The sequence below is a fragment of the Xiphophorus maculatus genome, chromosome 16 (genome assembly GCF_002775205.1).
Source record: "Xiphophorus maculatus strain JP 163 A chromosome 16, X_maculatus-5.0-male, whole genome shotgun sequence".
Taxonomy (NCBI): domain Eukaryota; kingdom Metazoa; phylum Chordata; class Actinopteri; order Cyprinodontiformes; family Poeciliidae; genus Xiphophorus; species Xiphophorus maculatus.
Genome location: NC_036458.1, coordinates 9423359 through 9667895, shown reverse-complemented (window position 1 = coordinate 9667895; position 244537 = coordinate 9423359). Strand labels below are relative to the sequence as shown.

At 38.6% G+C, this 244537-nt stretch overlaps 6 protein-coding genes across 8 annotated transcripts; 3 read left to right on the top strand and 3 right to left on the bottom strand.

The window, feature by feature from the left end:
- Positions 1-1755: 1755 nt before the first annotated feature.
- On the bottom strand, positions 1756-3722 carry LOC102216537 (heme-binding protein 2-like). Its single transcript, XM_005813034.2, has 7 exons — positions 3630-3722; positions 3470-3529; positions 3272-3353; positions 2916-3036; positions 2356-2492; positions 2108-2271; positions 1756-2014 (listed from the first exon to the last, which is right to left on the bottom strand). Coding segments are annotated over exons 1-7 (657 nt in total). The 5' UTR covers positions 3632-3722; the 3' UTR covers positions 1756-1923.
- A 4800-nt stretch (positions 3723-8522) lies between these two features.
- On the top strand, positions 8523-11725 carry LOC102217555 (retinol dehydrogenase 8-like). Its single transcript, XM_005813038.3, has 7 exons — positions 8523-8846; positions 10160-10284; positions 10387-10548; positions 10632-10811; positions 10897-10990; positions 11138-11321; positions 11444-11725. Exons 2-7 carry the CDS (start codon positions 10188-10190, stop codon positions 11651-11653), a joined length of 927 nt encoding a protein of 308 aa, XP_005813095.1. The 5' UTR covers positions 8523-8846; positions 10160-10187; the 3' UTR covers positions 11654-11725.
- Positions 11726-13666: 1941 nt separating this feature from the next.
- On the bottom strand, positions 13667-42471 carry LOC102217305 (neurogenic locus notch homolog protein 2-like). Its single transcript, XM_023348779.1, has 33 exons — positions 42208-42471; positions 41313-41385; positions 30833-30975; positions 30424-30759; positions 29662-29784; positions 29344-29577; positions 29103-29258; positions 28822-29007; positions 27066-27179; positions 25983-26096; positions 24314-24547; positions 24076-24186; positions 23788-23980; positions 23115-23260; positions 22673-22906; positions 22412-22564; positions 22066-22294; positions 21784-21985; positions 21502-21658; positions 21234-21418; positions 20954-21086; positions 20583-20840; positions 20385-20497; positions 19751-20274; positions 19333-19659; positions 19095-19243; positions 18768-19008; positions 18535-18625; positions 18268-18436; positions 17837-18141; positions 17567-17714; positions 17374-17471; positions 13667-17277 (listed from the first exon to the last, which is right to left on the bottom strand). The coding sequence occupies exons 1-33, from the start codon at positions 42266-42268 to the stop codon at positions 15805-15807; spliced, it is 7413 nt and encodes a 2470-aa protein (XP_023204547.1). The 5' UTR covers positions 42269-42471; the 3' UTR covers positions 13667-15804.
- A 31284-nt stretch (positions 42472-73755) lies between these two features.
- LOC102237570 (retinol dehydrogenase 8) lies at positions 73756-79227 on the bottom strand. Its single transcript, XM_005812781.3, has 6 exons — positions 79122-79227; positions 76460-76621; positions 75360-75539; positions 75058-75151; positions 74759-74942; positions 73756-74642 (listed from the first exon to the last, which is right to left on the bottom strand). Exons 1-6 carry the CDS (start codon positions 79225-79227, stop codon positions 74415-74417), a joined length of 954 nt encoding a protein of 317 aa, XP_005812838.1. The 3' UTR covers positions 73756-74414.
- Positions 79228-88541: 9314 nt separating this feature from the next.
- Positions 88542-140916, top strand: LOC102216797 (collagen alpha-1(XI) chain). 2 transcript variants are annotated; one of them, XM_023348934.1, is made up of 67 exons: positions 88542-88805; positions 97387-97551; positions 97877-98090; positions 98356-98518; positions 105216-105338; positions 107785-108183; positions 108918-109037; positions 109135-109248; positions 109342-109395; positions 109505-109546; positions 110599-110661; positions 112263-112337; positions 112495-112578; positions 112724-112780; positions 113066-113119; positions 113252-113305; positions 113433-113486; positions 114006-114059; positions 114281-114334; positions 114845-114889; positions 117127-117180; positions 117288-117332; positions 117540-117593; positions 119204-119248; positions 119572-119625; positions 120251-120295; positions 120610-120663; positions 121228-121272; positions 121403-121456; positions 121538-121645; positions 122802-122855; positions 123199-123252; positions 123359-123403; positions 123580-123633; positions 123916-123960; positions 124058-124111; positions 124241-124294; positions 124491-124544; positions 124651-124758; positions 125057-125146; positions 125354-125407; positions 125598-125705; positions 125962-126069; positions 126175-126228; positions 126391-126444; positions 126523-126630; positions 126715-126768; positions 130104-130157; positions 131463-131516; positions 131597-131650; positions 131764-131871; positions 131970-132023; positions 132112-132165; positions 133329-133382; positions 133489-133542; positions 133644-133751; positions 133844-133897; positions 134025-134078; positions 134166-134273; positions 134354-134407; positions 134689-134724; positions 135159-135212; positions 135310-135610; positions 135714-135826; positions 135945-136013; positions 136928-137161; positions 137386-140916. In XM_023348934.1, exons 1-67 carry the CDS (start codon positions 88721-88723, stop codon positions 137530-137532), a joined length of 5601 nt encoding a protein of 1866 aa, XP_023204702.1. In that variant the 5' UTR covers positions 88542-88720; the 3' UTR covers positions 137533-140916. The 2 variants fall into 2 exon arrangements, with proteins under 2 accessions (XP_023204702.1, XP_023204700.1); XM_023348932.1 differs by having other exon boundaries at positions 108915-109037.
- Positions 140917-161016: 20100 nt separating this feature from the next.
- On the top strand, positions 161017-209030 carry olfm2 (olfactomedin 2). Of its 2 annotated transcripts, none has more exons than XM_023348936.1 (6): positions 161017-161492; positions 194593-194742; positions 202339-202494; positions 205101-205320; positions 206268-206374; positions 208035-209030. In XM_023348936.1, exons 1-6 carry the CDS (start codon positions 161436-161438, stop codon positions 208707-208709), a joined length of 1365 nt encoding a protein of 454 aa, XP_023204704.1. In that variant the 5' UTR covers positions 161017-161435; the 3' UTR covers positions 208710-209030. The 2 variants fall into 2 exon arrangements, with proteins under 2 accessions (XP_023204704.1, XP_023204703.1); XM_023348935.1 differs by lacking the exon at positions 161017-161492 and adding an exon at positions 184832-185276.
- Positions 209031-244537: the final 35507 nt, after the last annotated feature.

The following is a 244537-nucleotide window of genomic DNA, read 5'->3' as shown; positions in this document are numbered from 1 at the left end:
AACATGAAACACTTAAATTTAGTGAAAATAATGACAACTGCTTCAATCTGCTGTAATGCAATTGAAAGTATTTATGGAAAACTGCATAGTTATAATTATTTATTTGAGGTAAGTAAATAAAAGATATATACTTTGTCCTGCATAGTAGTAATATTGCAAAAATAAAGCTATGGTCTCTAGTACTGCAGTTAATTCATAAACTGAGGTTTGTAAAATTAATCCATTGCTTTTTACGGCTAGCTAAAATTGAACAAGTCTCCAATTTGCAAATAATACATGCATTATTACAATACAGTGTACAACAGGTTATGCAATAAAACCTGTATGTATTATCTTAGCCTTCCAGACAGTGGTGATAAGATACAGCTAAAAAACAATTAACACAAACTGACCCAGTCACACAGTGACGTCTAAGTCAAGCCATAACCGCAGCCAAGGTGTATGGTTACCATGGATCAGTGTTGTATAAAGTACTGAAATCTCAGAGTCAAGTAAAAGTACAAGTACCTCTCCAAAATACGACTTTGGTAAAAGTCGAAGTCACTGACTGAAATGTTACTTGAGTAAAAGTCTTAAAGTATCTGAAACTTCTTGTACTTAAGTATGGAAATTACTGTAAAAATGGATGTACTCAAGTAATGTAATGAAAAGTACAAGTAAAGAGTAAAACAAGGCAAGTTTGAATGACATTTCTTATATTTTGGTAAACTTGTCAAATAAACTTAAAATAATGTACCCAACCAAGTGCAGGCAAAATGAAACCTGCTAATAAATTGTTCCAGTTTTAAAGAGTAGCACATGTTAATGGTTTGTGGTTTTGAACTTGCATGCCTTTCCTATATTCGTTAAATTCAGTCTAAATTGCTATCGCTATGGCTTCTGTCCCCCATTGAACTAGGGTGACCAGACGTCCTCTTTTTCCCGGACATGTCCTACTTTTCAGACCTAAAAAGATGTCCGGGGGGAATTTGAAAATTGTCCGGGATTTTGGTCAATTGCCTCAAAACACATTACATAGCTTACAGTGCATTATAGGGCACGGCGCTGCGTGTCACGTAATCCCTGAGCCGCGTCAGTGCGGGCAGCACGCTTCTCTGTTGGACCCTCCCACCCATCCGCTGCAAGGTGTTCTGATTTCTAATTTCCCCAACACTGGGAGAAGCTAAGCAGGTGTATCCTATTGGAGGTGATGAACAAGCCCAGGCAAGCAGGCTACGGACTTTGTTCGGTAGCCTGCTTGCTACTTGCTAATCAGTAGGTGGGATCAAAACACTTTGTTTCTCTCTCTCGCTTTTTTGTAACGAGTAACTAAACCACACATTGAAAATGTATCGGAGTAAAAGTACGCAATTAAGTTCGGAAATGTAGTGAAGTAAAAGTGAAAGTCATCAAAATTTTTCATACTCGAGGAAAGTATGAAGTACTCCAAAATATACTTAAGTAAAGTAGTGAAGTATTTGTACTTTGTTACTATACAACACTGCCATGGATACTTTCAAATATTATACAACATTGCATGCTAAGTTCTTTATTTGCTCATTTTAAACTACATATTTAGCTTAATGTAATATAAACATAGCTTTCATAAAATTGGTCAAGTTTTTATGAAATCAAAACTTGACCAATTTTTGTATCAGTTCTTTCAAGATTTAGTTACCATTAGTGCCATCTACTGGTGCAGATGTGCAAAGCTTTAGTTTACATAAATGTACAAAGATCTATTATTCACATATAGATAAATAAAAAAACAGAATGATTGCTGCAAAAACTACTTTATTTTTCAACAACAAAAAATTGAAAGCAAACACACAAAAACATTACAAAACTCTTATAATCATGGCTTTGTAGTCTGTGTGTTCAAACAGGGTTTATGTTCAATTTTAAGCAAAGTTCAGCTACAGCACATGCATTGTGTTCAGTAAACTATGCAAATGGTTGAAGAACTGGATCACACACTGGATCCCCCTCAACAACGTACCACACCTCACAGTGTCTCTTTTTCTTGGGCTTTGGACTACAAGAACATGAAAACACACAGAGATATTAGAATATGACTTCAACATACTGGGGTTGTTTTAAGCATTTGTGCCAGTTATCATTTTATCACCTGTCATATCCAGCTGCGAAGTGGGATCCTTTCCTGTACTGTACTTTGGCAGAGTCAAGAGCTTTCGACAGTTTCTTGGAGTACTTACTGTCAGACAAGGTGTTCATGTAGGAGTCATAGTCGATTACATAGACATTCATAGCAGGCGTTTCTTGGATGTAAACCTGCAAATTAGCAAAAGTGTTTTATTTGCAGAAAGCAAAAGCAGATCTCAGAGAAAAAGATTCAAGTTTTATAACAAAGTTTACATCATCATTAGTAGGTTTTGGTGGATCCATCTGATATTCTGCTGGCAGCAAGAAACTCATTGTGAAGACATCCATCCTCAAAATGCTCTTTTCAGGTATTCCCATCAGAACTGGAGCGGTCATAGGGATGTTTTGGCCTGCAAGGGAACAGAAATATTGCAAACAGAATTTGGGTACCAAAAAGAAAATATGTACACACTGTCGATACACATGGCAATTGGATAAATAAAATTCCACATTTAGATGAAGACCATTTTAATAAAGAGCAAAACATAGGACCACAGTATTTCAGTATTACTAATCAAGACATTTACCTTATTTTTGTTTTTCAAATTGGCAGTCAAGTTTTGAATGAAAGACAGTGAAGAATTGAGACCAAATTTTTTCTACAGGCTATTAAAGTCTGTTCTTTAGTTTATAATAAACAGTATTGCCCTTGTGTTTGTGCTTATAGGTCACACTGTGGGGAATTTTAGTTACTAAATGTATTTTTTCCCCACAGAAATAGCTGTAAAAAAAAGTGAGTGAAAAAAAATGGTAGCATCAAGTCACATACTAACTTGCTTCATTTTCACCGGTGATGTACTTGTACAACTTCCAAAACGCTGGTACCATCATAAATTCCATAGAGAAGGTGGTGTAATTAGTTGTAACCCATTTCACAGAGTCATAATGCCGCACCTGAAAATTATTATTATTATTATTATTATTATTATTATTATTATTATTATTATTATTATTATTAATGCAATTATTTCATGTCATTCTCAGGAACATTCTCCCTCGAATACTGATGGAGATAGGCTCTAGCCCCTGCAAACCCTTCAAGAATTAACAGATTTAGACAAGAAATAGGCACGTCCAAGCAAATATAAACTGTTTTTATTTTCATTTATTTGTTCTTGTAGACACTCGCCTCATATACGGAGTTCTTGCAAATCAAGTCAAACAGCAGGCACTGCTCTGTCTCATTGCAGAACTCCAGCTGGGAGGAGTCTCTGTAAAGTCAAAACATACATAATATTCTCTTGTATGCATTCACAAGGAAATGTTAAAGTAACATCTACTCATACCACATGCTGAGTAAAAGTGTCAGTAAGTTAATTTTTCATACCCAACTCTGGCCTCAGCATTTAGAACCAGCAGAAGACCCAGAAGACCTGAAAAACAAATCCTGACACACAAATGTAGAGCGTTTGTTTCATTGTTATTAAATTGAACTTCAATGCATTTCTGTTCACCAAGAATGTAAGTTAAAATGAACGTCTACTTACATTGCTGCTCACTGTCGAGTTCTCAGCACCTCAGAGAGTAATCTCCCCTCACTGACCCAAAGCAAGCATTTATTCCCTTCTGGTTATGAAAGGAAAACAGGCTCCTCCCTGAACTCCTAATACAGTCCAGACAACAGAGAGGCAGGACATGTGAGAAAATCTCCACAGAAGCCAAAGAATGTGGGAATACTTGCTGTCTCACTTATATAACCTCACCTTTGTGTAATATATTTATGTCACACCAACTGATGTAATAATAACGGATAGATTTTGTATAATTTAATTACAACTCCCATATTGTTGAAGAAAGTGTTTTGCTTCACTTCAGACAACATGACACAAAGGTCAGCAACTGTAACCTTGACTGTAACATCATGTGTATACATGCAGTGATGTAGGTGGACGGGTTACTGAACCAGAAACAGTAATTCTCTCTTTCGACTAACACGAAAATTTTCTTTTTCTGTTCTGATTTGTTTTGTTGTGAAATAAATAAATGAATAAAATAGATTCCAACATAAAAGCAATACCCTGAGCAGTAGCCCTCAACTGTTGATCACTGATGGAAAAGCAGATGTTTTTTTTTTTAAACCAGAAATTTGATCTTTATATGTTTTTTTTGTTTGTGTTTCTTGTTCCTCAGCTGAGACATAAAGGAGTGGACACAGCTTGTTGGATTGACACTTTAAGATAAATAAATATCTATCATCTACTTTCAGAGCGAGTTAGAACATTGTGTCTGATTGTCTTGTTCACACACAGTTTTATACATCAATGAACTGTATAGGAACAATGTAAAAAAAAAATACCTTGGATTCGGTTAGCAAGCAGACAAAAACTTTCCTGAGAGAGACATAATGGGACCACCAAGGGAATTAGTGGCATTGACAAAATCTTTTCTTAAAGCCCTCACGATACCTGTTTTGTCCTCAGGTGACACCTGATCTGGGCTGGGAGACAGAATGTTCAGTCACACCCTCTGCATTCAACTCAATTCCATTAGAAAGATACTTTATCAATCCCAGACAGAAATGAAATGTTGTTGTAACGCTAGACAGTTTTCTTCAGAGTTACTGTAGATCCTGATGGCTGTGAGCATGGGTCTCCTGTAGTGGTCAGTATTGCAGCAACCATTTGAAAGCTCTGATTGAAGACACTCTGTTGTTCCATGAGGGCAGTAGTTGTTAGGGCTTGCTTTAGCGTCTTCTGTGAGGTGTTGTAGTATTTTTCCCGAGCTGATGTTCGGGTTTTTTCAAGGCTTCCTCTCGTAGTCCAACTGTTGGGTCAGTTGGGCTTCTCTAAAATGCTTTTAGATGTAACCATGTATAGGCATGGTTGTATGTTTCTCTTGTCTCTGAGTTTTCCTGTGATCAAATCAAAATGAACAAGGTACATAATTACTCAACAAAATGGCAATATATATAACTTCCAGTCCTTTGATTGTCTTAACACATGTTCTTCAAGTTTCATAACATTGACAAAAATCTACTCAGTCAGCAGAATTTGTTGTGTTAGGAATGTGCAGTTTTTCAATCATCAAAAGTGTGGGTGCTTCGAAGGAATGCACATGACCACACTAACTTTTCTCTAAAAAAAAAATTCTAACCTCTTAAAAAAAGAACAATTTAAATTAAATGATTATCAGGCTTTATTGGGGAGAAAGTTTTAAGCTAGAGCAACAGAAATATTTTTTCTTTGATTCAAAATGATTTCAGGAGCAGAAAATAATTTGAAGACTTTGACACAGAAACAAAGCTGTTAAGTGGACAATTCAGATAAGTATATGCTGCTTTGTCTAACAGAATGCTCTGCCATTAATAATGAAAAATAGCTAGAAAAAACCCAGAGTTTCATTTGCATAATGGTGTGAGCATGTAGGGTTATATAACCTGCCAAACAGATGTGAACGATTTTTCTTTTGTCACTGAGAAAAAGGATTGAAGCAAAATGAAACCCTCCCACTGTTGCAAAACAAAATTAATGTTTTTTTTTATTTTCCTTACAAGAACAAGATGTGTCCTTATATAACAAGTGAAAGAAGAATCAGTAATGTCATGTAACATATTTCGTTAAGGTTTGGTGGTTTTGAAAGTTACTGGATTGTTTTGGCCTTATGGGAGCAGTGAAACTGACTCACTATTATCATTTTCCTCTGTATGAGTTTCAGGATGATAGCTTTATTTTACCTTAACACGTCTGTGTGATTGAAATTATTTATTTCAGTTTCATCTGTAAAATACACATGCATTTTTATATTTGCTAAACTAATTTTTCTTTGGGCTTTGAATAATTTTTTCGGGTCAAGAGTTGTTATTATGAAATAATTTTGATTGAAACAAAGAAGTGGGAGCTTTCAAATTAGAAATTATTGTAGATTTTGGTCTAGTCACTACAGAGGCATAAAAAACTGATTATACATTATTTATTCACCTCAACTACTCCAAAGCCAGTTAACTTCTCGTTATGATAAGGACTGTCAGTAGCTGGTAGCTCCTCTTTGCCAACAATAAAATTATTTATTTAATAGGACGCAATAAGCTGAACAATTCTCAAAACAACGGGAAGGCACAAGGAACTCAGTGAAGCTCTCAGAAGAATTGTAGATTTAAACAAAAAATTGGAAAACAGCATGATCAGTTCAAACAATTGTATGCAAGGACTAGATACTAATTCTTTTCATCACTCTGCAAAGATATGACAAATGACCCAAGCTATCATTCTCAGATTAAAGGAAATTGGTTACAGTATTTAGGAACATCACAGGAAGAACCAAAAAAGACTGACATGCCACAAAAGTGAAACTGATGGTGCTGCCGTTAGTACAGCTAGCTTTACATTTTCATGGATTGACGGGGTGTGGATGAACCAAAAAGCCCCTGTTGCAAAAGAAATCTCTCTGAACTACAGTTTTTGCTACTCGTATTTACAAACCCATGCCATCTAGAAAAAAAAATATTGAGCTCTTTGACTCCTTAAATATGTTTGAGGAGTCAAAGTGACATGTTCTGACCTCAAAACGATGTGGATTCTGACAACCATGCTGGTGGTGGGATCATGCTAAAGAGTATCCTTTAGCATTTCACAGTAACATTCTCTTTGCTTCTGATAGTAAATCTGTTCCATCTTTTGTGGAAAAAATATGAAGAAATTGAAAAAAACCCCAAATGTTCAGTATAGAATATATCTGTTAGACAATATGGTAAAAATACTTAAGTAATTTAAGGTGATCTTGAGGGCTAGTACAAAACAATAACACTTTAAATCAAATATTGCTTAGTAAATGTTACTTTGCACTCTTAAGTTCTCCCTGTGCATGCTTGGGTTCTCTCCGGCTTCCTCCCACAGTCCTTAAACATGACTGTCAGGTTTATTGGTCTCTCTAAATTCTCCCTAGGTGTGAGCATGTGAGTGCATGGTTGTTAGTCTGTCTCTGTGTTGCCCTGCGACAGACTGACGACCTGTCCAGGGTGTACCTCGCCTCTTGACCGAAGCGTTCTCTGAAGATAGGCACCAGCGCCCCACAAGGGTGTTAGAAAATGGATAGATGGAGTTCTTTCAGGGAAATCTTCTGGTGAGTGACAATATTTTTGTTGAAAAGAAAGAGAAGATTCATAACTATGGTATCAATTAAAAGTGCTAAATATCCTCTACAGAGAACAACCTAAACAGCTTGTGTTTATCATGCTTGGAACTTTTTGGCACGGTTCTTGTTCAAATCCATTTTGATAAGAACTGCCAGCAGCCTTCATTTTAGAAGCGTTATTCAGAGACAAACAGCTGAAAATCTAAAGGGAAATCATTTCACACGTGGGTAACAGTACGCTCTTATCCTTCCATCTTGTTACAGCAGAGAGGGTGTTGCACTACTTGAAACGTAATATTAGATTGAAAAGACACAGCGGTGCAGTCTAATTTGTTTCACTTATGGTTTAACTTTTTTATACAGAGTACTATAATGTTTCATACAAACTGAGCTATGATTGCAGTATTTGCATTTTCATCTTTAATAATGATTAGGCCTTGATATTAAATGTAGTAACAGGTAAATGTTTCAATGTACTTCATACGCTGCATATTAAGTACTTATTACAGTATTTACAAATATTACTTTTGAAAATTGGTTTACAAAATTCTTTTTTTTAATCCTGACATATAGTTAGCCGCTTGATGATATGATGCATATTACTCGTTTGGACTCCCGTTTTTTTTTTTGTTTTTAAAAAAAACTATTTTAGGTGCCAAATTGGATTTCTGTTATAGACACAGCTCCAAATTTCACATATTTGCTCTAAATCAGGGGTGTCAAACTCCAGTCCTCAAGGGCCACTGTCCTGCAACTTTTAGATGTGCCTCTGCTGCACCACACCTGAATAGAATAATTAGGTCATTAGCAAGGCTGGGAGAACTGATCTACACAAGGAGGAGGTAATTAAGCCATTTCACTCCAGTGTTTTGTACCTGTGGCACATCTAAAAACTGCAGGACAGCGGCCCTTGAGGACTGGAGTTTGACACCTGTGCTCTAAATCATTTGTATTCTCGCTCTGTAAAAATAATCTACCTCAAGATGCAATAAATGATTTGTGTTTTAGGAAAACGTACTACCATTAACTGGCAGTGTGGGAACCATAAAAGCTCACTCTTTCTGAGCCAAAAGATTATTATGTTTCATTCACGCTGATTGTTGAACAGAATATTAGAATGACGAGTCTGCCCTCCAGTGGCCAAAACAAAAACTGCGAGACTTAGTTAAATCTAGAGCGGTCTTTTATTTGATTATTTTTTTCTTATAAAATACATTATTAGACATTTATAAATATTTTGGGCACACAGATATTTTTTTTCTTCAGAAATGTAACTAGGTAAAAAGTGCATGTCATGTGTAGGATTAGACTTTAAATAAGATTCCACAAAATGTTAACGGATATAAAAAAAGAAATATATAAAGACGCAGTGAGTAATTCAGAGTAGAAAATACCCAAGAACAAAAAACATCAGCAGAAACATAAATGGTCCTACAGTTTCTTTGTGTACTTGTCTCCCAAAAACTACAACTCCCATAATACATGAGCCGCTTGAGTAATCCCTGAGACTTTAGCTGCCTGTCCCGACGTTTGAGACTTCGTTTTGTTTGTTCAGTGTTTTTGCAGCATTTCATCGATGCACTGTTGACAAATTGTTTTCCACGTCAGTAAGGACCAAACAGCTCGCTCCGCAGGTGGGTACCGCGCGCCAAACAAACACATCTGCCTCAGTATTTTGTAAAGGTTTAGCAGATAGTGACCTTGGAGTAACTGAAAATTATGCATAGATCACTGAGTGGCAGGTCTTGAATATTGTGCTTCTCCAAATGTCAGAAAGAAGTAGGTTTTCTACTTCTTTTACTATAGATTCAGTTTAAAACCTACACAGCATGACTAAAATAGTTTTTTAAAATTCTGTTGTTAACTGTTATGTAGATGACTGCAGCAGGTTCAGATGAGTGAAATCAAAAATCTAGAGACGTACAAACGATAATTACGGAAGAGGATTGGGGCCCCTGCAAAAAAAATAATAAATAAAAACAGTTCTGACTTTTATCTCAGAATTAATTTGACTTTAATCCTTGGCCAAAGACTTTAATCTCAGAATTCTGAGATTAAAGTCAGAACTGTCTTATTTTTTTCCCAGTGGCCCTATTCCTCTTCCGTAGATCATAGCTCAGAATCCTTGGATAAAATCTGAACTGGAATATTCTTCAATTGTAGAAGATTTTAAACGTATTGTGGTAAAACCTTTCTCAGATAAATTTGGATTGTGATAGGATTAATAAAAACTGTACCATTAGAACGTCTTTAAAGTCATAAAGAAAATCCAATATGTATATACTTCACAACAGCTTTTAAACTGGGCCAAGTCCAAGGTGTCTGTGATTTTAAAAAAAATGTATTGTCTTATTTCAAGAACAGCTATTTATTTTACAATAAACTATGTTTTAAACTGTCGTTATGCAGTATACTACATTCCTTTGTAGGTATGACCTATTTCTATCCTGTACCATATTTAATCCTATTACAATTAAAAATACAGCTTTTCCCTTTTGAAGAAAAACATTTTAGGATTTCTTCTCAAGGTAATTATGTACATAATAACCATGCTGACCATAATAACCGTGTTGTTATGGACATTTTGTAACTACTGTGATTTCAAATTGGATGATAGTTCTTTAGTTTTTACTTTAAAAACTACTGTTGCTATTTGAATGAGTTTGCTTTTCTTTTGTTTGTTTACCTCAGTGCACTTTCTGGTCTTTTTCTTTTAATATGAAAAGGGTTATTCACTAGACCTGTAGCATTCTTATAGCCTTATTATGCAACTACACTTAAAATGTACTATGCAAACATGGCAGTAGCAGACTCTGACTCACTTTGAGCACAGAGAAAACACCATTAGATTTAAGTAGATGTGGTTTATCACACCTTGAAACACAAGAAAGCTATAACAGTGTAGAAAATATATTTGAGCTTTTTTTTTTTACTATTATTATTATAGTCCACTAGTAAGTCTTGAGGTCGACACCATGGGGACCAGGAGAGTGCTGGTTACTGGCTGCTCCTCTGGTATTGGCTTGGCTGTGGCAGTACGCTTGGCCAAGGATGAGACCAAACGGTTTAAAGGTAAGCTGTTGATGTTCTTTGCTGCACCTAAAAAAAAAATCTGTACCCAGTAGATAATAAGTAATCAAAGTGAGTGATATCCTGTGTGTTTGTCTGAGCCAGTAGTTGCCACAATGAGGGATCTTGAGAAACGTGGCCCTTTGGAAAAAGCAGCAGGTGATTTATTAAATAAAACCCTGGTGATCCAAAAGTTGGACGCCTGCTGTGAAGAATCCATCAAAGAGTGCATCAACAGCATCCCCAACCGACAAGTGGATGTCCTCGGTCTGTTTCCTTTCCGTATTAATATTCAAAGTAAATTTCACTTAACAAGCAAACATTATTAAAATAATATTGCATTGTTGTAGTGAACAATGCAGGCATTGGCATGATTGGACCACTGGAGTGCCAAAGTATTACCTCAATGAAAGAGCTCTTTGAAGTCAACTTCTTTGGCCTGGTGCGATTGGTGAAAGAGGTGCTGCCAGACATGAAGCAAAGGCAGAGCGGCCATATTGTGGTGATGAGCAGTGTTATGGGAATACAAGGTGGGTTTTATTTTAATGAACTGAATTTCAGACAAATCGAATAACTGTGAAAGACTTTTGATGTTCTCCTAATGTTTCGACACAGGACTTCTGTTCAATGACGTCTACTCTGCGTCCAAGTTTGCTGTGGAAGGATTTTGTGAAAGTCTGGCAGTGCAAGCAATGAAATTCAACATCAAGTGATTACATGTCCTGAACAATACAACATCTTTAAAAATGCAGTTAGTCCACAAGTAAAACTTTAGTTATCTAAAAGTCTACATTGGTAAGAATTTAGAGCTCAACAAATGCACCGCTTTTAGATTTACATACTTTTCTTTTCCTAGGACTACACTGGTGGAACCTGGTCCTGTGATGACAGAGTTTGAAAGAAAAGTGTATGAGGATGCAGAAATCATAGATCTGTCTGAGACAGATGAGGAAACGGCCAGGATCTTTCGTGACATTTATCTTCCATACTCTAGAAAGGTCTTCACAACATTAGGCCAGACACCAGAGGATGTGGCCGAGGCAAGTAGTGACAATGTTCTTCTTAAATCTGAGAATTAAAGGTAACACATTTCCTTTTCTGTTAAAATACATAACCAGAAGACTCCTTCTGATGTAAAGTTTTGTTCTTTCTCACTGTTTAGCAAACACAAAAAGTGATTACAGCCAAGGAGCCTCCTCTACGGCACCAGACCAACCGACTCTACATGCCCATGACTGCACTAAAGCATGCAGATCCCACTGGCAGACTTCCTCTGGAAGCTTTCTATAAAATGATCTTTAAACATGACACCGTTTTTAATGCCACATTGGGGATTCTGCGCATGATGAATCGGAGGAAGGGGAACAAATAATCATTTAATGGAAGTAGATGCAATAGTTGATTAGGGTTACTGCAGACCTGAGTGAAGTTGGCCCCCCCACCTTCTTCAAATTAGACAAAATTGGTGTCAATCAACTCGGCTACGTTTGTGCTGGTTTGTGCAGCAAAAATTTTCGTTTGTGCCGTTATCATTTTAAAGATATAAAGAAATGTTTTTAGAGGTCATCAAAGGTCAACCAGCCCCCCACCTTCTTCAAATCAGACGAAATGGGTGTCAATCAACTCGGCTACGTTTGTGCTGGTTTGTGCAGCAAAGATTTTTGTTTGTGCTGCTTCGGTTTTGAAGATATTAAGAAATGTTTTAGAGGTCATCAAAGGTCAACCAGCCCTCTTAATATCTTTAAAATGATAGCTGCACAAATGAAAATCTTTGCTGCACAAACCAGCACAAATGTAGCCAAGTTGATTGACACCCATTTCGTCTGATTTGAAGAAGGTGGGGGGGCTGGTTGACCTTTTGACCTTTACCCTTTCCTTAATATCTTCAAAACCGAAGCAGCACAAACGAAAATCTTTGCTGCACAAACCAGCACAAACGTAGCCGAGTTGATTGACACCCATTTCGTCTGATTTGAAGAAGGTGGGGGGCTGGTTGACCTTTGATGACCTCTAAAAACATGTCTTTATACCTTTAAAATGATAACGGCACAAACGAAAATTTTTGCTGCACAAACGTAGCCGAGTTGATTGACACCAATTTTGTCTAATTTGAAGAAGGTGGGGGGGCCAACTTCACTCAGGTTTACTGCAGTTATTCTTTTTTTATGTTTAACATTCAAATTTTGAATTTCTGACAAGTTGTAAAAAATAGATCTTTTATTAGCTTTGTTACCCTATAAAAGAGGATTTAATGATTTTTCTTTTTTTGAACATATACAGTAGACTGGATGTATATGTTCAAATATACATATAACTTTAACTTCATTTGTTTGATTTTGGTCATTAGAAACTTGGGTGTTTTTTCCCTTAACCCTTCAAAGCCTGATAGAAGAAATTGTTCTATACTTTTAAAAACTGTACTGTCTATTATATGCTTTTGTCAAATAGTATCAATTTAAGTATTCCTATTTTATGTTATTGCATTGATAAATGATATCTTTAAAATTGGTCATTATTTTAAAGACATAAATATTAAGTTCTTATCAAAGTTGATGAAATTCTTTCAGTATATATTGCCATTTTATTTTAATATTTATAGTAAAAACTACTTTAATCACAATTGATTCAGATGTTGTTTTTTCTACGGAACATTTATTGATGCTTAATTTAAACCCTGGTTTATGACTATTAAAAAAAAAACACATTCTAAAATTAAGTTTTTTTACATTTAATTTCTGTACCATTAAAAAATTACTTCTAAGGTAGATAAAAGTGGTGCAAAAGGGCACAAGATCAGCCTAGAATTAAGAAAAAAGTTGTTTTTTAAAAAAAAATTAAAAGTAAAATATTTACAAAAGAAAAGAAAAGGTTAATATATTAGAAACATATTTATCTCGATATATATGTGGAGCATCATGGAGTTAAATTCTAGAAAAAGTTATTTCTGGGACATAAAGAATAATTTCGCTTGAAATAAAATATCCACACAGTTATATTCTTACATTATATCAGATCAGTTTACTGTGATAAAATTTGTATTTCTCTCAGATGGCTTGACGATTGTTTAGATCATTTCTAAAATGGATGTCAGCACATTTTCAATCTGAGCCTAAATCTGGATGAGAGTTTCCATTGTGTGTTTTCTCAGTCGTTTTTTTTACATAAAAAATATTAATGCACAGTATATTTCACAGACTGTTAAATGGAGGAAAATTTTACAATGTTAGCAATGTGTTACATTTGAAAGAAAAGTTGATCCCTTCAAGATTATCATTGATACCTCTGTATTGTAACAGATCTGAACTTGTCATTCAGAACAGCTGCTCTGTATATTAGTGTGATATAAACACACTGCTAAAAACAATTAAGAATAATAATAACAATATCCTGAAAAGTAGTTCCCTGTAGTTTTTATTACAAATATATTTAACAAGTTTGATAAAAAAAAAAAAGGAAAAACTGCTGAGAAATGTTGACAGTGACTTTAAACTACTTTTGAACAATTGTAGGAATAAATTTAGGTTATATCAACATGTGCTGTTGTAACAAGATTGCTAAAAAATATTCATTAGAGTCTCAGTTTCAAATAATGCTAAATGAAATACACTTTATTTCTGTCTTTTTAGTACATAACAATCACTTTAGGAAAATAAGACTTCTTAAGCAACGATCTACCCAAAACAAACATATTTACAATCTGCAACTGAAATGGTGAATGCACAAAACACTTAGTGTGACCTGGCAGGTTTTAAAGTTTTAAGACCAGAAAATTAGAAAAAATAGGCAAACCAAAATTTTCACCTGCAAATAAGATCCAAACTGGACTGTGAAAATCAACACTTTCCCAGGTCTGAGAGACCAGTACCTGGTTCTATAATGAACAAGATAAAATAGGAAAACAAAAATAAACTCAGCTGATAACTCAACTAGAGGCAGTGTTCAGGCAATGTAACTGTAAAAACAATAACTAGAAGTGGTGAGCTAATTCATCTCTGCTCAAAAGCATGAAATGAAAATGCCAAAGTGTCTTTCTTAAAATGTTATGATACAAAAAGCCTGAAATGTGCACAAAATGTTATAGAGAGGCAACCGCCCCCATTCTACATGGCCAGGTTATATGAAAAACAAAATACTTGTTTAGCCATAATACAAGTGGTTAGCTAAATGACTGAATTTCATCTTAGAATTACGCAACATAAACACTACACAGTAGTGTTGTTTTCCCCTCATTCTTATTTCACTAGCTCACAACTTCATGAGCCTTGGACGTGGTATCTACTGTAGATGCAAGGGAATCATTCCTCTGCATGCCATAAAACACCTCCCTGAGGAGTGACAGGGCATCAGCAGTCACAGTCCAGCAGCCCCACCCTCACACTGGTCACCACTCCCAACTTGATCTCAGCTGCAACAGTCCATTTAGTCCATTTCAGGTTATGGGGTCAACAATTTCAAAAGGTTTTGTTGTCTGGTTTGGTTACCTTTTAGTGTCACCTTAAGGCGGTAGTCCAAACACAAAAAGCCAGAAACAGCGGAGGAATGTTTGAAACAAAGAGTGATATAAAATAGCAGCGGATATAAGCATAGCTTAATACATCTGAAGTGATGTTTGACAAAGAAAAAAGTATTTATGCTTTTCCACAAATATACAGAGTATAAAACAATAAAAAATATAATGTAAGGGCAGTGAAAAGCTGATTTTTAAAGGCCAACACATTTTCTTTGAAACATAAATAAAACGAATGCTAAAGGTAATAGACTCGGCAGTAAGACCATCAACAAATACTCTAGTGTCAATGAATAGTTATATAAAATAAATGCATCACACTTAATATTGTCTCTGATTTTTTTTAAAGATTATATGTAAAATTCACAGCGATTAAATGCCCCTTATATTATAAATATCCAATGATGCCAAATGTATTTGACAAAGACTTGCCCTTTGAGGCTGGTCAGTTGAAGTGCTTTAAAGACACTCATCTACATTCTTGTTCATAACACTCATATATAAATTTGTTATTTACCACAACCTAAACATAACTACGGCAGAGTAATTTTTGAAATGCAGTTGCTAGAACCATTTTAACATTATGGTGGCAGTTTATATGAGAGGCTCGAACAGAAATAAAACTGAAGAGCAGTTCAGATAGATAAAAACAATAAATAAAAATAAACAAATTCCCTTCAACAATTCACTTTTTCTCTGTTCTACTTTTTAAATGTTAGTTTTCTGGAGAGTTTCCCTAAGTCTTTGAAATTAAAGACTTGGTTTTCTTCATATACTTTTTTAAAGAATCAAAAATAGTCCATCCGTGACAGAATTACTTCATTAAATTGTCTGCAGTTTTTTCAGACAACACACATTTCCCTTTACTTATTTATTCCTCTGCCGTATTCACTAGCAGACGGTCCTCTTATACATATTGCCAGCTCAACTCCAAAGAAAATCTTGGAAACATGCTGACAGATAAAACACAAACAAACCCAAGAGCCAGTCTTTTTCAGGTTGAGTCCGAATTACCTTCATGCAAACACCTGCATCTTGCCATTGGCCTCTGGGATTTGAGTAATTTGGGTCTGGTTGGGGACAGCGACAGCTGGGCTTGGTGTGGAATCTGACCAATCAGAGACGCAGTGGGGAGAGGGACTGGACCAGTGCTCTGGAGACTCTGGAGAGGGTGTCAGATAGGGGTGCTCACTGGGCAAATTGTGGAAACGCTTGGGTGTGGCATCTAATGTGGATGAAAAACTGTGTTGGGAAGGAGGTGTTGGATAATCCTCATTCCCTGCAGCACTACTACTTGGCTGGGAGGACAGGACCTGAGCTGGCTGGGCTGCTGCTGCTGCTCCTTGGGTGGGCTGAACAGGAGGCTGAGAGGACTGCTGAGGCAGCTGCTGCTGATGCTGCTGGAAGAATGATGGTGGAGGCTGTGAGGTTTGGGGGGTAGGTGGAGTGGACCTTCCCATAGGACCCATGCTTGGCTGGTTGGTGATGTTGTGATTAATGAGCTGCTGTTGCTCTGCAATGGAAGGCAGCTTCACTGGGCTGATGGTCGGTGCTGAGGTAACCGGTGTGGGCTGCAGCATTGGACTGCGGTAGAGCTGCTGTTGGTGCATCAGCATGTTCTGCTGCATGGCTGGACTCTGGACATGCATGCCTGCTTGACTACTCTGCACAATATTCACAACCTGCTGACCACACTGAGAGGATGGAGGCATGCGATTGTGCCAGTCAAATGGCACACTGACAGGACTGACCATGCCCATGTTGACCCCCAGCTGGCCAGAACTCAGCACATAGCCATGGCTGACATCTGAGGCCATAGAGACACGGCCCTGCATGGACATTGCTCCTGCTCCAATGTCATTAATTTGTGCAAGAGATACCGCAAATGGGCCCCCTCCTTCCAACATGCTACTGTGAACCATTGGGGTGTTTGGAACAGACATGGAGGAATGGAAAAGACCTGGTGACTGCATGGCAACAGGTGACGTTGGATTGGTGATGTAGCCAGCATTGCTAGCTCCCCCGTGCGGTGAGTCTAGGGAGTCCACTGGGGACAGAGTAACCGAGCTATCCAATAAGGCACTCTGCATGTCCAGAGTTAGCTTCTTATTGCGAGCCTTTACTGACTCCTTGAGACTTGCAGCATGCTGGCCTCCAAGGCTGGAAACTTTGGCCCCAGGCCGGCGGTTCTTCTTGCTCTGTGGGGTGTGCTTCAGACTAGGGAGGAAGGCACTGGGAGGGCACATGAGAGGAGATAGAGTGTGGCCTCCTGCGAGTTGGTGTCCAGCTGCTCCATGACCCTGGGGACTCCTTACTGTGTTGTATTCATCAAGAAGTTGTACAATATCGTGGTGCATACGCTCTAGAGCAATGTCTCTCGGCAGCCTGTCCATGTGGTCTGTAATTTCTCTATTTGCAAAGTGAGCAAGTAGCACCTTCACTGCCTCACAACTTCCTTCACGGGCTGCAAGGAACAGAGGGGTCTCCTCCTGAAAAACAGACAGAAAGCTCATAAAAATTAACAAGCTGTCAAATACTAACATATGCATTACGTATGGCTTCCATGCTTGTGTTTTTAAAATTACCTTCAGATCTTGCATATCTTTGTTGGCGCCATTTTTCAGCAGAGCAATAGTTGCATCTACATTGTTTACAGCTGCAGCCCAATGCAAAGCAGATTTACCTAAAAGAGACGTCAACCATTACGATAAAATCTTTTGGTTTTGCTGAAGTATTATCATGAATTTAAACCAAATGATTTGGAGATCTGAGACTTACCCAATTCATCGACTGCATTAACATCTGCATGGCATGTAATGAGTTCCTCAACCATGCCTTCCACTGCCAGTCGTGCTGCCAGGATTAGAGCAGTAGAGCCATCGTACATACGGGAGTCCAGATCAGTGGCGCGATTTCGAATCAAAATCTAAATGAGTGGAAAGAATGGGAAAAAAACCTTTATAGTTATAAAATACATTTTGGGAAAAAGTTAAAGATGTTTGTACTGCTAATGTAATTAACAAACACAATGTCCTAATAACTGATTACCTGGAAGACACCCTGTGCATCTGCAGCCACAGCAGCATGTAGCGGTGTTCGTCCCGTGTTGTCTTGAGCATTGGCGTCTGCTCCGGCATCCAGCAGGCGCTTTGCAGCATCAGCACGTGCGTAGCGAGCAGCCAAGTGGAGTGCTGTCTCACCGGTACGGTCTGTTTGTGCAGCGAGCGATGCACCCTGGTAGATTAAGTCAGAGATAATGTTGGCAGAGCACTCTTCACTCTCCTCCTCCTCTGTCACCTCAGGTTCTAGGCCGCCTCCACAGAATGATGCCAGCATCAGAGGTGTAAAACCATCTAGGATGTGGACAAGTGAAAAAGAAAATAGTTAGTCATTTCAAGTGACCACCACAATGATTTGTGAAGATTAAAATGTATTGTCAAAAGACAGCTTTCACCCTAAAATGAAACTTCTACACCAACCTGGGCCTCGGACATTAACGTCCATGCAGTCACTTTCGAATTCTCCTTGAGGTGGTGTGAGGGCTATCGTGGGTGGTACACGGATGTCTGCAGCTACGAGATGGTGCTGGGTCCACTGTCTGCAGTCCACTGCATCTTCGCTGTCTGAGAGCATGCTCGGCTCCTCAACCTGAATTTATATAGAAATTTGGTAATACAAATTCTCGCACTAGTGTCAATTTAAAAAGATGCACAATATTTACACTAAGAAAAATTTGTGTGACAAACCTTGAGTCGTTTGGCTTCTGGGCAATCTGAGTCCATCCACTGATCACTGTGATCACCGAGGAGAGATTCCTCAACTGTTTTTGGCATGTGTCTGATTACAAATCAAAAAATGCAACAGCATAAGTTCCAGGAAAACCACTGAAACTCAAAACTGATTCCTATGGTAATAGCAAGCCATTTTACATTAACGATTAACTCCAAAGTGTTTTAAGTTCTATTTACAAATAACTTACTTCAGTCCAAGAGCATCTTGACCCACAGGTTCCCTGCGGTTTTTGTTACTGCTGGGTTCCTTCTTAAGAAAGAAGCCTTCAGGAAACCAAAGGGTGCTGTGTTCACGCTTCCGACGAGTTATCAACATGCCAATCACAAGGATGACCAAAATAAAAATAAACACTAAACATGGCACCATCCATCGGGTAAGTAGATACCACCATTCCGTTGGTGAAATGGGACCAACGGGGATCTTTTCTTCTGTTGTGGAACAAGAAAGCTTGGATTTGCATATGCCTCATTAGAGTGATTCATCAATCTTGTGTTAACTCAGAATTCACACTTGCCTCTGACTTCTCGAAGAGGATAAGGGAAGTCGAGCATTTCTGTTGCAGATAGAGCTCCAAGATAGTCTGCCGCACTTTTAGCTGTTGGGAAACAATCCTCTGAATCCCGAATGCACAAACGGTTGTCTATCTCCAGATAGACTATGGACCTACAAAAAAGACACAGGAAAAGGTGTTTTGTGTACAGAGCAATCCCCAGGTAATGATTTATCTTTTATATTTACAGTGTCTTTCTAACCCAACAACTTCATGTTGATGTCCAAGTTCTCGTTTAAGGCGTGCCTCTCGGCGGGTGTAGGGAAGAATCATTGCGTCTCCATTTTTGTCCAATCTGAAGCGTACTGAAGTGTGCAAGATAGCACTCAATTTCTGCAAAAAAGCTTTGCCAGTAAGGAGTAGCTTGTCTGGAGGCAGAAGGACGACCAACACCAAAACACCATTGGCAAGATCCTCTGGAACCGTCTCTGCACAATCTAAGCCATCCCAACCACACTCTTCTGTGTTGCAGCCCTGGTCACACTGGCCATCAGCATAATGGGCGTTGCAGTAACTTGCGTATATTGGACTGAAGAAAACAAAAGCACATGGATCATCTTAACTATTTTATGTTACTGTTAAATGAAAGGAATCAACCTTATCAATCAAATCAAACTCACTTGCAAATTTTCTCTTTGCTTCTGCAGTCAAAGTTGTCATACAGACACTCAGGGTTGTTACAGAATTCATCACACTGGCTATTGTTGAAGGCACGCCAGCAGCGGGGGTCTGCGCAATGAGCCCAGGGATTCGCTGCCAGGGAGCAGTCACCACCATCCCAACGACAAGGAAGTGTATTACATTCCTTGTCACAAACACCATCATTGGCTTTGTCTTGACAGTCTGCCCTAGGGCAGGAGAGAGATGGAAGCTCAGATTTGCTTTGTTCGCACCGTTTTCCCATAAATCCACTTAGACACTGGCAGTGGAAAAATGGGGAGCTGGTTTCTTCAGTGCACAGGCCTCCATTCTGGCATGGCTTGGAAGAGCACCCATCATTACTGTGATGCTGACATTGGGGCCCGCCAAAGCCTGACAAGCATACGCAGCGTGTTCCTCTCTTGGTAAGGGCACAGCTTCCCCCATTGTAGCAAGACAGCTCCTGACAGGACATGCTCCTTTCACAGTTTGGACCAGCATAACCCTAGAGAGAAACATTGTTAAAGCAGTTTGTGCTTACAACCTTTTGATATTGTCATGTCATTGGCAAACTATAATTAGATGTTTGAATACTCAAAACTATCTTAAACTTACAAGTTGACATGTACAGGTGTATCCCAGAGGGGCACTGCTAGTTACTGAACAGGCACCCCCGTTATGACAAGGCTGAGATTCACACACACTGAACCTGCTCTGACACCTTCGTCCTAAAAAACAATGTCAGTGGTTACGTTTTGGCTTACACAAACAAAATGCACTGTTACAGACCATCAAGAATGAAGATTGTCTAACCTGTAAACCCAGGCTTGCAGACACACAGGTAATCATTGGACAACTGGATGCAGTCAAGACTGTTGGTGGAACTACAAGGGTTCGAGAGACACTCATTTATGTCTCCCTCACATCTGTCTCCTGTGAAACCCGGTGGACAATTGCAGCGATGACCACCAACTCTGTCTACACAGGTTCCGTTATTGAGGCACTTGGGTGGAGCACCTCGTAGCCTCAGTGGTGGTGCACAGTCATCCTCATTAATCTCACAGAGAACACCTACAAAACAGAAGATTATCACACACTAATGAATATAGGTACTATCTATTTGACACAGAAAGTAAACTCTTTAGTGATATGCATAAGTTTCTGTTGCTTTTGTTCTTGCTTACCCAGTGTGCCGGGGGGACAGGAGCAGATATAATGTCCAACTAAATCAATACAAGTGCCCCCATTCTGGCATGGATGAGATTGACACTCATTGATTTCAATCTCGCAGGTCTGTCCAGTATAGCCAGGCATGCACTGTAATGATATAAGCGCATTATATTTGTATTTTTGTAGGTTGAAAAAATAAAAGGGAAAATTTTAATCCCCTGCCAAAGTTATCTTTGGTAAGTTTTCACACTGAAGAATTGACTTGTTTCAGAATAGATAAGGGATTTGACTTACATCACACTGGTACCCGCCAACATATGACCTGCAGGTGGCCCCATTGCGACAAGGTTTGTCTTCACATTGGTCCACTTGTATTCCACAATAACTCCCAGTGTAGTCAGCAGGGCATTTACAAATGTGTGAATTGCCAGAGTTGACGCAGTGACCACCATGGTAGCAAAGCTCATCTGTTTGGGTTCCTAATTTGAAAAATATTTGTAAATATTCGAGTTGCAGTTGAGAGTGCAAACTCGGAGACAAAGAGCATAGAAAAGTCAAATACCCCTCTTGCGAGCCGCTGTTTCACAAGACATGTTTGGGATGTCACAGTAACGTCCAGACCAACCATTAGGACAATCACAACTGAAAGACGCATCCTTTTGGCGGCAACGTCCTCCATTCAGGCACAGAGACAAGCGTCGGCACCAGTCAATTGGTGTCTGAAAAGCCAAGAAGCAGAAATCAGAAACAAAAGAAGCAAATCTGAAATATTGAGCCTACAGAATAAATATTTTATGTCTCAAACTCCTAACATTACATTTCAAATGTACTTAAGTGCTTATACCTGGCACCTGCTGCCTTCAAAGCCCTTTGGACAGGAACAGCGGAAGGACTCCAGGGCATCTTGACAGGTGCCTCCATTTAAACATGGCTGAGAGTCACACTCGTTTACTTCATACTGGCAGTGGGAGCCAGTGAAGCCAGAGCGACAGGTGCAAGCATAGCCATTGATTTTGTCCGTGCAAGTTCCTCCATTAAAGCAAGAGCTGTAGAAATGTGAAAACAAGTTAAATTTATACTTTTTATTAGGAAATTTAGCTCAGGTTTACCTTAAGCACACACTTACCTTTCAGTGCAATCCGGAATGTTGGTTTCACAGTGGATGCCAGTAAAGCCAGGTGGGCAGCTACATGTGTAAGAGTTGACATAGTCTGTACAGGTGCCTCCATTTTTACAGGGGAAACTTTGACATTCATTGATCTCCAGGGCACATCTAGGGCCTGTGAAGCCAGGCAAGCAATTACAGTGAAAGGAGTTTACACCATCTGTACATGAACCTCCACTTAAGCAAGGGTCTGAAAGGACAAAGGGAGAAAATGACCTTGATCAGAACAGTAAACGTAATAGTATTATGACAGACAGTTGCTGACAGATATAATATTTGTACACAATATATTTAAAATGTCACTTACTGGGAAAACAGTCATTGATATCTGTTTCACAAGTCAGTCCTGTAAATCCTGCTCTACAGGAACACACAAAGCCTCCCAGCGTGTTTGTGCAGGTCCCACGGTTTTTGCAGGGATTCGACATGCATTCATTCATATCTATGTTACACAACTGACCTGTAGAGTGCAAGAAATCAACACAATGAGATATGCTTTGTGAGCCTAAAAGTGGATTATCTCTCAATAAATTGTAAGTACTGGTGCAACTGAATCAGGTTTTCTAACCTTGCCACCCTGGCTGGCAGTTACACTGATAACCCAAGTAGTCTGGAGTGTGGGTGCAGACTGCATGATTGGCGCAAGGGTTAGGGAAGCAAGGTGTGAGGACCTCAGCACAAGTAGGTCCACTATAGGGGAGCTCACACAGACATGTGAAACTTGCAACACCATCCACACAAGTTCCCTTGTTTAGACAGGGGCTGGAAGCACATTCATTGTTGTTCACCTGGCAGAGGTTACCTGTAAACAGAAGCAGCAAAAAAGGTAACACTTACAGTTTATAATAACACTTATTATATACTGTAGACTGGAAGTGTATAGCAACACTTACATCGAGCCACAGTCTATAACTTGTGGCTAGATGCAGACGCACATTTTATTCACCACTAGGGGGAGCCATACAACTGTAACTTGAGGTTTGTTTTTGTGTAACTTGTCCAGTGCTCACCTCTGAACCCTTGGCGACACTTGCAGGTAAAACCATTAAGTTTATCTATGCAAGTTCCAGCATTTTGACAAGGACTTGGTAAACAGTCATTCCTGTCCAGGTCACAGTTCTTCCCAACCCATCCAGGTTCACAGTCACAACGGTATCTGAAAACACAGTAGTACAATCAGAAAGCCACAGATACAAGTTTCTAAAAAAAATGAACAGATGAAGACTGTGGACCTGTACTCTAAAGCAAGATCAGGGATCTTTTTTGATAGAACTGTTCCAGAGCAAGTTAGGTTTCACAAAAGGACCAACACATGCATAGGGTCAAGTGAAAAAATGTATTTCAATTCCTCTTTTCCTGCAAGCCTTCTGTTTGGCTTTTCTAGAAACTTTGTTGTATTTATCCTTTAAATGTTAACATTTCTATATTGTTTTGCTGTAATGGCACATTTGATCACAAATATGTAGCTCCACCTCAGTGACTGTGATTGGGAATCTGATTATTCTGCCCTAAATGTATTTTATTCATTTTTAGAAAACATTGGTTTACTTACTAAGTTGATAAGCATTTTCATATCTAGCTCATTAGGCTCATCAAAACATACTCCAGATATTCCAAACCTGCTTTGTTGTACATGATCTTAATAGTGTGGTAAGCATCTTTTGCTGTTAAAACTCTTCATACCCGTTTATGTCCTCTCTGCAGGAGCCATGGACACATGGGCTGCTGCCACACTCATCCACCTGGGAGTAACAGTAAGGGGGTTTAAAGCCTTCAGGACACTGGCAGTGAAATCCATTTTCTTCATCAATGCATGTTCCCCCATTTCTACAGGGGTTAGATGCACACTCATCTATTTCCACATTACATTTAGGACCTAGAATGAGAGACATTAGACACATTTCAGTATTTCCAGTTTGAAATCATTATTTGTTCCATGAAACTTGTAGTTTTAATTCCAGAGAGACTTGCCTGTAAAGCCAGGTTTGCAAACACAATCATAGTGGTTGATGCCATCTTTGCAGATTCCATAATCACAAGGGTTACTGGCACAATCATCAAAGTTTATCTCACAGTTTGTACCTGAGTTAAGAAAAAGGTATCATATTATTCTGTAAAATAAATAAACCTTTTAACAATTAAAGAATATAAAATTCACCACATTTGAATAACATCAATTGTGTATGGAGTGTATGGAGTTGTCTCCTACCTGAAGTTCCATGCTGGCACTGACAGATGTACTTATTGACCCTGTCCACACACTTGCCCCCATTCTGACAAGGATTGCTGTGGCACTCATTAAGTTGGTTTTCACAGCGATAGCCTGTATATCCGGGATCACAATTACAAGTGTAGCTAGCAATGCCATCTATGCAAGTACCATGGTGGCATGGGTCAGGTTGACAGTTGTTGACATTAATTTCACAGAGTCTCCCTTCATAACCTATAAAGGAAAAATGCATACGATTAGTATCAGGTAAATGTCAGGTTTAAACACCTATTGAGACAGATTTAACAAACACAAGAAAGACAAGAGAGTTAGATTCTTTTGTACTCGCGAGGAGAACAGCCAGAGATGTTTTCAGTCACACATCCCTTCCGTTCTGAAAACATATGTGTCCGTTCTCCCTTTTTATTGCTGTTAGGATCCCTGTTACAGAGAGTGTCTCAAAGGGGTGGGGAAAACACTTCAGTCACATAATTGCAACGCAAATGCTAGTCACTAACAAAACACATGGTATCTACACACTAGATTATTCCGTTCCAGACACAGGATAACACAGAGCAAGTTGTACGTCTTCATGGCGACAGTTTTATAACTATCTAACAGGTCAAGGATGCAGAGGTTTCTGCTGAGCGATAACCATGTTGAAAACAGTTTCTTTGCTCTTCCTCAGAGAGGCCTTCTGAGAAAGGAATCAAAGTAATTCAACAACACAGAAACAGTCTTTATGCTAAGATGAAACAAATAAAGGCATATAAGACAAGAACATTATAAAGGCACATGAAACAACAAATATTTGGTAATAATATATACAATTTACCTAACAATTAGGTTTCTTGTCTCTAACAGCAAGTCACCTTGCTGCTTTCTCCCACAGCTCATTGTCTTTTTTTTAGTTTCTCCTTTGCTGTGTTTGATTTATTGCTTTTTTTCATAAAACCTTCTGATGTTTGTACTATGATGACTATGGTTTCTATTTTACCATGCATTTGTCTGCACACCAAACTGTTGGTTTGTGCTCTGTTTGTAGTGAAATGTTAAGATGGTCGAATGTAATAAAAAGGGCCTTCCAGTCCTCTGCCTTTGTTCTCAGTGGTGCAGGGAACAATAGACAGCACCATGTCAAACAGGGCCACTTCACTCAACAGAAGGGGCCCATAAACACAGCGAATACCAAGCAGCTGGCCACTGAAACAATGAAGCAGGCTCCTCCATTGGCATAGTTACAAACAAACATGTTAAATTTCAAGACACAGTCAGCAAGCTTAAACAAACAAATTTTACGACAAACTGTACGTCATTGTGAGTTATGTGCCTTGGTAACACAAAGGGGTTGATGTCAAACTGCAACAGAAGGTGTTGTGTGGGGTTTTAAGAAATGAACAGATGTCGGGGTGATGACCAAGGCTCTTTTCTAGGCAAACTGCTGGTCCTCTGTGACCTCATGATCCTGACACCCAATGAGGGGAAAAAGGAGGATCAGGGGCCACTTGGCCAGCAGACGCCCAAAGAAATAATTCACCCCCAAACAATGAATACTTATTAAACACCAAATAACTGTTTAAAGATCATCTGCTCCACCGTCTGAGGAGACGCTGGTTTGTGTAGTGCTAACACCTGTCTACTGACCACAATTATGTGTAAAGGCCCTTACCTTCAGCGCACCGGCACTCAAATCCATTGGGCCGGTCATAGCATTTTGCTCCATTCTGGCAGGGAGTGCTAGCACACTCATCTATGTCAATTTGACACATGGTGCTAGTAAACCCTGGGACATGCAAACACAAAGGTTAAAGGTCAGACAGACGGTCCAGTGAAAGGGTCCAAGCATAGGTCAGAGGGCAGCCGCAGAGGCCTGTAGTTCGGTTAGTCATGTCTGGCTAAGGTAGCTTTAAAGACTTCTTTCTTTGTTAGAGAGTGGTGATATTTTCAGTGCAATCAACATTTATCTGACCATTACTAGGTGGTGATTAGGTTTTAAAAAGATTCCAACAATTAGAACAATTAATTAAGCATTCAAATCAATTTTGCTAATAATGCTATTGACATTTCCATTAAGTTACTGTACATATTGTGTGAACAATCCACATTCAAATATAATAACACAAAAAGAGTTTCCACGCTTAGAGAGTTGAACAAGCTTTAAGTCTTTGAGCACAGTGCCAAGTGATACATTGGCAACACACTGTTCAGTTGATTAACAGTGTCAAAATGGTTGCTGTGTTTGGTTCTTGGGCTACTGAAGGGGTGTTTAGAGGAGACGGTGGGATTGTTTTTCTTTTTCTTTTTAGGACCCCCACACCTCCTCCTCTACTTCTTGCTTTAGGTCCACCATCTCAATAGCTAGATAGGGGATGGAGGGGGGGGGACGTCTGTCCCAGATGTAAATTGTGGACCTGGAAAAGAATCTCATTAGCAGAACTGCTGTCCCCCCTCAGCAGCACTACCAGGGCAGGATGAGGGAGAGCTGTCCCTTCCACATTCCACAGAGGAGGGAAGCAGGGGTCACAATGGTGCCTTTGTTCTGGCAGGAGGATCGACAGTCTTTAGGGCCGGCCTTTTTATGAGTGGTGGCTCTGTATACCAACAGGCAGAAATAGTGTGTAGCCCATTGGTACTTTGGTTTTACATATATTTAAATTGAGTTTTTCACTGCTTATTTAGAATTAAAACTGTAAACAGACTCCATGGACCCAAAGAGAAGCAACTGATATTAGAGTAGTTCAGTGAAGCCTACCTGGCTGACAGGTGCAAGTGAAGCCGTTGACCATGTCCTTACAGATGCCATCATTCACACATGGGTTGCTCTCACAGTCATCAATGTCAATTTCACAGAAAGTCCCCGTATACCCTGGAATATAGAAGTAAAATCTTAATTGCTTACTTTTCTTATTGTTGCTGCAAATTCACAATTAATGTAAGAGTAAGTCTGTTCAAGAAAGCATGGACTGCATATTGATGTGAATCCGGAGTAAGATCTAGAAAGAACTCATTAGACGGCCCAAAATATTCCAAGACCATGTCCAGTGGTGCCACTTCATTGACCTGGAATCACCACACCCAGCTGTCCACAAAAATGTCACCTCCTTGGGTCAATGTCCCATTCACCAAATACATGTTATACATTCTACATTGGCAAACTATGGAGAGCTAGTCCTTTGAGATGAAACAGAATGTGAATGAGAGTGCTGCCCCTGGGGAGAGGCTAGCGTGGAATCAGAAATAATCAGAAGCTCCACATGAGCTTTGCCAGGCTGACGATGAGAACGGTGATGAGGAAGGTCCTGTCTCTGGAAATGGAGGGGGAGAAGGGTGGGCTCTGGGAAAAAACCTCTTTCCCTCACCGTGTCTATGAGGGGTGCAAAGTGGAGCACAGAGGGGCCCTATTGTTCCACTCCATTCCCACCACTCTACCTCTCATTAGTATTCACAGCACACTCCTCCCCCTAACTGTTTGCCCTCTCTCACATCCAGTCCTATAGACCAACCTCCCAGCTCTAATTTGTATAGTACCAAAGACCCCAGGACATACGTGTAAGATTGTGTGTGTTATTTTGACTATGTTTTAGGGTCAAAATAAAACTGCATACAAACTAATACCCACCTGGAGTACAGTGTGGTATTGAAGCAACTGACCTCCTAATGTCTTATGAACTGTGTTACATAACAGCCTACAGTTGAAGTCTTTATGGCAGAACAACAGATAATGTTTAAGGTCAAGTTTAAAAACATTGTTCTCCTGTACTGGGATAATGTTAACCTTATGGTTTACTAATTGTCAATCCAACATTTTATTCTGAAGGCAACTAAGGCTATAATGGTAGGAGTTCATACTTGTACTGGTGGGTTGCCTGGTTCAAAGCCCCCACTTGGCCTGTCTCAGTTATTGTGTCCTTGGGCATAGGCACCAGTCTTGCCTGCTGATGGTGGTCAGAAGGCCAGGTGGTGCTAGTATATGGCAGCCTCACTTCTGTCACACTGCCCAGGGCAGTTGTGGCAACAATGTAGCTTACCACCATTGATGTTTGATGAATGAATGTAGTTTGAAGTGCTTTCATGTCCAGCGAACATTATAGAGCGCTGTACAAGTACAGGCCATTTACCATTTGGTCAGATGATTTAGATCCAAGCCCAGGCATCAAGAACTACCACATTGAAATTTTTAGATGCATTCTTCTATAACACATCTGAATCAAATGAATGGCTCATTATCTCTGCAGAGATGAATGACTGCTGAGTGAGACTATTCAGCGTTTTGACTGAATGTGTTGGATTGGGAGTGCATCAAAAAGTTGCTGAATGGTAGCTCTCCAAGAATGGACTTGGCCAATCATGGTTTAGATTTACTAACAAAATAATGTATTTTTAAGAGCTTTGTTTTATAAGTTATCAAAATGTAAAATTGTATAAGTATGGAACTGTACTTTTATCAGTCAAGAAAAATATACATGTAAAATAACCCTCTTATTGAAGGTAAAGTTTAGTATGAATACCTGGCATGCATATGCAAGTGAACTCTCCAATGCGGTCCAAGCAGGTGGCATCATTGCGACAGGGCGTGGAAAGGCATTCATTGATGTCAATTTCACAACGTGGGCCAGTATATCCACGACCACACTGACACTGAAAGGAGCCTTCTGTGTTTACACATTTTCCAAAATGCTCACAAGGGTTTGCACCTGTCATCAGAAGGCAGATGATCAATAACCTTATATATATTTGGTACAGTCACAGATTGAAACCTTAAAACATAAAAAGTTAGGAGGAACCTTACCAATGGAACACTCATCCATATCCTGATTGCAGGCACCACCAACAAAACCAGCGGGACAGGTGCAAATAGCACGACCATTAAGGGGATTGGTGTCACACACGGCCCCCTCATTGCAAGGGTTGCTGACACATGCATCATCCAGATGACAAAGCAGACCTGTGAAACAAACAAGAACATACTCACTTATTTAGCTCATAGATAAGAGACAGCCGCAGGAACAACAATAAGCCAGACAACATACCTGTCTTCCCAACTGGACACTCGCAGAAGAAGGATGCTACACGGTCATGGCATGTGGCACCATTGAAGCAAATAGCTATTGCACAGTCATCGATGTTCTCACTACAGTCATCTCCAGTCCAACCATTGACACAGACACATGTATGACCACCGATAGTGTTGAAGCAAGTGCCTCCATTATGGCATGCATTAGGTTGCATGAGGCACTCATTGACATCTTCAGCACAGTATTGTCCTAAAGAGGAAAATCAACACATTCGTTCAAATACAATCATTGTGTTTTAAACAATACATTCAAAGTATATGTCATAAAATGTACCCGTCCATTCTGGTGGACACTGGCAGTTGTATGTATTGACTCCATCCACACATAGTCCCCCATTCATGCACTTGTGACCTGGGCAGTCGTCCACATTGTTCTCACAGTTGTGTCCTTGAAATCCTAAAAACAATTAACAGAAAACAGAATCAGTATAAAAAGACACAGCCACACACTCTAGCTGATCAAATATATGGTGTCATCTAATAACAATACCAAGCAATTCTACTCCTAAGCACAAGTTACATTTCCCACACAGTAGAAGACGTGGGGAAATGTGGGTAGTAAAAGTTCAGAAGATGAGTGAATGTTTACATCTATATTTGACTTTTCCCACACAATGCAGGAGTGATTCCTGACTGCTTCAGAGGTCTGACCTACCCTCCATGTTTGCTTGTTTTATAATCTCTCACAGTTTCAATGACTTCCTCCCTGGCAAGAGACATTTCCTGTCAGGTCCCCAGTGGGAAACCAGAAAGCTCATAAAGTAAATTCCTTCTGTGGTGAAAACAGTTGACTGGAGAAGAGAGCAGACATGCAGCCTCTTCAACTTTCCCACTGCCCATCTACCACCAGAAGCTATTATTAATGGGCAGGAAGCAGATCTGAGACACAGGATAGAATCCCATGAAACAACTCTACTAGCTACATTATATTACAGAGAAATTTATTTCATTCTAGCATCCTGCAAAGAACCTGGAAAACAACGAGAAACAGATATAGAATTAGTGTGTTGGTTCTATAGAAAGACAGCTGATGTACCTGGTAGGCAAGCACACTCATAGGAATGGTCATTTGTCTGGCGACAGGTGCCCCCATTGAGACACTGAGATGGGGCACAGGGTAAGGTAGACACCTCACACGTACGACCACTGTACCCTAGTGGACACTGGCAGCGGAAGGACCCAACCGAGTTAAGACACAGGCCACCATTGAGACAAGCACCAGGTTTGCGACACTCATCAATGTCACTGCGGCAATTCTTTCCTTGATACCCAGGTGGGCAAGAACAGTTGTAATGGTTATTCCAATTGACACAGCGAGCCCCGTTAGCACATGGACTTGTGGCACAAGCATCAATGAGGGAGCAGTCTTGGCCTGAGTGTCATAGAAATTCATTCAGTTAAAAATCGGAAATTTCTTAAACCAAGTTATTTTAATGAAGACTTACCTCTGAAACCTCTTTGGCACACACATTTGTACTGTGGAATATCATTGACCACATCACTCTTGCAAGCTGCTCGATTCAGACATGGGGATCGATGACAGGGATCCAGGTGTTGACAGAAAGGACCAATGAATCCGGGACGACATCTGAACAAATACATTGGAATTAATTGTATCTCAATTTCCAATGTGCCGATCATCGGATAATTCTGACTCTATAACACCTTGGAGAGGTTGGATACTTGCTTTGCACATTCAGCAATGAATCTGAACCCTGGAATGATTTGTGATTTGGTGTTTACTGCATAAGTACACACCATGTGATGCATTATTCTAGCAATGACCACATAAACCAAATTTAAACTTTTAAAAACTAAAAACAGCATTTTTATGGGTATCCATCGATTCATCAAGATTCAAGATAAATCCGTTACTTTAAGATACAGAGCATAATTGTCTCAACGTCATCCAACATTCTTCCACTGTGTCATTTTTTCCGGATCACAGTTTGTACATTTTCCCAGACAGGAGGAAAGCACACACGCACACACACATCCTGAAACAACAGTCTAGAAACCTAATAAATGTCAACAAACTATGTCTTAAGAAAAAATAGAACTATAATTACTTTTGATGAAAAAAAATAAAACAGCTGTGGTGTAGGAATGAAATGTCTGAGTTCTGTTTTATTGTAGGTGAGAAAGGTATCTCTGACAGGTGGGTCAATCAGACAAACATATCTTTAAATCATTGAACACCTCTTAAGGTTAGATTTATCATTTGTATTGTCATTGTGCAAGAAAGGAGAATGAAATTTAAGAAATAGTGTTTTTATCTGTTATTTGTGTGTTTTTACAGAACAAGACTTTGATCACTGCCAAAACATGGGTAGCAAATGTTTTTCCATACAAAACCTGCATAGATACAGTTGAAGAGCTGTCGCTAGGTAAACAATGTCATCAAATTTGCCAATTTCAGTAAGAAATTGGAATTGGCGTTATGTGAGAATTGGAATCTGAAATGCCAGATTTTGTAGAGTCTATGGTAGAGTTAAACAAAATATTGAATTGCAATCTTCATTGCAATATCATCCTTCCATCCACTTTTTTGGTTAATTGTACTTAAGCTCCTCATTGCAGTTTTAGCAGAACATTCACAATTACATATCCTGACATTGGAAACATTACTTTATAGTCATTTACAATATTTTGACATCAGATAAAGTTTGCTAAGCTGGTAACAATATACCCACAGTTAGAACTGGCTAAGGCCAACCCCTGGCTTTTAAGGCTATTTGATTATAGTAGCTGGGCAATGACAGCCAGGTTCTGGCCCTCTGTAGATTTTTTAAATTTAAATCAACTCTTTAGATCAATGCCATTTATGCTGACCTTTCTTATTAGCCAGGGCTGTACATAATCAGAAAAAATATGTAAATACAATAATATTTCTGAAATGAACAATGACAATACAGATTACAAGAATCTCACTTTTTTATTATTTATTTACTTCCCTTAACGTTACACATTGTCCCACTACTTTCTGTGTGCTTTAGCATTTCAACTGCTAGATCAGGTGCGAATATTAGACTTAGAATGCACTTCAAAAATATAATACAACCAAATATTACATAATTAGGGATTGGAATATTGCTCACTCTGATAAATGCAATGATGATTACAATTGAATATATTGTACAGCAACACAATAAGTGTTGGCACACTGCTAACTGTTCATTACTAACTGTAAGTTGAACATTTTATCTTGAAAGTTTATATGTAATAACTGAAGTGCTATTATCTCCTCTAAGTCGATGAACAGATCCAAATCTACATCTTTCTAAAACTGCTTTCTGTCTGAGAAAATTAACAGAGATTTCTGGTTTAGTTCAGGTTAAGTCTATAATAAGTTTAGATTTTTCTTGGCTTTACATAAAACTTAAAATGGGAGAGCAGCAGCGATGAATGAAAATTAGGACGTTCACACATCTACATAAAATATAATAAACCTGCAAATATGAAAATATACAATATGTTCTTAACAAATGTACTATTTATGTAGTAACAAAAAATCTGGGACCAATAAATTATTTAGAGAGACATTCCACAATAATTTGCCAAAGGCAAGCAATAAAGAGCTGATAATTAGTTGGGTTGTTAACATAAAGCTGCACTCAAGTACTCGTGCTGAGAAAATGTGTCTGCACAGATACTAAAGCATCTTGTCCCTCCTGCAAATCCTCTCTGAACACCAGCTTGGCTTTTCCTTCCACAGCTCCCTCCTCTTACGCGCTGAGGTCAGATGTCAGAGGTCCTCTGTCTTATTGTGATGATAATGTCACTTGGGCAGCAGAGTGTGATGTGGTTCTGCTAGGCAGGAGAAATTGCCTTTTATAAGATGCAATTGATGGTAAGAAAGACTTAGAGGTGAAGAGAATAGTCTGGCCCAACAGGAATGTCATGTCATATTTCCTGTAATCCCTGGTTCCTTGTTCTGAAAACATGGCACTCACTCCTAGTGCACAATTGCTGTTGCCCTAGCAACCAACACAGACGAACAAGTGAGCCTGATAGCCAACCAATCTCCACCTCCCCCACCCTTCGTCCCCATGGCTATTTGTCATGGCTTGGCTGGGTTTATTTAGAGGCAAATTAACTATGTCTGGAATCTAAAGTTTTACAAAAACTGCAACACAAATGTGGCACAAAGAGAACCTTGAAAGTATCAAAGAGGAAAATTGATTATAAGGCTGCAAAATACAGCAAAGACTTTGACCTTTTTTTAAGCATTCTCTGTACTATAATGAGTTGGATGTTAAGTTTTGAGCACCAATGGCAACTCAACAACTCACCTTCAAATGTAACTTGAATGTCAATGCCTAGTGATGTCAAGTCAAAAATATTACATCGGATGGAAAATAGATCTGGCATTATGTGAGAATCAAGTTCACTGGAATTTATTTCTGTCTGCATTAGCTGACATGATTGCATGAACGTGTGCATGTAAGTCCACAAGAATGCCTGATGAATTATTTGTCCTCCTTTACAAATCCAGCCAAAACACATATTCTTTTGTCTAGACCTGACTCAATGCCAACATGCTACTCCCATAACACACAAATCAAAATGTTATCAGAGTAGAGAATGCGAAGACACGCAAGTTTCCTCGTATTTCTGGTCATACCACTATAAAAAATCAGCTTATCAAGCTCCCTGTAACCTTGTGGATTCCATGGCTCATGAGAACAACAGTCCAGGATCTAGGCTTTTCTCGTTCTACTTATTTGTGCCAGATTTTTGCAACAGGTGCAGGAGAGCTATTGTGCAACAGGCTTCTTAGTCATACGTTTGACTTGCCAACATTTGACCTTTGAGGAAGCAAATACAGCAGATGAGACGGAGGTCTGTGAGTGCAGCCTTGTGATGGCCAGAATGGGTAATCTTCCCGTGTCAACACATGTGATTGCTCTTGCCAGCTGCAGTCCTGCCATCTGTCCACATCTGTCAGAGCACCTCTGGGTGTCTGGTATTTACATCTTTGGCCAAACTTTAAGCCAAAACAACTGGTCTGTTTTGCCCATGGGACTAAAGCAGAAGCCAAGACTCCTAGCTGGAAAACTCAAGAAATGTGGTCTTTCTTCACCGATACATGCATTAGCTGTTCTACAGTTTTGACGTTTGTAAGACTCGAGGACAAAATCGCACTGCAATAGTAAAACCATGCAACACTCAGTACACATTCAAGCACAAAGAAGGAAACTTACAACAAGGCTCAGCCCTTGAGGAGCACGAATGCTTTAAAGAGATGATGAGAGATAAAAAAAAGGACACATATTACATTTAAGTATGGCATTGAAAGTGTTTGCAGTGATGTTTTGAATTTTCTGTCAATCATAGAAACCCTGAAAAGCTTTGATTTATGCGAGTGAGTTTTATCACCTATATGTAGGTACCACAATGCTAATTTTCCTGCTTTCTGGTTCACTTGAGCAGAGTAACCTGAGCTCATCCTCTTCCACACAATAGTAGCTATTCTCCCAGAGGTCAAACGGTGGCTCACCTGTGAACAAAGAGGCTGTAATCTTTTACATACTTCAAACACATGGTCATGCTTCACAAGACAACAAGTACATAAAGAAAAAGAGAAGGAACAAAACAATATTTTGTCTTGGAGCAATGTTTCAAGTTGTCCATTATATGAGAGGAAGTGATAAATGTTTCGTAAATTACTTTACAATTGTAAAAAAAAGATATTGTAACATCAGACACTTTTTCACAATGCAGCCTTCTTTCCCACCACTCTTACCTCAAGCAAGCAGTGACCAGTTATTCTCCTTTATAAGAGAACATACTGATACCACACTGCCAACAAGAGCTCATGGTTACCCCCTCCCTCCAGCAGTCTCTTCGGCTCAGCTCCTCTCAGCTTGGTTCTCCCTTCTTCAGCAAAGAGGCAGATTGGGGGTTGGGAATGTTTTGTGGCCCAAATAAAAGAGCTAAAGTAGTCAGAACCCTTTTGTATGAAAGTGTTGGGGGGTGATAGCTGTGCAAGGGGGGTGCAGTGACCCAAACAGCTAGTCTTTAAAGGCCTCGGCCGTAGCCTGGCAACAGTAACCCATGGTAAGACAGGTCCCGAATGAGAAAAAGGGGGTGATGAGAGGAAGGGTTTCATAAGGACAGTTGGCTCTGCTCAGAAGATTTGTCCATGTCCAAATGCAGGTAGCTCTCTCTGGAAAACTTTAGTGTTGTAATCATCCATAATCATATCCACAAGCATGTGTGTTTGTGTTTCACAGAATAGATAACTAGATTTGTTTAAACACTTGTGTTTACATGCACACTGAAGAGGTCTCCAGAGGCCTTCCAGCTTGTCAAATGGATGAGAGTGTAGCGTGTGTGACTTTAAGAACATTTTCCTAATGAAAAATTGAATCTGAGAAAAGCCAAAAGCTAAAGACAATCATTTCCCAAAATAGCTAAAGAGCAGTCAAGTCAACATGTACAGGAGTGACAATTAGGGGCTTAGTCAAAAGGCAGACAGATTGGAGATCACTATAGATCTATCCCTGAAAGAAAAGTGAAACAATGTTTTGCTGTGTGCTCAACCTAAAGATCCAGACACATGTTCACAATTTCATTACTTCACCATCTGTAAAAATGTGAAGCCAATGTCAATTTGGAAGAGTCCACCGTCACATTTTTCAAATAGTAATGCTTTTGCCCATAACCACATTGAATGAATCCTAGAGTCGAGGTCTTGTAAAGCATTCTGAACTGAACTCAACCACAAAACCCCACCCAACCACCTAAACCGAAACAGATTTTTGTTCAACTTTGAAACTTGAAGGACCCCATGCCAGCTTTTTAAAATTATGTTAGTTTCTAAAATATAAGTGCAAGTAAACCTCTCAATTATATTCTTTCGCTACACAAAAAAATTCTGTACATTCAAACATCTGATAAGCAACACTCCGCACGTCAATCTGTTGACAGAAACTGTCCCACTCATTGAATGAGGCCAGCACAACCTCTCACGTGCTTATAGTCTTGAAAGAAATGAAGTTTGTTTACGGGGCACTGGCAAAGGTTCTTTATGATAAGCTAAGGAAACCAGCCAGAGAATGTTTACTATCTCGAGAGCTGTCACCCAAAGAAGCACTGGAGATGTTACAGAAGTGTGTGTGTCAGTCATATGTGACACCTTTTGTAAAAATGGAACAAATGAGAATAGAGCTGCAAAGTTTTCTTGTTTTCAGTGTTCCAAAAACATAGAAAAAAACATCCAAATAAAAAAAAAATATATAGACTGGGTTAATGCTGCCTTGTTAGGTTAGGTTGTTTATAGAATGTCTGCTTATTTGAACAGTGAATGCCTTTTCCTGAATCATTTAGAGTTGGATCCATCCCTAAAGGGAGGGGAAGACTTTTGCTGGCAGAGCTCTCTAATTCTAATCAGACGTGTCTAAATTTGTTTACAGAAGTTATTGTCTTTCAGAATGGAACAAAAACACAGAGGATCAGACTTCAAAGGCAAGCTCATCCCTACATAAGCAAGAAGGCCAGACACATGTTGACACCATAGGGAATATTACACAGATTCCAACATGATGTTCCTAAAACAATTCAAAGTTATTCAAAACATTAATTTTGTGACAAGCCTTGCTTTCAAGAGATTATATAAGGTTCATCTCTGTGTTTTCTGATTTACTTTCAAAAAAAGGAATATAAAAAATGAGCAGAGTGTAGTCAAAAGGTAAGAAAAAATAGAGATGAAACAAACTGAGGCAAAATTGGAAAATAAAGCCCTCGGTACACTCAGTAGCTGCTTAAGCTTCTGAGATAAGACAGGATATGTGTAGCAGGGAGGTCAGAAGGCACCACTTCCTTTGACAGGGCCTGGGAACCAGAGCTCCCCGTCTCCAAACACGACCCAGAGTAAAGTCACGTTAAGAGGTTAGGACAGAACTCATCTCCTGAAGGATGATGCCATTTGAATCTACTCAGTCTGCAATAAATCAGTTTTCCTGGGTAATGACATGACAATGTATCCATCTGCCTGTTGGGGCTCCATGAGTGATGGAAACGTTATGTTGCTTTACAAAATTGTAGAGTAACTAATTGCAAATCAAACAAGTTACTCCAAACATCTAATTTTCAAAAAACCCCAGGCTAACGGTATTGTTAAAGGCATTCCTGAAGGGGCAAACAGGGTGAAAGGAGGGGAGACAGAGACAATAACCTGAAAGCACCAGAGGAAGAGGAGGAATCTTCCTCACTAAACATTCCTTTCTAATCCACCATAAAGATGGCAAAGAAAACACTAGCCCTGAGGTGCCGTGAACTAAGCCAACAATATAGTCTGTCCCTTTGCTATGGTCTTTCTCTAAATACATGCCTTGGCATGTACGTATAATTCTACTGAATAATACAAAATGCATTTCTAGCCTTTATGTAACAAAAAAGCAGTTTTTCTGTTTATTTGTCCAAAGATACAATCTTCCTAAAAGATGCTATGCTTTTCTTCAATCTGTGTAAGCATCTTTTTGTTTCCAGAACTAATCAGAGTAAGCAAACAGTTTGGGATGTTTTAGATGGGTGGTATTAAGGGTGGCACACTGTGCCATTTTCATAAAAATACTGTATATGTAAAAAAAGACTTAAAAGAAATTTGACTTTGCAATTTGAAATCAACCTATATCTCTAAGTGAAGCCTTTACTCTTTCTGACACTCTTGCTTCAGCCCATCATCACAGCAATGCTCCTCCATGATGCCTCTAACAGTCATTCTTAGGAGCATTGGACTGAGAAGTAGCTAGTATGATAAGCTCAGCAGATGCAAAGTTTCATCAGGTGTTTGCTAATTGAACTTCCCCTTTTTCTCCACCATGGGGGAGGTGCTCTGTGAGGCGGAAACTCAACTGGGTACTGCAGCTCAAAGACGGACCCTTGGGTAACTAGGCGGCGCATTGTATGAACAAGCCCTTAGGTATCTCCGAATGGCTGCCACAACAAATTCAAGGATTTCTCAAACATGCACGTAAGAATCAAAGCAATACTCATGATGATATCATGACATGATTTAAAGCTAAAAAATGTTGATTTTACATGATACTCCCCTCTTTAAAAGAAAAACGGCACTCAAAACTGTCTAGCCAGTCTATTCCTTATCAAAAGCCCTCTTTCATCATGCTTTAAAAGGCTGGGAGTTGCTATGGGGTCATGACTAAACACCCACTATTTATTTGCCGCCTCTGCTACTGAGGCCAAAGATAAGGAATTTGTAAAATAAAGAGGACTACTGTATCCATGTGTCTAAAACAGCAGAGCAGGTCCAAATTTATTTCTAGTCAGCTTTGTAGATTTGGGAAGAAATAGCTGTTTGCCATCTGTAATCTGATTCTGGACTAAAAGCCTTAAGAGGAGAAGCATGAGCTTGGACAACATGCAGTTAGAGAAAAGGAGACCTGGTAGCTGTTGCACTGTGAGAGAGGCAACATGTGCAATGAAGTCTGTGGGCTACCAGCTTCATTCCTCCACAAGCTTGTCTCTCACAGTATGGGGGCGACTGACTGCTCAATGGCAGCACCTGGTCCTGTGCTTTCTCTTTGTCAAGATCTGACTTCACTGGATTACCATCACAACATCCACCAGCTGTCCTATATGCAGCCCCTCCCGCCCACTACCTCCTCCATCCCACTCAGCCTCCCTCAAGCCATTCCCTACCCCCAGTTCAATCCCTCCAGCTGGATCCTCTGTGAATGACACCCTCTCGATCTGCCTAATTATTACTCCTCTGGCAATACCGCAGTGGCCCTCTTCACACAGCATTCTCAGCAAGGTTGAGGGCCAATGGCTCTTCAGTTGGACTCCCTGACTGCTCACCTTGAAGGCCATGCTATCCATGACACCATCAGCCATTCACTGTCAAGTTCAACAATCTAAGACACTGAAGGATCAAAGAATGAGAATACATGAGGCTCGGGGGAGGAGGTTATGCATATGATGGAAAAAAGTGAGTCATAGAAAGCAGATCAGGATAACTCGTACCTTAGTGTTTGAATGTTGAGCAAAGAAGTTCACTTGAACTTTATGTCAGCTTTATGCACAATATAGGATTAGCATGGGTTCTATTGTTTCTTCATAAATTTGGCTTTAGGTGGACACTCCAAACTGTTATGTCTGTTTAAACTTGCAAACTCTTTTGTGGTTTTAAGCTGCAGAATGACTCAATACATTGTTCCCCATTGGTATTGGACTGCAACGCCATAATACCACCGACAACTATACAGTGTGTTGGAAAATAAAAAGATGTGTCCATCCATATTTGTCTACAGTCTTTTGTAAATGCCACCATAACCAAAAAGACAGGTCAAAAGGCTTCTTATTTCAAACAAGAGAAGTTATTTAAAGTATTTTCTGTCAGCTAAATATGATATCGTCCTAACTGGGAAAGCAACAATAGCACCTGCCATACCCACACCCAGTAATTTCTGTTACTAGTAAAGCCATTTCCTGCAATGGAAATGAAATACTACAATACCTTCAAAACAAGACATATTGTCTCAACCAAACAATATGTGAGGTTTGAAGCTCAGTTGTACTTTCTGGATTGTTTCAGCTGTAATTTTATTAGCAAATAAAATTCTAAATCTGCTTTGTTTTCATTTCACTTCATGTTCTTCTCATTTTTGCTCTGGCCTTTCTTCTCTCCTTCCCTTCAACCCTGTGCTGCGGTGCCAAGTTACAGCCAGGTATCTGGGGGAATAAAGGATCTTTTCTGCTGTTCTGGATCTCCTGTTTCTGCAGGGTCTCATGGGAACGGGTGGGGTGCAATCACCACTCATAGGACTGGTCTGACCACTCTCATGTGTCCATGATGTGCTCCACTGCTCTCCACAGTTAGGGGGCTCTTCTAGAGTCTGATATTTGATGTCCCACTCCATAAGAAATACTTTGCCATTCAAACTAGGATATATTTTTTCTTAGCACGCAACAATTTCTTACAGTGACTTTATTCCTTTGAAATATGTGCAAGTACATTAGAACAAAAGACAATAAATCTGTATGGATAAAATTATACATTTACAAAATGATACTAAAGCGTTTTGACTAAAGGTAATGATTGATAAATTGTGGGTAATGGTTACTTGTTCACATGCAGCCAGGTTACACATTGGCCAGCATGCAATGATGACTACAGACAGGATAAAGACTTTACAGATCTATAAACCACAATAACATACATTCCTGCAACAAGTGCATTTGTGGTTTCAGAACAACTTCGACCTCTCCAACTTAATAAACTGAAAATACCAGTTGAAAAAATGCATTCATTGTTTCAAAGGGAAGCAGCAGGAAACCCAGGGATTTTTTATTTTTTTACCACTGTATCGCCTTCATATGAAACACTCAATGCTTCCTAAACTAAGGAGGTAAAAAAGAAGGGCCAATGACCCCCAGGCAAAACACTGTAGGCTATTTAACTTGACTATTGCAAGGAACTCCCACACACCCCCACTCTTACCAACTGGAGAAACAAAAGCCTTATCATTGTCAGAAGATCCAAGGGCTCAACGGAGCATGGAGCAGGAAACTAAGACAATTCACCAGAAAGTTCAAAAAGCTTTCAAACAAACTAAATAGAACCACACATTAAAAATTACATCTTCGTAGAAGAAATAAAGTAAAGTTTAAAAAGATTCAGTAAGCCATTTAACAGGTGTAAAGGATGAAACCTTTTTAAGGCACTGATTAGTTGTTGCTAATCAGTGATTGCCTAATCAATTAATTGGACCTTGCAGACAGACAAAAGGCTATGACAAGATTTTAATATGATATGAAAGGATTTTAAAACAAAAAAGCACTTTCTGGATTTTTGAAAGAACCATCTGACAAAAAATAAATCCATTCTTACAAACAACCAACACACTTGAAAGCTTGTCATCTTTGTCATCTGTATGTCTGTGTCTGTTATGTTTTACTTACATGCATCGAGAGGGTGAATCTATGCATGTCGCTCCATTTTGACAGGGCCTGTTTTTATCCACACAGCGGAACCCTGTAGAATTTTAGGAAATTTGTTAGAAAACCACACAGCTAATAAATCTTCAAGCCATCCAGCTCAGCTTTTAAGAAGTCCCCTTTCCTGACTAGGATCTGAATAATGAAATAAACAAAAAATATTTCGATTTTTTAATATCACAGCTATAGAAAAAAAAAATCGAGCCAACAATTCAGAGGACTGATAGATTCACATGTAGTGATTTCCGATTGCAGGCTGGGGCACTCCCGCATGTTTGCTTTTGACTTTGTCCCAAGCAGATAAACTTTACTATTTCCTTGATGGCGGTACAAACTTACAACCAGTAGAATTCATAAAAGGGCTTTCTTTAGATATATAATTATTCATATTTACCAGACTTTACCCAGGCCCACAAAAACTATTTACGATGTCTCTTAAGCCCACCTCCCCTACAATTAGGGTTTTGAAGCGCAGCATGGATAATACATGACCTAATGTCTTAATTTATTACAAAATGAAACTACTTTTCTTTAAGGCTTGAATCTACTTTATTTCCCAGGAAGTAAAATTATTGTTCATTAAAAAGATGATGCTATTATCTGTTGCACTTCTGTTTATTCCAAGAAGTACAAGAGAAGTTAGGCAAGTTTTAATACAACATACTACTAAGATAATTAACAAAAATAAATAATAAAAAACTAGTACAATCTTCTCGTAAATGTGCTTGGTCAAGGATAGGGCAATTACCCTATAATGGGGGCACCGGACAATGGGTTCGCTGTCCTGACATGCCCAGGCTACCTGTGGATTTAAACACACTTACATTTTGTGGGCTGCTATGAAAGATTTTTTACTCACCTTCACCAATATGAAAGCACAATAAAAGCGAGAAAATAATCCATTGCATATTCCCTTCCATTTCTGTGGAAAAGTTTCCAACGTTTTGAAGAGCGCTTTTATTAGAAATACATCCTCTGTTTAATTTACAGGACAAAAGTAAGTCTCCAAAAATTTCGTTAAGTCAGCCGGGAAGCGAAGCGATAAGTCCCAATCCCGTAATATCCTCCGCAGCACGGCCACGGGTGCTGTGATTCTCCTCTCACCTCCAGAAACTTTTGAAAAGTTTTTCTTTCCCAATGATTTCCAGCGTCTGGTATCACTCCGCCTCCTCCTCATCTTCCGCCACCTCCTCCTTCTTCACCTCTCTCTCTCTCTCTCTCTCTCTCTCTCTCTCTCTCTCTCTCTCTCTCTCTCTCTCTCTTTCTCTCGCTCTCTCCTTCCCCCACCTCCCCACCCTCTCTCATATCGACACAGGCACACAAACATTCATGCATCCAAGTATGACAATAGCTAACTTCTAAAATAAAACAAAAACGAGAGAAAATCAGCTAAACGCAAGAATTAAAAGATGACTAATTACAAACCTCCAAAGCAAATAAAAACAAGTCATATGGTTGTTGTATTCATCACAAAAACACAGTCATGAATCGCTGAAAGGTTTAAGTAGTACACTTTTTGAGAGATTCTCCAGAGATATAAAAAAATTGCTAAATTATAACATGGAAACACTACATTTCTTTCTAATGCTGTGCTAAATGTGGAAAAAAACTCCCACACTGTTGTTTCTATAACATTGGGGCAGACTGGACTGTGTCCAACACTCTGTAAGCTTGTTTGTTTGTGTGTTTAGAGCTGATTAATTGCTGATAAGGGACTGAATTGTGTTTACATGGTAGCAGACACACAGTCTGCAGGCAGCTCTGTTGTCCCCATGCCTAGTGTACTGAATCTGAGTCCTAATTTCTTAGTTCATCTCAATCTCAATTCAACCAGCAGCCTCCAATGAACTCGTTTTCTGCAGGCGGCACATAGTGCCTCAGTTGTTCTGCTGCACGGCGCAGAGCCTTTTGCTTTCAGAGACAATAGGCTTGATTTGAATCATAAAAGCAGTGCTGCATTATGACACAGTTTTGCTCTGCAGGGGAGGGTTGCACGCTAATATTCAAGTGCACTGCCTCTACGCCACCGTCTCCCCCTTTCTATTACTCTGTTCCTGGACCTGGCCTTGCATAAATTACAGGGAGGAGTTGGGCTATGAATGCAGCAGGCCGGTTTGGAGACAGCTTCGTTAGTGCATGTGACGTCACCTACATGGGCTTGTTAGGCCTTGGAGACATCTGCTTCCTTTGGCACTGACAATGTGAAAAAGATTTAACAGAAAATGTTTTTGATAGCTGAATTTAACTTTTCGTGCTAATTATTTTGTCCTGTCGTTTTACTATTACTTGAATAATAATACTGCAACAGAGAAGATCATTATGATGACTCGAGTTGATGCAGTTATTACTCAGATTAGGAGTTTAAAGCTGAGTAGCAGCAAGTGCAAACAAGTTTTATAGAGAAGAGAGTAATTCTCTGTTACTGTTGCAAGTAGGTGTAAGAAGATGTGTGTGTTTTTGTTACTTTTGTTTTAATCTGGTTGTGAAAATACCTTTCACCCTGAGGGTTAGTTACTAACTCAAAACTCTGGCAAATGTCTGCAGTATTTTGACTGGCTTCCAGTTGGAGGACATCCCAGGGAGAGTGAGCTCATTGCACTTGAGGCCAGCCAGTTGAATTTTTAAAAATCTTGCTATTTATGCACAAACACTGCAAATGTGTCATGTGTCTACAACACCCCCCCCCCTCCCCCCCCCCAAAAAAACAATTGGTACACATCTCAAGGATTGCTTGAGCATTCACAAAATAAAGACCTAGTAGGTGATCAAAAACAAAGCAAAAGAAAAACAAACAAACAAGGAGCCAAAGTGGAAACTCCACTTTGCATTGGCATTCTCCAATTTCTCTTTTGCGCAATTCTATATCCGAAACTTCCCTTCCAGAAATATGATCACTGTCATTGTTCAAAGAATGAAAGAGAACCTAACACATGATCATGTTGATACTTCAGGACATCCACTAGTTTCTTTGCATGAACTATTTACTTTTCCTACTAGCCCTATAGTTTATATGCACAGGATTTAGTAAAAACCTGATTATGCAAGGAATTTGTCTTTTTATTTAGTACGTGTCACACCCTTGGACAAACACACATAAATTGAACAATCACGTTTGTGATTTGTTTGTACTAGAGAGAACCTGTGAGAGTGAGAGTCTTGGTGACAAAGTTCTCACACAGAACTCCAGGGAAATCTCCGGTCACAAAAACAAAAAAGAGACAGGCCAGAATTTATAACCCTCTTCTCTGTTGAAAACAGAGCTGTGCTTCCCTTTGATCAATGCTAGTACTGTCCTTGGATGATAAACACAAAAAGGAAACGGCTATTCTAAATTTAACTCAGACATTTATTAGCAAAAAGCCTTTAATGTATCACCTCTTCATTGTAGTACTTCTCTGCATTTCTGGTTCCAGCTGTACCATACCCTACTGCGAGGCACGGAGATAATGTAAATGCTGCTACTCAAGATCGTAAATGAATGACTAAGGTTTGTGGTGTTAGGAATAAAAGTGGACCGATGCCCATTAAGGGAAGACCACCCATTGGTGAAAAGGAAAATTGTATGTATGTGCTGTCATGGCAACTCTCAACCCAGTATGGCCTTTTCGACAGCGGCCAAGTGTGTCTACATACATTAGGTACTTAGAACAACTCAAGAGGTCATATGGTCAAAAATCAATTAGCATTACATATAGTTATGTTTTACGCTGTCTCAAAAAAATATTTAAAAGTTTCTATATCTCCCTTTTTTGTTATAAGTACTGAAAATAAAGATTACCACCATCACCAAAAAACAAAACAAAATAAACAAACAGAAAAAATAGATTAACAGAAGTAGTATATTAATATTAATCCAACATATTAATCATTGGGTGTAATACACATGAAATATAGCTTTTTCAAGAAGTGGCCATTACCCTCCCTTTGGGGTTGGTGGCCTTTAGAGCTAAAGTCCTCCAAGTGATATGGGCAGTAACTGACCATGTGTGTGGACACAGTGGACGTGATGACTTTACCACCCAGACCAGACTGATTTATGTGGGAAAAACCTGAGGAGCACCCACAGAGCGTGTGGAGAGGATTAGAGGGCCCTCTGCAAAACGGGTCACGGCCAATCACCAGCCAAGACCCCCTACAGACAGACGTTGGGGCCAATTGAAGACCAGAATCCTGATAAGTTGTATGCTTTAAAGTTTGTAGTATATTTTCAAATTTTAAAATGGCATGCCTTTTTATTTTAACATTTTTCCATTTACCTTTGTTTTATTTATTCATTTATTTTAATATATTAACATACAGTATATATGGATATAATGAAAAGCAAAAAGTAATTTGCTATTACCTGAAATAACATAAAATGAATATTTTAAGAGAGAAATGGAGGATGCAGTTTAAAACTGATTTTAAAATGTATGTCAGGACAATTTTAAAAACCCTCTGTTTTTTTTTTTTTTACATTTTCTTACGTGTGATGTCTTGACATTGCAGGCATACCATATCGAGGAGCTGGTTTCCTACATGTGTGAGGGCACTTTTAGTCTACAAAAAAGAAATCTGAAGAAGGCATCCTAATTGCTTCACTGAAATTATGTATTTCATTTCAGAAACAGAATTTTGAAGCAATCTGACAAATGAATGTAAACTAAAAAATATAGATTTTAAAACAACTTCAAGACAAAGAGCAGTAAAATTCAAGACATTACTTTTAAAATACAGTGAAATTGTTACATTGTGTTTTTCCTTCGATTAATTTTACAATTTTAATAAAAAAATCTAAATATTGTTTCTAGCTGTGTAAATTGACAAATCGGTGGGAAAGTTAATCTATAATTAATATGTAAGTTTCCATCTACTACTATGTTCACAAATTCAAAGCAAACATAAATAAAGTAAACAAAACAAATTACAATATAGAAAAAGAACCTTGCTGTCACTGTTATTAATAAATTGTACTGCTTATGTTTCCAGCTCTGACACCCTCAGATTTATGAAAAAATGAGGACAGACTCTTGATGTTGTCTGCATGTTTGAGAAAAATCCAGCATCCCCTATTGAAGCTCACACCCAACTGCATCCCGGAGCGATAAGATTAGAACTCTTTGGTTCTGCTCTGTTAAAGACAAGTGACCATTTTCACAGTGGAAAAAAACACCTCTGCTTTTCCCAAGATTTTTGAGAGTTGTTTGTGCAGCCACCTTCCCACTGCTGTAAGTTTTTCCACACAGAAACACAGAACAAAGAAGAAGGTCATTGTACCAGTTGGCAGTCGTGTATTCGTACAGTTTGTCATCTAAACCATTAAGCATTGCTTTTCTTTCTTAATGTTGTCTATTTTAAACTATTTCTGGACCTGGGTGGCTTTGTTGCATTGAACATGACATTTTTCTTGCTTATACTTAACCTGTTATTCCACAACTGAATAATTTGTCATGAGGCACTCTGAAAAAAACATTTCTGCAGCTTTGTTTGTATTCATACATTGTGTATCTTCAGTTACTATGAGTCTTTGGTTTCGTTTTTTTCCTTCCACCCACTCTCTGACATACACACAGGGTAACTTAGAGACTGGATTTTTTTTTTTTTGGCCAAACGTAAACATACAGGAATGATGGATCTTTCTTTGGATTGTGGGAAGAAGTGTTTGACTTTCACACAAGGTCTCTAAACAGCTATTAAATTGTGAATGTGTGCATAGGTCTTGGTACTTCTAAAAACTGGGACAGACAGTAGAAAGAAAATATTTTTCACAGGACTCTTTTTTTTTTAAACTACCGTACTTGTTTCACGCTAAATTGGCGGCTGACAAAGGCATTTCAACATTTTGCAAGTTTATCTTGACATCTCTAAACTAAACACAGCCGTACACCCCCAAAAAACAGAACTATTTTTTGGTGGACAGTGGATTCAGAGAAAAGTTGCACGCATGTGTTTCCAAACATGTGAGAGGCTGCAATCAATATCACTGTAAAGGAATGCAAATCGGAAAGAGCTGGAGGCTCAGCAGCTGGGGGAATTGAGAGCATTATGACTCTGCTTCCGTGTGAAATAGCTGCTTAAGACCACTATAAACAGCTGCTGGGCAGCACCCCCCCACTTCCACCCTCTATACAATGTTCCAGGTCCTCTCACCCTCTATGAAGCTGTAAATCTTAAATAAGAACAGAGGTGTTGGCGACTTGCTGAAAGGGATCCAGGGAGAATCCCTGGGTTCAGAGCTAAAGGTCAGGTCTGTGTTAGCAGGCCCCAGCACCGAGTCTTTAGTTTGATATCTACTGCTGACCTGACGCACACACTTCAGGCCACGGCACTGTCCATCCTAGCTCAACCATGCATCCTGGCCTCTGTTGTAAACATTAATTGATTTTTTCCCCCAAAAATAAGGAACCAGAATCCTATTTGTAACAAGTGGACTTATCTTAAAACATGCAGGTCACATGTCAGAAAATCATGTTTGAATCTGATCTGTGTGATCTGTCTAACGAAAAATAATTTGTTTGCACGTTTATGACAGTAACAGCCTTTAAAAGTCCTCCGGGTGGCATATGCTGCACTAAAAATGTCAAATAAAAGACATGTTGAGAAAAATGAGTGAATTATAACTGGGTCTGATCCCACATTTGCCTCTGAAAACCAGAAGAGAAAGACATGGAGGGGTCCCCTGCACTCTGTTCATCCTCTTTCCCTCCTGAGTCAATTGTTGGTGAAGCATGGTGTCAACCCTACGCCATCAATCACCCCTTTTCAGTGGAGGGCAGACAAGGCAGGGACCCGCCCCCCAGGACAGGGGGGTGGAAGTTCTCATGCCCTCCCCGCCTCCTGAAGCCCTCCGCCCCTACAGACAGAACTCCGACAGCTGGTCTGGCCATTAGGGATAGGCCAAGACCTGAGGGCCCCCGCACAGCAGCAACAGCTGCCAGCCTACTGCACCCCTCTATCACCCCCACCAACTCCGCTCTATAAAATTTGTATTTTGTAGAACCAATTTATTTTCTTTCTTTTACATTTCTGCACAAACATTGCTACGTATCATAGCTATTTCTTTTTCTTTTTCTACCCACAGAACAGAGAGTTGATGAAAAAGTTGTGGTTAAAATTTTGTTACACATTACTCATCCACACCCTCAATTAACAATTTTAACAAGTGTCTCCGTCAGTGGGCAGCTGTTCTTCTATTGTTTTGATGTCAGATTTTCAGTCTCTTCTCTTTTGAGCAAATTAGCTTCCAGAAGAAAAATACTAATTCATCATTCAGGACAATTTAACAGAATAAATAGATAATGAGAAAAAAAGAGCATATTAATAACATATTTATTGTAAATTTTTTAAATGTTCATCAAGGAAGGTCAAGCTGAGTCCTGCTCTAGGTGAAAAGAAAAAAAAAATCAGCAATATTATTGGAAATTTGTAATATTATAAAGTGCACTTAAGGGGACCCATTTTTCCCCATCATGAAATCAGCAAGTTTGTTCTTGAGTGACTTTTCAGCCATAATTTTACGTCACAGTTAATTCAGAGTGATTTGTTTTGCAAGCTTCCTCAGCAAAGCTCTGCTTTTTAACAATGAAATCACTGCAAGGTAATGTTTACCTGGCTGAGACTACATTTACAATACAAATATGTCTTTACGTGCCTATCTGTGTGTGTGTGTGTGTGTGTCTGTAATTCGGAGCGGGCTTTTATTTGATGATTGCTGTTTGCAAAACGTGTTGATTGAGATAAATGCATGAGTGTACCTAGTCTTCTCGTTAAATGTACGTGTTCTATTGAATGAGAGAAAGACAAGAGACAAGAGCGTTAGAGGAGATTACGACACACTCCCTCAGGATCCTTGTTATTCATGCACTACTGGCGGCTCAGAGGTTCCCACACTTATACTCTAAGGTGAGTAGGCTGCACCCACAGCCCCACCTGTCCCACTTCATGTTTCAGCAGAGCCCTCCTGATCCAAGATTGTCATTAGGCAAAGAGCAGGGAAGAAAAACACACTCAATGTGGCCGGTGTTAAATCAAAACGAGTCAGTACAAAACAATGCAAGTTTACCACAAAGAAATTTGCAATTTTGAAGCAACCAAGAATGGGTTGATTAACAGGTACCTGCTCTTGCACCTTCTGTCGAGTTTAATTTAAACTATTTTCATCCCATTTTATCACCAATTAATTTGTTTTCACGCAATTTAAATTTGTGATGTTATCAAATATTGGTTGAGCCAATGTTTTTACAAGTTTAACCATACAAGTCTTAAAGGCCTGTTTTGATAACACTTTGGCTGTATAGAAAGTCATCAGTTATTTTTACTTTTTACTACATTCAACAAGCCATCCTACTTTGTCAGCCAAGCAGCATCTTAGTGAAAGATTAAAGTACAAAGTACAAAGCTAAGATTCTGGTACTGTAGTGTAAGGCATGTCACCTCTGGACTCTAAAGCACTGGAAATGTGATGAATCATGCCTCTTGCTCTGATAATTCAATGGATGAATCTTAATTTGTCAGTTTCAAGGAGAAAGTCACTCTCCTGAATGCATTGTGTCAAGTGTAAAATTTGGTGTAGAGGGAATCATGTTGTGGGACTGTTTTGCATTAGTTGGGCTTAGCCACTTAGTTCCAGTAAAAACATGCTTTTGCACATCATTTAACCATAACTCATGATAGTTTTTGCTTGGACAAAAAACTGCTGCAGACAACCTAGATATTTCAAGCTGAGCCAACTGTTCAGCTATTACACCATGTTTTCTCTTGACATGGTTTTAAAAGATTAAACCTACAATGAAATCATTAAGTACTTTAAATTGACTGAACCGTACAGACGGGTTTCCAAGAGGAACAGCAGAATACAAAGTTGACTGGGGAGATGTCACTGTGCAGAGTGAACAAGGATTGAATCCAAACAACTAAAATTTTAGAAAATCTACCAGTATTGCGTACCTTAGCTATTCTGATAAACTGAATTATATCCTATGCATTTTATCATAATTAGTGTCATCAGCAAAAATATGTAAAATTAATTTAATTAATGTAATATCAAAGTGCACCAACTTTATTTAGCCACATTCAATTTATGGTGTACTTTGTCAGGCAAACATTCTCTCAATTCATTATGGAACGCCCCCTGCACCCTTCATCTAAGACCAATGAAGAGGTCTGTGATTACATGTGTGGTATCCTCATCATCATCACATTACACTGGTAGAAGCAGGACCAGATCTAGTGAAAGATCCTATTGTATACAGACATGCCAGAGAGGGTGGCTGGACTTCATTAAAGGAGGCCGATGGAGCGCTCTGGTCATTTTAGGGAGTGAAAGCTGGGATCAAGTCCAGATAAAAGGGTGAATGTGGGAAATGGCAGGCTTACTGGACACAGATTGAAAGGTGCATGCACATTCCATTCTCATTCTCTGCATGGCCTCAGGGCATGCTTAAATGATAAGGAAGGCAGTATTGAAATACAACAGGGCTGGTCTACTGATGGGGGTCAAAATGGTGTTGTATGCCTCGGGTTACTTGAGGAAGAAGCCTGTTTTATTATATGCTGTTTGTAATTTAGTTCAAAAGCAATGTTTATGAACAGTAAGGGAAATTGTCTGTATGTTAATTGCAACACTGTGTTGACCTTGTTTTGTGTACTTTCTGAAAAGAAAAAAACATTGGTCAATTTAGGTGAAATTATGGAATTGCATGTATTAGCTTCATTTGAGAGGGATTTCATGGCCTGCTCAGTTACTAGAAAATGGTCAATATGAGTCAGTTGGGTCAATTTTCAGAAACAATAATAACTCTTCTTTGAGTCCAGTTGTGGCGTTGAGTGGGTGAAGTAAGTGGTGGTATCTGCAGACATTCCACGCCACACCACCAAAGGGCAAAGAGGAGAAGATGAGTTGCAGTAATTCCACTTTTATTAAAACATATTGAACAAAAACATACAAGAAAATTACTAAATCTGCATGACAAATCTGCATGGATATCTTATCTTTGCCCTTTAAAGCTCTCAGTTTCCAATCTTATCTTCAAACAATGCATAGAAGTACTCAAACAACACTTCAGCAATCACTAATGAGCCCACGACTTCAATGGGTCTTGCTTAGTTTGACCTATCCCACCCGTCCTGTCACCCCCAAACTTTCATGTTGCTCCCTCTTCTCTTGATCTTTTGTGGGTTTTGTAATTGTGATCAAAGTAACACATATTTGCTATCTGGAAACTCTGAAACCCCCCCCCCCAAACTCTGTTCCCGCAGCTTAAGGTAAAGGTTGTGTTCTGGGGCGGGTCCCAGCCTGTGTCCTGCTAATCTCTGCTAAATGACCCCAACATCATTATTGAGGCTGGCTTTATTGTGTAGGCAATTTTACAATTATGCCTGCAGCCACACTGACCCTGTGGCCTGGTCACTGTCTCTCTGGCAACCAGTAAAGAAAGCTTGATAATGCACCGTAGAGGATTTTCTGCATGATCTGATTATTGGAGCCGTCACAAAAAAAATCGGCCATTCCCATTTCTTCTGTTCCCGTTGTTCTGTCATGTTTCCCCCCCCTAATATGTATTGACTGGATGTGGACCAGTGATGCTTCCATGCAAGCTAAAAATTCCAAACAAAATCCATGAGGCCAGGAATGTAGAGATATGATACACCGGATTATCCAGGATCCTGTCAAAACTATGACTTAGGTATAACCATTTTCCCAAGACTTTGCGGAAGAGAAAGGCAGTCCAGACAATCCAGACATTCCTGGGTCTTGTAGTGTTCTCTACTAGTCTCTAATTTGAGAGCAGCTGTCAGGCTCTGCAGACCCTACACCATCAAAGCTGGGTGAGGAGGAGGGGTTTGTGAGCATAACTGATGCCCCTCCATGGTCTTCTGGTTTGTGGCACTTGCACTCAACTGAGCAACTTTAGTAGAGTGAAGGATGCACGGTAGATTATAGACCAGAAAACAGCCACTGCAGTCCTCAGCAGTGAAAACAGAAGTCACACTGCTGATGATGGTCATAACTCCTTTGAAAATTATTTTTCCTCTGCTGTCAACAAGTTTTTAGTAGATTTTGGAATTTTTCACCAAAAACATATATTACAGCTTGTTGTTTACAATTTTGACAGCTCTTTGTTTATTTGCTTTTACAAAACAAAAGCGGCGTGATAAAACCTCAAAATGTTTTGGGACAGTATAGATGATAAATAAATAAATAATTAAATCAGTTCCACATGTTAAGCACTTCTTGTCTGCAACAAACAAACGTTGACCTTTATGCCTCCCTGTTCTTTTTTTTTTACAGCACTTCTTCTGGTATTACGAATAACAAGCAATGAAGTTTTCCAGATGTTTTAATTTTTTATTCTCCTTGCAAACACTTTGTCAGCTGTAAAACGGGACCTGGTCTGCATTTCAAAATCAGTAATGATTGCTTTAAAATGCTTTTTTTTTTTTTTTTTTGCTACTGAACGGGTTGTTGTGCAATATATACAGACTGTGGGTTTGCATTGGCAGACTCAAAAAGTGCATGGATGTTTTGGATAAAAATGTCCTAAAAGCAGTTGTACTGCTTTGAAGAATTTGTATTCTTTTCCAATTTTCTGTCATCTCAGAAGAGTAAATTATTTTGGTAAATCAAATGATATGGCCTCATCACAGAATGATGCCTTGACATTAGTTATGAATATTTGATGTAGAGTGCACAGTGTTCATGTAGTCTAAAAACAAGGATGAATCAATGCCGTTTGGGAAATTGGCGATCACTCATGCTCAGGTCAGAGATTTTTTGCACTGAAATTCCTTAAGACTTCATAAATCATTTGGGAATATACACTCTGGAGAGAGAAATAAACATATTCTTTCCACTGTTTCAGTCATGAATGTTTTAAAAAATGTTGGAAACATTTTTGTAATATTTCAAGTGTTGCCAAACAGCAAACTCTCATGTCCTTCTATTCTCTCGAATAAATTTCATTCACAATTACTTACATACTATCATGTTCATAACCACCTTTTAGTTACATACAAAATTTCTGTTTCTATTTGTAATATTTTTTTTACTTTATCGCTAGTGAAGAGATTGAATTAATGTAATACTTTTCTAGTCATATTGTACACATTTATGCACCAATATGCAGATCAGTAGGTAACTTGCACTGGTCCACATCACCATGTGCCCAAAGTTGAGCTGCAACAGAGCCTTCAACTTTCTTATTGCAAAATGTCAATGAATGAATACCTATTAAAAAAAAAACTTAAGTAATTCTCATAGCATCATTGGACTGAAACATATAGGACCTGAATGGATGTATCCCCTGATTAAAAATGATTGGTTATAACAGCCTAAATATAGTCATTTGTTTAAAAGAATCTGTAGTTTTTACATTTAATTCTTGACATTGTTAGAAATGTCTTGTTGACAATTTAAAAGTATAGCTGCAAGCAAATTGTTTTTTTGTTCTTTCACAATAAACTGCGTCAAGTATAGTTAAGCCTGTCATATACGATTCACAATGTGATGCTGTGTTTGGAGCAACTGTGTATTTAGGTGTGCTTAAAGGCTAAGTTCTCACACTACGGCAAACATGCAGAGACACGAAGTCCCCGGGGGATCCCAGATGTGGGCCACACTCTGCTTTGTACTAACCCCTAATTACACTATTGGGTGCCTTATGGGACATAATTGCTAGGAATATGTCTGTGATTCAAATTTGTGGCTTTCAATTGATTTATTTTCCTTGTTTCTGCTTCCAGTGCAAAAATGTACTTTCCCACAAACCCATGCATTTAGGCATATTAGTTCCAAAATAAGAATATGACAGGGTAAACAATTTAGATTGAGCCTATAGGTTTTGTGTAATAATACAGCTGACCGCTTGAATCCAAAGATCGCCCTGTTTTTCTGGTATTGTTCACTGTGCACAGATTGAATAATGACTCACTGACAGAGGCTCAGCCTTTAATCACAAGGCATTTCTAAGAATTCTGTTACAGGTCGGAAATCTTTGAATGCTTTAATGCATCTTTCTTCCCAAAGATGAGAACTCCTGATGAAATTGCAGCACTGACACTGAACACTAACAGTTTTCATCACAATTACTTTTTCATAAAATTACTGAAGTGACAATGACAAATTTCCCCAGAATTTGAGTTGGATTTATGTGACAAATCCTTTGATAGTAGTGGATAATTGTAAAGTGGAAGGATAATTATACATGATTGTCAACATTTTTAACAAATAAAAATCTGCAAGGCAGGAGTTTTATTCAGTCTCTCCAAGAACCATTGAAGCTTCATGTTGTTTGAGGTATGTCTCGGTAAGCTTTGCACTGTTCTCAGTTTTGTTCAAAGCTTGGGATATTGACTCTGCTTTTGATGCCTTCACAACAACCTCCCTGACTTGTTTCTTGTGTTCCTTGGTCTTTGATATACTGTTTTGTTTCGTTTTTACAAATGTTCTCTAACCTTCATGATAGAACTGTATCTGGGATTAGATTATGCACAGGTGTACTCTATTTGATGGTTAGATTAATTGCTGAAATGTGCATGCCACACATTTCAGGTTTTTTATCTGTAGAAATAGATACTGAGAACTGTATATCATTCTCATTTCCCTTCACAGTTAGAGCTAATAAACAGAATCCCAGTAAAGTACATTGAAATTTCTGATGGTATTTGACAAAATATTACAAAAGTTCAAGGGGTATGAATATTATTTATAGTCTATGGCTAAGCACTTTGTGCATTGAAAAATATTTAAATATCAACTAATGTTTAACTGATGACAAAGTTTCCCTATACATTGTCAGGAATTATCTATAAAATCTGTTTTTGCTCATCCACCAATAATTCTCAAAACACAATCACTTTGTGCCTTTAAGTTTCCTTCAATTCTAAATTGGAAATGGACTCGAAATTATTTTTAATCTTAAGATTTTCACAATCTTAAGGATCCAAACAGGTTGTTCCTTTCTAATGGACTTTGGAATTGCTTTTCCCACACATATATTGCAAGGGCCACCTTGGGGGTCTTCTGGACTTGCACTCCCATGGAACTGCTGTTTCAACAGCTTGTTCTAATTCCCATTTCTCCTCTAGGAAAAAAAAAAAAAATGGAGGCGGAAGCACTGGAGGCCAACATTGCAACAATAAGAGTTGCCTCGAGGGCACAAGGAGGAAAAGGGTCAATGGAATCACAGTGGTGCTAGAGGCACAGGAGTGAAAGAGCTACAAAAAAGAGAAGCTGTTAGCTCACACCCTCATGTAGGGATTTCTCATTTTAACACAGAGTCTAGTCTTTTTCCCTTCTTGCACAGGCTGGCCCCCACTCACAGTAAGACAGTTGTAAGCTCTTGTGAAATTAAAATCCTTGACTCTACTGAGTGGAGTGGTCTTAACCTCAGATTTCCTTTGCTTTATGTTGATCTCAGAGACAATCAGTAGGAGTAAGCTTGATAAGCAGCGGGTTAACCATCTAAAGCAGCAACACAAGAAAGAAACATCCATCTCTGAAGTCAACTTCTGGATTTACGCCAATTCCTTAAAAAAACAAACCACTTCTCAGAGGCCACAATCAGACACAGCCACCCCTGTGGTTGCTGAAATCAAGGCAGCATGAACAAAAGCAAAGCACAGTTTTAAAAAAGGATCACATATGATTCTCTGTACCGAGACATCAAAGAAGGGCAAAATGCATCAAGTCCTTAGGAATCCTTTCATTTCCTTGAAAAAAAAAAAAAAACAGAAAGTCTTTCCTGTGACACCACTGAAGGAGCCTCGGTGACTAATGCCTAGATTTCCTCTTCAGCACAAGCCGCACAGAGTACATTTTCCATCATGTCAGGCCTTATCCAAGCAGGGCTGAGTGGCTTGTTGAATCTACTCAGTGATGGTGTTTGCCTGCAAAGAAGGAGCATAGTAAGGAGAGCAGTTTATTGTGTGGAGAAAATACGTTTGACCTCGACAGAGATGAGTGAAACTCTGGACAGGTGGTGGTTTTATTGTGAGACACTAGATTTGGATGTTAGGTTTTGAGTGCACACATCTGTTGTTCACACAGGCTCTCTCTAAGCCCGCTTTAACAAGGCCAGAACCTGTTTCATCTTTCTGTACTGATGAGGGCTGTGGAAAAAAACACTGCCATGTTCAAAGCAACATCAACTCACAAATTGGCAGGAACGCTGGACATATAATCTCCCTGATGACAGAAACACACACTCCGTTTGGACCAATTACTGGCTTCATGGCAAAGTAACTCAGCCTGCTCTGTACATGCAAAGATTTTCCAACATCTAGTCACCAGTAGCATCCATCTCACTCCATCTTTCCATAAGCCGTCATCTGTCTTTTCTTAAAAGACATGCCAACTGGGCCTTTTCATGGAGGTGTTGGTAACGCTGATGTTTCAAGGAGTGACCTCTCAGTGTGTCTCGTCTTGGATTTGCAGCTCCACATCCAGATGGCGGGCTGTGTGTGTTTGTTTAGGCTGCTGGGTGCAGGGACTTCATGTGGGAAAAAAACTACTTTCTGCAACTGGATCGATGACGTAGAGATAAGAATACACATTGCCCTTAGGTCAACATGCAGAAAAATTCTTGTTTTGCGTGAGAACTTTTTCCTCATTCTGCTTTATTTCTTCGGATTATATAATGCAGCCAGGTCCACTTGATAAGGATTGTTTAAAACTCCCTGAAACACAGAAGCAGAGATTTACATAGCTTTTTCAGCTCCACTAGGTTATGTCAGAAGCATCATTGCTCATGCTGTTTATATTTTAGATATTTCCAAAACAACTGCAACCAACACATGACAAAAATGATGAAATGATTCTTTAAGAAAATGGTTCCTTCCAATTATAATTGCCTGGTTACAAAACTGCAATTGATATTTGTTTTTTCCTTTTTTTATGCAAAGCATTTTTAAATTTAGAGTTACCACCCTTACTTAACAAAATAATGTGGAATCAAGATTCAATGGCACCACTTTTCATTTTTCTTTCTCTATATGAATTAAAATAGACTTTGAAACAGAAAATTAGCTTTTGCAGTTTGTAATTGTGCCCATCTTTCTTTCCTTTGCAAAGCCACAACTAATTTATAAACACCACAAGAATCCTGGAATTTGAGAGTGTCCCTGTATTTTTGGATCTTTCCCATCGCTGCTGGTGCTCAGCGTGGGAATCAAGGGCAGAGATAGGAGAATGTGGGAGAAAAAGAACTTTCTGCTCTTCAAACATACCAACATTTAGAAGAAGGGGCACAGACAAGGAAGGCACCCTAACCTGTTTTTTCTCCCTAACCATCACAATAAACAGTAAATCCTCTTTGGGCGTGACAGATTGGATCGCTAATAAGTCTCTGGGATCCCAACAGTTGATGTTACTGATAAATGGCCGACCTGCCTATACGTGCTATCAGGCAGATCACTATCTCTCACTTACCTCAGTCAAATTCTTAAATAACACTAACACTGTTTTGGTGTGCAAAGATACTGTCATGTTGTTGTTAGATCTTCCACTGGGACTCAACGGTCTGAAAATGTTTTATTTGAGACGTGTCTTGAGTTGCTGTTTCCACACTGGGTTTTCTGTCTGTTTTAATCAGCGATGATGTGCTTCTTATTATATCCAACAAAACAACAGAAAGAAAAAAAAATAAAACACCTAAACAAAAACAAAAAAGATATCAATGGTAAGATAAATATCTGCTGTTTTAAATTAATATATTTACGTTTAAACGAGTAAAAACGAGTCATAATGATAGCGTAGGCAAAGTTTGTCAGCGCCTGTTCTGGTCCTCCTTTGTGGTGCTTGAAGAGGCCCTGTGTGTGGTCTGAGTGGCTCCCGTCTTCAAGGAGCGAGCCGATCCCTCAGACACTTCAGGCTGCAGTCTCACACATGGCAACTGACGAGCAAAAAGAAGAAGAAGAGGTCCAATAAGCAGGACCTGTTTGATCCGGCTGCAGCCAAGCAGCCTGCCAAGATGCCTTTGTCTTAGAGAGCACACCGCAGACTGCCGTCTACCATTGCTCTCTGCTGCGACGAGGGGCATCACTCACATGCTGCCGTGCCAGAGACAACTGCAGAGGGAAGGAAAAGAAAAGCAGAGAGAAGTTGGAAAGCAAAGACGACAATCAGAATGTGTATTGCATCATTATGTGGCCAAATGTTATTCTGTTCTCTGTGCAGTTGCACAAAAACAGTTGTGCAACATGCAGGTGATTATATTGTCATGCTTTTCCAGAGCTATTGCACTTGGTCAGAGTCAAGCATGCTATTTAATCAGAACTTCGCTGTGTGGGAGACACTGGAGTGGGGGAATGAGTTTGTCTTGCAAAATGCAAAGAGATACAAAGCCAGACTCAGTAAACCTGATATTTCACAAAAGTGGAACTGGGACATTTTTGACCCTGCTAGACAAAATACTGCTAAAATGTGATTCCTATTGTTGTCAATCTACAAAAGACTGAACTGTGAAATGGACAGATGCAAAAGATGGAGTTGTTTTAAAATACTCTGACTTAAATGCTTTCATGTATGTGTGAGAGGCTTCAATTGAGAGATAGCGCTTCTAAAGTTGGGTTTGATGTGTAAAACTATCCTGTTTCTGTTCAGACTGCACAAAATTCTACAGAGAGCTTTGGATCAGGTGTAACAGCATGCCTATTTCCCACAATCAAGACCTAGAACGTAGCTAGATATCTGACACTAATCATCCATTAAAACTCTAATGCTGGTCTTGCCACGCTGGAAAGAGCAGCACTGGCAGCTGTTGCTGCCACATCCAACTAGGCAGAGAAAACAATTCCCGGGAGGATGGAGAATTTGGGGTATTGTCCTTTTTTGTTTCCTAAAAATGTTATTCTGTATTTCTGATTCAGAATTTAAGTGTATGAAACTGATTTAAATGGAGATGGATGTATTAATGAAATTAAAACAGACCTTTAAGGATCCAAGATGAAGATAAAACAAAATGTATTTCAAGTTCAACATCAGATTTTGTTCAGGCATAAGCTTTTGTTGTTTCCAATCTGTTTCCTTTGGTCACCTTCTAGAAGCCTGATCTTTTGCCAGCCTCTCCTCAGGACACAGATAATTATTGGATTCTAACTGCAAGCCTTCAACAGCGCCATTATATCAGTCTATGTGTGTAAAGATCAACTTTAAGACTGGGGTTTTAGGCAGTTTAGGAGCACCTGTTAGGGCTCAGCTCAGACCCAGGATTCTGCCAGACCAGTCATGCAGCTGTTGGTCCAATCTTTCACCTCAGCCAGGAACATCATCATCCCATCTTCTCTCCTCCGTTTGGCTTGTGATCTGAAAACATGCACAACAATGAAGCTGCTCTGTGGGTGCTTTGACCTCCACAGGCCTGTAATCTCATGATATGGAATATGTCTCTGCTGATCCAGTAGGCAATGGAATGTAACTTACACAGGAAGACTGGGTTTCCTAAAAAGGACATTGGAGCTGTAGTTTTAAACTGCAAGTGAGCAACAAGTTCAGTTTTTGCCAGAATATTCCCTCACTGCTGCTTTCTGGTTGATTTTTAATTTTTTTTCATCTTCTTAGTGTACATTGTAAATATTAATGGAAAATTTACTACGAGAAGGAATTTTAGAACTAAGCAGTGGGAAAAACAAAATGCTAAAGTTTACAAGTTTATTAGACAATCTAAACCAGCATTGTAAACATTTCAAACATTCACATGGATTCCCCCCCTCCACCTCTGCTTTCTTGCATGGAAAAATGTGTGGCCCCCAGCACCTCTCTGTCAGAGCTCGGGTCTCTTGAGATGGGGAATATTAAAGAGCCTAATGTGACTGGGCTGTCCTTTAAGGGCTGCCTCCTTGTGAATGTCCATTTATAACCAGATTGGTCCAAATAAGCAGAGGAAACGCTGCACTTTCCCACAGTACTGCAGGAGCACAACACGACTTCGCCTTTAGAGTTCATGACTGCATGGAAACTGCACTCCCACTAAGAGCCCACAGAATGGGCGGACTGGTGGAGCGTAGCAGCCCGGATAACTTGACTAACGCTGAATCTGATTAACAAACTTGAAATCAAGCATGCAGATTGTGCTCAGCGCTGAATTAGGAAATACAATAACATGAAGTTAGATTCCCACCATGTTTCCTTGTTAATTATTTAATTCCAAACATATTGGCGCTCTTTAGTTCTAGTTTAGCATTAGAAGCTAGTTTGACTTCCTCTAGAAGCCTGATATTTAAGTCTACTTAAAAGTACAGGATAACATAAAACTCCTGTGCCAAGTTTAACCTTGTGTTATGTTTAAAGAGACAGCTTCACCCAGCTGCACTTTGAAATCATAAGTGCTTTGCAGCCCAGGTAACAAAATCTGACAGCCACCTGCTTCCACCCACTTGATTCCTGCTATGCTCTCTAAGACAAAGCCAGTGTGACCTCTTCATTAGTAGACCCTCTGTTCTCTCCTCATCTGCATGCCTTTGTCTTTGAAGACTTTTTTGTTGTTTTTCTTTTTTTAAAGTCCGTTTTGGGTATCTGATTTCTAATGCTGTGGCTTGAGGCCTGTGGCTGGACTTTGGCAATATCGTTCTGCTTTTCAAACCTGCTGTAGTCATACAGCGGAGAGGTTGCGACCTGCTGCCTGCATGTGAGTGACAGGAAGGAACAGAGTCTTTTAAGGGGATTTACTGTGAATTAGCACGCTGATTTGATGCTCTTTTTCACTGCGCTGTGTTCCAATCTGTGCATGCCCCCGTACAGATGGGCAGATCTCTGTTCAGCTACTACAAACAAATGCATCTAAAAATATAGTTTTATATCTCTGCACACAAATGAAAAAAAAAATAAACTGCTGTTTTGTTTTTGTTTTTTTCCCCAATTATCTGTTCTGAACTGACATGTTGTTTGGATTAATTTGAAACCTTTAGACAACAATTGTGGAAAAAAACAACAAAACACCACAGTTGTGATTTTGAAACTTTTCTGTAGCTTAAATTGGATAAAAGAGCACAATAGTGGCTGGTAAAGTGAGCCAGCTTGCTCTAATCAGTTTTTAGGGCAGCTGTGCAGCAAAGACTTTGACAACAGCCACCCAGCTGGCTCAGACTCTGGGAACCAGCAAGAAGGGCTAAGATTCACTTTATGCCATTACAGACATGCATGGCTTCCGTCTCCGGATTCATTTTTTTCTTACCTTGCACTCCAGCTCTTTCTCTCTGTTTTCACACACACACACACACACACACACACACACGGGGCTTATAAATGTATCAAATACAAGACCACACACACTCACACACGCCTACAACCCCCCCCCCCCCCCCCCCCCCCCCCACACACACACATACATATATGTGTAGATATATATATTCTGGAAAACAATAAGACACCACTGCACTGAACTTAATTGGAAACCTCTTGGTTTTTCCACCAAATATTGATTTCTGAACTCTTCCGGAGTTAAAACATTACTATTGTTTCTAAATGAATATTAACTTTTTTCTTTGAATTATTTGAGGTCTGAAAGCACTTTATTTTGACAATTTCTCATTTTCTGCAAATAAGTACCAAGTTTATTTGCAGAAAATGACATGTCAGCAGTTTATAGAATAAAAGAACAATGTTCATTTTGCTCAAACATATATCTATAAAAAGTAAAATCAGAGAAACTGATCATTTGAAGTGGTCACTTAATTTTTTCCAGAGCTGTATATACATACACATACATATACTGTTTATGTACATATATATATATATATATATATATATATATATATATATATATATATACATACAGTATATGTCTATCTCTCTCTCTCTCTCTCTCTCTCTCTCTCTCTCTCTCTCTCTCTCTCTCTCTATATATATATATATATATATATATATATATATATATATATATATATATATATATATATATATATATATATATATATAAGAATATACACTGTATATCTATGTACATAAACATCACATCAAGATCACACCATTTCTTCTTCTACTTTTACCCCCTGGTTAAACTGTAATCTGCGGTTCTGTTCCAGGCCTTCTTCCAGCGTTTGCAGCGTCATGTGGTTCAAGATTCCCACATTACAGAGAGCAGCATGTGGTGTGGGCTGCATGTTCCGCTTCCTGCAGATTAACTTTGTGAGCCTCTCTCCTCTCTTTACTGTGACAGACTGCATCAGGATAATGTAAATAAGCATTCTTAACTTTCAACAAACCGATGGACCCCAAACCCTGAAAGTCCCTCATGGTTGAAAGTGGGAGAATTCCACCAGGAGAAGTAAATTTCCTTCTTTCCCAGATCTCAAGCTTGCTTTTTCACAGATGCCTCAGGCTCAATGACTTTGACTTCCCACATTTAAGAGTGACTAAAAAAAGCATCCTCAAATTGCAACCATAAGTTGCCCCTCTTTCCCTCCTCCCACACACACATGTTCTTGCAAACGTGATGGGGGTCCTGTACATATGGGAAATTCAATTCTCAGTGGAATAAATTAGTTGAATTTCCCATTTCGCCAGCTATTCCCAGCGCAGTAACATGCTGAGAAAAGGCAGCAGTGTTGTTCTGTGGGATGCATACTAAGTTCAAGCCTCAAGGTGGAAAACAAAGGCGGAAGCTGCAGGCTTGCTACACAAACAAGGAGGGGTCTCCTTCCTGAAGACGTATAAGCTTTTCTACATAAAATGAGAAACTGAAATAATTGTAGTGCATTGAAAGGGTGATGCAAAATTTGAGAAGGTTAGTCTTCCACTGTATGACAGTTAATCTGGCTGTGAAAAATATAGTTTTTTGGATACACCGTGAAGCCATCCTCTCCCCTTTTGTAAATATATCTACATTGCAAGCTTATTCCTGCTCCAGTAAACTTTTTTTTAGGTCCGACAGTGTGATATGGAACTTGATCTCTGTGAGACAGTTTGACAGTTTATCCCTCACTTTCACTCCAGCAGAGGAAGAGGAGGAATCAAGTGTGTTAGGTGTGTTATTAGTTACCCTTTCAGCAGAAGTACGCTGGCTCATTCATGGGTCCTCTCAGATAAAGGTGGTTATCAGACAAACTGTTCCACATCCAAAGTCTTATCACTCTTATCATGATCTAGACCCACATCAGGGTTCATGAAATTGCTTTAAAAAGCCTTTCATGCAAGAAAAGCTACTGGCAAGAGAGAAAGGTGAAAATGAACAAGTAGAAGATACTACACAGCACAGGAGGTGTGAGACTTCTTGGTGAGCCGGAACAATGTACACCCGGATATTTGTAATGCAGTGGAACAAAACCTCCTTCTACAATCTACTTTTTACCTATTTTCTACTCTAATTCACAAATTAAAATCTTTTAAAATTTTTTTCAAATATATTTACTTGTGGTTAAATTTTACTGAAATAACATTTAGTCAAATCAACTCAACTTGTTACAGAGTAAAATTTTGCTTGAACAGCTAAACAATGCTGTGATCATTTTACTTTTGCAGTATTGGGCCAAGGGAAGAAGCCAGAACACCAAGAAAGAACCAATGAATGCACAAGCGAACACACACATCACACACAGAAAGTCTCCAGACAGGATTTGAACCCAGAACCTTCTTATTGTAATGAAATAGTGTGAAACAATGACCCCACCACGCTACCAGAATAATTTTCTTATTCAGTGTTGCACTTAAATATTCATTCATATGATTAGGTTCCTTTAAAATGGCTACTTCCTGAATGTTAGTGCAAAACAGAGTAAAATGAAATTTTACATCTCATTACACACAGAGAAGTCACAGACAACCTAATATCAATATAAATTTGTACAAAAGCTGATTTCAGCATATTTTCCCCTGAGAAAAGTGGAGAAGTGGTATTGAAAGATTATATCTTCTGGGAGTCGTAAATTATATCTAAAGTTGGAAACTGAACATTTTATTAGACATGAGAGGTAACCTGTCTCACCATTTTTTGTCTCTTCCCATTGTAAATACTGTGAGAGCTTGAAGCCATGGTACTACTGTCAACAGTCTCAAAAGCGATGTCTCACACATCACTGATGCTGAAAGGCCCCCGTGTCATACCGTTGGCTGTTTTAAAAACACACTATTCTATGAGGGTCTTAGTCAAACAGAAGTATTTAATAAAGTCTGTCACGGTCCATAACTCGCAATTCAAATGACCTTTGGTAACCCTGCCATCGTTGTACCTTTATGAATAGAAATGTACTGCCACAAAAACATTGTTAGCAAAGGAATTGTTGAGGTATAAAGTAGTTTCCTGCACACAACTTAAATCATGCAAGCGGCAAAGCAGATTTTCTGCCAGAATAAAGAAATTTAAAAGCACCAGAAAGATACATATATTTCTTATTATAGAAAATGATAGCATAATACATATGTTCAGTAGTAGGTAGGTAGTGTTGACAGCAGCTTTGTTACCAAGGAAGTAAAAGAACCGTGTAAGCAGAAAAAACAGGCCTTTTAGTGTTGTCCTGTTCTAATGGTTTAACTTTAATTTGTGTTTGAATGAGGGGGTGGTTGGGAGGAGCTGTGGTCCAGTGTTGGTTTAGGTTATAACCTCATTCTTGGCCCTCTCTATCAACATTGTGAGAGAAGTTTCGTTCCCTGAGGATCTCTCCTAGTTAACACCCCTGTAAACTCCACCCGCAATCCCTCATTCTAATCTATCAATTAAAATAACTATAAATAAAAAACACAATTCACCTCCAACATTTCACTTCTGTCATACGACCATGCTTTGTCTCAGTGGTCTTGATGAAGACAACTTTGGCAGTAGGATAAAGTTATGAGTGTTGAGTCATGCCTCTTTGGTTAAAGGCTTCAAATTTCCAAATGCAAAAACTGTTCAAGCAAGTAGTCAGACTCAGACTTGCAGACACTCTCACACCCCTTCTCCTCTCCTTCCCTCTGACCGAAGGGCCAACAACAACTATAAGCCTCTCTTGGGCTTCATCAGACGGAAAAATATAAAAGATAAATAAATGAACTAAAAGTCCAAAATTGTTGTGCTTGCGTGGGAGACTTCAGAATGCCCCAAAATAGCCGTTAGTAAGACAAGAGGAATGAGGGTCTGCAACTTTTCACCATACATGGGCCTGTTTTCCATACCCACTTTGTGACCGAAACACTCCACCACAGTGACCAGGCTGCTGCCACAGACTGCTGTGGCTTGTGCACAATTTCTTTGTGCTTTTGTTCTCAGAGCGTTGTCCTTTGTGTGTGCACACGAAGCCATATTTGATGGGGCGTCCGTTTTTTGTTCTGCAGTACGTTCCTGGTTTCTATTGACTGAAGTGGCTCCTTGTAGACTGGCTGTGTGGAAAGACGTTCCTGTTTCTACATGCACATACTGTGGAGCAAACAAAATAATAAAATTGACTCATATTGCTTGGTTTCTGAGAAATGTGAGTCAAAAAGACAAATGACAACACACGGCACAGGTTTAATGAAAGTGGGAGTGTGCATTTTAAAAGGCAAACTGAGGTCTTTTGACTTTGCACAAGTAGAAGTGAAACAGCCCTTTACTGTGTGTCCGCAGCCAAAGCCTTCCACAGTCCTGACCTTTTACACAGAAAATTTCTGCAAACAATCAATTCCCATCACCGCTTCAATATTTTGGTAGGAATATTGTTATCTGCTTATTTTAGGCATGCTTGTGCTCTTTTGCCTTTATAGCTTTCTATCAATCAGTCATCCGTTATTTCTGTCAAAGTGTTTTGCAAATATAATCAACCAACTATGATTGCTATGTTTATCTCCTGATGATCTGCAGATGGATCCAACTGCTGCAGAAGCATATACAGTTAGAGCCAACAGAAATGCTTGTCAGGCCCAAGAAAGTCAGAAGGGGTAATCCTACATTTCTAGACCCTCTGACCTCCAGTCGTTTCGCAGTGTTGGCACGTAGCTGGAGCTGTCAGCCCACCATCTATGGGAGATCTGTGTTTAATTTGCAAAAGCGGACTTTGCCAGAATACTGAGGGAGAATAAAAAGAGGGAAAGAGTGGAGGCGGTAGGGGTTGAAGCCAGTACTTTTTCCTTTGTATTTGAGAGAACATTTCTGTGTTTCTGAATGCGCCCCTGAATGCTGATGAGGCTGAGGCTAGACATCTTTGGGGTATGTGACTGAGGTGTTTTCAGTCTTTCAGAAGCTCTTTGAATGTATTGTGCATGAAAGAGTTGTATATGTTTTGTGCTAAAGTTTGTGGGTGTGTGTGTAGAGGTAGTTACTGCAAGTTAGTCCGTAAATGAATCTGGGCCTAGAGGACAGTATTTCAAAAGTGGCATTGGGACCCCCCTTACTGGAAGATGTTTGTCACTAAACTTGAAGTACTGAGCAAGACATGATGAATATTCCTGGTAGAAAGTCAGATGGGTTGTTTTAATCTCAGTCTCCCTGTCTGTGTCCAGACTTGTGAAGAAGTGTGTAGGTGCATAATAATTCTTGAATAAGAGTGACAGGTAACGGTGATTTATAACAAGTTTTTCTAGTTCTTGGTAGTGAATAGGGAATCAAGCTCTGGCCTGTCCTCTTGCTTTGAGCCTGGGAACCAGAGGAGTGATTCTAGCTTGCCTAAGTGTGTGGATGCTCTCCCTGCGAGCTGTTCCCATCCTACTCATCTGTTTATTATTTTCCTGTGAGGACTTGTGTTGTAAGAAGAGAAAGGATGCGGGGTACGGGTGGTGGAGGTCAAGATGGAGGGAACGTTCTCCCATGTTTCATTGACAACCCTTCTCCAGAGATGGATGGCGTGTCTTGAATGTAAACGAGTCACAAAAACAAACAGCAAGCAACAGTGACACATGTTAGATGTGCAGCAAACTCTTGACACAGTTAGAACAAGATGTTTGAGAAAGAGGGATTTTGTGGGGAGGTCCAGTGATTGGATATATACAATACATAGAAGGAGAATGAACACCAACCCGTCACAAGGAAGCTGGGAATTAACATAGAAAGAAAGGGAATGGCTGGAAAACCACTACTATAAAGTAAAATAGGAATAATATACATAAAAAGTGTAACTGATCCTGTTTTACTTGACCACAAAAATGGTATACTCTCTGTTTAAGAAAGAGAACTATATTTGTGTAAGAATTCATTGCAGAGATCTTACTCTTAAAATCAAGATGAGGGGCTTTAAACTCAGATTAATCTTCCCTGTAACATTCTCTCACAGATACATTTGTTTTATTAGGCTCAGTACAGGAAGAATCGTATGGTTTTGCTTTAACTATTTCACACTCCTGCCCTTGGGGTCTGTGGTTGGAATTGCACCATCATCTGTGGGTTTTGTGCATTGCAGGGAGTGGGCACGGAAGACTTCTGACCCCTGACCTTCCCGCAGCCTCAGGAGGAGAGGTTGTTTTACTGAGAAAGGGAAGACCCTCTTTCTGGTCCCACACAGTCCTCTCGAAGTCACATACCAGGGGATGCTTTTCCCACCATATACCAAACACATCACTCTGTTCTTTCCTGGTTTATAGCCAAGGGAGTGGGCGAGCTCATGAGTGGGGTCCTGCCCAGTGCTCATGGTAGACCTGACCTCCAGCAAGTACCACAGTAAGGGCATTCTCTGCAGGTCAGAGAAAATATGGAGAGGGGAAATGTCAAGTGCTGCTAAAAATACAATAGCATTTTGTTCTTATTTTATCAAAACTTTTTTCTTTTTCAAATGTTTTTATGACCCAATTTTAGGACCCGAGATATCAACATTTGAGGTGTATGATGAGCTTTATCATATAAGGAATAAACATATATGATAGAGAAAAAAAATGCTTTCAAAACTATACTTGTCATTTTTACCAGTGGGTTTCATTTCTGGGTGTAATATTCACAGAACTCTTAGTAAACAGTGACCAGTACTGGAGGTGCTAATTTTATTTCAAATGTATAATTTTACTGAAGTGAAAAGTAGATTCAGTAAATTTAGATTAAACAAAGAGCAACATAAATAGTTGACATGGAGCTTTTGAACAATATACAGCCAATGCACACTCTAAAATAGTTGTGTCTGAAGGCCCAGTTTGTGACATGGTTTCGGATGTTTCCCTGGCTCAACACCTACATGATATACATCCATCCATTCTTCCATCTGTTATGTAAACTGAAAAGTCATTGTAGGATCACAGGGCAACCGCTACCTGTCTCCAGCAGTCATTGATCAGTGGGCCAGTGGCGTGGTACACCCTGGACAGGTTGCAAGTCCATCGCAGTGCAACACAGAGACACACTGGAGTGTCTGTGTGTGTACTGTATCTACTTTTATGAATAATATTCATTGTATCACCATTATTGGCAGCCCTGCTGCTAATACTTTGTGCAAATTACTTTCGGCAGCTCATAAGTTGGAGGATACAGTGAGAGCAGGATCTCTGATGTCTCTGTTGTCCAGAGTCATGGGTTTGTTCTTATCCACAGGCTTTTATTGCCGTAGGGGTTGGGATGGAATGTCCTTAACATTTAAATGTGATAAAAAGAAAAACACAGACAACATCTCTCAAGGGGGAAAATACTCTTTTAAAGTTTGTAATAACACAGATAAAAATACATTACAAAGCATCATGAAACTCAACAATATCATACTTTACCCCTCACAGGCTGCAGAGTATGTAGTCTTAGCCTACGGTATGAGGGTGTGCATGCTTGGTTGTTTGTTCTGGGTATCTCTGCATTACCTTTGTGATGAAAGGGTGGACTGACCAGGGTGTACCCCGACTGTCACCTAGCAACCACTGGAGATAGGTACCAGCCACCCCTGCCACACTGCATTGACAAGCAGGTGTAGACCATGGATACATGGATGGATGTTTTAATGTATACTGCATTGTGAACTGTAGTAAATACATTCCAATTTCATTTAGTCGCCATGTTTACATCAGTTTAATGTAGCCACACTTAATGGCTGGTTTCATAAAGTACAGCCTAAATGTTTTCATTGTTTTGTATTTGCCAAGAGAAAACACTGAATTTTTTTTACCCCTCCAGTGGGTCTTTTGTGGGCTCTATATGAAAATAGGCCGACAGGAAAGGAAGACATGCGGCAAATATCGTCGGGTCTCTGAGTCGAACCCACGACGGCCGCGTCAAGGACTCAAGGCCTCCAAACATGGGTCACGCTATACACTACGCCACCACGGCACACCCAAAACAGAAAATTTTAACAAAATCACACTTATGGTGAAACCACATTGCTTTTACGTAGAATACAGCACTTTGCAACTCTTCCCTCGAGCAACAGAAACAGACAATCACAGTTAATGCATGCCACACCTTAAAATAAACATGTGATGGTCATTGCTGTAAATGTACAAATGCCTGTAGACAAATGTCAGCATGTAAGGCAAAAATAAAAGAATGTGAAAAAGAAGTGAGGAGGAAGACATACTTTTGTTGTGTTGATAAATACAGAGTGAGGGAGAGGGGAAAAAAGAGGGGGTAAGAGGGACAGCAGCCAAATGACAGAGGCGTGTTTGTGTTCTGATTAGGCTGAGCCAAGAGAAGGCGGCACACCAATAGAGATAACCAACAAAGACATCTCTTCACAAGGGACAAATCTGCGAACATCTTTTCATAGTCAAAAGAGGTGGGTACATTTGTAGCTTTTATGTTAAAAAAATAAGAAATAAGAATTTATCGAGTGATTTTGGAGTCTGGAGATCATTTACTTCTCTCATGTTGAAGCTGGCCCCTAATCTATGTTATCATTATGTTCTGATAAACCTCCACGTTGCATATCTATCCATTCTCACCCTGGCTGCCAAGATGGGATGCACTCAAGCTGAATAAACAATGATGTGGACTCTTTGGGCTAAGGCAGGCTTCCTGGCATGGGTGTGCCTGTGCCCCGTTTGGTTTCTCATCTTTATGGTTGGCGACAGTGAATAGATCAAATCAGTGGCAGTGTGGATCAGGTCCTGAGTGAAAATTTCTCTTTGGCAGGGAAAGGAGGCTGGGATACAGCCAGGGTTGCCTTGCCTGGCAACCCTGGCTGTATCCCAGGACACTATTGGTGTCTTGTCTTTGAGTTCTCTCGGTCTGATTCATACACACATCCACACCAACACCCAGTAAGTTCTCTCTCACACAGCGAGAGGCATGAGAGAAAGACTGTGCCATCCTTGGGAAACAAATTAAAAGGATGTTTCCCTAGTTGAAAGTACTCCTTCGTTGGTGTCGGTTAAAACCAGAAAGGAAAGCATGTTGTAATTTGTCTGTAAATTAAAAAAACCCATCATATTCCCAGACATCTAATTATAACATTGAAAGAGAGAAACAACTGAACCCTGGTGGCAGAGGTTGAAAACCAAATGAGAAATGATATGTTTGAGACAAAAAATGTGAGGACATAAGTGGTAAGAGAGAATGTTTGAGTGTATTTCCATTTATTTTTATTTTTTCTTTTATCTGTTTTCTAGATTTTGTATCTTGTTTTTGATTCAGGCACCTTGCCTCATCTTGCAAAGAAACAGGAATTTCAAGCTTTAAGAAATATTGCAACATGCTTTTGTGTTCATCCAATGGAATATTACACTCATCTGACCTCATCGGTGGCCTCTTTTTTTCCAAAAGAAAAGAGATGATCAAGTTACCCTAACTCAGATTACATAATCTTTAAATCCTTGGACAATGAACCACTAACCACTCTTCTTTGAGACCTCCAGAACATTTACACAGACTAAAACCTCTAATCACAGAGTTTCACTCTGAACCAAACTGGTAGTTTTGAGAGAGTGAAAAGAGCGAAACAAAACAACACGGTAGAGGGCAAACCCGAGTACCAGTCTGGAAATTCCTGTTGGATTGTTTATGTTCTGGAAACGCAGTAGGGAAAGAGAACAGCACTGGTGGTGAAATGATTGGGACAATAAAACCTCTGTGTTCATAAAACAATGTGCATGGCTGGCCAGAGGGAGCCAAACTACTTCTGATTTATTTGTGCTCCAGTCAGCTCCTGAATGACTTTACAAACAAGAACATAGACTGAGAATGAGAAATGATACCTCCTCCATGAACATATGAGCATCGCAAGTGACCTAGGCTGCATGTGAGAGGTTACTTCACATGGACTGAGGATGAAAAGGAAAAGAAATGGACAGTAAAAGGGAACCGGGGAGAGAATAAGATGTGTTTGTTTCTCCTTGTGGAGTCTGCTGTCAAAGAGCAACCTGAGCTTCCCCCATGTTGACTGCAAAAAGATTAATAGCCCCCCTTAGGTCTGGGTTCAACTCTGTTGATGGTAATATGTCCCATGTGGCTACATTTGTAGTCACATTCAGCCGTGCTAAATGATGATTAACCCCAAACTTCTTTTTTTATTCAGTTCTCATTTGTCTTTTCTTTGACATCAGCAAACTGTTACTGGTTATTTAAGCTGATCTTTGAAAACAAGGAAAATGTCAATAGAAACAGATAAGTGGAGTCTCGTTTGGGAGCATTCTGACCTGGGATCAGTCTGAAGCACCTTTGTCTAGACACCAGCTTCACTTAACACCCAACTCTATATCTCTGGTCAATCCTCTGGGATATTTCCCCTCTTCCCATTTGTCTTTTTTTGCTTTTGGCACTTATCCATATTCTGACCTGGCACCGAAGAACCCATACATGCTTTTAATTTTACAAAAATACTGAAAAAACAATTGCATACATTTCTCCCTTTTTTTGGAAAATACATTATCCCCATAAAATGCAAATTGCTCATTAGGAAACATGGATGCAGGCAAATGCAATGTTTGACAATTGTACATTATGTCGGCCTCATTATATTGCAATCACATTCCTGATTGTAAAACAAAGGTACACAACAATGGTGATAAGATCTCTTGTTTAATGAGACTTTGCTGTAACTTCTGTATTTATTCAGTTAGTAAATAGGCCTTCTATTCATTTCCAGGGATCCCAATTCTCATTTTCCCAAGTTCAAAACATCCCACCCCTTACTAAACAAAGTTCTGTGCCCACTCCCTGCCAATAGGCTTCCGTGTCCCACTTTGGATCTTGGCACCCCTCAGAACATTCAGGACTCCTCCCCCACCCTTCTCAGATTCCGTATCCCCCTTCTTCACCAACCCGCACACACACCCATACACACACACACACACACCCGTTTGATTGTGATTGACAGTGTCTTTGTTCCATTGTGTGGAGCTGTCGCCTCTGATGAAGACACATACTCAGAATTGAAGCGCAGTATTCATTGTGGCTTACTCAGACACTACAGGTTCAGCACCAGTTGCACTAACATTTTGCAATAAGCTCAATGTGCATTCTGACTCAGTAAGTAAGATTAGGTTGGGCATATTCCTACAGCATCAGTTGGAGAACAGAATATTAAGTTGATGTACGCTAAACTGGACGGATCACGCCACGGCAGGGCCACAGGAGTGCGTACCAGAACCAGGAGGTCCGGGCATGATGGGTTAAGGGGGCCAGCTGGAGAGGGAGGCTCGAGGCTGTGCAATGTGTCTGAGGTTGTCATTAGTTTTCACCCCTCCTTGGGGATGGGAACCAGGTCACATTCTCTCACACGGCACAAAGCCGGGTGTGTGAGTGAGAGGGTTGGGGGTTCAAGGGAAGGATTCTGATGGGGTAGTGGGGTGGAGGTAGGGGGGCAGGCCATGACCTCTTTATATCCATCAACAGATCACTAACTTGCCCCATAGGCATGCTCCAGCAGCACATTCCCAAACACACATGCACACACAGACATTATCATCCATGCAAATACATGCTAATATGTGCGCATGTGCACAACCAGGCCCTCTAACAAAATCCATGAGCAAAGACTAGAATAGCCTCTCCTGGTGGCTTACTGAAAATTCCTCCCAATAGTCTTTACCTACTGAGATATATTTTTTTCTTTTGATAACATCTGCTGCTATCAATATTTGTCTTCCCAAATGAATCAGTAATAAAGTTTGTATGAATCACTGCTGAGACTGCATCACCAAAAATGAGTTGCTAAGAGATGAGTGATTAATTACAATATGAGTAAGAATGAATAATGGTTGCAACATGGCATAAAGCGTACACCCATCTATTTCAGAAGAAACTCAAATGACAAACATGACATAACCTATAGTCATGTTGCAATAAAAATGAGTCCATGAGTGCCAGTAATGAGCTGGTAAATAAAGGCTTTTAAACATATAGCACACAAATATAATAAGGCATTAATTTCAAATACCAAAAGTTATTTTCATGTCGTAACACACAAACATTTCTGCATGAAAATGTACAGTTTTTAAGTTCTGTCAGGAAAAAAACCCGGAAAAACAGTAAAAGACTGCCCTCTCTTGGTAAAAGATCTGTCCTGCTGGCTGAATTAAACAACAGCTTGTTTTTAGTTTTTGGTTAGTATTGTGGTGAAATTTGTAATTTCTATTCTTAAAAAAAATGAAATAAAAACTTTTGGGGTAAGTCAGAACACTGTTTATTTAAAAATCAAAATCAAAATAATAATAAAAAAAATCCAACTTGGACCTCTTTGAATCTTTAAAAACCAAAAACATTCCATTTGCCAAAAGATTAAAAACAGGATTCAACAGCAGTTATGACCACAGCAACACAACATTAAAACAAACATAAAATTATAGACACAATACATTAAAAGCAAATTTGTTTATGACTCTGTTATTAATGCCATAACTCTGAGTCTTAACATAGCGTTATCTTGGCTACAATTTATTTCTAACCTGGCGTTTCATATAATGTCATCGTTTCACATATTAACTGAGTTCAGTTTTGTGCTTTTATATTAGTCCATAAGATTTATATCTCATGCTGTTTTTATTTATTTATTTATTTTACCTCTGAGGTTCTTATTTTAAAGAATAAGTATGGCATTTTTTTCATAAAATGTATGCTAAAACCAATGTTAGTGTTGTTGTATTGTGTGATATGTGTCTCTCCACTCAGGGCACCCTGGATATGCCATCTCCTCAGAAGAAAACTTGTGCAATTGCGCATATCGTCTGTCAAAGCTTATCATAGTAGTGTCTTAGATCTAAAAGTAGCCTCCTCGCATTGAGCTCCACGTTCTACATTACCTGCTTAGCCCAGAACCTCAAATTAAGACACTGGGGGGTTAGGGTAGATGAACTGAATACTATATTATTCAGTTGGGAGAGATGGTGCGTCTGCGCAGGCAGCTACACGTCAGGCACTTCAGGATGCTCATGGTGATGTGCATGAGAGGACCGAAATTGAAAAGCAAGTTGTAGAAGGTGTTTACAGACAGGCCACCCGTCTCATCTGCGTACTTTAAGGCCACGATGGGTGTGTAGAGGCTGTTGGTCAGATTCCTAAAGCGAGGCCTCTCCGACTCAATAACCATCTTTGTGCACTGGAGAAATAAAAGTCAATTTTAGATGAGGATTATTCAGACTTTGTATCTGTCAACGATTACATAACTCAAACTTTAAACTTTGAACAAGTTTTAGTCGGACTCAGCTGGCTTACTTTAGCTATGTCCTCTGGAGTCTGGCCCATGGCTTCAAATATATCTATGGATGATGGAAGGTAAACATCTTTAAAATATCGAACTGTGTCTGCATCGACTCCAGGAAAATCCATCTTAGCTACGTCTTCCATCATTTTCGTCTCAAACTCAGTGTGAACAGGGCCAGGTTCAATCATGGACAACCTGAGGCAAGCAGATTCAGAAAGGTGCAGGGAAGACATCAAAAAAATAAAAAATGAGTAAAAAACATAGATAAATTACGATAAACTTGGGGGACAGAAGAAAGAGGTCATTTTACCGAATGTTGAACTTCATCAGCTGCACAGCCATACTCTCACAGAAACCTTCCATTGCAAACTTAGAGGCTGTGTAAACATCATTGAAAACCACTCCTGGATGGAGAACAAAATACAGAATATCAAGATAACATATTACTAAATCAGTAAATTGAAGTTTTAATTTACACATAGGTTAAACAACAAGAGAATGGTCCTCCTGACCTAACTGGTAACAATTAGTCTCTTGGATCATATTGTCTTTACAAAGAGACAATATGATCTCAAATCATATCAATATGATATGATATGATTTAACACCTACCCTGGAGACCCATAACGCTGCTCATGACAACAATGTGTCCTGAACGCCTCTTCTTCATGTCCGGCATCACTTCTTTGATCATGCGAACCACACCGAAGAAGTTGGTGTCAAAAACTCTTTTCATTTCATCGATGCTGATGCTCTCCACTGGTCCAAGCAAACCCACACCTGCATTGTTGACTGAGAAGAATCCCAGACACACATAGTACTCTACTCAGAATTTAAACAGTTTAGTTTGTTTAACTTGTCTCATAAGAGTAAACACACATTGATCACACAAGTTATTACTTGCTAATGCCACCAGATGTCAGTGTGTGACAGTTTCAGGAAGGTGTGATGTAACAGGAGTCCTTGCTGTGGGGCCTCTGGGTTTTGAGTAATTATGCGAAGGGGGTGTAATATGGGATGGAAGCAGGTTTATAAATAGATGCTTTATCCAGACTAAAGGTTTTAACAAGTACTGAAAAGATGTTCTTGTTCGAGGGTCACTAATCTGAAAACCTGCAACATACTGCACATTAAAATCTGCTATTAACCAAAGAAGGTTTGTCAGTTCTAAAACGTTTTCCTGCTTACCTTTCACTTTGGGGAAGTCAGTTATGACAACAAAGTTGTCTTAAAAGTGTGAACCTTTAAGAGAGGTGTTTCTATCTATATGTATGATGGTATACAATAGCCTTTTTTGTTTGAGTGCAAAATATATCTGGCCACTGGAATTTCAAGACTTCCAATCCCCTCCTTCCACCCACTCAACTGCAAAACCACAGCGAATAAAACTACAGTCTCAACAGTCTGAAACACTACCGTTATGGGACTTTAAAAACTTTAATAACAACTAAATTAGTATTATTCTATTAAACATTACCTATTGCAGAAAGAATTGCTCACTTAAGTCGTGAACAAAACATGAACTGAGCAGCAAAAGACAAAATACATGTATAATAATAATAATAATAATAATAATAATAATAATAATAATAATAATAATAATAATAATAATAATAATAATAATAATAATAATAATAAGTTGAGACACATATGGGTAACGGATCTAAAAGACAAGGAGCAGTTTTAAATCCTCCTCAGTGTGTGCCACTCACTCAGAATATCAATGTGGCGGTCCTTAATGTTGTTGATGCACTCTTTGACAGATTCGTCACTGCATACGTCTAACGGGAGCAACATCAGGGTCTTCCCATATGTATCTCCAGCTGCTTCCAGAAGCTTATCCTTCTTCTTTAGGTCCCGCATGGTGGCAATGACTGTTTGACAAAGACAAACAGCAATACAAAACTAAAAAAAGAGCTTTGAAACTGAAAAGAAGGATTTCTCTTTAATTTAAAGTACCTAAAGATTGTTCAAACTCATCCAATAATGTGCAAGATTGCTTTAATGTGGTTTAATGTTGAAAACGCTGTGGGAACAACACTGCTGACTTTTGGTTTTTTAGCCCTGCAAATCTTTGCAGATGTAGCAATTTATAGCCAATAAATATTTTGCTTAGGATGCCAAAACTAACAGGACAGGGTTGGGTTCCATAAAACAACAAACAAAAATGATTTGGCTTAAAAATAGAGAAAACTCTAGCTGTCCTTCACCAATTTCCACTAAAACATTTGTTTCTATAGAAACAACAAAAACAAAAACAAAAAACCCAGTTATATATAACTTGTTTTATTCATAATATGATTTTTCCCCCCTCTCTCTCCAATGACTGGGCTTCTGTGACCACAGCCTGCAACAGCATCTAATATGAACAGATGTGCAGGACACTCTGAACTAGAAGATAATTACTTTCTGAAGCTTCAAAACTATTGATGAGTCACTGCAGTTCAGACAGAGTGAACACATAGAGATGTGCAAACACAAGCAAATGAAACTTTCAAAATGGAAACACAATCAAGAAAACCCTCACATGGGGTCAAAGTTCCTAAAAAAGGCCACACCTGGTACAGGACACAGAATTGATTTCCTTTGAACTTTAAACACAGGAGAGAGCTAACCTACATACGAAGCAAAAATCTATCACAAGCTGCAGTTATCAGCACAGTGCTGTCGAGGCTTTGTTGGTGTCTTCCCCGTCCAGTATTATGATGTTGCTTAACAGGCGAATGAGTGGCAGAGCTGTTGCACAATGACAATCAGCAGAAATAAACAGCCTTCAAATTCCACATTTATCTAAATCTACCTGTTGTCCTTCGTAGATAAGACCAAGGTCTAATCTAATTCCTCTGTGAACATAAACTGGGCGGGATTACTAAGGTGAAAATGGGATTACTTACCAACTTTATGCCCATGTTTCATGAAACATAGCAATGAAGGTGGACCTGTATCTTTAGAATTTATTTGTGTAAAAGTAGCATAATTTGTCTGCTATACAGATACCATGTGAGTTCTACATAAAGCAGTTATTATTATTATTTAAGATGCCTGTGTGTAATCAACTGAAGGATTTACGTCTTGACTGAGACGTAATCAAGGGATCCATTGTTCTTCTAGTTGCTGAAGGAAATAGTTCTGGGCAGCTCAAACATTCTGGAAAGAGCTGCATTTGAGTGAAAAAAAACAACAAAGGATTTTCAGGGGCCTTCTTAGAGTTTACAACATGTCACTGCAGCTAATTGTGACTCAATGCACAATGCAATATCTAATCTCTGCTGGGTTTCCTAATGAACAGAGCAAAACAGTTCCATTTCTCAGATGTGGTTTCGCTCAAAGCAGCTCACAGCGAGGAACACACTGGGAGGGAGGGTGCAGTCAACTGTTTTTGTTTTGCTCATCTATTCCACCGCAATACATTTCATCAGATCCCAATGGCTGAAAGAAGAAAAGGAGATCTAAAACTAAACACTGCAGAGTTGCCCATAAACTGATAGTAATGGCTTCATTCACCTACGATTGTAATTTCAGGATTCAGACTATAAGGCTAATGATGAATGGTTTCTCTGGTGACATGTTTCATTGTAGAACTACAAACAACATCAGTTCTGTGGAGATTCACAGCTAGCAACAAAAATCTTTTCATGTAGATCTAGAAAAACTCCCACAGTGGTCTCACACACTCGGGAGAAAACACAACACAAAAAAAAAAAAAAAAAAAAAAAAAGGAAGACTGATTTTAGCTGAAATCTCTAAACTCAGATTAATGATGCCTGGGAAGCTGAGAGGAAACACACAGACAGACAATGTCAATGTGGGACACCGCAACTCCCCTGTGTACCAATGGAGACTTCAAACGAGGCCCTTGCTCTGGAGTGAACCCATGCTTGTACAGGTCTCAAACTTTGTCCCCCCTTTTCACACTCAATCCAGTGTGGGGACTATAGGCACATTAGACACGGCACTAAACTGGAGCAGGCCCTCTACAATTCACAGCAATAAAAGAGGGCTTTGTGCAGGAGAAGTCACTTGAAAGAGAACTGACAAGACTCTTTTTCTGAATCCTGCCTGGCAAGCGGCATCCTTGCAGAGCCCTACCCTGGAAGCAGCCCTTTCGGATGACAATAGGTGAGCCAAAGGAGGGGGTGGACTGGATCTCAGCGCTGACTAAACTGTATGATTCCCATGTTGAATTGAGAAGCTTCACATAAAATCAACGTGAGCATGCAAGTCAATCAAAACAAACTTTATGGTGGTGCGACAGCAGACTGTTGGAGGACAGTAAACACGGACAAACTAGACTTCAAAACGACTCAGTCTATTTCAGCCCTGCTACTGGTAGGTCTGGTCAAAGAAACAATGAATAATAAAGCGTGTTTTTACCATGGTAACGCTTCTTTTCATCTTTGGCCAGCGTAACGGCGATTCGTAACCCGATGCCCGATGAGCAACCGGTGATCAGCACAACTTTCTGCCCACTGTTCGCCATGATCCGTCCGGGTAGGCGCTGTGTTTTCCAGCGCTGCTCTGCCCCTGATGGTCGCCGAGCTGCTGCGGGAGCTACCGATCACCGGACTTTTAAAAAACTAAAGCGGATCATGAAGCCATTGCGGCCATGTGAGTCCCCAAGCCAGTCACATGTTCATGCTGAGTGGAATCTGGAACTCAAAACGGCGTGACATAAGACCTCCTGCAGTTTAAAACTAAATAGGTGTCTCTGTGCAACAAAAGTGCAGCCTTGTTAATCCAGCAGAAAAGTGTGGACGTGCATGCGCGCAAGTGCGCGTTGTGTGAGGGGGCAGAGCTTATTTGATTTGTGAGCTGTTGACCCCACCAACACATAACTGTAATATTCACTCACTATCCCTGCACTATTTCTCTAGCGTGTTTAACATATAATTTTCAATCTAATATTTAGATCAACAAGTTGAAAACAATTTTTAGGAACATAAATACATATATATATATATATATATATATATATATATATATATATATATATATATATATATATATATATATATATATATATATATATATATATATATATATATATATATATATTTATAAATATGTGCTCATTTGTTGTGTTTCTAATATTTGTTCTATTTGTAGTAATAAAGTGTTGATTTTACCTAAGATTTTTGTATTAGGTTCAATGTGAATTCGTTGTAACGCTTTTATTTTACTGATTCTGTTGTTTTCAAAGTAGTGATTAAAATGTCACGTAGTTAACTGTGCTGTACTGCCATCTTGCGTTTAGAAAGCGAGTTGCACAGTCAGGAAGCATGTTTTGTCAGTTGGTTAACTTTTTCTCTAGTTAGCCCATAGGCTACAAGGGGTCATAATTGCAAAGATAAGAACTCAGCCAAGTCGTCCCTCATTTTCTCCAGTGAAATCACATAGACTCCTTAAAAAACCTGCCTACTCTGGGCATGTTGCTAAATGTGATGCAATTGCTTGCAAACTGCAGAACGCAGCCTCTGTCAGACAGCTGAGCTTTCAGTCGAATCTTTGCTGCCCAAAGCATAAATAACTGAATGATCTAAATAATACTGATAATTTATGGTGTTTGTAACTAAATAGCTTTTCTTATTAACATTACTTTGGGATAATTTTGTTTCAGCCTTTTAACCCTCATTGTTTCTCTGTTTTCCTTGTCATCATCAGACTAATTTCTGATTGAGTTTTTGTGTGCTGTATTAAAAAGCTGATGCCTGAATATTTCCAAAATCCCCAAGCAAAACAACCAATTTCTTCCACAGGTAAACATAAAGAAAAACAAAAGTCCTTTAGATAAACAAGTTTTAATTTAAAACTGACAAGATTCTTTGCAAAGTAACAAGATCAGCCATCCATCTATCTGTTATCTAACATGTTTATCCTTGCAGGATCAAGAGCGGGCCTGGTGCCTAGCTCCAGCAGGTGGGAGGCTGGGTACACCCTGGACACCAGTCCAGTAACACAGGGAAGCAACAAGAACAATTTATTCATCTATTTACAAGTAACAAACTGAGTGATAAAGTCTAACTGGGAATGACACTTACATAAAAATATATCAGAGGTTGTAAACTTTTATCTAAAGTATAGCCTTATCTTGACAAGTAAGATGAAGAATTCTACTCAGTACAGGAAGCTAAGGATTCTCCATAAACCTCTACCTCTAAATAAGATGCAAGAGCAGTGTTTTCCACTGGAGCAACATCCAGGGCATTCGTCTCATGCTTTTTCAAGTGCCTCTAGTTAAAAAGGACAGATGGAAAAGGAGATAAGGAGGACTGCTGGACATCGATTGGTGTCCATCAGCCTTCAGCCATCAGCTATTGCTGAGGAATTTCAGACGTTTGAGACAGTGAATGAGACAGAACAAAGAGGAATGATGCATGTCCATACATGCTTTATAAAGCCGCATGCTTTTAAAGTCTTTTTTGAACCTACCCTAAACTTCCTCTTCTCCACTTTCTCTGACACACATTATTTGTCTCACTAAAGTTTTCCAAAACTTTCAGAGAACCTTTCACACTTGCTTTGACACTTCTAAAGGTATTCCAGCAGTGCCTTCAGCTCAAACCTTTGTTTCAATTTACTTGAATCTCAGACTCTCCAGTAATGAATCCTCTGACCATCTAAAAGGTTTTTTGTTTTTTTTTCTTAGATTTATAGTTTAATTATTAATTTCCTGTGTTCTGAGTATTGGCATAAATGAACTGATGATTCTCAAACGTTGCTTTTCTTGCTGACTAGGTCACAGCTAATTGTATTTGGTAACATTTAATTTGGGTTATGTTATTAGAGATGTTGTTAAGGTTAAACAACGCAAGACGAATGCCTGCTATAACCGACAAATAAACTGTGAGCTTGCTTAGGCCTTCATGCTAATGAAATCTCTATGCAGTTTTCCAGGAAAGGAGACACACAGTGGGTGATGCCACTGAAAGGATAAGGGACTGGAATAGAGAGTGGAATGTTTGCCACAGTGCAGGAGTAATTCTTTCTGCTCTTTTGTGTGCAGTCTGCAGATGAGGTGTGGAATGCAAACTTCATGAGAATAGAGGGGTGGAAAGAAACTGAGAGAAAGAATAGCTGGGGGTCAGTGCATGGGAGGACCACTAAAAGAGGGGAGAAGGAAGGAGGAAAACTGCTTCTAGCTCCTGAGGCAGAAAGACATTGCTGAAAGACAAGCACTAGCTGATACAGCTTTATGCACACAGCAACACTGTAGTAACTTAAGAGTAAGAACACCATTTTAATATCTAAAGCACCATTTTTTCAAACATTCATTGTACCTACGCGTTAATTTTCTACAATATGTTTATCAGAAGAGAAATTCTAATTTGTCCTTCAGAACCCCAACGTGTCAATACAGAAGCAAACCCAAAACAGCTGTCATTCATGGGTTGTTAAACAGCTGAAAAAAGAGAGAGAAAAAGACCAGAACAAAGAAGACAAAAACATCAGATTGAGGTAATGGACTGCTTAAGCATCCTTCTGTACTGAAACACAGAATATTTCTACTGATTTACAAAAGCCACTGAATTTATTTCTTTTCAGCATAAGATTCACAACAATGTTTGGCTCTCTGATCAAAGGAAAAAGGCAAAGAAAGTATAGTAGCAGAGTCTCTCAAGGGCTGCTTATGCAGCCTCTGCAGCATGTCGCAAAATTCATCCGATTAAATCACTTAGTGGTCTTAAAAGTCCTTGTATGCTTTCAATGAATAGAACATTCTCAACAAGAGACATTTAAAATAAAAATTTTCTTGATTCACATTACCATATGTGGCATTTAATAATGTCAGTTTATGAGCGTCAAGGTTTAGAAATATGAGCTATGTTAATGTACATTAAGATTTCAATCAGTGTATCGGAAAGGTTAAACTTGTAAACGTTAGCTCATTTAGTCTATTTTATTAATCTTCTTAAGCAGGTTAAGATTAAGATTTTTATATGTTTATAAACTTATCCTTCATCATCCATTTTGATCGTAAATGATCATTAATCTAATTCCATAAGGGGACATTTTTTAGATTTTTAATGCTCCCAAAGCTGGTTAGGCAAAATTGTTAAAGTCATAATGTAAAAACTTAGTTTAAATAAGTACAGTGACATTACTTTGCATCCAGGTTCTTTTTCTGAGAGGTTCTTTTCCCTTAAAACAATGTATTTGTGTAGTTTGGTATTTGTCCAATGTAATTATTAATTACTCACTTAATTACTAAAGCTAGAATAAACACAGTTAAACACAGTAACATATCAATCTCTGTCCCAGCGTATCAGTCTGCCTGACATGCTGACTTTGCTCACTCACAATTCAGACTGGCAATCCTAGAAGTTAATTTGTGGAAATTGTTTGGTGATCAACAGAAAACATTAAAATTTTTGATGAAAAAAAAGTCCTGCCTTTAAAATTGTGTTAGAAACTGTCAAAAATATTTGTTTTTTGCAAACTGAAGAAAGGACTTTGTTTTTGTTTTGTTGTGAAGATAATGGATAAAAGGCTGATAAAGACACACCTTTTTGGTCACGTTAGGTTGTGTGTATATATCTTTTTCCATACAAATAACAAAAGCAAAATGTATGAAATGAAATAAAATGAAGTTGTGGATTTGGGCTAGGATTTATAGGTGATTTAAGACAAATATGAGTACTTTTGTTCCTTTTCTGTACTAATCACCAGCAGTCACTGGAGTTCATAGTCTCACATTTTGTAACATGTATTTTAGGGTGAGAGTGGAAATAAAGTTTAATCACACAGATTTCAACCTGGAGTCTTAGACATACTATATGAACAACAAAGTAGTTATACTGAGAGAACTGATCAACATAAGGGACTTTTGTAGATATCAAACTTCAAAAAGGTTTATCTCAAAATACAGGAATAAATGAATTTTTGTAACAGTAATTTGTGCGTAAGATTGGTTGAATTCCAATTTCAAAAGGTCTATGCTGGAAAAGTAAACTTTTGACATATTTGTGTGACTCATTTAGCAGTTTATTGGCAGAATGAAAGCGTCAGTAGGATCTTCCCTTTTAAATTGTACATTCATTTTTTTCCTAAATTGTGCTCTGTTGACCTGTTAAGGCATGTCTTCCAAGCAATGGATGAACTGCAAGCAAGCTAAATAGAAGCCCATCTCAGGGTCTCTAATCTTTGCTCATCTGCTGCTCTGCAGGAGGCTTGACAGTAAGGCCCGAAGGGCAAGGTGGTGACTGACAACTTCACTTTCAACTTCCATGCTAACTGTTGCTAAACAATATGAAAAGTGCACATTTGTTCATCAGCATGTTATCTGGAGGCAGACTGAAAATGGGTAATGATTTCAGTGTCTAAAACAGTATTGCATGTGTGATAAATGTCTAACTTCTTTACTGAAATCCTAATTTACTCACCATCAAAATGAGACAATAAATAATAAAAATGATGCGGAACTAAATAATAATCAGACTTTTCCTTGTTGAAAGACAGAGAATGATTTACTCTCTGCAAACTTTGAAGTTTTTCCTCCAACAATAATCTATGAACACGTGCCAAAACACATTTGAGGTATGATTTACTGTTCGAACGTTTCCTGCTGTATGTTAATGAGAAGAAAGTACATACACTCGACTGGTTTCTGCTGATTTGATTAAGAAGATAAAAGGATTGCCAACATGACTTGGGATCATACTGGCAGTCTTTTCATCAGTGCGAACATGCTTTTATGAACTTGACAAATAGAATCTATTTACCTTCTCCTATTTATTTTGGTTAATCAAAACCTCTTGATTAACACTGGATGATGAAATATGAGGTAATTGGACTGAGGTACTTCCAATTGTAATAGTAATGGTAAGCGCAAGACTGTGTATTTTTACAGAACCTGAGCAAGCATCTCATTTTAGGTGTGGATAGTATTTTTCATGTCACAAAAGACTGTTCTTCTGACATTGGTGGTTATTTTGTTTGTGCGTGGTGTATGTGACAAAGGTTAGACCCATCTAGTAGATGGATAAAGCTATGTAGCACATGCTCAAGAAATATTTCTCACCAAGACTTTAGATTAGCTACTGGACTCTTAGTAACTATCTGCTAAAAGCTGCCAGGAATGTGATCCTGACTCAGTCTGGCTGAGCCAGTGCTGAGCAGGGACACTGTAGGTCAGAGGTGTTTACACAACAGATTAACTCCAGCCTGTTTAGTTAGATACCTTTGTCAAACCTCCTTTAATCTCTCACTTCCATTATTTTCTGATGTTTTCAATTGGATCAACACATGGGTTCATATTTTCAATTTTTGGGTTTAGAAAATATTTTTGTATTTCTGGAAAAATTTATGAGTCAACATAAATTCCAGAGCTTTACAATCTTAGACATTTTTATACCATTAGAAAGTGGATTAGAAATGTTCCATATTAATTACTTTAAATGGTAAACAAATTTGAAAGAATACTGGCATACTGTGATGGATGTGCTTTAAATTTTTATGTGGTTAATGAATCTTCTCCCATGAGGTTTGGCTCTTTTTCTCTCTCTGGAGTTTCCTTAAAAAAGCCTGCTGTTGCCTGGACTACAGCAATCTTTGGTCATTTTCCAATTAGCAGAGGTTTTTACATGCCTTATCTCTGAGCATGTCTCCACTGAATATAACAGTCTGAAAATCAATTAAATTTCTGACAAGCTTAATTCAGTCCACATATATTGCAAATTTTCTACTGTCGGTTCAAGCTTTCAAAGAGATTTAAATAGATGTCATGGGCATTTACAAAACGTAACTGGGTTGGGAGTTGATTTTTTTCCTGCAATGTTTTTATTAAGTAACTTTTGTTTCCTACAATACAGATTTTCAAAATTCCAATTTAAGAAATTGGCCGAATCTTTAACCTTCCCTCTACTCAGTTAAGAAAATGTACATTGGGCGATCTTTTCTTCAGGTTATTCTCTTTTTAATCATTTGAAAAATCACCACTGAGAGTTGCAGATTTACCAGGGAAATGTATCTGTGTTTGTAAAATCCATAATTTCAGCTGATTAGCAGTCTGTGGGTAATGTTATGTTTTTCCTCCTCATCATAATGCAAAACACATTTTCAGTAGGAAATAGACATATGGACTGCAGGCCAGCTAGCAAAGCCCATTCTCCCTGATTTCCTGAGTGTTCCTAAATATTTTCCCTATGTTAGGTATTTTACACCACTGTAAACTTGTTATTAGCAATATTATTTGCGGTTTTGCATTAAGGGATATTTAGTTTAGTTCTATTCTCTGGTGAAGCGGCAAAGCTGAGAACGTGGAAAAAAGTTGCAAAGATTGACAGTACTGAATCTGGAGGGTTGCAGCACAAAGTACAACAGCAACAAACTTTGAATTTAAATAGCAAAGTCTCCAAGCTGAATTTATGGTAAGGTAAAGATTTATATGATGATGTGGAGAAGTGTTGTCTGAGGACAAAGCTTGAAAAGCTAACCAGACTGGGGTTTAAAAATGCTTTGATGTGAGCACAGTCTGTCCGTTATTCACTAGAGTGATGAATGAATGCAAATCCTGGCATCGTTCAGGTAAACAATTTTAGCCCTGGTTCTGACCTCCACTGTTTCTCTATTAATTAATCCTGGGGTAGAAAGTGTTTCTATCAGACAGACCTTTTGATGTTGGCGAGAAAAAAAATCATTTTCTTCATCATTCACATTTGTGAAAATTATTTTTGTAGCAACTCTGCTCGTAAGTCCTTTTTCTACAATAAGCAGCCATGCATTCATTTGACATTCTTTTTAGAAAGGTCCACTGCCACTCTTACTGACAGGTGCTGCTACAGAAGCTACATCACTGTGGATCTGAGGAAGGGCTTTCTGTTTTAAAGGGCATGAGAGAAAAGAATCAAAAAACAGAAATGTAATGTTACTTATCTGTTCTGAACCAGCAGGAAGGCTGATTGTAATTCATTTCTGTTTTATACTTTTAACAATGTTGGGTGTCCATCTGTAAAAAATAATATTTGGCCTATAAGCATGAAATCACAACAAAGCAGCCTACGATATATATTATTATTTACTATTTAAGAATTAAACCTTTACTTTTTGCAAAACCGATCAATTATAAGTGGTGAAAGATTCCTAAATTTTTGTTCTGACTGCCACCTATTGACATGTTTGGCATTGCACCTAATGGGTATTAAAAATAAACTACAAAACACAAACATACACATGTACAAAAAAATCAAACCAAAATCTAAACTGTTATCAAAGCATCAAACTAAACAACACAATACCTAATAATTTTGACAACTGATCTTTTGATTTTATTGAGATTGTAGTTTTGAAGAAATACAAGATATTTACAATGTAACATATACTGTTAAAGATTTAAACAATGTTTTCCAGCCAGATGCGCCTGTGTCTGAACAGTTGTCCAGTCCCGTCAGTAACCTTTGACCTGCAAGTCATTCAGCCCCCAGCTTCACATTTTCAGTCTCCAACAGGAAACAGACATTACAGAGACTGGGATGAAAGTATAAAGTACAGCCACTACTGGTAAAAATAAACTATGTTTTTTAGCTTAACACTTGAACCTGCCTAGGGTGTTGCAGTATTCAGATAAGTCTGTAAAGTTTTGTTCCATTCCCCTCCTTCTGATATCTTTAGCACAACTAATCTTCACTGCAGTTAAAAGGTAACTTTAGTCACATAACGTGAAATCAACTGAGAATCTTTTATATAATCAAATATGTGTAAAATTGACAATTCCAATTTAAGTTTATAAAAAAATGTTTTACAGGACCAAAAGAAATGTTTTATTAGAGACATTGCAACCTATTCAAATGTATCTTTATGTATATTGCATACTCTAATCAATGAGTTCCTTTTGAATTGTTGCCTCAATGGCATGAACTCCATTACTCTATGTTACTGCTGTAAGGAAATAAAAACTGTTTACCAGCAGCCTTCAGCTCATTCTGTGGTCTGTTGCTTTGTCTTCTACTGGACAATACCTCATAGGTTTTCTACATAGTTTAGATCAGGCCAGTTTGCAAGTCAATCAAACACAAGGACACCCTGATTAAAGCAGGCAGGTGCCAAGTTTTACTCACAAATTTAAATCAAAGTCAGCAGGTTTGCATGGCTGATCAAATCATTACAAGTAACCTAGACTGACAAGTCTAGGTTACTTGTTGGCACCCTAGACAAGTAACATTGTCTAGGGTGCCAAGCAAGTGTGGTTGCTTGGCACCCTTTGCAACCACACTTTTTTTCTTCTATTAAATTTTTTAAAATTTGTACACATAAATAATACTCGTTGAGGCATAATCTAAACCCAACGGAGAATTTTACACTTTTGATTAGTTGCCAGCTTGAGGTTTAGCACATGTTGAAATTTAACAAACTTATAAGGATTTACACATATAAATTTGAAATAGAGCACGGCTTTTTTGGCAATGAACTTTTGAGACTTGTCGAATTTGCTTAGCGTGCCAGGAATCGTTTGCTGGACAGCTGCCAAGGCATTATTCTTCCATCTGTTATTATTTTCAAAATAATTAAAAAATAAACGCTGAAACATATACAGTATGCTTGTTTCGAATCCACACTTTTTAAACTGAATTGCTGAAACAAATTAATGTTTCAACAATTTCCTTATTTATTTAGATGAATCTGCGCAACACCTCTGGTGGAAATGACAAAAGATATGAGATCTAACAAATTACTTCAACTAATAGACCTGATTTATGAGGGGGGTTTTCCGCCGGCGCACCGCTCATCCCTGCGTCCTGTGGGAGGGAAGAGGTGGAGAGTGGAGGGTGGGATTGATGATGAGAGGGAGAGATTGAATGAGAGGCACACAGGGAAACTAAGAGAATCCGTCACAACAAATCTTCTCCAACAATCAAGGAAGTGGAAATACCGAGTGCATTTTACCCCACACATGGCCGTGTAGTTTTTAACAAACAGAAGTTCTGCAACAGCCAACAAAGTTCTGGGCGCGGAGGCAGACGGGGTCCTCGCTCTAAAGGATGGACCACTTCATAAGGAGCAGGTCGCGCAGAAGAATACCGCTATTTATTTTTATCCTACTTCACCTAACAACGGCTCAAACTGGTAAAGTATCAAATTAACCACGTGCTGTGCCATAAGAATGGATCTAAATCAGCTTATGGAGCCATAGAAACATAGAAAGTTCCTTCAGTTCTAGTCTAAAATTCATCCAAGTTTCTTTCACTGTTTGCGGGCATGTCTTTGTTTCACTTTGCCCTGAAGCAATACTTTGGTTTTAGGCCAACAAAGGAGGCCAATTTGCATTTTTGCAAGTTTAACTTTCTATCTGATATGCAAAGCAGCTTTTAATAATTTCAGGCTGGTGCGAACGTGTTGTAGGCTGTAACTTGTTATGTAGAGTTGATATCGGTTGGCAATAAATTGGCTCAAATTTCTTTCAAAAGTTTCCTAAAACAGCGCAAATAATTAATTTCGTTAAAAATTCTCGGGTAAACGAACATACCGTGATTAAATGAGCTTGTGTTGCCACATTTGCATTTTAATGCAACATAACTTATAATGCTTGAATTTGAATGAGCCCCTTTCCGCGTCGGGTCAGGATTCTGCGTCTCAGTGGGCTGCAGGCTGTGATGTCATGTTTGAGTTTGCCTGCGACCGGCATCGGTTTACCGCGAAAAGGTTTAACGTCGGTCTGAGAACGAGCTGAATGTCTGAACACCGCAAGTAACTGAGTAGATTAACATTCCTGTCATGGATCTGTTTAATGTATCCCCTCCTTGCAAATGTCTGATGTTCAAGCGCTTAGCATTAGCAGTCTCAGCCGCCATATTCAGTTTATTCTGACAAACGGAAATGTTGACAGGTTTAATGCCTCTACCTTATATAATATCCTGCCCATCTAGTTTCATTGCATGTAAAGGCAGAGTGGACTCATTTTTCTGCAATACACCTGCAAGAAAACAAAGCTGTGGGCTCCTCCATCACTGTGTCATGCTGCACTTAAAAACACATCCAATAGTTTGTGTATTATATATGCCATTTGGTTCACTAATGTTTGCCACTCTTATGGTCCATGGCCTATGGCTATTGATGTTTGCTTTTAAGAGGTGCAGACTACTTCCTTTACAGGTACTGCTGCTCAGAGACCCCTAATGGAGTGACACTTCTCAGCAGCAGGAACGGTGATCACTTAAAGATGTTTTATCTTTACCCATGGCTTACACACACTTTATAGTTGGAAGCATTTCTTGTTCACTGACTGAAATGAAGTGATGGAACGAGGAAGTGAGCCAGCTGACCTAATCACATCCAAGTGGCACAGTAGCCTCTGTGTCCACAGCTAATGAGGGTCTGGTGCACTCGGAGACTGAGATGATTTCAAAGCGCACAGCACATGTGGCTGTGTTGAGATTGTGGCCTTACTTCTGTGCTTGCAGTTGATAATATGTTTGTGTCTCTGAGTCTTTTAATGTTAGACATCAACATGTGTATGTTCCAGCAGAAGAAGGCTTTCACATATGCCGACTCTGTGTGTTTGAGACATGAGAGAGCTTTTTATGTACAGACAGGAAGTGAGACATTCTTGTACATGCACAATTCACTTCAGTTACATTCACATGTTCTACTTCCACACATTTGAGTTAGGTTTCCATTGCATTCAAAGTCTAAGTATGTGGAGAGTTTATTTTCCTTGTCTTATCTCCTTGTGTATATTTTCTTCCTCCTACGACTTCTGCCCTGTCTTGTCCTTCGCTAACAAGAGGAAACATACATAATGCAGACCCCCCACGGTGTCCTGTTTGATCCTGTCCTCTTTCTTGTCCAGTATCAAACTCCCAAATGCATAGAACAAGAGTTTTTCCTTTGATCAAAGAACAAATTAATGTCAACTGAAAACAAATTAGAAGGTCGGTTTAATTAGGCACTGTTCAAATGCAGAACACAGGGATTTTTGGGTCTCACTGTGTGACTATCTTATTTCACTGGAAACATTAAGCATCAGAAGTGTCGGATATGACAAACTCTGCGCCTAGTTGCTGATTCTGCAAGATTCACATTAAACTGCTTCTCAGACTTCGTGATGAGCCAAACTATTTGGAACCCCCCCAAGTCTTTAATATGTAGAAGTGATGCTTAAACACGTTGTGGCGCCGGACTGCAATCTATAGTATTCCATGCACATCTGGCTTCCAGAAAGTCCCTATCCCTTCAGGGTTCTACGGCTCTGAGCTTCTGATCACTGAAAGCTCCAAGCAGCTTTCAGTGGGACTGGTTGGAGATGCTTCCTGTAGAATTGCAATGAGCAGACATCAGAGGATCTCTCTTCTTTGCAGTGTCCCTTTATGTCATCTGTGGTTTTATTCAAGTTCATGAACCCAGTGCTCATTGCTGTAGAGGTCATAATTATGAAAACAAGATTCAAACCTGTATATTTTTATTTTTCTTCCAACAAGCCAGACATTCTTATAATCTTTCAAAGTCATATTTATTATTTGCCAGGCATTTTCTTTGGCTGCTTTTCCACTCAGTTCAGTCTATTCTTTCTGCCTTATCGCGATGGTGTATTCCAGAAACGTTAATGAGAAGAAAACAAAAGCCGTTGATAAAAAAAGCTGAAAATCTTGCCATTGTGAATGTGTAATGTGTAATTCACCCCATGAGTTTAAGAGCTTTTTTTTTTAAATCCAGGAATGATTCATAGGTCAGTGTTATGTGGCTTAACAAACAAAGATACATTCATCAGGAAATGAATAGGAATAGGATTTAAAGCAGTCGAGTTCCAAGTTCTTCTTGTTGAGCTATACTATGCTACCCACTTCTCCACCATAACACTCTAAATGAATGAATGAATAAATTAACACAAACAAATAAGTGACAACAACATGCTTAACCTCCAGCAGTTTTTCCCCCCTACATGTAGTTTTCTCCCTGTGTGTGTGTGTGTATTCTCCCTGGGTACTCTGGCTTCCTTCCACAGTCTGAATATGTGTTTTTGATAGGGCTGCACAATGTTTTGCAAGTGTATCATTATCACAACCTCCCTGTCTGCGATACACATTTTGTGAAGAACTGCTTGGATTGGAATTAATACAAGATATTTAAATACCATATAATGAGAATTTATGTACCTGTAATATATTTGGTGATGCTATTTGTTTAATGTAGCAAAAACTTTTCTAAAAGTAAGAAGGTCACATGGTGGTAAAGTCATTTGGAAACAGCAAGTTGTTTTAAAGCTGAAAACAGAAGCGACTTTATCCATAAAACATAGTGGAGTCAAAATAACAAAGAATTAAAAATGACAGAAATGATTAATTTTCTTTCTTTTTGGAGCAGTTGCATTGACAACTTTTTATCTTGGGTCTTTGCTGGCTATGAATCTAAAGCATACAGATATTGATACTTTATACTTACTGTTTATTTTGTGAAAGTCATGACTCTTGTGTATTCATCATTATTATTTCAATTTGCATGTCTTACTGATATTGAGCAGCTAATATTGGATTAATTAGTTGCTCTACATTGCCCTAAATTGCAAAGCAGCTTTTATCCTGTGTTTGTTTATCCTGTGTGTCTTAGTGTTGCACTGTAATGAACTCACAACAGGAGCAACAATAGCAACAAAAAAAGAAAGAATTTCAGATAGACCAAACAAAAATATATTTTGAAAATATATTTAATACTCTGTGGAAGGGTTAAAGGACATTACAAAGAAATGAAAAATCATTACTGACTGTCTGGTTTGTATGAAACTCTGTCTGATCACTTGTTAATTTGTGCTTCTTTTCCTATTGGTGAGAAGTTGTGATTCCTTTTAGCATTTTAGAGTAAAATAAACTATTGTCAGGTAGTTTTAACATTAAACAGGCAAAGGAAATCATACAGAAACGACACACATATTGCTCAAGAATGTCGTCATATGTCCAGAAGTTTAAATCTGGGTTCTTCTGAGGGGCGGCTGTTTGGTTCAGGGCCTTGAGGGGCAGGTGTTTTCTCTGTGGGCCAAGTAGCTATTGGCCTGTCAGCTCATCATGCGGAGGAACAAAACAAGATCATGGAAATCTGCGGAGATTCAAGAATGTGGTGCTGACGTGAACTGGAGGGAATCATGTAACAGATTCCTCACAAATCTTCTTGCTTCAACACCAAAAGGATAACTGATATGGATGTGGAGCTATTAGATCTAAAAACTCAACAGAGTTCCTGACCCACATTATTCAGTAGTGGGTATGATTATCATACATGCTTTCTGTGGCTGTCATTGTATGCCTTCAAGTATCTTGCCCCTTATTTATGAATGAACTTGTTTTTCTGAGTGACCTTAAGCAAAGGCTTAACTTTTTTGTCAAAGATTTGAATGCAAATGTTTGATAGATGAATTATTTGACTACACTCTTACATGTGCCCTAATGGCTTAATCTACATTTCTCATATTTAGAATATACCTTTTAAAAAATTCTTCACATTTATTGCGTGTGTCACACATAAAGCGACATAGATTCAAAAGCAGTTTTAACAAGACAAAATGCTCCTTGTTATTTTTCCCCCTGCAGCTGACTTAATCAAGCTAGATATAAACAGTTAATGTAGATCATGAGCTCAGTTTGTCAAGATTATTTGTGTTTTTTACTTTTTAATCTGTATTAGTTCCTCTTAACTTGCGGTGTTCTTGTCTGCACACAGATGTAACCCAGACAAAGGGTCACATCCTGTTCTAATTAAATTATCTCTTCCCAGTGCCTGAGAGAAAATGTGTCTAGATTTATTCAACCACTTGCACTGGATCTTTCATCAATTTTTCATTGTTAATCACCATCTTTTAGAGAGCTTGGCGCCCTTGGATTTCTTTTTTGAGTACATTCTCTTTCTGCTGCACTTTTTACAGACAATTTAATTTCACTGAGCAGATTTTTATTTCTTCTTGATCCAAACATGTATTTTTCATCAGCTGACCTAATCTGAGCATCTTGTGTTATTTAAAGTGTAAATGTCAGTTCTTTCCCTCCTCTCATTCCAGGGTGTGGTCGAAGATACGGTGGGAATATTTAAGTGCACAGATCTCTTCTTGGCTTCATTTTTTGTTAAATTTCTCCCAGTTCGCAAATGCAATCACTGTTGACAGTGTAGTACTGTCTTTATGAGAGCGGGGTGTTCTCAGGGAGGGTTTGGAGTGTAGGTGGTGTGAGTCATAAAGAATGTCTTCGGAGACATTTGCTTTAGAATCACAGAGCACACATTATGTCCATGGATGACTGAAATGGAGTTGTGTCGCCACAGGACAGAGAGAGAATAGACCATAAGATCTACACATAAAGAGTGTTTACTATCAGTTCTTGGGAACAGGACGCAATCTGTAAGACAGACTGCTCAAATACTCTCTGCCTAATAAAGCTTGTATGTCAAAGCCACTGGTTATCTCCCAGATAAAAGTACAATGGGAAGAAAAAGTGTGCTTAGAGAAAGTAAGAATCTGCAAGTTTGTTTCAGCTTTATATGTGCATTTTCTGCATCCTCCCAACATTCAATTTGCTGTATTTGAATGTTTTGCAAAAACATCTATGAGCAGGCTGGATATCTTAGCTCTTTCCCAAGTACTTTGACATTTACTGTAGTTAAAAAACACCCTGGTCCATGGAGAGTTTGTGAAATTTAAGTCATGTAGCACAGTTGCTTCATGCACAGCTTATTTATCAGTAGAATTCCAGAACTTTTGAAGATTTGGATCTTTTTTTTATCCTTGCTCAACCTTCCCAACTTTCTCTGAATTGACATAAGTTGAAAGGGGAGGTAAGGACATTGCAACAAAGAATAATGAGATGCGAGTGAAACTTGTTCAGACAGTGCTGCAGGAAAGGTAAAGAAGCTGTTAGAATTTATATAACTCACACTGACTCAATGGATCTTAAGCATGGAAACGATAACATTCTTTCACTGATGTCTGCGCGTATCCAAACTTCTAAAGGCAGCCTTCCATTTCTCTGGGCTTTTTTTCTTGATGCTTGTGTGGAATAGGCTGTTTTTATTTTACAAGGGTAAAACTCTTTAATAAGCTTTTCACATTGCATCAATAGCTTTTACACTGACGTCTCCACAGGTTGGTGGATATTTTATATCCAGGTTCTCAGCATCACACACACCCATACCAATGAGGTTTTTGTACATTGGTTTGTTGGAATCTTATGATTCAACCCAAATCTAATTACAGGTGTCATCCTGACTACTTATTGGAAACACACAGTGTCTGCTGCTTGCTTCAGATGTCTCTTTGTGAGTTAGATACAGATTTTTATTATTCATTTATTGATATATGAGTGTTAGAGGTCAACAATCTTTTGTCACCCTCAAACGTAATTGGAGAAAATGGTAATATTCAAAACTTACAGCTTTATGTCTTTGTTGGATAGTTCAAATAGATAAGATTAAAGTAACTTTGTGAGGTGCTGATATAGTTTGGCGGTCAGCTTCTTTTAAATTAATTAACCCCATGCTGCTTCTGTTTAAGATCATCACAAGGGAGCAATGTTACAAACATCAGGGCCTTATGACTTCTCTTCCTCACTGTCAATTGTTTTGGACTTGAATTGGATTCTGATGTTTGGGGAGAGGAAAAGCTAACTTTTAGTTTAGTGACAAAATGCTCATACTGCTCATAACAAAAAAATCAGGTTACGGGTTTGTTTTGTATTTATGCTGTGGCAAATTATTTACTTACTGTTTTAACAGTTCAAATAAAACCAACTGGTCTTGGTTTGCTAGGCATTATTTACTTTATATTTGCAATTAAAATGATCAAGCTAGTTTAAAAAAATCCTTCGTCCATTAAGTAGTTCAAGTATCAGCATTGCTCTGCCTAACATAGCAATGCATGTACTCATGTATTTATAAGTACATGCAATATTTAACCACTGCTGAATTAGCACTTTTCCTCTGGAAAGTGACAGTTATAGGAAATCTCTGAAAGGCCTACGACAAAGTCCAAGCTGTCTCTTTTTTTGCTGTCCTGCCAGGTTTTTTTGGCCCATCACAGCTCTGCTACATGACTGCAAACAGTAGCCCACACAAAATATTTCTTTCATTGTCAATAAATTTCCCAGTGCCACCAAAACGCTGACTTCCTGCAGAAATATATTATATAAGAAGAAAAATTCTGCTGTGTATCACACTGAGGCCTCCGGACTTTGGATTCAATTGTCGGCAAAAGTTTGCAGGAGAAGATACTTCTCAGGTGTATTGTACAAAATTGCATGATGTGGATATTTATAAAACATAAGCTTGATTAAAATGATGTTACTTGAATTGATTATTTTGCAACTGAAGCTTTTCAAACAGTACTTTACTGTTCAAGCTAAAGAAATGCTTTAGTTTTTGCCATTTTCTGCTATTTCTGTAATGATTTGATTTGAATGGTGTGTATTACTCTTTATATAGTCAACATTTGCCCCATCAGATCATGTTTTCTATTGTTGAACATAGTTAGAATTTATTGCCTTATCTACCAACAACCTCTAATGTGAGGTAGCTGAGGGCGATGGAGCTGTTAAAAATGTTTGGGGAAAAAAAAGAAAGACGGAGTCTGCTTTGCAAATAAATAAAGCCATAAAATGTAATGCTGTGTTTTTCTCCAAGCGGTGTCTGGGCAATAGTAAACTCTCCCCACATGTTTAATTAACGAGGAGAATAAAAGGCAAACTCTGAGCAGCAAGAGTTTCAGGAGGCAATTTGGGTTTAGGATCCTCATTTCAGATGCTGGGAATGCAAAGTGCTGAGCCACGCTCTGTAGCAGCTGGTGGGAGACTGGCTGCGCACAAAGCTCTGATCCTGGCTAATGCTCACGACTGCACTTTATCAGCATACATCTAATAACATGAGCAGCGAATTGCAAATAAAACACAGGCTCATTGTAAACAGGGAATCTGACGTCTTGAAGGAATCCCTTAACTGCAGGGGATAAAGTTACTGTAATAAACATTATTTGATCATCTATGGTTCGGAAAATGAATTTAAACAATTGTTATGTTACTGGGCTTGCAAAAAATACAAAATGAAAAAAATAACTCATTCCTTTATTTGTTTGTGGCATGTAAAACTGAGGATGACTGGTGTAGATTAATTTAAATGGAATCCAGATGTGTCATTGTTGGCTGGCACAGGGGGATCTGTGCAGGTGTCAGCTGTACTAAGAGAATTACAGAATTACAGGTTAGTCTGGGTACCACCTCTTATGCTATAATAACATCCACAGAAGCCAGACCACCTGCCACCACATCGCAGGGGACCTCATCTTTTTTATTGACTCACAGGAAGCAGGAAGGCACCACACATTAAAACCAGCTACCAGCCACAATAAGACCTGCTCATCGGACAAGTAACAACTAGTATTTAGCTGAGCCAGACAAAAAAGCGGCTTGTCGCAAAGGCAAAATTGTAGTTTTGAGCTGACAAGATAAAAGCATTCTCCCATATGCTACAACACTTTCTGTCTTAAAGTGTTTTGTAAATTTTTTTTTCATGCAATGTTAGATGGAGGGACAAACAGACACCAAGACATAATTTATTAAAGTGCATTAAGTTGTGTGAAATGGTTGAATTTACGAGTGTGTGAGCATGAAATAACTCCATGTTTTCTCAGATTCCTTTAATACCATGGACAGATGGTTCATTTTCTCTTGGTTTCCATTCACAGCTGATCCTGTTGATGTTTTGCGAGTTCTCGGGCTGTCAGAGAACATGGAGGGGGTTTCCTTGGAGGCTGGTTTCTGCACTAGCAGGAGGGGCACGGAGGAGGCGGACCTGGCTTACAAGATCAAAAAGATCCAGCTCAGCACTCCCACTAAACAGCTATTCCATGGTACTGTCTAGACTTTTTTTCCCCTTCTATATGACAACACACAGAAAATCCTCTTAATCCACTTCAACCATGGGGCTCTCAATCATTTCCTTTAATGTCTGAAAACATTAAGATGTACAGAATATGTGCGAATGTTGACTCTGTAAAGCATAATATATGTGACAGAACTTCACCTACTTTTCCCCCCTTCTACGCTTCGTCTTTTCATGGTTAATATTTTTCATCATTATCCAGGTCCTTCCCAGCAGATGATGAAATGCGTGCTCCCTGCTGTGCCCCGCTCTTCATTTCTTAACAACTCTCCTCTCTGCTCCTCCACCTGCAGATTCCACTTTTCCTGAGAATTTCTCCCTGATGGCTACCGTAAGAGCTAAAAAGGGCTCCCAGTTCTTCCTTTTTTCAGTGTATGATGACCAGGGGGTGCAGCAGGTGGGGCTCGAGGTGGGTCGGTCCCCTGTCTTTGTGTACGAAGACCAGCATGGGCAGCCCACTCCACAACAGTATCCTATTTTCAGGAAGATCAACACAGCAGATGGAAAGTGGGTAGTATGAAGGCCTTATCCTCCCTGTTATATATGACACCAAGTGATCTGACAGAACTAAGCTGTTAGTTTGATTTCATGTGTTAATTCTATTAATCTTAACCAAACTCAACATGAGATTCATAGTCAAATTGTCTTGTCTAAATGCTTTGCAATATATGTTAAAGACTTGGGATAAATTGGGCATTTTCTATGGACACAAACAAATAAACTCCTCCTTTAAGAACTAACCTGTGTTAATTCTTTCTGGCTGATGTTTCAGATGGCACAGGATAGCCTACAGCATTCTTGACAAGACTGTGACCCTTTACTTGGACTGCCAGAAGGTGGAAACTCTGGATCTGCAACGGGGGGACGATGCTGTGGTCAGCACTGAGGGAGTTATTGTTTTTGGAACACGGCTGCTGGATGAAGAAGTTTTCGAGGTACGAGATTATGAAAGAGCATGACCACAAAATAGATGAAAACAGTTCATTTCAGGGTCGGACTCATAGTTACTCTACTGCTTTTTTTTCTATTATGTTTAGATCTCTTCTCAGCAGATCTGGTTTGGCAGATACTAAGAATAAACAATGTGATTGTATTGTGTGCTGTGACCCTCTAAGCAGCAGCAGTTCTGTGTTCTGAGTGAATTTTTGTGGTGGTTTAAACAAAAGAAATTGTCTAAAACTTTACGTCTCTTATTTTTGTGTTGCATGTGTGTGGGAAGCTTATTCTGCTGGGGTTATATAGTCTACATTAAATGACAAGGCTCAGTTGGGGACTTCCTGGTGATCATGCATGACCTATTTTATTCTTTCATTTGGAAACCTCTCAGGGTTGTTTTAAAAAAACAACCAGATGGAGTGGAGCTTATCTAAAGTGCTACAAACATATGTGGTTTTAAAATGGTCAAGTAGTTTAAACAACAGGGATTTAAACTAGTTATTAATACAGTTAGATTATGTGTTCCACTGCACCAGTTTTTAAACAATATTTTAATTGATTTTTTTTCTTACTTATATCTACACAGTTCCAGTTTAATTATGGCAAATTGGGAATTTGCAACTTTTATTAGTACTGCCACATAGATCCCATTGAACATGATCTACAGTAACTTCTTTCTTCTGGGATTTGTTTTTACATTTTGTCGCATTAAAACCACAAAATGACACTTAATTTCTAAAGAATAAAAGATATACCCAATATATCTGCACAAGGTAATGGATAAATCGGAAGTGGTGAGGAAACAACACATGCTTTTAAAAAGTTTTTATATAAAACAAATTGTAGTCAGTACCTTTTTAAATTAATATCCTTTCCAGTGTAACCAGTTGCCTTAAGAAGTCACCTAATTAGTAATCATAATGCAGATTTGTAATATAATCTAAGTATTTAAATACAGGTGTTTTGTGATGATCTCAGACGTTTGCTTGAGAAGATCAGTGACCAAAAAGCTTCATGAAGTCCAAACAACACACGAGACATATGTTGTTAAAAACTCACAGCTTGAGCAAGGAGAGAATTAATTAAAGAAGCAGAGAAAAGGCCCATGGTAATTCTGGAGGAGCTGCATAGGTTCTGTTAATGGTATGCTGCAGAAATGTGGCCTTTTTGGAACTGTGGCAATAAGAAAGACATTAAAAAGCAAAAGCGGAGCTTATCTAAAGTGTAACAAACATATTTGTTACACTTTTAAACACATTTCAAGTTTGAACCCTTTGGTTTATATGCTGAATGCTCTTTTATGGACAGAGCTAGAGCTACACATCACCCAGAATATACAATTGCCACTGTTAAACATGATAGATACCAGTTGACACTTCGGGGATGTTTTGCTGTGAAAGTGAGAAAGTGCTACACTAACTACAGAGTAATCTTGGTAATTGAAAATAGACTTGCAGCTTTAAGAGAACCGTCATTTTTTTATTTATTAAAACAATTAAATCATGTGTTCTTTTCCTAACAGTTTACAGTCAAACCATACTTTGTGTTGATCTATCACACAAAATCACAATAAAGTGCAAAAAGTTTGTGGTTATAAAATGACAAAATTGAATCAAGTTCAGACTTCGAGGCTTTAAATAATTTGTTAAGATAATTTTGTAGAATGTGGGTGACATATGAGTTGTTTGTCAATTGTTACTGTAAAGAAACGACTGTCAGAAGAAAATATTATGTTTAAGAAGGAAAATGGTAACTTGTCCAGTTTAATTTTCATGCAAAGCCAATGCTAGCTTTAATTTAAAGATCTGACATTGCACATGGGGAATCTTGGTAGTGTGACTGCAACAATAAATAGCTTAATCTCTACTATTTAAGGGATTTCTGCAAAATGAAACAGGCAGGCTTTTTACATTAACATGAATGGCCACAAATGTATTAATATGCAGCAAAGCTCACTCGGGGAGTATCAAATCAAACTCTGTGTCTCACCAGTTCCCTTTTTCACTGCTGTAACCTTTACTGTCAGTCATTCTCTGTGCTTCCCATGATAATACTCAACCTTCTCCATTGTCATTCCCAATGAGGCCCAACTAAATCTCTAACCAACAGCATGAAATTGAGATCAGCTCAAGCCCCTTCCCCTTCCATGTCCTCAGGGCTCAGAGTCCTCCTAATGGAGTACAGAAGAAAATGGAAGATAGAGAGACTTAAGATAAGATTCTGTACCTGTTAAAAGGTTTTGTGAATGTGCAGAGGGAGTTTTTTTATTCTTAGTTGCAATGACAACAAAGCAATAGAAATTCTTGAAAAAAATGATAGATCAGAATACTTATTTGCAAACAGATTTTTCCTTGCTTGATATGGTTTTATTAGTTTCTTTCTTCTTGCATATTGTCTTCTTATGAACTTGTAGCTTTTTGGGTTTGTATGCATTGTCAACACTTCATTTTTACCTTTGCCCACAAATTAACATCTTACCATTTGTGCCCTTAATTAACATCAGCTGCCTGAGGTTAAATAAGGGCACACCACACTGTTCCCCTCACCTCCACCCCCCTCCCTTGTAGACAGTGACTGTAGCTTTCCAGTTTATGTAATTACTTTAAATCCCACTTGAGAAATGTGTCTCCTTGTGGGCAGCATAAATTTCCCGTTTCAAAAGCAACCAAGACCTCTTAATTTTTGGCTTTGGCCCAAAAACACTCTGATGCCCTAATTTATCATCTTATGCGAAGAGTCATGATGATGATCACATCCGATTTGTGGTTATGACTAATACGTTAAAGTCAATCTGTATTATGTGTCATCCAAATCATCCTTTATGTCAGTCAATAAACTTTTTGAGGTCAAATATATATATATATATATATATATACTGTATATTCTAATTCTAAATTAAAGAACCCCCTTACTGGTCTCTGTGTTTTTTTCCCTTTTTTTGTTTTAAATTAAATTGTGTATTCTTTTAATTTTTATGTTGTATTTCAACAGCAGAGTTCTATATATTGGGTGAGGCTGGTACCATAGGGAGAGAAGTTAAGCAGGCTGACCTCTGGGCCTCTGTTCCCAGGCCCTGGTTCTGGGGAGGTGGCCAATGTTCTGGCCCAGTTCTCCCATCATGGGACCTTAGTGTGGGAGCACAGGGACTGTGGTCCGCCTATTGGTTCCAGATTGCCTACAAACTGCTACACAAACTCAGTATTTTTGCTTGGAGTTGCAGTAAAATAAACATCAATTTGGCCCTGCTGTGTTTTAGTTTTGGCTGCTGTATGCCTCCAGTACACGGACTGTGAAGATAAGATCCAAACCTGGATTGCATTGTTAGGAAATTTTGATCCATTCTGTTTCAAACAGTACAGCAATAAGAGAGTTATTGGCCTAGTGTGCTGGGCATGTTGAAACAACTATTACAGTGCATAACATTGTGGAGCAAATGTGATGTTTGCACCATCAAAAACTTATTCAACATGGTTGTCAGCTTTTTAAATGTAGCAATTGTTGCAACTTAGGCAAAAAAAGTTTAACTCTTGTTATCTTATCCACATATTGTGCAGGAAGGGATTGTTTCCTGATCTGATTAAGGCATGTCAGAAGGCCTTACTGCTCCTCCTCCTCACTGAGAGTTCAGTTTCTTCTGACATGGGTGAATATGATTGCAGGCTTTTAGGGAGGCAGTGGATAAAAAAACAACATAGTGTTTGCCAAAAAAAACAACACAAAAACTGAATGCTAATTCAGATGATGTGTTTTCTTTATGCAATTCCTCCTCAGATGTCGTGCCTTATACTAAACAGAGTATGGAGCACATTAGCTTTATGACTTGTGCTTTTCAAGAGGGGTTAAAAACACAAGAAAAGTGCAGATGAGAATTTCCTTTGATTTCAAATTGTGATTGGATTAGTTTGAATTAGCTCCCATTTGCTTTTCTTTCTTCTTTGTCTCTCACCTTTGAGTGCAAACATTTTATTTCCTTGGATCTGGCTTGTGGCCAAAACAGGAAGAATAATTGGATAAGTACTCCTTTTATGTTTGATGTTTTGAAAGCATAAAATGCGGTTTGAATAGTCAATCCTAGGTTTATCCTTTTGCTCTGCAGTTAAGACTATGCATGACCATATTTTGCTGACAAAGATTGTCTTGAGCTGTTTCAGGTGTTGTGAAAGAGTGATGTTATTACTTTGGATTTATTTGAACTGTGGCTGCTAAATCCAGTAAAAGAGATTACAATGGGACATTAATTAAAACAATATCAAGGTTTCAATCAAATATAATTTATCCCACATTCCTGCTCAGTTGTCCCAGTTTACCATTTCACCTGACAGTTATGCTTACAAAGGGTGTGACTCCTTTCACTAGTATACTGCTGTCAAACAGCAAGCAAAGTGACCTTTTGACTTTTACTTTTTAACATTTTCCCAATAATTATTTTACAATTAAATTCAGAAACAAATCTGGATTTCACAGAGCTGTGAAAAAGTATTCATCCCCGGTTCTCTATCCTCTTTTTTAATTTCTTTTCACACTTAAATCTTTCAGGTCATAAAATAAATGTTAGTGTCAGAAAATATAACAAATTGCTGTTTTCAAGCGATTATTTCTTTTATAAAGTAAAAAAGGCATCCAAACCAACATAGCATAATGTGTGAAAATTTTATTACCCCCTAAATTTGGTATCTGTTTGTGTCACACTTGGTGTAAACAACTGGCATTAATAATATTTTATGGTTCAATCTGTTGTGGTAAATTGCACTGGTCTTAATGGAGTCCCATTAAAAGGAGCCACATTGTATCACTCTGCAACTTCCATGATTGACTTGTCTTGTGATGCTTGTTTGTGAAATGCTTTGTTAGTTTAATGCTAAATGTAGAGAGACGAACAACTTGCCAAAAGTTACAGCTTTGGCTTGTTAGTGCACACAATATGTGTCAGAATGTTGTGGAGATTGTCAAGATATTTTACAGCAGATGAAACTCCATGAATGCCAGTTTTACCCAGGCTGTTTTCTGCTGTTGGATCATGAACACTGAGCTAAACTGAGGCCTACAGTGCTTTAGATCAGTGTTTCCAAACCCTGGTCCCCAAGGCACACGGCCCTGCATGTTTTAGGCGTTTCCTTGCTACAATCAGCTGAATCAGGCATTTTAAAGCAGGGAAACATTTAAACTGTGGTGCCACTTAGCTTTGATGTTAGAACTTGAATCTGGATTTGACATCAAATTCAAAGGAACCATTTTCCTTTTCCTAAAAAACAGATTTGTGAATTCTTGTGCTCAGTGATGTGGCTAACTACTGTTAACAGTGCAAGCTAACAACTACGCATTTCTCTGCAGCTTCTGAACTCAAGAAGCTGCAGAGATATTTACTGCAGCACATTGCATAGTACTCAGTAAGAAAGATTTAATGAGAAACAAATAATCACAAGTACAAATAGAAAGATTTTGATGCTAAGTATTTTGAGGGTTTAAAACATGGCTGCCACATTGGATTTTCAGGTTATGGTAAGTTAGAAACTACCAATTTCCTGAATCAGATTTTAAACTACAGTGTCATTTCTGTTAATTGTTCAATTCAAACTTGGAACTTTGAACTTCTAAGTGAAAATGGAATGCACTGTTAAACTACAGTATATTCAATATATAGGATTTTTTTCCTCTTTTGTTTTTATGATGAAACTCTAAAATTAAGATGGCCAGGTCCTGTAATACTAATACTTTAAAATATCTGTCAAAGTTTCAGGACTTGGAGAACTTGCTGAGGTGATTCATGTTATTAAAAGACTGAGACCCCCTGGCTAACTTCAAGTTTTCTTCCAGGTTTATTTAGAGTTACATGTTCATTATACAGTCTAACAGTAATCAGGCTTGATTATGACTTGTAAAATTTAACTCAGCTTTCCAAAAATATTTTATTCATCAGAGTTAAATCATGATTTAACACGGGTACAATTGCAGTTTTTTCACATAGGGCCGGGTTAGTTAGATTAGCTTTTTCCTCCTTAAAATAATTTAACTATCATTAGAAACTACATTTTGTATTTATTCATGCTAATTTTCTTGGATACTTGCTCTAATTTGTTTGATGATATGAAACATTTAAGTGCAACAAAACAACAAATGAAATCCATAACAGAGCAAATACTTTTTTTAGTGGTATTTCTTGTAACATTGCTGTATGAAGCATTGAGTTTACTATTGTCCTTGATCAATTATTACTTGAGATGTAACCTAATGTTCTTTCACAGCATAAATAAAAAAAATTCTTCTAGTCCTTTAAAAGCCACGAAGAATTCAGTATTCTTATAAGGAGATGTTGAATGTGCAGATGCTAAAGCGAGTGGAGCCTGTGGGCTCAGAGCTGCAGGGTGCAGCACTGCTGTCTTTGTCCATGTTTGTAAATATGCTCTGGCATTATGCCTGGAGGGCACAATGGGGAATTAAAGGTCCTGACAAGGGGGTGTGAGAGAAAGCTTTTTGACTGTTTCTTGCACAAAAAAGAACCCCCTCCTGGGGCTATAGGAGCACTGCGAGCAATTGTCTGTGTCCATGCTATCAATTTTATCAGTCTGACACTTTGATTTAGCCAAATGATTAACAGCCCATTCTTAAGGTGTATCGAAAATAGTTCTTCACTTTGTAGCAGTTTTTTTTTTATCACTTATTTAAATTGAGCATTCATTTTTGATTTCTTGATTTCAGGGAGATATTCAGCAGCTGATGGTTGTGGATGACCCCCAGGCTGCTGGCAACTATTGTGTGAACTTCATACCAGATTGTGACTTGGCTTTGCCATACACCAGTCAAACTCTGGACCAGCAGGAGGTCAGTACTGCAAGAGACCTAGCAATGCTAATCAGAAAAAGCTATGTTTGCACAGTTTAGCTCTAGATTAATTTCACATATTTGCCAGATTTGCAAGGAAAAGAGCCCAAATGTACCACTTACACTTTGGTAATATCTAGATGTGTCATGTCTGACTTTAAAATCTTAGTAAACGTCTGAGAATTTCCATGCACATTTCTGAATTCACAATGTCAGAGTATATCTATTGCAAATATATGCTTTTAGTGATGGAAAATGATATATATATATTTTGCAAGTTTACAACCTTTTTATATCAGAGGATATCCAAGTTATTTCCAGTAAAATGTGAAATTAATCTAGAAATTTCAACATTTTTTGTTTCGAAACTACATTTTCTCTAAGATGCTGTTGCCCTTTATAACTCGTAACACTTATTAGTGAAATATGAAAGTTTTTTATAAAACTTTGCACTGTATTTTGAATTTCCTGTATTGTCAAGTTTTTTTACTGGATGTTTAGAGATCATGATTTTTATAATATGGTCTAAGAGACACTGCAGGCTTCTGATTATTGCATCCGACTCCAAGTCCCCTTGGCTATTGAAAAGGGTTTGGTGAATCCTGCATATCATAAAACTACTCAAAAAAGTATTAGCTTACCATTAGACACAGTTGTGTGTTGCAAAGTGTGTCTGCAAAGAAACTGTACTGAGATAAAGAGGGAATACACCAGCTGTTGAGGCTTGTTTTGAAATACAGCCAGCATGGAAGCATTTCTAATATCAGGTGCACTTTTGGCAGGTCACACTCTCACACTAAAACACGAAAACAGGAAAGGAAAGCCAAAAAGAACACACATCCGACCACACATCTGTACAGCAAGCCAGAAGCAAATGACTCAACAGCTCATTCTTTCCTCGAGGCATGTAAAAAAAAAAGATTTTATCAGGGATAAAGATGATTATATATGGTTTTGTGGTGATAAATGAAAGAGATAAGGGGAAAAGACGCAGCTGTGCATGTGGACGGGTTTCAGGAAGCACATAGTTTTAATTCAGCTCATGTTTTGTACATAGGAATAATTAAATAAATGAACAGCGCACAATGCGTCTGGTCATCGATGAAGGAATGAAGAATGAGGCCATCTTGGTAGTCACACAGCTGCCTTTCATTTAAATACAGCTGAATGAGAAGCTCTTAATCCAGAGCGTGTCCACATCTCTCACCAGACTGACCTACTTCCCATCCCACTCTCACTCACTGACCATGTTTACCAGCGGATCTAAATCATGTCACATGTCACATTTCACAGGTTTTGCCTTCAGCAGCATTTTCAGGTGCAGGCCAGTCAGATAAGTGACATGCATCATAGATCTCTCAGTAAAGGGACATACTTTTTCAGGAACAATGATAGTTTTAACATTTGTTGGATCATACACAAAGTCTTTGAAAGTAATCCATTGCATATGATGATAATAAATATCAACTTTAGCACATATTTCTCACACTACAGAAGCAAGCTTCATAGGGCTTTATTGAATGTAATGTGACAGACCAACTTAAAGTGGAGCAGAAATTGGTAGAGGAAGAAAAACTATGAAAAGCTTTTTTTTTACAGGTAAAATCTGAAGATTTGTTGTGCATTTGTATTCAGAGGCACTGAGTCAGCAGCAACTCCTTTTTGCTGCTATAATAACTGCATGTCTTTTGGTTGTATGCCTCTCCTGCATTCGGCCCTTTCTTTTGGAAGGCAGCTCAAACTCAGTCAGATTGGAGGAAAAACACCTCTGAACATCAAATTTGCAAGTCTTTATTTAGATTTAGCACTAGGTTTTAATTGTGTCATTCCAAAACATGAATCAAATACTTTGATCTAAACCATGTCATTGTTTAGTGTCGTCATCCTGCTGGAAGAAGACAAATCTTCAGGTTTCCCATTCCATCTTTTGATCCAACCATCTGGCTTTACTATCATGTTCCACAATGAGAATGGTGATGTGCAGTCAAACTTTTCTTCCACAAATAGCTCTTCACGATGATAAATAGTTAAATTTCGGTCTCATTTAACTAGACAGAGCACATGATTCCACATGTTAGCTGTATGGCTTGTGGCAAAATGCAAGCAGGACTTCTTATGGTTTCCTTTAAACAATAGCTTCCTTTTTGAAATTCTTTGTAAAGGTCAGACTTATGGAGTGAATGACTAATAGTTTTTATATCAAGTTCCTGTTTCTACCTGACCTTTAAATCTCTTCAGCTTCTTCAAAAGTTACCACAAGGGTCTTTCATTGTTTCACTGGTTGTTTTAGTATGTTTGCAGGTTAATAAGTTGTTCCATATTCTTTTCATCAACAAAGGATGGAATGAACAGAGCTCTGTTGTGTTTTTTATTTACCGTACTATTTGTTTTTGTTTTTCCATTTTCCACTTTTGCTTCTGCTCTGCATTTCAACATTTGACAATAGAACTCTCATCTTGAGTTAATGCAAAGTGGCCAACCAACTGAACCAAGTAAGCTCTCTAAGAAGGACAGAAGAGGCAAAAAAAACAAAAAGAAGAGGCACAAAAGCTCTAAAGGAAAACGCAAAGGCAAAGGGAAGGGCAAGAAGGGGTCCAGAAAGAAGAAGCATGAAGAGAAGGGTCCAGAGGAAGACTTTCTCAGAGTAACTACAACACCTGCTGAGTTTCAGCCACAGGAACCTTTCCAGCCCACAGAACTACCACAAACTGAGGGCGACTTTGAAACTCTTCTCCCCACTGACCAAACCACCACGGTGATGCCAACGCATAAACCTGACTTCATCCCTGAGGGCCCCACCGTGGTGCCGCCTAGTTCACTGCCTATATCAAAGCTTATCAAGGAGGTAGACAAATCTATCAGTAGATGTTATCCACTCTAATACCCTCCAACCATTTGTGGTTCTAACCAGACACTGCCCTTCTAACCGTAGCGAACACCTCTTCCTCTTCTTGTCACTTGAGTTGCTTATCACAACTAACCAGCACCATCCTACTCATCACCTAATCTTCATCTTCATCCAGCAAATTCGGGTATTGCATCCTAATTAACAAAAAAAAGTGCTTAATCTTTACTGAATGTCTATTTGTAATTTTGGAAAACACACAGAAGCAAATCTCAAAATTCTTCTCAGTAATTACATATCTTAAAGTTCACTCAAAATTAATTCTGTGCTTGGATGGTGGCTAATTAAGGACATGCCACAACGACTCGTGATAATGCTACCAGGTTTTAACTTCTCTCTCTAATAAAAAAATATTTTGTATGACTCCTCCATGTTTGTTATTTCCAGCTTGTCAAGTGACGTTTTCCTGTTCCCACCGTTTTCTGTCAGTCTCTTCCAGTTGTCACATGAATCTGTTCTAGTCTGTCAGCTAATTACACTTCTGTGTTGTAATTAACTGCCCACCTGTGTCTCAGTTATCCAACACATTTTAATGAAATCACCCTTTTTCCCTAACATTCGTTGTTCTTTAAAGATTTGCCTTTGCAGGGAGCCACTGCGTCTCTCAGAGAGGTCTCAGTGCTCTCTGGTTTGCCTTCATGATGACTCATTTGAAACTGTGTGCTGGCCAGCAGGAAATCACAGCAGTGAACTCACCTCTGGTGGTGGAGTATGAAGACGACATTTATGGAAATTTACATGAAGACCTCTCAGTTTCTACAGTAACTGTGGTTCCGAATATTACTGATTACGAGGTAGGACAAATCACATAAAATGCAATAAAATAGGTGACTTCACACCAGAATAAAAATGCTGAGGAATTCATTCACTAACAAGTTCCTAACATTTCAGCATATTCTTGAATACGAAGATTTTTTGAACGACACACAGTATGAAGAATATGAAATATATGAAGATGACTTTGACTTTGCAGAGCGGGAAAGAGCTGAGACACTGGATGTTGAGGTAAATCTGGTGCTTAAATTGGAAAGTTATGTTTTTTTCTTGCTTCCTTTGAGTCATTTATAGGAATTTGTATCTATTGTTTCTTCACTACAGGCTATACTCAGAGCAGAGAAAGGCCAGAAAGGAGAACCAGCTATTATTGAACCGGTGAGCTGCTGGGGGTTCAATTTAATAGTACAGCAGTTCCAGTTATGTGTGCAAGTGAAGAATACTGTATTTTCTGAATCTACATTACATGCAGTTTGTTTGTTTCTAGGGTTTCTTAGTGGAAGGACCCCCAGGTCCACCAGGCCCAGAGGTAAGACACAGATATTAAACAACTGCATCAAAATGATTATAACTTAATGACAAATCAAAAATGTTTCGCATGAAAATGCATTGAAAAAATTAATCATTGAGGAGGAAGGAATACAGCAAGTCAATGAATCGATGCAGTCTTTCTTGTGTTAAAGTGTTTCTTTAACACTTTTTAAACTGATTTGAATAATGAATTACATTAAAATCACAGCTGATTTTAATCAGTTGTGAATTATTGCTATAAAAATAGCAATTCAGCTCCTGAATTTAATTAATTAGTTGAATTAAAAAGTTCAAATATTTTATAAAAACATAAACTTATTATATATACTTTTTGCACATAGAGATTTATTTCAAACAATTTCAATAGAGGGACGCATGAAGTGCTCTAAAATTTTCTGTTGGACATCTGTGCTGACATTGGGCTTAATAAAATGTAGTGGACCAACACCGGCAGAGTGCATGGCTCCACAAATAATCACAGACTGTGGAAATGTCACACTGAACACCTCAACCCACTTGTATTTTGTGTATCTCCACTCTTCTTCTAGACTCTGGGACTTTAATTTACAAATTAAATTCAACATTTTACTTAAAATTTTACTGGAATTGTCGACAACTGAGCAACAAACGCAGATAAGGTGTTTCTGTCGTTGTCTGTGGTTGAGGTGTGGCTTAGTGAGACCTTTATATTTTATTTGTCTTATGCAACACTGTAGTGCTCTGAGAAATAGCTTTTTTTGTGAGTTGAAGGACAAAATCATTAGAAATAAGTGCTTGAAATGTTTAGCTATTTGTGTAATGAATCTTTATAATACATCACTTTTTAAATTGAATTCCAGAAATACATAAACATTAAACTTAAATTCATTGAGGTGCCCTTGCACAGATTATGTGGAAATCGGTGCACCATCGTAAACTAGCTGAGCAGGAGAGTTTTACAAAAGTTTTTTAAGCACTTGGAGAATCAAAAACATTTATTGTTCAAGTAAAGTTTATATTGCAACATAGCCATGTTTGTTAGTTCTTGGCAAAGTACTGGTCTGTTTACAGGGACTTCCTGGGCCAGCTGGACCAACAGGCCCTCCAGGACCCAGGGGAGATCCAGGTGATCTGGTGAGTGTGGCTTACAGTTCTGTGACAAATCAGAGATTGCAGGACACAGTTGTTTACAGTGATTTGAGATTCACCTTTTACAGGAGGAACTATTAAACTGAAATTGACTGTCTTATTTTGCAACTGGAATAAATTAGGACAGTAAGTTATTGACATTAAATCTATGTGATTGGAATAAAAATACTACATATTTTCTATTTTATCATTGTGACTTAAGATAACTGAATAAACTGAACTTAGTTTGATTGAAGGTCAATTCTTCTTCATCACACTCAGGAATATTGGCTCTTATCAGTGTGACCTCATTGTCACCATATTTAGCTTAGCTACTGCGAGCTTAAAAAGAGGGACATTTTTGAAACGTTTTATTGCTATTTTATGCAACTTAGTGGCAAGAAGATTAAGGAAAAGATCCATAAAAAGAGATGAGCTCAACCTTGGTAGACTATTGGTGATTTAAAAACTCCCTGGAATTAAGTCCTAACAATCCAAAATCTATGGTAACGTTAGCCACAGCATGCATGACCTGCTCCATTCTGAACAGTTCTTAAGTTTTTAATGCAAAAACACCATATAAATGCATAAGATACTTACAACATGGCCGGCTCCGCTATGGTTCGAATGGGCTGTAGAGCTTGGTTAGGGTTTTGTTTCCTCTCAGAAGCTGGTGGTGAAAGCAGCTGCATCCAGAATCTCCGTTTCAGCTCAGGTACTGGAAACAAAAGCAATGGTTAGCAGTAGTACTGTGGGTCTCACACAGGCTAGCTTGAAAGTTGGGCTGTCTTCTTAGATCTTGTTTGCATCGGCAAACCCATGGGAAAAGAATAGCAACCAACATCGACTGGGGAACCTGTAACTCCAAGGTTACGTTTGCAAAAATTAAATGGATGACAGACAATTCTATTTTCTATCCAAAGCTCCTGGATAAAGAGGCTGTCCTCCCCAAGTACACAAGCACACAAACCCCCAAAGGCATTTGTGTGCTGTCTCCTCAAAATATATATTTTTTACTTGACATATTATCCAAAGCATAGCTTTGTCTAAAGAAAATTGTTAAAGAGATAACTGAAAATGAATGAGTCAGTAATCATAAATATTTTTTCCCATACTCAGTTTTGTTAAAAATATTTGTCAGTTATATGACAAAATACACATCTTACCCTGATCTCTTACTTCAGAGGTCAAAAGGGCAGATTCTTGCATGGATTTTTTCAAAAAAGAAGCTAACACAGGCCTGTCCATGTAAAACCTCAGATAAATAACTATCATGACACACAACATTTTTTCCTTATCTCTCACACCAGTTTCTATGTATGAATACAAATGAGCAGTCACTGAAATCTAGGCTGTTCAAATCTGCATTGGCAGATGGGACTAAACATCTGCTAAAGTGAGCTCTTTTCCAACCGTGTCCTTACATTAATTTCCTGGAGATTTAACCCAACTCTGAGCAGTATTTTCCAAATTCTAGCCCCCAAGATTAGAAAGGTCTGTCCCTTAAAATAGTATCATATGCATAATTACTTCTGTTTTCAGAAGATAGTTGGCTCCCCATAACAGGAGGCACTATCACTGATGCTTTTCCCGTCCTCTTGTTTTAGGGTCCCCAGGGACGCCCTGGTCTTGCTGGGGTTGATGGGATCCCGGGTCCTCCAGGAACCCTGCTAATGCTGCCAGTAAGATCTTGTTGCATACCAAAATGCCTGGGAAAACACACACATCTTTTTTCCCTTAATGTTTTGTATTGGCATGACCACAAGGGGGGGCTGTGTGACTGAGCTTCATTTACATTTGGGAATTCAGCATTGGGACTTCTCCTTTCACTGCCAACAGTTCCACTTTGGAGGTGATTCACAGAAGGGGCCAGTAGTGTCTCCCCAAGAGGCACAGGCACAAGCTATCCTGCAACAAACCAAGGTTCCTCTCACTGGTGTCATAATAAAAGATCACTGATGATCACATTGTCATTTTTGCTACATTTTGATAGTTTGCTTCCATATATAATTTGAAGTATTTTGTTTGGCTTAATGTGACATAATAGATAAATATGTTTTTCTTTCAGCTGTCACTCAAGGGGCCTCCAGGTCCACTGGGTCTTACAGGGAGACCAGGCCCAGTGGTAAGTGACTCTGATCAAATTTAAACCAAACCCCAATGCCTTGCCTATCTTCTAACATTAAAGGTGCATGTTTTATCTCCAGCTTCAAACTCTAGACACTCTTTTCTCTCTGTCATTGTATCTCTAACCCTGACAAAATACACGCTCACTGATTGTTTATATTTATGTCTGAAAACCTGTAAGTGTATAATTCACATTTTTTCTTAACGGGGGTTAATTTTGATTGTTGTGATTGTACAGTGTTTGGTTTGTCAAGTAAAAGGGAACATATGTTTCATTTTGTAGGGTCTTCCAGGTCCACCTGGGCTCAAAGGAGACCATGGAGACAACGGCCCCACTGTACTGTTTTCTCTACCTTACTCTGCACTTCCATAATACAAATTTTCTCAGAATATCGATTTTGTTTAGTCTTCTTGCCTCCCCTTTTTTCACTCTTTTCCATTTGCTTTATCCCCTGCGTCTCTCACATAGGGACCCCGTGGGTTGCCAGGACCTCCTGGAATTAATGGAAAGTCAGGCAAGAGGGTGAGATATCTAGAGTACTGAAGGTGCTCAGATGATATATTTCCTATCTGGATATTGTGATTGAAACAGTGCAAAATGTGCTGATAAAAAAAGAGACCCTACATTAACTGGATTAAGTTTCTTATAGGGACGTGCAGGTGTGGATGGAGGCCGTGGAGCTCCTGGTGAAACAGGTGCAAAGGTAAATATTACCACAATGCAATAGCAGCAGATACTATTAAAGTACGATGCCCAATCAACTCACTTAAAAATGTCAATGTTAATTAATTTTATCGGTCCTCATTAGCCTTGAATTCAGCAACATCACACATTTATGCAGAAAGGTATTTTAACAGTAGCCAGCGATCTCCACTTGCTAGTGTAAGCCTTTTGGTATCGACCAGCCCCGAGCCTATTACGTATTATTGACAACCAGACACCTCAACACATAACAGCTGCAGGAAGAGCTTAGTAAATAAATCAGCCTCCCTTGATGCTGGTTCTGACTGAACGAGGTCTTTATCAGTCAAAGCAGCGTTTTAGCCGACCTGCTGCTAATCTGAAAGCACCCTCTCCTTCTTTGACACACACTCCAAGCAGATGGATCTGCCAGGGGAGACTTTTAAGACAATTCTGTAAATGTTTACACAATGCCGAATGTGTTTGTGTTTTCCAAGGTTTAATGCACTTGTTTCCTTCATTTTTTTTTGTTATGTCTCAGGGTGACAGGGGTTTTGAAGGCCTGCCAGGGCTCCCAGGAAACAAGGGACACATAGTGAGTTTTGTTTGGTATTTTGACATTGTTGCTGTATTTATTTAGTCTTTAAGATATGAACTCATTAACATGTCATGCATAAATACTTCATAAATCCTGAGGTGATTGTTTATCTAGTAATTATGATGATTTTTATGGCAGGCCAGACTAAAAGGAAACATAATGAGCTATTTCTGCTAGAGCAAAAATAAATAAATAAATAAAATGCTTCTATTTTGTAGGGAGACAGAGGAAGGCCTGGTCCTTATGGGCCTGTTGGAGAGTCAGGAGAGAAGGTGAGTGCATTGAAGTTGTCAAAATGTACTTGCAACAAACAAAAAATATGAATCTTTATCTCATTTTGATGTTTTTTTTTATCTCAACATCAAAATGGAAATCCCTTTCAGATCAATAAATTTGATAAACCATTTAGATGGGAAAAACATCCCAGATCTAAACAGGCTTAGATTAAATACAGTCATCGACTCTTGCATTATTAACTCTTCTCTGCTGGCTGGAGTTCATTTAGCACAAAGGCTCGCAAAGCACATAAAAGCTGGTGCATTCCTAATATAAACTTTAAAATATGACAGCTAGCAGCTCAGGCAGCACAGAGCCATCCTGTGATGAAGGCTTCATCACAGTTTGGTTAGCTTTGAGAGGACGGGTAGTCTTTGCTTGAAGATTGTTATCTGTCCCACAGCAAATTTCTTCAATGAACTTCCATGGACACAAATGCTCTCAAACTAGAGGCTAAACTGAAGAGTTGCATTGGATTTAATGATTTTATTTCCCTTTTATTCTAGGGATCTGATGGACCTGTGGGACCAAGAGGTCAACCAGGTGAACCAGTGAGTATTCAGATGTAGAAAAAAGTTTATTTTTATCTTTTTTTATCTCAGATCATGTGGACAGCTCACTACAGCAGACCCTAATGTGATTTTGGTTCTCTTCTTGATACGTACTCTGCTTTTCCTCTTAGGTCTTTTTTGTGGAATTAAAGTACTTTAGATCAGCAAACATTTTTTAAAATCAGACAAAACCTCCTGAGCATCTCAATCTGATTTGTGTGACTTTGAGTAAGCCACTTCAAAACCTTTTTCTTTTTGTTAAGCTGTCTAGATGTAGACTTTGTTGGTGTTCTTTGGAACATTGTCCTGCTGCAGAATCCAACTGCACAAAACAAGAGCTTATTCCTGTGTGAAGCCGAATTTATGATCCCTTCAATTACAAGTCATTCAGTTTGACTTGTCAGTACCTTTAATCTGAAAGTATCAAGGCATTTGTTTTTTTATTTACTGTAGGTTATTTGTGCAATTTTTGCCCGGTCTCTTTCTTATTGTTGAAGTGTAAGCATCGTCTTTACCCAATCAGGATAGTGATCCGGGTTCTTTGGTGGTCTCTTGGAGTAAATTTGGTTGGCCAACTACTCCTAGGAAGATTCATCACCATTTCCAATTTTTCTATTTGTGGATAATGGCTCTTATACCTTGTTTCCGTTGTTCATTAGCGTGGTTATGAGCATTATTTTATGGTTCGCTGTATAAGGAAAGCATTTCCACCACCAGATGGATTCTCACTAGAGAGCCAGGGTAAAACCCAAAGGGCTAACGTGGCATTATACCAGTCTGATGACAAAACATATTAGTATGTCTCATGCTTGCTGTAAGCAGTGATGTTTTTCTGTCTCCCAAACAATATACTCTGTTGTGTGATGCTAGTAGCTCCTCCCTAACCATAACATATGGTTATAGTTAGGGACCATCCAACTAAAATCTTTTTATAAGCTGTGGTTACTTTTTGATTTAACAAGGGGTTCAGTTTGCCATTCATATGACCATATTAGTTTGAATAACTTTTTTCCATTAATACATAGACACTATTTAAAATTGGAAAGAGAACCTGTCAGAAAATTTACCATTAAGATGTGTGACCTTATGAGTTATAAATTATGTGAAATAAATGTGACATAGCTACAGTTTCTCATATCTACACTCAGACAGTAATTATTGTAAAATACTTGGCAACAACTGTTTTTTATCATATATGATAGGAAGGTAAAGGATAACAAATCTCCAAAATGGGACTACTGCAGCACAGAAGCGAAAAGTTGCATGTTTTCGTCACCAGGTCAATTCATTTGATAGCTCTTATACAAATCTATCAGTGGTGTCAATCATCATTTGAGAGGCCACTGTATCAAGGACTAAAACAAAAATAAGAAAAAAATAAGAATAACTTCCCCACTTTTCCACTGTAAAGGCCGTAGCTATCAAAAGAAATCCATTTGATTTGCCCCGCACTCCGTCTTACATTTAGCATCTGTCATCAAGATTCTCACTGCTTTCTGTGAACAATCCAGGAAACTGACAGCCTTCCAGCAGACCAAAAGTTCACACTATTTTTGTAGAAGCCATAGTTTGGTGCATCTGCTGTGAAAACTGGTTAATTGGTTATAACTCGCTTCTATCTTTCTCCCAGTAGGTGAGGTTAGAGCTCAGCAGGGTTTTGTCTCTCCAAATGGATCTCTCAGTGCTTGAGGAAATAGAGCTGCCATGTACCATGTAAGGGAGAGTCTGATAAACTGCAGAAACATTGGGAAGGAATGGTCTGTTTTGAAGAGAGACAGGGAGTGATAGGAAAAAGAATAACAGCGGGAGACAAATAGAGGACGGAAATGCAGTCGGTGGTGAATGAGATGAGATAGACCGAGCAAGCAAAGAGAGTGTTTCGGCAAGGTAAAAGACAAAATCCTGGCCTGTATGATTATATTTCCATATCAATCACTTCCCAGGAGATCACAGATGTGGCTTTGGAACAGGTGGCTTGGCCAGCCTACAAAGATGGAGGCTGAAACAGATCACACAAAAAAAGAAACAGATCACACAAGCACAAGCCAGCGAGTTCAGTCTTCATGGCAGACACATACAAAAATGACATGTTCAGTCACAGAAATATATAGTCAATGTTTTGCTGTCCTTACATTTGGCCCCTCTCCTTAGTTTTGATTTGTGGTTTATATTCCACTCTTACATAGCCAGATCATGACTCCAGGTTAGCTACTGAATATTTGCTGTTTTTTCTCCAGGGTCCTCGTGGTCTTGTTGGGTCAAGGGGGCCACCTGGGCAACCTGGCCAAATGGTAAGAGAAATCATAATCAGCAATTATTTTATAGTAAATAATATTTCTGCAGACTGCAGTATCTTTAAATGAAATCTGATTTTTTTTTAATGTGTCTATTTTATCAGGGAATTAGTGGAATTGATGGAGTCCAAGGATCAAAAGGCAACCTGGTCAGTCTTTCTGCTTCACTTCAGATTACTTGTCAGTTCTTTGTGGTTAAATGTGAAACAATGTAAGAGATTTGTTTAACAGTTAAACACAAAAACATATGTCAATGTGTTATTCCCTGATGAAACAGAAATGTTTTTTAATTAATACAGGTCATAAAAAAAGAACATCTATATACAAAATATGCCCACTGTTTTATCTGTTATTAGGGTCCATCTGGAGAAATAGGACCCCCAGGTCAACAAGGAAATCCAGGAGTTCAGGTACAAACAAAAGGGCTTTCATTCTCCATCAGACCTAATCCAATCATTTCATGTTTCATAATGCCTCTGAAATATCACAGCACTAGTAATAGATGCAGCAGAGACCAGATGTTTACACAGACTGCATAAAAAGCCACAAGAAATCTTCTTCACTATTTGATTGTAATAAACGTCTTCTGTTTTAGGTCAGTAAGGATGAGCTTCTTTTTTAATTTGATTAATTTCAAAAGGATTTCTTTGTATTACTTTGCCCAAACTTTAAAGTTTTCCTACATTATCTGTATGCCTTTAAACTATTGGGGAAAGCCCTCACAATGATGCCATATACCTTATAAGCTAATTTACAATATTTGAGTTAGGATGCGTACCTGTGGATGTATTTGAAGTCAACAACTCAAACACACTGTTTCTTTGCGGGATGACATGAGAAAATCAAAAGAAATAAACCAAGATATCAAGAAGAGAATAGCACTCTGGTTCATCCTTGGTACAATTGTGGCCTGAAAGTGTCACGTCTATCTTTTCAAGCCATCATATGCAAGTACGAACACCATAGGTGTTATTGTACTACTCATAAAAGACATGCTCTGTGGCTCAAAGAACATGCTTTAGTGTAAGATGCTGTTATCAACTACAGAACAAAAGCAAAGCTGAAACTAATGAGAGAGTCATTATCCACAGTGTAATGAGTCCTACAGTGACATGGGCTGGAAGGCCACTCAGTGTGGAATAAGCTGCAAAAACAGCATTAAAAAGCCATATTCCAGTTTGCAAATCGAATCAGTTTCTACCATGTTTTAATTTCAGGATGTAAACGTTTGGGCAGGAATGTGTCTTCAAAATGAACAAAGCTTTCAATCTGCCTTTTTTTTATTCAGAAAATTGGTGTCAGGACAGTAAAGTCAATGTTCTGGATAAGCCCTGATCTCACTCTCAGGGAAATTTATGTTCAGGGCTGAAAAGATGTGTGTGAGCAAACCTGACTCAACAGTGGTTTGCTCTGTAAGGAGGAGTGAAAAAGCATTAAAGATACTGAAAACATTTGAAGCAAGTCGTGTACTTTAAGATAATTCCATCAGATATTAAAGGAATGTATGAATATTTTGAATAAAAAATGTGGTAGTTAGCAAATAGAAATAATTGTAACAATCCTAAATGAAGTAATGCTGGAAAAGTTTCTTATCAAATGTTCTTGGAAAAAATATATTTTTTATACAGTGCATGAAAATAACTAATTCATAGATAACATTTTGTAGTTTATTACATTCAGAGTTGTTTTTTAAAAGTGTGCTTTGACAAAACTGTTTCTTCTCTGGAAGTTGAGAGGTTGTTTGTCCTTAATGCCAGTTAATGATCTAAGTTAAGCAAATTAGAAACTTATTTACCTTTTCATATGTTCACATTTTCACCACCATTGTTTACTCAGATACCCTACAAACACACAATTATATAGTGAACATTTAAGCACTATATGCTTAAATGTTCACTATATGAAACATTTAAGTTCATATAGTGAACATGCTTAAATGTTCATTATAGCAACATTTTGACTCCTAAACATTTTTAAATCAGCTATCACCTAATCTGTTTTTTGCTTCTCTTGTTTTCAGGGGTTTCCTGGCCCTCAGGGTCCTATTGGATTGCCAGGAGAAAAGGTAGGTTACATGCCTCCAAGTTGATTTAAGAAATAAAGCTATGACCTCTCAACCCCTGTCATTCCACACCCAGGGGAAGCAGGACAGTATGACCAACACCTTCTAGCTATAATTCTGAAGAAAAATGGGTCTAGACAGAAAATCAATACTCAGCAAACAGACAAAGACATTTAAGACTGAAGAAATCCTATGTTAGGATGCAAGAAGTGGAAAAGAAATAAAATGCACCCTTAACTATGATATGCAACCTGTCCAGTGGTAAATTGGTCCCTTAAGTATATCTCAACTGGTTTAGAATTCTTTACTGTCCATGTTTGTTGCAGGGTCCCCAGGGTAAAGAGGGCATACGGGGCCTACCAGGCGTTGATGGTCCTCCTGTAAGTAAGCACTGGGAAACAAATATATGAAGGTACATATAGAGATGTGAGAAAGTGCTTGGCCCTTTACAGATTTCTCTGTCCCATAGTAATGCAGGTAAGTGCCAAAAGTAGTTTGTAAATGATAATTTCAGCCAAATATTTTCTCAAAGTACGACACAAAGCATTCATGAAACCCAAGTCTCAAGGGTAAAGATTGCAATTTAAAGCTAATTTTATTATCATATTTTTAGTAGAGCTATACAATTTAGCATGCTCTATATATTGCAACATGGTCATATAAGATACAGTACATGCACTGTATGCTAGGTAGCAAATGTCGTAAGCTGATCCAGCGCAATATGACATTTGAAACAAATACAGATCTTCTTGCAGGGAGGCTTTCCTCATAGCAAGGAATTAATTTTCCGTTGCAGTCAAACACATTTGTATGAGCACCACATATTGCCCTTTCCATTGTTCCTGCAGAGCTTTGTGACAGAATGATACTTCATAATGATTTTTTTACTTTCAGTGACACCTTCTCATTTGTTAGTTACATTCACAAAATTCTGTTATGAGGCGATATGAAATGATGCATCACTAGCAGTGATCATACAAAGTAAAATCCATCTCTCTGCTTTAGGGTCACCCGGGAAGAGAAGGACCCCCAGGAGAAAAAGGCCTCCAAGTGGGTAACTGCATGTCTGAGGCTCATCTGCCGTGGTGTTATAGGGAGATTTTAAAGCTAGCAAATCATTCATTTTTTCCGGTCTGCTGTAACAGTGCATTCAGTCACAATGTGGCTTGTCATTACAACCACTCTGTTCCAGTAATGTCATCATCTTTATTAAAGTATTAGCCCATTAGAGGCAGTGCTGTGCACTCAGAAACATTTGCAATTTTTCTGACCCTAAAAGATGGAACATGGTGACATTAAAACAGCATTTCATTTTTTATTCAAAAAAAAAAATGAAAAGAAAATGGATTTTTTTTTGTATGTAGGGTTTACCTGGCTCCCAGGGACCTGTTGGATACCCAGGCAGCCGTGGAGTTAAGGTAAGGCATAAATTGTCCATAATCTCTGATGTTCACTTATATATTTATTCCCTCTGCTATTTCTTCTGTCCACATGGCTGCCATTGATGAACAAGCTGTTAGTGTCAATAAGTGACAGGTGACTGGTGGAGGAAGAGGTCCTCAGTTCTCAAGGGAGCTCCATCAACAGAGTGGAGAGCACTGGATGTTTAGGAAAAACAAGCAGGGCTGAGATGTCAGGAGTCTATTTTGAGCAAATAAAATTTATTTCTTCTTAGTGTTTGAGTTTGTGAATTGTAAACTGCAGTTTGGCTCAACTGTCTTTAGGGCTGGCTGTACTTTGCTGTAGAATGGTTGTGATAAATAAATATGAGAGATAATTGAGATTAAAAAAGCAACCAAGTGTCACTTCAAGAGAAAGTCAACAGATTAATTGTTAATAAGTAAATGTTTTAGACTGAGTATATTATTCAAATAAAAATTAAACCGAGATCCAAAATTAGGTCGATAATATGTATATTCTTCAGAATTTGATTGTGATTCTTGTCATGTTATAATTACATCTCTTGTTGTTGTTTTTCACAGGGAGCAGATGGGGTTAGAGGTCTAAAGGGGAGCAAGGGAGAAAAAGTGAGAAAATTCAATTTATTTTTTCTGCCATGTTTTTAGACTGTAAATTGTGACCAACTTCTCAAACTGTATTGCAATAAGATGATGTAAAAGCTGTCACTACTTGTCACATCTCCTTGATGAATGTTAGGGAGAAGATGGCTTTCCAGGAGCAAAGGGTGACATGGGTATTAAAGGAGACAGGGTGAGAATCCCATCTAATTGCAACTACTTGCAGAGAAAAAAAGAATTATCCCTCATTGTTCCTCACATATTTGGACTTTAGGGGGATAGTGGTGCTCTTGGTCCTCGTGGAGAAGATGGACCTGAAGGACCTAAAGGTCAGTCTGGACTTGTGGGAGATGTGGGAACCCCTGGCGTAGCAGGGGAGAAGGTATGTGTTTATTGTTGTTATTCCTTTTTACGTTTCTGCTAGACCGATTGTTATGCACTGCTCTTTAGACACCACTTCCCTGAACTGTGAAGTTCAACAAGGCTGGATTCTGGGCCCATTATTATCTTCTTTTCACATTCCTTCTCTTTATAGTACTATTCAGTTTATTTTTCCTGATAGTTCTTATCGCATCTAAGCCGATGAGATCCACATTTCTCTCTCTTTCAAGACACCAGCTGGAGAATTTCTCCATCCTTGCCCAGTGTTTGTCACACATTAGTGACCAGTCATTTTCTGTTTTTTACATTTTCCACTTATGCTTCTCAGAGCACTTCTGCAGTGTACAGCAGACCGGAGCAGAGTAGAAACGCAAGCAGTGTAAGGCCAAAGATACTGCCGGTGTCCGATTTTTCATGGTCCAATTAGAAAAATCGGATCATGATGTTTTCTGATCTCCTGCCTGACATGCAGGCATTACAATGCAGGCTCCTGCTCGACAGTCTGTCAATGCACCACCAGACAGTATTCGTGCAACAGTAAATACCAGAAATCCTACCAGTGTAAACAGAATCTGGCCCAGCAGTAAACAGAAAGCTGTAGTTGATTGCTGTTTCACTCTCTCTTTTTTTTGTACTTCTGAGATTCTACTTTTTTTTATGAGGAAAATATTTTAGTTTACGTTTTCCCCAAAGCGGATGTGTTTTACTTTGCCACTTCCTGTCTCACTTATGACATTCCCATTGCGGCATAGCTCCAAACAAAATACACCTCTGGTTCATCTCGGTCAGACAGTCGGAGACGCAGTGAATCGTGACCGCTCTGCTACTCTGTTCTAATTGCTGCGTATGCCATCTGACCCTATTTTCCATCTGATTGGATTCCACAATGTATCTGGTGTGTTCAGGGTTAGAGGTGTTAAAAGGTGTCGTTTTGAGATTTTGTCAAAAATATGTTTATTCCATACGTTATTTTTTTAAAATGTCCAATGTGAGATTATGGCACTGCAAAAAACAGGAAATTATTTTCTTCTTCTGACATCCCTTATAAATCTTTAGATTGGAGGGTGCTTTCTTTGTTGTCCTTTGCTGTAAGAAAAGTGCTGAACAACCCTTTTTTTCAGTCCTCATGTTTATCTCATGTCTTTCTCTCTTTCCAGGGTAAACTCGGGGTGCCTGGTCTGCCAGGTTACCCCGGACGACAAGGTCCTAAGGTGATTTTACATTAAGGAGCTATTACCATCAGTCAATGCACTCTCACGTCCCTCTATCAGAGCTTTAGGCTGCTATAGATATGTGCCTTTGCTAGACTGTTTCCTGTCTTATTAAAAATAAAGTATGATAAATGGCATATTCAGAAAGACTATTTTATTTATAGTTCATTAGTGACATCTATTCATTACATGTTGATGAATGATGTATTTAAGGCTGTGTTGGGCTCATGGATTAGATTTGCTTTAATTTGATACAGTGGTTAATTATAAGTTAATGAGACATTGGGGATGACGTATGATAAATGGAGCGCTAAGGCTGATTAACTTTCACTTGTGTCTTCAGGGATCACTTGGCTTCCCTGGTGTGACCGGATCCCTCGGAGAAAAAGGAAGAAGGGTAAATATTACCCTAACACTTTAGTCGATATCACATCGCATGCAGCTCCATGTTGGTGATAAATAATCATGTAAGTGATAAATATTTGTTGACCATTACAATGCAGGGTCCTGCCGGTCAGCCGGGTTCTGGGGGTCAAAGAGGTCCTAACGTAAGAACGCTAATTATACGTACAATGTTTATGTCTAAGTAGGTGCCACAAGGTAATTACAAGTTGTGGTAGTGACTTGAACCAGCAGATCTCTGTTTGGTTTTCAGATCTTTAGATATTTATCTTCCACCTCTAGACATGCATGCACTAATAAGACAGATGCTTGTTTTCCAAAGGGATCCCGGGGGGGAAGAGGAGCAAAGGGGCCAACTGGAAAGCCTGGAGAAAAGGTGAGCTTTGTGGCATAAACACAAACATGCACTTGCAGTTATACATACATAAACACACCTGGCTGCCTCATAAAGTATGGATGAATGCGTCGACCGTGATGGAGCGGGTTGTTACTTTTCACTTCTAGATGACAGGCCATCTGGCATAATGAAAACATGCTGTCTGGCAGGGGGTGCCTCAGTCTATGTTCTCACATAGAAGAGTTAAACAGAAAAATAAATATTTAAGCGAATGACGTTAAACTGAGTTTCTGTCTATGTTTTGCTCTTTCCTCCTGTAAGGGATCTGCTGGACAAGATGGTCCTCCAGGATCTCCCGGAGAACAGGTGAAGATTTGTTTATTGGATGAGACTGACTGGAAATAATCTGAAGGCTGATAAACCTTTTGGAAAGGGAGTTTGACAAACTGTGTTCTTGTTTTAGGGTCCTCAAGGGCCACAGGGTCAAAACGGAGAAACAGGACCTAAAGGACCCAATGTAAGTAGGTTAAGTGTTTGCCATGTGATTTGACGTTTCTCATTTTCTATGTGTACTTTTCACCTAAACCATTCCAAGGTATTTCAGTTAAGTATGTAGAAAAACAAAACAGCAAAACTTTGTTTTCAGGGTCTACCAGGAAAGGACGGATTACCAGGTCATCCAGGTCAGAGAGGAGAAGCAGTGAGTCATTTTTCTATCTAAAAGAAATGCCCCAAAGAGAGGATTAAAAATGTTATTAAGAGTGCATGCGCTGAGTAGATTCTGCTGAGATTAAACATGTTCTATTGATTCTAATAAAATATGCCTTCAACTCTGGAAAGTACTCTGATTCAACTTAACTCAAGTTCAGACTAACAAACTTATGTTTTTTCTTCAGGGCTTCCAAGGCAAGACTGGACCTCCTGGGCCCCCAGGGGTCGTTGGGCCACAGGTAAGCAGATTTCTCTAAAACATTTCACAGATGTTGATTTTTTAGTAAGCTGTTGTTTAAACAAGGTGATTTTAATTAGCTGTTACATAGCGCGTTTTATCTTCAGGGGAAGTCTGGTGAGACAGGGCCAGCTGGAGATAGAGGCCATCCAGGTTCACCAGGACCACCAGGTGAGCATGGTTTACCAGGAACTGCTGGAAAGGAGGGGGCCAAGGTGAGTGCTATTCATCACATTGACAGGTCACCTACTATCATGAATAATACGGTTAGATAAAGCCCAAGGACTCTCTTTAGCTCTGTCTGAATATCTTATCCTCTCAGTCTAATCCTGACTTCTAATTAAGTGACAATTTTACAGAGGGAAGCTCGAGGCGTTAAGCGTATTTTGAATCATGAAAGACAGACACACTTTCTCAATATGACTTGCTGTTTCTGTGCAATTGTTGACAGCTTGTGTCTGCTAGCTACTTGTCATGTATCTAACCCCAGGGGTGGTCGTGTGTTGGCATTAGGGAGATCCGGGTCCAGCGGGAATCCCAGGAAAGAGTGGCCCTCCTGGACTGAAAGGCTTCAGAGGAAGCAGAGGGACCCCTGGTGCAATGGTAACACAAACTTCCAAACATCTTATGTCCTCGCCTGCTCTGACGTTTAACAGAAATGTGTCTCTTTGATTTGGATTACAGGTGAAGTATTAGAGAAATAGGTTTCTATATATAGAAAGGCTAAAGTAGTCACAAACTCATTGAATGGTACAAGGTACTCGTTGCTTGATTGTGACTGTGATTTTTTATTTTTTATTTTTTTTGCAGGGCTCTGCTGGTCTCAAAGGTGGAGAAGGTCTACCTGGTGTTGCAGGGCTTACTGTAAGTTTAATTTTAAGAAATTGCCTTCCATACCATTTTCTGACCTGTGTTGATGCAATACAGAATGGTAAGACTCATAAAACAGCAGGCTGTTCCTATGGTGACCATTGATTGTGGCCACTGCATTAAATAAAACAGTGATTCATGTGACATTCTCACTTCAGCTCATCTCAGCTCGTTTTATTTTCAGGGTGCTGCTGGAGAGAGGGGTCCCGCTGGGCCTGCTGGAGCAATTGGCCCGCCAGGACGAGCAGGCGGTGTGGGCCCTGCTGGGCCGAGTGGAGAGAAAGGCATGCCAGTAAGAGCTGGGAAAATTTCAGTTTTTTTTTCTCAGTTCACCCTCACCTCCTACCACTAGGTATAAAAATGTTTTGAAAGTGTCATTATGAGAAAAGTGAGGGAAGACAGTTTGAGGGACAAAACGCAAACGCAATCTTGGTAGTGATTTTCCTGCATGATATGACACATTAATCAAAATGTCACGATGATATGAGAGCAATGGGTACCACTTGTGCAATTGCTAGATGTGTGCTGTGTTCCTATCTGTTCATTAGGGAGAGAAGGGAACCATTGGGCCCGCTGGGCGCGATGGGGAGTCGGGACCTGCAGGGTTGCCAGGGGTTGCAGGACCTCCTGGACCTCCAGGGGAGGACGGAGATAAGGTAGTTGTATTAGACAGTAAGTCTAAACTGCAGCTCTACTCTATAGTCCATGCAGATTTTCTGGCTTAGCTATTTATGAGTTGTTTTATACGTTTAAATCTGCAGGGTGAGACTGGTGGACCAGGCCAAAAGGGCAGCAAAGGAGACAAAGGAGAATCTGTAAGTTAAATTTCCATGGAATAATTTCCATGTAAATTTCCATGTAAAAAGCCTAAATTTCAACTTCTTGACATCTTAACCATGAATCTCAATGATAACTCATCCTGTGCTGCAAATGACATCAGACATGTCTCAGTGAATGTGGGTTGAATTTGTTTTCAGGGACCTCCGGGACCTGTTGGGATTCAAGGACCTGTGGGCCAACCAGGACCATCTGTATGAATCACTTCTAAATCATAAGCGAGTGTTTTTTACATTTTTTTCTGGTGTGCTAATTATTTCTGGTTATTTCAGGGGACAGATGGTGAGCCAGGCCCTCGAGGTCAAATGGGCCTGAATGGACCTAAAGGGGATGAAGGATCTAGGGGCTTTAAGGGACCACCTGGCCCCTTTGGATTACAGGTAAAGATAATTATCAGATAGCTTAAAGCTTCACATCCTTTGTGAATTAACAGTTAAAATTTAATCTCACTTTCTTGCTTGTAGGGAATGCCAGGACCGTCAGGGGAGAAAGGAGAGAGTGGGAATGTTGGTTCAATGGTGAGTTTAGCAGTCAATAACCTAAAATCTATGGCCTTGAGCTGGAATCAACAGTCCTTAAATGTGACAACACCATTGACAATTGATTTGACGCTTCAATGACTAAAGATGTCGTGTGAAAAATATCAAGCAGTTCCAGATATTTTCTGGAGAGTTTGTACATTTTTCTTCACTTCTTTGGTGCCTACTTTTCATTCTGTTCTTCATCCTCTGTCAACATTAAACTAATAACTTAGTCCTCAGTTATTAATTGTCTGTTATGTTTGTCTGATGCGATTGTCCTGCAACAACTAGGTCTACATTCCAGCATCTTCCATTGTGCCATGTGACAAAAGCTATTATAATTTATGTATGTATTTTATATCATATACTCGGGTAATAGCACTATGATTTTTGAAATCATATAATGTGTGCCAGGCTTAAATAAATGACCCCCTTCTGTCAGCTATTCTTACCATTTTAGCCACAACTCAAACCTATGGATGTCCCACAGAATCTGTTTGCTGTTTTCAATATTTGTTTCTCTTTGGTGTCACCATACATTGTCTTTAGTGCTGTTTTTATACAGTACAGGATTACTGATTCTACTTTGTTAAATTTATTGTTATATGCACAAATTTGTTAGTGGGTCAGAGAGGGGATCCGAGCTACTCATTTTACATTTGTTTATTTCTAATGGGGGAACTGGTGCCCATGCAAATTTCCAAGAAACAAAATTACCTCCCTGAATGAATCAAATTTGTATGCGGAGGTTCCACTGTGTTCAAATACTAATACTCAGCTTTGTTTTCCCTTCGCTTCACACCAGTGAGCTTGAAATAGTTTTGGTAATACTGGGATGCCAGGACTCATGACGAGAGTACATAATAGTAAGAGATAAACAGGCACCGCACAAATGTGTTTACTTTGTTTCTTAAAAACACTGTCCCACAGGATATGGGGTTTTCAGCATGAACATAAACCACCTTCCTGAAGAACCCAGAAATGACCTCACTAAGCCACAAAGTTGTCGGGTTTCTATAGCTGTCAGCTTAGTTTTTTGCTAGGTTATGTTTGTGGTTTGGTTGCATCACATCTATGCTGTTCAGAATCTTTCTGTTGGACCTGATGAGTTCCATTTTATTCCCCAGAGAACCTTCATTGGCTACTGTTACCTTTAGATTCCCCACCACTGACTCTTAGTTGTTTTGGTTGATTTCTGACTCCTGTTTCTACTCCTACTGCCCCTGCTCAGTTTTAAATTTTTGTCTATTTTTTTTTTTTACTCCAAGACATTTTCTTTCCTCCCAGACATCCAGGAATTACCTTTGGATGAAGTTTTGCTGCTTAGCTTTCTGTCAGATTTCTATTGTCTAATGCTAGTATTTTTTCAGATATTCACCAGTTCTTCTCTCATTTTATTGCCAGTCATACCAGTCATCACTATGGTTTTCTCTCTGCTTCACCCCTTTTTGGGTTTTTCTGAATATCCAAGGTCATCTTGTTTCATTTGTTTCCAACTACATTGCAAATCATGACACTCCTCCTTACATGCAGCACAAGTTTTTATAATTGTGCTGCAGTCAGTTTCAGCTTTGTGTGAACTACATGTAGTACCTGGCCAATTCACCTAATCTTATTAAACTTTGATTAGTTACGGCCATTAAGTTAATTAGGAACAGCTGTGCTGTTTGTGTTGCCGGGTGTCAAACTCTGATGACTGTCATTAACATCGGCTTCCTCCAATCCCAAGTGGTTTCTAATTGTGGGAATGAGTTTGTGCTGAGACTCTTTTCAGACATATTTAAAGATAAGTTTATCTGGGCTTTACATTTCGATTGGTAAACTGAGGCAACTGCACAGAAATTAGGAGGAAATGTGTACTCTTTGCTTCAAGCTTTTATACTTCGAGCTTCTTCTCCAGTCCAATAGCTTTGGTAATGTGGAGCCTTCCATCTAAATTTCTGTTCTCCTTTAGAAAACGCCTTGGTGAGAGAAGATAATTAGATTTTTCTGTTACAGAAATAAACATAGGTGTAACTAATAATGCTAATTATTCCTCAGCTTCCGGTTATAATTGCTGTAATCTAAACCAGGATGCCAACATATGCAGAGACAAATGGAGAGACTGGAACAGGGATTTATCACAATCACTGCCCAACAGGACCGTTAACAAATAAATGATTCTTAACTAAGAGCAATAGTCATTAAAACTCAGTTTTTCTCTGACTAGTTTTGTGTCTTTTGCAATCTCTTTGTCGAATCTCAGCACTGGTTATATTCTATAAAAATATCGGAATAGTAATGAAGGTTTACCTGAAAGAATTAGCTTTACATTTACAGTTTGAATCAGTGTTTTCAACAGCAAAAGTCCACTACGTCATGTGGAAAAAAGATGAGCCAAAAGAGTGAACATGGTGGCTCAGCGTGCAAAAGGAAAAGCATAAAAGAGAAAAGTAGTGACAGAAAGAAGCATTGGAGTGGAAGGAAGAGGCGGGGCGCTCATTGTGAGCAGGAAGACAGTGTGACAGCTGCTAATCAGATTAGCCTCAGCCTTGCCCGTCTAATGAGCATCCTCCTTTGTGACAGTCATCTTGCAACGCTGTCAGCCATGAACACACGCTCAACAAGATTCTCTATAGCTTGCCTTCTCCGCAGTCAGATTAGGGAGGGAATGCATTAAAATGGAACCAAAACAAGAGAGAGAGAGAGAGATGGAGGAGAGGGGAGATGCTGAGGACTCAGTGGGAAAGTTTTATTCATGTGTCACTGTTGCGGATCACAGAGTTCTCCCCCTAACGCTGAAATGTTTCTGTGCCAGAAGGATATGTGTTTCCTTCAGTCCCACATGGTCTCTCCCTGGGCAGATTGTCTGTCTCTCTGTTTCAGAGTCTTTACAACACAAGGTTCCCTCTAAGACTTGAGAGTGATTCAGAGCACAGCTCAACATCAACTCAACTAAAACCGAAGCCAAGGACTGTTAAGATTAATTGCTTGGTGCTCTCTTAAGCTGCACAGACAAGTCAAATCACATGCTCTCCCTGGCTGAGAGAATATGCTCGAGCATATTGCGGGCGAGAGGTTTCTTATTAATAAGTGAGAATAAGAGAGAGGCAGTGGGAGGCGAAATGGGAAAAAGTCGGAGCTTTTGTCATTTTGAGGGTAATGACCTGTCTGGACGTCTTCATCATGTCAGTACAATAATAATCAGAGATACTGGGGCCATTGCATAAGCAATCTAGCGATGGCTGACATCTAACTCTTATTTAATTTAGAAGGCACCAGCTCACATTCACTTTGTAATGCTGAATGTTTTATGTGATCCACATAAAAATGTTTCCTTTCTTTCTTGACAGGGGCCTCCAGGACAGCATGGCCCAAGAGGCCCTCAGGGGCCCTCTGGAGCTGAGGTATCATTTCTATAAACGTATCTACGTTAGAATTAGGCCATTTGCTAGATTCCACAGAAACAACATGCACTGAAAAGAATATTGTTCTTCTCAGGATTTATTTTAGTTCATATTAGCATGCTTTTTCTTCCTTGCTGGTAAAATGTTTTTTTTTTCTCTTCATAACATTCATGAAAACATCCAAGTGGAGCATATGTAGATAATTTGTATTCAATTAGATGAATCAGTAAATGCAACAAAAAGCTCCGTCTCATTAGATATTGCAATCAACATAATCAACATCACTGTATATTCAAGCTAGCCTGTTCATGATACATAAATGTGCATATTTTTGCATAATTTGTCATATTTGGGTTTTGCATTCTGTTTAAAACACAACTCTGTGGGATTTGAAAATATGAACTTGTCCTTTTTAATTAGCTGTGTAAAAATGTTAAAAGATGGCACAGTATTTTTACATTTTTTGTGTTAGAAACCTTATGGAAATTGGTTTTGAGAGCCTGTTTTCTTAAACAATGGCCTCGTTCAAAAGGCTGTATTATCATAATGTCAATGCAGTTGCGCTTATTTTCATCTTTTCATGTCTTCTAAGCACGTCTTTAGACATGCTTTCCATGGCCTTTGAAAGTTTAATGATTAAAAAGTATTAGAATGTTATCTCTGTGATAGTTATATTTACGCCTCCATGAATCATTAAGAGGCATTAGGCTATTATCCTGGAGAGGCAGTTATATTTACCTCTAGTAAAGGCTGTCCCTCTGCAGTCTCTTATATTGCTCAATTATTTAGCAGTCAGCTGCAGAGAGCTGTGAGACTCATGCTAGTGCTTTATCACAAGGAACATGGACATGCAGCACTCCAGAGATAGTTCAATCTATAAATAGATTGATACAGAAAAGATAGGAAAGAATGAGATAAGAGACAGATTTAAGAAAAGCTGGTGGCAGCAGGGGTTCAGTGGCTCTGCATGGTTGCCTCTGCCTGACAGAAACTTCACTCGGTCATGCATGTACATGCAGAAACAAAAACCAAACTAAAAAAAAAAAAAAAAACATGAAGAAAAGAAGGTGCCTAGAAGCTTTTATGATTTAAACATTATTCGCAGAAAATGCTAAAGCAGCAACTGCCTTTCTTTACTTTCTTTGTGTGTTGTCTTTGTTTTTCTGTTCCAGTTTCTGCATTGTGAGAGCAAAGATGCTGACAAGCAAAGAAAAAAATACAGCGGAATCACATTTTCAGAAATCAAATGAATATTTAAAACCCGACCTTGTTTTAGTTCAAGCTTTCCTTTTTCATGACACGCAGGGCCCACCTGGTTTGCCTGGAGGAGTCGGTCAACCAGGTCTTGTTGGAGAGAAGGTCAGCAAACCCCTGTGTTCTATTTTCTACAGTACATACTGTAAGCTGTGTTTTGTAGTTAAATGCTCTTTCTTCGTCAGGGTGAGGATGGGGAAGCAGGCGACCCGGGGTTGGTTGGGGAGCCGGGCCCTCCAGTGAGTGACTTTGCTTTTATTTTCTCTTTTTTATTATTGCTCAGAAGCTAAAACTTTAATTTAATTTAGATTTTTCAAAACTATTTTCAACATGGAAATGATTTTCTTTGCAGGGCGTTAAAGGAAATGCTGGCGAGAAGGGAGATGCTGGTCCTTCCGGTGCAGCGGGGCCTCCGGGACCCAGAGGAACACCTGGAGAAGATGGACCTAAAGGCAACCTGGTGAGCAGATGCATCATTTCCTTACAGCTGTTAAAATCAGCCAGTTGGTCTTTAAACGTGAGTCAAGACGTTTTTGATTCAACTTTCTTTGCTCTTAGGGTCCTCTTGGATTTCCTGGAGATTCTGGCCCATCAGGTGAACCAGGAGTCAATGTAAGAATTGATGTTTTAGTTCATCTATTGATAATGTTATGAATTCTATTATTGATGCTGATGTAATTCTATTATTTTTGTCTTTCAGGGGGTTGATGGTTCACCTGGACCTAAAGGGGACAATGGGGAAATTGGAAAAACAGTAAGGAGTCATTTTAGGAACATTTTTACTGTTTCTCTATTAAAGCTCTAAGAAGTCTAGAAGTAAATTTCAGCTATGTAACATGGAACACTTTTCTCGTGGAACTTAATTTCTTCTTACTCAGGCTGATTTTTTTCTTCTGTGCGATCCAAAACTGAGCCAATTCTTTAAATTATGCATGCTGACAGTGAGATGGCCACCCCTCCTATTGTTAGAGTGCTACTGAGTGTGTGGGAGAGAGGCTCCCATCATTAAAATAAAAGCCATGATTTTCAAACACAAAACTTTTTTTTTCTCTGATTCCATAGCAACAATTACACTTTTCAACTCATGTAAAGACACTTCAGACTTTATGGAAAGTACAAAGTTACTTCCAACACAGACTTTTGTATTCGCTTGTTTTTAAGAGGAGAGACAGAGCTGCAGCTGGGATTACAATCTATTGTTCTGCAGCCATAATTTGTTATTATTTCACAGTGTTTACTCTACGAAACAGAATTAAAATCATTCTAAAGTCAGAGGGCGTTTGTGACATTAATACATTTTAATTAGAGCCTCTGCAACATATCACAAAAAAGCACTAACATCTACAAATACATGTGACTCCATGCATTGTTTCTTGTGTTTGTTTAGTGGTGAACAATCATACGGGGTTGTGACTGTTTCAACATCATCACTGCGAAACACTTAAACAATTACCACTTTAAATCCCTAAAAACAACCAGTCTTAACCAGTGTTTACTGCCTCCACATTAAATTTAATAAAAATAGTTAGAGCTAATTGTATGAAAGCATTTGGACGTAAGCACTTGCAAAACACTTAAAGTCATGAAGAGTAAACAGTAAACTATAAAGTTGTGGTTACAAGAAAGCTACAAAAACACATGAACTGTAGATGAGTTTAGAGTGCGAGATGACTGAAATGAATGCTGGAAATATTCAAACAACAGGAAATGTACATCATACTCCCATCATAAAACTCCACCTGCAGTTTCGTGTAAAACGCTACCTCCCGTCAGGGCCATCTTCGGGAGTAGATTTCCTCTTAATTTCAGCTCAAGGGAAAGTCTGTTGCAAAGTGAAAATATTGGAACGTTTTCCCTTCAACTGTCACTACGTAATGTAGATGGTTCTGTTGTTTTAATTTCTACCGTTTCATACAGGGACCGCCAGGAGCCTCTGGAGAGCCTGGCCCTCCTGGGCCACCTGGTCGGAGGGTGAGATTAATTTATTGAGCCTATACATGTCTGTAGTCGTGTTATGTGCTTATTCATAGCTAATACTTTCAGTCACTGTCCCAATCACATTCGTTATCTCCACCAGGGTCATGTTGGTGCAGCAGGAAAAGAGGGAAAACAAGGCATGAAAGGAGACAAAGTAAGGAATATAATGTGAAGCTCTGACTATAAGCTCCACTTTTCATTTATAATCTTTCTTCATCGCTTACTGTTGTTTCGCTCTCTGCTTTTGCTCCCAAGGGAGCCACAGGAACTCTGGGTCCAGTTGGAAAGACAGGGCCAGTGGGACCCCAAGGCCATCCAGGAAGGCCCGGTCCAGAAGGCCTTCGAGGCATTCCAGGTCCTGCGGTTAGTATGAATGGACCGCAGAAGCCAAAAATATTGCTGCACTATTTCTATCTCACCATGCTCATGTTCACCCCCATGTTGCCATTTTAAAGGGCGAACAAGGTTTAAATGGACCACCAGGACAGACTGGACCACCCGGACCAATAGTAAGAGGAATTAGCATATTATTAAATGAGACAGAAGATTTTTCCATTACGATGATCATTGTTAAATAAAACCGTACAGAATTTGCAGCACAGTTTCAACCGGCCAACTCTCTACGTTCAATTTTAGGGTCCGCCAGGATTACCGGGATTAAAAGGAGACCCCGGAAGAAAAGGAGAGAAAGTAAGTGCATACTTATTAATGGTTGGAGCTATGTACTCTAATCAGACCCCAGAGAATATTCATGATAAAGTCTGTCACTGTTTGCAGGGCCATGGAGGATTGATTGGTTTAATCGGCCCTCCTGGAGAGGCTGGTGAGAAAGGTGACAGGGGCCTTCCAGGAAGTCAAGGTTTGCAAGGGTCCAAAGGAGATGGGGTAAGTGGTAACCTGTCACAGTATGTTGCACCAGGGGAACATAGTTCCCAACAAATAAAGATTATTGTTTTTACTTCTAGGGCGTGGTCGGCTCATCTGGTCCAATTGGCCCCCCGGGTTTACCCGGACTGTCTGTGAGTGGCTTAACTTGAACAAGTTCTTGCTCTCCTTCATAAATGAATGTATAATTATTCTGCTTCTAAACGTACTAACAAAAAGGATACTCACATTACCTCTCAGATTTGGTTCTTTGTTGCATACATTTCTGACAATCTGTAAAAAGGTAGAAAAAATAGCTGTTCAGGTTGATATTTTGCAGTGCTGGAATAATTCAATATGTCAAAACTTTATAGTTTGAATTAATCTTAATTGTGCTTGTTTTTAATGATTAGTTATTCATTTTCTCAACTCGCAGGGTGCAGCTGGTGAGAAGGGATCTAAGGGGGAGATGGTAAGTATTGTAATCTGTCTTATTTATGTGATCGCACCTCTTCTCGGAAAGCAGCTGCTGGGTCCATGTGCGGGGGACAAAGGACAAAGTACATTTGTTGGGCTAAATGTCCTATGCTTCCTAATCACTGTACACTTCTGTGTTTACGGTATAGCTTTGGCACAAAGCTGTACAGCTTTGATTTTTTTTCTATTAGAGCTTTTTAATAGGATTTGAGTCTGGTGTGTGCGATATTGTTGACAAAAAAGAAACCTGTATTCTGACAGTGAGTGTGTCACGGCTTTGACCACTGAGTACTGATGCACACAGCTGGAAAATCCTATAAGCAGCAGCCATACAGTATCTGCCCGGATAAATTCAGGATTTAGACAAAAGGTGTGAGAGATTCCCGGGGTGAAGTGAGTCAACCCAGTCTCTTGTTGTCTTTATTCCAGGGCTTTGTTGGTCCCAGAGGAGATCGAGGGCCTGCTGGTCCTCCAGGACCCCCAGTGAGTACTTTGGATGATCCACTCCATGGTTTGCTGATTTCATCCTTTTTCATTCTCTTTCACTACTTTTTTTTAAACCATTTTTTCCAACCATCAGGGACCCCCTGCAACATTTGTTCAACCACTGCCAATTCACGAAGGGAGAAGGAAAAGACGAAGGCACTCAGATGAGGCAGGAGGAGCACCCCCGTTGACAGGGGAGGATGTCCGTTTCAACACGGAGGAATTCTTCCAGGGAGATCAGCCTCTGGAAGATGTAGAGGGAATGGAAGAGGTCTTTGCTACCCTCTCTTCCATGAAGAATGATGTGGAACTCATGAGAAAACCTCTGGGGACATTTGAAAGCCCTGCCAGGACCTGCAAAGAGCTCATGATGGTTCAATCGAACTACAAAGACGGTTAGAATATAAATGGTCTTATCTGACACGAATGTGAAGAACAGCGTTTCTTCAAAAATGTAATGTTTTTTGTTTGTGATTGTCTCCAAATTTGCCTTTTTAGGGGAGTACTGGATAGATCCTAATCAGGGCTGTCACCGGGACTCTATTAAGGTCTTCTGTAACTTTACAGCCTTTGGAGAGACCTGCCTCCACCCCGACAAAAAGATTGCTATGGTGAACCTTCAGTCTTTTTCAAAGCCAGGCTTTTGTGATGTTACACTGATGTAACATCACACACACAAAAAAATGTATCACTTGATCCTAAAACTTCAATAAATCTCTCTGTACCCAGGTTAAATTATCCTCATGGAACAAGGAGAAACCAGGAAGTTGGTTTAGCCAATACAGGAGAGGAAAACAGGTAAAATAACTACACAAACAAAATCAATCGGTAATCAATTTTGAATAAACGTGGCATTAAAAGAAAAACACAGTGTTTTCAGGTTATCAAGGCTGAGGCTTTTTAATTGATATCTGTGCATAAAAATGATTGTGAAGGCCTATGAAGACTAATTTACTGCTCATTGTCATTTCTTCATTTTACTTTGAAAAAGAATTCATTTAAAATGGTTGCCTTTAATTAGGTAAAATCGTTTTTGCTGTTTGTTTTGCAAATATATAAACTAATATTGATAGATATGTTAGTGTTCCAAGAGTAAAGCAGCGCATTATATCAGGAATTTATTCATGCCAGTGTAAGTGCACACAATATTAATATTGGAAAGAATTGCTTGGATTGCAATAAAAAAAAAAAATCGGCTAATTCTGTAATTAGCAAGCGTGCCAGATCCCAATGCATAATAAATGCATAATAAATTCATTATGCCCTCATTATGAAGGGCAGAGATCGCTAGTGGACAGTGATTGCTACAAAATGTTAAATTAAAAGTACCATAGTATTTTCGTTTGTTCAGTGATAAACATTCACCTTACTTTAACTCTAACCTTAAAAGCAAAGTCTTTTTTTTTTTTAAATGTAAGCTACTTTCATGAAACTCCTGACAATTTCAAGTCCTTTTAGAAACAGTTGTATTTTGGCAGCATTTGATTTAAGCTGTGAGAATAATTCAGACGAATGCGCAGTACAGCTGTTTCCCATTGACGAGCATTCATGGCTTCTCATGAGCAGCTGCTTGGAGGTTTTTTTGATCTAATTTTTGAGGGAAAAGCTGTTTTTTGTTTGTTTGTACTGCTTTATTATTAAAATGAATCAAGCATACTTTTCATTTGTCCTAAAGCTTAGCACACTAATGGTTGTGTCTGTGTGCCATCCAGTTTTCCTACATTGACAACGATGGGAACCCCGTGCATGTAGTTCAGCTGACCTTCCTTAAGCTGCTAAGTGCCACAGCCAGGCAGAGCTTCACCTATACCTGTCAGAATTCAGCTGGCTGGTTTGACAGCGCCTCCCGCTCCTACCAGCATGCTCTCCGCTTCCGGGGAAGCAACGGCGAGGAGCTGACACAAGCCAAGAGCCCCTTCATTGCAACAGTGCACGATGGATGCCAGGTCAGTGCTGGCACATGTCGGAGGAAAAGACAGGCTGCACAAAGTGGAATTAGCATTAATTAGAGTAATGTGCATGTCGACAGTGTTGCTGTTGTCAGCTGGATTGAATACATTTGTAACCATCAAATCCCTAACCTAATTAGTGATTCAAGCTAAAGGGGGGGTGGGACTGGTGAAATTAACCCAAGCGGATGCCAATAATGATTTCCATTTTTCTTCTCCAGTCTCGCAAAGGCCAGGAAAGGACTATTTTAGAGATTGTCTCCCCCTCAGCAGAGCTGCTCCCCGTTATAGATGTTGCTCCAGCAGACTTTGGCAGCAACAGCCAGAAGTTTGGATTCCAAGTTGGACAAGTCTGCTTCAACGGCTAAACCCATCGACAGCCACAAACACAGAAGACCTTCACAGTATGAGTTAAAAAAAAAAAAAAACTGGGCTGGCCACACAGCGTCAAGTTTTTCATTGTGGGATTCTGGTATATTATTTAAGACTCGTCAGCATTTTTTGTAATATTTTTGTGAATTTCTAACAATAAGAAAAATAGCAAGAAAAAAAATATGCAGCAGTGAGGACAAAAGGGAATTATAGCATTTAAAAATATTTAATATCTTTTCTTGTGGGCTATAAATGACTCTCTGGATTTAGAAGGGTTACTCTGCTGCACAAAACAGAAGCAGTAGCAGTCATAAACAACAAAGATGTGTGCAGTAAAGGTCTATATTTTTTACAGCAGCATAGGACAGTTAGTTTGGATGTTTCAGATAAATGATCTACCCGCCTGCTAGCTTCCTGCAAAATCCAAGACTGATTAAATCTGAATTGCAATACTCATCTGCATGTTTGCATTTCTCAATAATGACAATTGCAAAGCAGTTGTGAAACAGCAGAGCATATTAATTCCACACCAGCATGTAATTACATTTCTATTTGCAGAGATGATAAATTGTCCTTTTTACCCTTTAACTGCAGTTTGCTCAGTGAATTACCATGTTGTGTATTCATTAGGTGCAGTGAGCTATTGAACCCAACACTTACTTGACCGAATAAGGCTGTTTTCCTTTATGAAATGCTTCCCTCCATAGCCTTCCTAATAGGGGTTTTGAGTCTGTCGTGTTTCTGCCGACCAGAGTTTTGTTTGTATCAGAGCAACATTCACTTAGCAGAGATAAATAATCACTTAGGATGAAAATACATTAACAGACAAACTAAAAGTATGTTGCTTGTAATGTTCTCTAGTCTAAACTGGAAAGCTATACACCAAGAAACATTTCATACATCTTTTGCTGACATAACCTGTTTGCCATTGCCTAACTCAGTTTTTTTTTCTTTCTTTTCCTTGTTCACATGCTGAATTTTGGACAGACATCATAGTTATTCAGGCACAATTTGCTCTTCTGTGGTGCTACAGATAATTCTGTTATTTTTGTGTAATGATGTTTGTGCGCCTCTGTGGGCATGATTATAGGACTGGAGAATGAGAGGTTATTGTTCCTTCAGCAGCACAAGACACTCAAACAGGGCTGGGACTACGGATTTCCGTTTTATTTGCACATCTTCTGGCTGATTGTGTCATTTTCACATAGCCAACGAAAAGATACTGAAGAGTTCGGAGCAACATGGTCGATTGCTCTTAAGGGGAAAATCCACTCGTAAGGCAATTTTTGATATTCCAGGGATTTTCAGAGCAAAACCTAGTATCTTTAAACAACAATCTCTTTAAACTAAAACTTAGAGAGTATAAAAACATGATCTGATTTGGAAACTATCACATTTTAATTGTCACTGTAAAGATAATGGACAATGGCTCTCAAAGATTTGACATTTGTCTTGAAATACCAAGTTTTTTGATGTCAGAAATGAGACTGTTATAAATGAACTACTTTCTTCTATTGTAACATTTATCCTGTACTATGAATTTTAAAAACAATCAAATCCATTTGAAGGGGAAAATATAAAGTGCACCTGGTTGTATAAGCGATGGAAAAGCTGTTTGCACTGTTGCCTTGCAGCAGAAAAACTGCTGGCCTTTCTGAACGGAGTTTGCATATTCTTGTAATGCGTGTGTGGGTTCCCTCCATGCACTCTGGCTTCCTGCCATAGGCCCAAAATATGCAGGTGTAGGTAAGGAAAGGGAAAACATCACTTGTATACAGCACTCTTTAGGTCACCCCACATATTTATGCTAAAAAATTTCTATAGACTCTGGTGAGAACACCCCCAGCTTCATTTTCTCCATATGACGGTCATTCTTTTCTTTATCATTTGGATATATGCTGAGGTGCATATTAATGCAGATGGAAGCACAGTTACATGGCAGCAAGAATGTCCTGGGTTTGAAGCCTGGGGTTTTTCTGCTTGGAGTTTGCATAGTCTAAACTGGAAGCATGGATTCTCCAGCTTCCTCTCACACCAACTCCCCACCACTCTGTAAGGGGTTACAGACAATGGATGTAACCCATTGTCTGCTACAATGGACAATTGTAACGGACAATGGGCTACAATTGTCCGTTACAATTCATCATCCTAATAGCATAATTGCCTAAGTCCTATTTTTTAAAATGGGACAAAGGCAATTGTGTTATTAAGCTGACAGATTGTAACCCACTTGGCATCACAGCGAGTGACGCCAGTGAATTTTTGGCATCATTCGCTGTGATGCCAATAAATGACATATCCCTTCTTTCTCAACTATCTAGCAAAAACCAACCACTCTAGCAAAATACTCAGATTTATCTAAAGACAACAAGTTATCATACTTTCTATCAGATTGTTTTCATCAAATCATAATTTTGCTTTCATTCGTTTCAAAGAAAAGACTGTCTTCAATCATATTTATCTGGAGGAGTAAGAAATTTTGTTTCTTCTAAAACACAACCCATATTTTCTCATTTTTTTAACTTCCGTCACTGTGCAATATTATAGTTAATGCATTTTTTTACATGCTTCTCCTTATTGATACCATTTACAATAACATCATTTTGATCCTTTGAAACTTGTTTACAAACTATAGTTTTAACTTAAGGATTAAAATATGGTAATCAAATGCAAACAAAATCTTTTCCAAACATTTTATCTGTTTCTCATTTTTGTCAGACTCGCTGTAATTGATAACAGGTGTTAACTCACGAAGACTGACTCCTGAAATTGAATCAAATGCTCAGTTGAGTATTCGCTTAATAGTGTGGAATAAGGTTAGCACAGCTTTTCCATTTTACATTCTTTCTTATATTTTTCCCCTTTGTAATTGTACAGGATACATGTTACAGCATATGTGGAAAAAATTAAATGGTTGATCAAAGTCTCATTTTTTACATCTTCAAACTCTAGTATATTTGCATCTTAAGAGCCACTGTGATTCAAAGACTCTGTTTCTACATTCTGGATTAAATATTGTTCTTTGGATTGGCAAACGGAGCAGTGAGATAATGTAGAAATGACATACAGTATGCCTGTAACTTACATTTTTATAGCCAATTTTATCTCAAGCAAGTGAAATTTCTCAGTTCTTAACTACCTCCTCTGACTCAAACAGTAGAGTGCTTAAACAGCATGTGTAACTATACTATTCCATCCTGCTGTTATGTTTGTTTGATGGTGTTTGTGCAGTACAGTTGTTTTCCCCCTCCTCTCCTTGTCAAGCACTGCCCCTCTTGTGTATAGTGTTCATTGTATTAAATTTATAAACTGTACAGTTCTTCCTTGGACTTTCTAACCAACAGCCTGTTGCCTGCAATAAAGTGTATTTTTCAAACGTTGATGTGCAAATAAGCCTACATAATTTTCTTCTGTTTTCTGTTTTTTTATCATCAAATAACCACAGAGCAAGTCTGGGAAAAAACAAAAAACGTCCAGTCAGTCAGAATCTGACTGCTTGCTATTTGTTGCGACGGTGTAGTTCTTCATTACCAATGAGCTCTGGAACATTCACTCAACAAGCTGCAATCAGAAACCCCACACAATCGATGTAATGAAGTCTGATTTGCTCCCCAGTTCATTTATTTCAATTAGCTTTGTTTCAGTCCTCAAGAGGAAAGGCGGTGAGAAGACAGATGGAAGGGACGTATTTGAAGATGAATAGTGAGAACAAACAGCCATGTCTGTAATGAAATGACTGAAGATAAGAAATGCTTTTTGTGGCCTTGCCAGTGAAGATAGAAAGAGCTTCTAAGACTAGAACTCATTTGAAGCCGACAAAAACACTTTGTCAGTTGTGCCAGTGCACAACACATGCATGTTTACATGCACACAAGCGCTGGCTTTGCTCTCTTGTCCCAAATCTTGGCACAAGTCAAGGCTTTCATGTCCTTTAAGGACCATTGTTCAAGGTTAGAATCAATATCAAAGTAAAGGTTACCATGTTTTCTTTCTTGTTTTCACTCTCTTTGACTAAATTGAATTTAACTAGACTAAGCTCTTGGCCAGGAAAGGTCATCTGTTTCCACCACCTTTGAATAATAATAGCAGAAGCACAGAATGATTGACATTATGGTATTTCAACAATGCAATGGCCTTTTTTCTTATTCAGAAATATTGCTCCATCATTCCTATGACATTGCGGATCGAAAGTTTTACAAATCAAAAGTTTACATGTATATATTGTGGGAAATTCCCTGCCCAGATCTATGCAGTGATATGTTCTAAAATTATTTCAGAGAGCTGTAAAACTGTAATGAATTTACAATTAAGCTTTGCATTTCAAACACGTGCAGCCTGTGAAGTAAGAGGAGCCCTTCATCTCTCTGATCTGACGGTTCATTTCCGTAAAAGCTTAGAGGGGCATTGTGAAATTGCTCTAATATGACTAAATAAGCTTTTTGGACAAACACTTACTAGATACACAACATAAAAACAGAAAACTTTGGATGAATAAAGATATCGATCATTGCTCAATCTGTCCTAAAACAAGTGAAAGTGTTGTAGTAGTTCATTTATTATTATTACTTCTGTTGTTGGTTCTATTCAAAGTTATTTAAATATATATATACACTATACAGTGTATATACTGTATATATTTACCCCCTCTCAGGTCAGTTTCAGATCAAACATATTTCAATATCAGTCAATGCTGAAGAAATACTAAGTGAAGTTTTGAAAATATGTGTTTTATTTATTAAGCGGAGCAATATCCAAGCATCTGACCATAGGGGAGAAAGTAATCACTTGTTCAATCATAAATTAATTGCCAATTAATTTGGTTCAGTTTCATCAGCCCAGCCACATCCAGCAATCATAAATCAAGAAATTCAGTAGAACCTGTTTGACATAATGAAGTAGGCTAAAATATCAAATTATGCCCAAATGTAAAGCAATTCCAAAAAATGGGAGAAGTTATTTCTATACTGTAATCTGTGACCATGCTAACCAGCTTGAGCAATAATGGCACGCTCTTCTGTGAGGGTATGAGCAGCATGTACATATGTGATTGACAGAGCTAAGACTCTCCTCTTGGCTCTGATTGGTTGTTTTCTGCCTGAGTGGTTTATTCCTGAAGATTGCTGTAGGACTACAAGAAGGAGGCAAAGGATCTCAACCTTTTCACAGATTATCTGCCTCGTATTAAACTGTCACAACACAGTGACAATTTTAACAAATGTGTGAAAAAGATAAGAATCTTGTACACAATATAGACACAATATAGACAAAGAATCTTTTTTTTTTTGTTTACATCTAGCCAGCTAACAGAATTGTTTTGTCTTGTTTGTGTTGTACTCTATGTGAATGCAATGATTCTGATTGGCTTAGTACTTAATGAAAATATGAAAGCTTACTTTTGTATTATGTGTTGTTTCTAGCTTATTGTCAGGTGTTTTTCTACATTAAAGACACAAGTTAAACACCTATCATAAAACATGATAAATCAAAAGTCAATTTACAGCAAAGCAATATAATCACTAGCATCTTCCAGTAACTGCACATACATCCAGTACACTAATAGTCCTCAGTCCTATATTTAATACAAGCCATGCTAGGCAAGTGATAACATTTAGGATGAGGTGGAAATACTTGAAAGCCACTTTCTACAAAAGCAATTTGTGTTTGAGAAATGAACATGTCATGGAGATAAATAATTGTCTGTCTGACCAAAGATTACAACTCCTAGGGATCAAGAATAAACAAGAATAAATATTCAAGATGCCTAATATGGCCTTGTAAAGATAAATGTACCAATGTTCCCATTTACAACTGTGGAAAGAAGGCCAAGCACAAACACTGATGCATACCAAACACAAGACTGAGATACAAATCTTACTGCTGCATAATACATCGAGTCTAACAGTTTCACAGAACATAAACTTACATACACATCTGAAATGTTTCCAGAGTCAAGAATTGATTAAAATGTTGCTCATATAAATCAGAATCTAACTCACCAGGACCAGAAGTTTTGTTGTTAATCTGTCTTTGCACATTATTTAGCTCATCTGTACTGACAAGAACACAACCTAGAGCAAAAGATACACTGTGTATAGTCAATGACTTATTGATCTGACTTATTCCTTGCTGTCTTTTAAGATATGAAGAAGATATAAAATACACAAAGTGCTGCTTTAAGTTTTATAATCACAGCAATAATGCATTTGGTAATATATTGTCCTGAAAATATGCACCAAAAATGCATTTTGTACCAACATTCAAACATAATGTTGGTGTTATTGTCAGAGGCTGCTTTGTTTCTGTAAGATCTGAAATACTTGTCATAGTTGATAAGAGCAAAAAATTCTCTCTACCACAAACCTGAAGAAAAATGCTTGGAAATCTGTCTGTAACTTCAAGCTCGAGCAAGTTTAACTCTGAATTGCTCAGAAAAACAAAATAAAAGGTTTTGAGAGAGCTTAGTCTACGCCTGGACATACATTTGATTTGGATGCTGTGGTTACACTGCATATATTTTTCACCGTAAAAGTCTGAGAAGACAAAGTACAATGACCTATCTAATAATTAAAATTGGAATAATTATTTTAAAGTCACTTCTAATAGAATAAAAATATATTTTTATGGAACAATTGAGATAAAAATTACAAGATAAATGCTGAATTGACAAGCACTTTTCTAATAATAATTCTCCCTGAAAGTGTAATGAGATTATGATTCATTTCTAAAGAACAGACTGGGGAGTGTTTAATGAATAAATCATTACACAAAAATTAGTTCAATATCAGATTGGGCTGTATAACTGATACACAGTTATACAGCCCAATCTGTTAATAAGTGTTTCATTAGCAGCTCTGAATCAAATGGTGATAACAAACTAATTATTAATCACACATCAAAGACTGTAGCGCCCCAGTATAGAAAAGTTACCTCTCATAACTTGAACCCCTTGTGATTGCAGTGGAAATACTGTGAAAACTAAAAGTCAAATGAGCCTTGAATAATGATCATGCAATTATTTTTCAGGCTTTTGCCTTCATTTCAAGCTTCTAAAACCCTTTAATACCTTTTATTAAAATTAATTTTGTGTTTGTCTCTGTTTTAGGTTGCAGCCAGTGAGTAAAGTCATAGCAGTTCACATACTGAGAGGACTCATTTTGATTCCATTATTAGTAGCCATTTAGGCCTGATGTACTTCTCGAGGCAAGAAATATTAAGTAGTAAATGTAAATGCTCTAAATGTGTCACAACAGACTACATAGTTAGGGCCATTATTTGTCATTTTAGAAAGCATATCTCCTTAGCCTCTTTATTTTTGAGCTAATCTGACGGTCACATTAAGTTTGGAGGTCTTTCGCTTCACTCTGTAGAAAGATGGCCACCTTTGCTCTCTATTCACATCAGCATACATATGAACTCTGTTCCACTAAATGAACACAATATCACTAACAGCTCACTATGTAATATTGATTAGCAAGGGAATTTCATGACTCAATTTGTACTGCATATGTATCATTTTGGGAATTTATTTGTTCAGAAATGTTTGTAGAAGCAGACTGCATGTGTATGTGCTGCATTTTATGCCCTTGTGGCGATAAAAGTGATTCAAATGCTTTAATCCAATGATTTGGGAACGCAAACAAATACTTTTGGCAGCATGTTATGCCTCATTTTAGACGTTACCTCACTTTATAAATTGATATTATTGTGTTGATTATCTCCTGAGGAGGTCGTTTAGCTATTATTTTAGCTGTGTTGGACTATGGATCTCAAACACGGACAGAATACCAGCTCTTGAGAACTGGAAGAATGGAGTTGCCCACGCCATGCTGAGATATTCTCAACACTGAGACAAAGTTTTGAATAGACTGCTGTTACTTTTCAATTACACTTAATTTAACTTGACCACAAATTAGTTTTGTGATTAAATGTAACCAAGCACTGAACTCTTAACCCTGTAAATCAGTCTTTTTTAATGCATTCTGGATAACTAGTGAACGTCTTGTATGCAGGAGCATTTCACTTGTATCCATTTTATCACACGCTTACCTTAACATGCTGATGTGCAAGCACTGTATGTCACACTCACAACATTCTGTCACCTTCCCTTTCTTACTATTTGGAAGTGAGAGGCATACGTTTGAGCAAAGCGTTCAACCAGCTCTGCTCTGCTGTTCAGTGTCCCATTAATGATTCGAACAGAGCTGTGAGTCTATAGTTGGCACTGATGAGCTACTTTCAGGCCCAGGAGTACATTAGTGCAACCCAGAGGCAGCAAGATCCATAGTTGCTGTGTACTGGACTGACAGATGATTGGAAGATTTTGTCTCTCATTCCATCTTTTTTCTCCCTTCTTTCCATCACTCCCTCCAGCTCTCTCCCTCTCTCTACCTTTCTCTCTCTCTCTCTTTCACTCATATGCTCCTAACTCTCTCTCTCTTTTTACTGTAGTTAAAAATATTGTTTTATTCCCCTGTACTTTTTCTGTTCTCATCTTGTTTCTCAGCTCTTCTGTTTCTGTGACACCGACTTCACCCAAGCTGCACGTCACAAAGTCACAATGAGATATAAACAAATTAAACAGATGTTCAGATTAATTAGAGACACTCAGCAGGAATTGCTATATTTTAGCGAGAACAGCGTCATTCCCTGGGTCTCAACATGTCCACCCAATTTCAAATGTTCTGCCACAGCTTGATAACTACAGACATTATTTTCCAAGCCACTGATGTGTGCATAAGCGTGCATGCTGTTCACATGCTTACATCTTGCAGTGTGCAAGAGGTGATGAATAACTTGGATCTTCTTTAACGTGAGCTAAAAACGTCCAATGTTGGATACACGTGTTTGTGTGGTGATGGGAAATCGTGAGCAATTGAAGCTGAGCAGAAGTTTTCTTTTATTAGTGTGCATGCAAGCAAAGCTACTGCCAGGTCCCATCCACTGCTCCTTTATCTCAGAAAAAGGTTGGGGGGGAATTATTTCCACTGGTGCTGCTCTCATCAGAAGAGCTTATCAACAAAGCTAACATTAGTACAGCACTAAAAAACATGGCCTGAAGGCGAGGCAGGAAAAAAGAAATCCCTGGGCATTTGGACAAGCAGCTCATAGTGATTTGGAAGCCCAAGGCCCTGTGTTTCGGGGAGTGTTGGATGATTATCTAGCAGACGGAGAGAACAGATTTAAACATGCAGCTTGTTGTGAATGCCCCCTTCACCTACAACACCAGGATGCAATTTGCTGTCTGCCGCAGCTGTTAGCATTCACCTCCACGGCTACCACCACAAACACTACAACTGCCATTCAAAGTAATTTTGGTTGGCAGCAATTACAAGAGTGAAGAGTCTCCTGCCAGTCAAAGAAACATGAAGAATCAAGAAACATACAAACAGAGTCACACTCATTCACAAGTGTTAAACTGTTATGAATGATGGAGTCTGTGTTAACCAGCCACGGCATCTCTTCATGAACAGTCTCAGCCCAGATCAGGAAAGCAGGGAGCAGATCTGTATTCAGCTGTGTGGTTTGGTGTGATTTGTTAGGGAGTGAGAGCGCCAGTGAGAGAAAGCGGTGTAGCTGCATGACCCCATCACTCAATAGAAATGATTTTTTCCCATAAATCAGACAAGGCAGAGAGGGAAAGAGAGCAAGCAAAAGACAGAGACTGAGTGATTCAGCTCTGGGATTACACTGGCTCAGACTTCAGCTGAAAAGGGAGGGAAACTAATCGTTTCCATTCACATCAATGAGTCTGGCTACTCCCGCCTGTATTCCTGAATGCGTTGAAATACCCATATTCTCTCCACCGCTCACTCTGTCGTTCTCTTTTTCCATCATTCTCCCTCCCCTTCACCCTTACATTTTTTCCCTCTGTCTCCTGTTCTTTCTGAATGATCTAAGCACACTGTCATGTATTAGTGATAAAATTGATATGGTATTTACTCTGTCACGGAGAATCGGAAGTGACAGCATTTCATGGGCACCTGGACGTTTTCATAAATCCTCCCAAGTAGGAGTGAGCTGCATAGACAAACTGGTTTGCCTGAGGTGTAAATGTGTTAACATTAATACAGAGGAGATTCAAAACAATATATTTTCTGCCAGTTCTAGAAGTTCTCAGTCACATAATTTAAGCTTTTATAAAAAAAAAATAAAAAAAATTGGTACAATTTTCAGGTGGCCGAAGCAGTCGCATCCATCTGTTCAAACAATTGCATGCAATTGTAAATAAGAATTAAGGAAGGGAATTTTCTGCAAATGAACTTGAGAACAAATACCTTGATTTTTGGAGACATGTCCTGTTGGCTGATGAAACCAAAACAGAATTGTTTAGCTTTAGTAACCATAGTTACGTTAGGAGGAAAACAAGGGGGAAACCTGTAAAATGTCAAATGGTGACATTTTACAGGTTTTGACAGATTTATTTTAGCTTCTTACTAACCGCTTTTCAGTTGTTCTATAAATTTGTTTTCTAAACAATTTCAACATTTTTTGGTGAAAATCACTGAATGTACACATTGCATGTTCAAACCCATGAGAAAAGTGTCTCACCTGTGGTGGGGATGTCACACACACTGACTTATTCAGGCAGTTGGCGCCAATATGCAGGTTTAATTACAAATGTACAACACACACAAATGCTGCACTGTCTGTCTAAGATATTTAATGAATGTGTGACATATGTAGTCTTTCAGATCAGACACAAACATGTAGTGCTGTTGGACAGGTGAGGCAGAAAGTACTGTGCTGCACTGAGAGAGGGCAGCGCTGAGCTCCACAGGCACAAAGGGCAACAGGTGCTATTCTTCTACACTTTGAAAAGACTCACAGCATGTTATTGGAACTGGACAGACAGAGAGCCATTCTCTTCCATGGTGATCCTTTCCACTGAAGATGCTAGTTTCAGACAGCATGTCTCCAAAAATTAAGATTTTTTTTCCAATTTATTGAAAAAAAGAGAGATCAGCCCAAAAAACCACAACAATCTTTAAATAAACTTGACCTTGTATGAAGGTTTATGTTACTTTTCTTTCTAGCGTGTTGTTGAACACAATGAAACTGATTAAACCAGAGTAATAGCTTTTAAATGTTTCAATTAAAATCACAACTGAAATATAAACTTGTAGTTTAAGTTTTGTATAGTTGTACACCAACTCCAGAGGACTCCGTGCTTCCTCAGTCATAAACTTCATATCACTTTTAATTACCAGACCTGGTGGTTGCTTTGAAGGTCATCCACCTGTAGACTGAGTCATCTTTACAAAATCAATCAATCAAATTTTCTTTGTATAGCACATTTCAGCAGCAAGGCATTTCAAAGTGCTTTAATTTACTGTACATGCTACATATAACCAACTATAGTCTTTTTTTCTGAGGGACCAGAACAGCTCTTTCAATATAACAGTCTTGCTCACTCTCACTTAAATATCCAGAAGCACACCAAACCAGGGTTTAATCAGAGAAACTCTCTTTTAAAATGCTGGGTATTATTATTAATAATAGTAATATTGCCGTGTGTAATTTTAGCCGTTATCTGTGTGAATAAATGTAGGAGTGTCCCAATTTATTCCTCACCAAAAACATTTAAAAGAGGCTGTTGAACTTATTAAATATCTGTATGTCCAGATATATCAGACAATGTCACAGGCAGCCATAGGGTGTTCTATATTTTTCAACCTTACTGTATGAAAGTTTAAGGGGTCTGAATCAATTTGCATGAGAATAAATAATTTTTTTAATATCCAGCAGGCTTGTATTAGGAAAATGAAACAGAAGCAAGGTTATGACATTTTGAGGTGCTGTTGTGTTTGTTTCATATTCAAAACCTGTTTAACACACAGCAGCAAAAAGTGAGGTATTCAAGCATGCCTGCTGTTCTTCCTCCATTTCCTCCAGAACACATCAAATAGTCATTTCTGCTAAAGCTCCATCTGTGTGCCTTTTTCAGCACCAGATGAAAGAGCAGAGGGATGCTGATTGAATACTTCGCTACCCGAACAAACCTGCCGTGCTCAAAACACGATAGTTCTATTTCAATTCAATCAAAGAACCAGCCTCCACTGATCCGCAATATTTTTAACATCATTACATGCAAGTAGTCACGTGTTGAATGAACATGGATAGAATAAAGGGTGCAAGTGTGTGTGTCTATGCTACAGCACTAATGAGTGGTGGAGCTTCAGGTGTCTGTGCTCTGAGAGGAGCTGAGTGACAGGGCTCATGAATAGTGATGGTCGACAGCTGCTCATTAACCAAGAGACTGTCTGTCAGCCAGCAGACTCCAATGCCAGCCCTTCCCGTATGTTTTCACACACAGATATGAAAACATACACACGTAAACACCCCCTCATGCAGGTTTTCACACACATACACACCCACACACAGGGACTTTATATCCCCTTCATCTGGGCCCCCTGTGGCTGTAGTCGAGAGAATACCAATCATGCCTTTTCCCCAGACAGCCTGAGTGCAGCATGTCTTCTTACCTGTGAGCTCACACCACTCCCACTGGGGCGAGCGCCACACTGAATATGGAAACAGAGCAACACAAGGTCGAGGTGAAGAAGTACCTGTAAAGAAAATGACATTCACTATTGAAGCGCAGGCACATTCAGAGAGGGATAAAGACATTGCGATACAACAAGAGTGGCAATTAATAAAAGGCTGTTTTAAATAATTTTCTGTTTGTATTTTAAGGTGCTTTCAGCATTTCAATCTGGAGAGACTCAGACGGAAAAAGACAGCGATTAAAAAGGTTTATTGACATACATGAATAAAAGTTCTTTGGCGCTCGGGCCCCGGCTGAGGACATCGAGCTGTGAATTGCAATAAGCTCGGATGAGCATTCCCGATGCTGGTTAGGAATATCATCCCCCGGAAACAGACACTGGTGGTGGAGGTCGGTGAAGAATGCGTGACTGGAGAGCCAGGAGAGTGGAGGTGGAGAAGGGGCGAAGGTGGGTTGAGCACAGCTGGAAAGCGAAAGATGCAATGGATGGAGGTCCTTATCAACTGGGGCTTGGTCGGTGATTGGCCGTGAAGTGGCTTGGTCCAGCGTTGATAGGTCGTCGATGATGAGCAGGACGCGCCGATTGGATGATGCAGGTTGGGCTAGAGAGTCCTCCAGTTTGAATTTATGCGTAGGCTTCATATTAGAGAAAACAAACATTCTTTATATTTCTGCTAAGTCATAGCTTCATCTCATTGCATACATTTTATTATTTCTTAATAGTAAATAGTAATATTCTTGGGAAGTAGGTGAAATTAACACTGACAGAGTTACTTTTTGTGAGCTCCTCAAAGTCCTAAAGGCCCAAGAATCTTTCTATTACAGTATTTTGCAGATGTATCCGCACCCTGTGCCATATTTTATAAACAAGAAAGTTTCAGGTGTTTTATGTCTTATTCTCCACAACTTTACATTTGACCTGGAATGCTGAACACAAAGAAGGCTATGCATTTGCTTTTTGCTATTTGGAAAAAAAGAGAAAGTTTTCCATGTCAGTTTTGTGTATATGTTTCAAATTAATTTTTATTTATTCCACAGTCATGTCAAACTCTCTGTTAACTCCATTTCTCATTATTTTACTAAACTTTAGCAATGAAATAATTTAAATTTGCAACTTAATTTTATCATTTGACATAAAATAACATTTTTAGCCATTAACATTGCCTCAAACGTGATTTGACAGCAAAAGCTTTGGTAATACGTTCATGAAAGCAAAACAAATATTTTTATTTAGAAGTCTGGCATGGCTTGACTACATTTTTATGCAAGGTAAACTTGGCATGGGAGTCCTGGAATATGAACTGGGTGACGTGATCCAGACCAGGAGCAGGTGGTAAGAGGTTTGCAATTTCTGATTCTTGGCAAAGGAGGAACAAAGTAATTTGTAACTAATAACTAAACAAAAACCACAGAGAGTGTTTCACTGACTGCTGGGTTACGCACCAAGCATGTAGGAGCGGGATGGATGCAGGGGCCAGGTATTTATGGAGAGGGAGAGTAATGAGTTGCAGCTGTGGCCTGAATTCACATAACAAAGCAACACTTTAGTTATTAAAGACACGCCACGCAAGAAAAAGAGGTGAAGAGGAGAGAAGGCAGCTTTAGAAGATAAACCCCGTGGTTTAATCCTGTGATGGAATCTACTTTTGCTTCAAATCAATTACAAGAGAAAGGCATGAACCGTGTTATTGTAGCCTCATTTGATCTCAAATAAGCCATGCTGTCCTAAACAAGGGGAAGAAAAGAGCACAGATGAGCTGAAAACACCTTCATTACACCAAACACACACTCCAGTATACCTCTTTGCCCTCTCACAAACACTCATCTGCATGCTGCTGTAAAAGGAATTTGCCCTCTCACTGTGGGTCTGCTTTTTTTTTTTGCGTCAGCCTTGTTCGTGCCTTCAACACACAGCTACTCAAACACGCACACAAATGCTCGCCTTCATTCTTTCTGCCTATCTTGGAATGAGCCAGGGATTGATTCTAGTCACACAGGAGTGGGGCGAAATGAGCAGTCACTCTGAATAGGCAAAGGAGTCAAATAATACAGATATGAATGTCGGAGGAATAATTGAGGAAAGTGTTTTATATGTAAAAGACAGAGGGAGATGGAGTGGAATTGAATCTTGAGGAAAATGAGGAGCAGTCTGGGTCCCAAGGGACAGACTTACAATAACTCCAACTGTTTTGGAGGAAAATAGACGATAATTGGAGTGGTCACTGGATTCCACTGAGCCCAATCCTGTTCAGTTTCTCTCTTTTTCTGGCTTTCATCCATTCACTAATATTGTTAGTCTCATTTTAGCACATCCCAGTCTTCTATCAGTATATGTCAAAGCTTTTTTCCCTCTTTTTGAATCGTTCTCCATTGTCTCTTTCATCCCCTCCCCAGCTTTTCTCTATGTACTTACTTTCTCTTATCTGGCCTTCCACAATCCCTCAATCTCTTCCACAGCCTGCAGGCATAAAACTACATCAGTGGAATTTCATCAGATATTCCAGGCACATCTGGACACCACCAAACAGCATAAATTGAGAATTTTTTTTTTTTTTAAGTGTCCGGCCAGGCTTCCTCAGCCTTTTTAAACAGACCAGGAATGGCACAATCGAGAGCTTTAGCTCCATTTTCTTGTCAATTCTAGTTCTTTTTATAAGCTTCTTTCTCCAAAAGATTTATTATTTTTTGTTTTATTAGCTTTCACCTGGAGCTAAACTGAAAAACCTAAGCTACAAGCTCTCACAGCCTGAGCAGCCAGTGATTCTTCACATAGCCGTCACCTTGTCAATCCACAGCAAAGTTTGGGCATTTTTGGTTTGATCCACTCACCCTATCCTTTGTTTTTTCACGTTTTACTTTGGCCACCTTGTTGGCATGACAACATGTCTCTATGGCAACGGTCTAACCAGAAAATTGATTTTTTTTTTCTTTTTACATTTGATATGTAGTGTTTTTTATATTGAGTGTGTTGCAAAACAATGCAGCATAGAAGCTAATGCACAGTCTTCCCATAGACAGAAAGGCTTAAAAATCTTCAAAGGGAGGAATAACCTACAAAACATTTACTCACAAGCAAATTGTTAAAGTCTCAAGTTGCTTTCCGCGTACTGTGACATTGAATAATGCTAAACAAGAAATAAAGCAGAGCTCAACAACATCTGCACGTCTCATTGCCCTTTATTTGGATTGCAATCAGTTGCGTGATCAAAATGTAAAATTACTTCCAACAAATAAAGTCAGGTTTGAAAATCATCACAAAATCAATTGACACAGTTCCTAGTGACCCAGGAGTTTTCTGAAGCTTCCCATAAACATTTGTCTCCCTGTGTGTGGCCACGAACCAGCAGGCAGCGTAAATAAATTTCCACACTATGGCTCTGTCCTTGCACTTCCTCTGCCCCCCCTGCCTCATTCGAGATGACTGGTCCTGTGTCTCCCTCTCTTGCTCCAGGTCCCCTGTTATTGATTGGGAGCCTGCTGGAGGGTGCAGGGATAAGATAAATAAAGAGTCAGTGGCCGAGAACAGCTCTCTCACTCAGCATACCATGAAGGAGGGGGATAATCATCTGCCAGTCCCGCGGGAGAGGCCATGTATCTCTCAGGCCACTTTCAAATAAATCCCCTCACCCATCACCTTCACAACAAGGACTCAACACTTACAGAGCTGCAAAATCAGATTTAATTAACATTTTTAATGGATTCATTAGAAAAAAAACTGCAGTACTGTTACCAATTTCTTTGTTAGTGGAAAAAAACACACACAAACAAATTTGAACAAACAACTCTAGTGAGGGTTAGATTCTCTGCTGCAAAGCATGAAGGATTGTCACATTAAAAGCCTGTTTTTACTGAAAATCTCCTCACAGTGTACAAAACACAAGGTTCTCTTATTTAAAGCAAATGCTCCACTCCTCACTAGACCTCTATCAATCAAGCCATGATTTCTTAAAGGCTGCTACACATCACTATGTGCAGCCTATCTATCTCCTTCTGCACAACACACAATAGTGAGTACTGAGCCGTCTGACGTGCAGACACAAGCGCACACAGTGGTGGAAAATAACTGTTGGCATCTCTTGCAGCACTGGGAGCAGTGGTGTGAGGCTTCCCCTCAGATTTTGAAAGCTCTATCTGTATCAGGAACAGCAAACTGAAAAAGCAATTTGCTTTGTCACACAGAGACATGCTTGACTACGCTGAATAATTGCGCTGCAGCTCTGGAAAGAGCTGTTTTCCTTTTATCTAATGAAGGTCTTCAGGGGAAGGCACACAGTACATGTGCTTTGTTTGCTTTGTACATGTGTGTGTGTTTTATCTGCATAGATTGGTATAATATGCAATTTGCAGTATGCTTGGACCTTTGTCCATAGGTGTCAAGATCTATAACGTCGCCTTTAAGATACAAGCAAATCAGACACCAAGTAGAAACTCACAGCTCCGTTTCTATCTGATCCTTTTTTGCAAGTGTCCCCATCTCCCAAACAGCTCCGCTAGGATATATTGATTCATCAAATCTGCATGTTGCTCTCAGCTGTATCCAGGTTCAGGCTCAAGGCAGTTGACTGATTCAATAATGCAGAAGGAGAACAGAGAATAAAAACTTCCAGGAACTGCTGAGTCCACACACAGATGCCTGCTGGCCCACCTCTGAGGAGTTTGTGGAAGCCTGGGGGACAAGCTCAGCCTTTGACAACCACACAGCTAGAAGCCCTGCAAAAGACTTGTGAAAGCATGTCAAGTCCAAGGGGACATACTGCTAGTTTATTGGGATTTTTTTACTTTTTTTTATTCCTCCCTCCTCGTCTTTCTTTAACACTGGTAACAGCGGTTACTGAGGTACATTATAAAGAAGTGTGTGATCATTAAGAAGTCAGGGGCATTTCCCTCATGATTAAAAATGAAGAAAAAAACAAAGATAAAGGAGAAATTAAAGAGGAAAGAACGCACTCCATCTGACGACTGTGATCAGGAAAAGGTTCTAAATTGCCTTAATGGCTCTAGCATTTGTTCCATGGTGAAACTGTAATTAAGTCATAAGCGACAGTTTGGAGTCTTTGACTTCATAATGAGGCTGAATATGCACAGTTCGTGCTCTATGGATAAGCTGCTGTAATCACTTTTATCTGCTTAATTATGTAAAACCATTCTTTTATCCCACTAGTGTCTAGCTTTTTATCTCTGCCTCGCTTCTTTTAGGTGCTGCAACTATAAAACAGTCGGATGGATCCCGCCATCTAGCAGAAATCAGCCCCAGACATGCAGCTTGTTTGCTTGGAAGTGTCAGTTCAAAGGGCTACTGGGAAGTAAAATACAGCAAGAGGTGAGAGTTAACAAAGAACACTGTCATGGAAAAGATGCGACAGCTATAGCTACTTTAAAAGCAGGCACAGGGCTGTCATGATACTGAAGAGTTTTTGAGTACTTCTCTTCTAAGCCCCATAGAACTGGACAGAGGACTTCACAGCTAAAAGATGTTGAATAAGACATTCTCCATTCCTTTCCTTTCCAAGTTCATTTCAGATTTCAGGATCATATCTTCCCTGGCATTTATTTCCCAAATTGCAACAGGACTCCTATCAGACTATGATGGAAGGGAAGATGTGTGCTGGGTGCTGCAGGTTATTTACAAAGGGAGAAAACATATCCTTGATTTCTCTAATGGAGGCAACCTGACTGCACTCCTTTTAGATAGACCTACGTCAAAGCTCTGCTTCCTCACCAGAGCTTGCTGCACCACTGGGTACATGCTGCACACACCAACATGGGCACGCACTCACATCCATTTGCACTCACCCTCTAGAGTGTGGCAGCGGAGAGTGAAATCTTGTGATGCTCAGGAACTTTGCAGCCAAGACAGGCTTCATTGGGAGAGAAAAAAACTGAATGCATGAAAAAACAGGAAGCTGCCACAGTTTCAATGGAGCAGAAAAAAGCAGTAGAGAAAAATGTCAACAACAAATAGCTGCTGGTTTCTGCTGCCGCAGGCAGTGTGGACCTCGGTTCCCCCGTGTTTTTTCCCCCCTCGCATTATGCATCATCTTTTCAACCAGTTAAGCACTACAAGCGTTACTGAGTAAAACCCAGGGAGCATCTCAGCTTTGGTCATTCTGGGGGAAAAATATGAAGGACTGAGACATAGGGGGACCTGGCAGTGGGAGAAAAACAAGAACAAGTGAGGGATGGGCAAATGTGTTTGTGTGCTTTCAACGTAAAAAAATAAATACAATAAAAAAAAATGGAGCTCTTGGCAGACCGTCCTGATTAATTTGGCAACCTTTATTCCCCTCACCCTTCATTTGTTTGTGTTTCTGTAAGTCTGTTGTGGGCAAGATTTATGTTTTGCATTTACCAACATCTCGCCGTCGGATTCTTCTGGAAAGTGACAGATGATGTGTGCAGGAATAAAATGAGGCGCAGAACCTGGCAGAGTTTCTTTGAGCAAACGTTGGCTGAACTTGAGCTGTCCTTGTCTTTGTTGCCTTGGTCTTTTGCAGATTGTAAAGTGCTACCTTGAACAATAGGTGTGAAAAGCCATGTTTAGTTCCATCCTCTGGCAGCCACTGAATGTTTCACGCCTTTCTTTCTTGGCACCTTGAGTGTTTCGATACTCAGCAGAGAAAGCTCTTGACTCTCTGACCCAATGATTGGTTGATTTTCATCACTGTTAACATGAGTCTTCTGATACAAAAAGAAAAGACATTGGGTGGTTCTTCTTTCTAAAAGATATGAGTCAACTTGGTAAGTTGCCTTTTGATGCAGATTGAATCAAATAAACATTTCAGAATTTCGGTGAATGGAATCAAATGATTAGTACTTAAAGCAACAATGCCTTAACCGTTTATTTGAAGCTCTAAACTACAGGTACTCCGGAACAGAAAACAATTTTCCATGATGAAAAATGATGAGCTGAGGCGGTCTGCTGGTTTGTGTGAAGACTCAACATAGGAGGCTGCAGAGTAATTTCCGATATAAATGGAATAGCAATTTATTTAGAGTGCACGAAAGAACTGCATGCTGTAATGTTTGCACAATTTTTTATTTTTTTGCTAGATTTTGCTGTAATATTTTGAGTGTTTAAGCTCCTGTGATTTAGTCCAGTGTGTTAGTGTGCAAGGGATGACCTGAATCATAACATTCGTGATTCTGGTTAAATGTATTATTTCTCATTAAACTAGTTTCACTCATCAAGAAAATCAATTTAGTCTCAATCACAGTAGTTTCAAAAATCTGAGTCTTAAACTGAAGGAAGAAAAGGAGACTTAGAACAGGAAATAAGTTTACTCATGATATATTGCATCTAATATAAACGTATAAAGTAATTGCAGCAACACCCTAAAGCTAGGAAAGCCTAATTAAATGCTAATCAAAAGCAAATAAAGAGGTAAATTAGTACTTGTAAACTGCAGAGCCAAATCCAAAATCTGTCCAGAGCTCAGAACACAAACTGTCTCACAAAATGGACTCATGTGGAGAGCTGACCAATCAGAAGAGGATTTTTTTTTTAGCAATGTAAGTTGTGCCATATCATCCAATCTTTAAACTTAAGAGATTTCAAGGTCAGCCAATCAGAGTCCTTCCTCTATCATACCAAAGAATTATAGATGTAGATTAAGGAAGGAAAATATAAATTTTTAACTAACATTTGCCTACTAAGACTTTCTTTGCACATTAAATATATTTTAACACATAATCATTTCACAGAATAAAGATGGCTTCACATCGAGGTCTAATGACATGATAGACATTCAGTAGTGAACCGAAGGATTAATCATATATTACTCAAATTGAATAGTTGGTAACCTTTAAAGGGTCAATGGACTGAATTTAGATTGCGCTTTTCTAGTTATGCCAACCACTCAAAGTGTCTTATAGTTGGGCCACATTCATCCAAACGCACACGTTCATTCACTGCTATGCAGATCTGTATGCAATTTGAGATTAGGAGCCTTGCCCAGGGCCATGTCAACATGCGACAGGAGGAAGCTGGAATCAAACCCACAATTTTCAGATTGTGAGATGACTACTCTTCCCACTGAGTTCCCACAGGGCAACTGCGGCTCGCCAAGGGGTGTTCATAATTTACCTTTTGTCTCACAAGAGAGTCTAATGTAGCTGCAGGTGGTTTTATGTAAACTAAATGTCACAAAACTGTTTGGAATGTCAGGAAAACATCTTTGTTAAGAGACCATGATTTGAGAAAGATGTTTGCTTTAGCTGAAATATGGGTTCAATTGTTCTAAATGATAAAAAAAACACTGCTATTTGGAGACTAAAAGGTCAAAGATTGAAGGCTTGCATAACAATGCCACAATGCTAATTGTTCCAAAGACTGAACTCAATAAGCCACATGTCTTTCAGGGAAAGTACTATGGACTCAGTGATCTGGTTGCTCTCTGGCAGCATATGGTCCTTTGCTTCTATTGTGTAATAACTCTGCAACACTGACATCAATGGTTACATTACAAAGGTCCATAACAGCCATGACCTTAGTAATATTTGTTCACTTAATACAGCAACTCATGTACTTCATAAAATCATATTAGGCTGCCTGTATGTTAAATCTAGATTCTAAGTTTTACTGATGTACCTGTGCGATTCAGCCCCTATAAACATAACTCAAAATAAATATCCATCCAGAACATTAGATAAACAAAGTTTATTCAGACCATGTTTTGTTCTTCCTGTTTAGTTTGTTCTTGAGTGAAATCCTAAAAATGTGGATTTTTGTTTTCCACCACACAGTTCTGTTTTAGTAGATACACTGTACATTTCCACAAAGCAGCAAAAAAACATGCACACAAACCAATATAAACACAAAGAAACAGGCAGTTGTTGGATTAAGTCCAAATGCCACCATGTTTGCTGTGCTCTTTAAATATTTAATCAAAAGCATGATTTTTGAAGCTCAAGCAGAAGGTGTTATTTTATCGGTAATCAATAACATCCATTTTGTCAATGCTTACTAAAAGAGAAAAAGGTAAACATGGAAGGCAATAAAAACACAAAGGAAAGTTCTGGATGGTAAGATTTTATATCCTTTCATATACAATGTAATTTACTGCCAGGCAGTTTGAGATGGCAGAAACAGAGAAAATGCCTAGGAGAAAACATATTAGCCCTGGGGGTCTATTTCCTTCTTTCTCCAGGCCTTCTCCGACTCACTTATAGGGATGAAAAGAGAAAATTGCTCCTCCTTTGACAAATGGGTCAAGCTTTGTTTGCATTTGTGTTGGAAGCATTCCTCCAGCTTGCGCAACGCTGCCTTTTCCAACATTTCACAGAATAAAAGTCAAGAGAGGATAGAAGAGATGGAACACAATCCATCGATTAAACGTTATTCATTGAGCATTTTTGATGCGAACAGGTGTAACGCAAAATGCTTCCCGGAGGTCAAAAACAAAATGACAGACATTTAATCACTGGAAACATAAACATGAAAAAAAAAAATCAAAACAGATAAAAATACAAATAATACACATCAATATTGGCAAAAAAACAATAAAAAATTAAAAGCAGATGAAAGTTATTAAATTAAAGAGCTAAAGGAGGAGCAGAGAAGAGACGCCTTGTAGTAAAGTGTACAGTATTTCTTGAGCATGATGGTTAAATGCATTTGCACTCTGGCCTCCTGCAGTGACTCATCATCAATTTTACTCATCTAGGCAGCTGTGGGTTTCTTCTATACTAACCTCTTGATAACTGTATGAGTAAACGCAACAATTTGGGTGAAACACTAAAGTACTACAATGCCGGTAAAATAATTTTAATCTAATAATTAGATGGGAGCATTAATCATTTTAATTTGTTTTCCCATTTTCATAGATAACTGCTTCCTTGTTCCACGTCATCTGCTTGCTTCACATCCTCATTGTTTGTTTTCTAGCTGGTGGAAATAAGGGGGTGTGCACAGCCACAGGACAAGAAGAGTACGAAAAGAGAGGGGAAGCATCACTGTTCTAAATGGTTTTCAAGACAATTTCGCGTTTTTAAACGTTAAACGGTTTAACACTCTTAAGTTGTCGGCCAGAAAACAGTTGTGAAATTATGACAATCTGTTATTTATTATATTAATATAAAGTGTTCTACAAAAGCAAACTCTTTCAAGTTGGGAAGTTCATTGAAATTGTATGCAATAGTCAAACGGGAACAATTTTTAAAAATCCCACTGAGGTTAATCTCTTTTGCAAGAGAATCCTTGCCAAGACTTGCAGAAGCACACACGGATTACAAATGCATAAGTGTGAAGTAAAAGGGAAAGGATGGATGCTTTAAATTTATTTTACAAAAAAACTGAAAAGTGTGGCGTGCTTATGCATCCATTGCCCTTCATTATGAAAATCTACGTCAACCAGCTGCCTTAAGAAATCGCCCAATCTGAAAAACAGGTCCCATTGAGTCAATTGAATCTCAGTATGAATAAAGATGTCATGTAAAGCCCTCATTACTTTGTTAGAGAACATAGTGAAGGCAAAGGAACACAGCAGACAGATCAGGGATACCAAGAGGCTGTGATAGCTTTATATACTCAAGAAGCTGCAGGAACAACCTATAAAATATTAATGTAACTTGCTCACATAATACGTTACTTATCAGAGCGCCGACTCTTTGCTTAATCAATTCTGATGGCCAGAAAGATTTATTAATCAACACAAGGATAATCTTTGCACTTTTAAGTTGTGGAGAATCTATCTTGGCATATTGTACTTGGAATTGAGTCCTTGCTGAATTAGTTGTATTAATGCAAATGTGATAGATGCAGTCACGATGCTTTAGAATTGGTATAATCCATTCTTGAGGTGTATTCCATTTTATGGAGCAAAAAAACCCATCTATCTATCTATCTATCTATGAAAGCGTTTCCTTCTTTCTCTTTTCTCTAACTCTCTTGTTTCAGTTGCGCGCGTGCGCTACAAAGCTCGTCTGCATCAAACACCAGGACTTGTTTGAATCGGCTCCTGGCACATAGACGTGCTGCTCCTAGCGTCCGCACCTTGAAAGCACAGCAGTCACCTTCCAACCTCTGCGACTCTCCCCTCCTCTCCTTTTCTCTCTTCTCCTTTCTCAGTCGCAGTTATTCTGCGGGTCGGAGGGGACGGCTGTCTCTGCACAGATTACACCATTTTAATGAGTTCCCTCCCCTCCACCCCCCACACTCTGAGAAACAGGAGCTTTTTCTATTTCGCCTATTTGCTCCACAGTAGACCGGCGGCTGATCGCTTTACCAAGCCACGGAGGGCTGCCTCGGCGTCCTGGTGATGAGGCTAGTGGCGCACAGCCGACACAGCTTTGAAGGAAACCCGTTGGGTCTGGAGAAACCGCCCCAATAAGGGACGACAAAAGACGGGAAGAGCTGCCGGAACTACTGTACGTTGGGACGCTATCATTTCTCCGACAATGCATCTCTTCAGTGCCATGTTTCTACTTGTGATGTTAGCTGGCATGCCCAGCGAGGTAAGGACGCCTGCATGCGTTAAAACGGCACCGCGTAAAAGTTACTGTAGTGTTAACTGCGTGCACATTCTTTGAGAAAACATAAAGTGGAGGCGAAGGTTTTATAACAATCACAATCATTTAGAAGAAAGAAAGTCGTGGTGCTTTGTATTGCTTGGCGCGTTATAAAATAGGTACTACGGCATTGTATTATGATTATCGCCATTCACTGGGAAGAAAGTAGGAACTTAAACAAACAAACAAAAAAAACAGCATGCGGAATAGACCACTCTAAATAGATAGACGTGACATTAAATGCACCTTGTATGTTCAGAAAAGTAGAATAACTTTTTCTATATTTTATGAGATAAACTAAATGTTTTAAGATGTTTGGTGACTTCTGTGACCTATAGTTATTGTTGTTGTCTACCTGCTGAACCTCACCGACAGAGAGGTTCAGGAGGCATCGCTGAGAATCACTGCAACTGCTTGCGCTAATTGATGAAAGAAGCTGGCAACCATGTGGGATTTATAGCTGTGAATAGAAACCGTGAGTAATTAGCGTGGAGTGGCAGACCAGCGCCAATGAAACTGCAGCGGGTCCCGGCGACGTGTGATGTGTCTCTGCATGGGTGGCGTGCTCCTGTGCATGACACTCCAGGAAAAGCCGCGTCCGTTTGGTGAAAGCTGACGAGTTTTGATGTGACAGTTGTAAATTGAAGTGAAGGACGGTAAATTATTTGACCCAGAAAAGCTTTTAGTCAGGGCAGGAGCATTTGGATTTGCAGAGAGTTCAGCTGGTCAGCAAATTCCCACTGTTGAGCATAACTAATGGCGGATTAGAAGGTGTAAGAAAGCCTCGGAAATTCGTCTATTATTTAACAGTTTGCAGGACATAAAAAGAAAGAAAAAAAACCCATTTGGTACTTTTAGTTCCGTGCCGTAATTCATCCAGCACCACGGAGAGCGCCGTGTCGCGCCTTTTGGTTAAAAGCAGCAATCCGATTTTATCTAGCACCATAGACAGCGCCTTCTTTTACCGAGGCGGCATCACTATATGTTGTATTGGCCACCGGCCGTGGGGCTTTAAAAACTCTGCAGCAACATCTTTGAAAAGCATAGCGCACTGTATTATGACACTTTCCACGTTAAAAACATTAAATATGAAAACAAACGTCAGGGAGATGTAGAGTGGCCTCTAACGAGCAATAAAGTCACATCAAGATATATTATTTATTTTTCTTTTGGGATGTTCCCCTGAAGCTCCTGAACAAAGCAATTTGTCACAGCTAATGAGCCTGGTAGACTTTTCACACACTGGTGGTTTCATGGAGACGTGGACGAATTTATTGGAACCCTGAGTAAAGATACATGAAAAGCCTTACAAAAATACTTTTTGTATTGCAGGGGAATGATAAGAAAATATTGAACAAACCAAACCTTACCTCATGAATATTTTTCCAGTCCGGAAAAACTAATCACATGTTAGGTAATAATTGCTTTTAACAAACATCCTTTTGCATTAAGATTTTGCGCCCGATTTCAATAATTCATAAACCCCCAGTAGCAAAGAAGACGTGTCACACTCTTTTTTTTGACATATTTCCCTACATACAGAGAGAGACATTGTTGACCAATTCATTTGGCAAAATATTTTTAGGTTCTGGGTTTATCGTTGATGAAACAAATAGGTTTTGTTTACGACACCAAGGACTGAGAAAACTATGTAAGAAGGTTGATTTGGAGTTTGGTGAACCATTTGATCACCTTTGAAAGATTCTCCAATGCCTCATTTTAAGTTGCTGGCTACGTCCACTATAGTTTTAGTTAAAACATTCTAGTGTCACAATGAATTGTGGTTATTTGGACATTATATTTGGAATATTTGAAATTCATTTTAACAAACATACTGAGGCACTCAGAAAGAAGATTCTAACATCTTAAGAGCCTCATAAAGACTTCAATGTGATCTCAAATGATTTAGAAATCAGGATCTGACCAGTTTGCCTTCATAGACTTCATCATAAATGTCAGTTTGTATAATAGTGTGCTCTACAAAAATCTAATCTAAATAAAGCAGAAGTAAAACTAGACTTTGCTACAAGCCAATGAGCCACACATACAGGCAAATCCACCAAGGACAGACTAAGACTTTACAAATTGTATTTCCTAAGACTGATTTCCGAGACTGGTAGATGACTACAAGAAACATCTCACTAAACTTATGTCAGGCAAATAAAGCATATCATTACTTTTTGGCCTCTACCATCAGTTCGCTGTGTTTGCTGAATAATGGTCCTTGTCCAGACACAAAATCCTCAAAACCATCACACAATATTTGATAAAATAGGAAGAGATTACTCGGTGCAAATGTGTTGCTTAAAAGGAAATTCACTCATGTCTAACATGTATAAATAGCAAAGGTCACATGTCACTGTAAACATCCGTGCCTTCGTGATCACGGCTACAACTTGGGTAAACACTGTTGGTGACCTTTAAAAGGAGTAAAAGATGTTTGTTTTACTGAACCGAATCGAGACACTATTGTAGAGAAAAATCTGCTGAGTTTTTGTAACCTAAATGAAACACGGCGTAGGACACACTCACAGCCTCTTAGATCTGTGTTACATTAAATCACTCAGGTTCTCCGACGCCCAATTGTAAATTCATCCACAAACCAAATCCAAATCTCCAGCAAACGTTAAACACCAACAATGTAGCTAGTGATGTACTACCGAACAGTATCTTAACCACAGCTTCTGTGATTTCTTGCAGTAACTGGCCTTAGGGGACAATTTGTTGTAAGTGTTTGCCATTAAATATTGAAAGGTCTGAAAGAAAATATGACACCATCCATCTTTCTAAGGCTGCGTGCAAACATAAAGAATTAATGAATTCTTGTAAATCAGCCTGTGAGAGTAGCTGCAATATCCGCATACAATTTTAAGTCACAGTTTTAGCAAATGCCACCGTGAAATTATGTAGAGGCCTTTAATGAGGCACTTGTTCATTAACAGCATATTTTTGTTAAGTAACCATGGAGCCCTGGGTCATTGGTGACACAGAGGGTACCTGCTTGATTTTGGCATTAAATGTGTTTTATATTCATCAGTCCATGCAAACCGGATGCAATGGCACAAGGGACGATAATTCTTTATATTTATTTGTTTGGGTTTACTTACAATGCACCGTTTGAAGGAACTTGTGAAAGAATGGAGACATTTTCACATCAAACACCAGAACTTCTTTTTTTCAGATATCAAACTGATAGCTATGATAGTATTTTGATTTAGACTCTCTCTGCCAGGCTCCAGACTCTGCTTCCCAGTGTTTTGGTCTTTTGTACTACCTATGTGGCTCCCGTTATCAAGTAACAAATCCCTTGGGAAATTACAAAAGTTACTCTAAAGTTTGCCTGAAGTTTATACATCCATCCCCTGTACGCTGCACTCAGCCTGTCACACCCTGTTGGCAACAGCTATAGGTGGAGGTTTTTGAGCAGATATTTCTTAAGGATAGAGAGAACGTTTATTCACTTTTTGAAAACTGGGAATTTAATGGAATGACTAAAAATCATGATTTATAAAAGGGTTAAACAATAACACAGAGTTTTGTTGGCTGCTCTTGTCCTGAATCTCATCAAATCACAAATGTAGTAGTGACCATGAACATATCAAATCTAACTCTTCACATGCATTTCATTTTAAACATTAATCTGTATCAAGGTCTTGATGCCCAGCTGTACTCTTAAGAGTTCATCATGACTTCAAATATGGTTAAGATGATCTCTTACTTCAAGCACATTGAATCCTTGAGTCTTCAAGAAATTGTTTTTTTTAAGACTTGCTGTTCATTTATTAAAAGCTGATTTTATGCTTGTCAAAATACGTAGGTCATCGTTTACATTAAGTTGTTTTATAATTAAGAAATCCAGAAATATTTAAAAAATGTTTCTTTCTGCATTATCAGTTAGCAAAAAGAGAAGTGAGATGGGCCTTTGAGCATTTAATGATACCTCAGACACTCAACAACTTTAGCCAGAATAATCACCTGGTTTTTTGCATTTCTTCTCTCGCTGTCAGTGAGTTTAAGCAAAGTAGTGAAAAATGTGTATTGTGATGCAAGTTTCTCAAAGTCTACATCTGGTTTGGGTGAGCTTCTTGAAACTGGAGGGATAAGGAAAACAGATAGAAAGAGAGAAGCAAGAAAAACCCAATCAATTTGCAGCAAGTCTGATCACCTTGGCAGATTTCTGCTGCAATATTTTTGGGGTGTTGAATGTTTTGTTACGTTAGTTTTGTCTAAAGTTTCCCGCACATCTTGATGTGCTCAACATCACTCAGTGACTTTTTCAAGAATTTTGTTTTCATTCGATTTGGAGTGGTGCAATAACCTGGGTCATTTAAGTGTGCTGCCACAGGATGGTCTTCAGGCCCATACAACATCTGTTCTGAAGATGTACCACTCTTAGCTGATCAGAGGAGCAGCGTGGCAAGAACCACGGGTCAAACTACAGCGTGATGAGAGGTAATGCAACAAGATTAAATTTTCCTGAGGAGGTAGTCTGGAGCTGACAAACTGATGTGTCGAGGAGGACTTAAAATCCCTCTTCATTTTTCTTCAAACAAACTTTTCCCCACAATTTCAGTTGGATGCCATAACTTAAAATTTAGCTTTGAGACCTTTCTTGAATTTCCAGAGAAAGGTGTAAAGATTAACAGCTATGTTTAATCTGCTTAGATAATATTTGTAATCGTTGCTTTTAATCAGTAAATTCTCCTTTCTCAGAAGTTAATTTAATGTTAGTAATTTTGTTTTGCGTGTTCACTTATTCTTTTTATTTAATAAATCATTAGCAATTAAATTTCATTCTCAAACTGAATAATTTCTAATATAATTTCACACAGCTATTAATACTACAAAAATGTTCCATGTTTTGTTTTAGCTGCACAAAGTAAAGGCTTTGTGGTAACTTTTAAAAATTGTAGCTGCTATCCTTGTGCAGCCCTAAAGTAATGACTGATTTTATTACTTGGTTTAAGAGGTTTGATCTCAAACACTCCCAACTTCTCTTTGGTTGAGGATGATGAAACTGAACCTGTTCTGGGATTCTTCAGCTCAAACCAAGTGTTGTAAGAGAGAAAATCTGGTTGATTGACAAAACTCTTCTGTACTTTACAGGACTCTCATTAGGCATCATGATAAACCAGGATGGATGTATAATTTTACATTCACCTTTTTTCAATTGAATCTGTTTGAACATTTTAACTTAGCCATCCTGAATCAATTTATATCTGCTATGCAAGCTCAGAAAACTAGAACTTGTAAATCATGATGCACATAAAAGAAAAAATTTAGCATATTTACCTGCAGGAGTTTATGTTTACACTATGTTACACTATTGTAAATTATATACAGTAAATATATATTTACTGTTACAGACTAGCACTGTCGCTATGGAGAAGAAAAGCTTTTTCATCCAGTCTGGTTTTCTTAATCTGTAGTCCAAAAGTCACAGACGAAGTTATTCTAAATTTTAACTTGAGTAAAATGAATTCTGACACTTGGCCTGTGCAAGGTGCTAAACAGCAGCTGGGATAAGCTCTAGCCTCCACATGCAGCTGAACACAAACTTAGAAAATAACTGAATTGATTTTTGTTTCCGAAGGACGTTTCTTACACCTGCTGTTGTCCATAAACTTGGACTTTTCACTGTGAGGTGTTTGGAAAAGATTGATCAATATTGTTTTCAGAACACATGCAATTTATTCCTTTAGAATAAGTCACATTGTCACAATGTTTTCATGAGGAGAGGCGAAAAATATTGTGCTCCAACTGCAAAAGCAAAAGTGTATGTGTGCTTTTACAGGCTCGATAAGTGATGTAAAGCTACACATTCAGAAACGAGAATAGAGGAGACATTTGATGTTGCTGGACAAACAGCTGAAAAGATTAATGTCCAGCTGACGCAGCTTTTAACCGTTCACTGCTGTGACCCTTTGGCCAACAAATGTCTTCTCTTGGTGCCAGCTTCTTGAAAGCAAAGCAGTACAATTTAAATAGCAATCTTGCTTCAAACATGAGTGAACCCAAACCCCCTCATTTTTTAATTTTTGACAATACAATGCCAGCATATACTCCTTCTATTGTGATTGCCAGTGAGTCAAATGGATAAAAAAATAGTTAAAGTCCTACCTGGAAGGAGACTTTGTAGTTTAATACTGTGAATCTATGTTTACCAAAAAAAAAAAAAACAATGAGACAGTAGACTCAGCATTGTGGTGAGTCTACAGCATTGTGGTCTTTCAATCAACGCGCCTACCTCATTCTTGCGCCTACCTCTACTCAGAGAATTAGACAAATGAAAAGCTGCATGAGCATGGCTGTAAATCTGTCTGTGAACGCACAACTCCTAAAATCACCTTGCCATGCCGTACAATGTCAGCACTTGTATAAATTATAAACACATGCAGAAGGAAGGTCAAGCTGCCACAAAGAGGCTTCTTTAGATCTTTGCAGAAGATCATTCTGCATGAAGTAAACACAGAACTAGTTATTTCTGCATGAATAAGAGAATGTTTTCTTATACAAAAAAAAAGTACAAATATAAATCTATCATATGTACTCTCACTAAAGTTCGTGCATCTTGTCCTTGTAAATACAGTTCCACATAGACGCTTAAATACTCTATATTCTGTTACGTCTCATTTAGTAACAATCCTGGAGCTCTACAGCATGTGGGCGAGTAAGTGATGAGGCAGAGGGAGATGAGACACAATGCCTCCATCCGCCTTCATGCATACCCCATCAATATACAAAGGTGCCGCTTCACAATCAGCCACAGATAATGAGGTTGCATTATGTTTGATTCTCTGCTGCTTGGAGAGATTGGATAGTATGTGCTAGTGTCATGGCAGATTAGAATGGGGCTTGTACAAATGCACGATAATGACACCCCGTTGTGTGAGTGAGCCACTGTTGTGAAGATTTGTTTTATAGAAGAGTGGCTGCTTAAGAAAGAGGCTGCAGCGGGAGAGCTACTGAGCCTTTGTGCTGTTCACTGTTCACTCCCTCCTCTTTAATGTTTGATGTGCTTTCATGTCGCCTGCCGCTGCATCTAGAGAGGTGCTTGTATATTTATGTGTGTTTTTAGGAACAAATAACCCTCTTAACATGCAGGAGGCTCACATAATGGGGACATATCTGAGATCTGAGAACTAAAAGGAGAACACTGGCTTTTTTCTTAATTTGCTTCAAAGTAAAAGTTACAGTAATTGTGAAGCAAGAGGGTGACATGTATGATCATGCATGAACTACGTATTCTTGCAAGCTGCTTGGATTTTGATGAAAATCAATATACAAACCCCCTCTTATTATCCTTGCCATATTTTTTTCATCTTTCATCCTGGACTGAGTTCAGCATGATGGCAGCAATCTTTTTAAGATGCATCTTAGTGGCAAATTGAAGTGCTTTATTGCTTTGGCACTATACTGCCAAAATTATTGGGTCCTTTGCCTTTGGACACTTACATTTTGATGACAATTAATTTGTAGTAAAAAAGTTTTAATACAGCATTGGTCTACCCACCCGATTGTGGGTAGGAGTCTTTTCAGACAAGGCAAGTTCTTTTACACTGAACTGACTCGTACACATTTTTATGGACCTTCTTTTAAGATCTGGCACCTGGTCACTTTGGAAGGAAGGTCAGAGACTTTCAGCTCAAAGTTAGTGACATAAAATTGTCTAAATTGTCCCTTGTAGTCAAGCCCATGTCCTGAGTACCACACTTTAATGCCCCATGCACCAAACTTTACACCCAGTACAAAGCAGTCACACAACCGCCAAACCCAAACTTGGTTTGCCAGATAGAGAAGTGTACTTGTTCATTCCAGAGAGCATGTTTCACATCAATCAATCAATCAATCAATCAATCAATCAATCAATCAATCAATCAATCAATCAATCAATCGATTCACTGGATTTAACAAATAGCATGATCAATTTAGAAGCATTCTTGTACAATACTTACTCTACACAAGTGAAAAGGGAGCAGGAAGAAGACAATCTTGTAGAAACCCTCTCATTTCCACATATACAGTATGAAATTAACAATATAAATTGCAAACAGTATATCATTCTCCTCATTGTTAACTCAAAAGAGTACGAGACTTAATCATTATTTTTCTTATAAAGTGTTGAATTGATTTAAAATAGAGCCTTTTTCAACTCTTCATCCAAACTATTCCATAATTTTATTCCATGAACCAAAATGCACTTTATGCACTAGAGTCCAACAGGGACATGTTTTACACCCCTGACTCTGCCACTTTACATTGCCCTTTGTGATGTAAGACCTGGATATAGCTGCTTGGCTGTGGAAACCCTTTCTATGAATCTCTCTGCACACTTTTTCTTCAGTTAATCTGAAGGTCAACTTTGGAGGTCTGTAGATATTGATTCTGGAGAAAGTTGGCAGACTTTGGAAACTGTTTACATCAGCATGCGCTGAACCTGCTCTGTGGTTTGTGACCCACCACGATGCAAATGAGTTACTGTTATTCCCAGTCTCTTCAACTTGGTTATAATATCACTAGATGCTGGATTTTATATCACTTTCGTCATGCAAAATTCAGTGATTTGGAATTTAAATCGTGGAATTTCAATGACCTAATTCTTTTTGCTGTGTAGTATAACTATGGACTGCAGTGATGGCTCAGATTAGAGCCTCTCTGGTTCGCGTGTATACTGGACACTATCTTTTGGATGGTTTTGGGTCACATCCCAATTGGGATGAGCCTGCTGGAGGGACTGTATATCCTCTCTTGGGATGCAGACGAATGAATTAGTGTTGCTGAAGATGGGTATGTCTGACTATTCCTTGTAGACAAATCAAATGTGACCTTCTTTTAAATTGCTTAAAACAATTTTTTTCAAGCAAACAGGCGTTGATAAATTTGACCTAGTTCACAATTTTTCTCTGCTTTGGTTTCAGATGCTTATAACCTGATTTTCAGTCGTGAAACAGAGCTTTCAGCCGCAGAACCTTTTGTACGGGCCAATATTCATAGTTTTCTTTTGCAAAACCTACTCCCTAAGGAAATGTGCAAATTAATAAGTACCTATTGATCTGGTACAATAGTTCTTCTGGCTCACACAGAGTCAGAAGAACCCGACTCAGAGAAAATTAACAAAATAATAATGTAAGTAATCAGGCAAGAACAAACAATTAAATTAAACTTTAGGAGACATTTGAGCATGTTTTCAGATTTCTTTCAGTGAATCATCAAATTAGTGAACCACCAAAAAATAAAAATTATATGCGTTGGTTAATAAAAGGTTAATGTATGGGCATGGCATGGCGGTGGATGGGTATGTTTCTATACATTAAAGTAATGCTGGTGTCTTTTTCTTGAAGGATTTATATGACACTCTCAAAATTTCCTGTAGGGTTTGGCTGAAAAGTGGGCAGACAAAATGTTATTGAGGTTTACAATTGTACCTCTTTTATCTGTCTGAAGAAACTAAAGATTGTGAGCCAAATGGCAAACCAAAGCATTAAAATATTTGGTACATCCATCTTTTATGAGACTCTGCTCCTCTGATTCACAAGCCAATGGATGGAGGTGCAATAATCTCCTCTTTCAGAACCTGACTCATTAGGGAGTAATTAGAGGCTTTATCCAACATGTTTGTTTTGTTGCTTTGTTTGATAGCGACTGCAGGGAGGAAACTCTCCCCACACACACATTTAAATAGGAGCAAAAAGATTGTAATCTTTCTTAAAAGATTAAGAAATAAAAATGAATAAATATAAACATTAAATTCCACAGATTTTTCATGGTGGACGACAATGATTATGTCCTAATGGATGGATTTGCTATGAACAGGGGATTCTTATGTAATTCAGCAGTTTTTTCTTTTGAATCCTAATTTTCAGAATTACCCAGAATCTGGTACTTGTGTTTTTAGCTCATCCTTTAAAAGCCCACTTACTCATTCTAAATCACACACTGGCCGATATTCGTGCTGCAGGCGTCTGTGGTCTCCAAATGACCTCTGTTGCTGTTTTCTGTCTTGATGAAAAGCCAGCAGCCTACTGTCCTAAAATGGCTGGTGGCGTTCCCATGAAGCAAGCTCACTGATTCCAGGACAGCTGGCAATCGCCATTAGAAAGGTCTTTGAGGTTTTTTGGGGCTGAGAACAAAACATGATTGTTAGAGATTTTTCTTTTCTACAAGCATTGTTAACATGACAGCTAAGCAGAAGCCAGCTGTCCACTTTGGGACTGGTGATAATTTTTTCCACATCCAGAGGGGAATAACTGTTGACCATTAATGTGTTTCTTCCAAGTTTTATAAAAGTTAGAATGCACACAATTTATTTAAATTCACTTCTTATTTAATGCATGTTACATTATTTGTATGTTTACTGTCAAAGGTTGCATAGAGCAATCAGCTTGACTGGTGGAATGAATATCATCCCTATATCGCATTCTCTCCCCGACTTTCTCATTCTCCTTCTGTGAGCGTGTGCTGCAGGGTACAGGACTCCCAGAGGTTTATGTCTGTGACTCTAAGCAAGAGTGACATTTCTCTGACAACACCCAGAATGTACACACACACACCCCAGCTTTGTCTCTTACACACACATTGTCTTTGTCTCCTGTACTCTATAGTTCGCAAACATGTCAGCAATTGGACCCACTGCACACAAAGAATCAAACAATGTATGGAATCAATTCTAACAAGCATAGCAGAGGCCATTACAGATATGATGGGAGTGACAGAAGGAAATTAGACATGCTTCATCTTCTGCTGACCAGACTCTGACCAGTCATGCTGTCAACAACCCATGTTACACAATATGTAGACAAACCAGTAGACAAACCTAGTATACGTTTGTGCGTGTGCGCGAGAGTTTTTTTGCATTGCGGTAGACACCTCCGGACCAGTTTTCTGTACGACCTTGCTTTCCCCCGCTTGATGAATCTTTTATGAGTCTGGCGATGTGGGTTTCTGTGTAGAAGATTGGAATATAAATATGGCTGTTACGCCTAGAGCTCCTCTTCCTGCTCTGATACAAAAGCTTTCATGAGACTGAGCACATTGGGCAAGCTGCTACACGAACGACGCTCTTCATGTCTCTCCACCTTTATCAGATGAAACACGTTAAGGTGCGATATGGCTCTGCTAACACCAGACATCAATGGAGCTTCCTCTGTCTCATTCGCCTTCCCAAACAGCATGTCAAGTCCTTTGGAAAGGTTCCAAATGTTTCCATAAATCTGATAGGATTATGTTTTATGAAAGGCTCAGTGAGAGGTTATGCAAGAACTTAATGAGTTAAATGAAGTACAATATTAGCCAGATGTTTACATATTCTCACCGTTATCGTACATTTTACATAAATTTGGGGATGTAATAATGCAGTAATTTTTCGGGAGTGGTATAATTCTACAGGTTAAAATAATTTTTAAAATATTAACTGTGTGAACAAGTTAGAATTTTTTTGCAGATTTTCTCAACAGACTTAAAATCCTCACTTTAACTTCATTAACCACATTTCTTGTCATTAAGGATAAATGCCACAAATCTATGTCTTTTCTGATCATGAATCCTTTCTGCAGCAGACATTTGGCTTGTCCATGTGTAGAGTTGTACATGTCAGTCATACTTGAAATTGTTTATTTTGGAACAGGGACTTATTTTTAGGTCAGAAACCCATCAGATCCATTTTGATATTAAATTGCCTTTACCTTGACAATGACACTGGTGTTCAAACACAGGCTTTAGTTTTGGTTTTCCAGGTTGTTTTTGGACAACCAGTTTGCTTTCAACTCAGGGATAAAGTTTGGGTCTGAGAAAGTGTAGTGGATAAAACAAGCCAATATCCAACTTCTGGAATGGTCACAACATCAGCCTTATTGAAAATTTATCAACTATGCTTATAAAAGCTATTGTAGGTCAGGAAACTAAAATAAAAGTTCTACCATTTCTGACAAGTGTATGCAAACTTCTGGCCAGCACTCTGGCACATAATAAAAATGACGACAAAGTGAAAGATGAGCTCTCATTTTCCCCTATAAACTTATTTCTTCCATTGATGCCCTTTATCTCATTTGTTTCCATATGCATGTCATATAATCATTGAGATGTCTGACCCATATGCACAAATGCTTTCAGGAAAATTATAATATTTAAAAGGTTTATTTTAAAAACAATGTCTATGAATGTGATCTTGATCTTGAGGACATGGGACGTCAGGTTCACTGAAGGAGAGAGAGGTAGTTGAGGGGCATATGTGATTAAGGAAATGTTTTGGTAGAGGATGAATTGCCAGGGAGATGCAAATGAAATCTGGGGTGAATGATCCGAGTGGTGGGTTGCTGTTGTTCGAGAAGGAGGGCACAGATGTTACTTGGAATCGAGTCAAAGGTGGACACAGAAGGCGGACAAGATACACGGAGGAGGTGAATAACAGGAACTTTGAAGCTGTCAGTTGTGGAAGCAATAATCCAGAGGTTACTGGCCTTGATGAAAGTTTGTTGGATGGCAATCTGATGATTCACGGAAAGGTTGTTCAGAGCATTATTCAGCAGGAGACGCCACTCTGGGAGTGTTGACAAGGGAGATTCAGGAGCTCATGAAAATCCAGCTCAAGGGTCTCTTCGATAAGAGAACAGAGTATAATTAACTAAAGGTTTCACAAGAAGGTTCAGAAAAATGTGCAAGGAATACACAGGAGGGCTTAGGTTTTACCACAAAGGTAAAAAGACTGGTAGCTAGTTCCCAATATACTCCAGTTGATGAATTGATAACTAACTGGTTTGCACACCTGCTGGACTCCACCCTCCCATGGGGCCCTCCAGTGGAGATTTGAGAAATCTCACAGAAAAACCCAACCGCACACACAGACATTCCAGATCCCTGACAATGTGAGCGTGGCAGTGCTTCATCCCGTGTTGAAATGAGACCCAATTGCCTGACTTTGGATTTGGGTAATAAAAGAAGAGAGCAAAGCGGCACAGTAGAAACGGACGCAAAAAGCAAGAGGAGCCATTTAATCTATGGTGTTTTCCACATGGCGCTGTCTTAGCCACTCAGTAGGCCTATTGATGAGGGAGGCTCTCACTGACTCCGCCAAAGCTTAAAGGCTCCAGTCAGGGAGGCGTGGGAGCCCAGCAGCCATCAGACACTGCTGCATATCAAGCAGGCTGGCAGAGCAGCTCTCTGCAGCACCACGGTGAGCAAGGTAGAGAGGTCCTTTGATAGAGACACTACATGTAGGACAGGGCGATAACAAGACGTTCCAGTGGCAGAAACTCCTGCTTTCATGATACCATTTTACCCAATTCTGCCCTGCTGGGATTCCTCAATGTCTACATTTCACAAGTATACCACTGGAGTGAACATCACATTTTGAAATGATAGTGCTTAGTTCAAATGTAACTACGGGGGAACTCATTATTTCAATTTTAAATGAGAAGCAAATGAAATTAAGTGTGCAGGGTTGCATCATTTTACAGCTAAAAATGTTAATTCTGCTCTATGTCCAGGATCAAACACAGCTTTGAACGTTAAAAGAGTTTAAATGTATCACTAAGATGTGGAAATAGGAACTCTTTATGGTTAAACTTATTTAGTCACACGTCAACAGCACATTCCAGGACGTATCAGACACTGTGCTGACAGATGCTATGAGCGTTCCTCTCTGTGGTGTTCAGTGTAGGTGGGCAGTGACAGGATAAAGTGAGAGGATATGAACTGGGTTCAAATTAGTGGTTATTGGAGTGGCTGAAGATGACAGCATATCCGGGAGTGCGTGGGAGAGAGACAGAGGAAGAGGTGGTGTAGAGTTTGTGGAAATGAAAACTGGAGATAGCAGGAAGGCATAAAAGGGAGGAAATACTAAGAAAAAGCTTCACATATGTGCCTGCAGGGAAATTATCTGCCCTATCCAAACCAGAAGGAGAATAATAATTAGAGGCCCATCACTCCGTCACTGATTTTGTTCCGCTCACTGGCAGCGACACTCCTTGCAGATTGTCTTTAATTAGCTCTACATCGCTTAATCAATACAACCATGACAAAACAGTGGCATGTGCATCCTGTCGCTCGGCCGACAGAGACACTGAAAGCAGCAGGAATAAAGGACTAGTGTTGACAGACGCGACGTGAGAGGGAAATGATCTAGAGTGGCATCTTTGTCAGAGGAGAAGGAGGCGGAGGTAAGGTCGGGGCGGGGGGGACTAAGCAAGACGTCATGCTCTGATAAAAACCTCCTGCTATGACAACTTGAATCTTCACTTGTTTATTGACTTTGTGTGTTTGAGGATGAAGAATAAGATATTTATGTGTATATGCCATGCTGCATAACAAGGTGAACAGGTTGAAGACTTTGCTTCTTTTTTGTAAAAACTCTCCTATGAGATCAAACATTGTTGTATTTTTGAGTATCAGACCTGCATGCTTCAGCTACACTATGGGCAAAGTGATGAGTAGGTATTCAGGATTACTTGCTCTCCTTAAGCCTTATTGCCTTTGGCAATGGGCCCTCTCCTTCCCTGTTTTCAATTCCTGCTCTTCTCCATGAGAGGAGCAGCTCTGCAATAAGTTGTTGCGGGATCCTTTAGAAAAGAACACCTCTTACTTGTCAGGCGCATTTTTCCCCTCAGTACGATATAGAATGGATCAATATCTCTTGCCACCCCTAAATCTGTCCGAATCTCATCAAAACAACCGACACCAAGACCATTAAAAGTGTATTTTTGGATTCATTTCAAAACAAAACTTATTTGTGTATGTGCATACAGCTAGATTCTTTGGGGAATTTTTTTTTATTACCAAACAGAGACCAATAAAATGTTTACACTTCAAGATTCACAGTATTTCCTTATTAATTCAACACAGTTTTTTGGGACTGCATCTTGCGTGTGGGTTTCAGAAAGTTTCCCGTTTGCTCATTATTACAGGGTATTTCATCCACTCATCCTTCATCTGTATCCACTTTTTCCTGTAAAGGAGCTTGTGCTTATCTCCAGTGGTATGAATTTTCTATTACAATTATTTTTCACACAAAGGTTGAATGTTTTCATATAGATTGTTGAACTGTTTTATGAAAGGCAGGGCAATAGCTGGCACTATGTTCCCAGAGGAAACAGCAGCTGAGTGAAAATCTGAAATTAAGTACTTTAATATGTGTCTATAGCAAAACGTGCCTATGAAAGGTACAAAATCCTTCATTTTTCTCTTTACTGATTGGAATATTAATATGAAGAATGACCTTTCTGATATTGTGGCTGCCTTCAGATCTATGCAGTCCCAAAAATCATCATTAAGTACCATAGGTATGTGTAGTGTCGAGTGTGCAGGGCAGGCATGTTGCCGTTGCCACATTAAAAAAAAAAAATTAATAAACAAAGCAATCTGTTTGCATGTTTATTGGAAAACTGAATAAAGATCATTGCAGAAAAGTATGTTTACATTTTACAATTCAATACTTTGCAACTGCTTAATGCTACATTAATTCATAACAAATTCCTTTTCGTTATCCAGCACAACTCCCATTAATGTAAAACAGAACTCTAAGCTCTAAGGTCCACTCTTTACCATGACAGCCTCTCTACCTGCCTCCCACTACCACTTTCTCAATCAGAACACTTCTCATCTCACACTTGGCTGATTCCACGCCAGCCAACATTCATATGAACCCTCTCATTTCCTCTCTCTATACCAATTTGCTCCAGTTTGTTAATACTGTTCTCTCCGTTTGCCTTCATAATGACTGAATGGATCAGTCACTCCTCATTTCTGAGACAGACTTGGCAGATTACGGTGCTTAAATCAGCAGCTTGTTGGGAGAATATAGAAAAAGACACGGTAATACGAGGCTGTTGATTTGTTCCAAGTAACCTTCCCTTTTCGCAAATGTTGCAAGACCCGAGAAAAGCACACAGTGACATGCTCGTTTGTCTATCTAAAAGTTTCTGTTAACAATTTTGCCCAAAACTACATTTGGCTGTAAATATAAGATTCAGTTAGGGGCTGTTTTGGGATTTCTTTACACTGCGTACTGTGCTTGTGTTGCACTAATAATGTCTCCCTAATTAAATGTTCCTGCTTCTCTGAGCATTAATGACCTGCAGACAGAGGATGCAAATGGAGGTTACAGTGTAAGCCACGGCGGCGAGGCTGGACACTGCAGGCTGGTTCTGTCCCCTCATTACTAATGTTCGGCTTGTAGCTGATGGCTTCTTGTCATTGTTTTCCCCTGACCATTTGCAGCAAATGGCATTATGCTGCAAACCCTTTGTGCAGCAGACTGTAATTGGCAGGATCTCACCACTCCTCTCTGCTCCTGTTAGTATTGCTGTTGCAGACATGGCAGAAAACAGACAAGATGTAAACTCATCACCTCGGGGAGTTTCAAATACAACGTTCATGCTTTTTTTAGATGCCCTCGCTGTCTATCTCTCCGCCTCTCATGAACATCGTAGTTAGTCTCCTTCAGAATCTTCACTCATAAATAGTGTTATTTTTTGGCTTGTTTTTCTTGAGTGATCTGCCACCATGATCAGACTGCCCCTCCCCCCTAATCCCCCATCATGTATCAATACACTTAACAATTCAGATGCAGTGTTACAGACTGAACCAAAGCAGTTTTTGAACAGCAATAATCAGGCATTAAAATAACAGTACAGGCATTTGTTTAAACTGATTTTTCTGTAAAACTGTTCCCAGCTTTATGCTTAAAGTGCAGCCTTTCGCCTCGGCTTCGTGTGTTTTATTGAGTGTGCTGTCAATGATTATTAATGATGTTGTCAAAACAGTAAATGATGAGGGAAGGATCTGAATGAAAATGAACTTACTCTCACCAGCACCCTAAAATTCAGCATTTTAAAAAAAAATTATAAATCTGTCCTGGAGACCTTACCTACTTTTTTCCCCCTGTCAGTAATCATTACATTTACAGAAATAGCTTTGCCTGTGTTATAACGAGAACGTTTGATTAGCTGGGCGGGAACAAAAGGTCACAAAGTGGCACTGGCTTATTTTTTTGTGTACAGAAATTGGTGACTTTTTCAGGTCATCATGAAGACAGAGAGAGATTATGGTAATTATGTGTGTGGAGCCAAATACATCTCCGCATGCCTTTATCTCCCATTGTGATGGCAATTGAGCCATGCATATTTGTCTCAAGAGAAGCTGCAGTGAGTTGTATTTAGCTGGCGCTTCTGGCACAAAAAGAGTGCAGAATGTGAAGCCGTGCTGTGCTGCAGAATGCATGGCAGCTGATTGGTGCATGCAGAACTTTTGTATTGCTTTGATCGGGAGTTTTTTCTATGACGAGCCTGAGGCGTGATGTGGTGCCTCGCTTGATGTCTGATTGAGCTATTCGAGATTGAAACATGTGCAGTGTGTCATACAAAATATGCCACAAATAATACTGTATAAGTTGCCATGGAGTGATGAGATTGTAATCAAGGGAGCAATCAAGAGCAATCAGTTTTTGTATGAATGCAAGTTACAGTGAATATATTCAATATGGTTTTTTATGGACTGAAGTGACTTTTCATATCTGTTCTGTTGGGTAAATACACTCAATGAATGTGAATGTTTTGCCTTTTTAATATAAAATGTCATTTGCCATCAGACTGCTGCAAAGACATTATTTTTAGGTATAAAGGCTCATTGGAGGAAAATATTATTTATTCTTAATAAAACTCATTGTTAATCTTTATGCAAAGAAATATGAACCGCAAACTCACATTTTGCGAGAGAACAAAAGAGTTGGATCTGGACATTTATGGCAGTGCTGTGAATGTGTTTTATTGTGTTCAGGATACAATGTGCTGCAGTCATTATCGCTGGTGCATTCTTAAGCATCGATTCTTTTACAACCCCTTCTAAGTGGAAGGAACAAGTTTTACATGTGAAACACTAACAGCAGATAAGCAGTGTTTGCTTCAAGCTTTAGTATTCCAGTTCCTGTTTTTGTTGTTTTTTCATATTGATTAAGGCACCATGACATGCATAGCTCAGTCCAACTCAGGTCACTCACACAACACTGTGGTAGCCACCATTAGAGACTGCTGTAGACATTTCACAGCTCAGTGGAGGGAGAGAGAGCAATGATTTCCAAGTATTGATGCTACACACACAAACACGGACACATAAACATCACTTTTTTTTTTAAGCCCAGTGACTTTTTCTGCCACAGAAACATTCAAAATATTTGACGGTATTTAACCTTGTATAAAGAAATTCTAACATTTAATCTGCGAGCCTCATTCACAAAGTCGTGTGTCAAATACTGTCAGTCACCTCTGGGCTCCGAGTGTGAAAGACATACTTCATTCGTGGTAATTGCACACAGCTGAATAATCTAGCAGGGATGTGTTCTCCCTTCATTATTCATGCTTCCATTGATTACATTATAGTCCTTCTGTGGCCTTACTGGCTGTGCACTATAAGGGTTCAAATGAGTTTCTTCAGTATAAGGCCCACAGGAGCCATTAATAGATTCAACACTCAATGCTCAAAGCGCCATTGTGTCTTCTGATCTGAACCTGAGAACGCAGTTTATTTATGCCATTTAAATAGTTGCCATGGAAATGAGGTCACACTTTGTTTAGGACTGTTTTGATCTTAATGCATTTAGAAGGCCGTGGGCCTCCTTGTCCATCAGCTAATTAATTAATCATGACTCAGAAAAATAGCCAGTGTTCCTACAACAAGATGACTGCGGCTTCTTTCAGCACCGACACACTCCTCGTATTATCATAGCAGTGCTTCATCTATTGTAATAAAATCAGCGTCAGGCTAACTTGTGTTATTAGCTGAGGTGTAATTTGCTACTTTATTATAGCTTTAAATTTGTAGACGGTTGTGCCTTTGTGCCCAGTGACAATGTGGTGAGTGCTTGGTATTATCTGCGACCGAGTATTGCTTTCTCACCCAGAGCTTGTTCCGGTGGCCTCAGGGCTCTGCAGTGCTCTACTGCCATCCATGGGTGTGCACAAATGCTGCCTTTTCTGTGGTTGGTGGGCATTTTCACCATTTGAACTGATTAAAAATGTCCTTTACAGAGCACACCCCAGGCAATGAGCAAATCAGACATTTTTAGATGTATGTGTAGTGAAACACAACAATGCTTGCTTGCAGAACGTCGAAGCACTAAGCAGCTGCATTACACGGAAATATAAAGGTGTATGTAAAATTATGTGTGATGCAAATTCCTGTATAGGTATGAGGCTACAAAGTTAAATAAGGTATAGAAGAATATGAGCAAAAATGATCAACAAAGATGTTAATAGAAAGGATGCAAAATGCTGGTGATATTATAGTCATTGCTACAGGAACCATGTCAAAAAATGCTCTGTGCAGGCAGAAAGGGAAAGTAATAATAAAAAAATTATAATAATTGAGGAGAACAAAGCAAAAAAGAAAAAATGGAGCTCATAGAAAATGCAGTGTAGCAGAGAAAATTTAGATGGCCAATTATTAAGGTGAGGCTGAAAAATGGGTTGGCTAGGAAGATTAATCAAAATGTATTAACTGAATTCAGGTTAAATGGCTAGCTCCTTCTATGACTGGTATCTAATGATGGTGTGTTCTGCCAGCAGCCTCAGTGATTAGTCAGTCGATGGGCAGAGCCTTGAATTCTTCAAGTTATGACAGATTGTCCTCATCATACTTTCATTACGCTCATCCTTTCTTTTGTCTATCAGTCTGAAGGAGATGACACCTGACCTGCACTGCGTGAAGGGAATTTTAAAGAGTCCAGCAGCCCTACACAGGAAAAAGAGTCATTGACATTAAAATGACAATAAAGTAGTACTTGTGAAAGCTCACATCACTTATAATGAATAGTTTATTTTCTTTTCCCTTTTGTCCCATTTTTCTAAATATTAGAAATGTTCAAATATGATTTATCTGTATTAAGGTCTGAATGTAATCATGCTCTTTGGCTTATTCTGACTATGAAAATGTCAGTACTAACTTTTTACTAAGAAATTGGGAAAGCTGCTCTGCTTATGTCAAATAGCAAATTGTCTGAAAACTGATGAATAATTCATTTCAGTACTTTCCTTTTTATAATAAGAACAGATTACTGTTTAAGATTCTACTAAATGGTAACTATAAAAAATAAACCTCCTGGTGTAAATCAATGAATATAAGCACAAGTCTAGGCACTGTTGAAGGTCACTGATCAATAATGAGCAGCAACCAGACTGAGTTTCTATGGTCAAAGCCGACCAAGTTTGTCAAAACACAGATTCGATGTTTAAGGAAGTTTTTATCCATATTTAAATCTTTGCTGCCACCCAGTGAAATTAAAAGACTATTACTACATTCTTTTTATGTGCTGGGCTAGGAAAAATAATTGAAGTCAAGCCTTGTAAACCAAAACACTCAATGGCAGGTTGTAATTTTTTTTTTTACTGTTTTTAATGTAACTATTAACCCCCCCACACACACGCATACACACACACACACACACAGAGACACCTTAAATGTAGATTTAAATATAGTGCAGTGAAAACAGTATTAACCTAGAGGTTTTCTTTCTGTTTTTGCTTCTTTAAAAAAAAATAAATAAATAAAAAAAAAACTTAAATGTTTCAGATAATTACATCTTAGACCTAGATAACCTGAGTAAATACAGACTTCACTTCTCATAGTCTGACCTATGTGAAGAAGTTATTGTCCCCCCCTTATATCTAATAGCTGACCATGAGACCCTTGGCTGCAACATCTGCTTTCAAGCTTATGTTTCTGTTTATGTTTATGAATTTGGTAGAATATTTTATCCAAAGCAACTTTCAAATGACAGCATAGGAATGCAGTTGAAAATCAAGTCAAATAAAAATAAACTACAAAGCAGGAAGACTACCAGTGAGGATCTGCAACACTTTTAGGCTATTTTTCTTGAAATCTAGCAACATTTTCTTGTTGATTTCTTAGAGATTAACCAGCATGCTGGCATTGACAGAAGTGCAGAGGAGGTGGCAGTAGGCTCCAGTGGGAGATACTCTCTGAAGACCTGGGTCGTCAAGACTTCTGTGAGGATTGACAGGAACATCGCTGTTCTGGGTATATTGACTCTTTAAGCTGAGCTGAGCTTTAGATCCCAAACTGGTTGCTGAATATTTTTCCTTCTGCATTTTCTGGTAAACAGCAGAACTAATTGTTCCATCAGTTATGTTCTAAAGCAGCAAACCATCCCAGGACTTTCACTCCACTCCACTATATTTGACCTATACTGAAATGCTATACAAGTTTTAAGCCAGACAAAAAAGGGACGCACATACACACATTTCTTGCCTGTTTAAGTTTATTTAGATCACAACATGGTGTGGTGCTTTTTAAAATCTTTTAGGCGACCTCTTGCTGTTAGACAGGTTCTGGTTAAGCTCATTCTTGATGCTGTTTAAGTATCAATCAGACTGGGGTACAATTACTGATACTGAAATAAAAACTGTAGGTAATCGCATATAATTCCAGATTTAACAAGGATTAGATTTAAATTTATACTTTGTCATTGGCTAGGCTGTTTTTACCTTAATAAATAAAATCTTCAGTTGAAAAGAGTTAATATTTCCACATGTTGTCCTAGTCTGATATGAAATCGTGTCTGATGGTCTGCAAAACTATATAGGATGACAAAATGCAAAGTTTGAAAAACTATTTTCCTACTGGGAAAATGGTTTTTCACGAGATTGTACCTCAGAGTATACAGAAAACGGGTTTAATTCAACAAATTCCATCAAAAATGCTCGAACTTTGCAGTTACAAAAACTCACTGGGAATTTGTGCAAATTGGCATGAATTTGATATTTTGTTGTGATTTTCAACACAATTATAACTCTTCTGTTCTCATTTGAAGTTCTATTAGTATTTTTTACCGTCTCTAAATTGTCCCCCTTCAAGTTTTTCCTCATGCAGTATTTTTGTAACGTCAGAGATATGTCTCTTGAAAAAGATTATTTCTCGCTCAACTAAAAGGCAGTAGTCATCTCAAATGTGGAGTTTTTATTTGCAGTACTGCTGCTAACCACTGGGGGGCAGTGTTGAAGCAAAAATAGAAAAGCATTCAGCGGGAGCAAGCAAGTGAGCTGAAGTTTCCACTTTGAGCACCAAAACGTTTCTCTGCTCAAAGGAACCCATATCAGTCACTCCACAACGCTCTCTGCCCACCCATGACTGACAAAGTGAATAAGTCAGCAGACCCTGTAGAAAGCAAGAGAACAAGCTGACCTGCTGCTTTCGTCTTAGCATTTTGTCATCATTATGTGCGAATGTCTAGGTAGCATAAAATGACACAGAAAGGGGAAAGATTCCTGTCCAAAGAGCTTAGTTAGGTAAAGACCTCAAGATATTTGAAACACACATTTCCCATTTGTTTCTTATTTCAAATTTCCTCTCAGTGTGAACTTCAAAACAAATCTGATTTCTTTCCTGATATAAGCCAAAAGGAACTTTTAAGTGTCAGTCTCAGAAGTGGCCTTTACCATATATAAAGTATTCACATAATTTATAATGTGTCTGAACTGTATCTATACCATAAAAAACTAAATTGGATGTCAAAACAGAGTGCATATATCATTCTGAACCCTACGCATAAGTTTGGTTTTACGGTAGATTTTACACTTCAATCCGATTCCTTTTCATTGATAAAAAAAAATATTCAATATTCTTCAAGTACACTTTCATACTGTAAAAATACTGTGAGTGAGTGAATAAGGCTATGTAATTTCGTCATAACATAGCGAAGCAAGGGCGTAAAGTGAATGGATAGAATATGATTATGGTTCAGGCAGTGACGGTGCCAACTGCAGGCTCGTCTAGACTGTCATGAAGCACAAAAGATAGATGAGCTGTCACAGGCAGCAGTAGGCAGAAGCACCTGGATCTCTCTCATTTTTAATACCATGCCAAACCAGCTGTTCAACTTTCATATCTATCACGCTGTATCCTTCATTCTGCACAGACAGGGTAATTAGACTGCAGGACAGTCTACTGTGAAAAGGATGGCACTTGGATGCCCTGGGCGCCCACATGTCACATAGCATAGAGAACAGGTCAGCGCTCTGAAATCAGTCTCTCTCCAATCTACAGACACGCATATGCAAGCGTGCACATACACACGCACACACACACCAAGACGTGAGTCATAAAACAACAGCCAAATGTCAGAGAAAAAGAGAGGGAAGGGAAAGACTGGATACACGCATGCAAAAACAGAGCAGAGGCTGATTGGGAGGGGATAAGATGGAGAGGCAGCCAATGCGCAGCTCTGCATCTTGAGGAAGAGAGAGGGTGGAGAGAGAGAAAGTGGGAGGGAAGCTGAGGCAGTCCTCATCTGAGAGGAAAGGCTCCCAATGTGATGGTGTTGGATGTGAACTGCTCTTCTCTGACCGGTGTCTGCCTCATCCGCCTCAATGAGCCGGGATGTGTAAATAAGATAGTAGTGCTTAACTTATTCTGAGAGATTTGCTGCCGTTTAACCTGGGCAGAGGCTGACTGGCTTGTTACCGTCCCCAAGCTGTTTGCAGCAGAGGTGGAGGGGGGGTGGGTTGACTGGATCTGAGGTCTAGGCTAGGGCAGGGCAGGGCTGGCTGTCAGGCTGTTTGTGCCGGGCCCCACAGGAAGAAAAAAATGACTGTTCCCATGCTCAAGATCGGGGCGGTGCTCAGCACTATGGCCATGGTGACCAACTGGATGTCTCAGACTCTGCCTTCTCTTGTGGGACTCAATGGGACAACCGTCTCCAGAGGGGGCACTTCAGAAAGGATTGTTAGTGTGAGTATGATTTAAATTCCTTCATGCAGCTGCGTATGTATGCACTGAGAAATCCAAACAAGATATTGAGAAGACGATACAAATAAATGAGTGACACAACAAACAGAAAAAGAAGTTAAAAGAGACTTGTATGTTCAACTAAAGGAAATTAAAGAAGGGTTTTAGAGGTGAACTTTCCAGATTGAGCTTAGATCAAGAGTCTGACTCAAAGAGGTTTGTCATTTAAAAGGTAAGACAGGATGCAGTTAGACGTAAAATGTTAGAGCATTGTTTCAACTGAGCGTAACCGATAAACAAATATCATGAGGTTGAATTCGGTTTGTGCTTGTGAGCGATTTAGAATGCAACCATGTGGTAAATCATATGGCTATGTGGGGCTGATGGGAGGTGGAGAGCTCTCCTGACTGATGTTCAGGCTGATCCTGTGTGTCAGTCAGCTCCAGGGTGGGAAAGAGGGTGCTCATATTCAGGGGTTGGGTGGCAAAGACTTGAGACAATTTTACAGATTTGAATGTGCTGCATTCCCTCACTTTGTACTTCGTCTCTTTTTAAAAAAAAAAAATGCATCTGTGACCTACAAGTAATTTAGGAACTTTTACAAATTTGATCTTATCTCAGGATTCTACTCACAGGTTTTATATCCAAATGTCTAATTTTGGTAATTCAGGACTACAATATTCCAGGGCTCATCTGGTGTTAATGAATTCATTTTCCTCTATGCTGAGTGAGTTTTTATGGCATCTTAGCCATTAGGCAAATGCCCAGATCCGTTGAAATGACAGAAATTGAACATCCCAAGAGGTGTATGACCATCTGGATATATGTCTACGCAGGCAATTGTGCACATTTGTAGAAGAGTGCGTTTGTGTGTGTTTATGTGTTCAGATATATAATCTATCTCTCTGTGATGAGCCATTTGTGTCTCGAGGGTGAAAGTCCGTCTGTTTGATGAGATTTTTATTTTTTTATCCAAACACCCATCTGCTACTTTTATATCTCCTTATTCAGCTGTGAAATATTAGGTGGAACAGTTTCATCCCCAAAAATCTGACATCTCCCTTCTATCTTTGGAAAACAAAAGTTAATCTCAGACATATTTGTTCTTAGTTGTAGACATAGCTCAGATGTTTTTTTAGCAAAAAAAAATCTTCCACAATCCTGCTAAGCCCACACCTTTCCCTGCAGCATCTTCACAGTCAAACTATCATTTGAGGTTGTTTTCTATGCACAATTTTCTGTATAGAATGCAAATAATGTAGGCTTTGCAACCCAGGCTCAGAGGCCTTACCATTTATATTTCAAAAGACATAAAATTAATTATCATACATCATCACCAATGAATATTTTGGCTTCGGAGGATATCCACAACACAACCAATAGCAAAATAAAATTGCTCCTATGCAGTTAAAAGTTTCATTAACCCAAGAAAAGTTTGATGCAATTGCATTGTAAAATATTGCCGTGACTGAAAATGTATTGGCTTTGTGACACTACACAATGGCGGTGTATGAAACATTAATTTAAAGAGTCACTTCAAATTTCCATCACTATTAATGAGACATTTGCCTGGGATGATCTAAGAAGCAGGATGAATCACAAAATGTTTAGAGCTACAATCAAAGATAATCGGGCTGCTTTCTTGTGACGCTCTCTTCATGGCATGCCAGTGGCTGTTACATGGCTACTCCCCACCCTGGCACACATGCTCGTGTCTTTCTGCACTGTTCCTGCTAAGAGCTATTTTCAAAGTCTGCTTCTCTTGTTTGCTGTGCCTGTGCTTGAACCAGCTGATTAAAGAACAGAGCTGACTGATTATTTATTTGCCTTTCTGCAATGGCACTGAGAGCAGGAAATGTCTGGATGCCCAGATGCACATTTAGATCATGTAAACCCTCAGATTTCTTCTGTTCTCTTCAAAGAGAGCATAAAGAAAACCAAAAAAAAAGTTTAAATCATTAAGGTAAAGACTATTTGAATTAATACTGCTCTATACGAGTAAGTAATTATCCACACTCACACCACCACAATTATGGTGGTGGTAGTATGATGACCTTGGGCCAATTTTCTGCTTCAGAATGTGAATAACCTGTTATAATTGATGGACCCATGAAGTCTGCTCTCCACTAGAAAATCCTGAATCAGAAGGCCCAGCAATCAGTCCATGTGACCTTATGCACATGTTTTGGGATAGGTTGGAATATGCAGCAAGCCAATAATCCAAAGTGACCAAATCACACCTTTGAATCACAGAAAAAAAAAAGAAACTAGCACAAAATGGAGGCTCTAGTCAAAGTTCAGAAATTAATTTGAATTTTAAATAGACTCCTTGCCAGTTATTGCAAATGTTTGGTTCCATCTACAGTGACTCAAGCAGTTATGAGGTTTAAGGGGCAATTACTTTTTTCAGTTCACCGGGTTACTTTGGCTAGCTTTTTTCTCTTTAAACTAAACCTTTATTTTAAACTTATTTTTTACATTTACTCATATTACCTTAACTTAATCTGATGATCTGAAACATGTCTGACAAAAAGTAAGAACAGAGTGTGGGTAGATACTTTTTCAGAATATCATATTAAATTCCTCATTAAGTGAAGTTTAGATGTTAACTTAGAATCAGAGGTAGGGTCATGCCCAAAATCACTCCTCTAATTTCCAAAGCAGCGTATTTATACCTAGTTCACCCATTCTTCAGGTTTTTGCTACTCCACCCTCCTTCATCCTTAGATCTTTCACCTTATCCCTATACCCTGTTTCCCTGTTTTGGGCTTAAATGTTGCTACAAGTATTGAATGACTGACTCAAATGAAGAGAAATATATTTTTGTTTGATCTCAGTCACCCAGCTTAAGAAATGTGGGTTAAAGTTTTGCATCATTAAGGATCAAGAAGCAAGCAACTGATACTCTAAACATATTCAGCAGAGAAGAAAGTTAGGTCTGACTGTGTTTACCACTCAATTATAGTTTGCTTTGAAATAACCTCAGGAATGTGTGTGAAATGCAGTGATGAATAAATCACCGTTGTGCCGCAGTCGAATCCCCAGAGCACTGCAACGAAAGACAGAGGAGCAGTACATCTTTGTTTGTTTCTATCCAGGGTAGAAACTCTTTGAGACACAAGGTTGTCTTAAGTATTCTCACCATTAACTGGGAGAAGGCAACAAATAATGGCAGTTTACAAAGAGCCAGGACTCTGAATCTGATTGGGGTCAGTCAGACAGTCTCTGTCTGGATGTTAAAGCTATAAACTTTATCACACCAACCAAGCAATCTCATCAAGTAGATAGTTAAGAGTAATCCTGGGCTATGGATTAAAGATTAAACACTGGTTGAAGGGTTTTTATTTGTGCACATTACTTTTACCTTTATGCTTTTAGCCATGTATTCTTTTTAAGTCCAGGTTCTAACAGATGTTTTTTTTATGTCTACTTACTGCGAAGCAGGTTTTAGAGCCAGAACATTGGTTAAAACCAATGATAGCATACTAAATACATTGGCTATGTTAACTATGTGTAAACAACTAGGTTATTGGCAACATTAATTATTATTTAATGATCAATATTTAACATCATTAAAATATTCTAAAATTAGCTATGGAGATTATTGCTCCATTGAGCAGCCATTTATCAGTTTACACAATCCTGCAATCCATATTTACAGCAGTGACTGTAATTTAACAGTTTATTCAGTGTGTTATCACACAAACCCTTGCCTCCGTCTTCCAGCAGCAGATGATGTGATAAAGCTGTCTTGTTCCCGTGTAACGCCATAGCAGGTGCCAAACGCTTTTTACCGGGACACCTGGCATGCTGGGATCGAGCTTTAAAACAGAGTGAAGTTGCTATGACTCTTTGGAAATTGCGGAGCAGTTGTGGATGTCATTTTCTCCTACCTCTCCAACTCTGCTGCCAACTTAGGAAAACAAAACACTTGGTGGACTTGATGCCCAGCACTGCTGCCTTTCAGGTGTGATCTGGACTGGAACAAGTCAGATGCAGCAGATGGGAAGAAAGCAGGATGCCGTTCAGAGCGATGGCAGTCGCAGGATTGATGGAGTGGGTGTAAATGTAAGGCAGGCGGGGGCACGATGAGTTTATGAGTCATATTATTGACTGGCAACCACGCTGCGCTGATTGTGGTAATCGGTTTTCCTTGGAAGCAGAAGAGACTAGGGACTCCGAAGAGAAACTTCATTGAGTTTTATTTTAAAGGCCGGCAGCTGGCTGGTGCATTGAAGACTGACATATTGTTTGCTTCAAGTGGGGCTGTGTATTTTCATGTTTATTTATATATAGTCAATTCAGCAGTGAGCTGCAAATTAGAAAAATGAGATTTGATTGCTTGGATGCAGCACAGACGCAATTGAGCGGTGTGTGGCAAAGACAGATGAGTCAGCTTTGTTGCCAACAAGTGCTGAGAAGTTAATGCTTCTGAAATTTGTAAAGAGTAAAAGACATAGAAGCTGCAGAGCGTGGATAAAAAAATGTTGGCAATGAAAAATGGAAATTAAAGAAGGAGTGAGATTACACACTTCAGTTAGTAGTTCTGAGTATCCTAGCCTTCAGAGTGTCTCTTTGATTCCTCTTGCATTCTCATTATTCCGGTCCCTCTCCATGCTGATCCAACGCCCTTTTCCTAACAATGTCCCTCCTCTCTGGTGCGGCAATTCTTCAGATGTGATGCATTCAGTGTCACGGTCAGCTCTCGCTCATATCCCAGAACTTGCTTCTAACATTTGCCCCTTCAGCCTAGTGCTCATGAAAGTTATAATAGACTTGCCGTCATGCTCATAAAGTAAGGATCTGCAGATTTATGATCTCATTTAACTCTGGCTTTGCAGCAGCTAGCTCCTGGGTCGGTCTAATGAAATGCCAGAGGAAGTCTATATTGCAAGTCGACAGCGATACCAGCGGCTTGAATGTCTAATTGGATAATCTCTCTGAACTTTTGTAGTCAGCAACAAAATAGGGATTTTTAAGTTTCTGTCTGGAATTATTTCTCAGGTTATGAAGTAACATGGGAACTTAATTTCTCAATGTTTTCTTCTAAAACTAGATTGTTACCAAAGCAAATGACAATGTGAAATTAGACCCTTCTTTCTGGATCATAAGAAAAACAAGGGAGAAACGCTTGATATCATTTTAACCTAAGTCAGCTGAAATTCACCTTAAGTTGTCACTCAGCATCTTAACTTGGCAACATTTAAATAAAGCTAGGCGAAATATGATCTCTTTTTGTCCTCTCTGACAGCTCCTCCTTTTCTGACTATATCAGTATCTCCTGCTTTAGTCGTTTTTCTCTTGGGAGCTTGAGGTTTGCCAGCCGTGGATGATAAGGCTTTATCCCAGAGTGTGTCTAATTTGAAGCCCAAAAAGGGAATCCCCAGCCATAAATTTTAGGAGCCGTTTTAATTTATTTTTCATGTGTGGCTTTTGAATTTTTGTTTTCATTCCTTTGTCTTCTTTAATGTGCCGTCACACAGTCTCTAAAATAGAGACTGCCTATACCTGTGAGAGATTCTTTATCATCTCTCAGAGGTAGTGGTTGAATTTCTGGGACAATGAACTAGATGACAATTCTCTGCTGAAATCGTCTTTCTTTGATGAGGAGATTATCCACCGAACTATTTACAACATAACGGCAAGTTAAATGGGACCATTGTATTCAACATTTGGTTCGTAACATTATTTTCACGCCAGTTTACTCTGCATATCCTTAAAATATTTCTAATGCCAGTGGATATCGGAAATTCACTTTTGCAACATTAATGAGGTATGTTGCTGGCTGTAGGGAGCATGAATCTCCTAAATGAACAAACGCCAATGAGCCATTCATTGTTGCAAAGAGAGAACTTAATCAAATTTACATAAATGCAAAGCGAGTGTTGAAAATCAAGTTCATTTGTACCCTGAGAAATCTAATGCTTATAAGATTTCATATAGGGACATTTGCATTTTAGAATTACCTCTTCCATCCTGCTTTCTAACAGCAATGAGAATGAGAAAGTTGGAGCACAATCGATAGGTGGGTGGTAATGAAATTGGAAGTGATTCAAATAGGCTCTTAATTTCAGCCCAGCATTTATAAAATATTAATGATGAAGGGGGGAAAGATGAGTTACAGTGAAATCTCCCTTAAGTAAGAAGAGCAGAAACATGTTGACAAGCAGAGTATCACAATTTAAGCTGAAATCCCTCCTGTTGACATTAGTACTACAAACCATTTATGCTGTGCAATTTTTAAAAGCAAAGTCATTTTGACACAAACTTCTCCTCCCTCTGGGATTTAAAGAAATTAAAATGTGGCGTACACCTCAGCATTCATTCAGGTTCTTTTGAAGTGAAACTGAACATTTGAATAGGTGCCTTTTACATGTTTGGATATAGGATTGTTTGCTTAACGACTGCACATGTGGACCGAATGAGTTGCCTTAGTGGTTTCTGCAATTTGAGTATGGTTAGCCTCCACCTGTTAACACTGCAGGATACAATCTATAATGAGAGGCCATTGTGCTCACTGCACCTCACAATCAGCAGCACATGAGCAGCAGTCTAGCAGCCATTAATGGCAGACTGCAGCTCTGCAATGGAAAGTATTACAACTGAAGGAATTTACTAACAAATGCTCCTGGGTTTTGATTGTTAATGTAGCTGCAATTCCACCTGCATCTCTTAATGTATGTGTTACTCTCCAATCAGGAATGCATGTAAATTGATAAAGGGGTATATCTACTGCTTCTGCATCTGTGTATCTACACACAAATTACTCTCCAATCAGGAATGCATGTAAATTGATTAAGGGGTATATCTACTGTTTCTGCATCTGTGTATCTACACACAGATACAGTATTTCTGTAACAGGAATTGTTACAGAAACAAATTTCAAATCAAAAGTTTCAAAAATGTTCCCATGTGCTCATTGAGTTCATTGATTTTTGACACACATTTGAATCTTAACCCTATCATCCAATAAGTTTCATTTTCAAAATACAACCCAAAGTTACTGCTTTGACCTGAAATTTTACCATAATACCAAATTGTAAACCTCAGTCAGCTTAATAAATTATTATTTTTGTGATCAAAAATAATATTTATTGCATTTATTGCATGTTAATATCTATTTTATTTGTATTTTTTATGGTTTACAGGTTATTTTTCCACACCAATATCAAATGGATCTTCTAGAAGGTCTTATGGCAATGATCATGATGAGTATTAAGTAATAATATTTTAATAATTTCTTAAAAATATCAAGAAGTTTAATCTCTATAACCTAAAGAGTAAGGAGAGCTTGAACATGCCCACCACTTCACAGCTTATGCTCTGGTTAAATTTGTTTTCCAGACCCAAGAAATATAGTGAAACAAATGTGTATGCATCCAAATATCTGACAGATTGAGTATGATATGTAGAGGGAATCGGGTACAAGAGAAAACGCTGTATCCCATCCCCCTGACAATAGCTGAATGAAATAGACTATCAGACCCAGAGGAAATAAGTTGGGTGAGATTCAGCCTCTTTTGTCTTGGCTGCCCTTCAGCTCTGGCTGCTGAAGGCCTCAGTTTTCCTCTACATACGACATCCCATTGTTTACAACAAAAAGGAGGAAATAAGAAAATTTGGGACTGATGGGGGAAAAGAAATCTGTATAACTCATTGTCGGTCTGATGACACAAATCTGCATCAATACCAAAATATTGCATTGGTTTGTTTACGCCTATGGTTCAAAAGTCTCACAATGAGTTTTTCCTCATGGAATTAGACATTCAGTCACTCTGAAATATTACCAGCATATATTTGTAATGCTGTATGAATGGAATGTTACCCCTGATTAATTAAAACTAGAAACATTCATCTGGAAATATCATAAGTCTACTTATTATGCACCGGTATTCTGAAGGTAATAAAGAATGAAAAGACGTACAAGCAAAATGCCATCACTACATGGTTTGGAGAAGATAAAGGTAACTCCGATATCTGCAACCATGGCTCACTTTAGAGCTTGTTAAATTTAAGATCAGCTTGTTCTTTGAGAACGAATAAGGGAGAAGGCGGGTAGAGAAGGTGGGGTGTCAGGGGATTAGTAGGAATGACACAATGTGTCAGTCAGCACATTTGCTTCCAGGGTGGTTGGTACTTTAAACTCCAATCACACACACACGCGCACCCCCGCACATCACCTGTTCTCCAAGACATTTTAATCTGAACCTGCCCGACCCAAAGAAACCGCGGCATAGCCCAATCCTGCTTGAAGAGAGAAAATGTGTGTGGTCTACAACCACAGAATGGCTTTTAGTTTCACTTATTCGAATAGGTTTTTAATTTTGCTACAAAAAAAACGCATTGTGCTTTCTGTTATTACATTTAGCTATGTGCTGACTTCATGTCGTGGAGTTGGAATTTACTGTGAATGAACAATTGACAGAGCCGAGCCTGTATGCATGTGCTGGTGTGCTTGTGACCGCAATGCACTACTTTTGATTGGATTAGTTTGAAAGAGACATCCATCCTTTTAGTCTCAACCCTCCTCCCCTGGTAAGGGGCTGCATTATTGATCCTGAACAGCTCCATTTCCCTTCTCTGTCCAAACCTATTAGATGCTCAGCCTTCAACAGCCTGGCCTAATCCTTCTTTTTTATTCCTGTGTTTCAGTCTTGCCATATTTTTCTGTTTTTCCTATCCCTTTGTGCATCTTCTGTCAATCTGCTTGTCTTATCTTGATCTACACACAAATCTCTTTTCTTTCTCTCTCTTATCTTCTTTGTAACTCGTCCAGGCCCCAGTGCTCTCTTCTGGTGTTTCACTGCTGTGAGCAGCACCTCTGTCAATTTCTTTATTCACTTCTTCTCTGTTGCTTTTTGATAAAAACTAACATTTGATACCAAGTGAATTTAAGTATTTAGGAGGAGTCGATTGCCATTCGCTCATTTTATGTTTGGAAAAATTGTTTGTTTTATTGATTTTTACAAAGAAAAAATACATCTGGCAAGATGGAACCTCCCAGCTTAGATGGTGACAGATTGAGCACAGCTAATCTTGAAATGAAGCATATCAAAGGTATTCTTTATTCCCATAAGATTTCTACAAGACTTTCAAGTAATGAATAAACCCACTGCCTTGGAAATATTTTATAAGGGGACATACTTCAGATTTATTTTGAATAATGCTGGCAGAATTAAATCATCTTGCCTACCCTTATACATTTTGAAATGTCTGCCAGCATAGATTTAAAAAAAAGAAAGAAAATAAAACAACAACAGAAGCAATCCTTTTTTTTTCCCCTCTGCTTGGTCTCACATTTATGTGTGTGTTTCTGCAGGCTCTTTACCCCAGCCCAGAGGAAGGCTGGCAGATCTACAGCTCAGCACAGGACGCAGATGGGAAGTGTATCTGCACCGTGGTCGCACCAGCCCAGAACATGTGTAACCGCGACCCACGCAGCAGGCAGCTCCGCCAGCTCATGGAGAAGGTGACAGCTGTCAATAACACACTCACTCCAAGACCCAACTGTTGCCCACACAGACACACAAACACAAATTGACACTCTGCGCTTAATGTCTGACGCCATCTGTCACATGCAGGCTGCTGGATTGTGCCACCTCCTTCACCATGTAACTCATTAGCCATTATTTGGAAGATTGAGAACTTTTCTAAGTGAAAGACAAATCAATAACTTCACTGGAATATATAAATTGCCTTCCTAAAGTTCTCATACCCTTTTTAACTGTTTTCTTCTTTAAATTACAACCTCAGACTTAGGATCATTATATGTAATTGCATAGGCAAGTTCTGATATAAAGTGTCATACAAAAATCTTAACGTCTCTTGAATTTTATCGCATTTTATCACCACAAATCTCAGTTTATTTTCTTAGAGTTTATGCTGAAAACCTACTTAAAGAAGCATATCATTGTGAAGTGAAAAGAAAATTATCTATAGTTCTTCATATTCTTAGAAATACTGTATGCGCACAGTCTTGTTTTGTTTGAAAAGTTTGCAGTTGTGTCATACTCTTTCCATTTTAGAATGATGTGTAGAATGGTGTTTAGGACTTCAAAGCTTGAGATATTGTTTTATTTAAGTCTGCTTTTGATGTCTTCAGCTTTCTGTCTGTCAGCAGGGTTTCTTGGTCTTCATGATGTTGATTGTTCATAAATGTTCCTTCACAGAACAGCTGTAAATATTTTAGGATCGAATTAAACACATGTGGACTTCAATAGGTCATTTCTGAAGGCAAATGGTTATACTAGATTTTATTGACAGATGTCAGTATGAAAGGGAATGAATGTATATTTTACATTTTTGTTGAAAAACAAAATGAAAACCCAATATTGTTATTTCCCTACACAACTCTTTGCTATTTTAAATTGATCTTTCACATAAAATTCAAATAAAATACCTTAAGGCAGGTAGTTAAAATGCCACAAACTGGGAAGAAGTTCAGAGTGAATACTTTTGAAAGAAATTGCATGTCAGAATGTTTACATACAATGTGGAACAAAGATCCTAATTTGTATGCATTTTTGTTTTCATAAACGTTAATTAATTTTAACACAATTTAACAACAGCAATTGACAAGTCAGTCAGCATGACAAATTTTGCTGAAAATATTCGTGTATATATTTATGCAGGCCTGCGTGGTTTAATATATGCATTCTGACCTACACGGCAGAGTATGCAAATATTGCAGCCTGTTAGGAATCCACTCATTCACAAGCTGACAGATCCAGCCATGAACTGTTGAGTCTCCAGACCTGGAGGCTGTACACCTACGTCATTTCATTCTTTAGAAGCTAAATAATAGAAACCTGAGATGTCAAATGCATTCAAACGGATTGGTAAGACGTGATTCACTCTGCCTGTCGCTGAGTGCTGGTACTTTGGACAATTACAACAGGTGCGCCTGTAAAAGAGAGGCTCCACAGGTTACTTACAACTAGAAAGAGCACAGAGAAGTGGAGGAGGAGCTGAGGGGCTGCCAGTGACATTGATATCGTCCTGTGAGAAAAGATGGAGGTAAACTGAGATGTGGAAAAGGTTCCCAAGGCTCCCTGATGGATCAATGAGGCGCGTGCGTTCACATAATGCATTCACCGTCATTGAAGTTTGCCTCATCCCGTTTGACAGTCTCTGTGTGCTGATGTTGAAAGCGCATGTTTACAGAGACAAAATCCACTCTCTAACACACTTCACAAGCAACCTATTCAAACAGAAAAAGCATATCATAGCACAGAAACAGACTGACTAGAGAAACCAGTCTCATTGCAGCTGAAAGTCTCAGGAAAATGTACATTTCTGTAAACCTAGTTGAGAAAAGCTGAGGAATATAGCAGCGTCGACTCAGAAAAATACACAACGTTCCTTTAAAGAGGAACAAAAGTGCTGGTTTATCACACAATTGTCATAGAAACACTGTCAAAACACTGTCCTGAGCCGTATGCAACGAAATTCCGTTCTGTATACACCCTGTGCATGCAAAATGACAATAAAGTCAGTCTAAGTCTAAGTCTAGAAGATATTTGGGGCCTGCCATGCAAAGCAATGGCAGGAACCTATTACTCTACACCCAACAAGCGTCTCTTTATTATTATAGTTCTTTATTTTTCTTCCGTAACCGTTAATGCGGCTCATACCGCTGGGTGCACACCTACAAATGAGGTATCAAAACGTGCAGAAAATTCACGCCATTGTTGCTATTACTTTTGGTGGGATTTGGGCTTAACGTGGCGACATAATTCGCAAAAAACTACGAAAAAAACCCCATTATAACTCAATGGGAAAAATCCTAGAAATACCCTATTTTTGAGGATTTGCTGTGTCGTCACAAATTCACCTAGAAATGCCATTCAAATTTCATTTTGTAGATACGTCTGTGATCTCTTCGAAAGTGAAGACGGCTCGTCGATACCAGTTACGGTTTGTCCACAATTTGCCTCTAAGCGACCCAAACTTTCTCATTTTTGCTGAAATTACAGTGACAGCCGATCTCGGTTCATATCTGGGCACAACATTTCTTTCTCTCATCACTGTAAATGCTCTGAGTGAGGTACAGATATGATTCTCGGGACTATCGCAGAAGACACATTGAACTGTCATACGCTCGAAACGCTTTTCGAATATGTATTACGGTTCCCGAACAAGAAGGATTTGTTTCCAATGCTTTTTTTCAGTAAAGTGTGTTTGCTCAAACACACTTGTGTGTTTGAGAGCTCACAGCTCAGAGCTCACACCTGCTGAGACCATTATTTGCCATAGCAACGGAACTCAAGAGGCTATTGGCTGCTGATTTGGACTACGAATACGCATCACTGTAGTTCTATCTATCCTCAGTTGAAACAGATCAGGACTGAGAACTGGCCTTTACAACTACCTGCTGCTTTGGGCTGTATATAACTGATTTAACTCAGTAACTGTTACACATGGGATTAGTTTGGAACTTTAAAATTAAGCATACTGAAAATTTCAAAATAAAAGCCTTGAATATTTTACATGACGTAATTGCTCTTTTTGGCCGTATATGACTTTTTCATCCAAAGAAATGTTACACATGGGATTAGTTCGGAACTTTAAAATGGAGCATAATAATAATTTCAAAATAAAAGCCCTGAATATTTTTACATCATGTAATTGCTCTTTTTGGCTTTATCTGACTTTTCCATCCAAAGCACTGTTACACATGGGATTAGTTTGGAACTTTAAAATTAAGCATACTGAAAATTTCAAAATAAAAGCCTTGAATATTTTACATGAAGTAATTGCTCTTTTTGGCCGTATATGACTTTTTCATCCAAAGCAATGTTACACATGGGATTAGTTTGGAACTTTAAAATGGAGCATAATAATAATTTCAAAATAAAAGCCTTGAATAGTTTTACATCAGGTAATTGCTGTTTTTGGCTTTATTTGACGTTTTCATCCAAAGCACTGTTACACATGGGATTACTTTGGAACTTTAAAATGGAGAATAATAATAATTTCAAAATAAAAGCCTTGAATATTTTTACATCAGGTAATTGCTTTTTTTGGCCGTATATGACTTTTTCATCCAAAGCAATGTTACACATGGGATTAGTTTGGAACTTTAAAATGGAGAATAATAATTTCAAAATAAAAGCCTTGAATATTTTTACATCAGGTAATTGCTGTTTTTTGGCTTTATTTGACGTTTTCATCCAAAGCACTGTTACACATGGGATTAGTTTGGAACTTTAAAATGGAGCATAATAATAATTTCAAAATAAAAGCCTTGAATATTTTTACATCAGGTAATTGCTGTTTTTGGCTTTATGTGACTTTTTCATCCAAAGCACTGTTACACGTGGTATTAGTTTGGCCCTCTGAAATGAAGCATACTGAAAATTTCAAAATAAAAGCCTTGAATATTTTTACATCATGTAATTGCTTTTTTTGGCCGTATATTAATTTTTCATCCACAGCACTGTTACACATGGGATTAGTTTGGAACTTTAAAATGGAGCATAATAATAATTTCAAAATAAAAGCCTTGAATATTTTTACATCATCCAATTGCTGTTTTTGGCTTTGTATGACTTTTTCATCCAAAGCACTGTTACACATGGTATTAGTTTGGCCCTTTGAAATGAAGATTAACAAAAATTTCAAAATAAAAGCCTTGAATATTTTGACATCATGTAATTGCTCTGTTTTGGCTTTATTTGACTTTTTCATCCAAAGCACTGTTACACATGGTATTAGTTTGGCCCTTTGAAATGAAGCATACTGAAAATTTCAAAATAAAAGCCTTGAATATTTTTACATGACGTAATTGCTCTTTTTGGCTTTATTTGACTTTTTCATCCAAAGCACTCTTACACGTGGTATTAGTTCAGAACTTTAAAATGAAGCATACTGAAAATTTCAAAATAAAAGCCTTGAATACTTTTACATCAGCTACTTGTGTTTTGAGCATTATATAACTATTTTAACCCAAGGACTATTACGCATGGGATTAGTTTGGCCCTTTGAAATGAAGCATACTGAAACTTCCAAAATAAAAGCCTTGACAACATTTTAAATCGTACCGAATGGTGCACGTCCGCCTCGCTTAACGTTCTTGCGGTTCTCCGCGTGCCACTGGTGACGTCGCGGCGTTCTTTGGCGTCGACGCCGATTTGTGGCGCGACGACGCCGGGCCCGAACCCCACGGGCGCGCCTTGGCAGGCCCCGTCTAAATTTCTTCCGAAATTTTCTTTTTCAAATATTGTGTTGGTCATTAAAACTGCTATCTTTTTTTGCGGTAGCTATTTTTATTTATTTATGAACCTTTTAATAATATTCTAACTTTCTGAACATGACGGTACATTCTGCTTATGTTTTTTTACCCATTCTATGTATGGAATGTTATTTGTTATTAAGTTTTAAACATACTCAAGATGTAGAATTACTGCAATGCCTCCCTTCTGAATACTGCACAATAAACCATTTAAAGCAAGCTTCAGAAAAAAAAACCCTCACAGCTATATATAGAATATGATATGCTCTATAATGTATTATTTATCACTGTATTGCATTTTGTTATAAAATGTAGGTGTTATTACTGTGTGGGTCTGTATGCTTTCCCTGCTCGCTGCTGCCTGAAGCAGACTTAATGAGGACACCTAGGGTCAGCACTATTTCAGCTTCACCCAAATGAAAGCTCCAAATTAAAAGGCTCTGTGTGAGTCTGCGTAAATGTGCAGTCCCAACAGAGCAGCGTCCACCAAGACACCCTCATTTGAACCCAGCGCATGAGTGGGAATTGTTTGAGTTCAGATCCACAAAAAGCTTTTCCTGACATGGAGAGCCAAGGGTATGTTACCAATGTCAAAACTGCCCTCTGTTCAAAGAATGTAAAGTAGGCTTGTTGAAAATCTTTATTCAGCTCTCAGTAAAGCCAGATAAAGAGCCTGACCCTGAAGGATGGCGGCAAGGCAATACTCACCGCAAATCTTTGAGCATCTCGTCTCCTTTTGACCTCACTGTCTGGCTGGCTGAATTGAGATTAAATCAGAAGAAATATGAAGCTGTGGTTAGACATACACACAAACAAGCCGATGCAGAATGAGTCATCACACTGGGCATGAAGCAGACACACCTGCGACTATAAATCTGGGGCACTGACGATGAGGATCGTCTTTTTATGAGCGAGGATGGAGGAGTCCCAAATGCTACAGCAGGAAGTTGACAGAGAATTTGCTTAGTCTCCAGGCTGCTGGAACATTTCATTCCTTAATATTACAGGACCTATGTACCACATTGGAGAAAAAAAAAAGTTTAATTGCTATGGGAAATAACGTGTAACCAAATACTCCTCGGCCAGTTCACAATGCACGTGGGAGCAACAGGGTGCGGGAAACCGTGGGCTGGACATGAAGTAATCGAGTAGGCTGTCATGGATCAGGCAGGCGAGGCAGTGTGGTGCAAAACAGACTTTCATGCCAAACTGCGACCTTTGAATGTCGGGTCCGTTTTGTTTTTCTGAAATTCATTTTGATTTTTGCTGCTGGCTGTCTGCGTGGGCGTGCGTCTGTTCAAGTGGGCTGCTGGACATATGCACACGATAGTCTCCTATAGGCACGACAACCCTGCAACATTTGGTGGTGTTTGGATCATTTCTGGCCCACTTTGTGCAATGTACAGGAGATGAGGGGGTGTGCGTGAAGCAGTAGGCTGGTTATGCAGCAGCAGAGTGGGCTGTCAAAGTATGAATAAGCTCAGTACTTTGCAAAAAAATTAACCTACCGCAAAACCGAATCCTCTGAGAACTTAGAGTCAATGCATGCCTACTTAGCAGTGTTTACTTCAGTGTAAGGTACTTTCAGTTATAATTAGGATGTAAGCTAATTCAACTGTGCAGTTTTCATAATATCTGTTTTAATGGCTTGGCATGAATATACTTAAAATACTAACTCTTTAATTATAACTGTTTCAACAATAACATCATAAATATTTTTTCTTGTGCTTCAGTCATTTTAAGGCAGAAAAATCATTGCATCTAGACCTTAAGAACTGTGTGATAAATTTCTAAGCCCATTAACAGCCATAACTTGCTGTGCATTTATTATTGGACTTATGGATGACCAAATCCGTCTGACACAATTGTAATGCTGATATTAAGTTGTCCTGTTAGGTATCTTTTGAGTGTATTAAGAGGAGTTACTGTTGTATTCATCTCACACAGGCATTTTCCCCCCATGCAATTTTTGAATATGCAGTGTTTGCCAGGTTTTGTTTAATAAGCTGTACTTCAGCCTTACAAAAGAAAAAGCAACTGAAGCTTACTGTAATCAATTGAACTCGTATTGTGTAACCAAACTTTATCTTGGTTACTGTAAGTAATCTGACCACAATAATGGTAAAACATTCTGGTAAAATATAAGCAGTAATGCATCATTCTCATGAATAGGTGATTAATTCTAATTTCCTCCCAGCATGCTTCACCATTTTAAACAATCATATTGGTTGTTAGTTGATAATTGGTGTGACCTATGGTTTTTCTGTAAGGGTGTCAAACTGTATAACCTCTTGTGAGATATTTCTGAAGTGCTTGGCATTTCTGGTTGACTGGCAGCCATGTGTGTTGGGGAACTTTTTGGAAACTTTTGCAAACACTGGCTGCTGATTTGGTGGCAGTGTATGAAAGTACACACAAACCCTAATTAACTACCTTATTTGAAATTATGATATCAACTAGTGATGTGCAGTTATTTTGTTAATTTATAGTCTTTTTTTTCCATGATTTATCAAAATAATGATGAACTTTAAATAATTATTTTTACAAAGCCTGAAATGACTATTATTTCACCACTGTGGGTTTATTGACAGCATCATTAGAAATATGTATAGTTCAAAAATTAAGTGAGTATGATTTTTGCGTGCCTTTTAGAATACCTAATGTGACTTGTGTGCAGGAGTAGCCCATTTGATAATGGGTGACTTTTATTTTTTGTGTTTGTAGGGCTGTGACTGTCACTTATATAATTTTTCCAATAAATGCCATAATATATCATGATCAAATTTTAAGTCCACATTACCAACTCCATAAATGATTGTTTTTGCTCTGCAGGTTCAGAATATTAGCCAATCAATGGAGGTGCTAGATCTGAGAACCTTCCGAGATCTCCAGTATGTAAAGAACACAGAGGGTCTAATGAAAGTCGTCGATGGAAAGCTGAAGGTGGCCTCTGAAAATCCCCGGAGCCTCAATCCAAAGGGCTTTCAGGTAATTGGCTTTTTGTCACCCTCTGTGCCTAGAGTTGGATTTACTATACATCATGTGAATGTACTTGATATTAAATTGCTTGATAAACATTGAAAGATCCAATGCAATCTTTGAAGCTCTTCACAGACAATAAAATTTTATGTGACTTCTTGTGGACTGGCATATAAACATTGGAAGTGGTGATTCCATTACAGTGCGTTAAATGAGTTATTGGGTCATGGGCTAAGGTAGGCTAATCTACTGTGCATCATGAGCTTCACATGCTCCAGGATGATTAAATCTGTGAACCACTAGGGGAGTTTTTTTTTCCTGTCTGACTCACTGAACATCCCTTCCACTATTTTTGAGCTCAACCTCCCTTACTCCTCCGTATAGTTAACTTTCTGGCATCTGAGGTAGATGTATTCACATTTGTCTCCACCATATCTTGCTCAAAGATAAGTTAACTACCATTATCAGCAGGCTTTTTTATTTTTCTGTCAGCACGTTGTCTTGCCCAGCAGAAATCTCCATATTTCCCACACTCTTACAGATATTAGATGGGCCATAAAATTGTTTGATTAAAAGATGCTCTGATAAACACCAAGTGCATTTTGCCGCTGGGTTGATGCCTCAGCACAGAGGCAAGCATGACTGGCTGTGTTTAGCTTTCAGTGTGCTTTCTGAAAGCTATTCCAACAAAGGAAATGAAGATGCTTATGAAATTAATCTGTTCATCAGGAAAGCTTGAGATTGCCACTCAGATATGCGTTTGTCTAAATGCAAATCTAATGTTTTCATTCTTAAAAGACAGGAAAAATATTGACAGGCTTTGACCAAAGTGGGTTGGCTGATAAATGTGAGCAGTTTAAAGTTGCCAATGGCAGAGCGTGGGAGATTAACGAGAGTGAATTTTCTCAGCTTGAAAAAGTGAAAATTAGATTTATGATGTGGCGCCATGAGGCTGAGAGCTGCTCCATCACCAGATTTACGATAAACTCTAACAAGGAGGAAACAGCCCCTCCTGTGGTGGCCACACTTTATTGATAGACCTTTTTCCCTCTTGAGCCATCCACCTTGTGTGAATTCAGCCCGACTCCCCTGCTGCTTCCTGCTCCCCTGCCTAAAGGACAAGTTGTTTCTTTTCACTTCTAAAATTATAAACCCCATTATAGCACTAGCGGTGCATGCTCCTAGACTCAGTTAAGCTGCAAATAAATCTGAGTGAAACTATTTTTAACATAGTAAAAGCAATGGCTTTCCAATGTATACATTTATATATAAAACACACTCAATTGTTAACAATCATTAAAAATCCTCTTCAAATATAAGTTCAGCCAGACAATTTACAGAAAAGTTCCTTTAGAGAGTTTCTATGAAATAGAGGAATGTTGGGTGAATAAATAAAGTGTTCAATTAGAAAAGAGCAAAATGGAATCGAAAACTGTCTGCAGTACATATTAATCTAATAAGACGTTGTCTAAGTAGAGTGTTATGACCTGGCTAGGCATAACCACACCGTAACATAAAGGTGATTAATCCTCATCAGACTTCAAGCAGCCACAATATGCAGTTTATTTCTTGACAAGACCTTCATTTACATGGGATTTAACATGGAAAGAAGAGTTGGCTGCAACGTCTGAGTGAACTTTGTGCTTAAAACAATAAATAAAAGGAAATAATCTGAATATCAGCCAAGCTTAACTATTAAAAATAAATAAACCAAATGATAAAAACGTACCTCCCTAACTAAAGATAAAAAGGAAAAAAGTGGGATAAAAACATAAAGGCAATTCAGCTCTACAAACTTCTCAATCTCATAAGCTTTGCAGGTGTTGATAAGGTAGAGCAGAAGCAAAGTTGAAGCTGGTTGGGATGAGCAGAGGATGAATGACAGAGTCTGCAGCAGCATCTTCTTATGCATCATCTCTGCTTAGGCCATTAATCCATATTCTACATCTTCTGACTCCATCAACCAGAGAAGACCATCCATATAATCAAATTTTTACATATTGGAACAAAAACAGAGGCCTTACAACAGCAGAGATAACGGGGGTAAAAAACATCAACCAGACAGGTGAACAATAAAACAAGAGACACTCTTAAAACTGCCGAGTTAAAAATTAACACAAAAAAAAGCTATTTCTGTTCCATTGCCAAAAATTATATTTCTATAACATTATTAAATTATGTTTATAAAGATTCCCATATTATTTCCTATAATACATTAACTTTTTGAATATAATTTTAAACCTAACTTAACCATAATAAAACTACATTCTAGCACTACTTTGTACTAACCATTTTGTGGGTAAAAGACTAATTCTATCAAAGTGAACAAAGTCACTATGAACCAAAAGTCAATAACGCAACTTCAGCTTCTCCAATGTCTTATTTCATCTGTGGAAGTCTGATGAGGTTGCTGAATTGGCAAATGTTTCCTCTTTGATTGTTGATGAGGCTCCATCTACTTTATTCCCTCCTTTCAAAGGATGAATCAAAGTTTCCCAATAATGAGAGATTCCCCTGTATATTCTCAAGTTCCTGTTGTTTTCCAGAAACTGAAACTTTGACAAGTATTTTCCTTCGCATCTTCCCTGGTCATGTTTTTTTCTTCTTTTTTTTAGGAGGTAAAAGACAAGGTAAACCAACTGCTCCCCCTGCTGCCAGTGTTGGAACAGTACAAGGCAGATGCTAAGATGATCCTGCGTCTCCGAGAGGAGGTGAGAAACCTTTCCTTGGTGCTTATGGCCATCCAGGAGGAGATGGGAGCCTACGACTATGAGGAGCTGAGACAGAGAGTCCTCCTACTGGAGACCAGACTACACTCTTGCATGCAGAAACTAGGTATGAAACATGCTTGTTACGAGGTGGGGGTGGGGGATTTTGCTACATAATTTAAATTAAGTTTCTTTTATGAAATAAAACAAACCTTAATTATAGTCTTGCCAAAATAAAATCAGATACTGAAAAAGAAAGCTACATTTCCAGAAAGGTGCTGGGCTTTCTCTCCAATTTGCTTACATAAAAATCGCTGTGTTGTTTACTCATAATAACGTGCAATTTGACTATAAATCATTTTTACCAGCAATTAATTCACCAAAAAATAACAACTGGGAACGGTTGAGAGTTTGTCGGCAAGGCAAGAGTAACATTTCCAGGTAATAACACAATATTACTCTGTTGAACCCAATTTTGTATGAGTTATGTAGTTTACGAGTGGGACTTGAATTCTGCACCTTCGGCTGCAGGCAGCTCTGCAGGGGCAATGAAACACAGAGAAACTGAAGAATTAAACTGAATAAAAGACAATTTTAAACATTATCACTTTACGTACTGAAAAGAAAGCCATTTTCTTCTTCTTCTAATTTAGATATTTTTTCAGTTATAACAAGCCTTTGAAAAATATTGATATTTTAATGGATGCTCTCAGCTTCCATAGGTGTGAAAGCAATATTTTTAAAAGCTGTGGTTCAAGTCTTGAGGTTATATACATTTTGCATGCTGCCAACAGTTTATTTTTGTTCTTGTTGAGCTCCAATAATCAACCTAAGGAGAGGAAACACTTTTCTTAAGAGACTAACTGAATAATTGTGTTTTATGCAACAAATTAACCTGATCATTTTACTGATCAATACATTTACTAAATTAGTCGTTGATTACTAAAAATGAACAACGTTTTGTTTAGTTATTTGCTACTTTCTTTAGAATTAGGTTTTCTTGAGCTGCTGTGCTCTGTCTTTGTTCATAAATGATTGTGCTTTTACTTCCTTTGCTTTTTTTTGGACTCTCAGGTTGTGGAAAGCTCACCGGTGTCAGCAATCCGATCACAGTGCGTGCATCTGGATCAAGATTCGGCTCCTGGATGACAGACACCATGATACCCAGCTCAGACAACAGAGTGAGTCTCTCAGATCCCCTCTAGTTTGAGGCTCAAGAAACACATGATGATATACTCAAACCCGGAGGATAAACAGAGTCATCTGAGCTCTTTCAGCTGCTCAGTATAAAAGAGTATCCATCACAGCGGCGCTGTCATTGTTTGTCAGTGAGTGATTGATCGTTTTGTCCAAGTTGCACTTCTCATGAATACCACAATATGACAGACACAAAGAGAATTGAGAATTCAAAGCTGAGCCACTGATGAATTGCATCTATTATTCCTCTCCCTCCCATCCTCCACATTCATTTCAAACTGCAGCTTATTAATCAAAAAACAAACACAAAATCTGTTTGGGATAAAGTCTTCTAAAGTCACTTAGCTCGTTTTCAGAGGGCTGCTGGGAATTTAAGCCAAAAGTCATGGCGTTTTATGTTGGTATGTACGACTAGGAAAGGTGGTATGTACGCAGCAAGGCAAAAGGTAGAAAGAAAATAAATGGAAGCAGGAACAGTGAATTATTATCTATTTTTAGCAGGAAACAGAAGCTGATCAAATTTAATAGGGAAGATTATATTGGCCTTTCTGCTAACTGCAATAAATCATAACAGGATAAATAGGTTATGCTTTCAGAAAAGGGCAATTTTCAACATGGAATGTGTTGATTATCTTTGTGTTTAATCTCCTAACTTGCTGAGATGATGTTACCCCTCTATGTCTATGAGTCAGTCTGGTGTATTAAAAGCATCAACATTCATAGGAATACTTTTACTCTTATGCAAAAGTGTTGTTAGGCAGCCAAATAAACAAAAAGTATAAAGGTAGTTAGAATGTGCCAGAGCTTTAGCCTGGCTCAGCCTCTTTCTGCTGCTCAGCTCGAGGGACACATTCAGTAAACATAGGCGAAACCAAGCTTAATGGTTTATAATAAACTCTGCTCCATAATTCATCTGATGTACCACTCAAACTCAGCTACTTCCCATTCTCTCTCTCCTTTACTGCAGAGTAAATGTGGCTATTCTACACATAAAAAAGATGGAGAATAGGACCAGAGAGAATCAGAGAAGACAACCAGAACACAGCTCCATCTTTCCAGAGGTGTCTTAGTTCAATCAGGGACAAAATGAATAATTTAAAAATATTTAATCCAGTAATAGCTTAATTAGATCAATCACATACTTGACTGTTGCTCCTTCTTGAGGGAATGAAAAGGGGGATTCAACCAAAGAAGCACAATATCAGGGGAGAGATCCGCTGAGGATGCTCAGGCAAAAAATAGAGTTGCTAAATGCATTGATTTTCTGTAAATGTGGACTGGAAAGGGCAGAGAGTGCCAGCAGTGATTCCCTGCAAAGCACAGGCAACATCTCTCCCCACATGCAGGCAAGATCAATAGTTTTGAACACACACATTTCTGTATGCACAACTGCATAGAGAAATACACCTACTCTCATACAAGTAGATTCACAGCACACACTCATTCTTACTTTGCCCAAGGCATTGCCTCAAGCTCTAATGAAACATGAGAGAGTTCCTGCAGATAGGTGTATCAGGTAAAACATACCAATAATCTCTGATAACCCTTAGATATTTACATTTGGGTGTCTTTACTCAATAGCTCCTCAGAGTGGGATCCTTTTGTTCAATGTTTTCTATTTGGTTTGCTCTTTGTTTTGGACAGGTGTGGTCCATGGATGGATACTTCAAGGGACGGCGTGTCCTAGAATACCGCACAATGAGTGATTTCATGAAGGGGCAGAACTTTGTTCAGCACCTGCTACCGCATCCTTGGGCCGGTACTGGCCACGTGGTCTATAACGGCTCGCTGTACTACAACAAATACCAGAGCAACATCATCATCAAATACCACTTCCGGTCTCGAAGCGTACTGGTGCAGCGCAGCCTCAGCGGAGCCGGCTATAACAACACCTTCCCATACTCCTGGGGTGGCTCCTCTGATATTGACCTCATGGCGGACGAGAATGGTCTCTGGGCTGTTTACACCACCATAAACAATGCTGGGAACATTGTCATCAGCCGCCTGGAGCCCCAGAGTCTGGAGATTCTTCAAACCTGGGACACAGGCTTCCCAAAGCGCAGTGCCGGAGAGTCTTTTATGATCTGTGGCACACTCTACGTCACAAACTCTCACCTAGCTGGTGCCAAGATCTACTTTGCCTACTATACCAACACATCAAGTTATGAGTACACAGATATCCCCTTCCACAATCAGTACTCCCACATCTCCATGATGGACTATAACCCCAGAGAGAGGGTCCTGTACACCTGGAACAATGGACACCAGGTCCTCTATAACGTCACACTTTTCCAGGTCATTAAGACTTCTGGAGACTGAGGGCTCAAAGAAAAGACCCACTCAAAAAAATGCTGTGATCATTGTTCTAAAAGGACAAAGGAGCAGGGTAGAGATGGGTACTGTCTGAAGAAGGGGGGTCAAGGTTGGGGGTTGAGGTTTTAATCTGTGGGTACAGGCTTGGGTGTTTTTTTAAGAATTTCAATCTTCATAGACTGCTATTATTCACATTCTCCAAAAAAATGTCCAACAAAAGGTTCGCAAAGACCTAAAGACTGAGCGCCTTTCTGTTTTTCTTTATGTGATGAGTAAGCATGGTTCTTTTTATCTGTGATGACAAATAAACATCCACTTTAACATTAATGACGTGGAATTTTTATTATTGCTTTGTGTCAAAGCAGGACTGAAAACTTTAAAGATCAAAATGAACAAACTAAGAAATAAAAAAAAATCAGACAACAGCTAACTAGCAAATTCACTCAGCTTAAATTTTGTGTATACTCAGGAGATATGTAATAGTTTATTTGTTATTGACTAATAAAAACTAATTAAAAGAACTTAACAGATATATACTGGGAAGGAAGAAAAGAAGGATGGCAAGAGCACTAACAAAAAAGGGTAGAAAGGAGACAAGATAGCAAGGTCACAAAGAAGGAAGTAGGACATTTCATGGAAGGACTAAAGAAAGTAACAAGACTAAAACATGGTTTCCACTTGAACAGCAGCTATGTTAATTTTTATGTTTGATGCTAATTCACATAACAATAAGGTTACAGCATCTGAATGATAAGATTATCTCTAGATAAGCATGAATCATAGCGATAACAATTTATTTGAAAAAGCTGTGGCAAAGCCTTTCGGGAATTGTGGGCAGTAAAAGTGCTGTTCCACTGACACAAATGTGGTTAAATTTAACAGCAACAGCCACCACTTACATCTCATTTCACCAAGGTGAACTCAAAGTGAAAGCTGAACATCTGGTAAAAGGTGCAGGTGCAGGTGGCGGTGCGATGGGCTGAGAAGAACACCGGGAGTTAAGAGGCAAAATGTAAAAGGTGTTTACAGCTGAGCTGAGAAATGACACATCACAGTTAGTGTTCCTTGTCAAGCTCCAATCTGCTTTAATCTTGTTAGGCGAATAGTTTTTTTTTTCTTTCTTCCCTAGAGCTGTTTGCAGGGAAAAGCTCAAACACAAGGCACGCAGTCAGACACTGTTGGCATTAAAGTCTAAACCGCAGACCTTTCATTGCATATTCTTTATTATTTATCATGGGAAATCCAGTAAGAGGAAACATTGGTACTCCCTGCTGTAAATAGAAGAGGGCAGGCAGCTGGCACACTTCACTGTCTTTTTATTTCTTTCATGTTTCAAGCCTGTGAGGATGCAGTGACCACGGTGGACCAAAAAGACGTAAATGTCATAGGAGGTCCCACTTTTCTCATCCTTTGTAACCATGGTGATCCTATTCATCCTGGTTGACCTTTCTTTCAAAATTGGTTTTACTGAGGAGACGTTAGGACTTCATACACCTTAGTGGGTGACATTTAAGGTATGACAATACAGAGGGATAAAGAGCCATCAGCAAACAAATAATTAAAATGAAAATGTTTGGTTGAATTTAGCTTTTATGGCACAAATTCTTAGGGAAAATGCCATTTTAAAGAATTAAGAAATTACTTCAAAATAGTTCACTGAAATGGAGTTATATTAAGAGTCAAACTCCAATTACCACTTAAGCTTTAGCCAATAATACCACAGTAATAATCAGGTGATCAAGAAAACAGCTTTAGATATTTACTTTGATACATCACTTCTTCTGGACCTTTACCAGAGCCAATTCAGGGTGAGCAGTCACATACCATTTAAACTAATGTCATACAAAAGGAGAAATAGATGGATATATAAAAGTATTTTTAAAGCTTCTGAAGCAAACACATGCAGTAAGTAAATTACATATATTACATATATTGCATCCACTTGACCCTCAAATTTAACAGCAGATTCAACAGATAGACAATTACATTAGAAAAACAAAACATGTTTAATCCCCAAACTGTACTGTGCTGTTTTTACCCATCCTCAGCTTTCAGCTAGACATTTTTTTTCTTACCCACAGGCATTCTTATACATTGAATCTGGAGCCAAAAGCATACTCTCAGATCACATATCTGATGCCTAAGATCTTAAACCAGATTCTTACACAATCCCTATTAGAGCCCCTCACTTCCTGAATAATTTACAACTATCCCACTGCTAAAAAAAGGCTTCTATCAATGGTGGTGACACCAGTCATCACCAAGTGCTTTGAGAAACAGGCTCAGCAGCACTCCCACTAGTCTGTGCACACCACAAAACGAGCACAGGTTGTGCTATACACACATTTTTTTTTAACCACGCTGCACCCTCTGGAATAAATAACAAAAGGGGAAAAAAAATAGGCGAGGCTATCCTTTGTGAATTTTAGCTCAGCAATTATTATAAATATCCTAAATGATCTGATCAGGAAATTGCTGAACTTGAATTTCTCAGCCATTATTCTGCCTCTGGATTTTGAACTTTCTGACTGGCCGCCTTCTCTCAGCAGCTATCACTTTAAAGAGTTGTCTGCATATGGATAATCAGATGCAATCCCAATGGTGACTTCCACTGCACACAAGCTAATGGGTTGAAAAAGAAGGCCTCAAGAGGTTCAGCAGATCACTCAGTAGCTCATTTTATTCTCAAATTTCCTTTGTCAACAGTGTGCATTTTGAAAATAATTGTCGTCCAATGGCCTAACAACAACTTCTATGTCATATTTGCATGTTATTTTGATGTTGCACTGTTTAGGGGACTGCAAAGGCAATACATCCTTCATATATTCCTCAGCCTTAGCAGACCTCATTAATGCAAAGCAGGATCCCAAAAGAAATAAGAGACTGCAGAGTGTCTTTGTCAGCTTGGTTTACTCAAAGTGGCCATGCACATGCATTATAAGTTCAAAAGAACTGATTGAGTGCAGGTGGCAGAAATAGAACTGCTTTAATGGGGTTCATAGGTTGCATGTAAGAGTAGTAGAGATGTAGATCAAATCTTGAGCACTAAGAAGTAAACCCAGTTCGCATTTTAATCTTGGAGCTGTCCTCGTGAAAAGGTTTATTGTGAGGGACATGTCAGCTCAGTTGCAGTCCTTTAAGTGATACCTTTAGATGCCGAGTGCTGCATAAATCAAAGAAAATTAATTTAAGAATCTCATTTTCAATTAAAAAAATATCCATCGTCTTGGATTCTATCCATCCAACCATCCATCCATCCAAACGACATGCAAAAAGGCCCCAGGTCAGGGCTGGGGCCCAAATCCTGCTATGATTTCATATCCGCTAATTTTTGTTTTTCTTCTCTGCACCTTTTTTTGCATCATCTTCCTCTCTAATTGTGCCCTCCCAGCACTTATTTGCATTGTACTTTGCCTCTTTCAGATTCACAATAAAGTAGCTTTTCTTCAACTTCCTGCCTCTTGAGGTGACATAACCCTGCGAGCAAGGCTTTGAAGAATCGCTTCCTCATGATTAAACAAAGCTTACCTTTTTTTCTCTCATAATTGATATTCCTTTTTAAACTCAGAAGCACTGTGAAGGATGCATATATAGAATGACATGTTTGCAAGAAAGAAGGCAAATTAACTCAGATTTTCTGGAAACCTTGCTTATCAATAGCCTGCTTAATTATTTTCTAAACCATTATTCAGGTCTTGCCTCTGTAATATTTTACTGCTTAGAGCCAGACAATAGACCTACTCTTGGCTGCAGTCATGGGGGATGCCATTTTGTAACCCTCATGTCCAGAAATTGCAGACTTCACTGATGCAGTAATGATTTACCAGGAAGCTCTAAACTGAGTGCTTTCTTGGATCCATCATCTGTTTCTTTAACTGCAGTGTGATGCTGGTCAAGTGAAAGGATCCGGAATCAGTGGTAATGTGGCTGCAGTAAAAAGGTTTCCAGAAACACACATAGAAACATTATAGTAAATCCACCCGCAGAAACAAGTGGTTATCTATGCCACTTTAATCAAACCTCACTCTCTCATATTACAGTATTGTAATATGAGATATTTGTATCATCAAATAAAGCGGGTCAGTTAGTTTCAAACTTAGACTTAAACTTTTAAACTTAAACTTAAGCCCCTTTGTTTTTTAATAATAAATCAAATAAATTTATAGCACCTTTCCAGTCATACTTGCAGTTAAAAATGCTTTACACTGCAGATACTGCACACACATTTTACACTGCCATCCAGATAAGTGTGCAAATTGGAACTAGGTGCCTTGCCCAGGGGGCACATCAACATGTGACAGGAGCTGGAATCAAACATTCAATCTTCCAGTCCTAAGACAAATGGTCTAGCACTTAGCCATATGGCAATATTATATTTTCTAAGCCATGTAAAGGTGGACTTGCTTCCAATCACTGTCCTGCTGCATAGCTAAAGAGCACTCGAGTTTAAGGTCACTGACTCATGGCACACCGTTCTCCCTCAAGAGTTTCTGTTAGGGAGCCAAATTCATGGTTCCATCAACCACTGCAGGTAATCCAGGTCATGAAGCAGCAAAACATATACTCTATCACAACCATGGCATACTGTTGATATTGTATATTCCTTTTTCATCATGAAAGTATTTTGGTAAACTTGTTTGGTTGGAACCAAAACTGACTATTTTCTTCTTTTGGTGAAGTTTGCATTTACATTGTGCTTTCTTTTTTTTTTTTTTATGATTACAGTGCAATCATTACGTGCTGTAGTAGACTTAGCAACACAGAAGGGCTTGTTTTTACCATGATGGCCAGTAACAGTGGCTTGAGTAGTGCAAAAAGACATTTTTCTGTAGCTGGTTCGGATCAAGGTCAGTCTGTATTCAAACCAGAAGCAAAATTGCACCAGAGTTAATTTGGAAGAGGTTTGAAACCACTTCAATAAGTGAGTCTTGGTCTAGTTGCTTCATCAACACCGGGGTTCACTTCAGTGCATTCAGAGCTGCATAAAAGGTCTGGACCAACAGAGGAAGCAAGCTCTGGTCCTTTTAAACCATATGTGTCAGTTGTAAATAAGCCCTAAAATGCTGAGTTAGTATTGCAATAGATATGATGAAAGTCACAACACCAAAAAAAAAAAAACATTTACCATTTTTGGCCAGTCTCTAACTTGCTGTTGAATCATAAACTGAACTCTACTGACAGAGATAAGACTTATATTTCTTTAGATGTTCTGAGATGAGTCATGGATGCACTCTTGGGCTACTTTTTGAAGGTCGTTCGCTCCTGTAAATGTTCACTCCTGTTCTTTATTTTCTCTTTTTGTGGATAATGACTCTTACTGTGGTTTACTGGAGTGCCAACATCTTAGAAAAGGCTTTTAAACCTTTCCAGACTGACAGATGTCAATTACCATTTCTCTACTTTTCTTGAATTTTATTAGATTTGAGGACAGTTTGTTGGCTTTAGGAGCTCTTTGTTGGTCTTAGGAGCTCTTTCAGTAATTTTGAGTAAATTTTTGGTTCTACTAGTCTGGCAGCAGTCGAACTTTAATGTGGCTTTTCCTCAATAAATAAATAAATATCACAATTTGAAAACTGCATTTTGTCTTTACTCTGGTTATCTTCGTTCATAGCAGTGAGGACATGTACTGTATATGCTAATGTTCTAGGATCCTGCCTTATTCTGACTCGGTTACTTTGCAATAGAAAAGGTTTGACTCAAAATGTCAGCATGTCATTAACGTTACTATTTGGTTTGAGATTATCACTTCTACTCATCTAGTATTTCAGAAATCTATGCAAGTAGATGCTCAGAAATAGATCTGTTACTTTACTATTCAGGGTGTGATGTCTGATTAATCATCTACTTCAAACCTCCAAGTTACTTACATATAAATTTAAAGGACATGAAATTACCTTCTATTCCACCTCCCACTCAAAGATCCTCAAGTTTAAGGTCAAGTACATTTTGCAATTCCTTTGTGAGCACAGTCTCTGCAAATGTCCGGAGGGACCTGCACACAATCAATAAAACGCTTTACTGCCAAGAGTAATTCTTCTAAGTCAGAGTCTGCTGAGTCTATGATGACCGGAGTCTACTGACAGCAGTGAATCTGAATGACTGTAACTCAGACTTCAAGCCACATTAACATAAAGTGCTAATTTCTTAAAAGGAGCAAACTATATAAAGATGACTCAAACTGACCAAAAACGGTTTCCTAACACAGGTTTGGTAGTAAGCTTAGGAAAATATTGGATCATCCTTCGGTTTAAACAGTCCTACAGCAAGACCTGGCAAGAATAACACTTGCTTATAAATATGCACAGACAATGTGAGGACCACCAAAGAGTAGCAAAATCCAAAAATTACATATTTGTGATGGAGACGTTATAACTGCATTGGTGTTCAACGTTTGTTGCTGCAGTTCTACAAGAAACTAAGATTTTCCTTGCCTTTCATTTCTTGCCAGATTCTTTCAATGTCCTGCTAAGTCAGGACTCTGTGGTTTCCTCTTGTGTTCCTAATTGGTTTGATTTCCTCTTGGTGTCCTGAAATGTGTTCAATAAGATTTATCACCTTCTGTTAAATAAATCATAGGAGTCATGAGACTGCCCTTCTCCTGTCTGCACTCCCACTCCACGTCAATGGATTACATTTTCATTATTGCTTTGTCTGTAGATATGAGAAAGTTTAGCCAAATAGCTGTTTTTCTTGTACCCATTCCCTGATTTATAAAGAACAGACATCTGATGTACTTCTATGGCATGTCTGTCTGTTTCCTATTTAAAGAGTGCCCCAGCGCAATGCTACTCTGCAACATGTCAAAGACAGGGAAAGAAATTCATGACAAAAATGCAAATACAAAAATTTTCAGCTTAATTTTAGAGGGATTCTTTGAGGTACCTAGAATTATGTTACCTGGTGAGTTTATTCAAGAAAATGTTTTAAATTACAGGATTTTCCCACCCATTAATTGGATGGCCTCAAACAGAGATGTCTTTTTGGTGTTGTTGCTTTACTCAGCTTTAAATGAAGTGTCAGTACTAAGAACATGTTTGTGTGCATTTTAAACTCTGTTTTCCATTTACCACTACCAGAAGAAAAATCATACAAATATTTAAATTGAAAACACTAACTGCTCTCAAAAGACAAATTAAGTCATTTTGTTATCATTAACTCAAGTCTTATTATGTTACCTACCTTGTGAAGACAGTCTATGGCTCCTGGAGCTATAATCATCCTCCATCTGAACTTTCTATCTTGTACATCTTGTTTGTGTTGATCAGTCATTCTGTAGTTTCTACATTTTCTATTCAGTTACTCTTGTGTTCGTTGGACTCTTAGCACCTTTAGATTTTTGCTTCAGTTAAGGTTTTGCTGTATTTATGCCACTAACGAATATCTATTCTTCTTATTTTTCTATTTTTGTTGTTTTACCAAAACCAAAAAATATATCAGCTTTTTTTCCACAATATTTTTAATGATCCCTGCAGTGTTGAATGATTCCATATTAAAAACGTCTCAAAAATTTGATCCGACTTTACAAATTTGTCTCTTGCCAGTCTCCACATGCTCTTCATGTTGTGTTTGTTGTGACTCACTGCTGTTTAGTTTCCAGCTTCAGTGGAACTTTATGATTAAAGGATATATTTTTACTTTTTTTACAATTTGAGCTCAGACGGTGTTGTACCCTGAGCATATCAAATTCTTGTGACGTTGATCCTGGCAAAGTACACATCATGATCTGTTACAAATGAATACATTGTTACAGACTATGAATCATTTGATATTTTTTGACATTTTCAAGGATAAAACACTGCCTATGCTGCTTACCTAGTGGAAACCACACCAAACCTGGAATATGATTTCAGTTTATTATAATGCTTCAAATAAGTTTTTGTAAATAAGCAGACTGAAACTTTGAAATGTCTAAGGAAAAAAACAAACTATTAATCATGTTTTAAAGTTGTTTAGAGGCTCTGTTTTCCTGAGATGCAGGCAAGTATATCGATCCATCAGAGCTTGATAGATGCATTTATAAAAAAAATTCTGACTCTAAAAATGCCAGTTAAATCAAGAGCAACAATGAAATACATAGATAAAATGCACAGAATTTCAATTTTAGAATCATAAGTAGGAGAACAACAGCAAGAGAAGTGATTTGCTGAAAAAAAAAAAGACAGAATGACAGAGAAACTGTGATGCCGGCTCAATGTAAGTGTCAAATGAAGGGATTTCTGTGTTTTGGGACATTTAAAGACAAGACGCTGTCGTTTGCTGGAGAAAATCAAAAAGGATAAAGCAGATAGACAGAACCTTTGCTTAAAGACGCCTTTGTTTGAGTTTTCTATGGCAAAACTTCCTGTCATGTCTGTTCAAAAAGAAATGAGAAGCCTTTAAAAGAAAAAAAAAAAAGACAACTCCAAAGGATTTATTTATAGGAATAGGACAATTCTTCTCACATGATGACAAAAATCCAACTCCACCAAGTTCTGATGTATGCTTTCAAAAGAGCATTTCTACAATTTTCCACTGCCTCTGCTATATATTGTGCACGTTTAGAGCTGCAAATCCTGTGCTGCTCTAAAAGGGATAAGTATCTACATATGCATTATTTGAGGCAAATGTTTAGGCTTTCTTTGTTAGATAAGAGAGTGATCTTTAGGTCAGATGGGGGAAAAAAGTCACTCTCTGTTCTACAATTCAGAATATCTGGTTGGGTGAATGACTGGGGAGGCAATTAATTGGCTTTATTCATGTGTTGCATGACATGGAAATCGGAACGAGTGATTAGGAGCAAAGGTTCTCCCAATCAGAACCCACGGGGAGTTAAACTAAGAGTATCTATGCTTGAATTTTGTTAATAATTGTGGTACGCAATATTCTTCAGCTTTTTCTCTTGTTTCCTGATTTTGAAGTTGCTAAAAAAATTTCCTGAATGGTTGATGTGGTCATCAATATTTATTTGTTTAGTGTATTTGCAGCCAGTATTAGGGTTGTCTCTATAGTAAAATTTTATGTAAACAATGTTTTCCAATGGGTATCCTGCAGGGGGCCATCGGCTGAGAGGAACAACTAAATGTTCATCCTTTCCTGCTATTAACTTTTTACTTTTCATTAACAAAGAAATTACTCTTACAGCAACCCTTCTGTTACTTTTATACGTTTCCAAGCTTCCCAGTTGGTGCAATATAAATTAACTTAATTGAATTGAATTACAGTTAGTTTCATCTGAATGATGAATTTGACCTTTCCATAGAGTTTTAAACTGTACTTAAAAAGAATATATCTTAATTTTTTATATTTATTTTGAAATATCCTTTCCAAAATTAACCAATATCTACTTTTTTCTAATTGAAATAAAAACAATAAACATAACTACAAACACATCACTTGTGGGCTGGCGGTTACGATTGAGGCTTTTTATGGGACAGAAGCTGATTAAAACTCTAAAACTGATTGTTTCTGTTTAATTCGCTGAAGTCATGCCGAAAATAATTCTTTTAATCGTCTAATTAGGAGACTGTTGGTTTTATTGGCCAAGAGTAATTTTAAAGAAAGGAAAATTTGGGCAAGTGAATCAAACAAGTTGCTCGAGGTTTAGCTGCCGAACATGCAAACTTTACACACTGAGAATCTATTTTATACCTGCTGCAGGTGTGTTTTGTTGTTTGAGTTCTTATTTATATGGAGGAAATATTAAAGCCTACCCAACAAGAAGAAATATTTTTGTAAATTTACTTTTGTCCATTGACTAAAAAATATATTTTCTCTATTTTGTGTATTTCTAGCACTACACTCAAAACAGAAGCATAGATATATATATTTTTGTTTGTTTGTGATGACATCCCAATGCTGCAGTGGCAGAGATCTAATAATAGACCTCACATTTTTCTAACCTTCTTCTTAATGCCCTCCTCACTGGATTTCATATTGCTTCGGCTGTGACTCAAATACCTTTCGAAGTCCAGACAATTGTTTGTTTTCCCTCTTTGTTGAATTTGCTTCTTTCTTTCTTCCTACAATGTGAGTGTATTTTGCTCCAAGTTGAGGTGAGCATGCCTAGAATGCCATACCTGCTCCATTATTCATGCCTTAAGAACATATTCAACTTTAAACATCACATTCATCTTCATCATGCCAACACTTTCACAAAATGCTTACCTCATACCTCACACATATCTTAAAGTATAGAGCTTGACAGTAATAAGTGTTTAGCTATTCATTTATGGAAAAAAGCACAAGAAGCTCACAATGAAAATGTTTGAAAAACAAATCAATAAACGTAGGCCCTTATTGCGTTTATTTCATTTCAACATGCAGAAAAAATCTTTCAAACAATTATTATTATTATTATTATTTTTAAATGATACGCGCAAAAATTTTCCAAAAGTAAACTCTGGTATTTCCAGGCTCAGCAACAAGATTGAGGGAGAGGAAAAGGGACCTGCCCTGACTTCCTGAGCTGCACTAAGTAAAGATAATTACAAAACAGACGCCTCAGCCCCACCAGTCCATAAACATTGCAAACTGTGCACACCGTGCGGCATTAACATGCAAATGGGAGCAAGTGCTGTGATCAGGGCACCTCACACATCCAGTTATTAAATTAATTTTCCCCAAAACAAGCAGCAGGAGCTGCTGAGGTAGTCAATAGATTTTCCCTCTGTCTGTGCATATTAATAGGTCTTTATCAATTTTGAATTCATCACAGCAAGGAAGACGGAGGTGGGGGTGCAGTGGGCGGGGTGCCTGATGACACCGGCTCCCCTGTGGCAGGCCACCCCGCTCCGCAGTCACAGGGTCATCCATCACCACAGCAGCGCCGGCACGCAGGGGAGCCAGGATCTTTATATCACCCCTCTGCCTCGCTGTCGCAATGTGTCTGAAGCTTCACACCGAGACGTTATGATTGAGTTTCGCAGTGAAGGCAACAGGTGATGTCACACAGCAGCCCGGTGCTGCAGTCTCAGAGGAGAAGCTCTGTCACAGCACTAAATTTCCTGATAGCGACAGGCGGGTCCACGGTGTGTGGTTTATGCGCAGCCCGCTGTATGTGAAAGGACACTGACGCACACTCAAGAGGAAAGGAGGTCTCAGAGCATTGCTAAAGAAAATGAAAAAAGACAGGCTGCTGCTGTAGTTTGTTGTTTCTTCTGGCACGTACGCGCAAGAGAGACACTCACAGAAACGCTTCCATCATAACACTTTTCTTCAAAATGACAACACTTTTTTCCGCCTACCAATTAAATAAGCAAAGAGGCGAAACAAAGGTGTCCTCTGGAGAGATGGAGCGAGAACAACTGACTTGTTTATTTATTTGTTTCCTTTTGTTTTGTATCCAAAATAACCTTGGGCACAGACTCAAAACAGGGGACATTAGTAAACCAGCTAGCATCATCATAGCAATTACTTGGAAATCGAAGGGCCACAGGGAGCAATTATGTGCTTTATGTTTACAATCGAGCATGGAAGAGAAATGGAGGAAAAAATATGAGGAACAGGACAGTGGAGAAAATGAGCCACAGGCAAGCTGGAGGAAGTAGACAGAGAGTGGGGGATAAGGAGACAATAAGAGAGCAGAAGCAGGAGATGAACAGACCAACAGTCAGGTGTGTGGAAAGATGAGAGGAGAGTGGGATAGAAGTGGCTTTGAAAGCCAGAGAAGAGGAGTCAAGTGTAATCAAGTGAACAACAGTGAGAAACCATGGTGGGAAAAAAAAAAGCCCAAGTTTGCATGCAAAAACGTTGAACTCTAATGCTTCGTTCTGGTTCTCTGAGGCATGTGTTTAAAATGTCTTTATGTCCGTGCCATTCCTGTCCAGACCGGGACATGAAGACAGAGACAAAGTGACCTGGCAGCATGACCGGACTGAGTCTGGGGCTCGGCTGATAAGAGGGAGGTGACAGAGTTCAGCGAGCTCACTGCATTGAGACACAACCGCTGGTCAATTCAATTTCCTTAAGGACACAGATGTCCAAACCGCAATCAAGACATGTCATATTACCGGGAGGCTCCTTTTGACCTTTTTCAAATCCCCAGCAGATGAAAGAAATCAGTAGTAAGGTTGGGGAATGAGAGGAGAAAAAAAAAAAGAGAGAGAGGGAAACTAGTGAGAGGTAAGTGTGATCAGGGTTGAAAACTATACGGACTGCTGCAGTCATTGTGTGGCGTGATTTAAGCCGAAGTTGATCTCTAGGGAAGGAAGATGAGAAAAAGCATATAACAGAATCAGTAAAGCTGTGGCGCTCAGACAAACCGGCTATCACTACTGGGATGTTGGATTCAGTACAAGGGAAGAATCAGTATCTCTGCGGCTCTTCAATTATTCATATCAGTCTGTTCTTGACTTTCACATAAGACGAGGAATGGTATACATACAGGCCACACCAAAGATCAAACACGGCTACAAGTGCAAAGGAGAACCCCATCATAGACACCAAAACGCCTTCTGACGCAGGGGGAAGATATTGGCGAAACGACAGAGTAAATAACTTGAGAATCAAATCTGCAGATGAAGATGTAAAGATGTTCAACTGTTGGCAAAAAAAACACCCTCTGCTCTGAGCTGTCTGAATACAGTAATCTCCCAAAACATCACCATAACAAACAATAAACAAACAAGCAAAAAATGACAGCCCAGAATGTGCACTATAGATGTAGAGTGTCCGTTCATTGGAATTGGACTCTCCAATGAATGATTTAGAGTTCTGTGGTGTGACCTTAAACAGACCATTCAACACTAAAAGCCCTCCAATGTGGTTGCATGAAAACAATATAGTAGCTAAAAATTCCTCTGAGCAAACAGAAATCACTTAATGTGAGTTTATCACAAATGCTAAATAATGCTTGTTGCTGCCATGGAAACATGATCCAGTTATGTGGTTTATTCGAAAATCACTTTGTTCACAGGTTCAGTTCCTCTAATGATTCTTCAGATGAGCTAACCTTCTCAAGTCACGACTTAACTAATACAAAAAGTTTAGCAGCAGGGGTGTAAAGCCGTCGTAAAACGACTCCGAATTTGGCTTTACATAAGTGCTGACTAAATTAAACACCAGAGGTGCAGATCTTGCCAGCAGATATTGATGCCATATTGCCTCCGCGTTTAAGGCTTTCGATTTACTGTCAGCTCAGACTGAGCCAAAGCAGTCTCTGCTAAAGCCATTGGACAAAATAAGTCAGGAGACTTTGTCAGGATTTTAATTATCTACAGGATAAAGAAAATTAAAACCCGTTTCAAATTAAGAATTAACTGAACTATTCCAATTTTATTTCATTTTACTTTTAGACTTGATTAATTCATACATGAACCTCTTTTTCTATTAGTGTTTCCTAAAAAGATCAAAAAGAAAAGTAATATGTTTACTGCGAGTTACATGTGCGGGAATAAATTAAAATCCACCGGGTAAATATTCTAGCAACATCTGTCATCCCAGCAAAAAGGGGAATTTTATTAAGAACAGCATTAACCAAATCATAAATCACATTGCAAAAACTAAATTGGAGCGTGTAAAAATGTACAGATTGCGGGATTTTGTCGGGCAGTGCAAACGAGCTGTTCTCGAACGTGGGTGGCTCAAAATTAAAGTTGCAATAAAGAAAACAGATGCTGTGAGCGAAGTGTAAACACGGCCTTTGTTACAGCAGAGAATTAATCAGTAATGGCAATGTAGAGATAAATATGAGAGGTGATAGAAGAGGTTCTAATGAGCAGCTGAGCAAAAGAAGAGAGGCTGATGAAATGATTAAGAGTATTCAAAGGGATAAAAAGACAAGAAATTAGGTTATTATCTAACCCCAAGAGCCAAATGTGCATTTATTTAAAATTCCTGCACACTCATATTATTTTACTCAGCTTCTGGTGGGAAAATTGTGCAACTTGTTCCTATTCATGAATAATATTACAACTAACCTCTGTCTTATTATCTCTGTCTTCAACAGACATTTCCCCATAAAACACAGCAGTGACATTTACAACAAAACCAGTCAAGGTGAAAAAAAGCTGAATGCTTGAGAGACGTGCAGAAATATTACAAAGAAAACATGCCCAACAAAGACAAAAATAAGATCAAAAAATAAGTTTTACTTCTATTTCCTCCTTCAGAGTATACAGCACAGCAAATGAATATGATTTTATTGAGTAGTGTTTCTAGGCTTCTGTCAAATGAAAGAAGGGGAAAGTGAGAGATGAAGACAAACTGAGGCAGTCATGCAACTCTAATATTGTCACTGCGAAGCAAATCTCTGGAGCTTTATTACAAAACTCCAAAAGCAACAACTCACCTACGTGGAAACAACCAAACTGTGCAGGCTCTTCCCATCAAATTTCCTTCCTCCTATTTGACCATACTACCTGCTCTATTCCTTATGTTATGCTATACGTGGCTTTCTTCAAGCTGTTTCATCCCTGCTTTGCAAACCCTACGTGTGACAGCCTTATTTGTTCTCCAGTGTTGTCAGCAAAGCAGCAACTCCTGTGTGGGTCACAGCTTTGTGTTTGAACTCGTGCCTCCCTGTCTGACAGTCTGAAAAATACAGGGGCCAAAACAGAAAGCAGAGAAAGAAATGGTGGTCTTTTTTTATGTTCAACAGGAAGAAAGCCTGTGAAGGCACAGTCGGGGCACAGAGGCAGAATAACTGGAGGAAATCTCACAACCCTTTTCCGTTTTCAAGAAAGAAGCCAGTTCAGCCAGCTGCAGAATGCTCATCCACTTCCACAGCAGGTTCCACAGCAACTCTTTTCCAACCGTCAGTCTCACTAAGACACAGAACCTGACAGCAGCTGACAGGTTCTGCAACAGGAAGCCGTGCAAAGCAACACAGAGCATATGTTTTCTGTGCACAGGTCTGGCATGTGCACATCCATGCATAAAACAAGGCTGACAGCTATAAACTGATGTGCTAGTGAAGTCTATAATTAAAGTCTTGCTATAGCTGAAGCTAAAACTGCATTTATGTCCGTTTAACTCGAGCTCCAAACAGACAATGCGTGCAAACCATAGTACTTCCCTTTGTGTTACTTAGAGTCGATGAAAACAGCATCCTATGCAACACAGGTATAAGAAAATAACTATGCAGGGGCTTCAGTGTGAACTGAAATGCTTTTGTGATGGAGTGAGAGCCTGAGGTCATCCTGTATCCTGATCTGTATTACAGATGGAGGATCTCTCTCAAAAGGTTCCAGCTCCATAAAGCGAGACAAGCTGTTTAATCTCCCCTTTCTCTTCTACACGTAATCGAAAACAACTGACATCAGTATGAAAAAAAAAACAGGCATCTAAGAGTTTCCATATTAATACTATAAAGCAGTTGTTCTTTTCCGGCTAAAATGTACAAATAGTCACTAGCCTTGGTCTTGGCAAAAAAGGCCAAGACAAGTATTACACTCCTTTCAGTAAATTGTGATGAGGTCAATCACACCCATTGTTTCACACTACAGAAGTCATGGAAGGTTTGTTTGTATACAGTGTATGCTAATTGATGTGGTAAACTGGACTTATGAAAGAATTTATGAGCTGCTATAATACTGAGAAACGAAAAAGGATGATGACCAAATGTGTGACCTTGTCTGAATAAACATGGAAATGGTTGTGTTACCTAGCAACCAAAAGAGTCAACCTGCGGGGCTATCATGTGACCCCACGCTGAAATTTGCAGAGGCAAAAACTCTCTCAGTTTCACCTCTGGTGCAGCACTGTGATGAATGAGGATTCTTCCCTTGCTGCTTGAGCTGCTTGCATTCCTTACTTTCGGGAATATGGCTTCTCTGCTCCGGTTCAGCAAATACAAAAAGTGCCTAGACATTAAGCAGTCCAAGTTGCTTATACTATAACTCCAGACTGAGGCTCTCATCAGGAGCAAAACATATTCAGTTCTCCCTTCATTTCCAGTGAATTCAACCTTATAAAGAAAGTGTATAGAGTACAACACCTTACTATATGTAGTTACAGAAAGAAAATCAGAAGAAAACTTGTAAATTAGAAAGCTTAAGAATTTCACTTTTTTTCCCCCCTTTCTTTCAACCAAAGAGACATTTATATTTGTTAATATAGAACAATGTTTCAAAGAATACGTTCACGGTAAAAACAATTACATAATTTTGATTTTTAAAAATACTTTATTATTTATCTTTATTACTTAATGTATCTTGTATATCAACATAGCTGTGCTATTATGTCTCCTTGAACAAGCTATAGGATAGGTGTGTGGGCTATGCAAAGCATGTTCATTAAATTTTTTCACCCGATCAGTTCTGCCTGTTTTGAGCTCATTAAGGGGGGCGCTATTTTAGGGCAACATCACAATTAATGCAAATGCGCTGCTGCTGCTGCTGCTAGCCAAGCTTTCCCAACTTAAGTGTTTACATTACATCCTCAGACACATGAAAAAGGCTACAGGCACAGTGGTAACACCTTACATCTTTCGCCCTGAAGCAGACACAAAGAACAATAATTCAGCTCAAAAACGTTTTTTTTTTTGGTTGCTCTTTTTTCCACAAATGCAATTTTAAATTTACGAGGTTAGCACTTCTCTCCACATGCAATAAATAAATAAATCCGACAATGTCAGTAATATCCAGGTGTTTGACATGTTTTCACAAGCACTCCATCTTCTCAATCACTTCCAGCTTACTACAATTCCGACAGTTCAATAATTAAGATACGGGACAAGCAGAGACCTCATTTATGGCACAAGCAAATGCCATTAGCTTGTGTTTTCCCGAACAAAAACACACAACACATTATGTACTTACATCATCATCATCATCATTTGCAGATTTGTCAGGAACAGTGGGGAACAGAACCTTCCTTAAGTCCAAGTCATTAGGTAAATTTTGCCAAAGGAATCCTTCCTAAACTGATTTGCGCAAACAACAACTAACTTTATTTGGCAACATCGCAGTGACATTGCAAGTAAAAATAAAATGAAGCCACGGCAGATCTGTTCTATGAGACTGGGAGAAAATGCAAGGACACTTGCTCCATATTACAGCCGATAATAAAACATTTCCCTTTTCCGGTAGCCATTGCAGTGGTAGATTAGCGTCATGCGCGAAGTGGGTGGAGCTCCACCTGGGCTGCCAGGTAAGGGGCTGGATTTGGCTTTAGGTAGCTAGGTAACAAATTGTTTAACAACTTAAAGGTTTTTAAAACAGGCCGTTTTGCAGGCACCAGCAGAACATATAATTATTCCAACAAATGGCTGGGTGTTTCCTTCTTTTTTTTTTTTTTTTTGCTTTTGGACTGTTTCCAGAATATAGTAGTACAAAAACATGTAAAAATTGAATTTTGATTAATAGTGGACATTTATATGTCGTTCTGATCGTTATATCAGTCTTGTGATATTGAATGACAGTCACTGAACTAAAAAAGAATTGTCGGGAAAATGTATTCTTCTTGGGTCGCAGCTTGTCAATAAAAGGTGATAGTGGATCCCAAACACTGAACTTTTTCTGGTCACAATGAAAAGTATGTAGAGGTATTTCCTCTTTTTTTTTTGAAAGGTTCTTTTAATCTGATTAGTGGACCCTATTTCAAGACATACTCTAATTTATTAGTGATTCCATTGTTTTTCAAAGTGAAAAATTACCTTTTCGCAATAAAATGAGCCTTTGTACCCATGCTTTCCCTCAAAATAAAAAAAGAAGCAAATCCATGTATGGATGACATCTGAAATCTCAATGTCTAATTGACTTTTGGTTATACATAAGACACGGACCGTTTTCTTATTAAGTTTTTCTCTATTTTCCCTTCTTATCAGGAAATTACAAATGAATATAAATGCTTATTTGCAAAAGAGAAAAAGAATGGAGTAAGAAAACAGGGATAAACAGCTGCTGTGAGTAGAGTTCTCCTCACCCAGTCACACAGCTAATCTGTGTCACACAATCTGTGTGACTGGGATTGTGAAGCAACTGAGTTCTTGGATTTAAAGTCAGGAACAACTCAAACTTGATGGTTGTTGTTTTGGAGTTAAAGGTCTGTCAGCAAAAAAAAAAAAGGTTTGTCAGAAAAAGGTTTATCAGCAAAAAATGCTTTCTATTACAGTGCTTTTTATTTTTTAATTTGTCGTCTTTCTTTCTGGTTTCCGCAGATTACTTTAATTCAATACACACTTTTCTTCCAACAATCCTCCATCTTGTTTTCTAAACAGGATAATTAGCAGCAGCATCAAAATCCAAATGGAGAGAGTGTTTGACAACATGAAAGAAAAAGGTGACTGTAAGAATACAAGTCAGATGTGTGTTTTTGTATTACAGAAATTGGTAGCAATTAACTGTTTTCCTTGCAATCAATTTACTCGATCAGTAAGTAAAACGATAGTGAATGACAACAGTTTTGTGATCAACACATTTGCACCCTGCTCACTGTTTTTTTCCTGGAGAAATGTAGAATTTGATCAGCTTTACAGATGATGCCATCAAAGTAACACTTTGATAGCTCCATTAATGAAAATACTTCATGCATAAAATGCAGACAGGATATGTGAAGAAAAGTAGTGTACTCTCAGTTACTGCATGAAGTTGGCCTGTGTAGATCAGGGTAACAATGCTGGTCAGAACCAGAGCAGAAATTACATCAATCTGCATGCTGAAAGAAGCTTAGCATTTTTGAATTATGGCATTGCCACTATTGGTCATTCTCCACTTTTCTGAATTAGAAACTGGCAGGGCTCACCAAAGTGCAGATTTGGTCTATAAGTTACTTCTCTCAGACTTTTCCATCTTACTGGATCAAACACCCTATAAGTCTTTATGTTTTAAACTCAAATTTGAGCTGGAGACTTTGCAGTCTATGTTCATCTTGGGTGGACCTTATATAATGCAGTTATTTCAAAAATAACATCACTCTTTAGCAACTTTCCTGTGTTCTCAGCTGCCCTGTTCACACTTTTTTCATCCGCATTCATATTTCCTGGTTTCGGTCTTGGAAATTAATATAATATAATGGCACTTGAAAAGGAGAAAATGCAAAAAAAATAACAATAATAATGAGAAATACCTTCTAATTTCATAATCATAACAATAAATAGCAAAAAATCATCTTGAGACTAGTGATTTTCATCTAACTTTAGAGCCACAACTGGATGCAATTAAAGCCAACATGATCCTCATGTTATGGCCTCTGCTCATATACTTTTCAATTTATTGTTGTAATTTATATAGTGTGTGTTTACCAGACAGCAATAAAAACTGTACTTCACCACACCACTCGCAAAACAATTGAATATTCCATTTTAAGTGTGCCAACGGAGTCTCACATTTCTAAATTTAGACTCCTGTGATTAATATGGCCTCTTTTCAGGAATTAGAATACCTTTTTATTCAAATAAGGCTTAATGAGTAAGAATTTAGAAACATGCACACAGAGATAACTGGGAGAGCAGATCAACAGAGAAACAGAAGCAAAATGGTGAAATAAAATTAAAAACTTTTATGTAGAACCATTCTTTATTTTGACAATTAAGTCAGATTGAGTAAAAAATATATTTGTAATATGATGTTATTAAACAAATCCAGACCTCTGAATCTGTCATTACAGAAGGTCTAAGGTTGCCAAACAATCATTGTTGCCATTTGTTATAGGAATTTGCCGTGATTTCAACAGGGAATGTAAATCTAATAAAACAAATTACACATATAAATGTTTAAACAGGAAACGTCCAAAGCTAATGTGAATGGAAAGTTTTTATTTTATTTCATCTTGGGCACCGTTTGCTTTAGAAGTGACGACAACATGATATGGCAGACTAATACAGTTTGCTTCAGCACACTGTGGCTCATTTGAATTTCAATTTGGCATAGAAGTAGGCAATGAGAAAAGAAAAGGAGATGGTGGGTGGAGAGGGGAGGCGAGACGGTGCAGAGAAAAGCAGCCACGAGTCCAATCATTCATAGATTATAGTCATTTATCTCAGTCTGAGGTGCAGTTGTTCAGGTGTTTTTCAGCTGTTTGTGTTGAAGCAAGAGAGCCATTCAATCATTTCTCAGCACAACACAACACCAGAAACAGAAAAGGGTGACAGATGAAAAGAAAATCCTGGTAATACAAGACTTCATGGAATAATGCTGCAGCATCTCAAACAGCATTTGTTTGAACTCATAAGTGCTTTCATTTCAAACGTGAGTAAAAATAAATGATTAAAGACTTAATCCTGCGATTAAATCAAAGCTTCAACTGAACTGTGCAAGCTGAAAGATCCCTGATTGAATGACAGACACTGATGTACAGAAAGGGCTGTACAAAACAAGCGGTCACACCAAAAATGGATAAATCCTGTGTTTCATGCAAGAGCCGTCACAGTGGTTCAAAGCTAAAAAAAAAAACAACTTTCATTATTTTATTTGGCACATTGTGAGCAAATAACTGGTGAACTTTTGATGAAAAAAAAATAATAATTTAAGGATTTAGGCTCCCTGGAGCTGGAAAGCTCTGCTGTGAGGAGGTTTGTTCAGCAGGATGCATATTTGTCCACAGAATGAGTCATGCCATTAAGGCTGCAGACAACAAAAAGAACATTGCAAAGATGTAATTCCCGCTGCTTCCTGCATATAGCAGATACCAGATGTACATGTCAGATGCTGTTAATAGAAAGAAGGTGTGCAAGGGTCCAAGTGAATTGGAAAAGGGAGAAAAGAAACATGGCAAGAACCAGCAAAGACAATCTAATAAAAACTATTAAATAGTGAGAGCTAGCTGCTTTCCTGATTCATGTACATAGCGTAATTAAACCCGAGGAATGCCTGCCAAAATCACCCTCATTAGAAAGTCCCTAAAGGTTTTGTACTGGTCCAGAAAAAACATTGTCTTATAGAAAGGGTTTTTATAGCTTGTTTATCTTCTCTATGCATTTTTTAAGTTTTTTTCTCATGCTTCTTAATGACTACTTGAAAAAATGAGTTTGAGATAAGTTCTACTAAGTAAATTTCAGCTCCTTAGAAAAGGTGAATAGCAGGGTGATATCATGGATGAATCTAAAGGAAGCAGTCAAGATTATATAGCTCATCCTATATTGTTTATGTTCATCTGCTTTAAGAATTATGTGCAATTATGAAAACCATAGGAATGGCCTGCCATCATACATTCAGGAAGCAGAGATGTTCTGTGTCCTAGAGATGGAAGTGTTTGCCTGCAAAATTAGTGCATCATCCTCAGAACAAAAAAAAATTGTGAAGAAGCTGAATGAGCTGGTAAGATAGTGATCAGTCCTGTACAGATATGAGCTCAACAACCACTCAAGGAGGAAGAAGACATTACACCTGGCACATTAGCAGCAATGCTATTATTATACAAAATCCCTGCCTAATAAACCCACACTAGTCTTCTCTACTCCAACATAAAAAAGTCCAATTGCAGTTTACAAGTGCACACAGGGACAATGAGTCTTAGTTCTACTAAGGTCTAGTAAGTAAATGTTTTGGAGGGATGTTGGTAGCATCATGAGAAAAAACTAGTGGTGGGATTGAATTAAAACTATTAATCAAGTTAATTGGAGTGTCTGTAATTAATGAATCTTGATTAATCGGATTTTAATAGAAAACTATCAACAAAATAAATAACGTCTACAATTCAGAAACCCCTTGTACTTTTGTTTAAGTACAAATGAGCTGAACAATAAATATATTTTTGTTTTTACTTTGTCATTTATTGTTGTTTAACTATCAGATTGGTGCAAAGTGCTATTATACTCATTCAGCTTTCAAGTGCTTCAGCAGCCCCTGATCATTCATATAGCTTCTTTAAAAAAAATACTTTAGAACTGTGGACTGTGGACATTAGCGTTTTAGATGTCTGTGCTTACTGCAACATGTTTTTTCATGGAGAAGGTATTTTAGATGGATTGATAAGCCAATGAGCACACAACTGTACTATGTTTCCAGAACACCTAATAGTCTTTTCCAAAGTCCCATCAAACTGATTTTTGAAGCAAAAATTAACTCCCGGTGGCCCAAAAGAAGCGACAGTGTCCATTGCTCTTGTTTATGGATGTCAGTTACCATCAGATTTACATGCATGCATCAGAAATGTGGAAACGTCCAAATGCAAAAGTTCCAGGAACAATAATGCAACTAGTTGTGTTAAAATTTTTGATGTATTAAAATCTATGCAATTATTTAATCGAAATTAAAGGTTTGGCCCTAGAAACTTGTTACTTTATTGAAGCAACGTCTCAATAAAGCTTTGATGCAAATTGATCTTCCAAATGGACAATGCCTCTAATCATAGCATCAAATAAGTTACAAAGCTTTGATCTCAGTCCCACAGAACATCTGTGTGCACGGCAAATTGGATACCGCCCATCATTTTACTATATAAAGAGCAAAGAAGATTTTAATAAACCCACAGGTGAGATTTTCTTATTTAGATGTTGATAAAAATTGTAACAGCATAGAACAAAACATTCCCACTTCTCCTGTATTGTGATAGTAACCGCAATTCTTTATCCAGTTGGGGAAAGAAGTTGCTGTGACTTCTCAGCACAACTATCAAAACAACAGTGCTATTCATGATCATATTGTGGGCTAAAAAAATATCTGAGATCTTTTTCAGAATGTAAACAGCTCTTGTGCTTACCTGTTGCACAGCATGTGGTAAAAACACATTACAAGATGACACTTTTGCAGGCATAGGCCTGTCTTTGGAAGTCCACATATAAATAAGCGGAAAATGCTGTATAGAGTCAGCCTTCCTCTAGAAAACCATTTACACACACACAAAAAAAAAACTACTGGTTCCTATGTAAGATAAAGTGGTTTTTTTAGGGAAGATGGATAAAAGCAACAACTATTTCACACCAGTCATTCACAAATCCTCCCTTCGTTCTTAATACTGTTATTCAGAAGACGACGCCAATGTTTGCTAATAAAAACTTTTTTTAAGAAGCTTCAGGAAATGTACATGTTTAAGCTTTTGTACCACAACCATTTCTTAACTGCTGGGAGTAAAAGACTGTACATTTATAAAAATCTATTAATTACTGGTATTATGAAAAAAATACTTAAAAATCTCAATTAGTTCTAGCTCCAAGCAATATGCATCCAGAGAAGAACATGAAGTAAAAATAGGGGGGATTAAGTCCTTTAGAAATAATGGATTGCTTTGGAGCATAGTTGTTCTTATTTCACAGTTTAGGGGTTGACTGAATAAAAATATGGATTTTATATGGAACCACTTTGGTTCAGGCAACACAGTGTTGGAATAAATTCCCAAAGCATCAGTGCTGCACTACCAGTTTGGCTTTAAATTTAGTAGGCAGCCACCACATATTGTCAGTGCCACCAGAATCCAGGCTGTGTGCAGTCACCTAAGATGGAGAGGGATGTAATCTGTTGAATGAGACAACGCTTTAGAATAAAACTCATTTCTCTTCCTGGTGGTGTTTTGCTTTGTCTGCAAAAAAGGAGGATTTGCAGTGGCTTCTCAGACATTCAGGGCCACTGGTGAATAAAAGGAGTTATTATCCACATCACTGTATGGTTCACACATGCACACAGATACAAGCATTTCCTAATCTTAAAGAGATCCCTTGGTCCTTCAATGCCTTTTTGTCTGCTTGGTCCTTTATGACTCCTGTAGCTCCTGGGCAGTGTGGTTAAATGAGGGACAACGCTGATTAACAGCCCCTGTGTACAGCAATAAAAGAAAACGGGTTAAGGCAGTTTGAGTGTGAGTGGGCAATTTTGACAGCATCACCAGGCTCCTGATACATGGATGCAGTGCGAACAACAGTTAAAGTAAATCAACAAATGTCCACATTGTACTGCAAAAGAAATTTAATTTTTAAAGAGAAAGAGAAAAACAAGTCCAAAACTCCAATTTTGAGAGTCAAATCGGTTTTCACCCAATTAAATGTGCTTATTCAGAAGTCAAAGAAACACGCATGCAAACAACCACCAAAAAAATTAAATTGAGTTAACAACAATAGCTGTTAAAAAGTACACAAGTGTAAAAGATATACCTAGGGAAATACAACTAATGTGAAAACATCACAGAGATGAACACCACAAAGTTTTATAGCTTGAAGCTTAGGTCTTGCCTGAACAGTAAAACACAGGGTAACCAGGACAAAGCAGAAGAATCCAAAACAGAGCAATGAAAAATCAGGAGGTTAAATACTGAGGCATGAGAGGAAAGTGGCAAAAGAACCACATGAACTAATCAGAGCAAATGTGATGAGGAGAAAGGAGGGAAGCTGATTGAGGAGACTAATTAATAGAACTTAAAGGATCTAGAAACCAAAAAAATGCTTGGCATAAATCTGAGAACATTAAAGTCAAATGTGAAATTAACAGAACACAAACATAAAATAACATAAGCAAAAATGAATGAACTGCATTATAACAGTAAAACACAGAGAAATAAACTGATCAGGTCAAAACTGATAAAACATCTGCTTTCTATTCCAGCTTTCTGTTATGAAAGTTACATTTTTGTTCCTCAAATTAGGTTCTTCCTTTTTCAATGAATGTTTCAGCTCAGAATAAATCAAAGACAACAGTAACTTACTCGTGACAAGTAAATACCTTTCAAAGGTGGCTTGGATTATCCTGTCCTCCTAAGTTGCAGACTGATTTAAAGTCTGCATAATGCAACATGAGTCAGAAGTCATTTTGGTATTAAAAGACTCCAGAGTAAATTACAGAATCTTTTAATTTGTAGAGCTATTTCTAGACCCCCATCTGTAGAGCAGAAAAATACTTCAAGTTTTTACAAAGAATCCTTTGCTTAAGATAGACAGCCTCTCTCCTAATTCCTTTTTAACAGGAATTAGTGTTATGACAAGAAAATCAAAGATCACTTCCATTTTAAAAAAGCTTTTCTAAAAGAAAGTCAAACATATTTTAAGATAACAATGTGTGTGGGGGTGTCTGTGTGTGTGTTTCAGTAACATAAATTTCAAGGTGAATAAAAGTTCTAAGGTGAACCTCCGCATACGTCTCCTGGAAATGATGCAACTCAAAGCAAAGTCTTCTAAGGCTGGATCAGTGTGAGTTCGTCCATGTGGGTGTGCGCATATGTGTGTGTGTGTGTGTGTGTGTGTGTCCATTTGGATAGGAAGATGAAAATAATAAAAGAAAAATGGACCTTGAAGGGAGAGAGCATAAAAAATAAGAATTTTGATCACCAGCTTATATGATCTAGCTTATGCATTATGAATGATGTAGAAGAAGATTGTGTCGCTCGTTGCACCAGTGTAAAAAAAGTAAGAGGAAACTGAACAGATGAAAAGAAGAAATTTAATTTGAGTTTATGGTTTAATTCATGACAGAAGCAGAGCTACTTTCAACAGAGGGTTGTTTAATTAATGTCAAGAGGCTTTTCAGATGTGCTACAATGGTCCACAGGATTTCAGAAGGACCATTAAGGCAAGAGCCCCGCTCTTGGTTTTCAATATAGAATATAATTTATATAAAATATGTCATTATATGAAATATATCATATAAAATTGTAACACATTTTGTTAAAATATATTTATATTCTCAAGTTTAGGTGTATTCAGTGTCCTTTTAATTTTCAATTCTCGTATAATTATTTCTTTTTGACTTTAGTGGAATAAACAGCAACGGGTACTGTAAATGATACATGCTTGAAGCAACGCGCAGACAGAAACTGAAGAAGTGTGTGTGTATGTGTGAAAATGTTTCATAAAAAATAAATGTTTTACACTGTCGCAACATGATGGACTTCGCTGGAAACACAAACTGACAGGCGTATTTAATTTTCTCTGCAATAACCAAAATGTGAATGTAGTAGATAAACACTGACAGTGATTCGTCAACACTAAGTGCTTATGATTAACCATCTGACATGGTGGAAATATTAACTTATGGTTGGTGCAGTACAGAGAAAATAGAAATGTTTATACTTTCAGCTATAATTATAATCAACATCCCACCCAGTTTACCCATAGCCTATCTACTCCTGATGAGTTTTTAGCTGGGCTGGTGGAAGGGAGATGAAATTTACTTAGGAAAAAATGTCAGTTAATTACAAAAACTACGCCACAGAGATGAACAATACACAAACTTATTCATATGAAAAATTGAGTTATTTTTAACCAACATTTCAGAATTTTAACAACATCCTGGTGAAATCCAAAGGCAGCTACTGGAAAGCACAAAGTTGCCGAACACCTTACACAAAAATGTACTGAACAATCTATCCGTCTGTCCATGCACTGTCTGTCCACCATTTGACCTTGCACAAGGGAACCACTGTCCATCTCCAATGGTCATTGGGCAAGTAGCAGGGTATATCCTGGACAACATGGACAGTTCACCAGTTCATCACAGGACAACACACCAAATCAAAATCATCTTAAGGCTCCACATAATGCCGAATTGGATAGGAATATTAATATTTAATAAATAATAATTTTAAATACTTTACCATTCATTTCTGGTTCTTTTCATGTTGGAGACTGTATGGAGTGAATTTGTTGTTCTGAGATATTAAAAGCAAGAGACTTTTCTATATTTACAGATGTAGCTTTAAGATTGTATATAATACATTTGATATCACTTTTATATGAAGCAGTAAAAGAATTTCAGATAGTGTCATTCAAAAAGCAATATTTCCTTTAGAGTTAAATACAGCAATGTTCTTATTGCTATTCCTAACCTATTTCTTGACTATGGATGTAAGTTGTACTTTCTGTCTCTAAAGGGTTTTAGCAGTTGAAACACTTAGGTAAGTAAATAATTATATTAAGGAGTCTGTGGGGAGGTTTGAGCAGAATCTCTAAAACCTATAAAGGTAGTAAATCCTTCCCCTACCTTCTGCTGTCAGTTCAAACAGCTCTTCAATCAATTTTCAGCACACACAAAAAAATGACATACCATCATTTCCTCCTCCAGTGTACACTGCATGTCCTATCTATGTATAAAAGAAAAAAACAATCCTCTTACTCGAACCTTTCAAAGAGGCCAAAAATGCCGCCCATTACAAGTGTGTGTGGATTTTAGTTTATGCAATCAAAGGAAATTCTCAGCTAGCCATTTATCCTCAGACAAAAGCACTGGGTAGACTAGAAGCAAAATTGGAGAGCTTTCTGAAGCTGTCGAGAAGGACCCAAGCTGAGACACAAATTGCTTTTCTCTTTTCCTCTGCTCACACCTAAGATGGCTGAAGTCATATATCAATTACCAGCCACCTCAGTGAAACATCTCTGCCACTGCAGTACCTTTTCTGGTCTGAAGCCAAATGAGTGCAGCGTGCGTGCTACATCAGAGGCATCAAGCAGGCCTCCTGGAGAGGGCAAGTGTGTAATAAATCCCCTGCCCATCCAAGGGAACTAAGTAGCCGCTGAATGTCTCCATCTCACATTATGACAGAGAAAGCTGACAAAGGTCTTAGGGCCCGAGTGGAAGCATCTTACAGGGTTTGCACTCCTGCCCTTTACCAATAGATTTTCAGGCTTTTTCAGCATCCCACTTTCCAAGCAGTAGGTGTTTTACAATTGCTCTGTGTCCTCAGACAGAAGAGGCCTCAAACCTCATTTTGCCTTCGAACAAGTGTTGTGCTTTTTACTTCAAACCCTTGCTGACTGGAATAATTTAGTCCTGGGCAGTTGTCCATCAGAACGGAGCCATTTTGTCCCGCTTGCTTCTTCCAAAGCCCTTATTGCATGCCTGGTTTCCTGCCAGGCAAACCAGTAGCCATCCTTGACACATGCTGCACTGTCCTTTTCAGCACTCAGACTTAAATAAAGTCTGAGTGCACCATATTTTTCCATCATGACAGTAAACTATGTTTTCGAAAATATTTTTGGTGATACAACATTTGTGATTTATCCAAACAGAGCATAAACAAGAGTAGCATAATCTATGAGGAAAAAATTAACTAAGAAGAAAAGGGAAATGTTAATGGTTGATGACCCCTTTATTTCTTTATGCACATCTAAGAGCATTATAATGGAAGAGCAGTCAGTCAACAAGACATTCATAATACAAGCTGACAGAAAAGATGGTTATCAGTTTCAGCTGTTGCTTGTTGAAGCGGCACAGTCCTGAAAAGCCTGTGTGAAAATACAAATGTGAGATTGTCAGATGCAGAGTGCTTATGAATCCATTCACACCCACTTTGAGGACAATGCATAAATATAAAATCTGAAAGATTTTACAAAGGGGAAAAAATGACAAAGGCTTCCCCAAAAGACACCTACAGTCTGAGCCAGAGGTTGTAAAAATGAGACACAATTTAGTCTCACCGGTTTAGAGTATGATCTGACGTCTCCACAAGAGACTTATGTTTAATTGCTATTCGCATGGGAGCTCGCTCAGCCCTTTGGCAAATCTGAAGTCTTCACAAAATTTGCCAGACACACAAATTCAAATCCTCATAGTATGATTAATGGAGCTTGCCAGCTGTCTGCCAGCTCCCCAGTTTCAGGGAAAAAAAAGCCAAAGAGAAAATTATTTGCTGTAATCTAAGAGGTGATTGATGTAAATGTTCTTATCTTCCTTCACTTCAGCGGTGTCCTGTTAAGCCGCTTCTCCCCCCGTCCGCCTTCATTAGCAAATGGTCTTTCCCCATTTTTCTTAACCACTTCAGGAGTAGAAGCCGTTCCACGTCGTGTATTGCACACAAATGATTTGATTGACAGCAGATTTGCAGATTTATGTGACTGCATGAATGAAGGCCAGACCTTGCAAACTCCTAACAACAACATCGGTGAACCGGCGTACATGCCGTCTGCCGTCAGAGAGCCTCTCTGTGTGGAGGAGTGTAGCCATTGGCAGCACCAGGATCCCGCCCATGTTTACAGCCACAATAGTGAGGAACAGGCTGCAATGGAGATGCTCCAAACTTGGTTAAAACCCAGCCAAAGATTAACCAACTACAGTGAGACTTGACAATGGTGAAGTGGCTTTAGTGTCTCATAGAGAGATATCAAGACTAGAGAAAATGAACTGTGTTGAAAGTAGTGTAAAACATGCAAACATCGAAACCAGGAAGTCAATGAGTTAGGAATCCCAAAAGCAGTGATTGAGTATCAATAGTCTGTCATGCTGAAAAAACCCTTTCCATCAGGAAATTTTGTACCAAACAGCAGATTTATCATTTTTTTATTCCTATTGTGAAGGTTAAATTAAATTGTAGCTCATGTAAAAGGCTCTTTCAAGCTGCACAATATCGAAAACTTTTTCAGTGTTTGACTCTCTCCTGAGAGATCTAATGCCCTAAGCTTGTCTTAACTACGGACTATAAATACGGACTGTGGCAGAACCACAGTGCTGGTTCTGTTGGACCTCAGTGCAGCTTTTGACACTGTTGACCATGACATATTACTGAGTCGACTGGAGAGTTGGGTCGGACTCTCCGGTCCAGTGCTTAACTGGTTTAAATCCTACATAAAGAACAGGGATTTCTTTGTTTCAATTGAAAACTTTTCATCAAAGAGGTCAAAGGTCACATGTGGGGTACCCCAAGGTTCAATCCTAGGACCCCTTTTATTCAATATTTATATGCTCCCACTAGCTCAGGTTATAACAGGAAATAATATTAGCTACCATAACTATGCAGATGACACACAGCTCTACATTACGATGTCACCAGGTGACTCAGAGCCCATCCAATCACTGAACAGATGCTTAGAACAGATAAATGTGTGGATGTGCCAAAACTTTCTCCAGTTGAACAGAAACAAAACTGAAGTTATTATTTTTGGTCCTAAAGAGGAACGATCTAGAGTCAATGCACAGCTTCAGTTATTACAACTGAAAACCAGCGATCAGGCCCGAAACCTGGGAGTAGTGATGGACTCTGACCTGAACCTCCAGAGCCACATAAAGACAGTCACAAAGTCGGCCTTCTATCACCTGAAGAACATTTCCAGGATTAAAGGACTAATGTCTCAGCCAGATCTAGAGAAACTCATCCATGCATTCATCTTCAGTCGTATTGATTATTGCAACAGCGTCTGCACAGGTCTGTCCAACAAATCAATCAAACAGCTGCAGCTGATCCAGAATGCTGCTGCTCGTGTTCTCACTAAAACCAGGAAGATAGAGCACATAACACCAGTTTTAAAGTCCCTACACTGGCTCCCTGTAGCTCAAAGAATAGACTTTAAAATACTGTTGTTAGTTTATAAATCACTGAACGGCTTAGCACCACAATACATTAAAGATCTGTTGTTGTTGTATGAACCTTCCAGACCTCTCAGGTCTTCCGGTTCTGGTCTGCTCTGCATCCCCAGAACCAGAACCAAACGAGGAGAAGCAGCTTTCAGCATCTATGCACCACAAATTTGGAACAAACTTCCAGAAAACTGTAAAACAGCTGAAACACTGACTTCTTTTAAATCTCAACTAAAAACCCACCTGTTTAGAATTGTATTTGAAATGTAATCAATTACAAATTTATGGATGGAACTTGACTTAATGCTTTGTTTTGATTATTGATTCTATATTGCATTGTGTTTCTGTGTTTGTAATGATGTAAAGCACTTTGAAATGCCTTGCTGCTGAAATGTGCTATACAAATAAAATTTGATTTGATTTGATTTGATTTAACTTGTCCACGTTCTCTTTGGCTTGTGGCTTCATCAATCATTATGTCTGTTTTCTGTCTGTATTGTTTTCTTCAAATACAAAAACATGAAGTTCTACTGAGTACAGAGCATGCACTAATTTGTCTGACCATTTGTGACATGAACAAATTTACCACAACCTCAGTGGGAATGAATTTGCTTCAGTGCCGACATCTAATCCATGACAATTTATCACTAATATGGCCCACTTCAGTGCTATATTGCTTCAGAGCAAACTAGGTGGTGCAGACAGAACAAAGAATGAGTGTTATTTTTCTTCTTTTATTCGTTTTGTTTTTTTTACAGAAGGGGCTGTTTGTGATGCGGAAATCTTCTTATTTGCATTAAAAAAAAAGGCTGATCATAAAGGAGACCACAGTTCTCACCTTTAAATGGATACATGGAAGTCAGCCAGCTATGCTGTTATTCTGAGACACAATAATGGATCCTTCAAAAGTCTAGGCTTTACAAGGCTTTACAACATTTGTAGAGAGGGCTGCATGGTGAGGACATTAAATGATCACATAAGGCCAGGGAAGATAATATATTTTCTTTTTATGATTCAGCTCACAGCTACTTGTCAAGGTATGTGTTTTTACAACCTGTCAGACAATCTATATTTAAAAAAGAATACTTACGTATCTAATGCTATATTAAATAAATATAGCATGTTTAATTTGTCTTTCAGTTTGTACATGCTACCCGTGATTCATTGTGATTGATTTTCAGTTAATTCTCTGCAGCAGGATGATATAGTATACGTCCCACAAGGCAGCGCAAAACTTTTATCTTCAATACAAGATTATCTCAGGTCCTGGTGGCTTCAGAGCTGTCACAAACTAATAAAAACACTGACATTATATAATGCAGTCTTAGATTGCCTGAAGAGAAATACAAACATGTCATCTAAGAAACAATATCTAAGTTCCTTTGTTGGGAAAAATAATTTAGTCTTATATGTAGCCATTTCACCTCAATCTTCATCCACAGACTAGTGGCAGTCCTTAATATAAAAGCTAAAATTTGCACAGCTTTGGTCATGGGCTGCATTTATCTTATGATGATTTCAGCCAGAGTAAAATCTCTGCTTTCAGATTTAAGTCAGGAAAAAATATGGATTTTATGTCAATATTAATGCAAAAAGATCAAATGCAAGCTATATGTTAATCACATAGTAATGAGCTCAAACATATATGGTACTGTACACCAAAAGACCAAAACACACAAGTCATGAGACACATAAAGCTGTTTCTTAAATCATATTCCTGGTCTCTGTATTACTCCCTCCCTGATATTGCTCCTCACTCCCTCTCATAGCTTTGGGCTCACTCAGGCCCATGACCCATCAGTCCCGCCAAGACCTCTAAGGGGCTATCCATCACCAGAGCAGCATTGTAACCCAGGGATAGATTTCCTCTGCCCTTGCCCAATCATCAATCACCAGGGGCCACTGTGCATACCCAAGGAGGCTGCAGATAGTAAGAAAGGCAAAGCAATGTTATCCCCTCACCTCAGAAGTAAGTTGCACAGTGAAAGCAAAACAGATAGTTTAAAGCACTTTGTGATAATCTTTGTTAGTGAGGATTAAATGTGCATTTATCTTCAGAAGTATGTTAACAAGGACACTAATTGCTTTGTATGATCATTTAAGCCAAAAAGTGGAATGTGGTGTTTGGTGGGGACTCAAAATGCAGAGCTAGGAGCGTGGATCATCTCGAATGTGTTGAATGACAAAATAAGAACAAAAATTTACAAAAATCCATGGAAGCACAAGGAGCCAGAGTAGAACAAAAATAAACTATAACAAAAAGCCTCTAGGAGACATGAGGAGACCATGAGCGAGGAAGTAGTAAGCAGGAGGAACCAGCAAGGAGTGTGAGGAAGTGTTTAAGTACTGTCAGAGTGAATGTGGACCAATGGACCTGCACTAATTGGCTCTCTCTCCCCTCAATAATTGTGAGGGGAGAGAGAGAAAGTGGCACAGGAAGCGAGGGAGAGTACACACCAAACAATAACTAGACCTCAGAAATACAATTAAACCAGAGAAACAAGAAATAACCAGACAAAAGAAATAAACTATAAACATTAAGAAAAGACTGAACCAAATAGAACAGAAACATGGCTGATCTAATCAAACAAGTAGACAGACAGTAACACGACCCAAAACCAACTCAAAGAACCCAAGATTCTCTCAGAAAGATTGTAAATTCAGTAGTTTACATTCATACAGGATCATTTTTAGCATTATTTAGGATTAGAAAAATAATATTTTTTAACATTGACTCCAAAGCAAATTCAATGAAAAAAACACCCCTCTCCCTGCTTCCCACTTCATGAGAAGCATTAGTTGCTGAATAATCTATAGAATGTATCTCCAAACATTTATATTCAAAGAATCCCATATTTGTCCATTTGCTTACATTAGCATTTGACAGCTGCCACAAAGGAAGAAAAGCATATATGGTACAAAGTAATAAAAGCCTGGTCTCCTAATTTAAATGATAAAACTTCCTTTTGTTACCATATAAGCTATCAGGAAAGACATAGCTGCATTTTCTATACTTGTAGAAATTTAATTGACATCAACCGTGCTTGTCTCCCTGAAATCATTTGAGTCAGTGTGCAAAAATCAATTTGAATGTTTTTATTCAACAAATCAACTCAAACAATTTAGGGTTTGGAAAGGAAACACATTGCACACTAGAATACTACATAAGCAGAGAAAGAAGGGAATATTTATTTTTTTATGTTGAAGTGTAAATTTAAAAGTCACATTTAGTTAATGGTACTAATAAATATCCTTGGAAGCTGAGCAGAATATACCTTGTATCCAGTGTTTTACAAAGCCAAACTCACTCACAAGGCATCATAGGCTGCTTCAATAGACATTATAACTAAACCCTTAATGAATCTAAAATTAAACATGATTTAAGTTTCTGTTCATTTTTGGTCCACATTGCACAAAACAACTAATTATTCTGATTTGGTGAAGCTTTAAATTCAGTTTTTGCACGGAAAAAATATCCAGCATATCTAGTTTTGGAGAAAGAAGTAAATGCTTTTTGCTCAGGAATTTCATCAGATACAATGATCTCTACATACATATGCACTATAAATACAGACAATCACTTGCAAAATATAGAAAATTCTTACTCTTGGAAGCTATTCTAAGAGCGATTTTGTTTTATTTATTTAAATAAACAACAAAAAAGTGACACAAAATAATTTATTTATGTTCTTGCTTTGTTAATTATGCAAAAAAAAAAATGGCAATGTTGTTGTTGCATTTTCAGATCAAGAATGCAATACAGAAAATGTCCATACTGATGCAAAACCAGGCAAGGAACAATGACAGAATAAATATGGTGCTAATTATTCGAACTACAGAAGAAGTAAGAGATGATGCAACTGAGCAGAAAGAGCAGCAAAAGAAAGAAATTGAAAGAAAAGATAAGATATAGTTTTGGAAAGAGTTGCTTGTGCCAGTCAGACAACATGTCCTTGACACCTGCAGGGAGAAGAGGCAGAAGAGGAAGAAGCTTCTGTCACGTCGATACAGCAAGCAGAGGCACTGAATAAGAAAGCGCCAGGTGTCCTTTTGACATTTGCACTCCCCTAAACGACCAAGTGAAGGAAGAGAGAGTGCAGCGCTATCCCAACACCCTTCCAATTAAAACCAACAATTAATCATTGCTATTTAAAGAGGCCCACATATCCTCAGTTGTAGGAAGTTGTATTCTTTGTCAAAGTTCATACTCACTGAACTCAACTCAACCAACTCACTTGTCCCAAACATTTAGGAAAGGTTTTAAGATCTAGCTATGAGTTGCAGCAAACTGGGTTTTCTGAAAACATTTTTAATATGGTACCAGTTGAGACCACACACATTCAGTTTTGATTTTCATTGTTACCAGCCAGACTAAGAAAATTCTGTGAACATTTGAGTGAAGTGATGTGCCATAGATAATATTTGATATTTTTGTTTGCATTCATGTTTATTGAGATCCCCATTAGCATCAGGAGCATGCTGCATCATCTAGGATCCGTTTACATAAAAAAAATTTCTTTTAGAGTTGGTATTATTTTACAACCTTTTGATAATGAGAACTGATACAAAAATGTGAAACACAGATACATCTTAATACAGTAGAAAAATCATTGGAACAACAGGATGGGAAGAACAGTATAATTCAATTCAGTTAATAATTTACAAAAAAAATAAAATAAAGGTAAATTCATTCCAGTCATACAGACAGATTTCAGGTCAGTTACATACATTCTGAACTGCATTACAGTCTAAAAGTTCTGGGTTCAGATATAGTATTGTCCCTTTGCATGCTTTCCTTCCTCTCAAAAATCTGGCTACACTCATTCTTTTCGTGCACCTTCTTCAACCACACTTTTTTCTTGCACTTAACTTTCCATTATTATGCTTGGATATAGTAGACTGTGAACAAATTTTATTTTAGTAAGAACCTTCTGACCCTTACCTTCCTAGTGGAGATGCAGTCAGCAGGCTTCCCATGACTATGTGGGACATTGTCATGACAGACATTCATATTGCCTGCCTGCCAGCCTGCCAGCCAGCCAGCCAGCCAGCAACTAACTAACTAACTAACTAACTAACTAACTAACTAACTAACTAACTAACTAACTAACTAACTAACTAACTAACTAACTAACTAACTAACTAACTAACTAACTAACGGAGAATGAAATGCTGCTGACAAAATAGAAAGAAATATGAGAATTTAAATAATGTGAGGCCAGACTGGGTGGGAGGAAGATGAATTGAACTGAAGACACATAGAATAAACTGAGCTTAAAGGTCACAAATGGAAAAAATGAAAATAAAAAACACAATCAAACACCAATTTAATATTGTAAATAGTGAAGCAAACCCAACCATAACAGTCAAAGGAGTGGGCTTCACAAAAAAAGTCCAATGATTATTAATTTGAACAAAATTCAAAAACACAAAAGCCCAGAGCGACTAGAACAACCGCAGTTTTAATAAAAGGACGGCCTTTGTGGTGTAACTGTGTCTGCGTTATGTGAAATTACATGAAATTGTGTGGATTAGTCAGCTAGGTTTAGGTTTTTAATTATAAAAGTGCAACTATGCTCTATTTCAACACAATGCACAGGCCAGAAAAGACGGAATGTTTTCGCAATATTTTCTCATTACAGTAACATTATTTGTCTGGCAAGTTAAAGTCATTTCCCATTATTCTTTTCAGAAATAAATCTATGAGACAAACTGCTTGGCAAAAAGTACAAAGTGCCTCAGGACTTTGAAGTTGAGATGCAAACTTTG

Bases quoted from the DNA above. Each gene is read 5' to 3' on its own strand.
- LOC102216537 (XM_005813034.2), bottom strand. The intron at 3,037-3,271 runs GCGAGTGTCTAC...AATAATTTTCAG, and splicing joins GCAAGAACTCCGTATATGAG to GTGCGGCATTATGACTCTGT. The intron at 2,015-2,107 runs GTGATAAAATGA...ATGTTCTTGTAG, and splicing joins TTCGCAGCTGGATATGACAG to TCCAAAGCCCAAGAAAAAGA.
- LOC102217555 (XM_005813038.3), top strand. From the start codon at position 10,188: ATGGGGACCAGGAGAGTGCTGGTTACTGGCTGCTCCTCTGGTATTGGC. The intron at 10,812-10,896 runs GTGGGTTTTATT...GTTTCGACACAG, and splicing joins CAGTGTTATGGGAATACAAG to GACTTCTGTTCAATGACGTC. The intron at 11,322-11,443 runs GCAAGTAGTGAC...CTCACTGTTTAG, and splicing joins CACCAGAGGATGTGGCCGAG to CAAACACAAAAAGTGATTAC.
- LOC102217305 (XM_023348779.1), bottom strand. From the start codon at position 42,268: ATGGAAGGGAATATGCAATGGATTATTTTCTCGCTTTTATTGTGCTTT. The intron at 30,976-41,312 runs GTAAGTAAAACA...GTATTTGTTCAG, and splicing joins GATTCACCCTCTCGATGCAT to ATGTCGTCCCGGATTCATTG. The intron at 29,259-29,343 runs GTATGTTGTCTG...TTTGTTTCACAG, and splicing joins GTGTCCAGTTGGGAAGACAG to GTCTGCTTTGTCATCTGGAT.
- LOC102237570 (XM_005812781.3), bottom strand. From the start codon at position 79,227: ATGGCGAACAGTGGGCAGAAAGTTGTGCTGATCACCGGTTGCTCATCG. The intron at 75,152-75,359 runs GTAGGTGTTAAA...TTCTCCATCCAG, and splicing joins CAGCGTTATGGGTCTCCAGG to GAGTGGTTTTCAATGATGTT. The intron at 74,643-74,758 runs GTAAGCCAGCTG...TTATTTCTCCAG, and splicing joins CTCCAGAGGACATAGCTAAA to TGCACAAAGATGGTTATTGA.
- LOC102216797 (XM_023348932.1), top strand. From the start codon at position 88,721: ATGGACCACTTCATAAGGAGCAGGTCGCGCAGAAGAATACCGCTATTT. The intron at 125,408-125,597 runs GTAAGTTTAATT...TTTTATTTTCAG, and splicing joins CTGGTGTTGCAGGGCTTACT to GGTGCTGCTGGAGAGAGGGG. The intron at 134,408-134,688 runs GTGAGTGGCTTA...CTCAACTCGCAG, and splicing joins CGGGTTTACCCGGACTGTCT to GGTGCAGCTGGTGAGAAGGG.
- olfm2 (XM_023348935.1), top strand. From the start codon at position 185,133: ATGACTGTTCCCATGCTCAAGATCGGGGCGGTGCTCAGCACTATGGCC. The intron at 205,321-206,267 runs GTATGAAACATG...TTGGACTCTCAG, and splicing joins CTCTTGCATGCAGAAACTAG to GTTGTGGAAAGCTCACCGGT. The intron at 206,375-208,034 runs GTGAGTCTCTCA...TGTTTTGGACAG, and splicing joins TACCCAGCTCAGACAACAGA to GTGTGGTCCATGGATGGATA.